Here is a 288,358-nt window from a genome sequence, read left to right on the forward strand (position 1 = left end):
GTATGTTCATTTTTAATATCCTCTTTTCTTGTGTTAAAGGATCATTTATTGCTCCAAAAATCTTTCTTACTATTCTTCTTTCAAATATCCTAAGCTTTCATTCATTAAAGTCCAGAACTTGCAAACTTGTGTAATTTGTTTTTGTAGGTAATGTCTTGTTTTTTTAGAAATGAAGAGCATAAAATCATCTACTAGCATTCCAATTAGATCATGAAAAATATAAAATTTAAGTATATGCAAATTTAGATCTACCCTTCCCATGGAATCATGGATTTTCTCCATTGATCTAATCCTTCTAAGCCACACTAGGACCTGAGGTTCACTCAGCTTCCAGCAGAAATGAATACCAGAGGTATTTCCTTGGGAGTAAAGGCAGCAAACAAACAAGTAGGACTGACATCCCTACTGCTACTAATGCTGAATGTCTAGAAAATGTGGCAGTCATATCCTTCAGCTGTCCTATAGGTAGAATCATGTGAAAGTGGTTTTATTTTTAAGGACAATAAAAATATCTCTTAGAACTCATTCATTATTTTTTTAACTTGTCAAAAAAATTACAATCTATTCAACAATGTGAACAATAAGTAACAATGATGAAAGAATTAACAGTTTTACAAATACAGCCCATTGGTATATCAATCGCTTCTAAAATTGAAATTACTGTTTGAATCTGTAGATTAAATCTAAAACAGCATGTCTGTTAAGTCTGTTCAGGTGAAGGCTGCTATTGTCCAATGAATTCTCTGCTAATGAATTTGGATGGCTGTTTAGGCAAGACGTAATTTCTTTTGCTTGTTTGACTGTTGGGATGCGAAAGTCATGGTAGATATATCTGGTGTTGATGTACCAAGGGATGTTGCCAATATATTGTTTGTAGTGTCTTTGATTGAAATTGCTCCAGTATCTCGATGTTACAGTTGCTTGCAGTACTCCAAAGCTGAATTCTATACGTCCAAACAAGTTTTAGAATGGCTTTGTACAGGGTTAATTTATTTGCTGCTGATAGTTGTGATTTACGTCCAATTAATCAGTGTAATTTGCTGAATTTAAGATTTAGTAGTTTTCGTTTAGTCCAGATACATTTCTTCCAAGTTAGCTGGCGATCTATTCAGTTCGGGGCACAATTTGATTCTTGAGTTGTAAAGGAACTTCTTCACAATGTAAATGTAATGTATTGACTTTCGGTTTCATTGATTTTAACTCTCCATTTTAAGTCAGTTTCCTATTTGGATCAGATAATCTTGTACATGTTGTAATGCAATACTTGAGTTTTCATGAACCGCTAACATAGCAGTGTCATCTGCAAATGTGGCTAAGATTGTGTCTAAATTAGTAGGTAAATCAGCAGTGTTTTCTAATGCCAGGCATTTGACAATAAAGTCATTTGACCTCAATATTTTTTAAAGATATTGTCATGGTCAGCCACTGAAGCACAGATTTTGAGATGTTCCGAATCCATTTTTTCGTTTGAGTTGCACAATGGGCAGTTAGGGGACTGATATATTCCAATTCTATGCAGGTGTTTGGCCAAACAGTCATGGCCTGTTGCCAATCTAAATGCAGCTACAGACGATTTGTATGGTAAATTGGGAATTAACTGTGGATTATGATGCAGAGAGTTCCATTATTTTTCTTGAGATATGTTATCAAATTTTGTTTGTTGAAGTCTAAGTATGTAGATTTAATAAATCTTTTTACAGAGTAATACGTAGATTTAGTAACAGGTCTGTAAGTAACTGTGCTGCCCTTCTTTGCTAAAGCATCCACATTCTCGTTGCCCAGGATTCTACAATGGAATAGTATCCATTGGAATACAATTCTTTTATTGAGTGTTATTGATTGAGAGAGCATTTTAGTTATTTCTGTTGTTTGAGATGAAGATGTGTGTCTCGAGACTACTGGGTGTTCAGTTCAAAATGTGTCTTGGCTCGCTGCATGCCGTCATGTGGCTAGCTGATGAGCCTAGAGAATTCAATCTTCCTACACTTCCGCAGCTCAGGTGTATAATCTAAGAGGCAGAGAAGTTGGCTAGCAAGTACGGCGTTCATTCTGAAGAGTACGTGCCGATACGTACGGTAACGCCGGTAGTGGCAGGAATGTGAACTGTTTGGAAATACGTACTGTCGAGATATGGGGAGAGGGTTAAGACGATTACTTACGTATTTGTTGACATTAACTTCGACGGTCAACATGGACACGGAGCATTTGATTTGTGTTGTGGAATGTTACCATACGCAACCGATGATAACATATACCCTGCGTACGACTTGCTGGCGCAAAACACAGTTCGAAAGAGGTTATGGTAGCACACAGACCGTATAGACCGCCATCTGTTGCTACGACGTTCAAGTTATACCGTACACATTCTCAAGTTCAGATTGAAGAACGCCTTAAATAATAGGCAACTTCTCTAACATATAAACTGAAACTCGCTTCAAATCGGTGACCCAACAACAGTGACGTCATGACACACTTTGAAATGAACACCCAGTATTGATAGAATAGCTGCTTTGGAGTCTGACAATATAACTGTATTCTTAAATTTATCGATGTGGCAAAGAAGATTCCTGAGACTTTCACTTATTGCAATGATTTCTCCATCAAAACTTGTTGTTCCATATCCAAGAGATCTATTAAGTGAAAAGAGACAGCAAGTAACACCTGCACCGGCACCTTGTTACCTGGAAATCAAGGATCAGTCTGTGTATAAATGAAGCCAGTTTTATGGAGGGTACCTAATATTAATTGTCTCTAAAGACAATTGTTTCATTATTTCAGTGTTTACTTCTGATTTCAGTATTTCTTCTGTTAAATTTAGATTATACATAGTATTGGGCTAAGAATTGTGGAATTCCTGATTTTATGGAATAGAGAGCTATAACATTATCCTGGTATTTCACTTGAAAGAATCAATTTTCTATATATGATTTCAATAGACTATAAAATGGATGTGGCAGCTTAGACCACATTGAATAAACATTTCTTTCTTATACAATCAATTTTCAAATGTGTGAATGTAGTATTGTCAAATGTCCCCAGCTTCTCATCCTTTCGTCATTTTCAGTCTTCTAATACATGTTTAGAATCTATTTGCTTTGTTCTTCACTCAGATCGCCTGCAGCTATGGTGCTCAATACCTGTAAAATAAAAATAAAATAGTAAATAAAAATTACTGTTTTTCTACTCCCATACATCCACATCTGTGGAGTAATGGTCACCGCATCTGGCCGCGAAACCAGGTGGCCCGAGTTCGAATCCTGGTTGGGACAAGTTACCTCGTTGAGGTTTTTTCCGGGGTTATCCCTCAACCCAATACGAGCAAATGCTGGGTAACTTTCGGTGCTGGACCCTGGACTCATTTCACCAGCATTATCATCTTCATTTCATTCAGATGCTAAATAACCTGAGATGTTGATACAGCGTCGTAAAATAACCCAATAAAATAAAAAAAATCTACTCCCATACTAAAATTTACTTATTTACTGTGTACCATCTGCATCTAAATAGGGTTTATTTCAATACAGATTTTCTGTAGTTATGGTGACTAGACATACATTATCAGTCACTTACAGCCGAGACTCACATCATAACTTATTTCCTACTCATGTCATAGTGAATAGAAGACAGAAAGTGAGTCACTTTCCGTGCTCACTATAGCTTAGATATTATCGTGAAGGCTCTGCGGGAAAAGCAGAAACTACGGTGTGATGATCGCTTGTCGTTGCAAGTTCAGTTGGTTTCATATTGTAACTTACGAAAATGTGTTTTTGTACCGTACTTGTTAATCGTCTCTCTCTTACCATTTGAATTGTGTTTTTCTTCTAATTGTTAGTTTTTTGTGAATGATTTACGGACATTCTAAGCTGTCTGTGTTAAAATAAACTGAAATGCCGTCCTGTTTATGCCACGGTGTAGGTATGGATATAGCACGAATTCCTATAAAACATCATATAAATGAATTCATTTCTTCAGGCCCCTCAGGACGAAGGCCAATTTTCGAAGTGGTTGAGGGCAATTCCCAGAAGAGAAAAGTCTCTTAATCATTAAGTCCTATGTTTGTCACGTTTTCAAATGATTTGCTTGTAAAGTTGAATTCATTTGTTGTGAATGACTAAATGTTGAAATTCTAAGACTGAGGAGGAGTTCAAAGCCTAATGTGGTTCCTCATGTATTTCTCAATTTGCCTAATTATTTATCAAGGCCTCAGAAAGTCCAATATATGTTGTTGTTGTTTACAGGGTATTGAGGAAATTGATATACCTTATTAGGCAACATATAGGATGTTGTTATGAACATACACTGGACATTGTAGGAAAGCTCGTTTTTAATTATCTAATGTGCCGATTTTTTTGTACGAAAGAAATCCGAAGAGAAATGATAAATGGAAAGTCTGCTAAATCGTCTAGGAAATTTTCGAAGGTTTCGAACTGCTGACAGTTTATCAGGTTGGATACATTACTTAAATCATGTATATTTCGCAACTATATATATCAATTACCATAATGTATTTTAGATAGAATTTATAGTTACAATTATAAATAAGCAGGATTATATTTGTTTCGAAACTCGCATCTCACTGCATGATTCTCTCTGTTCCTTGCATATTTGCACAACTAGCGATACTAATGCCACGCTGCAGGTCACAGAAACTCTGACAGTAGTCACTTTTTGTCTTTTACTCGCTATGCTCATGTCTTAATAGCTATCTTTACATGATTGTTATATAATACCATAAAAAACGCGCAAGCATACGGAGATCAGATTAGATCAATAGATACCGGTACAGATATACATATATAAAAGAGAGAGAGAGAGAATCGAACCTGTTATCAGTTAAAAGGAAATAAAAATGCACGTTACTCATGTTCATGATATTGATATTCTTTATTTTGCAATTATTTACATATAACTTTCACTGAGAAGATATATTTGTACTATTCCTAAAAAATTATACAAAATACTGAGAGAAATCAACAGATACAGATTTAACTTACCGATCAAAAATATTTCAGTAGAGATTTTGTAAATTATTAAGGTTTATTTGTTTCCATTGCCTTGTAATACGATCTAGTAAGATCTGTCTGTACTCTCGTTGCTCCAACAAAAGTAATTCCATTTCTAGGATGGGGAAACCTGTAATGCAAAATAAAAGTATTATTTATAGAAAGGATTATCATGAGTCACAAACATACACCATAGTGAGAATAAGATAGGTTAGGACAAAAAGTTCCCATCTTAAAGTACCGTATATGGTAAGATTCAGAACTTAGACTTTATTTCCATTCTGATAAAAACCAAGATAAGAATATTTTCCTATCTTTAAAAATGCATTACCCTAGTTGGATTTGGACTTACAAACACGAGATTCAGTAAGAATCTGAATAGTTTTAAAATGAAGAAATGTTAATAAATCCTTAAAGTAGGACTTGTTCTTAATGTAATCTATACTGTGTTTCAAAAGTGATGGTAAAAACCGCAAGGATAAAAATTACACATCAAAAAAGTCTCAGTCAATATAGGTCCGCAAATAATCTGTTACCAAGACAATCCAAAGTTTCTTCTAATATTCACCAATAACTTCGTTTATATACATGGCAATTTCTTCCTTTTTCTTTCTCGGAGTGATCTGAAATTGAATAAATAGCAGCCACGGTATTTATAAAGAATGTCAAAATGAAGAGGTTGTGGCAACAAAGAACATGCACTTCAATGGAAAAGCTAGTGAAGATTCACTCAAGGCCGTATTCTTGTGCCAAGATATTTTCTCCCATAGAGGGTAGCCTGATAGACGCACATTCGCAAGGGTACATCAATGCCTCAGAGAACATGGGAATCTTGCATGGAGTACGAGGTATCTTAAATTTTTTACCATTACTTTTGAAACACACTTTTGACGCAGCAACATAGGATCCAGAAATGATTATTTTCATTGTTGTCTTCTCTTTATTCTCGTACATCGCACGTTTTTATATGGCGTTAATTTCATTTATGAAATAGTTACAACCCTGTATAAAAAAACTTAACACTAGAGGAGAGGGATTCGATCTGGTGGATTGAACTTTGGCATAGCTCAGTGGTTAGAGCGCTTGGTATGTAGAACCAAGGATCTGGGTTCGATCTCTGGCACCGGAGCAAATTTTTCTCCTTTAATAACCATTGTTACCATAATAGATAAATTCTGTAGGACCAAAAATTAATCTTTATGTAGATTCTTTGCTCAACAGTGCATACACTGTGGAATCCTGGTCACCAAGTCATTCAATTGAGTGCGCTTGTTGTGACAGTTGACCTAATATATATGTCGAACATAGAATAAGGCCACAAAGGAAAAAAACACTAGAGAAGAGGGATTCGATCCGGTGCTGTGAATTGAACTTTGAAGTAGGTCAGTGATTAGAGCAATTGGTATGTAGAACCAAGGACCCAGGTTCGATCCCCAGCGCCAGAGCGAATTTTTCTCCTTTAATAACAAAACTTTGTGTTTTAGCCTTACTTAAGCCTGATCAAAAGTTTTCAATAATCGACCATTATATTCATTTACAACAGATGTGTAAAAAAACTTAGACATTCTGCAAGGGGAAATTTCATCATAATTTTCGAGGAATATATGTTACATCATCACAAACAATTTTTAAGTTAGTGAAAAAACAGTGAAAACAAGGTATTCTTATGACAAAAAGTTTACTAGACATAAGCCCAATCGTGTTTTAACAAAGAAAAAACTTGAAAACATAGGGTACTGATTATAAAGTGAATTAACTGCATGCAGTTTCCCAGGATCTTTTCAACAGGACTGATACTGGTTTAAGAGCAGAGAATAAACATTATTACAGCCTGATGTAATGATGAGTACCATTTGACTATTTCTAATAAGTAATTAAAGTAAGTTATTAGAGCAAAATATTTGAGCAGTACAGAACTTTGCCAATGACAAAATACTGCCTGATCAACTTGACTGGTGGACATCCACTATTAAAGAAATGGGTATTTTAATTGAACAGCAAGATGTGTAATAAAAGACTAAGAATGAACAGATACTTCACCTCAGTATGATGAATACAACTAGAACTCTGTACATTTTTCTGGAAATATAAGTCAAAAGCTAAAACAGATGTATGAAGCCCTTATAACTGTTGTAATAAATTTTGTATCTGATTAATGCAAAATGTACCTAATGCAGGAATGATAATGTGAAAATGTAATATAATACCAATTTTTTATGATAAAAACAATTATTAGAGAGAAAAATGTTAAATACCAACTAAACTCAAAGTACTATTATCATATACATCTTTCACTTCGATAAACAATGGAACATTTCTTACAAATAACAGAATTAAAAAGTCTCTATAATTTCCTCTTAATTGATGTTTCCAAAACACATTAACTGTAGTAAATGCTATCTAGAAATAAAACAACATATCTTCAAGTTTGGAAGAGATTTTTAATAACTGTCAATTCAGTATAAGAGCACAAAGACGATGTACAATTTCTTCTGGGTCCAAACAGACATAGATTTATAAAATACAATAAAATACATCAATGGACTGAATTTTCACATGTCATGAAAAGGTACGTCATTATTGCACTTGTGAATATATGACCCATATACACAAATATACTTAATATCTACATTTTTGTACCACCACATTTAGAACGTAAGAAATAGTCCTCAGTTAAGCTGTTTATCTACAACATAATGCCGATAGTTTAATATACAATGTAAAGTAGCAGTAAAACCTTATTACATTAACATTTTATGAAGCTAAGAAGAGAAAATAACAATTGAAGTATGACATTGATAAAATATTCCTGAAATATAATAGGATTTTCTGACCACAATTGCGAAAAAAGCTCTTGTGGGGGATTAGTCACTTTGATAATATGGAAAGAAGATTTCTATAGCCAAGGCTGACGATACAAAATCTCAATTGCTTGTTAGTTTGCTGAAGAGGATTTTAAATTATAGTATAGGCCTATTGTTATACTTTTGTTGGGGGGGGGGGGAGTGGAAAAGGAACAAATAAGATATCGAAATGAATCAGAATTTGCAGTAAGAATACCAGTAAAAATTGGAAATCATAATACTGTATTAATATATTAATTTATAAATACAGTTAAACAAGCTGTCCACTTTAAGAATTTATAAAATTCTGATTCTTATTCAGATAACCCAGAGGTGTCAACCTTTCAAGTGAATTATCAGTAGAGGTATGAAATTATAGCATTAATTTTTCGTATTTACAGCAAAAATGTTTTAAAAAATAGCATTTTATAGCAAAGAAATAGAGTTCATGAACTAAAATCTGTTTTGCTATTTTATGCATCAGACATTTCGTCAGAAGGAACACAATCATGACTGTACAACAGCTATGTTCAGTGGTGTCGAATTCCAAAACCCAGATTCCTTCCAGAATGCTACGAAATTCCTGTTCAGTCATAAAAAAAATTCCTTCCTCTTACCAAAATTAAATATTCATAAAATACTGTTATAACAGAAAAACGTCAATGTAGTAATTATAACAAGTGTGATAGACAGTGCTTATTGCGAAGAAAAGTACAATCATAATAATATCTAGGCAGTGTTCTCTTGTACCTTAAAATGCTGTCACAAATATAAGAAAACAACGTGTACAGTAGAACTTGGTTATAGCAACCTCGTTTTGTGCGACACCTCGCCTATAACGTCAAATATTCTGTGGTCCCAACTAATTCCCCATAAGACATATGCTTTTCTACTTTGCTTAATACGACAAACGTATATGTGTCTACCTCGCATGTAACGTCATTTTCAATCTCAGTTTGGAATAAGATTTTCTAAGAACCAAAGTATTTTAAGAAATATTTTGCTGAAATCTGGCAAATCCTTTATTGTTTCCTTCTATCACAGACCTCTGGAATGCAGGCAGATTCCCCATCCCATTGTAACCTGCCCGAATTCATGCGGTATTAATGGAACCTGCATGCGGTCAGTTTCGACAGGAAGTTTTCACTAAGTGCACGCATTTTAACGCAGTATGGCCACTAAAAGAAGTGAGTGACACTTTAGAAGCCATTAGAATTGTAAACATTTCTATAAAGCTAGAGGAGGGAGTATGAAGCTAGGAGAAGGAGCAGTGAAATTGCAACTGAAATAATGAACATATAATTTAATTTAGAAAGTGTATATTGGGCAAGTAGGAGAAAACAGAGTAAAATGACTGATTACTTCACTCCTCAGTAAATAAGTTTTGTGAGTAATGAACAAACTGTTTTAATACAGAATACTGTATTTATAAATTGTACATGTATTTTATTGTGGTCATGGTATGCTTAAAAGTGAATACATAAATCTAAAATAAGCCTAATTATGTTTATTATTTTTCATTTTCCACCTCTCTATACAGATAATATGAATCTCTGTTACTACGATACTCGTTTATAACAACATAATTTTCAAGGTCCCTTGGATGTCGTTATAACCAGTTCTACTGTATATTGTTTTAAGTATCAGTAGGCCATGTCTTCAAAAAACAATGCAGTAAATAGAGGAACAAAGCTATTCAATTTATATATGCAGTACAAATAAAACAGATATACTCATTGACGATACAATGAGGAGAAATCAGCTGGCACCGTGGATCGTATCCCGGCATGGCTCAGTTGGAAAGAGCGCTCAGAGGTGAGAGGTCCTGGGTTCGATTCCCGGTGCCGGGACGAATTTTTCTCAAATTAATAGGTATCTACATATTAACTACTAACATAGTCTTGATTATTCAATGAGGATGGCAAGACCTCATATATGACTATATGTATAGATATACTCACCATCATACAACAATCATCCAGAAAACGTTCATTTCCACAATGTCAGTCATAGTAACAACTTAAAATATTGTATTTCCATCTCTAACACTGCACTGATATATTCTCTCCACTTATATTTCTGGCATAGTCAGCATACACATGCACACACTCACACGGTTGGCTACTTTAAACTTATTTATCATCCATGGTGCTACAATTCATCTCTGAATCTGGGTGTTGTGCACCTGTCTCCGTTGACAACCCTCTGAGGTATCATCGACATGTAGAGAGGGGAAACAGGAGTGACGGGACAAGAAGGTTGAAGCTTGTTTTCTTTTTTGGGTGGGGTGATAATGCGGGATTATGATGAAAATAAGGAAAGACTGTTTTAAATAATATTTGTTTATTAACAAGAAGGTTAGATATTTTCGTTTGGTTCAAGAAGTAGGGGGAAGAGTGTTTCGAATATAAATTGGTGATTTATGAATTTATTTATTTCTTAGACCTCAATGTGAGGGAAAGCTGCGATATATGATAGTAAAGTAATATTTGTGTGAGAGGGAGGTAGGGGTAATGGGAGTGCTGGGGGAAATCGGCTTGCTCTGAAGTATGATGTGGGGGGGGGGGGAGCGACAGGATAACGAGAGAGAGAGAGATGAATCAGGTAGAATGTTAGTTCTCTTGATCGAGAGACCTGGCAAGCCATAACTCGCGACTTCCAATGGCGAGAACAAGCTCCTCAGAATCAGGGGATCAGCACACCATAGTATGAGACTTTCCAATGCCAGGAGTGAGGAAACGGAAGACTCTATTGTCGGAGGATCAGCGTAGCTCAGCTCGCGACTTACCGATTCTAGAGGAGGTTGAGGAGATTGTTGGGGTCGAGCAAACAAGCCGGGATGAGTGTGGGGAGTCGAAGTCAGAAATGCTGTGGGAGAGAATGGTGACGGGGAATTGTGTACTCTAGTACTGTAGCTGCTCGTCTTTTATAGGAGTGGCTCGGCTTGGTTTCTCCCTGTCACATGACTAGTGACATCACGCCTGGCTGTCGAGGGGGGGGGGAATGCCATCCATGATAGCACCCTCTGCAGACTCATAATGAACTGGCAGGAGGATGCAATATTGGCAGGGAAAAAGAAGCATGGCCAGGAGCATGTGTTCCTTCTTACTGGGTGGTGGAAGGCAGGGGAAGAATGAACGTCTTCTCTCTAAGATTTACCCATGTGGAGGGCGAACTAGAGAATAAGTGAATTGAGGCAGACTCGCAAAGAGCATAAATGAAGGAATCACAACATGGGCTTCCTCAAGAACTCTCCTCCACCTGTCTTGATCCAATGCAATCGTTCTCCAGTTCCTCATTCTTAATCATACAGCATCCCCATTTACATTAAACTTATTTATAGGACTTAATAATTACATTCAATTTGTAAAACTGTACAAAAAAGTCTCACTTATTTACACAGTTTAACTTTCTGCACTTGCAGATGTACCAGAAGACAAAAGACCAACAGTGGTCGGTTCATAAATGAACAAGTTCTCACTGTTATGATGGACAATATGGAAAGACTGTACTTGGAAAGTACTACAGTTTACGCCTTCAGCCTGAAAACTGGACTGCATGACAGCAACTGCGTTAAGGCTTTTTGTGCCTATACTGTTCCTCCTCAAAGTGAATAGAGTGACTCAGGAATAGAGTGAGGCAATGAGAACACATTTCTAGTAAGAATTCCAATATTTTCAAACGACCGCTGGTCTTGGAAATCCTTTGTTTTAGCAATGGAATCCCACATTTCCTCTATGTCTATGGATTGTAATTTTACCTTCTCCTCGGCAGTAAATTCGAAAGGCAAATTATGCCACTCTGCTGCTACCGCACTGCTGTCAAGGTGGCATTGATACTTTTAGACTTGTTCTACACGAGTCCAATGCAATGGCTGAGTCCAACAAGGTCATTTCTCTAAATACATTATTATCTAATGGCAAACTGTCTTGAATCTCACTAGCTGCACAAACACAGAAATTTAAATAAGTGACTCTAAAGGCTGTGAACACTCGGTTCCAAGGAATATTTCTTCTATCTGAAGATAGTTTGATGGATTTTTCACATCAATTGATGCATTTTCAAGTAATTGCAGTTTAATAAAGTTTTGAGCAAACAGTTTGAAAAGCCTTCTGTTGTCCTTCCATAGAGAATGGATGAGCTATGGAATAATGGTTAGCACACCTGATTGAAATGAGCAGGTCCAGGTTCAAATCCTAGTTGGGACAAGTTACCTGGTTGGGTTTTTTTTCCCGGGATTCTCCCTCAACCAATTGAAGAATTGCTAGGTAACTTTCGGCATTGGACCTCAGACTAATATCACCATCATTAATTCACATATCACCACCATCCATGCGATAGCCCGGGTTCAGTTCATGGTGCAGTGTGATATACTTGTACAAGAGCACAGCTATTTGGCTACTCAATCATTCACAGAATAGGAGTGGTAAGCACAATAAGCCTCAGGCTGCATTGTAAGCCTTTGGGTCCCTCCTCCATACAAGACAGAAAAAAAAGATTATTCATATCATTCAAAATATTACTTGTGCTGTGCAACTCGTCTTCGAAGGCCACTATCTCTAAAAATGATTTCAAAGGACTCTAGACTTCTAATACTCTTTTGATACACTGGTGTAATGCCAACCATCTGGTAGTAGAAGGCTTCAGAATCTCTTTTTTTTTTTTTTTTTTCGCTTTTCAAAAACTTCTGAATTTCTGTCAATTGCACATTTCATTTGATGCTATTAGAAATATATGTTCAAATTGAATGTAGAAGATCCTCCAGTCCTCGTGGGAGTTTCTCACATGCTTTACTTGCAGCAAAATAAAAATAATGATATATGCACTTCATTACGATGACACAGTTTACCATTTACTTTAGTCTTGAGGCAAAAGAATTATTTGATCCTACCATTACAGCTGCTGTCACCCAGCTGACGAAATTCTTACTCATTTCTCATGTGTACGCATCTAGCTAGCATAGCAATTTTACAAATGGAGCTGTTAAGCTGTATATGGCGAATAGTTGTGGCAATTGGTGTGCAAACTAGTACCCAGTAACAGCCAAACCTGTACATTCGTATTATCACCACAGTCTAGTATACACATTCACGAAACTTGAGTTTATGAGGGTGCTAGAAACAATAGACTGTGCAGGTACTATTTTGCATTGTCTGTAATGAGGTGATAGTAGCGATACTAGTGGTTAGCAATTATCTATGGATGCATATTTACTACGTATTGAGCTTCGTGATTGTATATACTAGACTGTGTTATCACTGTAAAAAAGAACCTCCTTCCTCATAGTATTTCGTTACTCATTTCTTTCTGTCAAAATTAAATCTATGTTGCACGGTTTGAAGGCCATTTTGAAAAAGTAAAATTTATAGTATAAGTTAACTGCAACTACCTATAAATTATACCACTAAATGCCACTCATAGATAGTTTATTTAAGGGACTAGAAGGAGATTATGAAGATCGAGAAAAACAATTAATATAACTTATAACTTGGTCACACCGTAAAACTGCTAAATAAAGTCAACCTGAAACTTTAATAGGAACTTCAATGAGTAATGACAATAAATGCTGGCCATGTTGCAATAAATCCTGCTACAAATAATATAGTTTTAGACCATGAAAAGGACTTCCTTGGAGGGAGATATTTCATTGCTTCATGTTTATAAATGATAATAAATATTCAAATGGATTAAAAAAAAAAAAAAAAAAAAAAAAAAAACTTTTAGATAAAATAAATGGCACATAAAAGTAAAATACTGCACATAATATGATTATGTGGGAAAATATTTGTTTCTTTCTTCACATATATAATTATTTTTTCAACTTCTGATTAACTTTATTTTCTTTTATGAACTATTAATATAAGTATTACCACACTAAAAGAAAAGTATACCTGAAATATTATATCAACAAATGCCATCCCTGATCAATTTTATGAACAGTTATTGGAACAATATGTAGTCGAAAAGCGTATCAGAAAAATGTTTGTATTACTCCATTATTTATTTATATACAGCCTTGGAAATACATTCCAATCTTTGTCAAAACATAAAAAGTAAACTGTCGATATGATAAGATAAAAACTGTGTAAACAGGATGAGTACCTCACATGTGATGTCCTATAAAGACCTCTGCAGCATTGTGTATAGCAGAAAAATTATGTAATAAGATTTTACTGCACTTTCATGCCAACATATCACAAATCTGATTGATGCTAATAAAATATACAGCAATATTGAGAAAATTGAACTGCAATGAGTTCAGAGGTAGGCAAATATTTATCACCAATCTTATGTAATGGGCTGTTTTCACAGTACATGAGAAAACAATAACAAACCAATTAATATAAACAGTGAGTGTGTTGTTTTACATATGTATTATTTTGAGCAGTTTTTTTTTTATGTAGATGTCTTGTTTTGCCTAACTCTGACATTCATCTCTGTAAAACTAAACCATGTTATAGCAGGAAACCTAAGTACAACAAAATTTATGTTTGACTACTGTTAGAGTGTTACCAAGTTAAATGCTTGTAGCAATCATCACTTTCACATGTTTAATAGTGTATTGTACAGATTCGACTTCACGACTCCTGGTATATGAATATGAACTGAAACAATCTCGTTATTAAAAAAAAAAATGCACATTGAAAGTGAAATTCTAGATTTTACAATGTAGCAAAATATAAAAATACTTACAGAATGTAACTTAATAAGTGGGACCAATTTCAAAGATGAATTCTAATACATATCATTCGAGATTTTCTCAGTATTCAATGTGATGCGAGATTTTTTAGGTATCTGTACCATGTCATAGATGTAGACACATCGAATGTTTTGAAGCTACACATGAGCTCCATCCTCAAGGAAGGCAGAAAAAACGGCTCTTTGTAATTGAACCAACAGTTAGGGTTCCCTTTCCCTGCCTATTTAATTTTTTTTTTTTAAATTATGCTTTATTTAACGACGCTCGCAACTGCTGAGGTTACATGTATCCCAGAATTTTGTCCCGCAAGAGTTCTTTTACATGCCAGTAAATCTACTGACATAAGCCTGTCGCATTTAAGCACACTTAAATGCCATCGACCTGGACCGGGATCGAACCAGCAACCTTGAGCACAGGCCAGCGCTATACCAACTACACTACCCAGGCCGACTGTCTATTCTAATGATACAGCAGTGAAGGCAGACGACTGACCTACGACACTTCATCTATGCGACATTGATATAAGACATTTCATCTATGCGACAATTGATATACCATATTTCATCTATGCAACAATTGATATACGACATTTCATCTATGCAACAATTGATATACGACATTTCACCTATGCGACAATTGATATATGACATTTCATCTATGCAACAGTACGTGGGGAAATCGAACACATGCCCGAGCACAACTTCAGATCAGCAGGCAAGTGCCTCAGCCAAATGAGCTATGCCAGTGGCCAAAGTCATCTGTTAATCCTTTCACATTGTGCTCTATGTTTACATCGAATTTGTCTTCCTGCAGTTAACTCCAACATAATGTGATGATTGACCTATTCTTTTATTAGTTTTACATAAGGGAATACAGAGATGGACGATATTTTCCAAACATGACTTCGAATCTATGATGCTATGCTTCAGTTAAATTGTTTGTGCGTGGTTCATTTTGGATTGCTGTATTGAAATGGATCCATTCCTGGGAGGGACAGTTCTCCTCATACCATGGGCTATCCTTCCTCTAATGTAGGTGACACCAATATAGTCGGGGAAATTAATTAGTTCCTCTGGAATTGTGTCAAACAGTTATTCATATGCAGCGTGTACTTCAGCTACTGGTACAAACACAAGACTCAAGAGTTCATGAATCCCATTCCTAAATGCTCTGTTTTCTGGATCATAATAATTTCTCTGCAAACCTTTATTCTGCACAGCTCTGTACACAGTCTGGCCTAGGTAGAAAAAGCACATTCTTGTATTGGCTTCAGAAAAAACAGTTTTATGTGTATCAATGACAGCCAATTTGAAGTCGTTTATACGAGGGCATGCTGAAAAGTAATGCCTATATTTTTTTTGTCGCTGTGAATATAGTTAAAAATATTAGTGACAGTACATTGTATTTAGTGAACTTTCTGCTTTCAGTGACGCAAGTTTCGTATCTTTGCCAGTAGAGAGCTCTGAGTTATAGCCTGAAACATGGCGGCATGTACCAGCACTATGTCGGTATGTCTGAAGCAGCATGCTGTGATGTAGTATGTCAAATGACTGGCACCCATAAACGAGACATGTATTTGAAGTATCAAATGTAGGATGTGTCTACATCTGTGACATAGTACAAATACATAAAAATCTTGCACAATGAATTCTATAGGTAATCAAAAACGACTCAATTAGTTTATCTGCACAAATGTCTGATTTTGCTTTGTTTTCAAATTACAGCGACAGTTATTTCACGAGGTGACTGAAAAGTTCTTAGACTGGAGCTGCCACTGTTTATTGGTTAGGGGTTGCGAGGGTTGGAGGCGAGGAAAAGAAAGTTTGTTTTTTTCCCTCAATAATTCTGAAAAGTTCACAGCTCTGCCTTTGTTTAGTAGAGGGTTGCAGCCTGTTGGGTGAGGATGTGTTGTGTCATTGATTTTGGTTCATTTTAACACTGTTTAAAAAACTTAAAATTGTTTAACAACACGTTAAAAGTGTTACAATTTTTAAAAAAGGTTATGTACCTTAGACAGATGGCCCGTTTCGACGCCGGTTCTGCGTCATCTTCACTTAATACACAATTACAGTTCAATACATTATTCGACATCATGATACATAGCACACAAACAATCACCCCCCCACCCCTACAACTGACGAATGCAAACGGCAGTATGCAAGATCAATAGAAACATCAGTAGTTCATAGGATACTGAAGACGACACAGAACCGGCGTCGAAACGGGCTGTCTGTCTAAGGTACATAACTTTTTTTTAAATTTTAACACTTTTAACATGTCGTTAAACAATTTTAAGTTTTTTATATGTTACGTGTTGTAGATGGATTATTGTGTGTAAAAATGGACGAGAAAATGAAACGCATTTGCAGAAAATCAACATTGGAGACCTATGAACTTTTAAAAATAGCGTTTAGTGATAAATAGGGGGCAGATGTTGATGATCTAAAAATCTACTTAAAATGATCATTAAAATGCCTTTAAATAATGGAATGACATATAATTAAAAGAAAATGACATTTAAATATTATTCACCGTACTCACACCACAACTTCTTAAAAATTAGTCACCTTGTTTCAATGACTGCCCTGCAAATCTCGAAGAGAGGAGACAACTTCCTGTAGTCTGGCTAAGATAAATGAAAAGAACATGCAACAAAATGAAGGTTTAAAGGGAAAACTATAGATTTTAATGAGGGTTTACAATGTGTTTCAATCAGGGGTGGTCCATTTCAGTGCCTTCATTCTCTGTCTCCTCCTTCCACTCTTCACTTTTGTTACCAGATCTTCCAATTGAGGGAATGTGAATGACAAAACAAGTTGTGGACGCAGCATGCATTCTTGCGATCTTTATGTTAAAAGTACTGTCTACTACAGTAGACATCCCTTTCGAATCATGTTGAGGACACAACGTCCTGTCCAGAACACAGTGAAAGTTTCCCCCTTTCCACACATAAATTCTAAAGACACCCGACAAAAGAACAGTAGCTGTCAAAGCCCTCACTTAAACTAAGCTGTTGTCAAGCATTTTATGTTACTTCCGTTGTGTGAAATGAAGCCTTCAGTGAAATGATGGATGGATTTTAAGAGTTTTTTCCAAACTATAAAATTCAAACGTCACTGTTATTCACTTATTCAGTAGGTAATTACTGCTGACCTATTTGCTTAGAAAATGATTTAACAGATCTATCAGTAAAGAAGAAAGTAAGATGCATTCCAAATGATCTAAAAGTTCTTCAAAGTATTAAAAATGACAAAAAAATTCGAAAAAAAAAAAAATGAAAATGATCTATTAGTTCAAAAACGTCAAAAAATGCAATAAAAGACATTATTTTTTTCAGTTGATATTAACATAGAAAGGATTTCTATATTAATAGACATCCTAATGTGAAAAATAAGATGACTTTTCATCAACATCCACCCCCTAGTGATAAATGTGTATGCAGGACAAGTGTTTTCAACTGGTATAATAGGTTTAAACATGGCCGAGAATCAGTCGAAGATGACCCACAGTGCAGTTGCCCATTTATTTAAAAAATTGATAACATTATCAGAGCTCGTGATTTAGTGCATTCTAACCATCGACTCATGATCAGAGAGACGGGTGGCAAATTGAATGTAAGTTTCTGCATGGTTCAGTCAAGTTTACCTAAAAAACTAAACATGCATCATGTGTTCAGAATTAGACTTTTAGGTATTCCACCATGTCCTGGAACTTGACATTTCGGAACTACATACATCAGGGCACAAGTTAAGATCAGAGAGGTCACCTACTCTGTTGGACTCATTACACCATGCTAATCCAGGCAACTGAGCAAAGGTTGGCTATTGTTTATACAGGAAACTATATATTATACATAACATATTAAGTACTCTTTTTTTTTTTGTAGCATAATTGCTCACAGTTTTCTCCTCTGTGCTAATGATATTAATAATACTTACTGGCTTCCAAGGAACCCGGAGGTTCATTGCCGCCCCCACATCAGCCCGCCATTGGTCCCCATCCTGAGCAAGACCAATCCACTCTCTATCATCACATCCCACCTCCCTCAAATCCATTTTAATATTATCCTCCCGCCTACGTCTCGGTCTCCCTAAAGGTCTTTTTCCCTCCGGCCTCCCAACTAACACTCTATATGCATTTCTGGATTTGCCCATATGTGCTACATGCTCTACCCATCTCTGGCACAACCACAGCAAAGGAATGATATTAATAATTAGTTTTATTAATCCAGAATCTATTATTTATAGCTCTGTTTAACACACACTTGTATTATATGGCATTTAGTTTTACCACCACGTTCATTTCTCTCCTATTATACCTTTCCTTTTATTTATGTTTTTTGCATTTTCTCTCACAGAGTACGGTACTTCCAGATGTTTGAGTCTAATTGCAAGGAGCTTTCAGATCGGTTCTTTTGGATGGCTAACCGTCTTATTTCTAGACGTTCCTCCTATGTTTTCCTGACCTGGACTTTCTCCAGAGATCAGCACTCAGCTGGGAGCAACGGTATTGGTGAGATCGAATTGGCCAACAGCAACTGCATTATGAGATCGAGTCTGCTCCTAGCAATGGTATTAGTGAGATGGTCTCGGCTGAGAACAATGGTATTAGGTAAATGGTCTCGACTGGAAGGTCAGTTTGTGGTACATCCTATTGGAGACGTGATGGACTGGGAGTGAATGTGCATCATGCATCGTAGTAAAACGACCTGGTCTGTATGCTGGTAGTGATTATATTTTTTGGTCGGACCATGTTCATTGCAAGAGTTTGGATTTTTCACATGTTATTTTCTACCATCATTATGTACAGATCTGGATCAACAATTGGCTCTCTTCTGACAGTCTGTACAAAAGAAACCAAATAACCTGGAAATGTACAAAAACTTGCCCAGACATGTTCAAACATTTTTAACAAGAGCCAGAACAGGTCACATTGTCACACAAATCATACCTACACCAACTTCACCTTTCTGATACTTCTACTTGTGTGTGGTGTAATAATCATGATGAAGATCTGGAACACATTCTTCTATACTGTCCATCCATAAACCACCCAAAAGAAGTAAATTAAAATCATCAGTACCAGTCGCAGAAGACACAGCTCTGCAGTATATATTGATTACACCCCAACTCTGGCTACTAGCAACAGGCATCTATAATGCACACCGATCAAAATACCCCTCATTTCTCACGAAAAACAAGAACTGAACAGACTACAGTGGACTTTATGTTGTCAGCAAACAGCTGGATACATTAAGAAGATTGACTGATGTACAGATTTTGTGAAAAGTGTACATCTTCCAATGGGACTTGTGAGAGAGTTCACCAATTGTATTTTCTATTCTAAATGGTGAATTAATTGTCCCCTGAGTCGAGTATGTTCTACAACGAGACTATCTACTTTTGTGTGAAGCAGTTCAGTCTGCTCGGGGTTATAATTTATTGATTGTGATATTTGTTATTGATTGAGAAGAGAGAGTGATTTAGCTTGTTTAACTTAAGTTTTTTTATTATCATTAGCAGGCCACTTTGGCTTTAATTTCTCTTCTTCCTTTGCTAGAGACTGAAGTTATTTTATGATTACACTTTTACAATGCTTGGGGTGTTATCTGTCTCTTAATAATGAAGGGGGAATGGAATTACTTGTGTGTATGTTGGGCCACCTGTGTTTTGTGTGTCTTATGCAACTTTTCTTGGGACCGATTTGTTAGTTATTAAAGTGGCTTTGAACTGAATATTCTATATGTTATTTATATTTTGTTACCACAAGAAAACACAACAGTTTTCCATCTTTGTTCCTGGCTTTCCTCAACACACAGCTGATCCATGAATGGGTGCAGTTACCAGTATTGTGCATCTCAATTATAATATATGCTCATGATCTTTCTGAGTCTCTCATTGACTTCAACAACAATAAAATTAGTTTCCTATATAAACAGAAGTCAATTACAACCTTTGCTCAATCGTCCAGATTAGCTTATTGTAACAAGACCAACAGTGTAGGCGACCTCTCTTTTTATTCTGATGAAGTAACCTGTATGTATGTAGTTCCAAATTGTTGAAAATAATGTCAAGTTCCAGGATATGGTGGATACACAAATGCCTAATTGTGATCACAGTCACTGCGAAAGTCTACAAGTCTATAGAGACAAAAGTCACAGGTACCAAAAATATTTGTAACAAGAAGGCATACTGTTTCAGAAAGTCAATTTTTAATTTGGGTGAGTAAATGACATTTACTGTAACTGCTAAAATTTAATACTGGTACCTCATATTTATATTAAGAGTATATGACTAATTGAATCACTAATATTATGACATTTCCATAACCAGTGTCTTGAGAGCACACTTGCTGATAGTCAAAGTTGCTGCTTGTTGTCAGGAAGATAATTTGCTCGCACAATATAAATGAAAGAATGGGGAAAAACAAAGGTAATTCTCACTCTGAGATTTTTGTACCTAAGTGCCAAAATATAAATGTACATCTGCACCAAACTAAATGAAATTAAAAATTCAATAGTATGACGACAGCTGGGAGTTGAATCCTTAACTTAATTTATTTTATAAACAGTGCTTGGTATCCAACAAACTGAGTATTATTCTGTAAACATCATATCCCATTGCTATGCAATTATTTCTGTTCGTTACCTTGACTAGCATACAACATATATTTTGCAATATTGTAGTAGCATGCATTTATATATGACTGTGCTCTATTTCATCTGAGCTAAGAAGTTAGAAACATTTTAAATCACTGCTTTCCAAATAAATGGATTGGTCATCATGGTCCCTTGCCTGACCTGGTGCTTGCCCCCAGAGCTTGAATCCACTGGATTATTATCTATGGAAACGACTGAAAGCCACTGTCTACATTAATCAATAACATTGAAATACTTCAATGTAATCAACAACACTTCCAAAAAATCTGACAAATACTAAATGTTTTGAAAGGATAACAATAGCAGAGAGAATTAGTTTATGGACTTGCACTAATATGGAAGATAAACCAAGTGACAAAACCAGCTAAAACACGAAATTAGGCATAAATACCAGTACTGAATCCATCCTTGAAATGGACTTCACATAATAAGTTATACTCCATATAACCACGTCTAATTTACTGAAAGTGTTCTGGGCACTATTCACTGAGTAGTTAGTTACCAGCTTTCCATGTTGGTGACCCAAGGTGAAATCCCAGTGAGCCTAACAAGGTTACTGTTAATGAGCTCCTATCAAAACCTTCCTTCAAACTATACATATACTGGTAGTTAGATTTCCACTGCAGATTTGATAGAAGTTGTAAGGTTGCGAAATTGAAACTTGAACAAAATACACTGCTCTCCAAAAGAAGTGTAACACCAAGTTTAATTTAATTATGAATATTTTTTTTATATTTTCAATTCTTGCCTATAATACTAGGATGTCTGGAACATTTCATTTCAGAAAACAATTTTGAATTTTGTTTTCACAAGGAAACATCACTTCAAGACTACCTTATTGAGTTTCCGGCCTTTAATCTCAGTATTACATATCGTTCAATTTAACAGCACTGCAGCAACACAACTTTACATTTTTGTGATGAGTCTATTGTTGTGTTATGACTTGGTGCAGTTGTAGCATCTTCGTCTAATTGCTCTAAAGAAAATCAGTTAAAAATACTTCTGAGTCCTGAAGATTCAGTGACAGGAATCTTATTAATATTGACGAAGGGTGCAGCTTCCAGTATGTGGAGAGGGTCTTGTACATAACTCCTATAAGCATCTTCCAAGCAGTAAGGTGCATTCGGAAGCTTCACACATTCAACAGGAAGCCAGGATCTGGTCACCCAAGATACACTTCTGTCAGGGATGACAGTTTCCTAACAATGTAAATATCGAGGGACAAACATATGACTGCTGTAGGAGCAATGAATTGCCCGATGGAAGTGCGCCAGGTCCATGTGAGTGAAAATACAGTACAAAGAAAGATTAAAGAAGATAAACTTACCACAAGAAGACCTGCCAAGGGTGCAGAACTCACCCCACAGCATTGAAAAGCCCATCTTCAGTTCAATCAACAACATCAAGACTGGACTCAGGTGGAGTAGAGTAGGGTGCTCTTTACTGATGAGTCCAGGTTCAGTCTCATATCTCCAGATGGGTAGTGAAGAGTGTATACAAAAGACTAGAGGAACATTACGTACCTTGCATTTTTTCTGTGAGGACACCATATGGGGGAGTGGTGTCTGCTCTGAGGCTTGTATGAAGTTAATCTTCATTGCAAATGGATCATTGATGGCTCAGAGGTACATCAAGGAGATCCTCAAAGAACACATAATGCTTTGCTATATTTTCGCGAAAATGTTGTGTTAATGCTCGTCCCTATGCTGCTCAATGTCCTCGCAGTTCTTGGAGGAGATCAGGATAGCAATCCTAGAGTTGCCAGCATGAAATCCAGATCTGAGCCCAATAGAGCACGTGTTGGATATACTCGGCCATCATATTAGGCAATAAAATTAAAACAACCTGGCTGCCATGAAGGTAGCATTAGTTAATGACTAGAACAGCAACTATATGCAACACTGGATATTAACCAAAATGAAAAGCATGCCAGAGAGAATGCAAGGAGTGATTGCTGCTAGATGTGTTTAAACAGTATAAACTGTTCTACAAGTGTATACTGTCATTGACTGGCTAACTCGTGTATCCGCAACTACTCAGTAACTTCATTCAGGAAACGTGTCAAATGTGCATAATTTTGGACATTAATTGATCCTAATATATTTTCATTTAAGTAGTGATTATTTATGTGTTTGTTCAGTTTCAAAAACACAATTTTAATGCTCCATAATAATAAATTGACAATGAAGTGTTGTTTTCCTACATTAATTTCAAATTATATGAAATATGTGGAGTGCTACACTTTTTCTGGAAGGCAGTGTATTACACAAAAATTGAGTACCTCCTGGTCTTGAGAAAATAGTGCTCAATCAACTGGGGCAGCACATCGGCTGTACCACCTTGCTATGCGAGTATTTTCAAGTAACTTACACATTTTGCTATTTACAAAAATTGAACACTTTTTTCACGAAATAAATTTTTGTTTATAATCATCTTTTCCCTCAACTCTTGTTACCGCATTTTATATATTGTTTTTAAATCACCTAATTGATAGTGGAATGTATAATTTCATAAAACAATTGAATTTTAATAAATGTATCTTATTCTTGAGCCAAAATTACTGTATATAACTCATTTTGCCTTTTTCTTTTTTTGTTCTTAACTCTGTTACTTTTTCCCAAAAATCTAAGTATATTTTTAACTTTTAGGGAAGTCACTTTTAGTGAAATCATGTCACTGTTTGATATTAATACCAGTACATATAACAGTAAATTTGTTAATTTATTTCAGTACAATTTATAGAACAAGTATATTTTGCCGATTTAATACTGAGTAACAGAGATGAGAAGTAAGTTCATAAAATTGTATACTACAAAGAGATTATTACTGAAATCAAATTAATATGATCTGTTTTCAAAGGTATCTCCATCCTAACAACACTGCATAACAATTATACAATTTGTAGTTAATTATAAGTAAATAGTATTTGTAATAGAGTTGACTGAATTAAAATACTCAACACAATTTTGGATTTCAAGCTTGTTAAAGGACAAAGTTTTATTTTACACAGCTTGCAACCATCTTGAATATATAAAAAGAATCGGACCTTTCCTGTACTGACATTAGCACTGTCTGGCACATTTTTTGCTAGAAAGGACAATGCATTTCTGTGTCCTCAGTGACAACTTTTTTAAATCGAACTTGAAATAATATAGTAAATGGGAAATACAGTTTCTTCAAGTCAAGTACTTGTGTTAAAAATTTGAGAAAAATTTAATTTTATAATTTAAGAAACAATATGTCAATTTTTATTATTTTAGCTTAGGAACATCAACTATGTAAGTTTTGCGAAAATGACCCATGTATCGTTTCTTAATACATTTCAAGTAAGTTTTCACACCTTTACAGTTAGTATGGGCAGCATATTTTTTTGTACTAGTCTATCTGCTATGGAGAACTAACCATGAGCACATTTGAGAGAACGTTTAGACATGAGTTCATTAACAGTCATTGTAAAGAGAATTTGTAATAGACAAAATATAGAGCTGGGACAGGTTTTCTTGTTGTGCACCCATTTCCACTGCTACCATCCCATCATTTCTCCCTAGCTCATAATTATCTGTATCATCAGTGCAATAGTAATGAAAAAACCACTTCACACTACTGTTGTCCTCAGAAGATAAACTCTGTGCGGAAAATGTTTCAACCCATAATAGCAGGAATCTTCGAGCCTTTAGACAGACTTTCCAAACTGGCCCAAATATCCAGATTCAAGGTAATTATCTGCATTTTTAGTAACACTAATACAGTAGTATGGACTACATAATTTGGCTGTAGAGAGGTTTAATGGTATACGGTCTACAGGAATCAATTCTTTACAGGATATGGCTCTTCAAAGAGAAATCTGTTTTGTACAACTGAAGACTAACATATTACATTGTGAGCAAAGCTTTGCTATACTGCCACCATGGCATCGTTGCTATTGGCTGGAGCGCTTACAAAGGCACAACCAAGGCACATGACAGTGTGTGCAGGTGGACAAAGAAACATGCAGTTTTTACAATTTTTGTGTTGGTGCACCTGCTAATAGAAAAATTGTAATGTAGCAGTATAGCGAGGTCTTGTTCACTCTGTATGTTTCACAGTTACTTCGGCTAGTAGTTTATGTTTTTAATAACCATAAAGATACGCAAGTCATGTTTAGCATCTAATGAATGTGTAATTACAAGCTCTTCCAACTTACACAATAATGATTACATACTCAACAAAAAACAAGTACCAGGTTTTCTTACTTTAATTTTTTTCTGATAGCTGCAAAGAACTAAAAATAAAGTAGAATCCCAGTAATCTGAACTAATTGGGACTGTGACCTGTTCGCTTCAGAAAATTGTTGGATTATCTGAAATCATTATTGGAATATAGTTATGTTTGTAAAATGTTGAAGTAATATTACCTCAGCATACAGAGTCTCATCACTATGTCAAAGAAAATGAACAGATTTCATATAGTCAAAGGGCAGGCGACAAATTGATATTTATAATGAATTGATCTCTAGGTAACCAAAGGACAATAAAATCTGTTACCTTAAATATTAACTCTTTCTTCTTATGAGTACTACAATTTCGTTTTTTAAAGACAGTACTGGATTTTGATATCTTAAAAAAATATAGTAAAACCATTTTTCGTTTGCCAAATATCGTATATTTTTCTTCTTTACTTCTCTAAAGTTAAAAAATTTGAGAACTTGTTACATTTCAGATTTCCATTTCTGATTACAGTACCCAAAATTTGGGATTATACTGTATAATGCTATTGTGTCCATGAACATATCGAGAGTTAGTAAAGAAACAATATACCATACAAGTTTTTATGAAGGAATTTTACTAGTAGGAAAATTCTATGCTGATAGTACCTTGATCTAAGGAAGAATCAGGGCTGTGATATGTATAGACTTTACATTTTCTATATAAATTAAACTCATTACAGTGCAGTAGACTTTTGATTTTGAGATTAGCTTGAGAGAAAAAGAGTTTAATGTACAACAGTAACTGGATACAATAAAGGTGTGATACTAAGTGAACAATGAGCATTGGACTCAATGTGCTCGAATCGTCTGTCCACAGCAAGTCAAGTCGAGAGCACAATTATGAAGCCCACTATCTGAAGATCATGTCAGTTTGTTATAATTTCGCAAGATAAGCAAACATTCTTTAGGCAGCGTTAGTGTGTGTGTGCATTAATTAGGTACACATTTCTCAGAGGAAGTTGAGTAGTGTAATAGTTAATTTCATAAGCAGATATCAGAAATGTATGAAAAATGGAGGCAGGCAGTTCTGGTATCTCATTGCCTTATGTGAGCAATTAATTTCTTTTTCCCACATTAGGCTCGTCATTACTCCGGATGCACCGCAGCCTTAGGCTTATTGTGCTACCTGTTATAATTTAATACAGATTTATCAGCCTGTTTCCTTGATTAAGATGTACAGTCTAGATACAGAACTCTGTTCAAAATCTTTTGGTTCTAGAGATTCTTTCCCAAAGATAAAGTATCTTCTGCAAGCCACTGCCTCGCAGCAGCAAATGATATGCTGGGCTGTTTCAGTCTCCTTCTAGCAGAACCTACAGTCTAGGTTACCTAGCATATCCATTACATTAAGATGCTTCTCCACAGAAGTGTGACCTGTGAGAAAAGCTTTAATTGAAGAGTTCAGAGCCATAGTGGGCCAAGTGCCATTTATTAAAAACGGAGAAAGCAAGGGTTAAAGTTAAGTGAACACCATAATTTAATGAAAATTGACATATAATTTACTTTTAATGTGCACGCTTTATATTATTTGCTATATGTTTCACTGAATTATGGTAAGCACTTAATTTTAACCCTTGTTTTCTCAATTTTTAATGTATGGCTCTGACCCCTTCAATTGCTCTCAGCTGAAATCTATTACATTGAAGTAATATTTCAGCTCTTTTGTTGCATGGTCTAATAATAAATTGTTTCCCATGATTGATACCTGGTGTCTTGATCCAGGTTTTGTAGTGTTGAGTCTTTGACAACTTTTTAATTGCCTCTCTGACAGAGCACCTAGTTATTCTGAGAGCCGGCTCTGGTCCAATGTATTTTGTAGCACACCCTGTCTTGCAAGTTCGTCAGCTGTTTCATTTCCCTCGATGTCACAATGCCCTGGTACCCAGATGAGTTTAACCTCATTCTGTTCTGCCAGGGTCGACAGTACAGTAAAATCCCTCGTAACCGGCACCCAAATAACTGGCAATACCAAAACAATGGCACTTTTACCTGGCCCAAAAAAAAGTTTAAATCTGCCACAGCCTGGGCTGTCAGTTTTGCCAGATCAGGAAGTTAGCACGAACTTTTGCTTTCAGTGAATATTCAAACCTAAAATTAGTACATTATTTGTGATGTTTTTAATAAAAAAAAAATCCACACGGTTTTTATGTTCATTTAGTTATGTTTGGGGTGTCACTGTTGCCACATTAGGAAGTTCGCATGAACTCACAGTCGACCGTGATGAACTTTAATTTTCAGTGAATATTTAAACCTGACATTAGTGTATTATTTGTGTTGTGTGATGTGTTTTAATAAGGAAAATTCACACAGTTTTTATGTTTATTCAGTTATGAGCAAGTCATAGAGAAATAAGCTTCACATGACTGCAATTTCAACATTTGGCACCATGAAATACAAACTTTTTTTTTGTATATAATGGTATTTATTCAATTATCCTGCAAAATCTAGTATCTGGAACTAGTCTGGTCCCTTTGGTGCCGGATAGGATGGATTCTACTGTGTACTGAAGTAACAATATGGCTACTTAAACCCACAAAGGCAGTCTGGCTATCCGAGAATATAAGAATCTGCTTCCTTATGTAAGTTCTTATATTTTCATGAATGCATTACTGATTAAATTACTTTCCTTTTAAGTGTTTATTAGTAATAACTCAGGTAGGTTCAACTTAGACCTTACTGCAGACTGCATACATTCACCAGTACCATCGGCCTAACCTACTGCGGATGGACAAGCCGAGTACGAGAGTCCAATGCTTATTGTTATTACTTGGACTACAGCAGAGTTACTAAAAGCTGCAATTACTGTAAGATAAATGTAATTTTAGTAACTAAGGAAAAGAATCGTCAATATGTTCATGTAACTACTCACATTTTAGTGTATTTAACAAGAAAATATTAAAGCAAGTAAAAATGGTACATTGATAACAGAACATATATCAATTAGGAACTAAATCTCTCGTCATTAATATAACATTACGAAATTGATAACTTTCAAGAGAAAGTGAAATTTTTACAAACAAGAGCTATAAAAACACTACAGCATAAAACTAACGCAAGATGGTGACCACATTTATAAAATATTACAAACTCACTCAAATTTGAAGAGACTCATGAGAATGATGGAAAACTTACTGGGACAACTGCTTCGCTGAATGCAGTGGCCCATTTACTTGGCAGTGACGTATGATCACATAGTCTAATGCAGTATTAATGTCCTTCATCTGTTATGATGTGGCAGCAACAATCGAACTTTTGTGTGTTGGATTATCACAAGACCAAACACACAGAAGCCATTATGCGATTTATATTTTATTACAGAGGTTGTCAGATTTTCTCTTTTCATAGGAACCTTCTGAATAACTTCTTCAATCTTCATGTGGAGTCAGCAAGTTCCAAATCTGTATGAATAACAAAGAATGAAATAATTCTTAAATTTAAGTGACAAAGTTCTGTGTTAGCAATGAAAACGATTCATGCAGTGTCATTTTAAGATGCGCGATAGCTTGCAAGAAGGGCATTTGCAGGCAATGACCATCATTCTGCCTGCAAAATGTAATGGAAGAGCAAGCATGGTTGGATTTGTATTAATAGACACTTCCACATTTCATAACATATAATGAAAATTCCTCACAATTTTTAAATTACATAAATAGCATCTCCTCAGTATGTAATCTAATTATATTTACATCCAAAATAAACATTTAGCTTTTGAAGGAAACAATGACAAATGACATGACAATAGATCAAATATAAAATGTTTATTATTTAGGACGTGAAATTGGCAGTATCATAATATACAAGCTAAAATTCAAATTCACCCTACTACATAAAACCCCGTATTTTTGTTTTAATTGCAGTCCTATGTATATATTACAATTATATTGAAAGCAGTGAAATCAGGGTAATTTTATGTGAAATATCATTCTTGCTATCCTCGACTCTGTTTTCACATGAAGATTGCACAATTATTATTCCAAGGAAAGTTATTGTGAACAACAAGACCAACTTCTTTCCCACATGAATGTAATACAAATTTGGTTTATTTGAACTTCAAGCACACGTGATTTAACAATATGCATATTTTCTTTAGAAATACGACCCCAATGTGTTTTATTAGTGAAAAGTATATTGCATATTTCCCAAGTGGAGAGAGTCTTCATTGCTTTGCAAGCTATAGAGTAGCTCAAAAATGACACTGTATAAAGATTAATAAAAAACACTGTGTACATTACAGTTGTATTACTTCGTCTTAGTAGTAACGATTGTAATGTAAGATATATCCATCAAAAGCTTCAGTTATATAATGTGAAATTTGCACCTGAACATCGAGATGCAGAGGCTTTACTTGCACTTTTCCACTGTTGTAAATGACTGGAGGGGAGAAAAAAAAAACATGACCCTTTAAAATGAAAGAATGTTTTGCTTGGTTTTAATTCTCAGCACCAATCAGCATGTCCAACTTCAGCAATGAGTTTCTAAAGCATATTTATAATGGTGGAAGTATTTAAAAGAAATATCCTACATAAAATCATTTTTCAGGATTAGTAGGAATAATATGTAAATAATATATTCCTAATTCTGCTTCTAGAAGCAGTAATGTACGTACAAGAACTGTTTTTTCATAGCTCTCAGCCCATTGTTGACCTTTCACTAGAAACATGACTACAAATTTTCAAACTGGAATTGAAGTCACCAAGTAAATACAAAACTATACAAAATATTAATTTTCCAGAACACTGTCCCTTCCATTATAACTCGAATTCGAAATGCATTAATAAATAAAATTCTATTAATTCTGTCACATTATAATAGAAGCATGTAATAATTCTTCAATATCAGTTTGAGATTCTTTAGAAAAACTTAGAGGTTCTATTGCTTAACCTGTACTTTCTACAATTCTTGCTGATATACTTTACAGATTAGTTTTCAAGAGAAAAAAAATGCGAAATTATCTCAAGTATTTTAAAAGTTTTTTTTTTTTTAAATACGTTACCATTTCCATACATTCAGCCAAATAAAAATACAAGGTGTATAACAGCTTGTAACTACTCAACCTTTATACAGCTACAAAACCAAAGGCAGAGTGTATTATTGTGAAATATGAATATTTTCTATCCAATTTCCCTTGTCTTCTCCACTATACATGCTTTACAAGGTACTGTATATAAAAACTCGTTTGTTCTACAATATAATATATGTCTTTAACATATAAAATCTCAAGCCAGCAACCAGCAGCCAATCCTATGCAATGAACCACACCTAGTTTCGCTGTGTACATGCATAGTGGAGTTAGTTCCAGGCTAAGAAAGACACCTTGTATAATAGATTTCTTAAAAGTCTTAAGTTTAAATTTTTCACCCAAATATCTCGCTTAATAATACGCTTAGTATTAAAAAAAAAAAAAAAAACATTATCCAGCTTCGAAAATCAATTTATAAATTTTCTAAAGATTTCAATAATGCCATAACTGTATTTTATAAAATTTCCCACTTACTGCATAAGTACATTAACTATACACAGCTAGGGGATTGTTATTTATTCTAAGTGGAAAGACGCGTAAAGTTACCGAAGTAGGAAGGAATGCAATTGCACCAATTTACATTTTCTCTATAGCTACAGGTATAGGCAGTAGTAAAGACATAAATAAGGGGATGGGGAGTTTGAAAAAAAAAAAGGAATCAAGGAGGGCGGAAAAAAAAAACAGAAATCTTTCAAATATCTCACTCTGAGAAAAACATAATTTGAAGAGGTGGATACCAAACTGGCGTAAGTCCAAATGACAAGTTTGAGAAAAATGACAAAAAATGATAAAATAAATTTGACGCCCTTAATTTCTGCATATGTTTTTTCAAGCAGACCTAAGTCAAGACTTAGGTAAGTCTCTTAAATAAACTTACACAGTTATATATAGGCTTGAAAAGGATAAATTAAAACGTGAATAAAGCAAGTTAAAATCTTAAAAAAAGGACTACTTTGGATTCTACCTCTTCAATTACGTAATTATTTCCAAATGGGAAGTTATTTGAACTACTGTATTCTGTTATATAATATATTATTGAAAGGCACACATTTTCTTACGCCACCTAAAAAAAAGTTAATTATATATGCTCAATTACATACATAATTCGACTGGGGGAACCCTACTGAGATAAAATGCTGAATAACTTTTGGCGCTGGAACCCACTTTAATTTCGCCATCATTATCACCATCTTCATCCATCATGTCTACTTCCATACTAGTGTTATCCTACCATAGAGATTGAACAGAATCTGACTTAATGGATGCTCCAACATTGAAAAAGAATTAATCATAATCACCAGAAAAAAGTAGACAGAATAGTCCATAATTCGCGCATTGGAACAATACATTATTCCTTGTTCAAAAGTGAGTAAAAAAATGTTCTTGTTAATGTTGGATATGAAGCTTACTTTTCTGAAGGAAGAAAGAGCATTTCATTTAGAGTGATTTTGCAACACTGAATAATGAAATTGCTAGAAAATGTGACTTCAGACATCAAGCAGAAGTTAGGTGCAGACCGATTATTTAGTCCTGAAAGCTCGGCGATGTGAAAGAGGGGAAGTAATAGGAGTAGTGGGAAGAGCTCCAGAGTAGAGATAAGGGTGAGCGGTCGGTAAAGGAATGCAATACAGCTTAACTGTACTAGAAACATACTGCTCTACCGCACGCATGGCATCCGATCGCTATGAAGGTAAGCAAGTGACTAATTCAAACACCCCTTGACGTAACTAAATAGACTCTCCTGACCCAGGCGCATATTGCCGGCAACTGTCAGGACTAAATAATCTTACTGTAAGCTTGGTTTATGGAAATCTTGCGCATTTAAGAATTTAAAGCTGAAGTTCAAAACCAAGATACATAAAAATTTTCTTCTAAAACTATAGTCCAAAATTAATGTTCATCAGTCATTTAATTTTGAACTGTTGAAAAATAGCGCAATTATGTTATTAAATATTTACTTTTATAAGCCAGATAAAAAGGACTGGTATACATTTATAATTTCAACAATGGTGAGTCCACACCTGTGGAGTAACGGTCAGCGCATCTGGCCACGAAACCAGGTGGCCCGGGTTCGAATCCCGGTCGGGGCAAGTTACCTGGTTGAGGTTTTTTCTGGGGTTTTCCCTCAACCCAATACGAGCAAATGCTGGGTAACTTTCGGTGCTGGACTCCGGACTCATTTTCACTGGCATTATCACCTTCATATCATTCAGACGTTAAATAACCTAGATGTTGATACAGCGTCGTAAAATAACCCAATAAAATAAAAAAAACAATGGTGAGTTCCAAGATATTTATACGCCAAAGTCGGCTACATATGGCATTATTTAAAAAAAAGAACAAGAGGGCAAACGAAACTGAAAAAAAAAGTGCTGTGAAACATTAAGAAAGGTTTCTTTGGATATTTAAGTTAATGGCACTACTAAGCAATATACAGATCACACTTTCTTCCATATGATAAAAAAAAAAAAATTGAGGTAAATGTAACCCACAGTTGGAAACTTACTATTGAATATTAAAATTCTTACATTTCATTTGATGTATCTTATTAAAAAAAAATAATAATTTCTTTTAACTTTCGTTTTCAGTGTCCAAAGTTTTTGTGACATTCAAAATTGAAGAAGAACATGAACATATTTAAGATGAAAAAAAAAAAAAAAAAAAAAACAAAACAAAACAATAAAATGTTAGACCACAAATTATATAGTGTAAGTAAATTTTAAATTTAAATAACAAATAATCATCAAATAGTATTAATGATCCTGGTTTCGAACTCATTTTAATTCAACTTTCAATTCATGTGGTCACCCTGAGTGGCGCAGTTGGTATAGCGCTGGCCTTCTGTGTCCGAGATTGCAGGTTCAATGATATTTAAGTGTGCTTAAATGCGACAGGCTCATGCCACTAGATTTAGTGGCATGTAAAAGAACTCCTGGGGACAAAATTCCGGCACATCGGCAATGCTGATATAACCTCGGCAGTTGCAAGCACTGTTAAATAAACCATAATTTAATTTTCAATTCACGTGCACACAATTGCCCAACACTGAGCTCACCTAGCTAATGCCCTAGTGTTCAGAGTCTCAACTCATGTTCTGATTTTAGTACATCATGTTGCCATATTGCTCAAAATTAAATATAAATTTTTCGGAAAAGTATATCTGAACCCCAAATGTTGACAGAGTATTACTGACTGTTTTAGATAAGGAATCTGTGCACATTAAGAACCACTCTGTACAAAGTATATTTTTGCAGACTGGCTAAACAAAGTCGACATTTATTTATTTTAGTTTGTTATTTCACTACGCTGTATCAAACTACTAGTCCACACCTGTGGAGTAACGTTTAGCGCATCTGGCCACGAAACCAGGTGGACCGGGTTCGATTTCCCAGTTGGGGCAAGTTACTTGGTTGAGATTTTTTCCAGGGTTTTCCCTCAACCCAATATGAGCAAATGCTGGGTAACTTTCGGTGCTGGACCCCGGACTCATTTCACCGGCATTATCACCTTCACCCCATTCAGACGCTAAATAACCTAAGATGTTGATAAAGCATTGTAAAATAACCTACTAAAATAAAAAAATAAATCAAACTACTAGGTTATTCAGCATTCATGGAATTGGTGGTAGCGAGTCTAGGCCGAGAATTTGCCATGGGATTACCTAACATTCATCTTAATTGGAGAAAACCTCGGATAAAACAAAAACAGGTAGCTACTCAGCCCAAAAGGGAATCGAATCCACTTCCAAGTAGGCCTGCAGCTCCAGATCCGCAGGCAAACAAGCCTACTGACTGAGGTATGTCAAGCTTGGAACTTCGAACACTACTATGCTATGGCCCAGAACCTATGACAACTCTGAATGTATAATCAAACAGGCTCTAAAGGAAAACCTGATGAAAGATTTACTAGGAGCCTGGAGATCTACACCAGCCATGAGACAGGCTAACTTTCCAAAACCTGACTCAACAACTCCTGGCTTTGGAAAGAAGAATTTTAAGATGGGTAACCTGACATTTGACCAGACAATGCCATCTGAATAATCATCTACATAATATTTTTTATTTTACGACGCTGTATCAACATCTAGGTTATTTAGTGTCTGAATGATATGAAGGTGATAATGCCGGTGAAATGAGTCCGGGGTCCAGCACCGAAAGTTACCCAGCATTTACTCGTATTGGGTTGAGGGAAAACCCCGGAAAAACCTCAACCAGGTAACTTGCCCCGACCGGGATTCGAACCCGGGCCACCTGGTTTCGCAGCCAGACGCGCTGACCATTACTCCACAGGTATGGACTCTACATAATATTATGCTGGGCCTCAGTGATAACCCAACTTGTAGAAAATGTGGGATAGAGATTGAGTCATCACTTCACATTTTGCTGGATTGTCAGATCAGGCATCATTATCTTGGGAAACACATCGTCGGCTTGGAGTATAAAGCTGTTAACCACCAAAAGGAAAATTTTACAAGGGAAGCAAAAAACTAAACCAAATACCACCTGTACTTTGAATTTGGTGCTAAAGTTTCAGAGTCAATTTAAACTCGGTTTTTTACTTCCCTTATAAAATTTTCTTTTTGGTGGTTAGCAGGTTTACACTCTAAGCCGACAACATGCTATTACCCGAGGAAATTCAGGAAATTAAATCCAGTAGCATTGCAAAGCTGGTATGACACTGCGGTCTTCTGTTTGATTTCAATTCATGGGGTGCACAATGGGTCATTCGTGCTTTACTGCTATAGCACTAGTATACTCTTACATTCTTAATTTAGAAAAAGATGAGTTATGTCAGTTGCTAAAGTAGGCATTTTAAAGCACGTTATTTTAAAATCCACTACCTTTTCTTTTATCAAATTATATTTTTTATGCTTTGTTTCTTCGAGAATATCATATGTGCATTAGATTATATTTAAAATCTAAGTAATAGGCATAATCTTCTGTATTTCTATTCTCTTCGTATATCTTCATAAATTATGAAGAAGGTAATATTCAAGGATGCACTAATTCATACATCCAGTACAATTAAGCTGTACTGTATTCCTTTGCTGACTGGTCACCCTTATCTCTACTCCGGAACTCTCCCCACTCCTCCTATTTTTATTTATTACTAATTTTGTTAATATATAATATGAAATCTCAGAAAGAAATCTTTGCTGGTTTCTGGTCCCTTTCTTTGTTCTCAAATAGTTTTTGATTAATTTAAGTTTGGAAAAGCCCTTTTCCACTAATGCCACAGTCACTGGGAGTGTAAGGAAAATCCGAAGGGTAATGAACAAATTTGAAAATGCAGTAAACCTAATGTTGCAAACAAGGAACTCAAGCATTATCATGGGAATTTTAATCTCTGCTGGAAAAACTGGCTTTAGTGCCTCCATATCTTCACAAAACATATAGTCATCTATATCTTTACTCGTTTTTTTTTTCTGTTCTAGCTTGACGTCTGTCAATGCCACTTTCAGATCTGCTGTACATTTTCTTGTAGTATCCTTGGACAGGTCTTGAAAATTGCACACAATCCATATAAATTATTATGCTCACATACAGGGCCCAATTGGGATAAAATGGTCCAATCAGTTCAAAGCCAGCTCTGACTACAGTAAAGGCTGATTTCACCCACCGGTATTTCCTGGAACTAAGAATCTCATGTTCTGTTAACTATTTATATTTTTATCAGGCTGAAAAATCTTTTTTTCCCCCCACTTCACACATGTCAACTTGGAACAAAATTTGAAACTTATAACTAGTATTTTGCACTTTTCGCAAAATGAGTCAATTTTGCTTCAAATTGAACATTTCCCTGTAATTGACGAAATTAATGTCAATATTTTACTAATAACAATCATATGATTTGTGAAGATACATTCAAATTGCTTGAATATATTTTTTGCAATGTTTATCGTTTATGAGAAAAAGAGTGCCCCTAATGATGCTGTATCAACTATTAGGTTATTTAGCATAGATGAAATTGGTGATAGCAAGGTGGAATTTGACAAGATGAGGCTGAGGATTTGCTATGTAATTACCTGACAGTCTCAGAGCTGGGGAAAGCCTTGGAATAAAACCCGACTAGATAATCATGGGCAGATAAATGTGTCTACTTCTTGAACTATGCAGTGGCTCTCAGGATCATCCTGGGATTGTATCTAGACGCCCTTTAGTGAGAAGTCTTATCGGCTAGTATAGGCCTTAACGATAATGAAGTAATGGTGGAGTAGTTGAGAGAAAAAGTGAAATACTCTGATGAAACTTGTTCAAACTCATTTCGACACAAATGCCACAGGATAACCTGGATTCGAATTCTGCTCCTGATGATAAAAGGACATGCACCGAATTTCAAAACTACCCTAATACTTTTCCTGTTTACTTTTCACAAAGTGGGGGTTATAAGAGGAGGAATGAGTCTTCTTTAAATCCTTAGAAAATCAAAATATATTTCTCTAAAAAGGTAAAGGTATCCCCGTAACATGCCATGAAGGCACTTGGGTGGCATGGAGGTAGAGCCACATGCTTTCCATGACCTCGGCACTAGAATGAGGTGGTGTGGTCGGCACCACGCTCTGACCGCCCTTTTTACCAACTACAAATATCCAATTTTTTTACATGACATGAGACCATGCGACACAAAATGCAAGCCTCATTTGTTCAAGAGGATTCTACTGATTACTTGTATCAAATCTAATTTTTATTAATTCAAACAAAACACCTAAAATACCTCCACTCTGATCTCCAAGTGAAAGATAACTGCAGAATGTTATGCAACATATCACTGAATTTTTTCCCATCTGGAAAAGAAACCAAGTTTGTTAGAAAGTGGAATAATTTCCTTCTTAAATGCGAAAGTTTTACATATACAATTTCAAATTACTTTAGGTAGGCCTACAGTATTACAGGGCTTCTATTATATATACTGACTTCTGGCACAATGTTTTGCTTCTTGAAGGCTGGACATGTCACAGCCGGCCATACTTGTAGGTTAACCCTGCCACTTAAAATGTGTATAAAATCATATCTTACAGAAGTCGCTAAAGAGATGTTGTATCGGAAAGACCATTCTGATTGACGTGATTAAGTTCGGCCACTGTAATGTTTCGATTTCATTTGTTCTACTGGTCGATATTTAACTTCACAATAATTAAAATGCCCAATTGAAGAACAATGAAGAGTAAAAGGGCTAACCATAACACATGATTCCATTCAGCAATATTAATTATAGAAAGAAAAAAAAAAAAGAGTTAAACAGAATATGCAAGAACAAATTCTGCAAAAGTGCAATTAAACAGTTGAACTGTATACTGGAAGATAAATGGTTGATTCCTGATGCTCCTTGAATAAAAGCCATCACCCTCTTCAGACTGTACAAAGGGCATGATTGCTTGGCTGCCCATCTACACCGACTATATATGTTTTGTGGCGCCATTTGGAATATTCTGGTCGCGTCGGGAGTGTGCGCACGCATCCAGCGAGAAGGAAGGCATGGGGAGACGGAACTCGAGCTTCGGTAGGCACTGTAGTGTGGCACAGAGCGAAGGAAAAGAAAACTATGGTACGGCATGAAGCAGAGAGAGCAGGGGAAAGTAGAACCGTATTCCTCTCGAAGATTCGGAAAGCCACGCGAATCGAAGATTCGAGATGTTATGGTTTAGTAATAAAAGCATGAGCAGTCTTTGGCGGAATTAGTTAGTCAAGTGTTGTCTTGGACAGCGGCAATGTATCTGGAGGGCCTGAGTTCGACGTGCAGTGCACTTGAGTGAGTCCGTAACTGTGGCAGTATCCAGGCGAGTGCAATGTATCCGGAGGTCCTGAGTTCGACGTGCAGTGAACTTGAGTGGGTATGTAACCATGGCAGCGTCCAGGCGAGCGCAGCCTATCCGATAGTTTTCAGTTTGATGTGCAGTGAACTTGAACAGTGAGCTAGAAGAACTAGCCAAGGCGAACGGACAGTTTTGCTCTGCACATTGTGCTTTGTGAACAGTAGTTGAAATTAGGAGTACATTGTTGTTCTTCTCAATAATACACGTTTATTGTCATGTGGAGTGCAATAACGACTATTATGTTGTTGTGTTCAGTGGAGTACCCATTGTTGTAAGGTGAATTATTAAGAATTAAAGTCACATTGCTGATGGGTGTGTGGTGGCTAAAGTAAGAATAAAAGTTACAATATATATAGCTCTCCAAATTGTGTGCTCTGAAATGAATCAAATTCTGTAATGGACAGAAGTCACCTCCAACAGTGCAATGCCCTTGGGAATACATTAGAATTAACTTCATGCTACTGGGATGCAAGATGGCTAATGGAAGTTCTCCAACAAGCCATGCATTAGCAACCAACCAACCAGAACAATGAAGAGTGGACAAAATGTGTTCTACTAGTAAAAAATCTGATTGTCTTGCGCTAAAATCACACCAAACTCCAATTTTCCTATCGTGAAGAGGGATTTCTTGTATACGATGTGGATTTTTAGAATACCAATAGAGAGAGTTTTGATTGTGTACATGACCAGTCAAGTGGAACCACGCCTCATTTGAAAAGAAAACGAGTTGTGAATCGATTAAATCTCCAGTCACTGATGAAAAAAGCCACACAGTTTGTCGACTCTTCATCGTTCTTAAACTGAGCATTTTAATTACTGTGAAGTTAAATTGTGGATATACTGGTAGAACATATGAACTCAGAAACATTATAGTGGCCAAACTTAATTGTGTCATTCAGAATGTGTGTTCCCAATACAATGCCTGTTTAGCAGAGGACATTTCCATCATCTGCCATAAAATACGAGTGTATACACTTTTTAAGTAGTGGGGTTAATGTACGAGTGCGGTTGGCTGCGACAAGCCCAGCTGTTGAGAAAAAACATCATGCCAATGGTCAGCACATACAACAAAAGCCCTGTATTATCATATATTTTAGATGTGCTGTGAAGGTAAGGTGTAGGAAGACAAAGTTCTACTTTATTTGCCTATTGCATAGGGCAGGAAAGGGGGAAGAGGTAGAGAACATGATAGTTTTTTTTTTTTAAATAATCTAATACCAAACATAAGGGAACAAGATAAAAACAAATAGTTATCAAAGTTTTTAATGTAATAAAAGTATTCTTGTAAATAAAAATAAGGAATAGCTTATAACCTTAGAAAAAATAGTGTGTGTGTGTGTATGTATATATATATAAAATTTATACTAAATAGGTATATCAATTTCTTGCAAGCCAAGGAAAAAATTCTGGACTTTTAAACAAAAGAAACTAATTCACAAACAAAAAAATATTGGTCTTGTAAATCGTAAATAAAGAATAATCTTTTAAAATTTTACAGAAAGGAAAAAAAGAGAATATCATTAATGAAAAATATTGAAATTATGGTTTATTTAACGACGCTCGCAACTGCAGAGGATATATCAGCATTGCCAGTGTGCCAGAATTTTGTCCCGCAGGAGTTCTTTTACTTACCAGTAAATCTACTGACATGAGCCTGTCGCATTTAAACACACTTAAATGCCATCGACCTCAGCTGGGATCGAGCCCGCAACCTCGAGCTTAGAAGGCCAGCACTATACCAACTACGCTACCGAGGGCGACAAAAATATTGATCGTGTTGTTTAGTCAACCGTCTGAACCTTACACGTGACACCATAAGGCATCTCATGAGGCAACTAAGCCAGGAGATAATTGACGTTGGCCTTATGAACCAAAAAGGAGCAACCTATTGTCACAGTGGAGAAAGATCTCATCTTTATTGTTCCCCAAAACCAATATTTATATAGGCCTAAACAAATTCTTGATAGGAGAAGAATTATTGATATGCTTAACTGATGGAAGATTGCATTAACTAGAGCTATTATAAAAATAGTTTTTAAAGATGTCATAATGATAGTTAAGTAGCTACATTAAAAGAAGATGAGCAGGCCATGTTGTGAGAATTGACTAAAACCATTAACAGCAGCTTGGGACCCCAGAACCAGCTACAGGAAAGTAAGACAACAGAGAAAACAATGGGTAGAAGATCTAAAGGTCCACTTTGGTAGTAACTGGTCATCCAAGTCAAAGGATCGACAGGACTGGTGAAAAGGAAGCAGAGAAAAGCATGACCATCTTTCTTGAAGTGGCTACTCTGGATTGCTAACAGCTAGGCACGAGGCCCTTGCCCTTCAGGAATTTCATGGACTAGTTGTAATCATAGAAATATGGAATAGGAGGAAAGGCCTCACCTGCAACTGGGATCCAATCTCAAGTACTTCCAATACTCTACATCTACTCACGAAGTTATAGTAATTTCTTGGAATTTATTAATTCTAGTATTTATTTAAACTTAAAACTGGGAACAGTAGGAATTCCTCTTGTAAAATCTTATAAACATTTTCATCAACTCTGAAGTCCACTATACCAATTCCTGATACATTTACTACACAATTACAATATATGTATAAATCTCTCTCTCTCTATATATACATATAGGTATTTTTTATATATATGAACACAACTAAGAAGTACTAAATAAAACAAATCTCTTCAAATCAGTTTTGAAGTAAATATACATTTTATGCAGTAAGTAAATATCTTTAAAACTGGATAATGCAATGTTAAGCCCACCGCCATTATAATTATTGTGACTTAGTTATTACTGATAAGAGAATGTCAAATGGTGAATCTTCGAAAAAAACCTACTTTCAAGTTTTAACTTTTTATGTATGTTTGTACACAACATTCTGAGGAAACAAATCTAAGACATTATAAAAAGAAATTACTTGGCCATGGCAGTGTTTATTTTTAATACAATTAGAACGACACTAAAAGTTCGCTCTAATTTTGTCTATGATAAAAGTGGCCTTGGTGATTACATTTTTGCAGCCCTGTTTGTGTGTGATTCTTGAGCGTCAAACCCTATATCCTTCAGCACAACTGTGGTATTAGCATTATTTCTGACAGAGGCTGCAAGAAGGAAATAATGAATGGAAATTAAATTGCAAAAAACATTCTGACATTCCCCTTTCAGCACCAGATCACACATAGAGATGAAATATATTTCTGATATATTACATTAATTATAATTTGCTGTAAAAAACTTATGCAATGACAATTCTGTATGTACAATTCGTGTTTACACTAAAATAATACGATTTTTTTTAGAAACAGCACTGATGAACTGACTTTAACTTCATATTATGAAATAATCTGATCCAAGACTATTCAACTCCAGATTTATACAATGTCATTCATATTCCAAGTTAAGATCAGTACAAAAGCTGAACAATCACAGTAACAGTCACCGGTAAATGTGTTCAGTTCCTTAACAATACAATTACAAATACGGAACATCACATCTCATTTGTACGATTGTCACTTATTTCCTCCTTACAGCTTAAAGTCATTGAAGGCTGTAGCAAATTTTAATAAAAGAAATGCTTAAAAAAAAACTACAATAATTGTCTTACAAACAAAAGACCATAAAATTTATGCTGCAGTTATTCCATACTTCAAGTCAAATAAATCTACAATAAAATTGAAACTAAACTCGAAATGGCTGCATCTATGGTTCAGAACTTTGAAGATGCTGATGAGAAAAAAACTTACGGAAAGAAGAAAAAGAGACAAAATTGAATAATGAAATTCCTATCACAGTTTCTAATAGTCCTCATGTCAGGAACATTGGCTTCATGATTGATTTTTTTTAATTATATGAATTAAGTAAATTACCACCACAATTTCGTAGGTCTCCTTCAGAATGTATCACAGCTGTCTCTACATGATTGCTAACAAAATCACGTTAAATGGAAATACAAATGTCAAAATGCCTTCTCCATAATTTCGGACAAGGAAAGCACTGCCAATTTATACAACATAGCAAACATATTATAGAGTTGAAGCAATATAAAATAAAAAAGAAAGCAGGTTCCATCTCTAATTGTTCATAAATAAAATGATTCATATTTATACAGTTAACAATAAAAGGAACAGAGTTGAGAGTGGGTTTTGATGCTTCATAAAAATCCAAGTTGCAAGAGAAAAACATGCAACTCAGTGCTTTAGGGAGTTTAGGGCATTACAAGAAGCCTATGGGAAAGAAATCCTACCATACTGAACTACTGCAAGTTGGGTGAAAGCGAGGCATTTGCTTTCCATCAAGAGTTAACATCCAAACAGCTTTAGATTGATCAGTGAGAGAGATATCCAGAAATGCTGCTGTAGATGCAAGAATTTGGCAACATATTGTTGACATGGCAGGAGACTACATATACAGGGTGTTTCCGAGGTGGTGTTACAAACTTTCAGAGATGGCGGCGAAGGGCTCATGTATCAATTTGAGATAAGGAACCCTGGTCCGGAAATGATAGAGTCAAAAGTTACAAGCAAAAATAGTTGTGTGAAAATGAAATAATTTTACATATACACATACTGTATTCATCTGATGTTGTTTACATTGTCTACTTACAGTATTCCGTTCAATGCGCTGTCTGAGGGATGGGGACAGGAAACTAAATTAAAGCAATGCAGATAGCGTAATGGACATGGTCGGTCCTGATATGCACGTCTGTAGACAGCAGTGTATGTGTACAAGCTGCAGTGTCTAGTCAATCAGTTCTAGTGAAATGGAGGAGTACACGAGAGTGGAATATGCAGACCTGATTTTCGAATACGGATGAGCCAATGGGAACAGTAGACAAGCTCATAGATTGTACCGGGTCAAGTACCCACGTAGGAGACATCCCGCCCATACCATCTTTCCACGACTGTTCCAAAGGTTAAGGGAAGGAGGGCAAGTGGTGCCAAATTACAATTCCATTTCTACACAACTATTTTTGCTTATAACTTTCGACTCAGTCATTTCCAGACCATGGTCCCTTATCTCAAATTGATGCATGTGCCCTTCGCCATCATCCCTGAAAGTTTGTAACACCACCTCGGAAACACCCTGTATTTGAAGTAGGTAATGTCAAAAGTAACCTAAATAAATTTAGTGTGAAACAGTAACTATGTTGCCATTACTTTTCAAATGCCATAGTATTTACTAAACAAAACTAACACTGAAAATTACGCCAATGAAAAAACGCATAACTGACTTATAAACTGTAACAATCAAGCCTGAAAATTTAGACGGTTTATATTTCAATCAATCAAGATGTTGACCTGCAGAAAACCAACCTTCAAGGAACCAACTACCCGAAAATCTACATAAGTTAGTTATTGAAAAGTCGTATCAAATTGGAATATATTGTATATTTTAGTATCGTATAAATTATATTTTTAGCTTTATATAAAAAAATCTCCGGAGGTGGGGAGGGAAACACTCCACCCGCCACTTCATGAATTCATCACTATGTGTTTATAGCGTAACAGTACAGGTACAACTGCTGCTACCGCTATGAATCCAGAATTATTCAAGGTCACAGGAAGAGTCAAAACTTGTTATGAGGAGAGAGATCGTATTTTATACAATTCAATTTACAAGTATACAGTCCACGCCTGTGGAGTAACGGTTAGTACGTCTAGCCGTGAAACCAGGTGGTCTGGGTTCGATTCCCGGTCAGGACAAGTTACCTGGTTGAGGTTTATTCCGGGGTTTTCCCTCAACCCAATATGAGCAAATGCTGGGTAACTTATGGTGGGTGTTGGACCCCGGACTCATTTCACCGGCATTATCACCATCTCATTCAGACGCTAAATAACCAAAGCTGTTGATAAAGCGTCGTAAAATAACCTATTAAAATAAAAAAATAATAAACAAGTAAGGTAAAAGCACCAGTCTTTGACTGTGACCCAGTCATTGACACTTACGTAAACTTCACGAAATATTAAGAGAAATTATTTTTATTTTCTCCTCTGTGAATATGGGTAAATTAAGTTTAGTTCATGTGGCAGTAATGGTAAACAGTTCAAGCTCAACTCTCAATTGGTTTGGCGGGAAAATTTTTGCGAAATTGTTGCAGCATAAGTTCGTAAGATTTTCCTAATTTTCCTTGCTACAACCTTTAAGGTAAGATATTATTTTGTATGTTATTAACAACAATTATATATTTTAATTGATAAATATTATTATGAAGGGCTGACTTATGATGATAAAGGAATGGATATGTTTGGTCAAACTTAATCCTAACCTAAATCAATGATTTATGGTAGTGGTGTCAATTATTGGTACATTAAATTATGTGATGTACCAGTTTTAGACACACCCCTGTCAATGATTGGTACAAAGATTATTAGCTTGATTGTCATTAATTATTCCTAAATTGAACAGAATGAAAATGTTTTGGACGTGTATCTTGAAAATATTACTATACAACCAATTTTACCAATCTTCGACATGGTATCAATCACTGGAACACCAACTGTCAATATTTGGAACATCATGTTTCAGGTATGGCTTGTAAGCGAAACTATACCTCTGATCAAATGGCTAAGGCCATAGAAGCTGTGGAGGAAGGCATACCTACAGCTACTGCAGCCAAAAAGTTTGGTGTGTCTAGGGTTACACTATATTATAAAACGAGCGGGAAGAGTCCAAAAGTTTGTAGATTTGGACCTGCCACTGTTTTGAGTGATGATGAGGAGAAGATTTTAGTCCAGTGGCTTTTGTCAACAGCATGTGTACAGTATCCAGTAACAAAAGAACTTTTGTTGGATAGTGTTGAACAAATTTTGAAACAAATGAAAAGAGCAAATCCATTCACCGATGGAAGGCCAGGCAGGAAATGGTACACATCATTTTTAAAAAGACATCCTGAATTAAGTGAGCGTGTGGCACAAAATTTGACGACTGCTAGAGCAAATGTGACAGAAGAACAAGTTCGCAATTGGTTTTCAGAAGTTCATAAATATCTTAGGGACAAAAGCATCTTGGACATTACAAATGATCCAAATAGGGTATTTAATGCAGATGAAAGTGCATTTTTCCTGCAGCCTACAGGGGAAAAAGTGATTACGAAAAAAGGGAGTAAAGTTGTCTACAGTATTGGGAATGATGAGAAAGAAAATCTTACAGTTCTCATGACTGCTAATGCTGCTGGCAAGCTTGCTCCTCCTATGGTAATCTTTTCATATGCCAGAATACCCAGCTTAATAGCAAATAGTATACCTACAACGTGGGGGATTGGACGATCTGAAAGTGGATGGATGTGTGGTCCTACTTTCTATGAATATATGACTAATGTCTTCTATCCATGGTTAATTCAGGAAGAAATCCAGAGACCCATAATATTTTTCATTGATGGCCATGTGTCTCATATGACACTCAATTTGTCTCAGTTTTGTTCTGAGAATGGAACTGAATTAATTGCACTATTTCCAAATTCGACACATTTACTGCAGCCAATGGACGTAGCAGTATTTGGCCCACTGAAAAAGAAATGGAAGGTATCTGTTAAGAAATGGCGTCTAGCAAATTCCGGAAATAAACTAAAGAAAGAAAATTTTGGACCTGTCATGTCTGAAGCATTACAATGCATTACCAAGCAATCCATTCAGAATGGCTTCAAAAGTTGTGGGCTCTGTCCTTTTAGTGTTGCAAATGTAAATTTCAACAAAATTGCACCCAAAGATTGTGAAGTTTCAGTGCCTGTAGTTTCATCAGTTACCTGCAGAAGTGAATTTAATCTAAAAGATTGGCTGTCATTTTTGGAAAGTAACATACCCGAAGATAAAATGGCTGAGTTCAGAAACAGTTATGACAAACATGATTGGACTGGACGTATTGAAGATACTTCACTTTTCCTACTCTGGAAAACTATGACACAACAATTAGACAGTGACAATCAAACAGTCAGGTCATAACACAACAAAATGAATCTGAATCATTGCCGTCTTCACCAAGTAAGTTCACAAACACCACGCCTCACAAATCTTCCTCATCAAATGTATCTGTAAGTCCTCATCCAACAGTCTGATTTGGCTGTTCCCATGACACCACCAAGTAGACCTACATCCTCAAAACAACCTACCCTGATGTCAAATGTTCCTTCACCATTTAAAAAGGTATTGTTTTGGCCTCAGCCAACAACCACTAAAAAACGAAAGAATAAGGAAAAAATACCTTCTGTAGTAACTTCTGAGGCTTGGCAGAAATATCACATGAAGAAAGAAGAAGAGAAAGTAAGGAAACAGCTAGAGAAGGAAGAAAGGTCGAAAGCAAGATTAGAAAAGAGGGAACTAAAGGTGAAATCATTGAAGAAAGCAAAATTTGAGCCCAGCAGTTCATAAAGTTCAGAAGAGTGGATTGAGAGTGAGGACAGCTTAGATGATATTGAACTAGTAGAAGAGTCGGAGGAAGAAACATGTGACATTATAACCTGCAAGAAACCTAATGTTGGCGATTATGTATTGGTCAAATTTTGTGGTGGCAAACGGAATTCTACTGTGTATCGATATGCATGTGTGGTGCAGGAGATATATCCCAATGACAATGAAGTGGAAGTAATGTCAATGAAATGTATCAGCGATGACAAAAGAATCTTTAAGATGGATGAAGAAGATGTGTCTGTAGTAAAAATGACATCGGTCATTGGAAAACTACCTTCACCAATTCTCTTGCGCACTGGAGCAAGATTAAAATATGAATTTTCTAAGCCTGTGAACATTTTCGAAAAAGCCTAAACACAAGTTTTATGTATGTATTTCAGTGTAGGGTAACTATGTCTAATGTCAGCCAGCCCCTCAGTAATAGGTCTTCATATTTTCATGTTTATCCTATGACTATAAAAAGAAAGAATGTGTGTAGAAATATTTATATTTTTGTTTGTGTTAAGTTGATGATTATTGTAGTTGTTTATTATTGATTTTTCATACTGACTGTCTATTGGCGCATTTCCATATGTTTATTTTTCAATTTGCACCTTGAATGAAAGTGAAGTCAGTCAACAACGAAGGTATAAAGTACAAAATTAAGTGTTAAACAATTCTGTTAATTAACATTTTATCATTATATCACCTTCTTCTAAGTTTAATATATTATAAAGTGATTTAACATAAATGTCAATGACTGGTACATGGACACTGTCAAAGACTGGTACATGCTAAAATCTTGAGTGTCTATGACTGGTACAATAAACATGTGTTACAAAAAAAAATTATTGCTTCATTAATAAAGACTATTAATAATTAAAACTACCATATGGCACTCATAAAGCCTGAAACAATTAGTGTGTAATGATACTGTTTAATTTAATTATTTCGTTTTATAACTATACGCAAAATAAAGAAATTTCATCACTAAAGTGTCAAAGACTGGTGCTTTTACATTATACAAATTTGCTTGGCTAACCTGTACAAATAAATAGAAATTTTATTGATAAAAGTTTGATGCCTCTAGCAAGGGAATGACTCTGTATATTACTAGGTCTGTTATACTAGTTTAAAATAATACGCTATAATCTAAATATATGAATTACGAATTTTTGACGTCGTGTCCTTTAACTAGCAAATTAATTTATTAGATCGTCATATTGCAATGATCCCAACATTACTCATTCAATGTTAAGAATAGATAGAGCATTATGTTCTCTCCCCATTAATTTAACACAAAGCATTCTTAACTGACATAAGCAAGATAAGCTACGTTTACCGAAGGAATTATTTCTGAATTCAAGTGAAGATATTGACGTGCTACATTCCCCCTCCTACAGATCATTCCACTGTTGTTCGAGCTCCATAATTACCTTGACAATTATTAATAATTAATATATATACGTAGTGAAGATGACATTCAAAACGGCGCACCATGTAGACATAAAATCTTCATGCATCTTAATTGAACGGGTGTTTTAAAATTGATTCTTTCCACATTGCATGCGTACATGGATGGAAAATTGAACCACGTAGATGCAGTTATAGACCATCACGCTCAATCCCCCGAAATTAGCTGTGTCAGTCTGTCTTTGGTATCCTGCTGAAAAGGCACGCAGTAAGTCAGATGAAATAACCGCAATTTATTACGTTGTTTTCTGCAATGGTTAAATATTCAGTGCGTGAACGTGTACAGATTTTGAAAAAGAAATTGTGTAGCAGAACAAGGGGAAACTTTGGACGTAAATGTCCTGACAACCCAGTTCCTTGCAGAAAAACAATACTAAATTTAGTGAATATGTTTAATGAAACAGGTTCTATGAATGGTAGGATGTGAATTATGTTTTTCAACATCATGAAACATTTCAAAACTACTTCCTGGCCCCAGTTCAGAAAATGAAGCACTAATTTAAACAAGTCACAAAGATTTCAATGCAAAGGAGCAATACAATAAGCTAATCTCAACTGGTTCAATTGTTGGAACATTTGAAGATCTCTGAGAAAGAAACATTTGAAATGCAATTTGCAAGCCATATAAACTTCTGGTTAGTATCCGATGCTTCAAGATAGTCATCCAGGCTCTTGCTTCATTGCGTATCTAGCAATGAAACACCTGGAGAAATTAGTCATCACCATGACAGAGAGGTAGAAACAAACACGACAGATATGGACGAGGACTTTCTGAATTTTGAAGGACGAGAAACAACCACTAAATTTTGTTCCTAACACTCTTATTAAGGGAAACAATTCTTATGCGATGTGAATCTAAAACAAATGGTTCCCTCAACGGAAGTTTTTTTTTTTTATCGTGCGTATTCTCTCTTAGTCCAAGTTTGAACTAGCGAACTTTGGGTTTAATGGCAAGCATGGTAACCACTCAAATACAAACTAGCGAAAATTCGAAACAGAAAATGAAGGATTCGAATCTTGGATGAAATTTAAAACTAAGTGTTCATTAGTGCTTAAACGCTTTTAAAACCCTTCTAACTAGCAAAATGTTAATCATGTATATTTACAACAGACCTCACACGTATCTACCATTTCTCCATGCGAAATTTCGTTTATTCTCTATGTAAAATTGTCAGTTTAATATTCACACGACCTTGGATTTAATTTCGAAACCAGAAGCTTTACAGTTTTCCCAGGTAGGTTCTTGCAAATGATCTTCAATCGGATAGATCTATAAAGATTCCTCCTAATTTTCAACGTTACAATCATCGTATTGAAAACCTGACGGAATAATGTTGCATACGTACGAAACGAATTTCTACAGAAACAAGATGATCTCAACTGTTAGCAATCAAAGTACTGTAGGCTATATGGAGAGGACTGTTAGCACTGTCTTACAAATTATACTACACGGCATTTTGACGAGAGTACGTGAATTAATTTTTCGCATCTAGATGCTGTAAGCGTAAGACTTTAAGGAATCCTCTGAAATGTACATAATTCGATGAAAGAATACTAATTCAAACAATTTATTCTGGCGCTTAAATGAGATTATGAACCGTTCGGGTTCGAGATTTGACCAAGTAGCCTACTTACTGTGTTGTTATTATAGTTCTGCTTATTTCTCATCAATTTGTCAGTCCCTTAGAGTACGTTCCTATTAAAATAATGTGAATTATGGAAATCGTTAATCCATTACAGTGTTATAAGAGCACTGAAAAGGTTACTGGAAAAATAACTAAAAATGTCGTAAAATCTTGTGAAACTAAACGTGTCAACCTAGAAAAATATCTTTCTACCACTCAAACAATACAGAACGTTATCTTAATATACTAAACACGACTCTCAGTAAAGCGAGGAAAACTAAACGTTTACAAACCACTGCATAAACAACGAATGATGACTTAACACCTGTCAATATTACACTTAAAAATCTAACACTCCTCTATTATGTCATATTAAAAAGACACGTTGGAGCACCATATGCAACAATCTGTTCATAACCTGTAACATCGTGGCTTTGAAAAGCTCTACAAATGCTCAACATTTTAACTGCCCAAATTATCTACCAATTTTTTTTTGGTAATCTTCAGTTAATCACACGTACGAAATCGAATTACTGCGCACTTTCGTGTAATAAATTAATGTTGAGGACTGAATATGTCACCGGTCACTTAATGCCACTTACAATAAAATTAACTTATTGCAATCAGGCTTCTTGGTGTTGACGCTGCCATATGGTATTAAAACACTTCAACAACTATATACAAATAAATTAGAGTTAAAATAATTGTGTTAAAATCTTGTTAAAGTATACCAGCAAGATGAATTACAGTCAAATAAAAATATAGCGTAAATGTATGCTGAAAATTCACACGCTCTTTGTACACAAACCACACTTTCCTCGATCCAGTAAATACTTGCATATAGACTAGATTATCATACAAACTATCCTGCCACCACTAAAAGGTCTGTTGTTTTGTCGTAGAATTTGTTCTTGTAGCAAACATTGCGGTATACCAACATTGCTCTTCATTCTTCCTTTCAATTAATCCCAGACCACTTTAATAGATCCCTATATGCGTAACTTCTTTTTAAATTGCACATTTATTAGAAAACAACGTATCTGTGTAAGATCTTTAAAAACTATGTTGTATCTGCGTTAATACCATTCTTCTGATCCAGTTTATTACTATTAGACTTGACCATGTAGATAAAAAATGTAAGAGCTTCCTTTTCAACCACTGGAATTGTTTTGAAATGTTTCATTAACGTCTGGAAAAAAAAAAAAGATGCTATCTGAGGCACTTTATAAGTCAATAATCCAAAGATAAAATATTAAAATATTACTTTCAAGAACGAAATTAATATTGTAGCAGTATTAAAAGAAAGGTAAATACTTACATCTGCCAGTTGAGCCTTATTGGTCCCTGGTTTTGTTGACACTTTGTAGTGTTTCTTGTACCTTCTCAGTGTGTTAACTTGTAATTGGAAGAGATCCACTTCAGGTAAATCTGTGTCCGTTTCATTCGAGTCATCTTCAGAATCCTTCCTCCGCCGTTTTGTTCTAGCTTTCTGGATAACATCTTTATGGTAATCACAGATGTAGATATGCCTTGCCTAAAGAAACAGTAAGAGAAAACCAATTAATAAAATATAATCTTTCTAACTACATGATATAACCTTCATGTTACACTTACTGCATGATCAAGATGTAGCTTTAGCCTTCTTTGTGTAACAGTTTTCTGTATTCGTTTACTGTATGAAGCGTTGCCTGCAGGGCGAAGACACCTTTCTTCTTCATCTACGAGACAACATATCTGATCTGGCGGTCCCCGCGAATCTTCTTCACCTGTGCTGAAGCCATTCATCTTGACGCAAACATTCTAAAAGATCGTAAATATCCATTAAAGTTACTGTGTAGCATATTTATTATACAGAGTACGAAATTCTAACTAACGTATTACAAAGAACAGACTTCATTTTATGGTTTTACGTAGCTCATAACCTCACCAAGTCCAACTGAAGGAGTCTTGATGAATTTCTGGACAAGTTCACGCGTTTTATAATGCTAAATAACACTGTTTCAGTTCACTTCACTCATAAAGATCGTTTTACAGCTATACCTTACGTCCAGTTGTCACGTCTCCATCCACCTCTGCGTGGTACTTCTTTCTCGAGTAATGGCGAAAGTTTTGTTGTTGTCATAGCTCAATACATTAACAATGTGATTGGTTGATTTCAAATACTACTCACATAAACCACGCCCACTAATGAGACCAACAAAAATATTCAGCTTTTAAAACTATCTGACAAATAAATAGAAAATACTGATATAGGCGATTTCAGGAATATTCAGAACAAAACGTTCTGTTTTCTAGACAAGTCACTATCTCAGAAACCTGGACGTCTTCCATTAATACCAGTAAGAAATAATTTTCGTCTGCTGAACGACGTTTGATAAAAATTTACCGCGCTTTACATAACTTGTGTTGTCATTGGTTGAAAGAAGAGTCTTTTCGTTAAATAGAACCAGCACATTGATTGGTCTAGTTTTTGCGGTCCATCTGAATTTAGCCAATAGAAAACAAGAAGATTTCCCTATGTTACATCCATGTACCGCATAAGTGGCGTGGGGTCGCGATATTCGTAGCAGCTATCCTTTGGTGGTACGAGTTCTGTTAAGGTAAGAATATTTTTATATTTCCTTACTGTGATGGTGTCAGAAGAAGAAAATTATGATATCAACAGATTAAATTATATTGTGCTCTCTGTGTGAAGTGTGTGCCTTTGCTGTGTTTTTAAACGTGGAAACTAAATTATATAAATCTGCTGCGTTCTATTCACCTATACAACCGTCATCGAAATGGCTGCCATAAGCTTAGCATAGAGAACGGAATAAGTATAACAGAAAATATTTTTCTCTCTGAAACTATGCAACGTACAGTATTTATATTACCGTAAATTAAAGTTATTTTTAAATACATATTGTGGGAATTTTATGAGATACGTAAAATACTTAGGAAGAGTGTACGAGATGTTAGAAAGTTTTCCCTTTTGTTCCAAATGGCAGCCAAGGCCGTGTAATGTGGACTCCATTTACCATTAGGCAGGGCTAGGGTTCGGCTCTGTACTAACCTATGGGCCATATACGTGTTGCCCTATAATAGCATAGGGGATTATGCATTTAATGAAATACTGTATTATTGTTTATTGTAATCCAATAAGGTGAAGAAGCAAGCTCCATTGCATAAAATTAAGGGTACTTTCAGTCATAATGTTGGGATTTGCGTCGTCTTTGTCCGATTTTTGTCGTAAATAAATCTTTCCCTATGGCCACCAATACAACCCGTAGTATCCTTATGGGCACTACTCAATGCTATTTGATACGGACCTGGCATGTCGGGTAGTGATTGCCGCCTAACCAAATGCTTTTGATATGGGAAAATGAATTTCGAATAACGATTTTTTAGCAAAATGGCGAGGCTGTTGTCATATAAAATGGCGGGAAGGAGAAATGAAGGTCATACAATGAATTAAATGAAGAATGGCTACTTAAAAGTTTTAACCCCCATTTACAAGGCAGTTGAGATACAACATTTGCAACGAAATGTAATTTTAATTTTATTTGGCGATACGCCTGGCAGCAAGATTTGTTAAATTGTAACGTTACTTTTCAGATTTTTCACAAATTTAGTTCCCGTATTATTTAGAATCAAAGGTTACATTTTTGTGTGGTATTAATGTTTTTGGTCTATTGGATCTTCAGTAAATTATTTTGCTAGTGAATAGTGATTAGATGAGACAACTAAAGAATTCATACGGAATTTACTGGTTTTTTTTTTGTGTATAATTATTGCTTTATATTATGATCTGACAATTTTAGTCATGTTGTAAGTAAATAAAGTTATATGAAAATTGTATTCAAAACAAATGTGTTAATTTTTACATTTAATTGTGCTGCAATTAATGCACGATTCTAATTATGTAAAAAATGTAATTCAGTCCCATGTAATGTTTTCGTATGACTTCAATTCCTTTTCACACATGATTTATACATTCATTTCTCGACATAAAGTAAATATTGTGCTACAATGTCATTAAATTTATGCACAGCTTGATCAATCGAAGAACTAATTAATAGTCTTCGGTTATAATACTGTGCTAAAGTAATTGAATAGCTAAAGATATTTTCAGTTTTTTTTTCTGACTCTTTAGATTATTCAACAAATTTTGTAAATTAATTACCTAGTAAATGTTATGCAGCTTTTATCTGTGTATAATGAAGCATACAGCGTGATCTTCTGTTATGAGTTTTTCTTTACTACTTACTAGTTAAAAAGTTTTATAATCAATATTTTTCGATCGCGGCTGTGTCGTTGACTTCATCTTACAGGCAACATCGTTGCGCGTGTCATTTGTCAAGGAATCGCACGTGACGTAATGGATTTGGCGCGAAAAAATAGGGTGAGTTCAATAATCTAACGACGTGAACCAGAGTTCAGTTTCGAATTATTTTAATTTTAAACTTATTGGGTATATGTAAATATATCTAATTACGTGTTAATGACAAATTAGAAGATTGTCGCTTCTAATTTTGGTTATTTCAATTAAACGTACTGGCGTATAAATAGCGATGAGGAAGGAGGAAAAGCCAGTTGCCTATTAGCGGGGATATAAGGGGATGGGGAATTTCATCTACCCTTTCCGAACTTTTTTTTTCCCCCTTCCATGTGGCCGGGCTGTGCCCGTTGCAAGGAAAGCATTGAGCGAAGCAAGCTTCGTTTGGCGCGACTCGTAACGGCCCGACAACCCCCAGGCAAACCTCAGCCCTGGGAATGCGTCCACCGTCTTATTGACCGACCCGGACCCAGCGCTACTCAGCACGGCACGGTTTCGCGGGGTGGGGAGAGTTTCCGCGTTGTCTAATTCCGGTCCGATCCGCTGCGTGTCGAGGGCGCTGTACTCGGTTGATCGGCGTCACAAAGTGCGACGTTGCCAGTTGTTTCCGACGCTTGTTGGAGTTTTCACGAAGTAATTTTAAGACTCTACGTTTAAAAACTGTAAAAAGTGTGCGTGTTCTCATTTATGAAGTAATTCCAAAGTTTCCGACACTTGTGAAGATACTTCACCAAGTTACGGCGGTAGGAAAGCAAGTTTAAAGAATCGAACGTCACTGAACTTCTGCGGCGGAAAAAAAAATTAACCGCGCACCTGTCTCGTGGTTTTGACAGTGCGCGACACTCAAACTGACCGGCGCGCGGATTGCGGTTTTTGATGTGTACATTGTGTTGCGTCGATTGTCGACACCGTTGGCTTGCCGAAACAAAACGTGCGGGATGTTTTTATTTCTTTTGTACGGGGGCGAGGAACCGCGCGTCTTGTGTCTGAAGGCTGACCTCGAATTTCAAGGGTAGAGGGAGGAGGGTGTCCGCGGCTAGAGAGAGAGACGGGAGAGGTTTCCCCTCAACCCCCGCCCTTGAGGCGCAGCGGTAGGCGGGTCGTTCGGCCAGTCAAGTCTTTTCCTTTGTGAGCAGAATAAAATTCGACTTGGCAACGTCGCAGCGGGACCCCCACGTTAGGCGCACACTGTGTGGTGGAGAGAGTCCCCCCCTGTGTCCGGAACGCTACGGAAAGTCCCCGCGCCTCTGCCTAGTGCCTAGCCTAAACCAAGCTCTTGGGGAAAGTGTAGTGTAGTGAAGCCATGTCGGAGCACCATCGCGGTGCCTGGGGAGCGAGGGAGGACGCGGTGTGGTGGCCGGGCGCTATCGCGACGTCTGACTATCAGCAGTCACTACAGTCGCACCACCAGCACCTGCTGAACCAACACCACCAGCAGCAGCTTGCGGCCCAGCAGCACCAACAGCAGCAACAACAGGCGCAGCAGCAGGCGTCCCAGCACGATGCCGTCGCCCGCAGTACCGCCGCGGCGGCGGCGACGCAGCAGCTCTTTTCGTATAAGATGGCCAGCAGCTTCCAAAATCCGGCGACCACGATGACTTCAGCCACAGTCTCGTCGTCGTCGCCCGTCGCCTCCTGCATGCGAGGTTACGACTATAGCAGTGGAGGAATGGTCGGCGCCGGTGGCCGATCAGGGGACGCTGGTTCCGCCCCGCAATGGTGGTACCCCAGTGGCATGGCAAACTCTATTCAAAACGTGCCGTCACCTCCCGCAGTGGTACGTATCGTCGCGTGTGTTGGTAGCGGAGGGGGGGAATGTTTACGTTTCCCCTCCTACCGCCGTGCGCCGTGCTCTGCTCTGGTGTTTTTGTATGCATTTTGTATGTCATTTGTTCGGACCAGTTTTTTCTGTTGTCACTTGTCAAATTCGTGTGCGAATGTGTCAGCGCGGATCCGAAAACCGCGGCATGGCTTGATGACTCCCCTTGAGTCTCCGGCGCATCTGCAGTCCGAGATCTGACATTTCCAGATTTCGTATTTATGCGACGATCGATGATTCGGCCACATTTGCTTGCGACGATAACGGAACTGTCGCAAATTTTTGACGCCCCACGTGTCTGTCGAGTTCCGCGTACTTAGGCAAGCAGGTGGCCGAGGTGCGGCGGTATAGCGAAGAAAAAAATGAAAACAACAGCCCGCGTCCTTTGTGTATCCCGCTGACCGTGACATTCCCGCCTCGAGGGTCTTTTTATTACGGCTCGCTCAGTTTCTGAACTCTTGTTCATGTCGGCTCCATACGGAAGAATTCGGCTGTAGTCGTTTATCGTAAAATTAATATCCAACAATGGACAGTGAGAAATTATACATTTTGATGGCACGCCTTAAAATTTGTGCTGTTTGATTTCGGAAAAAATTAAATTTGTATTAAAATTTATAGGAATCGAAGGTGCTTGTGTTAATATGGAATTGAATTATTCTTTTTGTGAATTTTATGATGTAGTTGTTGCTGTCGAAGTCATTGATGTTTGAATTGGAAGTTATTTTCAGGGTGGAAGTTTTTAAAAAGCAGATGTGACCCGCTATCGATGTAATTGTGAAATTGTGTCTAGCAGGTTCCTGAGTGACGTGCCACGATAACAGCAAGATCTCGTGCTTCTTAGGGAAAGCACGTTTTATAATGTTTCGTTAATTTTACAGCCACAGCAACAAAATCGAGGTAGGATGCCACGAGGGAAGGCCGACGCTAAACCAAGGGGGCGGATGACCGCCTATGCCTTCTTTGTTCAAACTTGTCGGGAGGAACATAAGAAGAAACACCCGGATGAAAATGTGATTTTCGCCGAGTTCTCCAAGAAGTGTGCCGAAAGGTGGAAGGTGAGTTGGTTCACAATATTCGGTGTGCAGCACTTCGGAACGAATTTTGCCGCCAGCGCTGTCAAAATGGAACGTTTGAGAGTCCTGTCTTGTGGGATTTGCCCTTTCCAGAAGTGCTGCTCATGCTTTTGCTACGCGTTGGAGAGATGGGTTATGACTTCTGACAACTGAAGTTTTATTTATACATATTACTGTTAGATTTCGATCATTGTTGGCACTGGTAAGTTCTGTTGTGTAAGCAACTTTTTTTTTTCGAAACCTTTCCATTTTGGTTTTGATATGATTGTCTCCAGGTACGGCGACTTTCGGCCAATGAGGGAGAGGGCCTCTGAATATTGCCGTGATTCTAATCTGAATGAATGCAGATGTCCTGTAAATACGGACGGTTGAATTGTAAAGGCTGGTTCACCAATAAACCGGGAACGGAAACGACAACTAGAACGAAAACGGAAATAATGTTATAATAAATGTATTTAAATGGGAGTATTCACAATTAACTATCCATAACCTTGATTTCAATTCTTACATTTTTCGTCAAATCAATACATTTCACAGACGCCGGTCAATTCTGTATTTGAAAAAAGTAGCCAAGGTAACACAAAGACATTTTCATTTGTGTAAATTTTTAGCATCATTGAAGTAAGTGGCTAAAGAGAATTCAAAAGAATGTAGGAGACCGGCTGAACTTCCTGTTATAGACCCGTGTACAAAATCCCAATTAGTCTTAATGCGAATTTTGTAGACACATTTTCTCGTATTCAATGGAATGTTTATAATCCACGATCGTTCTTACGAAAAGCACAGAGATAACTACTGTGGTTGCCCTACGGTCTTTAAAAACGAAGAAAATAATTACAGGAGTCTCTAGAGCTTGCGCAAGCATCAGAATAAACAGTGTGACACGATGAGACGGTACTGTAGTTGCAATTTCTGGATGGCACGGGTTTGATTCTCAGCAGGGAAACGGAGATTCCGTCCCACAGAAACTGGGTATATGTATGTGGCTTGTCATGTGTCTTGTGCGTCTGCCTTAGATCATGCTGACCATACGACGGGGGACTCCCCGCTGCTTTATGAGAGTTAATTCACAATCCTCACAAAAGATGGAACTGACAAAATGACCCAGTCCTTGAAGTTTTGATATTGGAGAAAGCCAATGAAATGAAGGTGTTGGCGAATTGAGTCTATGGTCCAGCACCGAGAATTACCCAGCTTTCGCTCTTAATGGGTTGATGGAAAGATCGGAAAAAAAACTCAAGATAACTTGTTCCAACCAGGATTTGAAACTGGACCACTCGTTTTACAGTCAGACATGGTAACCGTTACACCACAGTGATGGACTACTTGGAATCACTTGCATTGTGAATACCAAGCAGTTTTATTTCGGGATATTCCAATTTATTCTGAAATAATTTCACCATTTTTCCATAAGTGACAACCATCCTTATCACTATTACAATAGTAATGGGAAAATGTGTAGATCAGATCTGTTGAGTTCTATGAAGCAAGCAGTCTTAGTTCCATTTCATATTTGGCAGCGCTTCTAAGTGGCACTGCTTAGTGTTTCAAACGCTCTGCCGGTTAGCCTGGCTCTGTTAACTTCATTGACAGCTTTGCGTGAGCAGGTTGAATGCTTCATCAACTGTAACTTGGACTGCTGGTGACGTGGGTCGGCCACAGTAGCTTGTGCTTCCCCAATGTAAACCAATGTTTTGCTAGCGGTGGAGATGCTTAGAAACGACATTTAGGAATTCGTAGAATTTGCACCGACGCGTGAAATGTTGACGAAAGGTGCAAATGAAATGATCGTGGCCCATTTTGAAGTATCTCGAAATTGAGACTGAAGAAAACCGTTAGTATTTCTAGCAATGAATTGAGCGGTCTCTGGATCATTTCCTAGAAGGAAAGTTTTTATGTCTACTTAGGTGTGTACCTCTAAGCGTGGCTTTGTGTCTTGTTATTACATATTTAAATAATATGTCTTATACTTGTCTGTCAAACGTTGGTGTATAATATGAACGAGACTGAAGAGAAACTAGTCAAAGAACTCATTGTTGAAAGTAGATGCCGACAGTGACAACGGTGGCGAATGAAGAAATGTCTGCCTCTCGTTCGAGACGCGGTATATTGATTACTAAACCAGTATACTGCGTCGGCTAATTTATCCAGTGCCAATTTTGATTAACAAATCTAAAAAGTAAATAGACGTTTGTAGGGTTTCCATGGTAACGCCCTTCGCTGTCATAAACCGACTCTCCGCCAAGTACCCACGTGCCAGTAGTTAAGAGGAGGGGGAACACGTGACACGCAGTTGACTGACATTTCTCGTGAATAGTTGAGGGTTTCGCAGTATCGTTGCAGAGCGGGAGACCTGCACGAGTTGACGCAAAACAGAAATGTCACTGCTCCAAACTTGTTTCCCTTCAACTCGCTACTTGGTTGTATTTATCTGTGAGTGGTTGGTAGTGATTTTAATGCTTACAACTATTATTATTATTTTTTTTTAAGAATTGTTAAAAATCTCTGGGACTGAAACAAAAACCTTTCCAAATTCTTTGTCTATAAATGTATGCTTATATTTTGGTAGTGAAACAGGTTTTAATATTCTAGCGATCTACTCCTTCCCTTTTGCCCCCAAACTGAAATAACCTTTAAGTTCTGAAAAAGAAAATATTGAACATGTCTGATCCGTAGGCATTGAACAATAGACTTTTTACTATTACATGAAATAGAGACATTACTTTGATTTTGCTGAACTATTTTGAGAGCTTGAAGGATTCGTGATACCGAAAAAATGTGCTTTTTATAAAAGCAGTCTTTCAATGTAACGTCTTTTCTATGTTAATCGTAATTGCAAATGACAAAAACATCTGCCTATATAAATCTAATTGATAAATTAAAATAACCAAACAGTCTAATCCACACATATACTAGCAAATGAAGATTAGGTTGTGAGGTGGAAGATTGTGGGAGAAGCAAGACGAGATTAATTTCAATATCATTGTATCGGTAGTTTTTGCTATTTGCAATGTTGATGCATAATGTGAAATTACTTTTGCGGACTTCAAAGGTTGGACAGAAAGTGTTTATTAAACTGCACACATTTTATTGAGTAGGCCAAAATACACCCTTGTTAATTTTGACGAACTTAATTCAGGAAATAAAACTCATCTACAGGATTGAAATGTTATTTGTAATGTTGTTTGTATTGTTCTGATGTCTCTTACTCTTCTTACGCCATTTTGTTAGAGTAACACATGTAAAATAGAATTTTCGTTCACAGAAAATGCCCAGATGTCAACAGTTGAGTATCATCGTACTTCTATAATTATAGTTTGTATAAAAATCTGTTTAGAACATTTAATTAAATATTTTCTCTAGTTAGTCTGGTAGGGTCCAGAATTTAACATAGGCCTCCCGTTGATTTAATTAATGAGTATAAAGAAATTCTCCTTCTTTAAATAATAAAACAAGCTTACAAAATTCGCTGAAAACTTAGTCAGAACGTAATAATGGTGAGGATAGTCTTCATGAAAATGCAGGGTGTCATTTGATTCAGATTGCTATGTTCAGTGATATTTTATTCTTGAAATGAGTTTTAGTATAGAAATTAGCTTTTACTGCATCTAATATGGCTCATAGCTACGTTCTCTGAAAGATTTGGAAGAGGCAAAGAATATGTCTTGCTATAGCAAAATTGAGAGCTATCATGCTCATTTTTCTTTCAAATACTGGCAATAAAGTAGCCAGAACGTGATAATTGCAGTTCTCTTAATATCGAAATTACCTGTCAGCACTCTTTAGAATTAATTATCTGAAAGGGCTACAGATTTGTCTTTATTACAGTTTTGAAAAGTTTGATAGCAATGTGGTTTTATTGGGAGATTACTATGATGTAAGATTTTCAGTGTTCAACAAGGTGCGAAGGAATTTTTTGTACGTCTTAGATGAAGATAATATTCAACGTTTGGGAGCTACGTATCAACCTCATCAGGCAGAGCAGGACAAGGAGAAAAGTCTGTCTGGCTCCTTAATCGACAGTTCAGTCTTGGGGATCTGCTCTTATCTCTGATTTTTTTTGTACAACGTTTCAAAACTACGTATTGGCTTCGTCAGAGAAGGCATAGAAAATAAAAATCCATCTGTTAATTCCCTACCGAGAGTCTAGTTTTTGTGATCAATTTTTGGTAATGAACCCAACAGATGGATTTTTCTCTTCCCCTGCGTTTTTCTGATGATGGAGCTGATGTGTAGTTCCAAAATGTTGAATGTTTCTACATCTACAATGCAGTGAAAAAAAAAATCAAAACCTCGCATCAGATTGTGAGTTGAAGTTTTGATCACACATTTCATTTCACTCTATAAGTGATTAGAAGTATATGAAAGTCTGTTACGTCGATAATAAAACAAGGAATATTTTTAATTTAATTTTTATTCATATAACTTTTGTAATTTTCGTCGTTACCGACACTGAACGAGGTTGGTTCATGTTTTTACTCAATGGTAAGTTTTACAAAGTACTCGTAAACTTAGTTTCCTTATGAATCGGGATTAGAAGTGCAGTTGGAAGCAAAAATAACATGTGGTCTAAGAGTTTAAATTGTTAGCGAGATTCGTGCGAAAATAACGAGGATTATTATATCGAAAAATTGTACGTTATTCAACACTAATTACTTTGAGAGAATTTTACGCGAAATTAAATAAAAAAGATAAATCCATAAAAACTTCCGGTAATTTTGATCTTGATATAGTCTTTCGTCCTTTACCTTAGTCACTATTCTATCTTAAGCTGCTCCTCTCCTCACCTTCCACCTTTCGTCTCTCCTTCTGTTCTTACTCCTCGTCTCTGCACTCATCTGCTCACTCTTCTCTCTTCTTACTCTCCTTAAATCTGCCTTTGCTCACTTTTTCACTCCCCTCTTTTCCTCTACCACTTTCGAATATCCTTCTAAAGTCATTTCATCTTTTGAGTTGTCTTTCAGGATATCATTACTTTTATAAAGCATTGTTCACTTCTAAATGCATAGTTCGTTGAAGACATGTCAATCTTTCAATATCATTTCCCCTTCTAATGTACATTTTCATCCATGCAATACTGCATAGTAAATGATTGACTAAAGCTGTGCAGTGTACTGACGTCGGAAGAAAAGGAGTGCTGTGACAATATCAGGAAGGTATGTTGGTGAAAACACTGAGATGTGTTGAGATGTTGCTTGTGCGGGTATCTGTGTGGACACACGTTCGTTACCTTCAGGTGTCTATCTTGGTTGCTCTTAGTTAATTCATTTGCGATATTTAATAAGGGATAACTCAGGATGTTGAGTAGCGATGTTAGGTTTTTAATATTGTTTCATAGTCCAGAACTTCGAATAGAGGGCAAATAAGTTCAGGCAGTGGTAAATCCTGTTCATTTCTCTGGCGAACGAAGCAGTCTAGGTCTTGTTTCATAGAAGTGTCTGGTTTTCTTTTCTTTCTCATTGATGCATTTCTTAAATCTCCATGACGCTGAATAATTAAAGTGTATTTAAAAAAACATCTTACATGAGCTGCGTAAAAGAAGCTAGCTAGTCAAACAGTTTTCAGACTTTGTGTCTTAATGTCTCCCTTTTTCCTTTGAATTCTCGCAGCTTTGTTGTATCAACATTTTTCACATTTGTGGTTGTGTTTTTAGTTGGTATTCTTGTGTTGATTGGCCGAAAAAGATACGAACATAGCTGTCTGTATGTGTAAGTTTTTAAACAGTTGAGGACTGGGAGAAAAATAAACTGAAATTGTGGAGACATAATTAGCGCACAGCTTGTTACAACACGCGATGATAATTAAAAAAAAAACTGCTACGGCCCTGGTCGAAAATCGTGATGTCCAACGGATCTTTGCCGCATTATTTTGAAGAGTAAGTTACGACGAAGTCACTTTCGTTAATTCAAAATAATTTCATACCTTGCGAAATTATCGTTCCTAAAAATTGTTTGAAGATAGCAAAAATAAAATTTTTATTGAAACATGGTTAATTATTTTAAAATGTAATTATGGCTAAATGCTGAAATTCTTCGTTCAAAACAATACTCAAATTGTGGTCAGGATTAGGTAAATTTTGCGTTCTGTGAACTGGATTTAATAGCCTATGTTTTTTATTGTAAATTTATTGCCCATGGTGAAGTGACACTCGTGGCGGACAGGAGTCGCAGTTGGCGTTTTTCTCGGGATTCTCCCGTTTCCCCGCGCTAGGTATTCTGTCCGATCTCCAGTACCTAAATGGAGCTGCCTCTCTAAATCTGGGTACTCAGCGAACCTTAGCAGAGTCAGCCAGTGAGTTGGAAATGCCCTTAACTGGAGTGCAAGTGCAATAGATCTACTAGGTCGTATTGTCATTATGAACTATCAAATTTTCCCACGTTTTATAAAGAGAACTGTTTTAATTTCAGCAACACCTGCCAACAAATAATAAAATTAACGACTCGTCAGTTTGACAACCCTCTAGTGTCTTAGTTCACGTAGAGAGTGCGTATTTAAGAATGTTGTGCATCTTTAGCAGAAGCAGAGATTATGCTATAGACTGTAGAGTTATGTAATATGATTAGTCAGCCACGTATTAAACATGCTTATAATTGGAAAAGAACGAATTTGAAGCCCGACGAGAAGGCATTGATATATATTTGGAGATAATAGACAATTTAAAATAAAGGGACTGACGAAATAGTAGATGATGCAGAGGGAATTTATTAAAATCGTCCCACTCAAGTGGTTAACGTCGGCAAGTCAGAGTTTTGATGTTTGCGGTACAGCAAACAAATACTCGCGGATCTTGTAACACTGGCTGATTTATTTGTTTGATACAAGTCATTCGATATGCGACACGCTTCTAAGATGAAGATAAGATCTGAATGCTGACCTCCATTCTCTCCTCCCTCCACATGAATTATTATTATTAATATTATTATTATTATTATTATATTACAATATATTGTTTTGTGTAGTATATTGTAAATTACTTAGTTTTTTACAACTCCAAGATAGCAATGTTACAGACATAATTAACTTTGAGGCACAATAATATTACCGTGTCCAACCTTATACCCATCAAGGCAGTTACGTTGCAGGAAATCAAATCAGTGAATATTAATAATAAATATGGATTTGAGAGAGGTGGGATATAATAGAGACTGGATTAATCTTGCACAGGATAGGGACCGATGGCGGGCTTATGTGAGGGCGGCAGTGAACCTGCGGGTTCCTTAAAAGCCACTTGTAAGTAATATACAGTGGAGGAGTTCGCAGTCTCATATGGATACGAAGTGTTACGACTTCCTCCGTATTACTGTGTTCTAAATCCTTTTGAAATGATCTGGCACCAACTAAAGTCTTATGTTAGGAAGAACAATATTACCCCGACTTGAGTTTAGTGTGTTAACTTCTGCTGCAACAGTTGGTCCCCATGATTGATCCTCTTGTGTTCAACATGCAATTAAAACGAAAGAAAATTACATCAAGCACGACAGGGACAGTAACAAAGAGAGATTTGTGATTCATTTAGGAGAGAGTGACGACGAATAGAGAGGTAAGAGAAGCAAAATGCTGTCATTTTATTACATACCACTTTGTTTCGCTGTGAATTTAGACACAAAACACAAATTGACATCTTTCGGTGTTATTATTATTATTATTATTATTATTATTATCATCATCATCATATAAGTATGAAAATATTTTAGTTTGAAGAAGTTGACAGTACAATGGTTCTATAACGGATCTTTATACACACAGTAACTCAAAATTATCCATTCATTAATTCGTGATTGATAGAAATGAAAGTACAATTTGTTGTATAGAAATAAATATAAGATTGTTTCATACCCACGTGGCGAAGACAATGTAAAATGTGACAACTGCGTGCCTAGAAATTTCCGCACGCGTCCCTTAATGAACGGGGTGGATCGTGCGGCTAAGTTCTTCTAGCAACAAACTGAAAAATCCCACTATATACGAAATTTGTATTACCCATTCAAGGCGAGTGAGGGCCTGATAGATGAGCGCGTCACATGTTCTGTTGACGAACAAGACTGTCCTGCAGGCGGTAGTCAGACTGTAGAGGCAACTGAAGCACTAGATACTAACTCAACGCCACTCATTATGATGCGACAACGCGACGTATTTATCTATATGTCATGGCTTCATTTTTGCTTGGACATAAAAAAATCTTGTTTCATTATATAAATAAATAGAATTAAATAAGTTAATTGTTAGTGATATACTTACCAATAGTTATACGCGAATGTACACAGTCACAACAGATAAACAGTTTAGTTCGCAAAACTGCCGGGCCCACACTCTCCTTGGACGGGTAATATAACAGTAATGTATAAAGATTCTAAAACGATTAGACTGTCGATCCATTTGACGAGAGAAAATTCCGTCTTGAAATCTAATCGTAGATTTGACGCCACGTAGAAGTAAGAATCCAAAGGAGCAGTCCACACCTGTAGAGTAAGGGTTAGCGCGTCTGGCCGCGAAACTAGATGGCACGGGTTCGATTCCCGGTTGGAGCAAGTTACTTTGTTGAGGTTTTCTCCAGGATTTTCCCTCAACCCAATATGAGCAAATGCTGGATAACTTTCGGTGCTGGACCCCGGACTCATTTCACCGGCGTTATGACCATCTCATTGAGACGCTAAACAACCTAATATGTTGATAAAGCGTCGTAAAATAACCTACTAAAAATCCAAAGGGGCTGCTGTAATTTTTTCGCTGTACAGACCACTCTCGGAAAAGATCTAAAAGGACGCTTCAAGATCGGTCTCTTCAAGACATCTCCAATACTGAAGACGATAGGACAAACGGTTTAATCCATACAGATCTTATAATTACTATGAAATGATTTCATATCGTGATACTTTTACTCTAGCAGTTTGACGGCAATAACGTTAGCGTCGCGTGCATAGCGGTTTCGCGGGGTTTGAAGTATAGTGCGCTGCATTATCGGCGCTCTCACGTGCTGTAAGAAGAGCGCCGCCCGTTCTTTGTGCTGGCCGCGCGTGGGGTGGGGGCGCGTGTGTAACGCACCTGCCTGTGGTCTCGATGCCAGGTTCTCTCACGTGGGGGTAAGTAAACCGGTTGGGCTTGCAATTGCACCCCGGTCGCCGGAACTTGTTGCTCGCACAATTTGCCAATTATTTCACACGGGGCGCCGACACCATAATTCAAATTTAAGTGTGTTTGGATTTAGTTTCATTGTACGAAAATTAGACATTTAGGGGAATCTTATTGATTCATTGCGAAAGTTCGAAATGAAGCTCAATTCCTATAATGAAATGGTGCAGTCGGTTTTTTTCTGGTCAGTAGCCCTTCACGGGCTGTAGAGCCACGGATGATGATGATGATGATGATTATTATTATTATTATTATTATTATTATTATTATTATTATTATTATACTTCATTAATAAACAAAATCTTAAACATTTGATTTTTTTTCGCTTTTCTATTTCACTGCCCGACGTAAACAAATTATAGTGTTCTTATGGTAAGCCATGAGTGAAACTGTGAAAAGTTTTGTAAACTATTCCATACTTCAGAAGAAGGAGAAAATAAGACGTCTGAGGAGGCAACATACGGAGCAGGGTAGTTTTGAACAAGCAAGATAATAAAAATTTTCAGTATCAAATGTTTACTTGCTTATTTCTCGAAACAATTTTTTTCTGCGTCTTGCATCATGTAAAAAGTCCCAGGTGTTGTATTTTTAGTCTTACTAAAATAAAATTTTTGTAGTTAAAAGTATGAGGAACAAGAATGGGTATTGTGTTTTGACGCAAGGGTTAATGAAGTGTACATATCACACGTTTAAAATGTTAAAAAATTAAATAAAATTTCTATATGCCAAACCAGTGAAGATACATAAGTTTATATCAAATTTGGAAAGTGCATCTATGGGGAACGTCTTCACAAAAAAATAACATATTAAAAATATATATAATATGGGGGATAATTTTTGTGACGTAATTAGAAAGAAAATATAAATTACCTATTTTATAACTCAACCATTTAGCCTAAAGATTTGAAATTTCGTCAATTTTTTTTTAATTGTGATTTATAAGAATGTGTGGTAAAAATTTCAAAAGTATTGGGTGAATAGTTTAGATTTCCAAATTTCACTTGTCGTTTACTTCAATAACATTGTACAACAAATTTCAATTTTCTGTCGCTCACAAATGAAAATCTGCGATTTCAGTTAATTGTCATACGCTGATTTCAAATCTGAAGTTCGTTTTTCTCTATCACCTAACATTTCGAATATCATGTATTCATACTTGGTTTTCAGAGACGTTTTTGCAATGATATTGCTAGAATCACTCCATCCATCTTAACCAAATCGTACATTATCCAAAACAACCAAATTTATTTTTCTAATAATGGTGCAGTTATATTTTATGTAACGAAGTAAGTTTTTTAGCAAAATTTCTCATCTTTTCAAAACTTCTTCCTGTTCCTGGATGACTTACACAGATAGATGGTTCCGAATAAGTTGCCACCAGTAATCAGCAAGCATGTTTGCTGATTTGCCTCTGTAACGCGTTTCGATTTCTAATGTCTTGAAACCTCTCATCATACTTGTCGCTGACGTCAGCCAAGCAGAAGTTTGGCGCCAAATATTTATCCTTATCTCCAAATCTACTATAGTTCCCAAAATATAAATAATTGTGAGTCTTCACAAGTAGGGGTGTGATAGTCCTGCGCTGAGATTTGGTATTATACTCTCAACATACATAACAGAACAAATTAGGACTTCTTAGAGTAGCGAGATATTGAAAAATTATAGAAATTTCTATGATATCTTATAAATATCAGATGGCAGGTTTTTTTAGCGTAATATCTTAATTCTGCTACCCACCACTATGAAACGCCCCTCCTACAATGATTTACTCACAATATAACACAATCACAGGGATTTACTCTATGTAAGCACGATCTGGACAGAATGAGGTATCACAAGACACTACTTCATGTTATTCGCAAGAGACACCAGCAAATTCTGTATACCTGTACAGTAGTGGCAAAAAAACCGGACTGATGGAATAATCAAAGCCCCCGAAATGATCCATTGTGCATGCCATGCCCGCATTCACAAGATACCGAGTAATCTATTGAAATTGTTGTAGTTTCGACTGCTGACATAGCACATTTCGAAAGCCATTAGAAAATAAGCTGGTAAAATTCATGTTCTGAGAATAATAAGTTAATTAAGTAGTAAAATATCGCTGCAATCTAAAAGTAGTGGGAATCGATTTGAATAAGGAACAAAAAAAAGTTTCCTTCCCAGGCAGGATTCGAACCACGAAAATCCTAGTTACCAGTCCATCGTGCTGTCACTGTGAACACGGCTCTGAAATCAGCTACAAGGGTCGGCCCGTTTTTTTTTTTTTTTTTTTTTGCCACTACTGTACATTCCTAGAGGTTTAACAGCCTTTAAGAATAATAAACAGCGAGAAAGGAAAAAGTTATCCAGATTCAGAGTCAATAACGCAACCCCCCCCCCCCATAGGAACAAATACTTCTGCTGTAGAATGCGATAGCAATATTTCAGCACCAAAAATCAATATTATTTTCGTATTCTGTGGGTCCGAAAACATGGCAATTGATATATTTTATGTCTGGGGAAATCAGTGTTGTATAGTGTAATCATGTAGTATTTCATGCACATACCAGTAGTAAATGTGTGCAAACTTTGATTACTCTAGGTGTAACCATTCAGGAGATATCATGTTGTTGTTGTTATTATTATTATTATTATTATTATTATTATTATTATTATTATTATTATTATGTTCAGGCACTTTACATTGTCATTCAGGAGAGTTTTATTTCAAGTAATTAAAAATGTAAAATTTCTGATTGCGATAAAATCACTCTAAAGTTTATAATGCGCATTCTGAATATAGTAACCACTTACATGGGACAAACTGAATTTTTAACTTAGAATTGATATTGCCATGAAATTTTCACTACAGTATTCCTCAAACCATAGATTTTTGTCACCATATTTAAAAAAATGAACAAAATTACCAAAACTGAGTAGCGCGTCCCAGTAATTCGTAAGCAGTAAGCTTAACAGTTTTCTATTATAAGAAGCTACACTCCTTAAACTTGCAGAAATACTGTAACGTTCCCTTCCCCGCCCTTAAGCCACATATCTAACCAATATCTCGTATCCTTTCATTGATGGAATATGTAATGGTCTGAGATAATAAATTTACTGTCATGCAAGATGTTTTCTAGGATGAAGTATATCGATATTTTGTGTTTTGACTCCTTTTTTTTTTTAAATAGATATGCGCATATAATACTGTCGTCAATTTTTCGCAATTAAAAGTTGAAAATAGGGTCTTACGTGCGAAGAAATAGGCAAATTATTTTTAGAACAGTACCAGAAGCGATATTTTTTATTAGTACCAGTATTTAAGTCCCAAACAAAACCTCATGATTCAGACTATTTTCATGTGGCGAGAGAAGTGGAACGTGTGTACATATGGACTCGGTCAAGATTAAGATCACTTCTATTAAGGCTTCCTTTGAAGATCTTCTGACTTGGATCCTAAGGCAATTAGAAAACCCATAACTCTCCGCACATTGCGTTTGTGATAAACCACATCTTCAGTGTGCCGGTTACGAAAGTTTCCGTAATTGTGAATTTACTAACTTCCTCAGCCACCAAAGTGATGGTGCAAGTTTCAATATTGGCAGTCACAAGCATCCACTGCCCGTTTCTGTGGTATTGTTTCTATGATAGAATCGTTACGGTGACTGAATTTGATATTTTTTTGTGGTGTTGACCGGCACTAGAGTGAAGCAAGGAAAGGTTATTATGGCTCAAGAAGCACGACCTTAACCACGTTAAGGTTGGTGCAGATTTTTTTTACATACTTTCTCCTAAGCTTTAAGCCTACTTTTTGTTAGAATATTGCCAATTCCTCATATTAGCAATAGGAAGAAACTGTGTGCGCTTACTGACACGAACGCGTAATATTACGTAGATTTCTAGTGAATTGTTACCTTGGTGTTCATTGGTTCAAACCCAGCCAAGAATGGTGGGTTTTTAAGTAGCGATAAGGATCTTCATCATGACTTTGGAAGTACAGTAGGGCAGAGGTCCCCACGTTGCAGTTTTACGACGTATAAAGAACTCTGATTGAAGCAAAAAAATTTCGTCATAAGCACAGTAAAGAAGTTATGTAAAGTTAATCAGTGAAAAAATACCGATTAACTATTTCTCGCCTTTCCTGCTTGCGAACATAACGTCTCTGCAGAACTGATAGGAAAAAATAGGACACACTAGAGTTAGAGAGAGATTGCACTACGAATTATGTAGGTTTAAGTAAAAAGTATTGTGACATTTTAAAATTGGATAATGTGTGGTATTAGGATATACATATTCAGGGGATTAAAGACTTCCAAATTACGTACATGGTGATGGCTATGTAATAAACCGTAATATGGCTTATACTGTATGTATTTGCATGAAACATCACTATATTGATTCGAAAGAGAACTTAATTTTCAACTGTTACGCACAGTAGGAAACACGATTTAATCGACATGGCTCGTAACAGTAAGCTTTCTAGTTAGTTTTGCTTTGATATTCGGACCATAATGAGAAAATATTGTATTGCTGCAGAACATTGATATATTGCTTTCTGGTGTACTATCTCGACCCGGAAAAAAATACTTACGCAAAGTAAAAGAATAAATGAATTCGAAATGTTTACCAGTGACCTCATGAGTTTACTTACACTCGTACTTATTTTACGAAGGATGAAAAATGTTATAATGCTGCATAAAGTAGATAGATTTCAATCAAAGTTCCGTAGACGGTCGACGCTGTCTGTCTTCTCACGAGTCCCTCCATAACAGTCTTTAAAGACAGTGTGTAGGGGCAGTAAATCTGTTGGGTCACCACGAGAAAATTCATTTCACGAGTTTAAGGCGGCTTTTCCGCCAAACTTATGAATGGTGACACAGTTGAAGAGCTATAATTCCTGGAAAAATCCTGTCATTGGCAAGGGTTTACAGGTATAAGAATACACAAAATCTCTACAACTTTTTTCTTCTCCCTCACTTCCCATCTTCTGTTTGCGAAAATAGTATCTCATAATTTCAAACCCATTTGTGAAACGTCCTGTAGTAGGCTTCTCTGTAAAAGCGACCGATGTACTGTTCTTTTCAAATATTGGCGGGAACGCCGCCTTAACTCTTAAATATAGAACTGGAAGTTAGAAAACGACGGGTGTGTTTTTGTGTAGATAAAGGCTGGAGTGTCATTTGTCGTAAGTTTTCCTCTGAATCAAAGCTATGAAAGATTGTATTACCGAAAGGATAAATTTAATCTTGAAACTGCACGTATTTTTTCTGAACATTTCATTTGATTCCTACGAGCGTGAATTAATAGCCGAGCTTTTGAATATACCACTAAATAAAAAATGGAAATTAAACGCTCAACTGTCGTGGAATTTATCACTATGCTGTTATGTGAAAAACAGTGAGATAAAATAATAGTGCTAAACGTAAACGTGTAGAAGAGAGAACTCTCAGAAAAGAATTTCGTCTGGGACAAGTGAGCAAATAGATTTAAAGACAACAGTGCGGCAGGATGATTAATTGAATGTGTTATCTTTCGTCTGTTCATTAGAAAATGAGGTGCTGGATCTTGAAAAGAAAGTGAACTACGTAAGGAAATGGAAAACTTAAATTAGAGTTGAAAAGTTAGTACTTAAATTAAAAGAGCTTAAAATAAAATATGAAGAACAAGCAATTTTAGGGTCAATCAAAATTCAAAACTACAAGGAAGTGTTTAAATCGCTTAGTAAATGGGAATGTAAAACATTTATTAGCTAAAGTGTTCACTCCGAGGCAAATAGTAATGCTTATTAGCTGGAAAAGGAACCAGAGATTGGAAGAAGACAGATTCCCTGCATTAGCTCAGCGAGCAATTAGTGATAAGCTATATAATCATTTTAGATCACAAGTGGATATTTCTCTAACGATTACTCTGCAGTGTTAGACAAAAAATGCCTTTTTACCCTGGTATTCTTACACTAGTACTGAAAATTTTTAAACAGCAGGGACTATCTTTGAGTGAAATGGGTAATTTATTAGTGCTACTATTTCATGAGATGTCATTGATGTCGTTTGTTACGGTCATGAGGATGATTCGATATTGGACCCACACTGAAATGCCCAAATTGTAATGACCCGATGATTGACAGGTGAGTGGAACCAGCCCGTCTATTATAATTTCGATGAAATAATGGACAAAGAAATTATATTAAACTTAAGCGGCAGGTTTCAGATTGGTTTCAGTTGTTTCTGCTCTGGGTGGCAGCAGTAGAAGACTGAAATGAATTACAGATAAATGTAAATCAAAGCCATTTTTCAAATCCTGCGTCAGGCAAAGGAAATATTTGGGTTTTTGGAGATATGCCTCACCTGATGAAATTATTAAGGAACCATTTTGACAATGGGTTTCAATCGAATGACACTGTTATAAAGAAAAATGTGTATCTAATGCTTACTCACTTCACTTACGTGATTCGGGTTCCACATATTGCGGATAGATGGCAGCACTGTCTCATTTTCGATTTGTACATCTGTAGTATCTGTGAAGAGTTACGTCGTGTACACATAACACTGCTGCTTTGATTAAATATTTGGTACCCCGAAAGTGAAGAAATTAATGAATTTTTTCAACCCGTAAATGAGTTCACAGTTGTAATGAACTCGGGAATTCGAAAGATCCTACATAAATAAACTGAAACGTGCCTTCAGGATTAAGCACAAGGAACAGGTGAAAATATATTAGATAAAACGGAGAAAACTGAAGAGAACTGAGAGTCGTGGGCCTTCTACCTCTTCAGAATGGCTTTCTTACCTCGGTTAACAGCTTAAAAGCGTTATACAGCGATTTAAAAGAAAAAGGAATTTATAATATAATGACTAGGAAGCTCAATGAAGACGCTGGAATTTTTTTTTTTTTTTATTCTTTTCAAATTCGTGGGATGGGACATTTTTATAATAACCCTCTGTCCTTCGAAGTGAAAAATCGCTTGTGCTTATTAATATTAGGATGTCGCCTGCCTCACTCTAGAAGTGTCCCCGTAGAAGATTCAAGTGGAGTAATAATAACAAAGCAAGTTTTTAAGGATCGCGTGGACATTTCCCATGAAACAGTAAACGAAATCCCTGAGGAAATAAACTCCATGGAGGTAAACAATATAGCTAATGAAAAGAGAGGAAATAGAGGTTTGTTGCTGGCTATATTGCTAGAAAATGTAATAACAAGTGCTGTTTCGGATGCTAATTCTAGTCAAAACTCTCCGGGATTGGTAGAGATCGTTTCATATGGTATACTGGTTTATCGTCCTCAGTGAATGGCAATTATTGAGTATGAAGCTTTATTTAGAAAATTCCATAAGAAAATCACAATCGAAAAAAGAATGTTATAGGCCATTTATTAAAAATTTTGAGGAGAAAGTTTCCAAATGAAGATCCGGAATTGAAGTCATTTAGTAGAGTACGGACATTTTTTTTAGAATTCGTTATCTAAATAGAAAAAGGACATCAAAAGAAGAAACCGTACGAGGCAGAAACTGATTGCAGAGCTGCTTCTCGCGTCCTTCACAAGACTAGGTGAGTCAGTTTAAATTTTGTGAAACATTCTTAAAATAAATTGTTTTATTTGTAACAATCAGTGTTAAATTGATACTTTCAGACCCAGTTGGTATTGAAACTCCTCTCCGACCATAGGTTAATTTTCAAAATATTAATTTAGCATTCCTGTATAAAATTATTCAGTTTTATTGCACATTCTACACAAGTGTTAAAGGGAAACGTAATGCAAGTGCTGTCGTTCCCGAATGTAGCTTTATTTATTGAACACTACTTCAATACAATGTATTTAATATTTTTGAGGCTAGGAAACCGAAATTGAGATGTAAAATAAACTAAATGTATTATACTTGGGCAACCGCGATTCCAACTGTTATTTTGAATCGTCAACGAATAACTCACAGGATACTTCCCTTTGCAAACCACGGGTAGAACAAAACCGTTCTACATCTCACATAGATGTTATGAGAGGTGAGACATTGGATGGTCTCTTTCTCATTGACTGGAACCATTCAACATGACTTCTACAAAATTTTCCAAGATAGTGTTTCCTATTTATTCATCAACTCAACCTTATTGCCAAGTACATTTTTTGCACTACATCTTTACTTAACTATGCAAATTTCAGGTACGTGTTTATTATTTTTCACACTTAACAAATGCAGTATTTCGGTTCCACTCATAACCCTTTCTTTAATAAATCTGTATCTCAGGGCGAAATGGATGGAAGTCACAAAAACATAACTTTTCAGGAAAGCAAAAAAACCTAAAGCAAGTAAATGAAAAGCAGTGATCCTTCCATCCTTTGACATCTGAATTTAAAGAGAATACGGATTTTGTACACTTCTATCTTTTTCCATCTGATAGAGGAAGAAATTCTGATCAAAATGATTGTGCTTATCTCAAATTCAGTAAAATTGGACTTCCATCCTTTTCGCTCTGAGGTACAGAATTGATATAGTATTTGTTAAATAAGTGTTACAAATCTGTGCTTATTATCATTTGCGTATAAGTGTGTCATCTATATCTTCAGCTGTTTAATCCAACATTGTTAAAAATCACGTAAATCCTTTCTCTCTGCTCGCTCGGGAGCATTTGGCACGGTTCGAAAATGACTTCTGACAGGTTACTTCAATCAAGTACAGTCGAACTTGGGTATCTCGAGGTAATTTTAATTTCTCGCCAGCATGGTATATAATTTGTGCGTAAAATTTATTCCGTAACACAAAGTTTCGTTACTCGAATTTTTCAATATCTCGAAAGATATTTTATTTCCCAGCCGTAAAACATTTATCTGTAACTCGAATGTCTGGTGAAAATGTTAAATACTATACAATAAAATGCAAGGGATGAAGTACAGTCACTTTAGCGAGCGTTAAGTAGACCTGCTTTACTTTCAATACAAACGCCCTTAAGAAGTGAACAATGTCATTGTTCCTATCCTATTAGTTGTGGATAGAACTTAATACCTGCCCCTCCTCCAGGAATCCTATTTCTGTTTTTAAATACAGTTAGGTAGGAGTGCAGTAACAGCAGTATACACAATGGGATCCACCATTACAGTGAGTGGGGAAGGATGTTAAGACATTAGTCTTTTAGAGCGATTTGCTTTGAAAATGGGAGTTGAAGTTCGTCTGTGTTAATACAAAGATAAAATAGGCGGCCTGAAAAAACGGATATGCGATCTATAGACGATATTTAAGTTCCACTGTTCGAAAAATAGGCTACAACAGATCATAAGTTCATTGCTTTTGCCTTCGCTATGTAAACTTTGATGTACAATATCTAAGCTTAAGGGAAATGTTGCTTATTCTAGACCTAGTTCCTGCAGCGGTAGTACTGTGGGTATAATAAGTCAGTCATAACACTTTAGATTAGTCCAGTGTATTTGAAGTAAAAAAGGAAATATACACGAAACAGTAAGTTTATTAAAATGAAATTGATCGAAAATAAATACTGACTTTTACGTATCCATTTCGTTGTTGTACAATAGTAGTAATGGTAGTACAAGTGTTAGAATGTTACAGCAGTTAATTACATACACTAGGCTACTGTTTTTGTGTAGTTGATAATTGAGGACATTAGTGGATGAAGGGGTTATGTTACAAATATTACCATAGACAAGTAACACTTTTATCCACTAAAAACAGATATGCATATGTAACATATGTCCTTCATCCTCTTTGTACTACTGTATTCTATGATGAAACAAAATAAAGTAGGTGCTAAGAGAAATAACAATACATACCGCCTTATTTCTCTCGGAAAACTCAAATGTATAACCCTTTCATCCACTAATGCCTTCAATTAGGACTTTTATGGCAAATTTTCCAATCTCGAATTTTCGATAACTTGCATTATGCAGTTCCCAGAGCACATCGACATATCGAAGTTAGACTGTAAATAGACTCGAATCATATTGTTGATTACAATATCATGCCGATTCGTTAACGATTATTTTGAACGACGATTCGTTCATACCACTATTCGATTAAGCATTCATAATAGTGTTTTACATTGCTATAAGTATCTGGAAAGTAAACGATCATAGAATAAAAAAAAAAGTTGGAATATTGAAGTCTGAAGTTCGACCTCTGAACCTCTAGTGTGTATGTGTCCATAACAAATCGTCGCCTCAGTACTATACTGCACTATCTAAAAGATCATAGTTTCAAGAAATCAAGGGAAAACGATTTGTATTGCCTCAAACAAATATTCTAAGTAGGCCCTACAATTCGGAATTAAATATGCGAGTATGAAATTCTGAATTGTATTTAAGAATATTTGTTTGAGGCAATACAAAGTGTTTTTCTCTAGATTTCTTGAAACCATGACTTTTGAGATAGTATAGTACTGGGGGACGAAATGTGTAAATCACGTCTTTGTTATTGCTAGAAATTGCAAACTGAGGTTGACAATGGAAAGTAAAGTGTTCCCATGGTGACTTCACAGATTTACAACCCCTAGATTGCATCTTTTAAAGACTGTTGCGAACGGACCTTGGATTTTAGTGGTTTTGTTCGCTCACCTATATACCATGATATCTCCTGAACTATTGCTGTATTTACAAATCAATTCAACTAGGAATATAAGCTCTTCCTTTGAATTTGTACGTACTTTGTCAGGCTTCTTGGCTCATGCCACCTTGTTCACTTCATTGCCGTGGGAATATTTACATATTGTATGCAGGTAAAACACATTGTTTATTCATTTGCGCATTTGCAGAACAAAGCTTTAAGCCACGATGTCATAAGTGATGATAAAACCATAGTAGTAAATTAGCCACTTGCCATTCAGGTACATTTCTTAGGAAAAATCGTCACAGCTTTTGTGATTTGAAGCAGCATGGTTCATTGATTTACTCTTATGTTAGAGATAATACAGTTGAGAGGTTAATGGCAGCTGTCAGAGGAGAATACAATTTATTAATGTTATCTGGTAGGATACCAAAAATATTGTAAGTACCAGAGGTTTTCTCTGGGGCTTGAGGTCAAAGGTGGCCAGCACATAGGACTGACATACATATCTATTGCTGCTATGTCGAATGTCGAAGCGAAAGGGACCTTAATATACCGCCATTTGAAAGGCCTCTAATGTGTTAACTTTGTTTTACTGCAGCATTTATAATCAGGTCCCTATAGTCGTATTTGAGAGCAATATTCAGTTTCGAATCAATAGTAGGTTTAAAGTACTTACAAATTAATGCTAGGTTATCCATTTGATTATAAGTGTTGTGATGTACAATATTTAATTGCTCTTTGAAAACCATAAACTACACTGCTGAGCAAAAATAACGCAACACTTGAATAAATTTGAAATATCAAATCATAATACAAATTGTAACATTACTGTGTGCTTCTATGAGTCTGTTTGTGTTAGGCAAGTGTTAATTCATGTTTTGGAAAGGAAAGTGTACCCATTGGGTCACTTGTGACACCCGCTTTGCCACTTCCTGTTCCTTACTCTATAATTATTGCTGTGCCATTAAAATTTACAACCCTAAACACACGCAGTTAAAACAAAGTTACAACACTATTGTTTTATTTTTTGCTTATAATGGAATTCTGTAATACTGAACTCAATTTTAAACAACATTTAAGAGAGTTAAGATGCCGTTAAGCCTCTTTAACGCCGCTAGATCAGTCGTGTTGGTAGAGTATGACCGCAGCTTACGTTATGATGCATACAACTCCGTCGACGGTTTCACGTGCAGTGCAAAGGTACAGGGAACTTCGTTCATATTCTCGAAGACCGGAATATGGTAGGAAAAGGTCAGCTTCTTGCAATAGATGACCAGTTCTTGTTCCTTCAAGTGCTGCGTAACCACCACACCATTGCGGTCGAAGCCAGAAATCGACTAGAATAAGTGCGAAATGTGAATGTCAGTGAGTGGACTGTGAGGAGGAGGTTACATGATGCTGGCCTGATCTTCAGAAGACCTGTTATTGGCCCAGAACTTACAAGAAAACGTCGTAAAACTCGCTTACAGTTTGTAAAGGAACATCAGAAATAGGCTGGCGAACAGTGAGGAAGAGTTTTCTTCTCAGATGAGTCCCGATTCTTCCTCAGACCCCCAAATGGAAGCGAGAAAGTGTGGAGGACTGGAGAAAGGTATTCTCCATCCTACTTTTCATCAAGGACAGCATTTCATGGCGTTTCAGTGATGGTGTGGGCAGCATCAGTTTGATTGCACAAACGGACCTTGTCTTTGTGGAGAGTGGGTCTCGTACTGTCCATCCTACATCGAAGAAATCCTTTGGCAACATGTTCTTCCTTTTGCATCATTTATTGGTGACAATTCCATGCCCTTGCAGGACAATACACGTTCTCGTGTGGCGCGATATGTCCTCCAGTACCTCAATGAAGTATGGATCCAACTCATTCAATGGCCATCACGGAGTCCGGATCTTAACCCTATTGATCATCTGTGGGACATTTTAGGAAGGAATGTCCTTCACCATGCTTCAGATACTCTTCAAGAGCTACGGAGCCATGTATGCAAAACATGAGCCACATAACGTAAGCTGCAATCATCCTCTACCAACGCTACTACTCTAGCGGCGTTAATGGGGCTTAACGGCATGTTAATTCTTTTAACATGTTGTTTAAAACTGAATTCAATATCATAGAATGCCATTATACACAAAAAAGAAAACAATAGTGTTGTAACTTCGTTTTAGCTGCTTGTGTTTAGAGTTGTAAATTTTAATGGCACAGCAATAAATATAGAGTGAGGGACAAGAAATGACAAAGAGGGTGTCACAAATCACCCAATGGGTATACTTAGCTTCCCAAAACATAAATTAACACTTGCCTAACACAAACAGGTCCATAGAAGCGCACAGTAATGTTATAATTTGTATTATGGTTTGATATTTAACATTTATTCAAGTGTTGCGTTTTTTTTTTTCGGCAGTGTATATAGTTACCTTTCGCTAAATACAAGAATTTTCAATGTTGAACCGCATGAACCACACATAAGTATTACCTAACTATTGCTACAAAAAGGCAATAATAGAGTTCATATTAAACTGAGGCCCTTTAAATTTGGCGCATTACATAGAAAGGTGAGAAAATGACGGGGTATATCGAAGTATTCGGAAAAAGCCCCCACCACCAGTACTGTCGTACATCCTGGATTTCTCAGGATTGTTCTGGATTTTAATAGTGTGTCCTGGATAGAGTTATATTTGTCCTGGGATGTAAAGAAAAAAAATGGGAAAAATACAATTTTTTGCTCATTTCTATAAAATTATTTTTAAATTCCTTATTTATTTTTAAGACCTTATCCAGCCTATGTCCAGCGCTACTTGGCGCCTCTTATCGGGTTGTATTGAAATCAAAATGATAATGCTATAGTATGTATTAAGTATTGTACAGTATCTTTATTCCCCACTATCTTTCCTAGTTCGTTTATTATTAATAGAATTTAAACACTGTAGCACGCATTTTTTCCTGTATAAATTTGTAATATGACATTGTTTTCAGACTTTATCAATAATTCAAAGGAAATTTCATAATCTAGGAAAAATAACGAACTTAAAAGTTTAGGCCCTATATAAATGGATTTCTGATGAAAGAATCTGTCAACCCTCCTCCCCACACGACTTCAGATAATGTTAAATTTGGCTTGAGTCGCATCTATATTTCCATTGGTGAATAGCCTTTAGCTGTGCTGTGGCTGTTAACAGAACATTCTAATATCTGCATAATGCACTGTATAATCCAGGAAAGCATAACTGAAAACTGAACTTTGAATGTCTTAACACATCAGCTCAGTTATAAGTGCTAGTTCAGTCTGATATTGGAGGAAAGCGAAGCTTCACCATTTCCCCTAGATTACTACGTCGCTAGTGGATTATATAGTGATTTTCTAGTGTCAGGTTGAATTTTTTCTGCCAACTTTTTTTTTTCTATTTGGGTAAGCTAACAAGTAATACAACTGGCAGTGACTTCTGTTACGTTCACAGAGCATCGGTTGCCTCTGAAGAAGCTGCCAACATTCATGAGGCGAAAATTACTAGCGAGTGTCGTTTGAAATTTAAAATTAATAATTAATGCATTTATATTAATAAATAATATAGCAATTAATAATTAAACAGCGTAGATTTAAAGTAGTATTCGGTTTTCGGAGTCCGTACTAATTTCATGTGATCAATAAATTGGAAATAAGTTTTTAGGTTAGGTCTCATGAATCGTAAACTGTTCAGACCAATGAATTTCATATTGTCAGACAAAATAATTAATTTTTCTTTTTTCTTTAATGTATCACATCACATATTGTACATGTTTATTGTATTCAGGACCCTTGTGGTCACTCAAAATTCTTTGAGCTGATGTCTGTAATTTAGAAATTTATTATTATCAATAATTATTATTAAGTTCATAGCATTGTGATTTTACCTGCTTCGATATGAGTTGGCAACATTGAAAAAACAGTCATATACTGTAAGCTTCTCAGGGAATAATCTTGTGTGAACCCCACTACAGGAACAATACAGTATCGGCCATTAGAACTCGACCTCTGATTTCGAGCATATTGGACACACAACCCTTTGTACCACACGGCATCTCTATCGAAGGGATTCAGCTTCAGTGAGTTTATGGAAAATATTGCTGACATAACGGAATTACTTCAATAAATTCGTTATCTTATTAACCAAACTCAACCGAATAGCTTTAGAAGTACGTATTTTGGTCTCAAAAACAGTGCTCATTTTCAAATAGTACAAACGATTTACTATCTTACGCGGAATACCGAAGGAGATTAATGTAAACTAACTCAGAAGTATCGTTTTAATTATTACTACAGTGTAATGTAATCGAAGATTATTGATAAACCTCAATGAATATTGGCATATGTGTGCAAAGGAACCCCGGGCTGCCATGTAATAATAGTACGCCATTCTTGCGAGCGGAATGCCGAACCATTGAGGGGGGTGGGCGGGAGTTCATTTAAAGGCAGCAATAAAATTGCTCAGGCTCGTGAACCCCCGTGACCGCTCAGCAGCCTTGCATCCAAAACCCGCTCTCCAGATCAGCGACGCCATATTTTGTTTCATATTGTGAAATCTGCACATATTGGGAGTTAAGTTCGACCACTTTCTTCCGCATTTCTTTATCAACTAATTAAAGACAAAGAAGTACTGGGTTCGATCATGGATCCAGTATCAATTAATTTTTTTCTCATGGCCTAACCGTGATTTTTTTTGTCCTGTAATCTGGGTTAATTTTTAAATCTTGTTTTCTGAGCCTTTTTCTGAATACCATGACTTTCATCAACGTTTAATTTTCTTGGGAATCGTGGGGATTTCGAACATTTTTCTGATGTCCGGTAACTTGGATAAAATATTTCCATATTTTCTCCGAGCCGAAAATTTTTGGACGGTACCATTGAAATTGCTACCCTCGTTCCCTTTCACATTTATTCGCGTTTGTCAGTCTCCAATCAAATATCAAGGTTTTCAACCCATTCTCCGTAGTCAATACATGAAATTTTCACTTTCATTTCCTTTCAAATTCCTTTCCGTTTACCCAGTCACGGCTTTTAGAGAACTATTCGTAAGCAGTTTCACCTTTTCAGTATGTGATTGATGTTTGGTACTTGTTGTTATTATTATTATTATTATTATTATTATTATTATTATTATTATTACAAACATGAAAATTCAGTACGAACAAATGAAGAATATACAGTAATTTTGAATAGACTTTAAAAAGAACAGCTTTCTTAACAATTCCATCAGTTAAAACATTGCAGGAAAAGTTGAAGATTCAAAGGAAATAATCTGGTTATTGAAGTAGAATGTATATGAAACAACAAAGACGATGCCACAAATTATTGGCTCAATTTTTAATGTATAGACGCTTTTAAAATCTGAAAGAAGAATCGGGGAAACATAATAGAATTGCAAAACGCACCTGTACTGGGATCTTTCCACTTACTACGAAAATATCTTAGTGTTTATTTATAATGATTTCAGTTATGTAGGATGTCTGCAAATGTTCTAACTCGATCTAGATGCCTAAGAACTTGAAGAGCAAGCAAGGTATGTCCGAGGTGGATGTTTATTATTATTATTATTATTATTATTATTATTATTATTATTATTATTAGTTCATTCATTCGTTGTATCACTGTCAAAGAATCATATTGCTCCGGATTGTTTAAGATGTGAGCAAGATGTTTTTAATACTGGTGTCTTGTCCCATCTTTCGTACCGGAAGTGTGTGTTACGGTTTTGACAGCACATTGGGAAAACTCAGAACAACAAGAAACATAACCCGAGCAGTAGTATTATGCGTGTTGGGAGATCGGAGGGAAAAATACCTTTGGGGAAGTCGATACGTAGATAGGAGAATAATATTAAAATGGATTTGAGGGAGGTGGGATATGATGATAGATACTGGATTAATTAATCTTGCACAGGGTAGGGACCGATGGCGGGCTTATGGCGGCAATGAACCTGCGGGTTCCTTGAAAGCCATTTGTAAGTAAGTCGTATTATGCATCATGTTCGGTATTGAGATGGACATAAGGGTTAATTGGAAAACTGCCGCGGTCAAGGTGGGCCGAAGTTGCCGAATGGACTGTGATACGTAAGGCGCATTCCAGCACGTGTGCGGTGGTTCAGTCATTCCGAGGAAAGTAGGACGTTGCACTGAACCGTGAGGTTTCTGAACTCCTCGGATGGATACCAATATCGTGTGGAACGAGGGACTGGAGAGGTCATGGAGGAGGTCGTGACAAGCCGCCGGATATTCGGCTCAACCCCTGTTCATTATGCCACACGCGGGGCAAAAGAATTTTTAGGATGTCCCTTAGAGTCTCCTTTAAGTGTTTGCGTAAATCAAACTATTACCACTTGTACAAACATGAGCCCAATCCTTTTAGCTGACGATTGTGCATGAGGGAAGTTGATTACAGAAGAAGCTGCTTCGAAGCAGGTTACGTTTTACCCTGCCTTTCATTGATAATTATTGCTTTATCGTCTCTTAACTCTATATCGTAAATGGCGCATTGGATAAAGAGTTGTATTTGCAACTAGCGTGTGGCATGTCCTGAGTTTTAGAAGAATTTGTTTACAACGGATTTGCAACTACAAACAGCGAATTTTTTTTTAAATCTAACTGACCTATATATTTTAAGAGGTTATTTAACGAAGCTGTGTAATGATTACACTAATCTACCTTCGATGGAAATGGTGATAAGACGAGTCTGAGGATTCGCCATGAGATTATTTGACATTTGCCTTACAGTTAGGGAAAATCTCAGAATTCTACCAGATAATCAACCTAAGCGGGATTCTAACAAACTTAAAGCATAGCTTCGGATCAAGAGTCCCGTTCAGGCGTTCAGGCCCAAACTGTTCCGTTTTATACTACGGTGAGATGTGTTCAGCATTATAAAATTTAAGCCCTGGAAATGAATTGTCCAAGAACAAAGAAATGCAGATGGAGCAAAAGTTGATAATACAAGAGTTAAATAAAATTAATTCTTTCATTCCTCACGAATATTAGATCAATCAATCAATCCATTCCTGAGAAGAAATGAACTTAATGTAAAACATTAGAGATATTCCTGGTTATAAAAATTATACTGTAGGAATATTAATGAAGAACTGAAGGCAAAGACTCGGAAATTAACACACAACAAACTGGGAACATTGACATCGATCGAATAAAATTAATTATATTGAGGCTTAAACAGGTGAATCTCAATCCATAAGTGATGGATTACTGCGACTGTAGAGAAGACAAAATATAAAGAAGTTGGAAACTTAAGATATATGTATCATTTTTGGCAGTTCTGCTGTATCCAATTACCTTTTAGGTAACACTGGGGAACTGAATGAAAATGTGTAAATTCAAGTTTCGCTCTATCCTGTATACTACACCAAGGGTTCTGAAACACTCGAGGGAAACGGCTGATGGGACCCGCCTTACTGTGAAGGTTGTCAGCGTTCGACTGGAGGCATTTCAAAAACAAGGAGAACTAGTGTCTGGCATCGAACAAAACACATTGGTGGGCCATAATGCTGTGTTCTACGTATTTACGTTATTAAATGTATCGTACTGAAAAGCATAAAGCATTATATTGAACTGAGGATCGACCAGCAGAGTAACACACTTCGGAATGCTTATCGTGACTGCTAAACAGTCTTGCATGTCTTATGTCAGGTTAGTATTTTATTACCTTTCTTATTACAGTTGTGGAAAGGAAAAATAGAGGAGATAATTTAATTGCTCACTTGCATTGTTGACTTCCATAGCTTACATTTGAAGCACACTATTGCTGTTATTGCTGCATTATGGTTCCTACTCCAATTTCATTACAATAACTTCGAAAGACGTGGTCACATGTCTGATCAATCAGTGAAAGTAATGCCATGAAGTTATCTTAGAATATGAGACAACAAAAACTCGTATTCTAACGAAACTAGTGTATTCAGATAATTGTTACGACGATTAAAAATGTTTTTAAATAATCAGCGAGAGAAAAAGAGATTCGTCCCTCTGCCACAGATAACGTGGAGGGAATTTGGGACAAACTTAGGCGAACCTCGGTAACTTATGTAATGTCATTGCTTTACCTCCAGAATTGAATTTTAGTGTGGATGAGAAATTACTGGCAATTTTGATTGTAATCCTCTCATTTGGGATTAATTCTTTTACGTGATGTACGAGGCGGTATTGATAAGTTCTTAGCCTAATATAAAAAAGGTTACCGTATTTCTCACAGTACTTATTACTGCTCCATTCGTTGAAAACCTTTCTTTTAAGCGTTTTCTTATTTTTCAGCTTCGGAAATAAGTGGTAGTCTGAAGGAGCTAAATCTGACATATTCAATAAATTCAAAGCCAATTTCATCAATTTTCTACAACGCAGTTAGGTACTTGCGAGTAAAGGAGGTGTAATTTTTTTTTGCAAAGAAAAATCACAATTTCGGAAAATTTTCCACGCCTTTTTCCACAGTTTTCGCCACGTTTTGTTAATAGTCTCCCATCCCAGTTTTACCTTGCTCTAAGTAATCGTAATGAAATTATTCCTTATGTCCCAAAAATTTATGTTAGGACTTTTTCTGACTGTTTTGAACGTGAAATTTCTTTCGAAGGAGAGAATCAGTGTGTTTGAATTCTTTTGATGATAATTATTATTATTTATGTATCGTAGTATGGATCTAGGTTTCGTATATACGAACAGTCACAATACGGTACCAAGAGTTAGAAGAATTCAAAATGGCGTCAATTTTACTGAAATTGTCAGTCGTTTCTGATCAGCATTCAGTTTCCTAAATAGGAATAGATATTTTCTCGTCCTCAATCATGATTTACTGTGTAAAAGACAAATTTATAGTAAGTTTTCGAAGTCTCATAACAGTTTGAACCTAATTCGTCAATCCTCCAAAATCGTTATGCATTACATAGAGTAGACACACTCAACAAGGTTTTTTTTTTCTATTAAATTCCGGAACCCAAAATTTACGATGAGTTATGGAGGACGGTGATCCCTTCCTTAGTGTGTCCACCATAAATCTGGTTGTCATAGACAGATACTGAATTATTGAAATTGCTATATTCTTTATACTTACTCTTTCAAATTCACGATATAGAATCGGCAGAAGTTATTACCAAACATGGAGTAATTATCAAACAACATACTCTTTTCCATTTTCGATTTTATTTTATAACGAATAACATTGATACGGAATATAATAAGCGTTACGTGACCTCGAGTCTGCTTGATTCAGGTATTAGTTCTAAAAAGTCCGCAGTCTGCTTATTACCAATGATTTTCCCATACCTGACAAGGATTTATCCTAAGCAGCCTATTTCGTCCTTGAAGTGCAAGGACATCCAACTTTCTTTGCATATATCCAAGAGAACATACATAGACTATAGCATTGGCAAGGAAGATATTCAAATTAGTGACCGTATGTAGCCTGCCATCCAAGTTGTGCCTTAACTCCCTTGACACAGTGGTTCCCAGCTTATTGTGCGTGTAATCTTGGTATGATTACACGAGAAGGGTGAGACATGTGCATTTACGTCACTTACACGCCACACATTCATAATCTGACATGGACGAGAAATGTCTTGTAAATTATGTCTGGAGCCCTTTCATTCAGTAACAGAGTTCGTTCACATGTTGTAAATCTGTGATTTGTATCACAAAATACACCGTAAACATAAATGTAACAGTGGTCTTTTTTTTTTGTAAGGTATTAACAAATTTTGGGAGATTTGACGGATTTGAAGTAATTAGGCATTGTTATAAAGTGTGCGCATCGATTTGTTTTTTTTTAATGGGTAAGCAACAAAAGGCTTGCATAGAGTTGCTGATTATGCGACATGCATCCTCTAGATGTGATATTAAACAAGTTAAATGTTTATGGGAACTGGTAGCATAGGAAACGCGTCACGTCCAGCAAAACTCAGTGTACCTGAAGCTAAGTTGCTGTACTGTGGGAAGCTTTCAAATACAGCCCCACAAAGTCGATTCGTAGTGCATCACGAGAGTCACAAATTCCAGTCATACATCCACAGAGTCCTTCGGAAGCATCTTAAACTCTATCCATACAGAGTGCAAATTCTGCAAGCATTAAAAGCAGGGGACAAGGTAAAAAGAATTAATTTTGCTTTGGGGATATGTCGAACATTATAGCTCGACAATTGTCTTGCTAAATGTATTTTTGACGAAGCGATATTGGCTCCCGCGGTCACCAGATTTAACCTCGTTAATTTTTTATGTGGGGTTATGTAAAGGACAAGGTCTGCAGAACACGGTCTTACGTGAAAGAATCAGATGCCATACTAACAATCAAGAAGGCATGATTAAAAGACTTGCACCGAAATTGATTATAGACTGGTAAGGATGTGATTTTGTGAGGATTATTTTACCTCTATTTTGAAGCGTATTTTATCATCGGATATTTCGTGGAAATATGAAGGTTTGGGTTAATATCTCGTAAAATATCAGGATACAGCATGTACAACGTGAAAAAAATGCAGTTAGGTACTCATTTTAATTGTTAGAAGGACGATTGGGTGAATGGCGAAAGTAAAGTGCTCGCCATTAGTTAAAAAAAAAAGGCTGATACTTTCAATACTGTGAACATTAAATTACATAAATATTTATTTTTTCTTGAAGAGCATGTCTTCGAATCATTGCTTAACGTTAGTTTACACATTATTAACAAGTGTTGAAAAATACTCCGACCAATTCAGAAACTGGATGGTGCGAGTTCAGTCTGATTCCAAGGAGCAAATATGACGTTTGTTCACAGCGCTTAACTATTCTGATATTGAATATAATCATAGTTTCAACATTGGAATATGACAAACGAACTCGTCAGATAAAATATTGTCAAAAATTCTCTTTCACGTCACTGAGACAAAAAATCACAGCACTCGACATCTTGAAGCAAAACTGTCGTGATCCTGATCTGATTCAGAGTTTGTAAATTATAACTACAGAGTCTTCAAGCGGACGTTCATCCGCTTAAGAGCGGGCAGCGTGAGCCGAGTAGTAACATTTCGCGGTTTAATGTCATTCATTTTCTAGATTACCTTGGTGAGATTTGTTTTTCAGAGTACAGTTAAGTTTTCAATAATTTCATTAATACCAAAAAATCACGCCCCTGTAGATTAGACGTATACAGTGGAAACAGTGTAACAACTTATAACATGCGTTATTCTTACAATTCAAAATATGTTCATTACTGTGAATATACAGTTGCAGATATGCCAACCACTGTATGTAACAAAGTAGCAAATGATTTGTCACCCGCGATCCTATCATTTAAAAAGGCAGTAGTCATTTATATTTACCATAAGTAAACTTGCACAATTTTCTGCCTTTGAACGCCATTTAGCAATGGCATTTAACTGGAGCCTCGATTTTTTTATCTAAAGATTTTTACGTAATTTTGGCGTACTGAGAAAGTAAAATATTGCATTTTCGCGCTACTGGTTGATATGTTTTAACTAAAATTGAGTAACGGGTCTTCCATGGGGTAAAAGGTAGCCAGAGTTGCGATGATCCCATCACAATGTATAGACTAGAAACCCAAATCAAAAAGCATAAGAGCCTTACCTGTTGCAATACAGGTTTTGGTGTATTTTCAATTGGCTAGATCATGTAAGAAGAATGGAAAATTCAAGAATCCCAAAAATTATGATGCAGTATAAACCTAGAGGACATCGTCGACCAGGAAGACCTTTAAGAAGACTGCTAGATGGGGCCGAAACAGGTCTACAGAGGCCTAATTCGTGAAGGATGATGATGATGATGATGATGTAAATCCACAAAAAAGTGTGTTTTAAGTAACTAATACATTTGTTGACTTGATTTGCTTTTAAATATAGAAACTTATAAAATAGATAATTTGGTGAACATCAAGACAGTATAGAGTATTAGCAGCTGAAAAATTGCAATGCAAGATATTGTATATTTTAGTAAGATCTTACATTATTGACAGTACGGCTAATGCAAACATTAAAATCACATTTAAATTTAATATTTTGGTTGTCTGCGTAAATTGCACAACAGAACACAGTAAGGAACTTCGACCTTTATAATTTTTTAAGGTAATTTACTCGAGCTCTAATGCAGATTTTATAAAATGTAGTGGTATGAAATAATAATATAATTAGTATCAATTGCTCCACCATTGTTTAAAATTAATACTCAAGTTGCATAATTAATTACTCGGTAATTTTCATAAATTTCAGTTCAGATACGAATTTCGAATTTTCTCACAATTTATAAAGTTCCCTATAAATCGTGTCATTCCATGTCACTGGGGAAATGACGTTTTAAGAATGGGAACCTCTAATCTGAACACGTGTTAATGTAAAGATTCGATCTGATGGCCGCGGATTGCATGTAGATTTGAAAGGTACGCCTTGCCTGTCATCCCGATAAAAGAACTCGAACTTGAGAAATCTGAAAATGTGTGGCATACTTCTAATATCATTGAGATAAAGTGGCTGCTCCCCGTTGCCTTTGTATCGTGAAAATTTGATAATGAGGCGCATTAGGACGCTGTCCCCCTCCGGCCGGAACAATTGCGCCGTTTTGTCGCGTGCGTGCACACGCTGTCCGATTGACGCGTGTTGACGTGATGCCACTTGTCACATTAACTTTTCAGCAAATAGCGTTGCTACCGGGCGGGCGTTACAGAATTTCTCCTGGAAAATGTGTGTAAGAACAGAAAGCAAAGGGTTCGGGCAGCCAAGCATTATTATCCGACTTTCAAACTGAAGGCAAACGAGTTTTCGGCAGCGAAGCTTGGCCGGTCGCTGGCTCGCTCGACCGCTTGGCTGGCTGAGCTATGCCTGACCGCGCATTGTTGCCAACTTGGGTAGGAGGGAAGAAGGGGGAGGAGGCAATTAAAAAATTGGGAACTTGGGACCCGTTTTTATACAAGCACAGCGTTATGTTGACTTATGGGGATGTTCGTAACGAAAGAATAGCTTCTGGTGCTGATTACAACCTAAATTCGTCTTCCTTTTATTTTCCCTATTTTTTTTCTTTCTCAGCCATTTTAGTAAATTTCGAAGTATTTTTTTTTCTTTTTTCATTATATTTTTCTCCTTTTCCTATGTCTTCTTGAGTACAACTATGTCCGTTCCTCAAGCGTTATCTTCATTGGGTATCCAATATTCTTTCCATTTTCTTTATGATTAAGCAAATCTTTGCTATGTCTCTTTACATCTAGTCATTCCTGAGTGCAATCGTATTTTTCTGCCATAGGACCTAGGTTCTCCATCTCTTCTCGATTTAGAATTATTACATCTTACCCTAACTTTCTATTGCCTCAATGCTTCATAAGTCTCTTCATTCGTATGTTGGTTCATAATGCGTTCGTACCAATATTTCACTGTTTAAATACACTGATTTACTCTATAATATATTAATTTAAATTGCCATTTAGGCAGTCTGCTATGGATGAAAGAATTTTTCTAACTAGTTATTTCTTCCTGGAAATGCCTGTTATTATTCGGTTGAGAAGCTTTTGTCATACAGTCTGCTCTCAAAAAAAAAAAAAAACCTGAAAGTTAGAATTTATAAAACAGTTATATTACCGGTTCTGTATCGTTGTGAAATTTGGACTCTCATATTGAGAGAGGAACAGAGGCTAAGGGTGTTCGAGAATAAGATGCTTTGGAAAATATTTGGGACTAAGAGGAATGAAGTTACGGGAGAATGGAGAAAGTTACACAACACAGAACTGCACGCATTGTGTTCTTTGCCTGACTTAATTAGGAATAAATTATTTGAGATGGGCGAATCCAGAAATGCATATATATAGTATTAGTTGGGAGGCCGGAGGGAAAAAGACCTTTGGAGATGCCAAGACATAGATGGGAGGATAATATTAAAATAGGTTTGAAGGAGATGGAATATGATGGTAGAGACTGGATTAATCTTGCTCAGGATAGGGATCGATGGCGGGTTTATGTGAGGACGGCAATAAACCTCCGGGTTCCTTAAAAGACGTTTTGTAAGAAAGTCATTTCTTAACAGTGTAAATCGTATAACTATTTCGGTTCCCTATAGTCTACTTCTATCCTACGCCGTGTTCGAAGTACACTTTCACGTATCACCGATGTTGCCATTGTTTTTATATGGCTAAACTAGTTTTTTCCTCTATGTCTGTATTGGAACTACAGAGCTTTATTTATAAAATCTTGTCCGCATATGCGGTGTTTGTCTCGGCTACTCAGACTAGCGATCATCAGCACATTGTACCCTCGAGCTAGCGTCTCTTACCTGCGGATAAAACATTACACTGGCGTGCATCCGTGGCTGTTGGCGGGTATGCTTTCTACCTCTCCCCTTTAGTGCATATTTCGATGCACTGCTTACCCGTTATCCATTTCAGCAAGTACTGTCGACCACTGCCTTAGTTATTTGAATTTGGACCAAGATTTTTCAATGTCAACATAATTTTAAATACGAATAAGCTGGTCGTGCGCGTGCGGAATTTATTTAGACATGTCCTGATCAATTGTCTCCTTCCGAATCTACAAATTCACGATATAATGGAACGATTTTAATGTGATGGTTCAGTGCAAAACAAATACGAAAGAAAACGTAGTTTCAACATCTGTAAGGTAAGATTTTATACATAATGTTGTGGAAAGCGGGGTTGAAGTATGGACACCGCCGGCTGCGGCACGCATAGTAGCCAATACATAACCGCGTGAGCGGACAATGTTCATAGATAAAGCATGAAGTAAAACAGGCAATGAGTGACAAGGCTAACAAATGGAATTGTGGTTTCAGAAAGTATGATAGGCTATTCAAATGTTAGAGAGGTATTAATGTATTTAACATTCATTCATTTTGTTCTTTCACTATGAACCCAGAATTCTCCAGTCTTAGCTACTTTCTGTCCTCTTTGTCTCTTCTTGTGATCTATATATCTTAATGTTGTCCGTCATCTGATATTCTTCTGCCACGAACTCTTCTCCCGTTCACCATTCCTTCCAGTGCATCTTTCTCTCAGCCAGTGATCCAGCCAATTTCTTTTCCTCTTTCTGATCAGTTTCAACATCATTCTTTCTTCATCTACTTTCCATTACGGCTTCGTTTCTCATTCTGTCTGTCCACTTCACACGCTCCATTCTTTCCATATCCACATTTCAAATGCTTCTAGTCGTTTCTCTTCACTTTATCGTAAAACGTTTAAAACTGTGTAAAATCTATTGGTAAGAAAAGTGAAGAATTACAAATAAACATTGGATTCCAGTCGTTTCTCTTCACTTTATCGTAAAACGTTTAAAACTGTGTAAAATCTATTGCTAAGAAAAGTGAAGAATTACAAATAAACATTGGATTCCACAATGTAGATTGCTGCTGGTAATAGACCATAATACGTGATGAATCTTTACTGCATAGCCGGAACCAGAAGAAATCACATGAGAACTAAAATAATGTTTTGTAATGTTTTTTAAGTGTATGCCGTAACATCATCTACACTACGTGCATTCCATTGATCAGGAAATTAAAACTTAAGAAACTGCTCCGGAATTGACACAATCAATGGAAAACTTTTCAGCAGAGAAAAAGAAAACTTTCTCCAGTTTTAAACTGTGGTTATTTTCCTCTTACGTAAGTCAGAATAAAAAAAAAATAAAAATAAAGAGTTCTCAGAGATCGCTTTACTAAGACCTTCAGCATCTTGTTAAGCAATCGTGAAAGAAACACGGGGCTTAAGAAACCAGCTGTGCAATACAGAATTAATAAATATAGAGAAGAATGACATGAGAACCTACAAACAGAATTCCATGAATGTTGCGGTATTATTGCCGGTGGAGAATATAATATTGGCCGTTCAAAGGAGAGGTATCGGAGGCATGGAAGACTTATTTAATCCACATTGATTCTGCTGCGCTTGAAGAGTAATGGCTAATTTCATCTCAAGCTTTTCTCTTTCTGTTCAATTTAGAGGTTATTTCTGGTGCATGTGGACATATTGTTTGTATGGATACCTGTTTTTGTGTAATGCGCATGCGCGGCCTAAGAAATAATGCAAAAGTTTAGTATTAGCGAACTTCAGTGCAACGTTAACTTAGCGAACGGCCTCCATTATGTAAACCTGGAGTATTAAATTAGCTCATGCATTTTACTAAGATGATGTAAGAAACCTATGGATGTGGAAAATAGTCGATACCCTACGTTTTCTTCCAGTAATGGCCAGCCTTACCAGGGATTGCAGATTCTGATTTGCAATTGTCGTGGCCGGGAATATTCCGATGACCTCAGTTTCCACCTCGAAAATTATTCCCCCCCCCCACCCACATACATTTCTACTCACCCCCTTATATATGACTACGCGCGCGCGGCACTGCTCTGTACCCGCTTTCAAAAATCAATGGCGCCTCCCGTCCGTTTCCAAGGACAAGGGATGGGGGATAGGGGTAGGAGGGTAGCATCCCCCACATAACCCGTAGGTTCCCCTTGTGACAACTGGTAGAAATAAATTGCTCCGGGTTTTGAACAACACGTCGATAATACAGGAAAACGAAAGCGCGCATGGTTTTGGGGTTGGACCCTACCCCAGCTTCTCTCTCTTTCTCTCGCTCTTTCCCCCCTTTCGCCTGCTCTTATTAAATAATGGATGGTCTGCTAAATGGCAGAACTGATGCATCTCCGTATTTCCAGCAGCGGTAATGCTTTGTTCGGGGACTGATTACTCATTTAGCAAGTTTCTTTCCAGGTATGTTTCTGCCATTTTAAATAGGCGGAGAATGTTGCTTATCTTTAGCGATCTTAAACGTCGATGCTTAACCAGAAAATGTCTGAGTATAATCTACTTACTGAGTATAATCTACTTAAAAAGAGAACTTGAAATGCCGTTACATCTTTCCGTTAATACTAGACCTCGGATGTGTGTAGATGAACTAATGTGTAAAGAAAGTTAAAAAAAAAATACACCATCAATAAACTATGCATTTACATTTTATATAATGAAAGCCATCCTAAGATTCTCTTTCTCCGTGAAACCTATACGTCTGTTGCTGAATATTTTATATAGTAAAACTGTTCAATCTAACAAGGGGAGATGGTCAACAGGAAATGTGATATTTTAATGAAGTTCATATGAAGAGTAGACTCGTATACACGAAGTTATAGGCATAGACTGCCATTAAAAATAAAAACTTCAGAACAGTGTTGTCAGGTTGTATGACCAACCGTCATTTGCAGTTCGTTTGCAAAAAGTCAGCGTAGCCGAACGAATAACGTATACCAGCATGTGTTAAGATACAGTTAAGTCTACTCATCCTGATGTATGTGACTGTCTAAATCCATGTGGAATTTAATAAATGAATATGTTTATCGTGATAATGCGAAGAATTATGCGATAGTGGAATAAGATAGAATAAAACAAAAGTGCAATTACGGGGATTTGAACTGACGCGAGCTATAAGTGACGTGTAGTGATAAAACCTATAGACATTTCAAATATTTTTCTTAACGACTGTTCTTCTACACCTGTAACGTAGATGTGTTTGAGTCTCAGACCTTACAATTTGATGTAGATTTCATTAAAATTTCGCTTTTGCAGGTCGCAATCTCCTTGTAAGTTGAATCATTAATATAGAGTTAACCAAAAAATGAAAAAAGAATGAGTCTCATGAGCTTGGCTCTTTTTTTTATTCAGTAATTGAAGTGTCGGCTGGAACAACGTTGTTGTTTTTATTTTCATTCGGCGTGTTTCCGTGTAATAATGTTGTATGTCATGTTACCTTGCTATACTCTTTGGCTTGCAACTGTCCATCAATGCAGTACGTGAAATTTGTCCACTCAAAAGTTTGCTACCCTACAAGAACAACGTTGTACGTGCACACATTTTCGCAGCTCCTGTAAATTTTACCAAATGTAACTTATAACGTTGTTCCAGCCGACGCTTCAATTAACATGCAACTAGATGGCGCTTTCTTAATAAGATATGAGGGGCTCACGACCATAGTGGATCAAGTCCACCAGTGGTCAGTTTGTGGATTAATACAATCTCAGATGAAGAAAACTTAGATTTATTCATTGCCATAACAAACCAAGTCCATAACTCATTTGTTACTGCACAGAAGGCAGCATTTCCTATGGAAGGTGAAGGTTGCTAAGCATGAGCCAGGAACTTTAAGACTCAATTTCTCAAAATTATTCCACAAGGATTTGATCCACTCTGGTTGTGAACCCCTCATGATCTTCAAGACCGTTTTTTTTAGTTCCAGCAATAATACTAATTTTCTTGTAGAAATAGAAAAGAACGCATTTAAATAAAGTACGAAATTTTGTTGATCGAAGCTTGTCTAAGAATGCCATTTTAACAGAATTACATAGTATGCATTTCATACATCATTTCGATCTCTAATAATTGCATCTTTCGTTTCTTATTCTGCTTAACCTCTTCTTTTGTCCTACTTAATCATTGTTTTTGCTGTTACTTATACTCGCGTTAACATCTCTGGTCATATCGCCAGTTGATCTTTCGGGTGTGTACCATTGTTGAGTACTGGTTCTATTGTTGTGAACTAGATGGCGTCTGTAGATGTATTACTGATTCGTTATGAATATGATTTTGCTGATAAATGAAGCCGGTGATATTCAGAGATGTTTTGGCCCGAATTTCCTAGCATTTGCCTTACGATTGAGGGAAACCTCTGAAAAGCCTCAACCAGGAAATTCAACACGACCGGGAATCGAACCCGACCAACATGCTGACTCCTACACCTCTTATGCACTTGCAAAGTAGACAATAATGTAGCTTCTTGTTTAGATTATTATCTATTCTTTTAATCTCAACTTTCGTTCATTATAACGTCTCAATATTATGCATTTGCACTATGATTCACCAACAGTGCACTGTTCGTATGTTATCATAATGCAGTGAATAAAACATAACTCCTGTAATGTGTTTCTCCTGTATTCCGATTTTCCGTATTAATCTTACTTTAAGCACCTGATTTTAAATATATAATATACACACACATTTTTAATTATGCACTATAAAATCTTGACCTTTGGTTACAAATAATTTGAAATGCATTTGTATAATGGCAGCATATGGTTTCCAACTACAGGATGCACATATGCTAAAATCCGCCCTCTAATAATTACATAATAATACCAATAAATTCTTGCTCTTATTATTTTTTTTCGTTTACTGTCGATTGTTGTGGAATGCAAACTCTTATCTCGTTCTCTGAACGATTGCTAAACATGCACATAATACAGATTCATAAATAGTTTGGCTAATAGAAAACAGTGTGTATTATTTACAATTTCTAGATTTATGCGGTTATTTTAAAAACATAGCTTTCACCGTATACAGCCTCTTTCTTTGGGCTGCCCGAATCAATAATTTTAAACCTCTCCCCTTCCCTTCCACTAATTCATGACAGAACGAAAGGTTGGACTTGGCGCGAAGAACAGAAACTACCGGTCCCCGGACTTGCAAATATATAGCACTTCTACTGTATTTTTATCTTCATTGGTAATTTTCTAATTTTTTCGAATACATTACGTAATTAAATACTCCTGCGTTAATTTTTCTGTTCATTATTGATTACCACTGAACCGGAAAATGTTTCTCTGCCGGATTTGCAGTCTGCAGTTGCAAAGATACGCCAGCTCTTAATGATGGCCGCCAACCAGACGATAGCGTTGCATATTTTCGATTTTAATTTTCATTGTTACATTGTACTGTAACTGACTGCACACAGATTATGTTAGGAAATAAAACAGCACTGGTGCAATGCAGAATTTTATTCCTATTTTGCGTGCTTCGTCCTTGCGATACAGATTCTTACCGGCACGTATCTATGCACTGAAGGAACGACGAATGTTTTGTTGCCAGTTATTGGTTGCACTAAGCAACTGAGGGATACTTAAAATTTATGATCTTAGGCAACATTTTGTTTACGTAATTAGCTTACCATCTGAATGTACTCAGGTTTGGAATGCGTGATATCAAGATAGAGCGAGACTAAATCTTATACAGATAAATAAGTACCATATGACTGATGAAATTTAGTTAATTCCTCGAGTGTAGATTATCATCTATTAGGACATGTTCAAAATTTCACTCTGAGTTGTATTAGCACCAGGAACGGATTTATTTATTCCTTTTTTCTCTGTAGAACTGCACTACACACTTCTTATTCTACGCCTTACTCATCTGCACTAACAGCATCATAGATCCACGCATCATGTTGATTTCGGCGTTCATATTTTTATTCGAGAAAATTTTACAAATAATTTACTGACATGATTCTGTCAATTAAACGAAAATATTGTGTCCCCACTTTGTGTGTAAAAAAAAAAAAAAAAAAAAAAGCAATATGAATGTTAGAACAGTAAACAAGCGACTGAGCGTCTCCACTCAGGCAACAAGTTCCGGGAAGGGAATATTTACCATTATTGCTAAAAAAAAATTATCTTTTCATATTACAGTATTTGTAGAGATGATTTTCTATGAACAAGGAACATACAAAAGCTAGAGTTCTTACAGCAACTCTCAGGAGAATGTGTATGCTGAAAGGGACAAGATACAGACTTATGTTTTAATCAAATTTGAAATACATATTTGCTTTTGATTTTGAGATAACCCATTGGCGCCGACTGCAGGGATGATCGTGGTTACGTGTTCTTCAGAAAGCGCGTTTTAGACATCCAGTAGGACATTATTTCTCAACCACCGGGTTCTAAGTATTTTTCACGAATAAATATTTTGTAGTGGAAATATTCTTAGGAGAATAATTTTCGTAATTATGTCGAAAAACGCAGATCCAGATCGTCTCTAACCCCTAAATTCTAAAATATAACTAAATATCAGTGATAGTCACTTATTTTTGGAATGATGGGGAATTTTTTAGACTTAGAAACCTTTCAACATTCGGGAAAGGAAATACCGCTGTTTAGGACCGGTCTTAAAAATTGCAAGGAGGATCCCGATCATGAGGATCCCGGGGGCAAAACATGTGAATTATGAATTCTTTTCTGGACACAGCAGCCCTTTCCCATGAAGAAAACCTTCAGCTTCTTGAATTGTCAGACAACGAACTGGAAAGTACTTTTAAAACGATGAATAATTCGAAATTGTGGATAAGAATGAAAAATGAATATCCAAATTTACATGATAGATTTCTTCTTTCTTTTTCCACCACACATCTTTGTGAAACTACATTTTCTACCTTGACTGCTTAAAACGAAACAGAGGAACTGCCTTCAACTTTCTGACTGTAGACTAAAGTGCTGCGTTTTTAAATTCATAATACTGTATTAATTAGTGTTGGGACTAGTGTTTAGAATAATTGAAAAATTCATACAGTTTATAGAGGGACATAATTTTATTTTTACTGGCTATACCTTTGGATTAACGGTTGAGAACCGGAAACACCGTTTGGTACCCCCTTCCACGACTGGGGTTCGATGATACTGCCGTAAATACAAACAAATCACTTTACTATATGGGGGGGGGGGAAGAAAAGTAGTTCATCCATTTACGTAAACTAGGAAATATCGCGATTTTGAGTTTGATAATTTTAAGTTTTTGTTTAATCAAAATACAGTACTGTATTAACAGTAAATGTTTTTGTTCACGAACTGAGCTATCCATTCTGACGTATTCATTATGCTGTGTACATTATACTGTCTACAGCACATTAGCATACAATAGAGAGAATGAGGTTAAATTGAAAAATAATCATAATATTATATTTAAACACATTTTTGAAAATGGTGGCCGTTCATTTCGATACAGGCTTCAGTTCTTTTGTGTATATTATCGCACTATTGACTATTGTACCTAATTCCAATTACCAGTTTCGTCCTTCGTACTAGTAACTCATGTTGAAATAATTCTGTACCTACTCTATAAAAGAGTACCTTACGTACTGTAAATTCAATCTTCACTTCTGCTTGATCCGAAAAGATAAAATTTCTCAGACATGCTATCTACTGTCTGTCCAAGCGGTTTTGTCGCAGGGTTGTAGAAAAGGGGGACAATCACGTGACAGTTAATTACTTAACGAGGTCCTTTTATTTAAGTTATTTTAAACAGTTGTATAATATTACGTAGCCGTCCAATTCCTAACAGAAATTAATGTTTTCAGGAAAGAGCTAAGACAGCCCAGCCACTAGCCTTTACAGAGGGGCGAGCAGAAGCGGGTGGGGAAAACCGAGATGTCACGTAGGCAAACGGACGACAGTACCTGTGCGAAAATATTGGAAGCTCTTTCGTCACTGGAAAACGCGAACATATTTCTGGAACATTCTATACTCACTAACTCAGTACTGTTTACTATAACCGTAAGACAACTTTGACTGCATACGCGGCCTTGGTTCTGTGTGGAGGATGGTTGGAAGTTTACTAGTAGCGAGTGTGGGAGTGAAGTATATTAGAAAATTCAGGTACAATAAAAATTGAGATAAAATAACTGTGTCCCTGTACATAAAATTACATACAGTGTATATAAAGCATTTGGCGTATGTATGTGTGATAGGTGTTTCTCGGACATGTTGATACTTTTCTACTACTTCCCTGCTCAGCTGACTTCTGTGATGAATAATTATTACAGTGCATAATCATTCTTCCCATTACCATTTCTTTCCAAACCATTATTAAAATCAATTTAATAATGCAATGATCATTGTTATAAATTAAAAAATGATAGGTGGATGAGGATATTTCAATTAAAATTGGCATAAATTAATTAAATGATGATGGCTTGAGAAAACTACATGCTACAAAATGTCATTAATCCAATGATTGATAATTAAGCTATTTGTCAACATGTCACAACGTTTTTATAGCGTACTAATATTAAGCTATTTTTCAACATGTCACAACGTTTTTATAGCGTACTAATATTCTTTGTCTTAAGGTTACGCCATACTGAATTATTAATATTTATGTTAGTTAAATGTATGAACTTTTGAAACAATGGAAAGATATTTAGGAGTAAATTTGTTGGGACCGGGCCCTCGTTTTATACAAAAAAGAATTTACCGGGCCGCGATTTCTCAGAGGTTGAGAACCACTGCAGTAGGAAATGGTGTCGTGGTGAAGATCGATCTAATACGCGTTAATAAATATGATTGTGAATTATAGAAAATAGTGGAATGATGGCAAAGAAAACGACATTGCCTCGAGAAACGTGTCGCACACGAATACTCCGGCATAGGCGCCGATTCCAGAGATTCCGTTGGCTGTTTTGGGGGGGGGGGTTTACTCGTACATGGTTATGATGAATAAGTGAGCAGTGTAGTTAGCGTAATTAGCAATTGATATGTAGCTGACAGTGCTCCGTTTCTATATTTGATGTCCTAACGGCCTAACCTATATCCCATGTCACGCAAAGGCCTTGATGCCACGCCTCCTGTTTCAAAATTGTTTATTCTATACATGGCAAATGTAATTCACGTAATGTCACCTTTCCACTTAGGCAACTCGGGTTCGAATTCCAGAGGTTCCAAGTGGAATTTGTGGTGGACAAAGGCTGTATTTGGTGGTTGGATCTACAGCAAAGATCTGGTACTGAATTTCAAAGCTTGCGTGAGCTCGGTATTCGTTCAGGAAGTTGTGGAGAGATGAAAAATCCATTTCATCTTTTTATATGCATCTGTACTGTTAAGACTTTTGGCTACGGACTGGAAGGTCCGGGGTTCGATCCCAGGTGGTGACAGGATTTTTTCTCGTTGCCAAACTTTCAGAACGGCCCCGAGGCTCACTCAGCCTCCTATAAAATTGAGTACCGGGTCTTTCCCGGGGGTAAAAGGCGGTCAGAGCGTGGTGCCGACCACACCACCTCATTCTAGTGCCGAGGTCATGGAAAGCATGGGGCTCTACTTCCATGCCCCCCAAGTGCCTTCATGGCACGTTACGGGGATTCCTTTACCTTTTTTTTTACTGTTAAGACTTTAGTATAAAATTACCGGTAAAGCTTAATCGGTTATAGTTTCTTCGATGCCGAAATATGTACAATTTTCAACTTAAAAGGTAAGGACCTATTGACCTATTCTATCTGAACTACAGTCAACTCCGGATATAGTGAACCTCTGCGGACCAGCATATTTCGTTCACTATATCCGAGGTTCACTAAAACCGAAGTGTATGTTTTCATACTACTGACGTTGCTATACATACAGTATTAATGCCCATTTGGGACAGACCACATTCAATATCAGTACTAATGTTCGCTGTATCTTCCAACTTAAACACTTTACGCTTCGACATCCTGATGTTCACAGTTTGAAACTTGAATCTAATCTGGTCATGTAGGTAGTAGGCACTGGCCGATTTCGCATCTCTTCCCACTAGAGGTACGCTACTGTGTACTTGGCTTTGGAATTTCCCCGGGTTCACTTTTACAAAGATGGGGGAGGAAGGGTTTAGGACCATTATACTGTAATCCTCCTTGTATTTACCCTTTGGTCATCACTTTGCTCCCTTTTAGAAAAGAGAACACTTTCTCTTCCTATTTTTCTAATAACCTCTTTTAAAGGAGTCAGAACTAATCCTTCCTTTATCCCTCACTGCTTACACTATTCTCTGTAACATGTTTCAAGCTGTCCAGGAAGCTGAACAAATCCTTTATCTTTCAATGCACTTAAGGAGTTGAAGATTTGAGGTTTTGTTCTGAACATATTCTTGGAAGTTTATAGGAGAAAGGGTTTCCTAAATTACCATTTTGGCCATTTTAAAATTACATTTTCTTGGGGAAGTTATAATTTTAGGTTCACTATAAGCTAAGTGAAGGTTCACTATAAACGGAAATATTAAAGTACTTTTTAATGTATGCGGGTCGGGACCAACGATTTAGGTTCGCTATAGCCGAATGTTCACTATATCCAGAGGGGACTGTATTTTGACCCATTTTAAACTAACACAGAACATTCAGAATGACTCCTCTGTTATATAGTCAGTATGGTGAAAGGTCACTGCTTAAGACAACAGAACGAACACAAAACAAAAGGCAACTATCCAATTTCCTGCAAGAGAAGCAAACCTAAATTGTACTCAGAACGAAACATGCGCGCACGTATTCCTATTTGACAGATATAACCCAATGTATATTAGCTCTATTACTATCTAAGTATGTTGTCTGGTTCAAGCGTTAATGCCACTATTACGGAATCCCCTAGAACAGGTGCTATTAAACCGCAAGGGGCAGACTGCCCATTACCGAACTGTCACTGAACTCCTTAACTCCCCCTTAGTCCATCCCTCCACTCCCACACTCCTGTCACCCTGTTGTCGCGTCGGGACAAAAGCTCGTCTCTCCTTTGAGTAACCTTATTCGAGTACAGTAAAGTGGCATTGTGGGAGGAAATGTCAACATTGAATTGTGGGAAGAAAAAAGGCTTGTTGGATGAACCTAAATGTAAACATCAGAACTGTGGATAAGTTCTATGTAATTGGCAGGATGTAAAGTAGGACGTGTGGAAAGGTAACATAACATAATTTCAAAAACAGTCTATATGCAACATGTAAAATAGTTTGAAGAGGACAGATATATGGAAAACTTGGGTTACAGACCCAGAGGTAATATATATATATATATATATATATATATATATATATGAGGACGGTTATGTAGAAGCTAGATTGAAATTGATAGGCTGCAATGCGCAAATGAACATTAACTAATTAATAATAGTTATTCATAGAAAATCAAAATTCCATATTCGTAAATGACTAGAGCGCGTCGGAGCCAAAACATACAAGTATACGAATTGAAGGTGTTAAAATATTAAAACCAATAAAGAATACCCATAGTCAAGAATTCGTACTATCTAGATAAAAATTTGTATCTATAATGGCTAAAAATAAAATAAAGTGTGTTATATTGGACACAGTGAATGAGAGTAAAGGATATGGAGACTAGACTTGAATAATTGGGGATCGTGTAACAACAGGACAAATTAGTGTAACATTATTCAAGTACCAAACACCTTTATGGTTTTAGTAGTAGTAGCAGTAGAACGTACACGAAATGGAAATATAAAAATTGAAAATTCATTCTTTGAAGAGATGGATAAATTCAAATATTTTGGAGCATCAGTAACAAATGAGTCCACTGCAAGAATGATGGATGTCACTTTTTTGTCAAAAATGAACCAAGACTGTCAATGTATAGCTTAAGATATATAGAATGTACATAGAGAGTTACATGGCATTGACACTGATAGTCATTGTCCAGTAATGATCGGAAAATCACAGTTAAGCTTTGAGCGCTAAGCATTTCAAACTTTCAATCGTTTCTCCTGCAAAATGTATTCCAAATGACATCCATCATTCTTGCAGTGGACTCTTCAAATATAAATGACACTCGAGGGGAAATTAAACGCAGAATAAATATGGGAAATGCCTGCTATTATTGGATTGAGAAGCTTTTGTCATCCAGTCTGCTCTCAAAAAACCTGAAAGTTAGAATTTATAAAACAGTTAATTACCGGTTCTGTGTGGTTGTGAAACTTGGACTCTGAGTAACAGAGATTAAGAATTTGAGCATAAGGTTCTTAGGAAAATATTTGGGGCTAAGAGGGATGAAGTTACAGGCGAATAGAGAGAGTTACACAACGGTAGAGTATTAGTTAGGAGGCTGCAGGGAAAAAGACCTTTGGGGAGGCCGAGACGTAGGTGGGAGGATAATGTTAAAATGGATTTGAGGGAAGTGAGATATTAATCTTGCTCAGGATATGGACCGATGGCGGGCTTATGTGAGGGCGGCAATGAACCTCAGAGTTCTCTAAAAGTCATAAGTAAGCAGTAGTAATAGCTGCCTGGTTCAACTCCTATCCAAGGATATGGATTTTTTTAAGGCCTTCGTGTTCATAAATGTGACTTCGGAAGGGAAATAAACCGGGATGAAGTTCACTGGTTACTAATCATTCGTGTGAGAATTGAACAATAAATCCGTATGTTGCCAAGTGCGCACTGATTTTTTTTTCATTTCCCATCTTAACTAATATAATTCTATTTTTAACTCAGAACGTGCTTTGTAGAGTCGAATTGTGGATGATGAGTATATATTCCAGGTTGATGCCGTCATTTAATATTCCTGAATTCGAATCTGTCAAGAAGAAATTCTCTCTTTGAAATAACTTGTTCAATGTATCTGATTCCTCGTGTCACTAACACAACGATTTCAACACCAAGCCGTCCATACGACACCTGGCATCCGCCTAAGTCAACACGGATATTACATTGACGACAGGAAAATTTACGTCTTAAGACAGAGTTAGAATCCACGACCTAGCTACTAAACAACGTTACGGCTCCACGTTTTGGTCGTACGCGATGACTGGTGCATTTTTTATGTACCTATCAGAACAAAAAATATTTAATGTGCTCAAAGACTCAACATGTTTTTAGTAAAACTAACTATCAAAATTGTTTCAAGTGGTTTGTTATAATCACTGGATTAATCATTAGGCTAATTTTTTAATTGTTATTTTCCTTGTTTTAAATACAGTGTAAGCATTGTAGATACTTTTAGTCACTGATGACTACATAGGGGTAAAATGAGAAGCTAAGTACGAATTTTAAGTTATAATTCGAATTAGATTTGTTTCTTGTTATTCGTTTTAGAGTTAGATTGGATATTTTTAAACGTCATTTACGATGTTAGAAGTTTCTTCGGAAGAACAAATAGGTTGTACTACATCGTTATGTATATAAGGCACACTGAGGATAAATGAAATGAAAATAATTAGGGGATTGTTACAAAATTCAGGCCTATCACTGTATACTTCTTGTCTAATACAACACTCGAACCAGCGACTCTGTAACATTATTTTAATTACATTGAAAACATTTATTTCTCTTTGAATGAATGACATTAAAATCAATTACAGTATTCCACTCTGAATGGTATAGCACAACGAAAACGTGCAGAGAGAGATTTTCATGGCGTAAACCCTATTTCGTACAGTTAAAATGTCTTTGTCGCAATAACTAACTCGCCACATCAATAAATAAAATGAATAACACTGAAACTCTAAATAGAGTACAAATACTTAATGGATTACGATTTTTTTAGGTTCCATCAGGTTCTCATATTTTATTTTCGTAAACTTCAAACGTAAATGAAAATTCGAATTTTGAAGGTTATATATAAAGTATCCGAACTCAACGCCGGCCTTAGATGTGATTTGTTTATTACATGAAGAGAAAATAATGTTGCAATGCTGCAGAAAAAAAAAAAAAAAATAAAAAAAATTGTTTTGGCATGCTGTTAGTGTGCAGCAATGTCTCCAAAATTATTGAACGGATTTTGTTCATATTCAATATGTATATGAGGATTGAACCAGGAATATTACACATGAAATATAGTTTTTATGAACAATTAACTAGTCTATATTTGTTAAAGCAGCAGAAAATGGTGATTTACTCGAAATAGGTTCTTAATTAAGGTAGTGTTCTGGTATTTATCGACACAAACTAAAGAAAGAATAGTCGGCATATCATCTGCATTCCATTCAATTATCTCTTTAAATGCCTACATATGAATTACTTCGGAAAACATTTACAATATAAACACAGTTGACAGACTGCTTAAAAATATCATCGTCTATGACGAGCAGATAATCTTTTGTCTCTACGTCTTCTGGAATCTTACTATGGACAAGCAATTCTGTCTGATCTTTTTGATACTTTCCCCTAGTAGCCTACACCTTTATATGGAAGTTGCATATGAGGGAACATAGCCTGTTTTTTTTTCTCTCTCTCTCTTTGTAGTCACAATGAAATGCATGCGTCATTGTTCAGCACCACTGGATGCATTGGGGAGGGGGTTTCATTCAGGGTGGGAGGAAGACATTTAATTGAAGTCGGGGTCTGAAACAATGCTCGACATACAACACTCACGAAACGTTTATCGTTCAATTGAATGTTTAAACAATGTTTATGGTGCATACGCATATGAACTGAAGCAAATAAGCTGTGAATTATACACTTCCGGAAAATAACACCATGCGCTGTAGAGTAATTTGAATTGATTGGATGGCAGTTTACAGAAAGAAATCAGTCTATAAAATTTGAAAAATTGAACCCCTGTCATTTTTTCTACAATTTCGTAGTGATTTTATAACGTATTTGATATTTAAACTGTAAAGTTAATTTTCATTTAATTAAATCGGAGTGTAACTTACTCCCATTACAACGAAACATGATTAATTGATGTCTTTTAACAGTATACTGAATAAAGTACCCTGGCAGCTTTACACATGCTTTTATGGAAAAATAATTTCAGTAGCAAACATTCAAATACATAAATAATAACAATAATAATACCTATAAAACTTCATTTATTTCACAAACACTACTAACTAATGTAATCCACATTATTTCCAAAATAAATCTGTAATGGGGGGGGGGGAGAAATTAACATGAAATCTATAAAAATATTAAAATTTATCAATTTCTACCAATTTTCTCAGTAACAGACACTTACGGGAATTAAAAGTGCCAGTTATCCTCCTTCTTACCATGGGATTTATATTTTAAATATACTTCGAAGAATAAGTGATGAAAGAATCGCTAAGGTCTATATCTGTATTCAAATTCTTCAGTGAAAGGAAATGCGTCTAATTCCGTATGTCTTATTTACTTATTTATTTATCATATAATTTTACCCATAATTCTGAATCTGTTTATCTTTTGGAGTGTTCTCTCTTCAGTTCTCTCATATGTGATAATTTGCGCAAGTTACTAAAGGATTTAGGACTAACTCTAGATTTTTTTCTGTGTACTGTCTAACCAATGATAACATTCCCATGAACTGCTAAGTCCTTTTGTATAGTAATTCACAAGTTTTATTTTATTACAATCTAAATATGTCAGTCTTAATGTTAACATTGCTCTTAGGTAATGAATTTAACTCCCTAACTCTCCGTGAAATTACTTACAGAAAAAACCATTAAAATTTACATTAAAAAACAATTAAGTCTACATAATTTAATTTTACCTTTAGCAAATAGTAATTTAAAGGGTTTTTCAGAACTTAATCGGTGCTTCCAGTACGTTTCGTCCACTACTTTACATCCACGGTAATTTTTCGTTCAATACCTTACAATGTCCACGAAATGTATTATGTTTTATTTAATGACGCTCGCAACTGCCGAGGTTATATCAGTGTCGCCAGTGTACAGGAATTATGTCCTGCAGGAGTTCTTTTACATGCCAGTAAATCTACTGACATGAGCCTTTCGCATTTAAGCGCACTTAAATGCCATCGACCTGGGTCGGGATCGAACCCGCAACCTCGGGCACAGAAGGCCAGCGCTATACAGACTGCACCACCCAGGTCGACACGAAAATTCTATGATCAGTTTTCGTCCAGTACTATACTCGTATTTCAACTATTTTACGTATACTATCATTTTTCATTCTGTATTGCACTACTTCAAGTAGTGAACATAAAATCTACCTTTCAGTCCAAGCAGAATAAAGATACTCTTATCAACTGTGTTACTGTTTGTTCCTGTATCCATCGTATTACGACCTCCGTACAAATTTTTAGTAGACGTAAAATCTTTTTCAGCATGGCACAAGTTACTACTTCGAGAGAAAAAAATATTTGGTGTATATTAATTACTGTTACCATTTTCCTTAATTCAACAAAGACTTCAACAAGCTGTATTGGGGATGTAAAATGCGAGAGATTTGTAATGCTAGATATTCAAAGACAACAGCTTCGACAGTACTTGCGCGCAATAAGCTCCAAGCTTAAATTATAAACGAAAGGTAATGAATAATTGAGGGCCGTTTTTGCAAAACTTGCTAACTGCAAAATTTGCAAAATTGAGATTTTGATGGATTCGTTAACATAAGGCAGGCCTCTACATGATGTTCAAAGCGTCTTAGTGAAATTGGGCTATTTCTCTTCATTGTAGTGTGTCAAAGTGTCATCGTTTTTTCAAAACTTGCTTTCTGCTATAAGTGGGACATACAGCAAAACTTGCTTACTATAGTGTTTTCTCTCTCCTGTAAAATTTAGTTTTTTCAGTTAGCAAGTTTTGCAAAAACAGTCCTCAATTGATGACGAAAATTAAGATCCCAATTCAGAGTGAAGACTTTAATTCGAAAATCTGTAAAAGAAAATGACATGCTCTAGTCTTTTATCATAACTCCAAAATAACATGAGGTATGATTGAAATGGACCAAACGCACTTACGGACAAACTTGGGTTAAGGCTATGGATCGGTGAAAATAACGAAAAAAAAACTATTAAAAAATGGAAATTTTCTATATCAGCGGATATTTTGGCCCTATGAGAATTTAAAGTCCCCCCCCCCCCAGGGCGAATTTTGAAGGGACCAGATCAATATTATGTATCATATACATGCTGTACTTTGACATTTGTTTTCTCGATTTTCCAATTTTCAACATTTTGTAACATTCAAAAAGCTCTAATGCATGCAGTTTTTCTCCAATTTCAGTGAAATTTTGCACAGACGTCCACAAAAGCATTTGAAGTAAACTGACACATGCGTTTTCTTCTGCTATTGAAAGTATTCATATCACCAAATTAAATATAAATTTAAAGAAATATTATGTAAACATTGAAAATTGGGACAATTAATCCAGTATTAAAAAACAACAAAAATTAATTATAAGTAAATTAATTGGAATATCAAAGTGAAAATTTGTGTATTGCATATCCACATTATAAGAAATATGTGGTAAAAGTTTCAGACTAATTGGTGTAAAATTGTAGAAGTTAGAAATTTTACCGATTCATATCCTTAAGACGAAACATTGTGCTGGATGGAACTGTGAACGAAATGTCCAATAGAACCATAAGTACTGTCTGTGGGTCTAATGTTTTCAATAATAAAAGTGTTCTAAAAGAAATGTTGTTGGCTATCAGCCACACATGCAAACGCATAGTTGAAAAAAAAATACAGTAAATAAGAAATAAGGTTGTGATTGACACTGCATGGGCCAACTCACATGTGTGTAGGCTCGACATTATCTTGCCCAATAACGATTCATGACCATCTTACGTCACCCCTGGGTCGTGAATTGCGATTGGGAAGGTGACGCCGAGTCTTCACACTTGTGAATTGGTTCATGCAGTGTCAATCACAACTGCATTTTTCACTTGCTGTAAAAGTTTTTGAGATATTAGAACAATTTTTATGAACTCTGTATTATTCCCACACTTAATGTGAATTGTTCAGTCATTTGCAATTAGCAATCAGATTGTGCTCAAAGTGTGTTTTTGTGGTAATGCAGATAATTACTGTACATCAGTCTTAAACTGAATATTTACTGTTTGGTATAGATGTGAAAATTTTAAATTAAAAATGAGTAATATATGGTAATCCTGTTTTGTTTCAGACCATGCTGGACAAGGAAAAGAAACGTTTTCATGAAATGGCCGAGAAGGACAAGAAGCGTTATGACACAGAAATGGAGGGATACACACCACCAAAGGGTGAAAAGACACGTGGCAAGAAGAGGAAACATGTCAAGGACCCCAATGCACCCAAAAGATCATTGTGAGTGAATTTTCCGCTCTAATATTGCATAACCTTGATTTCACAAAGGCAGTTGCGGGAAAGAGAAATAACAGTCTGCTTGTGCTGCTCCCTGAAACTATGCATACATCATTGCCACATGTCACACGCATGTAATGCTGAAGGATCAAATATATGGAAATGTTCATGTATATTTTTATAGGAAGAAAATTTTCACGTTTTATTTGGAAGAAAGTAATTTTTCGTGCAAATTCTTAATATAATCTGATTCTTGTTGAAAATATCGTGATTATGAAGTAATTTTGTGAGTTTCTATGAATTTCGCGGACATATTTCACTCAATTTTGGACTCTCATTAAGGAATTTACATATTTCATACATAAAATTAAGTTTTCAACACATTTTTCATATATTAATACAAAAAAATTACATCCCTACCTATTAACACAGGCATTAACCCATTTCATAAGGTTGCTGATTGTGTTCTGTGCCTGTATCTTAGCATAACTGGTAACCAGACGTGCTTTCAGTTTGTATCTGAGCACAACTAGCAGTTCCTTTAAAAGAATTTGGAATATTCATGGGATTTTGATATGAATTTATTTCCAAATGTGCTTTCAATTCCAAATTACACACAGATACAAGTCACGGCTTGACATTGGAAGGGTGATTTCAAATTTTATTGAACGTTTTTCCAGTATGTAACAGTTTCTTTCTGTTCTCTTCCCTGAAGTAGATCTTTTATTTTTAATTACAGTCCAGTATATATCATGTTCATGTTTGGAGTGTGATACCGATAAATTTCTTGCGAAATATTCTTTTTGTTCCATTGACTCATTTTTTACATGAGGATCGTACATAAGTAATAGTTTTTCTAAGGCAAATGCCACTGTAGGCATGATTATTCTGGAGAACTTATTATATAACTGTCTAAAATGTATTTTTACAAACAGCCAGCAATATGCTGTGACTCCCTTTTCATGATAGTCTCATCACGTTCATGTGTAGTGTAGGATTAGTTGTCTTAAGATGCTAAAGATCAAACTCTTGACAAGTGTGAAATACAAGAAATGAGAATATTCCTTCTGAACAGTTACGAAGAAAATCTATCAATATTCGTTAGTATAGGTAGTATAGTGAAAGTATTTTGAGGTATAAGAGGAAATAATCCTATATCCGATGGTAAAAATTGTTTTGGCATGCAATTTGGTCTTCTGTAGTCATTTCTCTTATCTTCATAGATATTCGTGTTTTGTATCTGAATTGGTTTATTTGTGAAATATGTTTTTAGGATGCAGAAATATTCGCTCGAAAAATGATAGTGGGCGCAAATGCCAGAAAATGTAAAAATTTGTTTAAAATTCTACACCTGTCAAATAGAATTAGTTCCAAATAATGTATTTATGTACTGCCATAATTATAAATATGTATACAGTATTTCAGAGAAATAATGTTTGTGTTAGAATATTCTAAATGTAAAAAAGATTGAAAACTTCTGTAAAGATTTAGAGCTTGAAAGGTGAACAAGAGCTATAAATTTACAAGTTATCAAATAGGTAGAATTAAATGCAAACATTGTGAAGTGTGTAAGACGCATATAACATTCATTCAGGTTTATAGAATGCGGTTTAATCAGTATATAGGCTAGTACACTTGCTGAATTGAAATGATTTAAGAAATTAGTCTTATATACATTCTGTTAAAGATCTAGTAAGCATTATAATATATAAAACTAGGTTCAAAGGGTAAAGATCGTACCAAGTACTTCGTTATTTTAGGATTCCTTTAATAATAATTAATGGATGTCCATAATCATATTCATGACTTAACCGTCTTGTTTGACTATGACAGTGATGAATTTCAAGGCAGGCTCCCTCTTCTGAGGTGAACCCAAATTAAAACATCTTGTGCTGTCATTCTGCCTTCTGAGTTATAGTCAAATACAGAACTTTTTTTTTTCTATTTGCAGTGTTTTTCTGTAGGCCTATGTTTATCGTTAAGTGTGAGGTTTGTAAATTCAAATCTGGCCAACAGGTGGTATTAATAAAACGGAGAAATTTTTCCTGATCAATTGACTCCTGAGCAATTTAAGTAGACTTCTTTGTTTGCGAAAAACTTCCTGTTCCTTATTAATAAAAACCACTGGAGATTTCTCACAATTCTAAACTCTTGCAAACTTTTAACAGTTTTATACAGTTCTCAACATGAGTGATTCAGAGTGACAATTTATCTACATTTGTTGACATGATAAAGAACTGTCCTGTCATATTTAAAAAAAACTTTCCTGCCTCAAGCTAAACAAAAAAGGCTTAGCATTTAAAGAGGTCAGGGTGTGAGAAAGGATATGTGATTCCTGTCACTGACTAAATTAAACCAAACATTAGCAAATATGAAAATGTGACTGAAAAAAAGTCTATACAGTCCGCCAAGTTAGCTCTGTGGTAGCGCGTCTGCATTCAGACTAGCCGGCCCAGGTTCGATTCCCTGCGAGGTCAGAAATTTTCAAGTAAAATTTATTTCTAAGTAAAATTTCTACCTCAGGACTAGGAGAGATGGTGGTGTAAACTTCTAATCACTAAATTGTACACAAATATGCCTGGGTTAAATCCCAAATATCTCTGCAGTGCATATGAAGAGAAGGCATATGTCACTGTTGGTAGTAATTCATCCGTCGGACAGGGACCTTAAGCCTGGCAGCCCCTTTGGTGCTCTTAGACAGGAGTAGGCTACATGCAGGCATTGGGTTTCCCCCTTCTCCCTTCCCCATCTTCATCATCCCCACCCATTCTCTACATTACACTTACACATACACTCACCCTGTACATGACGTAACTCTCCACTGGAACACATCATGCATAATGTGGTCCGACAAAGTGGTGTGCAACTTGAAAATGGGTCACAGTCCTGCCATCTATCCACAATATGCAGAACCCGAATAACGCAATAGATACACACACTACACACAATAAGCCTATACAGTGAAATCTCCATACAGTGATTATTGATATAACAAATAATGTTAAAATATTGTAGTCTCAGCATTAATTCCGTTAATGTAATTTTAAAATACAATTGCCTTATTTTTCTCTATAATATTTTGTTTATGCTAATAAATTCTAGTGTTCATCACAATTTATTAAATACTACAAATTCTTAAATAATTAATGTACATAGTGGTGCCTTACACAGTATACCTTCGAAATAGCATGCCTTTTTTTTTTTCTTTGTAAATTCTTCTACAACAATATTTTTTTCTGGCCCACATGGTTTTGTTGTATTGAGATTTCACTGTATTGACAAAAACTGGGAAAAGAAGCTTCTAAATCTAGTGAAAGGAGGCACAATCCCTGTTTTGACCATAACACAATGTAATATGACTTTTATTTTCGTATTTATATTATTTTACACTTTTATTCATTTTATTGCCTTAGTTCTTGTGTTGATTATTACTTAAGTAACATACTACAAATGGCTTTTAAAGAATCCAGAAATTCATTGCCGTCCTCACATAAGCCCACCATCGGTCGCTATCCTGTGCAAGATTAATCCAGTCCCTAGCATGCCAACTCTCTGAAATCCATTTTAATATTATTCTCCCATCTACATCTCGGCCTCCCCAAAGGTTTTTTTCCCCTCAGGTCTCCCAACTAACTATGCATTTATGGATTCACCCACGTGTGCTACATGCCCTGCCCATCTCAGATGTCTGGATTTAATGTTCTTTTATTAATTATGTTAGGTGATGAAGAATACAATGTGTGCGGTTCTGTGATTCTCCTGCAACTTCATCCCTCACTTAATTAAAATACACAATTAATTCAAATCATTCAAAATTAGTGTAAAGCACGTAATATTTGGTTTCGAAATTTACGGATGCAACAAAACAGGCGTCATTTTATTTCGTAGGGGCAGTTAGGCAGCAATTACAACATTCAAGATCGGTGCCCTCTCCTTCTCTCACAGAGGATTTGCTTCCGGGTCCAAACCACTACCCAACTTTGAAAATTAGGATCACTTGGATATATCAAAAGAATTGCCAAAGTCTGAGAATTGACTTCACTTTATTAATAAGAAACTAGTTTTCTCCACGTGACATAAATAGATTCCAGTCTGGTGAATTCCTCAACTAAATTGCTCATTCTGCTCAGTTTTATTAATAAGAAATGGAGAATTTTCACTTTTCTCTGTTTAATACCGCCCAATGGATCTTTCAGCAGGAGTAAAATTAGCGTAATTTCAGAAGAGAAGTAGAATAAGAGATTCATTATACTGGATTTATGGCATATTCCACAATGTGATACCTAGAGGCAAAATTAATGGTAATTTCTATTCCATAAGAGAATATATTTTCGTATCAATAAATTCTATTATCCTATCATTGGGGAGGATGAACTGGCTAATGATGCTCCAATTAAGAAATTACAAATATCGGACTAGTGGACTTGAGAAACGAGTGGACTGTATTCAGAGGCATTGGAAATCAACCAACTCTTCTGTCACTTCACAATAACGAAATAATTGAAATTGTGATCTTCGGCTAGAATGTAATATTAATATGAAAGATTTTATACTGCTTATTATAACTAGATTTGTGTGGTCTTTCAGGTAGAATTTATTTTTCTTGTTTCTCATCATTTGTATTACAGAACTTCCATTTATGAAAATTGGCAGATATCTTTACAAATGATTGGAGAGTGAGATCGGATTTAAAGAGCGACTGTGAAAAATGGTGATTGCACAGCCTTTATGATTAATTTATAAAAGAACGAAAACTGATTTTACACAGAAATTAACTTAAAGTGAAGATATTTTGAATTTAGTAATAAAAATATCAAGATGCTAAACATTGATACATTTTCACAAATTTTTCCATAATGTTTATTTTTTCTTCCCATACGTCTGGAAAATTTTAGATAATATTTTAGTGTTAGTTTTCCATAAAGATGATGACAATGTTTCAAATTTAAAAGTGTCAAGATGCGACAATTTTTAAGAAAGAATATGGGAGATAAGGATGGGCATAATTTAAAGTTGGATCTTTAGTGTTGTTGTTAGAATATTATTATTTTCTGCTATCTTCACTAGGGAGTTATGCAGTAAATCTACACTTGCTAAGTAATTGTATTCTATTTTCCAAAATACGTAATTTCAGTTTTATACACCAATTAACTGACTAGTATTGAACGTGAATTGAATAAATTATTTATTAAATGGATATCACAGGAGTAGGTCAGGATGCGTTACTAATTCCTATGACTTTTTTTTTTTTTTTTTTTTTTACTAAGGTTCTACTTCAGAAATTAATGAGTTCTAGCATCATTCACGTGAGTGAAGAGGGGGAATTCCATTCAGTTCTCAAGCGTATTCTTGCTGATGTAGCAACATAGAGACTTCAGAAACCTTAATTACTCGTCAGTATTAGTTGCTGCAAGTACATGAACTTACAATGATCCTGAACATGCACTTTTTGAGGATACTATACATATAATTTGGTTCCATATGTTAATATTTATATAACAGAAAATTGAAGAATTAAATTTAGAGTAAACTTAGTAACGCTCTAACATTCATTATATTTTATATGCAAATATAGCCTACTGGATAAATTGAATCTGAAATATGGTTGATTGATTTCCATTGGCTCCTCCCTCTATTGGTCTTGGTGGAGTTGTAGATAATGAATGAAATAATTCGCACAATATTTAGAGAGAAAAGACTATATAATACAGCCAACATAACAAAAATTATTTTTTCAGTAACAGGGATATTGAAAATGTGTAAATTTGTTGAGTCCAGAAATTCATTTTAAGCATCGCAGTACTTTCAGTGTTAGGTACTAAATATAAAATAATTTCATATTTGAAGTGGGAGATGAGGTAGCTATGAGTATAAAAAGCATATTGCTAATTGAAATAAACTAGCCTTTCCTATTGCATTTATGACTAGTTTTGAGGGTGAGAAGGCGAAACTTTAACGTGGTTATTATATTTCTTTAAGAATTTCAGGATTTGATTTAAAACCATTCAGTACACTACATAAACTGGGGGGGGGGGGGTTTCAGCACATAGTGGCGTTAATATGAATGAAAAACGACAAATTAACGAAATAATGGACACAAACCTCCGCACTGTACTCCAGTTCGTTGAAATTAGTAGTGAACAGGAAATTTAACCGTGAAATGAACAAACTGGTGGAAGTATTATCATATGAGCCCCGGAACCCATTCCTCAAAAACTTCTTCCCTGCGTTTGTAGTTCATTACTCTATATGTATTAGTTACTATCGACGTTTGCATTGTTCTTTTCTACAAAAATAGTAGTAAACTTAATTACTAACATGCCTTTTACATAGTTTTTCAGTCTGTGAATGGAAGGTGATATTTTAAAGCTTTGGTGGTATTTTATTTTGTAAAAAGTGATGAAGTTCATGAGATACGCCATATATTTTTATGAAGAATGAACATTTTCATTTTTTTAACAGGGGGAAGTACATTAATTGGTAGACATTGAAACCCTAGCTTGACATGGAATATCAGTTAGAAAACACTGCATATAGAAGCAAAGCATTTTTTTTACTAAGTTATTAACTATTCTATCTTTATTGCTTATTTATTAGTAGTACTTACGTCACAGAACTCTTAGTTGCAGTTATTTGAAATATAAATATATTCCATAACCTTATATGGTATCAGAATTTCGAGAGAAGATGCTGTTGCTTTGTCATTGTGGCTAGAACACACCTCTACATTTGCAGCGACTTGAACAATAGACAATGAGAAATATGTACTGTAAGCATAAAAGGCTAGTGAGACCGTATTGAATATAAAACACACTTATAGCAGGTGATTACTTAGATGTAACTTTGTTTTACAGGTCAGCGTTCTTTTGGTTTTGCAATGATGAACGCAGCAAGGTCAAAGCTCTGAACCCAGAATTTGGAGTTGGAGACATTGCCAAGGAATTGGGTAGAAGGTGGTCCGGTGTTGATCCAGAGCTCAAATCCAAATATGAAGCAATGGCGGAAAAGGATAAGGCGAGATACGACAGGGTGAGTTAAAATTACTACTTCTGTTACTAGGTTTTGCAGAGGAAAACAAAAACCAGTAATGTTAACTGGTATGTGTGGATTGAATTACACACAGAGTATCTCATTTTACAAATGCTGTTCATTAGCATCCAAACGTAGCTCCAGTATTGTGGATCATCCCCAAACAAAGCTTCTTCCAAAATTACTGTTGTCCCATGTAGATGATCTTAAATAACTTCACATTTTCGTCCTTTGCTGTGATTTCTAACTTGCATTCAGAGTGTTCTTTTGATGTTTTATTTTGTCTCTGGTAATATGATAGTTACAGTAATTTCCTCTTCAAAGTATCACCTGTTCAAATCTGACAGAGGATAGATTTTTTTTAGGTGGAAGAGATGGCATGTCTAATGATAGTGTTATTGGCTGTGTGTAGTAATGGATTTCTATGTAAAAAAAGTTATAAAGGCAAAATTTTACTTCCACTCTCTAATTTCTATGTTATTTTATCTTGCATTACAGTAGAGATTCAACAATTTTCAATATGAAATATTTAAATCGAAAATGGGAACAAGTTAAATTGAGATCAGTCGATGTCAGCAAAATGTTACTTTGCCGTTAGATATGTTAGCGATGTTTAAACCATGAAATGCTAAAGGTATAAATTGTAACAATAGCAGAATTTAGAATGTACATAGGTCATGTTTATTTTGAAACACAGTCTGTATTTGTTTGTCGTTTCAATTCAAGATTTATGAAGGTAGTCTTTTCATTCCTGAGGTAGCTGTGAAGCCAAAGTAAACACTTTAAAAGTAAGAGTCACATCTGGGCCATAGTGGAAATATGGTCTAAAATTGCTTTCGGTAGAGAATTTTCAGAAAAAGTATTTTTAGTACACAACCATTAGTGTGAACAAGACTGGTTGGGTCTTTCAAAATGTGCAATTTACGACACTCTATAGTCAATGTATCTAGATATTTTAGTGTTAAAATTAAAATACTAGGAGTTCTAGGTAAAAGTCTAGTTCGCAGTAAAATGCATATTGAAAATGTTTTGAAAAATGAATTCATATACATGATATACCATGTGTTTACTTCAAAGAAGAGAATATTCAAAACAATGCAAGAAATTAGAATGAGGCAGTTATCTATGTCGAAAAAGGAAAGGTAAAAAAAAATAAATAAATAAATAAAGGAACTTGGTATAAAAGTATATAAAAGTCAAGACAGTACTTGCAGATCTAGTTGAAGCTTTTCAAGCCATGATGAGCAATTTTTCTTAATGAGAAAATTGTGAATCTGTATCGCAAGTGCTGAGGGTGTTTCTGGTGTAATAACAAATATATCCAGAGAATTCTCTGCCTATTAAAATATATTTACTGATAGCCAAATCAACTGTTGCACAGAAAACACTGAAACCTTGATGAAGTTATGTTTATGAAAAATTATTGAATTAGTGAGGTGAAAATCATTTTGATTAAATAGGCTTATTTCTTTGAGCATATGGTTTTGTTGCATTTATATACAAAGTCGTCTGCCTGTATGTTATAGTGGTTGAAGTGACGTAAAATTGTACCATCACCCTACATTTTATGAAATTCCTCTGTTTGATATCTTTCATTTATTGGTGTAACCACTGGCAGAATAGCTCAGTCGGCAGTAGTGTTTACCTGCTGATCTGGAGCTGCGTTGTGGTGTGGGTTCGATTCTCATTATTTGATTGGTCTCCCCCCCCCCCAGATGATGTACCCCACCATACGGCAAATTCTATGTCTCATCTCGCCAAATAACATCTTATCACAAATTCTATAGATGCAAAATAACTTAGTAGTTGATATGGGATCATTAAATAATCAACTAAAAAAATAATTATTGGTATAGGTACAGTTGATGGCAGCCGGGTAGCTCAGTTGGTAGAGCAGCTGGCTATGGGCTGAAAGGTCCGGAGTTCGATCCCAGGTGGTGACAGGATTTTTTCTCGTTGCCAAACTTTCAGAATGACCCCAAGGTTCACTCAGCCTTCTATAAAATTGAGTACCGGGTCTTTCCCAGGGGTAAAAGGCGGTCAGAGCATGGTGCCGACCACACCACCTCATTCTAGTGCTGAGGTCATGGAAAGCATGAGGCTCTACCTCCATGTCCCCAAGTGCCTTCATGGCATGTTATGGGGATACCTTTTATAGATACAGTTGATTCAACTGATAAATGCAGAGACTCCAAAACAGTGCAGAATAAGAAGCACCTGTAGAAGTGCAAAAGATTTGAAAGTATCAACATTGCTGGACTCTACTGGCAAACTAGAGGGAAAATGATGCAGATCGCCTAATGTTCATGTCATTGGAAAACAATTGATTCAGTCTCAGACTATGGAAAACCAACGAATGTCGAAAGATACTGACATAAAAGCTTACAGAAGCTTGGGAGGACCGGTTCTTATGACATTGAAGTACATGCCACCAGGAAACGAGATTCGTGACTTATCTCAATTAAAACGAAATTCTGGGAGAATGGGCCATGTACTGAAACAAAAAGAATAATTTTGATATAACGTCAAAGCTTAAAATTACATGTGACTTCATACATGAGTATGGAAAGAACTTTTTTCAGCATGTTGATAGGAAAGAAAAGGTGGGCTAATCTTGTAGTGTAATATGCTCGATGTGGGTTCAAAAAGTGACTACTTGCCTCCATTATATATTAGTTGAAAAATGGAAGACTTAAACTTCATAACATTGTAACCCACTATTTATCAATCATAATATGTCATGCCTACCCAGAAGTAGTTGTCATTTTTAGCTTATAGTGAATATAAATTCAATTGCTAGTAATGAGACTACATCAGATGAAGTAGAATTCAAACTTTAACAAGTCCTTGGACACATGAGAATTTTAAATTTCCAAAACAAGTTTGAATAAACTTTAAGTTTATGACTTGTTTACACTCAAGCTAATGAACATGGTACTTTTGTGTGAATGCTATGTTTTATTTTCCAAAAAGAGTGCAAACAAGGAGAATCATCAGAAACTGAAATCACTTGTTATTCAGCCAGTTAATAAATGGAAAGATGTGATAGAAATTTTTGATAAGCACACTAAACTCATCACGAATTGTGTTACATGTGGAAACTTGTTTGTGAAGTTTTGAAAGGACCTCTGCCTGATACACAATCAGAACTAGACTCTACAAGAGCTAAACAATTAGTTGAAAAACAGAACTGGGCTCATTCCTATAATAGAAACAAATTATGTGGCAGATAGAAGTTAGCTTTAAGAGGAACGAATGAGTTAAAATATATATTCACTTTTCACACTGTACAGGAAAAAGTTGCACAATAATGTTTGTTAAGCAACTGAGAGTCTCAAAAACAATGCAGTTTCAGTCTAGCGGGAAATGGCTGATAAAGGTCATCTTAAATGCAGATGTACCACACTTAAATTTAAAAACAATTGAAAAGGCAATATGTTTCTACTTAATTCAGGGTTTTATGTACCATTTTACAAAACTTGTACCTGAAAAAAAAATTATGACAAATTCATAATAATGTCCTGTTTTTCATGGAATGCCCCTGTAGTTATTTTCCCAGGTTATTTTTTTGTTTTAGTGGTTGAAATGACTTGTAAAATTGTACCATCACCCTACATTTTATGAAATAACCTCTTTTTAATTATGGACTTCAGAAAGCTAGATGTTTTTGATGTCATGATCTGTCTCAAGTTCCTCCAGAAGAACTAGAACAATAAAAACTGACACCAAAAGTAAATGGTCTGTTGACAGTATAAATAAATTATAGTCATCCATAATTGAAACTGCAGTGTCAGAGTCCCCTAGACAAGAAGCAGTGACAGAGTTCCACTTAATTACTGGACATGACTTTGACTGCTCGCATGAATATGTATTTACTCAATTCCAATTTATATTGTGTGAAGAGAAAAATTATATATGAGCAGAGATCATTGACAAATGCTCTGCACCTGAAAACTTTCAGCATGAGCCTTTGTCAAAATATTGTACTGGGAAGCAAGGAGAATGGAGTTCAGACTGTGGTGCAAGTCTTTGAGCCCTCCTCAGGCTGCTGCTTCTGCAATCACTATGGAGTTAACATCTTTTAAAATCTTGATCTTTAGTAAAGGCTAACATCTCTGCTGAACTGTGTTCATATCTGCAACCAGACCTTTGTTTCCAGTATTCCTTGCGACGTATCATTATTCCATGCCAAGGGTGTCAACTACGGTATGATTATCTGGTAGTCTGCTGTATTGTAGGGCAGAGAAATGCATTGCCATAAATGGACGTCACATTGAGCACTTACGAACAAGTGTTCAGATCTCAGAAAGCATGTGTTGTAGAACCCATGTTTATTAGACATTATTTTATTGTTTTGATGCATATTATCACCTCATAAAATATTGGATATATTTTTTTTAAAACGCCCTGTATATGTGTGTGTATGTATATACATATATATACACGTAGTGAAGCTGATGTTCAACATGGCGTACCATGTAGACATGAAACCTGCATGCATCTTAATTGAACGTGCGTTTTCAACTAGATTTTTTCAATATTCTTTCCAGATTTAATATGTACATGCATGGAAAACTGTTCCATGTAGATGCACCTCTACAGTATCATTATAAACCACTGATATATTTTAGTATTTTCAGTCTTAAACAACGATTACTGTAATTAACTTCAGTAATTAAAGTATGCAAATAGGTAGGCATTTCATGTTTTTTATTTTTGGGATTATAAATAAATCCCTTCTTTGCCATTTATTTGCCTGCACAGAAGTTATTTAAGTATGACTTTTGAATGGTAGCTCAAGAAAATAAGCTACCAAAACGAGCATGATAAAGAATTGAATTATTGAATAGCACTTAGATCATAAGACAGCGCATGTATCCTCTCCGTGACACCTATTCTTCTCATATCAAATCTCTTGTTTAATTTTAATATTTTAATATATGAGCTTTGACTGAACTGAGCTCGTTCTTTCCAGGAAATGACTGCGTACAAAAAGAGACCCAAGGGAGGCACACAAGTTGCACAAGCTCCATTGTCAAAGAAACAAGAAAGTGAAGATGAAGATGAAGAGGAAGAAGAAGACGGGGATGAGGAAGACGAATAAACTCTCACAAAACTTGTCAGGTTTTTCACCCATTCATTCATTCATTCAGATTGTGTGTGCGAAGAAGAGAGACTGAGAAGATCGTCTGTTCGTACATTCATCGCCCTTCCCCTTCACATTCATCATTTGTTGAGAAGAAAAATGAAAAAAAAAATCGTATCATTATCCTCTCCCTTGTCCCCCAGTGTACATATAATATTAACTTGCAATGTTTTGTGTTTTCTTTTACTTTTTCAACTTCGTTTTAAATACATTCAAAGATCAGATCAATTCCACGGATGACAGGATTTTGTGCGGTTCTGTGGTCATCATCACGCATTCAGACTTTGCTACATCTGTCCTGTCAGACTGTTAATATATTATTTTTAAAAGGAGGAAGTTGGTGTAAGTTATTTCAATTGCCTCTTCCTTGACCTATGAAGATGCGTACATATGATGACAAATAATTGCCGTGGCTTTGCGGTTTGACGGGTTTCTAAATTGTTTCTAACTTTGCAGATAAGCTGGCCATCACCAAAGTCCTTCTCAGCTTTGTTTACATTTTTTTGAAGGAAAAAAACTCCACATTCTCTGGTCTTTCATGAATGCTGCGCTTCCGACAGCCAAATAAAATCAGGGTTCCGCTGCCTACTTGTTAGTATGTAAAGTAAACTTGTATCTACTGTAAAAAGCTTTGGTGTTTGCCAGTATCATAAATTATTATTATTAATATTATTATTTTTTTTGTTCACGATTGATTTCCTTTTTTAAAAGAAATTATCTGTTCGTGTGTTTTGTCATTAGTAAGTGTGTTGAATGAGAGCGTGGTGACTTTTCACTCCCATTTGCAGAGCAGTTATTTTTATTTAAAATGAATATGATAGGGGCCATCGCCTCAAGTCAGATTATAGATAGTCTTTTTTTTTTTTTTTTATCCAGCAACATTTACAGTGGTGCTGGGAACTGGACAGTGTTCACCAGCCAATAACGAGTGGTGTGACCACAGTTGTGCAGATTCAAGCCCCTCTCGACAGAGGAGTTTTCTTAACCAAGACAATTTTAAAAGAACAATAGCCTGTTCTCTTTTTGAGGGAAAGATTTCATTTGATGGAATTTGTAGTGACAAGATAAAAAAAAAAAGGGATCTTATGCGTTTCTCGTGTTTTTCATGTCTATAACCTTTTAAACATTCCTCAGAAGAAAGAAAAAAAATTAAGTCATCATTAGAGCTCTGAAACTTGTACATTTTAATGAGGAACCATGAAGCAAATTGAAATAAAAAATCACAATTGTTCTCTCATTTTGTCTTTGAGAAAACACTGTAAGTGAACAATTAAAAGTGAAGTATTAGGATATTTTACTACTAATTTGCAGTCTAAAAATGTAATTTGACATGTTGTTCCAACTGCAAGGTACTGGTAATGGAAATTCTGGAGAAAAAAAAAAGTGACAGATTTGCTCTGTGTTATTTTTAGGGAAATTCAAATAGAGAAAAAGGCAGTGTTTGTTTTGTATCTCATAGGGATAAATAAACTTTTCAAAAAATCAGTTAATCAAATACCGTAGTGGTATTCTTCTTGTACATATTTTATATCCTTCCCTCAATATTTTGTTTACAGCAGTTAAGATGAAAAAATGAGTGTTAGGAAGACTTCGTCAGCAAAGCAACATGGATAATATATAGGAAAGTGTGAAAAATTGCCTGTTAATATATAATAAAAGATGCGCTTTTTTTTTCTTCAGTGTAAGAAAAAGAAAAAAAAATGCTTGAATTCTTTGGTTTTTCTCTAGTTCATGGCATTCGTTGATTCGCATCATTATTTAAATCCTGATATATTTCTGCAGGGGAAGATAGTTTAATAAGTATGAACTTTTTATCATGCCCTAGAAATGCTATACAGTGAAACGTCTTCTTACGGAGCCCCCCCCCCCCCCAGATACGGCTACTCCTCATATACGGACAGATTTTTATGTCCCAACTGAAATATAGGAATAATGATAAATTTAACTCTCGTTTACGGACACGGACAGCTGTTTCACAGTTCTAAAGCTTGCTTTACCTCCTGACTGCGGACAGAACTTGGATTTCAAGACCTAATATGTTACAAAAATGGAAAATTTAGTTTTGAGAATTGTACAGAAATTCCTTATCATGAAAGACAACAATATGGATCTCGTAGGCTGCCACTAGTCCAGCTGGCTACCCCTTGTTATCTGAACGTGAGTGGATAAAGAAAGTCATAAAATGTAACCTGTCTGATGGGTCCAAGGTTTCCGCGATCGTGAAATTGTATTCGACACATGATAGGGTTAGTAGGATTATTCTTTTCACTTCAATCAGTTCTGTTTTGAGAGACGTGGCACCTGAACATAAATGTTAAGTTGAAAACTGTAAATTACAGTACTGCATAACTGTAGACCTAGAATAAAATTGAATGGCACAGTACTGTATATACCTTTTTCGGTCTTATCTACTATAGTTCAAAGTTGCAAAGAATTTACAGTAGTACTGTATACTGTATTTAGAATTAAACTGCAGTAACACATTTCATTTAAAGCGTGAAGGGATACATAATGCATACTGTAAATTTACTGTTAGATTGGGGAGCCTCCCTCCCAATAAAGGACACCTCCCAGATGCGGACAGATTGTTACGTCCCTTCGATGTCCGTAAATGAGAGGTTTCACTGTACTGGAATCGGGCATGAATTGAAAATGTACAATACATTAACTCGTTTCATGTTTAATTGGGATGTTATCAGTAGGGCCCAGATTTTTATGTGCTAAAAAAATTTTAAAATATTTATTTTTTATGTGCTAAAATTTGAAAAATATTTTCTGAAAATGAAAACAAAAACATTAAAAAAATTATATTGAAACTCACCAATTGCAGCTAAACATCAGATGTAAAATGTTGACTGGATTTGCAGTGCACAACAAATGTCTTCTCCAGATTGTGGATCAGAAATCCTTGCCTATTATCCGAGAACAAAGCCTTATATTGAGAAAAAAAAATATTCTACATCACACGATGTTAACCTTGCATATTTGAAGAGAAGTGTATCATTAACACACACACGATCAAGTTCACTTATGTTTTAGTAAAAAGTAAATCCGTGGCGCTACAGCCCATGACGTGGACGATCTTCCAACCAGAATGGAGGTATCGTGTGGTTAGCATGACGATCCCCCCCCCCCCCCCAGCCATTATAGCTGGTTTGCAAAACCAGATTTTTGCTACCTATCTTAGCTCCCCAAGTGCATCACGATGCTGGGTGGGCATCGGTCCCATACACTGGCCGAAATTTCATGAGATAATTTCTTCCCTCATGAGGACTCGAACCAGCGAGCATTCTGTAATGCAAGTCCTAGGCAGAATGCCTTAGACCACGACGCCATGGCACGGGACTCATGTTTTAGCCTTCCAAAACTTGAGCGACTGTGCAGAGGGTTTGGTAGCCACTATTTTTCTCAAACATACTCTTAAATTTTCTTCTTAGAACTTCTATTTTCGAACCTGAGATAGTAGTGTTAAGTTACCTTTCAACATACTGTATTTCTTTCACTGAATTACTCAATAAATCTACACCAGTTTCTAGTTTCTTTATTGAGTCAATCAAGAAACCGAAATTAGCAAATATGAAGGCCAGGTCACATATTAAATTCTGAATAATCTCAATTTCAAAGGCATCGTGTTTGTCCAGTTCACTTTACTACAGATGTAAATGCTTCAAAACTATCTGCATAATTCGCTTAAGGCATTTTTAATTCACACAGCTACACTTCACAAAAAAACCCAACTGATCCAGTGATCTGATTGCAACAAACAGGCAAGAATATTCGACTCTCACATTAATATAGAGGTCACTGTACGACATAATCTCGAGACTGGGTTCTGTTCTTCCCTGATTAAGCACGTGCAAGTGAATTCTTTCAAGATAAAAATGTGTTGTAAAATGTTAAAAGAGAATGAGGAAAAGTACTAAAATATGTATTTATGGAGAAAATATCGAAAATATTTATTCACATAACTTTTTTTGTAAAATATGTCTTTTTATGTAACATAAAATTTGGACCTTGATATGGCTATTAAACTTTGTTTTAGGAACGTACGCATTAACTTACAAATCTGGGCCCCTAGTTAATTATCAGTGAACAAAGAGTCTCTGTTATTTGTGTTTACTGGGTATAAAAGAAGTGAAGATTTTCAAACTAAGATAGGTTAAGTTGAAGGTTACTTTAATCCCACAGAGTTCCTCTGTAGCTTTTGATGTTTTTGTATTAATTATGGTTGCAAGTTGGTCCACCACTTCAGGTTTGTTCTGAAAACTAATATGAAATACCTGTGGTCACATTTATAATGTTGGTAAGTCCAATGTGGGCAGGGACAGATTTTAAGGTTTGGCTGCTTTCGTCTATAATATGCATGTCACTCTTTTCCAGAAGTAATACCATATTCTGGATTAAAAATTTTCTTAAGAACAAACAAAATGATTCAACGATTATGTTGGCTGCTTTAATAACAGACAGAACTAGTAGAAGAGGAAAATAAAATGGGCCTTTTTATTTATATATTTTAACACTATGTAGATAAATGTATTGCAGTACATAATTAATAACCACCATTATAGACATACATATGTACAAGAATAGCTGCAGTATTAAGTTTGTCCCTGTTCATTTTTTAACGTAAATTGTTTCTATGTCAGGTGATGGGCTAGATTTTTCCTTATACAGGTAATTTCATAGGTGTTTGACTTCATAATCTTCTTGAAGATCATTAATCATCTGCAAAAACCTAGCTGTTAAAATGGAAGAAGCACGCTAAAAATATTGCTGGCCTAACCTGTAGTTTCTAGCACCAATGCTCTTCAATCTTGCTTTACATTGGGTGATAACACAGATAGGTATAGATCCTAACAACACTTAGTTTACAAAAGCGTTCAAATAGTAGGATACGCAGATGACTTGGATGTTATGGGACAGTCGTTGACAGCAATAGAAGTGTATAAAGACCTGGAACAAGGAGCCGCTAAAATCGGGTTGCAGATTAATGCAAGTAAAACCAAACGAATGAAACAAATAAGAAATAAACAGAATATATACAACTCTCCTAATCTGACGATAAACATGTTTGAAGAAACTGAGAAGTTTAAATATCTTGGAACAGTAATGACAAGTAACAATAACGAATTAATTGAAGTACAGAGTCGAATCACTGCAGCCAGTAAGGCCTATTTTGCATTAAACTTAATATTGAAATCTAACTGTGCACAAGGAAACAAAACTTAAAATATACAAAACAATTATTAGAGGTATTCTCTGTTATGCAAGCGAAACTTGGGCATTATCTAAGGAGACAAGCTAAACTAGGTATATTTGAACGCAAAATACTCAGAAGAATTTTTGGACCGGTGCAAGAAAATATGCAGTGGAGAATACGTTATAATAACGAGCTATATAAATTATATAGAAGTTTCGATATTGTTACTTTCAACAAATTAAGGAGGCTTGAATGGGCCAGACATGTCTATCGGATGGAAGGGAACAGAATACCAAAGAAGATCTTAGAAGGGAAAATACATGGTAAAAGACCAATTGGAAGGCCCAAAAATAGATGGATAGATGCGGTAACGATCGATTCTCAGGACTATCTCGGAACAACTGCCTGGAGGAGATTAGCACAGGACAGGGAAAGTTGGAGGAATAAAATTGAGGAGGCTAAGGCTCGACTTTGGGAAGTGATGCCATCGTAGTAGTAGTAGTAGTAACCTGTAGTTTACATAAGCTTTGGTAAATTTGCCTCTGAATATGGGTTTCTCTTCAGAAACAAAATTTGATTTAAAAAAACACCATTTTGGCAGGACATTTGTTACTGTTAAAACAGTTGCCTTTAAAGAATCCCATTTCTCAGAGTCTAATCTGGGTTTTTAAGATTGTGTAAACACTGTTTAAGATTAAAGCTGTTTAAATTTCCTCTTTCTTTTGAAAAAACTAGAAACTTCCTGTGAAATGTATATCACAGAGTTGCCAAAAAAATATCATAGAAAATTAATTGCGTGGTATCAAATGTGTATTATTTAAAAACTAGTAACAAGAATTTCTTTTACATAATCTTAAAATCTGAGTTTGGTGTGCTAGGAGTTAATAGAATAACCAGACCAGTTCCCCAGAAGCTCCGTTGCAGTGCATGCAGAAGAAAACTAAATGTCTGTCTGCTGTGTAAGATAAATGAAAGATTTGTTTGGACTCTGTTGTAACTTCGCACCTCTTTCATTGAGTTTCTCCTCTCTAAGCACTTGCCACTCCTTGAACTTTTTTTTTTTTTTTCTCTCCCTCAAATATGAGTTCTGTCTCTCTAACTTCATAAAAATTTTCTTCCAGTTTGTGTATGATAGACATTTTCACCAAAACATATGTTATGTATATAAAAACACAAAATTTGAGTTCATTTAAGCCATTGACTGAGACCCGATCTCACTTGCCTCAGTCAGTCGGTTGCCACCGCTCTTTACTAACAAAAATACACAAGACTTGGGGAATAATAATTTTGCATTTGATTACTGTTTGTTTCTAATGTATGCACTTATATTTCCCAAGCTCTGGCTGTTATCATGGGAAACTATTTGAAATTTGCATGTGTCATGACATAGCCATCTACTAGCACACCCAACTTGCCTGTTACATAATTTGTAGCATTGTTTTTTGTTTAGTCAACTGGCCGAAGACAGGTTTGAACCTCATAAGCAGGGAAAGGATTTATATGTAAATACATATTTACTTATAAAGCTAATATAATTTATATTTTGCATTATCTTTATGTTTCACAATGTGTAGGGTTGAAAAATCCTACTTTTATTTTCCATATTTTTCCATATTTTAGAGTTTAGTACATATTTTCGTTAATTTCCATATATTTTCCATATTTCATATAAAACAGTCCATATTATATTAGGTTTAACAATAAAACAAAACAAAATTCCATTAGCTTTTAAAAATACATTTCAACAATAGAGATTTAAACACATGTTCAGTAATCCCTTTAACATCAGAGTTATTTGAAAATTAGCAGTCCTATCAACAATGGGAAAGTAAGTTACAAAACTGTATTAATTTAATTTAAAATTTTTAACAGACTTCAGTTGTGCAGCTCAACAGTTAAATGCCAGTCAGAGTACACATAGGTTCAGTTTTGTAAATCATACTATAAAGACGGTAAATATGCCAAAAGTACGTCATTCAGTCAATTTAAAATCAAAACTAACAAGTTACATTTCAGAATTTAAAGAAGATGGTTTATCAACTGACAATAAAATATTATTTTGTAATTTGTGTCAGTGTGCAGTATCATCTACACAAAAGTTCCTGGTGCAACAACACATTACAACTAGTAAACATCAGGCCAACAAACAACTAAATTCCAAGCAGAGACAATTGTTTTTAACACAACCAACAACATCGAATGTAAGATCTGAGTTTAACATCGACCTGTGCCGTTCTCTCATCTCTGCTGATATTCCTCTCTACAAACTAAAGAATAAGGTCTTCAGGGAATTCCTTGAAAAATATACTCAACATACAATCCCGGATGAGTCAACACTTAGGAAGACGTATGCTCCATCCATCTACGATGAGACAATACAGAAGATAAGAGATGAAATTAAAGATAGTTCAATTTGGGTTTCCATTGATGAGACTCCCGACAAAGAAGGTAGACTTGTTGGTAATGTAGTTATCGGTTTGTTAAGTGAACAATATTCTGAACGAATTCTTTTACATTGTGATGTTCTAGAAAAGTGCAATAACAAAACTATAGTTAAACTGTTCAACGAAGCTATGGGTATCCTGTGGCCAAAGGGTATTATGTACGATAATGTGTTATTCTTTATTAGCGATGCTGCCCCTTATATGGTCAAAGCTGGACAAGCATTATCTGTTGTATATCCTAAATTGACTCATTTTACTTGTGTGGCGCATGCATTTCATCGTGTGGCAGAAGTGGTCAGAGACAATTTCCCTAAAGTAGATTTGTTGATTTCATCAGTGAAAAAAGTATTTCTCAAAGCTCCCAGTAGAGTTAACGTGTTGAAAGAAATGTACCCTGAAATTCCATTGCCACCAAAGCCAATTTTAACTAGATGGGGTACATGGCTAGAAGCAGTTGAATATTATGCCGAACATATAGACTCTATTAACAATGTTCTCCTTGCATTGGACTCTGAAGATGCAGTCTCAATTGATACTGCGAAAACAGTTACCTGTGACATAAGTGTGAAGAATGACTTAGCTCACATTCAGCATACATTTTCATGCATCATAAAAACGCTCAAAAGTCTCCAAAATAGGCACCTTTCACTATCTGAAAGTTTTGAAATTATAAATAGTACTGTGGAACAACTGAATCGTGGTAGAGGTAAAGTTGCAGATGCAGTAAGAGCTAAGGTGGACACTGTACTTTCAAAAAACCCTGGATATGAAGAACTACAAAAGGTTGTTGCTGTGATGAGTGGTGAATCAACAGTGAAGATTAACTTGGACTTATCCCCAGCAGACATTGTGAAATTGAATTATGTACCAGTTACTTCTTGTGACGTCGAACGCTCTTTTAGTCAGTATAAATCTATCCTCAGAGACAATAGAAGAAGATTCACTTTTCAGCACTTGAAAGAAATGTTTGTAACCTATTGTTATGGTAACAGACAATAAAAATTGTGTTTTGTTGAAACTACATTGGAAGATAAGGTACGTCCATTATATTTTTTGTTTAGTTTGATTAAAATGTACCAATATTTAACGTACATAGTCATTTTTTTATAATTTTAAGTCCATATTTAATTCCATATTTTGGTAAAAATAACTACATATATATTTACATATTTCATATATTTTTAGTCCATATAAATCCGTTCCCTGCTCATAAGTAACACCAACAAGGCATCGCTGATGAGGCAACTAGGCCAGGAGATAATGGGGTAGGGTGGCCGTTCCTTTCCCGCTTTTGTAGCATTATTAGTAATCGTGTCTATGTTCTCATCATAACAGTTCACAGTTATGTCACTTTTGGATGTATTGCCAATATGAAATTAACTATTTTCAATAGTACCTTTTTAACAAAAAATCACAGACATTGCCATTTTCTGATGGAGCTAACAGCTGATTTGTGACTGCAGCTGTGAATTTGGTTCTGAATTTTGAACAATCAGGAGTTACTTCAGTGCTGTCGACAGAAAAATTCGAAATATTCCTACAGCTCTGATGAAATTCCGTTATGTTCCACTACACAAATAAATCTGTAGTGCTCGGGAAAAGTGACACAAGTCAGAAATGTTAATTTTACAGAAGGAAAAAACTGTCTTCACACTGGTTTATGTCGATTCGATTTTCTTCTGTATGAATTATTCTAATGGGAGAAATAGTTATGTCTCTTTTCCCAAGTGAGCAGATGTTCCGTAAGTTGTCGATTAATAACAAATTTTTTGGAAACTGACATATGCCACTTTTCCCAAGCATTGCAGAAATATAATGTTGTTTTCTAATGCCAGGCATTTGACAATGAAGTCATTTGACCTCTTGCACTCCAATATTTTTCAAAGATATTATCATGACCAGCCACTGAAGCACAGATTTTGAGATGTTCCGAATCCATTTCTTGGTATGAGTTTCACAGTAGACAGTTAGGGGACTGATATATTCCAATTCTGTGCAGGTGTTTGGCCAAACAATCATGGCCTGTTGCCAATCTAAATGCAGCTACAGACGATTTTCGTGGTAAATCGGGAATTAACTGTGGATTTTGATGCAGAGAGTTCCATTTTTTCCCTTGGGATTGTGTTATTAAATTTTGTTTGTTGAAGTCTAAGTATGTAGATTTAATAAATCTTTTCACAGAGTAATACGTAGATTTAGTAACAGGTCTGTAAGTAGCAGTGCTGCCCTTCTTTGCTAAAGCATCCGCATTCTCATTTCCCAGGATTCCACAATGGGATGGCATCCATTGGAATACAATTCATAATGTATATAATGTAAAGAATAACCAAAACATACCTTGCTCAGTGAAACTTGCTCTTATTAGAGCAGGTGAAACAAGACAGGCATGATGATACTGACATCGCTGTTGTTGGTTATGTTTATTTACAGTACTTGTTACACAAAAGATTATAGAAAAATTAGGGGAAACTGAAGAATGAAGCTAATTTTCTTCAGATAATGCTATGGTTTCATTGTTTTCAATTTTCTCAAACCGAACATACGTCTACCAGACTCACTGATATGATCATCAGTAAAACTGGATGTAGGTCAAACAGCACTAATATTTTTGGCTAGTAAATCTGACCTCACCTTTTGAAGATCACTAGGGGCCGTATTCATAGACATTTTAGCGCAGGCTTCCGGTGGATTATCAGCGTTTTTTGTATTCATAAACCAGTGTCAGCGATAGGATATGATTTGAATTCTGTACTAGTAACCAGTGGATAGCCGGGGCTAGCTTAGTATGCTCGTAGCGCTTGCTGCGAAATGTCTATGAATACCACCTGTATGTTTAGGGTTTTTGTTTCTACATATATATAATATATCCATCAAGAAAACCCTTTCTACTTCTGTTTCCATGTAGCAACTCTAAAAACAATTTGGTTAACTTGGTAATGTTTGAAAAGACGTACTGGTACTCATAACTGTTTGATTTTTTTCCTTCAACTGCAAAAAATTATATATAAAATAAAAGGTTGAAAGTTCGCCATTAGAGTAACTGATAGCTTGACTGACTGTGAAACGAGAGGGCCCAGGTTCAAATCCTGGTTGGGGCTTTTTCTCTCAACCACATGAAGCAGAATTGCTGGGTAACTTTCGGCATTGGGCCTCTAAATCATTTTGCTTTCAATAGCATCATTCATATATCATCTTAATAGTTGCAGATCGGCTGGGAGATCATGGCAGATGTGCTTCCGGGATTTACCAACAGGTGTCATTAGTCTGGGGGAGTTGCACAATTCCCAGGGAGCTGTAGGGCCTTCAAGAAAGTGGACTATGGCAGACCGGGGAGTGTAGTCTCCTCAGATGCATGGCACCTTGGTGATTCGCGAAATCTACGGTGGTGCGACCCTTCTGGTCAAAGAATCCAGCCAAATGAAAACAGTGAATTAAGAACAGATGCCGGCTATCTGAAGAGGTGGCATATTTGCAGGAAGACGGAGGGGAATTGCTGTTCACGCAGGCTTCGTCAGACCTGGATGCAATTGCCGAATTGATAAAATGTCACCAAGAAGTGAATCACTTGCTTGAAGAGGAATTCTAAGGACTTAAAAATCATCACAAATAAAGAGATTGCGCAATAAACCTAAGGCTGTGGTGCTTGTCTAGCGACCTTCCTCCAGAAAAAAAAGTTGAAAAGTAAACAATCATAATGCTTCTGACACTTTTCAGTTTTCACTGCACCTTCTCACCTACAGTTGCAGCATTGATTACATTTCTACCCGGTATTTCTTCATAAAACGTCTGAAACTCCAATTTTCTAATTTGTAAAAGTATATTTCTATTACTTACTTGTGACTTTTAAGGAATCCGCAGGTTCATTGCCACCCTCACATAAGCCCGCCATTGGTCCCTATCCTGAGCAAGATTAATCCAGTCTCTGTCATCATATCCCACCTCCCTTAAATCCATTTTAATATCCTCCCATCTACGTCTCGGCCTCCCAACTAACACACTATATGCATTTCTGGATTCGCCCATACGTGCTACATGCCCTGCCCATCTCAAAGGTCTGGATTTAATGTTCCTAATTATGTCAGGTGACGAATACAATGCCTGCAGTTCTGCGTTGTGTAACTTCATTCTCCTGTAACTTCATCCCTAGCCCCAAACATTTTCCTAAGAACCTTATTCTCAAACACCCTTAGCCTCTATTCCTCTCTCAAAGTGAGAGTCAACATTTCACAACCATATAGAACAATCAGTAATATGACTTTTATAAATTCTAACTTTCAGACTTTTTGACAACTGAATAATAACAAGCATTTCCCATATTTATTTCACGTTTAATTTCCTCCAGAGTGTCATTTATATTTGTTACTGTTGCTCCAAGATATTTGAATTTTTCCACCTCTTCGAAGGATAAAGCTCCCAATTTTTATATTTCCATTTCGTACAATATTCTGGTCACGAGACATAATCATATACTTTGTCTTTTCGGGATTTACTTCCAAACATCTCTTTACTTGCTTCAAGTAAAATTTCCATGTTTTTCCCTAATCGTTTGTGGATTTTCTCCTAACATATTCACACCATCTGTATAGATAAGAAGCTGATGCAACCCGTTCAATTCCAAACCTTCTCTGTTATCCTGAATTTTCCTAATGGCATATTCAAGAGCGAAGTTAAAAAGTAAAGGTGATAGTGCATCTCCTTGCTTTAGCTCGCACTGAATTGGAAAAGCATCTGACAGAAACTGGCCTATACGTACTCTGCTATACATTTCACTGAGACACATTTTCATTAATGGAACTAGTTTCTTCAGAATACTAATTTCTATAAGAGAATTAAATAAGTAAAGTAAAAGAAAAAGGTATTTTACTAACAACTTAACATTAGTGTACCTGTAACTCTGAAAATATTGAGAATAGGCAGGGGCATATTTAGGCCTAGGCAGACTAGGCAGCTGCCTAGAGTGGCAGATTTGAAGGGGCGGGTTTCAAGCCGTTACTGTTAATTATTTTATATATTTTTTTAAATTTTATTCATAACTCTTTAAAAGAGTACATGAACCTAAATGCACAATGAAAAGGATATGAATAACATTAGCAACAATCAGTTCAAATTTAAAGAATGGCCTGCCAATGGAAAAAAAGACAGTTTTTTAATAATAGCATCACAATGCGATCATAGCACTTGTTCAATGTTATGCCCTCTCACTGTGACAGTCTCACTTGATAACCTTAAAGAACTTACTGGTATTATATTACAATATGTTAGGAAGGCAAATCTCTGCTCGAAGCTTTGTGATGAGAGACGTTGCTAAGTATCAACACTCAAAATAATACCCATTGAGACTTCAATTCAAAGAAAATACTGCCATCCATGAAGCAGCCGAATGCTTGGCAGTTCAGTTTCTTAAAAGAGTCATATGCCTTTTTAAAATCTATGAATAACTGATGTACTGTACCCTTAAACTCGCATTTTTTCTCCAATATCTGTCAAATACAAATATGATCAATAGTCGATCTATTACGCATAAAACCACATTGATGATCCCCAATAATTTCGGCTACATATGGAGTAAAAGAGGAACTTAAAATCAAAATTGTAATCTAGGTCATTTCAAAGATAATGCAAAACTCTCACATTTTCCACCCACCCTTTGAAAGAATAATGAGGTATTCTGTAGTATTTCGAAATCTAAGAACTCCATATTCTACTAATGCCTAGTTCGCCAATTTAAAGAAGCTGAATTATCCAAATAGTTACAGGGGCCTAAATCTGTAAACACTGTAAACAAATCTTCCCTGGCATCATAAGAATTTGACTCTTTTTTTAAATAAAGAAATTTCATCCATTACAACAGACAGTATGTTACCCTTTCAGCTCTAGTAAGACTGCTGGCTTTCGATTTTAGCAATTTCATAATGGTCCCATTAATTTCACGACCCACATTTAATTATGTGATTCCAAGATAAAAGGTGAGATGTCAATTGTTGGCAAAAATGAGATTTTGCGATATGTTATGCATCCTGATTGAATCTTTATTGTGGTAAAAAGTGACATGCATGTGTCTTATTATTTTTCTCTCTCACCCGTTGGGATGAAATACGATTATTATGATTTTATACAGTCATTCAAACTTTAAATGCTTGCTCCTGGGAAAATGACATATCACATTTTCCCTTGGAGATAGAGAATTGTTTACTGTAGCTACGCAGGGAAAGTACAGTTGACAAGCAGAACATCACTCTTAGATATCTCTATGCATTTGAATATATATAGTGCAGTGCCAGTGCAAAAGTTTTGTCATAGTCTGTATATCTCTTACCTTTCATTTTTTTCCCACGTAGTTTCAACTGACTCAATGAATCTATGGTTTTTCACTGCTGAAGTCGGTCTCAGTAGCTAGTCAATATAGCACTGGCCTTCTGTGCTCGAGGTTGCAGGTTCGATCCTGGCCCTGATAATCTGCTTTGTCTTTGGAACAAGTTTCTGTGACTTCCTCAGTTTTGCTGAGAAACTGCGAATTTACTTGTCTTGGGCTGTCTAGCATCTTTAATGAAACCTATAACAATCAAATTAAATTTACATTGGCTTTCAATTTACGGGCTTTTTGTAGGTAAATACGACATACTTTTAAATTATGTACCTAATGTTCACTTGTTACGTAGGCCTACCTTGCATTTCTTCTTCTCTACATCTTTTCTTTGGACTATGCTGTTTTCGAGATGCTGCTTCATTTGGCAGTGAAAGGAGGAGAAAATGGACCACATTTTTCTTTAACCTATAACATACAAATAAACAATCATTAATTTAAGACTATCATTACTATATAATATTGTAAAAATATTACATGATTATGAGCTACAAGAACACAGGTTTGGAAGGCTCTGATGAAGCAATTTTAGTTAGGTACCCTTGACTAGTAAATTTTGGGTCTCTAAAATCCGAGGTCTTAAAGTGCTTGGCATATCTTCTGTAAGATTTGTTCAGCCTGTCAGGACCATGTGTCTTAAAAATCTTATTTAGGTTGGACCTTCGACACTTAACACACGAACACAGCTTCAAATGTATATTTAAAAAAAAAAAAAAAAAAAAAACCTTACACATATAGCCTACCAGAGAAAGCTTTTTTTCAAATTTTGCTTCGTGCCCCCATACAAAAGTCGTCAATTATTATAATTTTATGAAAATGCTATTGAATATCTCAGTGCCTGGTCAATTCATTCACAAGATAACTGAATATCTTCTAAAAAGAGAAAATTTTAATAAGACTTCCCATTATTTTCAATCAAATGTAAAATCTGATGAAGATGATCAATTTCATGAAATTTCTTGCTTGAAGTAATATGGAACTTAAGAGAAAATAGCAAAATGGAATGAAAATGATTCCCTATGCACAACTCCAGAAGTTTATTAAATTATCTCTGTGTCTTTCTGAAAGTAATGCTTTGGGTGAGAAAGCTTTTTTTTAATCCAGACTGTTCGAGCTATGTTTGCTACCTTAACCAACTGCAACATGACTTCTCATAAATTTGCTGTGAAATTGGGGTACAGAGAAGATATGTTTATAAAAATTCCAGTAAAGTAGTAGTAGTGATGTAGATTGACTTTTATAGTGTGATAATGGATGAGTATTTAATTCTTTATAAAGTGTGTAAAAATAATATGGGCAGGGTATCATACAGGGGCAATGGCAAATTAATAGCTCAGGTGGTAGTGCGTTTGCTTGCTGATGTGGAATTGCACTCGAGCGTGGGTTCGATCCCTGCTTGAGCTGACTACCTGGTTGGGTTCCCCCGCCCCCCTAGATTTCCCCAACTAGAAGGCGAATGTCAGGTAATTTATGATGAATCTTCGGCCCCATCTCCCTTTTTAATCTTCTTTTAGATAAAAGAAAAAATAAAAATTTTAAATGGAAGATAAAGGGATTTTGCCATTTTCCCCAGGAATGTGGCTACAGATAATACTTTTTTTATATCGTATAGATATTTTACCCAGTGGAAACAGCCACTCCCAGAGAGCTTAGCTTCTCCCTCTACAGTAGTTGTAGTACGTAGATACTCATGCCTACTGCTCTGTTTACAATACGAGTTTCCCACCCCTGATTTTAGATTATTTTTGTGCCAATTTACCCATATTCAAAAGAACGAAGTTGGCACTACTGCTCTCAACTGTCAATACTGTCATCAACAGTGTAGCCATAGCAACAGGTCTATATAATAAGCCTAGATCATATATATATATATATAGTATATATAGTATATAGTATATATGATCTAGGCTTCTAACTCGTTGGACGCGACGTAATACAACATTGTCATGCGGGTTTTCGGCTTTGCGGGCGCTGTTAGTCTCGCTTTCTCGATCGTTGTTCATCTCTACTAGAAATGTATGTTTTTCCGCCGACTATTTCCAGATAATTAGGACAACAATAGAATTTCTTGGCACATATGAATACCTTTCAATAAGTATGATAGAGTAGAAACATTTTTCAAGTTGACAAAAAAAGACTCTTCTTCAGTTGATAGGGCCTATTTGCATAGTATCATGTTTTAGAAATCAAATTAATTCTGACTCTAATACATTCAATGAAATACCTACTGGATTTCATAAGTTTGTACGATAATATGCAGAACGGAATGGAAGTAAAGCAATAGAAATTACGGGTGAATTTAGATAAAATCATTTCGTAGTATTCTAAGACGACATGCTGTTTTTTGTTCTATGTGTTAGCAGCTATCTGATTGCGTAGCTATCAGAGAGCGAAGTGAGTTTTAATATTTATTTTAGATTATAGAGTAGACTATTTAACTTCGCTCTAGAATATGCCATTAGGAAAGTTCAGGATAACACAGAGGGTTTGGAATTGAACGGGTTACATCAGCTACTTGTCCATGCGGATCACGTGAATATGTTAGGAGAAAATCCACAAACGATTAGGGGAAACGCGAAAATTCTAGTTGAAGCAAGTAAACCGATTGGATTGGAAGTAAATCCCGAAAAGACTAAGTATATGATTATGTCTCGTGACCATAATATAGTACGAAATGGAACTATAAAAATTGGAGATTTATCCTTCGACGCGGTGAAAAAATTCAAATATCTTGGAGCAACAGTAACAAATATAAATGACAGTCGGGAGGAAATTAAACGCAGAATAAATATGGGAAATGCCTGTTATTATTCGGTTGAGAAGCTTTTGTCATCTAGTCTTCTGTAAAAAAATCTCAAAGTTAGAATTTATAAAACAGTTAGGCCTATATTACCGCTTGTTCTGTATGGTTGTGAAACTTGGACTCTCACTTTGAGAGAGGAACAGAGATTAAGGGTGTTTGAGAATAATGTTCTTAGGAAAATATTTGGGGCTAAGAGGAATGAAGTTACAGGAGAATGGAGAAAGTTACACAACACAGAGCTGCACGCATTGTATACTTCACCTGACATAATTAGGACCATAAAATCCAGACGTTTGAGATGGGCAGGACATGTAGCACGTATGGGCAAATCCAGAAATGCATATGGAGTGTTAGTTGGGAGGCCGGAGGGCAAAAGACCTTTGGGGAGGCCGAGACGTAGATGGGAACTTACTGACTGACTTACTTACTTACTGGCTTTTAAGGAACCCATAGGTTCATTGCCGCCCTCACATAAGCCCGCCATTGGTCCCTATCCTGTGCAAGATCAATCCAGTCTCAACATTCATATCCCACCTCCCTCAAATCGATCCTAATATTATCCTCCCATCTACGTCTCGGCCTCCGCAAAGGTCTTTTTCCCTCCGGCTTCCCAACTAACACTCTATATGCATTTCTGGATTCGCCCATACGTGCTACATGTCCTGCCCATCTCAGACGTCTGGATTTTATGTTCCTAATTATGTCAGGTGAAGTATACAGATGGGAACATAATATTAAAATGGATTTGAGGGAGGTAGAATATGATGATAGAGACTGGATTAATCTTGCTCAGGATAGGGACCAATGGCGGGCTTATGCGAGGGCGGCAATGAACCTCCGGGTTCCTTAAAAGCCAGTAAGTAAGTAAGAGTAAACGTCAGTGGTGGCTCGTACCTGAAAATAATAGAATGCTACACAATATTGGGAAATCTTTAGTATACGGATACCTCAGTAACAATTATCTTGAAGGACTAAACAGAGCAGATTTGTCTGTGTTTGTCGAATTAGCATCATATTTCCGAAAAGGCATTTTTCAGTGCCAATAGCTTATTTATTTTGTGTGCACAAGATTGGAATTTTGGGGTAAGAGGGAAAGGAAGGTATCTGTGTTCTGAAATTTATCCTCTTTTATCTTTGACACCTGTCGTAGATCGTGAATTACCGCTGCTGAATAATGGGTAAGGGAAGCAGAACATATTATCCTGCCACTGTTCTCATGAATTTTCTAGTGTACATATAGGCCTAGTTTTTACCATTCTTTGCTTTCTGCACAGTATTGAGATCTGGTATTGGCTGCCCTGGATATTTAATTCTAATTGTATCTTCTAATCATAGGCGGAGAGAGAATCGTTTCATTGGGAGGGGGGGGGAGCAAAACCATAGAATCCCCATATAACGGGGTTATGGGGGACATCATTTACCTCCTTTCCCCGTTATAGCTTGACCGTGGTACAGTATAACATATCGGAATATGATCATTTAATAAATCTATTTTCGGGGGGCATGTTTCTTACAGTGTTACATCCATATCCGCGATGTTCCGGACTGAGTTGCATAGGGCTTGAACTGTAGGTCTACTGCAAATTATAATATAGGGCATAATTTAAAACAATTCCTCTCTTTTTCTCCCTCGTACAGAATAGTTTAATACACTGAAACCTGTTCAAATCGGAACCTGAATAATCCGGAATCCTGTCTATTTCGGAACAATTCGTATGTATTATGTATAATTTTTCCTGAATAAAGCGGCAACTGCCCAACACGGAAACGGAAAATGCCTGCTACTGTTCAAAACGGAAATAATATTTTGTTCACACTGCTTTAATGTAAACTATATTTTTAAACAGCGTGTAATTTCAAGGAATATACGAAATATGTAGGTCACTAAAATAAAAATAAATTTGCTTTGCAAAATTTTAGAGGGTACGAGGATGTGTTGTCCTGTCAGTAATACATTTTATTACCCTGTTGACTAGGCAGACGAGTCCCTTCGAAGGTTTTCAATGCTTCACACCCGTATACTGTCATAGCTGGACAGAGCGCAAGTGTAGTGATTTCCTGGTAAAAAAAAGTTGCGTAAAATGTGACATTAACATTAAGTGATGAAGTAAATGTTATCGAGTTAAAGGAAAATTAGAAACAAAGTCTATGTGAAATAATATTGAAGTACAGTTGTGGAAAAGTCAGGTGTGACACTTTAAAAAAATAAAGATCATAATGAGTGAGCGGCTTGCGCCCAATATTGGTGAAATAAAAGGAACCATGAAGCAACTGTTTGTGTGGAAATAAAGGAACTGTTGTGAGAGTAGGTTTTTCATGATCTTTCGAAGAATATGTCAATTTATGGATGTATTCTGCAACTGGCAAAGAAATGAGATAAGCCAGAATTCAAGGCTTCTAATGGATGGCTCCCAGTTCAATTAATTAATAATGTACAGTGATATAGGCGAAACTTTAATGTTCAATGACTATGAGTGGGTTACGATAACATTTATACAGAAAATCAGATTTTAATCAAGATGATTCACTAACGGAATAAGCGACAGAAAGCTGATTTAATATGACTAGTGTTGAACAGAATTTTTTGTACTTCTTGCAGTTTGCATTATGCCACTTTGTTTTTCATGTATAAGAATGACTATTACACTCTTACTACGTCATACTACTTTTGACCAATAAAACGGTACGAAAGGACGTATTTCAACCAATCATGGCTGCTTATCGCACAATTTTATCGCGTCCCTAGCATTTGTTTAATTTTATCGCGTCCCTAGCATTTGTTTCTTTGTTTGCCAACATTTGAAACTGCGCTGGTCTGGACGTCAAAAAAAAAAAAAAAAAAAAAAAAAAATATATATATATATATATATATATATATAATTACAAACCACTCCAGTCGATGCACAGCAGTTTCAAATATGACTCGCATTGGCATTCAAGAACAAGAATTAATAAAAATCTTCTGAAATCCGATTTACAAATAGATGAAGAGCACCATTCGGAAATCCTGAATAAGTTGAATACACCATGTAGGCCTAAATCAACGAGTTCCACTTCTATAACGCACACGTCCAATATAACATCAATTGAACCATCAATCACATCAAATTTGAAAATTTTACATTCAATAATTATTCCTTTTAAAATTATTCATTCGGAAATTCTGAATAAGTTGAATACACCATGTAGGCCTAAATCAACGAGTTCCACTTCCAATATAACATCAATTGAACCACCAACCACATTCAAATTTGAAAATTGTACATTAAAAAATTATTCCTTTTAAAATTATTCAGGTTTATTTTTTATGTCATCGTCGTTAATTAAAACTTTTCTAACACTTGTGTATATTAGTTAGGTTATGTTATAGCTTCTGCTATATGATATTATGGATAGTCACGTATCAGAGATTGTTTAATATTAAGATTTATTGAAAATCATCTGTCAAGTGACGTTGATTACTGGGATTCAGATAATTAAAGGGAATGTTGCATTTTAATAAAAATGAAACTGAATCAACAAAGCTTCTTGCCATTGTGTATAATAGATATAGAGAACTTTCTCTACGAGAAGGCATCAAGAGGACATAATATATATATATATATATATATATATATATATATATATATATATATATATATATATATAGGCCTCTTGAAAGGCATTGCTCACTACTGCCATCTAGCATGCATCTAGCGTAATATTTGTAATGTTGAGATGGTACAATAATACATTTGAAGACAGTTGTAGGCCTATTTTCGTAAGTGAATTAATATTTTATTGTATTGGAGTACTTCGTTACTTCTAATCTTTATATACTTTCTTCTAATCGTGTAATAGTCAATTAAATCCCACTCGAGTTTTGATTTTCTCTAGATAAATCAAAACGTCTAGTGAGATTACTGTTGATAAAATATTCCATTTTAATTTCACATCTGAATAATACGGAAACCTGTCCACAACGGAAAAAAATTAGGACAATGTCACTTCCGTCTTCAACAGGTTTTACTGTAGTTTATATTACATATGTGTAGACAAGGTTTGATAAGCCACGAACAATTACAAAGAGACTGTACGAACAAAAAATTCGTCATCGCATATACTGTACATCAATAAGACTACGTAACAGTGCTAACAGAAAGTTTTTTGTATTAAGCTTTCCTGAAGATATCATATGAAATGTAAACTCTAATTATTTTATTTAACCTCGTCTTTAAGTTTACACATTATATCGGGTACATTTCTTTTTTCTGCATTATTCTGCAGTGTGTTATTCATATTCTCCAAGTGGTGGCCTGAAAACCTGCAGATTTCTAATACATGAGTACAGGCTGTTACAAAAGAAACATTACAGTGGTTCTATTCCCCAAATGAGTTATAGAAATTCTTATACATTCAAAAATTTAAAATAAATATTATAATCCAGACACATGATCTGAAGACATTAATTCATCACCTTAAGCAGAGAAACTTAATCATAAACAAAAGCAAAAAAAAGGGTCTTTTGAATTCATTGTTTTGTAACGTTAATAAAATAAGAGTTTAGACAAGTTTGGGGGGGGGGCTGCCCCCCATAACTCCGGTTATGCTTCTAATGACTGCTCAGAAAATGCAGTTTTGAGTAATGAATCGACGGAATGCATTGTGATATAGCTACTGTAGGCCTACATTTTTTAAACTAGGCTGCGTTCGGATTTACACAAACTTTTTTAATTACACTAGACATAAAACATAGAATATACTTTTAAAATGTCCACAGTACAAGATGATGAACCCTATAAACTTGCACACACTGTTTTGAAAGTGGAAAATAATCCATATTTTTAACGGGCTCCCGCGAAAAGGCATGCCAACATAGAACCATAACCCGTAAAAACTATGGGATTGTGTAAACGTATCCCTGTTTACACGAATATTAAAAATGTATTTCCGTATAACTATATTTATGAAAAACCTAAAGAGCAAAAATAGGCTATATATGTCAAATATTTCTTTATTTTAAAGTTATATCTTTAGGGGTGTGTAGGCAGTACTGTTTCATCGACTGCTACTAACAAAAGAATATAAAAGGGAAGAGAACAAGTTTCACGAAAATAAAGTGAAGAAAAGCGTATCTACCCAAAGAGTTTGTAATACTTATATATTACAAACTCTTTGTATCTACCACGCGCCGTAGCGGAGAAGTGAGAAATATGTTCCCAAATAGAAGCAGCGGAAAGCCACCATTTGTTTGGAAGGAAACGCGCGGGATTTCGAAACCGCCATTTGAATGTTTTTGTTTACAGGAACAATACTTCCTTCACGAGATACCTTTAATAACGTGTTTCTGCTGTCAGCGAGGGAAATCGCGATATCAGAAGCTAACTTAAGACATTAGACATATCAATACTTTATCATAAGATTTATAGTTGTTTTCTGCAAAGTAGTGTTCGCGTGCTTTTTAATGTACGTAATATTCGCCACATAGTACAGTGAATACTACAGGCTAATCATTTTTTTTCTTTTATTAACCAGGAATATGTTTTAACCATTCGCTACTAAATTAACTTTTCAACTTTTCTTTTCCGGAACCGGTACTGCAACAGTACGTCTGACGATGAATCCATGTTTAAACATAGTTCACTGCACTATAAAACGCAGAAATTGTATGTGTCTGTTATTAGTGTAAAATACGATATCAAAACTCTATTTTTTTTTGCCACTCAACGCACCTAAAATACACAATGTTTATTAATTACGAGAACAGCAACTAGGTACCGAAACTGATTAATCAACAATGCGGTAGAACTAAAGGGAACTATTATCTTGCGAGTAGAGTTGCCTTACGGCAATCAGCTGGGTTACCTCATAGACTTACTAAATTTCCGCGGTTATCTCTATGTTTACAATGTTACCATTTGAGTCAATATATAAATAAAATATCGGAAAATAGGAAATGCAGACTAATTTGTTCAAATTACGTTCTAGGCTATTATCTATAAAATCGGGGTTTCTATCAATCCCGACTCGCTTTATCGGGATTCAACCAGGAAATTGGGCTGTTTGGCTTGCATCATTTTTATAGGAACTCTGAATGTGAATATTCATAACCACGGTTAATAAAATAATTAATGTCTACTTTTTAATTTAATCTGTAGGCTAAACTGCTGCATGAAATCAATAATAATAATAATAATAATAATAATAATAATAATAATAAGTATTATTATTATTATTATTATTATTATTATTATTATTATTATTATTATTATTATTATTAGCAGCTGGAGCGGTGTAAGAAACCGTTTCGTTAATCCGTAACTAAGACAAGAGTTACTTTCAATCAGTCGTATTAAGAAATTAACTCTTTATAATCTACACAGTTTCTGTATCATTAAATTCGGCGAATAATTATTCATGCATGCACTGAAACAACAGTTGTTTGAAGATAATGAAGGATATGGAGTGGACTGTAGGCCTATGTGATAATACGTAGTTTGAAAGGTAATAATTATCTTGAAAATGAGTTGAACACACTGAATGATTCAATGTAGGGTAGAAATTCTCTTTGCGGATTGCACCTATCCACTTTCGCTTAAGGAAATCTTTACTTGGAGGAAACCTGAAGCATAAACTGTCGTATAAGTACAGGGACGTCATTTTATTTTTACTAACATTTCTAATATTAACCCATTAAGTCCCAAATTATTTGTTTCTACATTTTGATGTTTTATTTATTGGAAACGCATAAGAAAGCCCAGCAGAACACATACCTATCACACAAAATATTTTGAGATGCCTAGTTTCAGAGAAAATAGCTGTCCTCTAAATAGGACTCTGGGATCTACATTGTAATCATAAGAACCAAATTTGCCTGATACAGTCATATCTAATGAAATAGCAAATAACCATTACTAAATTTGGCTGATACAGTCATATTTTATGAAATGATGCAAAACATTGCATACACAGTGTGACGTTACATTTCACACAGTATGACTTCGGTTTTCCTCCACAGCCATTTCGTGCGCATCTTCTCTCTTCCTTTCTTCGGACAATGATGTGTCCAACTCCATCCATCCTGACATCAGGACAACTCTTAGATGGTGATGCAGATGTCGCCATAGTTGCTTCCTGCTTGTGTCAAGTTTGAGATAGGACATAGTCACTGCACATCTGAAATTTAGAAGATCCAGTGCATTTGCCCCATGTGCATGAATATATGGGAGCCATGCATTCACCAATGCCATGTCTATCAATGTTGTAAATATGGGCCAGTAATACTTCTTTCTTGGGACACCAATTACGTATTTTCCTACTAGCCAATCATGATGATCAACACCTCCATGTGGGAATTGTATTCTTCAGTACGCCGAGATTTGTGATGTGATAATTTGTGGAAATAGTGACATACTTGTTGTCATTTCACCGGACGAAAAGTACTTCTCTATTTCGGTCATCCAAAAAACTCCATGGCGCTACACCCCATGAAGGGCCAAGACCGACCAGCTGCCTGCTGGCCTCACGTCCACATGCCGAAGCAGAGGTGGACGATCATCCAACCAGAATGGAGGTATCGTGTGTTTAGCACGATGATCCCCCCAGCCGTTATAGCTGGTTTGCGAAACCGGATTTTCGCTACCTATCGTAGCTCCCCAAGTGCATTACATGCTGGGTGGGCACCAGTCCCATACACTGGCCGAAATTTCATGAGAAAATTTCTTCTCCATGAGGACTCGAACCAGCGCGCATTCCGTAACGCGAGTCGTAGGCAGGATGCCTTAGACCACGCTGTTCCGTAGTGGACATTCTTCTTCCTTTGCAACATGTTCATGCAATAATGCATTTTAAGCATATAACAAATACAAAATCGATCTACTTAACATCATAACTACTGAAATCAACTGCAATTGTAGTTGAGAAGTTTGTCTCTTAGATTAACCTTATTGGTAGGGAGGAGGTAGCCTCATGACTAAGCCACATGTCGCCAGCTTTTTTCTCAATTTTCCAGTTCTCTGGAATAGCCAAATTATTTTCATATCCATACTGATATGCAAGTTTCAGAACTTCATTTCTATTTAGACCGTAATGTAGCTTTGCTGCCTGTTTCAAATACTCTACTAATTCATTCTCTTGTGGCAAAGTAAACACTTTCTTCACATCATTGTTAGCTCTGTACACAAACTCATTTTCATTAGAATCCTGCATATTTTTTTAAGTGCCTAGACAACGTAGTTTTCGAAATATTAAAATGTTTGGCCGCAGTTCGCACTTTAGTTCCATTTGTTAACACATCTTTTATAGCCATGCGAAGTGCTTCTATATCTACTTTTTCCCGTTTTTTTCCGTGCTTGCTTCTTGGCATGGTTCTGTAAAAATAAAAGTATGACGATATAATATTTCCAACATATTGAGCAATAAACTATATTAAATTAACTAATAATTTATAATGATTTGTACACTTCTGCTCATCATCAGTAAGGTACAACACTTCAAGTGGACCGAGGTACAACTACTGCTCATTGTGAACTGAACATCATGTTTCAAAAGTTAGGTTATATTCTAACAATAACCTAATATACCATTCGAACAAGAAAGAAACAAAGATCTTACCTTACTATTGGAAATGTCTTGAATTATAACAGAGCCCCGTAAAAAAATAAAGAACACACTACAAAGAAAATACTTTCTGAGATCAAAAACAAATTTCTTCACAAAGAAAGCAAACCACTGTATCTGAAGATCACCAAAGCTTTGTGAGAGGATTCTTGTGTACAAATATGTAACTTGATTGTAATACTTCATTTTTCAAAACACAAATGACACAGAAATGATGAATGACCCAAGGTACAACACCTTCCCCTACAATTATGTAGGGTGAAGAAAAAATATAAAATAAAATAAAATTGTAATAGAAACGAAGTCCAAAATTTTATTTTGTACATCAAAACAGTTCAGTTTGTAACATGACACACACAATTAACATAATTAGGATATTGTGATTGCTAAAAAGTAAATAAGCTACTGTCCTCTAAATAGGACACTGGGATATAATGGGAACTTGCTTATACCTTTGGATCAACGATTGAGAACCGGAAACACTCCCTTCCACGACTGGAGTTCCATGATACTGACGTAATATACAAACAAATCACTTTACTAGGTATAGGAGGGAAGAAAAGTAGTTCATTTACGTAAACTAGGAAATATCACGCTTTTGAGTTTGATAATTTTCATTAGGTTTTTGTTTAATCAAAATACAGTACAGTATTAACAATGAGTGTTTTTATTCAGGAACTGAGCTGTCCATGCGGACATATTCATTATGCAGTGTATATTATACTATCTACAGCACATCAGCGTACACTATAGAGAATGAAGTTAAATTGAAAAATAATCATAATATGGATATTTAAACACATTTTTGAAAATGGTGGCCGTTCATTTCGATACAGGCTTCAGTTCTAATGTGCATATTATCGCACTGTAGACTATTGTACGTAATTCCAATTACCAGGTTCGTATTTCGTATCAGTAACTCATGTTGAAATAATTCTGTACCTACTCTATAAAAGAGTACCTTACGTACTGTAAATTCAATCTTCACGTCTGAGCGATGCGGAAAGATAAAATTACTCAGACATGCTATCTACTGTCCGTCCAAGTGGTTACGTCGCAGGGTCGTAGATTACTTAACGAGGCCCTTTTATTTAAGTTATTTTAAACAATTGTATGGGTATAATATTACATAGGCGTTCAATTCCCATCAGAAATTAATGTTCTCAGAAAAGAGCTAAAACAGCCCAGCCACTAGCCTTTACAGAGAGGCGAATAGAAGCAGATGGGAGAAACCGGGATGCGACGTAGGCAAATGGACGACAGTATCTGTGCGAAAATGATTAAATATTGAAAGCTCTTTCGTCACTGGAAAACGCGAACATATTTTTGGAACGTACTGTTTACTATGACTGTGAGGCTACTATGACTGTATTTGCGGTCTTGGATCTGTGTGGAAGACGGTTGAACTTCATTAGTAGAAGGGGTGGGAGTGAAGTACATTAAAAAACTTAGGTACAATAAAAATTGAAGTAAAAATAAAATGATTTCCCTGTACAATAGTTTGTCTTCTGTAACATAATACGGAATAGAAATTAAAGATTAACTAATCAGTGAAATATAACATTCCTTCCTACTTTATCTTTACATCCGTGTGCATTGCTGCAATTAAAAGCAGCACACGAACGAACATACTTATTCAGCTCAACCAAACAAATGGCCGCCCGTCGGCTGTTCAATTTGGGAGCATAACACTAGCGCCAGTGAGTGGTCTAGCGGTTATTTAGTAAGTCTTTGCACAATAACGAGCACGGTGTTGTGAGAAAAAGCATGACAATATATCACGGAGGAGCAAGGTGAAGTGCTGTTCTGCGCATGAGCAGACACTGCTAGCCGTGCTGAATTGAGAATTAGCACATTGGAAACGTTTGAGAGTAAGGATGGATTCCATTGAGTCTATAACACTACACTAAATTATCAAAAATAGTGAACTATTATAAGTAGAATTTGTATTGTGTGTGAGGTGTTCTAAATACCATTTCGACGATAATTTTATGGTGTGCTGCAGCACGTTAGCACGTAGGGAGACGCCGCCACCGGTAGACGTAGATTTCCATGTTGGCGGTCATTCAAATTTAATTCAGCCTCACCGCCTGCGAAGGTAGACTGCCAGCAATACTTGTACAGACCTCAATGAGCGGTGGTTCTGAGCTCGTTTCCTGGAAATACAAAGTTGAAAGAACCATTAAAAACTATTGTAATTAGGTAGGATTTTGAAGACAAGTAACCATTGTTTTCTTACTTCCTACGACACAGCGTTTCAACAGGGAAACTTTACAAATTAAACTTAGGGAGCCCACAAGGGAATCGCACCCGGAACCTCATGTTTAGAAATTACTGCGATACAGTAAGATTTTGTACTGCATTGTCGAAAAACAAGACATTAGATTGTTTTTAATTTGGCAATTTGGTTGTTTTTCAGTATTTAATATTTGATTCATGCAAAATTCCTTGAGTTCATTGAACGATTGGAAAATTGTTTCACTCAAATTTTGTTGCCCTAAAAATTAGCACTTTCATTGCTGGATGCAGCAGGTATAACAATGGACACCTGCTTTCTTTCTGAATCCTTTCTGGTTCGCACAATATTGAGCTGATTTTTATAATTTTGGAATTGGCCTCATTGAATTTTACTTCGAATTATCAAAAATATATGGAATAACAGACAACGTTTTAATATTGCGTTGGATAGGAATGTCAAGAGACCGCGCGAAATGCTTAAATTATTCACGACTTCGAATGAGACAAATACGAGTGTACCTGTAAAACTTTTCACAAAATAATTACTTTGTTTATATCTGTTGAATTTCAGTTCATACCGTTGTGAAATAATTGTACATGAGAAGTGTTTTATTCACTTTTAATTATATTTTCCCAGTGTGAAAGGTTGTTTCTATTGATAGATAATATCATCTTTTTAATCATTGAATGTTACTTGTTTAATGTAACAAAGCTATTAAATAAGAACACATTATTATCCACATTGTTACGTAGGCTATTCAAGAAGTGCTGGGATTATTACACCGATGTTCCTGTTGTATTGGTCTGTATTTATATCTAGTAAAGAACACGTAGGCTTGCTCAGATCCCTCTTCGTCTGATTCTTTAGTTTGGATTTCGCCTAACTTTTCCCCAACTATAAGACGAATGACTGGTAATTGCATGGCGAGCCATGGAACTTACCTCACTAAGTATCGTATCACTATCAGCTATTCCACATACACTAAATAACTTCGCAGTTGATAACTGTTTAAGAAGGGAACATCTATTGTCTTTTTAAGAGACGATTCTCTCTTTTCAATCAGTTAAGGGGTTAGGTACAGCTTACAGCAATAAAATTTTGGAAATATTAAAAAAAAACTGTTTCCCCATTACTCTATCTTGTAAATAATGAAAATTAGTAGGTGTAAAACACTGTCCTTCTGCTATATTTAATAAAATATATTTTTGTTATTTCAAAAAATTATTTAACATTTTTTTTTTCAAACTTTAGTTCACTGTGCAGATGAATCCTGAGCATAGTGTAACTGGAAAAGTCTCCACCATATCATTACTTTGGGCTAACATTTCTAAAAAATAATTACTTTTTAGACAATCATTTCCTAATGACAACTTTTCGATCCTCATTTTAATATCGAAAGTCGTTGATTTCCGCATCCATAAATTAGCGTGCTTAAAAGTAAATTTCCGTGCCTGAAAGTACTTTTAAACACGCTAATTAGAAATATTAAAAACATAAATTCCTACTATTTATATATTATAAAAATATTCACAACACAATTATTTAAATTGGTAATTACAACATTTGGAGATATGATACCTACATTATTCTCTTTTGAATCACTCATTTTCGTTCTATATTAAGTATTAAATTACATAATTCTGATTGTTGTCTTATACAGTGTAATTGTCCGGTCCTATTATTAAAGAGTCCTCTGAAGTTAAGTATTTAGGCATAATTTTCGATAATCATTTAAAATGGAACCAACACATTAATTACCTTTGTAATAAATTACGCAAAATAGTATATTATTTTGTTTTATTGAGGAATTACTTGTCAATAAGTTTATTACGCACAATATATTTAACTTTATTTCAATCGGTAATTATGTATGGAATTATAGGATGGGTAGCTCATTTAAATCCAATTTTAATCCACTTTATTTATTACAGAAGAAAATAATTAAAATATGTCTTCATAAACCTATTGATTTTCCATCTCAAAATTTGTTTTTAAGCTTTAATGTACTTAACGTAAGACAAATTTATTATATTGTATTAATAAAATTCATACATAAAAATCGAAATAATTTTGAATTGTATTCTCATAGTTTTGAAACAAAAGGTATGAATTCTTTAAAATTGTTTGAACCGAAATGCAACACTGTTACAGTATTTAATCATAGTAGTAATTTAGGCCCAAGAATATATAACAAATTTATATTTAAATATCCTAATCCTGTCAATTCTAATAGTTCTAGTATTAAATTAAATAAGTTATGTATGGATTTTATAAAAATTGAAAAATTGTAAATTTAAATTTATATACTTTCTTGCATAGTAGACATACGACAAATTGTATTGTATTAATTTCAATTCAGGAATCCGCCCCTGACCACGAGTTCTCCTCTTTCAGGGGCGAGCTAAAGTTTTTTCTGTACGGTATATATTATATATTATGTTATAATTATTAGCAAAATAATAAATAAATGAATAAAATAAATAAATAAATAAATAAATAAATAAATAAATAAATAAATAAATAAATAAATAAATATTACAAATTACGTGACAAGCAGAAAACAACTTCCTAATAACCAGCAAACAATCACGATGGTCTACTACGAATACATACCCGAAGGCCGTGAAATCTCTCTCTTTCCATGCGAATGTAATACTCTTTCGTTTTTAACATCAGAAGTTCGCCATTGCGAGAGAACCAATCAATAATTTTATTCTCTTTCAAATATAAATACATCAGGGATTCTCGAGAGACTGTCTATAAAATCTTGTATGAAACACATGCGAAACTAGCGTTTTAAGCACTTGCCGTGTTGTCCACCTCCCCTTCGTGTAGGTGAACAATCTTCTTTTCTCGTGCTTAAAACGTTCTCATTTCGCAACTTGTTGCATAAAAAGCAATTTTAATATACCGAAGTACATGTGATATTTCCATGCAAATATTCTGCGTCATCATACGATGAAAGAGTAATGGAACGGAGAAAAATTCTCTCCGGCGCCGGGATTTGAAACCCAGTTTTCAGCTCTACGTGCTATGTGATTTAAGACGGCGCTTATTCCGTCGGATCCCGGCCAACTAGTCACTCATAACGAGTGCACCTCAGCACATGTGAACAGGTTATTTGGGAAACCCCTCATGTCCATTTTTTTTCAAAATTGAGATACGTATCATATAATATCTTTAGGGGTCAATACATCGTTTTATGAAGAAACCCCTCAAGTTTAGTCATTCTTGTAGCATACAGAGCCTGTTGAAAAATGCATATATTTGAGAAACCCTCAAGTACTGGACATGAGAGTTTTCTCAATTACATCACTTTCTATGATTTTGGAATAGCTTTGAAAATGTTTAATATTTATATGTTGGTAATGTTAAAAAGTCTCGGGAGGAAATTAAACACAGAATAAATACGGGGAAATGTCTGGTATTCGGTTGAGAAAATTTTGTCGTCCAGTCTGCTTTCAAAAAACCTGAAAGTTAGTATTTATAACACACACAGACACATTACCGGTTGTTCTTTATGGTTGTGAAACTTAGACTGTCACTTTGAGAGAGAAACAGAGGTTAAAGATGTTTGAGAATAAGGTGCTTAGGAAAATATCTGGGGTTAAGAGGGATGAAATTACAGGAATGTGGAGAAAGTTACATAACGCAGAACTGCACGCATTGTATTCTTCACCTGACATAATTAGGAACATTAAATCCAGACGTTTGAGATGGACAGGGTATGTAGCAGTATGGACGAATCTAGAATTGCATATAGAGTGTTAGTTGGGAGACCGGAGGGAAAAAGACCTTTAGGGAGGCCGAGATGTAGACGGGAGGATAAGATTAAAATGGATTTGAGGGTGGTGGGATATGATAGTAGACACTGGAATAATCTTGCTCAGGATAGGGACTGATAGCGGGCTTATATAAGGGCAACAATGAACCTCCGGGTTCCTTAAAAGCCATAAGTAAGAAAATAATGTTAAAAAGTTGTATATTTATATGTTGGTAGCATTAGTATGATTTGATATAACTGGACAGTGCTGTGTATGTGACTTTACCTAAGGATGATTAATAGAAAATTCTTATCAACCAACTTTTTTCACAGTATTATTGACTCATACCAATAATTATTTTGTAGACATCAAAATATATGGTGTGGCAGTGGGATATGACATTTTTAGAGCCCTGTTGTGGGGCACTCGGGAAAAATTTAAAGGGAACACATTTACTGAAAGTAATCCAGTACAATGCAATTTAATAATGTTTGATTACTTTTTAAAAATTACATTCCATAAGTAGCCTCCACGGCAACGAATGCATTCCTACAATGTGCTATGAAAGTTCTGCACAATTCGCCACAAAAACAGGTTGGGTAGCACTAATTTCGTTCCTTATGTTTTGTTTCAGTTGGATGATGGTGCGAGGCTTGTTTCGATACACCCTACTTTTAAGATAACACCGTAGGAAGTAATCAGCACACACTGCTCATGGTTCAATGAACTGACTGCGAAATATGTTTCCAGGACGAATAATGTCACTATTTGAAGACATTGCCTGGCCGCCAAGATCTCCAGACCTGACTGCAGCTGATTACTTCCTATGGGGTTATCTCAAAAGTAGGGTGTATCGCAACAAGCCTCGCACCATCATCCAGCTGAAACAAAACATAAAGAACGAAATTAGTGCCACCGAATCCGTTTTGTTGGGGCGAGTTATGCAGAACTTTCATAGCTGATTGCAGGAATGTATTCGTTGCCGTGGAGGCTACTTCGAAATGTAATTTTTTAAAAGTAACCAAACATTAACAAATTGCATTGTACTAGATTACTTCAGTATATGTTTTTCCTTTCAATTCGTCCTGAGTGTCCCACAACGGGGCTATAAAAACCGTCATATCCCACTGCCACACCCTATACAATACGTGTATTAATACTTTACAACAATACAATACTTTCTATCGCATTCTGCTTCATTAACAATGACATAATTTCCCACATTTAAACTTTTATTTGAGAAAGCCCTCATGTCCCAAATATTTAAATATTTTTCCTGAGGAACTGACATGTGTTAAAACCTCAATTTTGAACTTGAAACATGTAGTTACAACGTAAAATTAAGGGAAAAATATATATTTCCATAAAATTATTTTCATATGAAAATATTTAGTTTTTTATATCTCCTGAAAATGTTATGATTTTGGACATGAGGGGTTTCTCAAATAACGTGTTCATGTGTGGACTTCAGTCCTGCGTTCATAGACACCTATGACGTAGTGCAGAGGGCGGCCACTAGAGGGAACCCAAGAATTGGAACTTAAACTGAGACGATTCTGTCCGGCGCCGGGATGGGTATCCTGTGTGACTTAGTGGATAAAGCATCAGCACGTAGAGCTGAAAATCCGGGTTCAAATCCCGGCGCCGGAGAGAATTTTTCTCCGTTCCATTACTCTTTCATCGTATGATATTATTATTATAATTTCTGATACCATTACCTTTTAAACACATTCACAAATATACATTTTGTAAACAAGTCTACATTACACTTTTCATTGGCAATAAATAATTTTGCATAATGTTGTTACATGTACGGTATAAGAGTAACTATTTTAACACTTTTGTTAATAGTAAATCAGTTTAAGTAGTGGTTATTTTGCAACGCTGATGTGTACTCACCTTAGAGCTGAGCACCGCGGGGACAGGGTGTAAGGGCAGTCTCCTCGTGACTGCCATAAGTGCAGCAGGGAAGAGTGTTTCCGTCTGTTGGCAAGTGCTACTGAATTTACTGCGATGTAGCAATTTTTTCTGGAAATGAAATCGATTTCTTATTAAATAAAAAGAACAAATGGCGAAGGAATATTCTGTTCCTTCTACCTTAAGGATTTAGTGTGTGAAGTTACAGTTATTGAACACTCTACACATTTTCTTACCACCTTTTACAGTTGAGATGCAGCTCTTTGCTTGTTTCATTTTCTATGAACTGAAACAACCCAGAACTCACCACGTGGAGGTGGCTGCATGTCGAGTTCCGCCCTGCCCAACCCAACCTCCCTTCCATATATGGGCAGTGCGTTATTCTTTGTCAATTTCAAATAATCTTCATTCTCTTCCACTTGAATCAACATTTAGGTTTCCAATTCATATCTTTTCTCAACTTATAAAAGTTAGATTATTAAGATACTCCAGTACAATATAATCAGTCAATGCATGTCAGTGCAACGAAATATATGAAGAAATGCTTGATGTCATTCTTTTTGTCTGTCGTAGACTATACATTTTTTTTTTCTTTTGTAGGACGCTGCATATAGGTCTAGATGTATATACGATAGCAAAAATGTAAGACAACTTTCGGTACGATGGATGAATCGCTCATAGATAAGTTATAATAAATAAATATATTTGTACTTTTTAAACTGTTTTGCTAAAGAAGCAAGCACGAGTCTTGAGAAAAGTGGAAATATAATGTAAGAGGAATTGAAAAAAAAAAAAAAAGGTTATGGTGTTAGCGTTGTGGGTACTACTGTAGCCTATATTCAAAGTTAAATTTTCCGCGGTCTCGTGAGCGAGTGTGCATAAAGATCGCGTTGTGTGCATTAATTATTTTCTCTACTGTTCTTAGTTATTGCATTAATTATTAAGACTATTTTAAATAATTAAGAGTAATATTTGTTCATAAAATCATTGTGTTTTAGGGATTTGGGCTCTTTATAAACAAATTTGTCCGCGTAAAGAAGTGTTTCTTACATAATTCACATTAAAAACTATTTTCATAGTTGCATGTCACAACAAAGACTCGTCAATCGCAAATATTTCCATGCAGAAACAAAATGTGCAAAAAATTATAAAAAAATCAGCCTCTCCACAACGATGTTACTGATATATTCGATGCCATGAACAGAAGGATTCAACTTGTCTTCAAAATATTGGTATAATTATTTATTACCGTTAATTTATGTTATTATTATTATTATTATTATTATTATTATTATTATTATTATTATTGTCATCACCATCAATGTCACGTATTTTAAATATACCGGTATTTAATATACATAAACCTATACATGTTTTTTGTTATAAAATTAGAAGTCGACCTAACACTGCGTAACGATCCTTCTACGTCACGAGCCGCCACTTTGCGCTTCGGAAAATCTAAATAGATGATGCAAAGGCCTGAATATCTTTATTTGCTCTGATAGCCAGGCTACACAGGGTGTGCTAAGTGCGCATCTGAATGAGAAGAAGGTGATAATACCGGTGAAATGAGTCCGGAGTCCAGCATTGAAAATTACCCAGCATTTGATCATATTCGCTTGAGGGAAAACCCCGGAAAAAACCTCAATCAGGTAACTTGCGCCGACCGGCAATCGAACCCGGGCCACCTGATTTCACGACCTGACGCACTAACCGTTACTCCACCGGTGTGGACGCTTTCCTTCATATGCTGGCAATTATTACATTTATATAATATATAATTTTACAGATTTGTTCCGTCTGTCCTAGAGGTGTACATTTTTACTACCGTAATCATTTCTCCTACATCCAAACATGATATTTTCGTTTCCTTTTAAAGTATGCTTCATGTTCTGTGGCATTTCCTATTACATTCTGTTGTCACTTTTCACGATTGTTCTTGTTACTGATTCAGATCATCGCACAATACAATATCGTCTTCATCATAAAAATATCAGGAGTTATTTTCACAGTCTGGTATATTGAGGCGGTGGAGATCTCTTTCCATGCAGTTCTCGCTATTTGGCAATATGAATAGCCTAAGGCGACTGCTTGTCTTCTTGTTTTACGACTATCTTCCATCCAGAAGTCACTTGTTCTCTATTTTAGGTCACTTTTTCGTTACACATCATTGCAGTTTAGTCCCACTTCGGTTTTGTTGCACGTTTGATAAAGTCTTTTGAGTTTTGTATTATAGCAGAAGAATCGTAATTTTTGATTGCACACATAAAAATTCGAACGATTTTCCAGTTTTAGAAGTTGTAACTTTCTTAAATAACTGAAATGACGCAAATTCTCAAAAACGAGTATTCTGAAGTCTGTTTTTGTATCTAAAATTCCTACTTTGTTGTAGCATAACAGTTGTTGGATATGCAGACAATAGCAAAATCCTTCATTCTGGTGTTGCAATATCAAAGTATTAAGTTTCTTTGGCTACGGTGTAAGTAAAGAAATGATCAACTGTTTAATATTTCACCGTTGTATATATTGTGAAGTCTATGTCTCTGTTGAGTACAATTTCAATTCTGTTTCCTATTTTAATTTCCGTTATTATGTTCATATATTTCTTCAGTACGTGTTCACAAATAATGTAGTGTCAAAGCAGGCAATCTTGGTAATAAATTATATAGGCATCATTCCAATGAACACGATGGGAACATTAAAATTATTTTAAATAAATTCACCATTTTGTGGTTGTTTACAAATGAACTGATCTGAATGCAAATTACCGGTTTTGGAACACAGTTTTCATGTTCGACATTTGATAACACATAATCTGATATCAAGTAAACAGTCTTGAAAAATAATTGCATAGCTATTAGTAGTGAAAACGATAGAGACAGCAAAAATTTGTGAAGTGAGTGCACATATATTCAATAGTTGATCACACATTCAATGAATTGAAAAAAAAAATTGAAAACAATTCACATATTCAATACTTGGAGACTAATAATCTGATATGAAGGAAATAGCATTGAAAACAAAACACATATCCATTACTAGTTGAACTGATATAAAAGTAAACACATTTTGAAATAAATTCGCATATTCAGTACTTCTTGAAAAATTTTTCAAAACAGTTCATATATTGTTTATTTGCTAGCAATTACTCTGTCTGGAATGAAGAAAACATTTTTGAAAACAAATTATTAGTTAAACTATTACAAATGCCAAACAAATTTTGAAATAAATTCATATTATCACTACTTGTTAAGAATTAACTGATCTGAAAGAAGATTTTTTTTAACAGTTCACATAATATTTGCTAACAAATAGTCTGAAGGAAAAATTCTTCAAAAAAATTATTAGTTACATAATCTTATATTACACTCCTAAATGCCAAACAAATTTTGAAATAAATTCACATTATCATGACTTGTTGAAAATTAAATGATTTGATGAAAGTATTTTTCAAAAGAAATTATACATTCAATAGTGGCTAACAATAATCTGATATGAAGCAACATTCTTGAAATGAAATTACATAATCATTATAATAAGAAGATATACAGATTAAACACTTTTTGTAATAAATTGACATCTTATCTTATCTTATCTTATCTTATACTATCTTATTTTATCTTATCTTATCTTATCTTATCTTATCTTATACTATATTATATTATCTTATCTTATATTATCTTGTCTTATCTTATTCTTATCTTAACTTATATTATCTTATACAATCTTATCTTATCTTATCTCATGCTATCTTATCTTATCTTATACTATCTTATCTAATTTTATACTATCTTATTTTATCTTACCTTATCTTATCTTATCTTATCTTATACTATCTTATCTTATCTTATACTATCTTATCTTATCTTACCTTATCTTATCTTATCTTATACTATCTTATCTTATACTAACTTATCTTATACTATCTTAAATTATACTATCTTATCTTATCTTATCTTAACTTATACTATCTTATCTTATCGTATACTATCTTATCTTATACTATCTTATCTTATACTATCTTATCTTATCTTATACTATCTTATCTTATCTTATACTATCTTATCTTATCTTATACTATCTTATCTTATCTTATACTATCTTATCTTAGATTATACTATCTTATCTTATACTATCTTATCTTATCTTATACTATCTTATCTTATATTATACTATCTTAAGACACGATATCTTATATTATCTTTTCTTATCTTACCTTATACTATCTTATCTTATCTTATACTATCTTATCTTATAGTATCTTATCTTATCTTTTACTATATTATCTTATCTTATAATATCTTATCTTATCTTATACTATCTTATCTTATCTTATTCTTATCTTATCTTATCGTATACTATCTTATCTTATCTTATACTATCTTATCTTATCTTATCTTATACTATCTTATCTTATCTTATACTATCTTATCTTATACTATCTTATCTCATCTTATCTTATACTATCTTATCTTATACTATCTCATCTTATCTTATATTTTCTTATCTTATAATATCTTTTCTCATCTGATACTATCTTATCATATCTCATATTATACTATCTTATCTTATATTATCTTATCTTATCTTATCATATACTATCTTATCTTATCTTATCTCATACTATCTTATCTTATACTATCTTATCTTATCTTATACTATCTTATCTTATACTATCTTATCTAGTACTATCTTATCTTATCTTATCCTATCTTATCTTATACTATCTTATACTACCTTATCTTATCTTATACTATCTTATCTTATCTTATACTATCTTATCTTATATTATCTTATCTTATCTTATACTATCTTATCTTATCTTATACTATCTTATCTTATACTATCTTATCTTTTCTTACACTATCTTATCTTATCTTATTCTATCTTATCTTATCTTATGCTATCTTATCTTATCTTATACTATCTTATCTTATCTTATACTATCTTATCTTATCTTATACTATCTTATCTTACACTATCTTATCTTATACTATCTTATCTTAACTTATACTATCTTATCTTATCTTAACTTATACTATCTTATCTTATCTTATAATATCTTATCTTATCTTATACCATCTTAAGATAAGATAACTTATCTTATCGTATCTTATCTTATCTTATACTACCTTATCTTATCTTATACTATCTTATCTCAACTTATACTATCTTATCTTATCTTATACTACCTTATCTTATCTTATACTATCTTATCTTATCTTATACTATCTTATCTTATACCATCTTATCTTATCTTATACTATCTTATCTTATCTTATATTATCTTAAGATAAGAAATCTTATCTTAACTTATCTTATATCTTATCTTATCTTATCTTACACTATCTCATCTTAAACTAACTTATCTTATACTATCTTATATTATATTATCTTATCTTATCGTATACTCTCTTAAGATACGATATCTTATCTCATCTTATTTTATACTCTCTTATCTTATCTTATATTATCTTATCTTATACTATCTTATCTTATCTTATCTTATACTATCTCATCTTATCTTATATTATCTTATCTTATCTTATCTTATATTATCTTATCTTATCTTATCATACACTATCTTAAGATAAGATATCTTATCTTATCATCTTATCTTACCTTATCTTATCTTACACTACCTTATCTTATCTTATACTATCTTATCTTATTTTATACTATCTTATCTTATGTTATACTATCTTATCTTATCTTATACTATCTTATCTTATCTTACGCTATCATATCTTATCTTATCTTATCTTGTCTTATTCTTATCTTATCTTATGTTATACTATCTTATCTTATTTTATACTATCTTAAACTATCTTATACTATCTTACCTTATCTTATACTATCTTATCTTATCTTATACTATTTTATCTTATCTTATCGTATCTTATCTTATCTTATACTATCTTATCTTATCTTATACTATCTTATCTTATACTATCTTATCTTATCTTATACTATCTTATCTTATCTTATACTATCTTATCTTATCTTATACTACCTTATCTTATCTAATACTATCTTAAGATGAGATATCTTATCTTATCTTATCTTATAATATCTTATCTCATAGTACCTTATCTTATACTATCTTAACTTATCTTATACTATCTTATCTTATCTTACCTTATCTTATCTTATACTCTCTTACCTTATCTCATACTATCTTATCTTATCATATACTGTCTTACCTTATCTTATACTATCTTATCTTAACTTATCTTATACTATCATATCTTATCTTATCTTATTCTTATCTTGTCTTATCATATACTATCTTATCTTACCGTATCTTATACTATCTTATCTTATCTTATACAATATTATCTTATCTTATCTTATCTTATACTATCTTATCTTATCATATCGTGTCTTATCTTATCTTATACTATCTTATCTTATCTTACCTTATCTTATACTATCTTATCTTATACTATCATAACTTATCTTTTCTTATCGTATTCTTATCTTGTCTTATCATATACTATCTTATCTTATCTTATTCTATCTTATCTTATCTTATCTTATCACATCTTATCTTATACTATCTTATCTTATCTTATATTATCTTATCTTATCTTATACTATCTTATCTTAACGTATCTTATCTTATCTTACACTATCTTATCATATCTTATCTTATACTATCTTATCTTATATTATCTTATCTTATACTATCTCATCTTATCTTATCTTATGTTATCTTATCTTATTCTAACTTATCTTATACTATCTTATCTTAGACTATCTTATCTTATCTTCTACTATCTTATCTGATCTTATCTTATACTATCTTATCTTATACTAACTTATCTTATCTTATCTTATACTATCTTATCTTATACTATCTTTTCTAATACTATCTTTTCTTATCTTATCTTAGCTTATCTGATCATATACTATCTTATCATATACTGTCTTATCTTATACTATTTTATCTTATCTTATCTTATCATCTTACCTTAACTTACCTTATCTTATACTATCTTATACTATCTTATCTTATCTTATACTATCTTAAGATAAAATACCTTTTCTTATCTTATACTATCTTATCGTATCTTATGCTACCTAATCTTATCTTATACTATCTTATCTTATCTCATATTATCTTATCTTATACTATCTTATCTTATCTTGTCTTATCTTATCTTATTCTTATCTTATCTTACCTTATACTATCTTATCTTATCTTATCTTATACTATCTTATCTTATCTTATACTCTATTATCTTATCTTACACTATCTTATCTTATCTTATACTGTCTCATCTTATACTATCTTATCTTATCTCATCTTATACTATCTTATCTTATACTAACTTATCTTATCTTATCTTAGCTTATATTATCTTATACAATCTTATCTTATACTACTTATCTTATACTATCTTATCTTATACCATCTTATCTTATACTATCTTATCTTACCTTATTTTATACTATCTTATTTTATACTATCTTATCTTATAATATCTTATCTTATCTTATACTATCTTATCTTATCTCATACTATCTTATCTTATCTTATACTATCTTATCTTAGATTATACTATCTTATCTTATCTTATACTATCTTATCTTATCTTATACTATCTTATCTTATCTTATATTATACCATCTTAAGACAAGATATCTTATCTTATCTTTTCTCATCTTATCTTATACTATCTTAACTTATCATATACTATCTGATCTTATAGTATCTTATCTTTCTTATAGTATCTTATCTTATCTTATACTATCTTATTTTATCTTATACTATCTTATCTCATCTTATACTATCTTGTCTTATCTTATCTTATACTATCTTATCTTATACTATCTCATCTTATCTTATACTATCTTATCTTACAATGTCTTATCTTATACTATCTTACTTTGAATTATACTATCTTATCTTATCTTATATTATACTATCTTATCTTATACTATCTTTTCTAATACTATCTTATCTTATCTTATCTTAGCTTATCTGATCATATACTATCTTATCATATACTGTCTTATCTTATACTATTTTATCTTATCTTATCTTATCATCTTACCTTAACTTACCTTATCTTATACTATCTTATACTATCTTATCTTATCTTATACTATCTTAAGATAAAATACCTTTTCTTATCTTATACTATCTTATCTTATCTTATGCTACCTAATCTTATCTTATACTATCTTATCTTATCTCATATTATCTTATCTTATACTATCTTATCTTATCTTGTCTTATCTTAACTTATTCTTATCTTATCTTACCTTATACTATCTTATCTTATCTTATCTTATACAATCTTATCTTATCTTATACTAAATTATCTTATCTTACACTATCTTATCTTATCTTATACTGTCTCATCTTATACTATCTTATCTTATCTCATCTTATACTATCTTATCTTATACTAACTTATCTTATCTTATCTTAGCTTATCTTATCTTATACTATCTAATCTTATAGTACTTATCTTATACTATCTTATCTTATACCATCTTATCTTATACTATCTTATCTTACCTTATCTTATACTATCTTATTTTATCTTATACTATCTTATCTCATCTTATACTATCTTGTCTTATCTTATCTTATCTTATACTATCTTATCTTATACTATCTTATCTCATCTTATCTAATACTGTCTTATCTTATACTATCTCATCTTATCTTATACTATCTTATCTTACAATGTCTTATCTTATACTATCTTACTTTGACTTATACTATCTTATCTTATCTTATATTATACTATCTTATCTTATATTATCTTATCATATCTTATCTTATACTATCTTATCTTATCTTATCTTATACTATCTTATCTTATCTTATACTATCTTATCTTATCTTATCGTATCTTATCTTATACTATCTTATCTTATCTTATACTATCTTACCTTATCTTATCTTATCTTATACTATCTTATCTTATCTTATCTTATACTATCTTATCTTATCTTATAGTATCTTATCTTATCTTATACTATCTTACCTTATCTTATACTATTTTATCTTATCTTATACTATCTTAACTTATCTTATCTTATACTATCTTATCTTATCTTATACTATCTTATACTATTTATCTTATCTTATACTATCATATTTTATCTTATACCATCTTAATATAAGATATCTTATCATATCTTACCTTATATCTTATCTTATGATCTTATCTTATCTTATACTATCTCATCTTATACTATCTTATCTTATACTATCTTATCTTATCGTATACTATCTTAAGATAAGATATCTTACCTTATTTTATCATATCATTTTATCTTATCTTATCTTACCTTATCTTATCTTATCTTACCTTATCTTATACTGTCTTATTCTATCTTATCTTATCTTATACTATCTTAAGATAAGATATCTTAATTTATCTTATCTTATACTATCTTATCTTATACTATCTTATCTTATGTAATACTCTCTTATCTTAAACTATCTTATCTTATCTTATACTATCTCATCTTATCTTATCTTATCTTATACAATCTTATCTTATACAATTTATGTTATACTATCTTATCTTATCTTATTCTTATCTGATCTTATCTTATACTATCTTATATTCTCTTATAATATCTTATCTTATGTTAACTTATACTATCTTATCATATCTTATACTATCTTATCTTATCTTATACTATCTTAAGATAAGATAACTTATCTTATCGTATCGTATCTTATCTTATATTATCTTATCTTATCTTATACTATCTTATCTCATCTTATACTATCTTATCTTATACTATCTTATCTTATCTTATACTATCTTATCTTATATCATCTTATCTTATCTTATACTATCTTATCTTCTCTTATCTTATACTATCTTATCTTATACCATCTTATCTTATCTTATACTATCTTATTTTATCTTACCTTATCTTATCTTATCTTATACACTCTTACCTTATCTCATACTATCTTATCTTATCTTATACTATCTTACCTTATCTTATACCGTCTTATGTTAACTTATCTTATCTTATACTATCATATCTTATCTTATCTTATCTTATCTTATTCTTATCGTGTCTTATCATATACTATCTTATCTTATCTTATACTATCTTATCTTATCTTATCTTATACTATTTATCTTATCTTATCTTATACTATATTATCTTATACTATCTCATCTTAACTTATACTATCTTATCTTATCTTAACTTATAGTATCTTATCTTATCTTATAATATCTTATGTTATCTTATACTATCTTAAGATGAGATAACTTATCTTATCGTATCTTATCTTATCTTATACTATCTTATCTCAACTTATACTATCTTATCTTATACTATCTTATCTTATCTTATACTATCTTATCTCAAACCATCTTATCTTATCTTATACTATCTTATCTTATCTTATATTATCTGAAGATAAGATATCTTATCTTAACTTATCTTATCTTATATCTTATCTTATACTATCTCATCTTATACTATCTTATCTTATACTATCTTATATTATATTATCTTATCTTATCGTATACTACCTTAAGATAAGATATCTTATCTCATCTTATTTTATACTCTCTTATTTAATCTTATACTATCTTATTTTATCTTATACCCTCTTATCTTATCTTATCTTATACTATCTTATCTTATCTTATCTTATACTGTCTTATCTTATCTTATATTATCTTATCTTATCTTATACTAGCTTATCTTATCTTATCATACACTATCTTAAGATAAGATATCTTATCTTATCATCCTATCTTACCTTATCTTATCTTACACTATCTTATCTTATCTTATACTATCTTATCTTATTTTATACTATCTAATCTTATGTTATACTATCTTATCTTATACTATCTTATCTTATATTATCTTATCTTATCTTATACTATCATATCTTATCTTATCTTATCTTGTCTTATTCTTATCTTATCTTATGTTATACTATCTTATCTTATTTTATACTATCTTAACCTATCTTATACTATCTTATCTTATCTTATACTATCTTATCTTATCTTATACTATTTTACCTTATCTTATACTATCTTATCTTATACTATCTTATCTTATACTATCATAACTTATCTTATACTATCTTATCTTATCTTACCTTATCTTATCTTATCTTATACACTCTTACCTTATCTCATACTATCTTATCTTATCTTATACTATCTTACCTTATCTTATACCATCTTATCTTAACTTATCTTATCTTATACTATCATATCTTATCTTATCTTATCTTATCTTATCTTATTCTTATCTTGTCTTATCATATACTATCTTAACTTACCTTATCTTATACTATCTTATCCTTTCTTATACTATCTTATCTTATCTTATACTATCTTATCTTATCATATACTATCTTATCTTATCACATCGTGTCTTATCTTATCTTATACTATCTTATCTTATCTTACCTTATCTTATACAATCTTATCTTATACTATCATATCTTATCTTATATTATCTTATCTTATCTTATACTATCTTATCTTATCGTATCTTATCTTATCTTATACTATCTTATCTTATCTTATCTTATACTATCTTATCTTATAATACCTTATCTTATGCTATCTTATCTTATCTTATACTATCTTATCTTAGACTATCTTATCTTATCTTATACTATCTTATCTGATCTTATCTTATACTATCTTATCTTATACTATCTTATCTTATCTTATACTATCTCCTCTTATACTATCTTTTCTAATACTATCTTATCTTATCTTAGCTTGTCTTATCATATACTATCTTACCATATATTGTCTTATCTTATACTATTTTATCTTATCTTATCTTATCATCTTACCTTATCTTATCTTACCTTATCTTATACTATCTTATCTTATCTTATACTATCTTAATATAAAATATCATATCTTATCTTATACTATCTTATCTTATCTTATGCTACCTTATCTTATACTATCTTATCTTATCTTAAACTATCTTATCTTATCTTATCTTGTCTTATCTTATCTTATCTTATTCTTATCTTATCTTAGCTTATACAATTTTATCTTATCTTATCTTATACTATCTTATCTTATCTTATACTATATTATCTTATCTTACACTATCTTATCATATCTTATCTAATACTGTCTCATCTTATACTATCTTATCTTATCTTATCTCATCTTATACTATCTTATCTTATACTAACTTATCTTATCTTATCTTGGCTTATCTTATCTTATACCATCTTATCTTATACTACCTATCTTATACTATCTTATCTTATACCATCTTATCTTATACTATCTTATCTTACCTTATCTTATACTATCTTATTTTATACTATCTTATCTTATACTATCTTATCTTATCTTATACTATCTTATCTTATCTTATACTATCTTATCTTAGATTATACTATGTTCTCTTATCTTATCTTATACTATCCTATCTTATCTTATACTATCTTATCTTATATTATGCTATCTTAAGACAAGATATCTTATCATATCTTTTCTCATCTTATCTTATTCTATCTTATCTTATCTTATACTATCTGATCTTATAGAGTCTTATCTTATCTTATAGTATCTTATCTTATCTTATACTATCTTATTTTATCTTATACTATCTTATCTCATCTTATACTATCTTGTCTTATCTTATCTTATCTTATACTATCTTATCTCATCTTATCCAACACTATCTTATCTTATACTATCTCATCTTATCTTATATTACCTTATCTTATAATAACTTATCTTATACTATCTTATCTTAACTTATACTATCTTATCTTATCTTATATTATACTATCTTATCTTATATTATCTTATCTTATCTTACACCATCTTATCTTATCTTATACTATCTTATCTTATCTTATCTTATACTATCTTATCTTATCGTATCTTATCTTATACTATCTTATCTTATCTTATACTATCTTACCTTATCTTATCTTATCTTATACTATCTTATCTTATCTTATCTTATACTATCTTATCTTATCTTATTCTATCTTAACTTATACTCTCTTATCTTATCTTATACAATTTTATCTTATCTTATACTTTCTTAACTTATCTTACCTTATACTATCTTATCTTATCTTATACAATCTTATACTATCTTATCTTATCTTATACTATCTTATCTTATCTTATACTCTTACATCTCATACCATCTTATCTTATCTTCTACTATCTTATCTTATCTTATACCATCTTAAGATAAGATATCTTACCTTATCTTATCTTACCTTATATCTTATCTTATCATCTTATCTTATCTTATCTTATACTATCTTATCTTATCTCATCGTATACTATCTTAAGATAAGATATCTTATCTTATCTTATCATATCATTTTATCTTATCTTATCTTACCTTATCTTATCTTATCTTTCCTTATCTTATAATGTCTTATACTATCTTAAATTATCTTATCTTATACTATCTTAAGATAAGATATCTTAATTTATCTTATCTTATACTATCTTATCTTATACTATCTTATCTTATGTTATACTATCTTATCTTATACTATCTTATCTTATCTTATCTTAAACAATCTTATCTTATCTTATACAATTTATGTTATACTATCTTATCTTATCTTATTCTTATCTTATCTTATCTTATACTATCTTATCTTATCTTATATTATCCTATAATATCTTATCTTATCTTATACTATCTTTTCTTATCTTATACTATCTTAAGAAAAGGTAACTTATCTTATCGTATCTTATCTTATCTTATATTATCTTATCTTATCTTATACTGTCTTATCTCATCTTATACTATATTATCTTATCTTATCTTATAGTATCTTATCTTATACCATCTTATCTTATCTTATACTATCTTATTTTATCTTATATAATCTTAAGATAAGATATCTTATCTTAACTTATCTTATCTTATATCTTATCTTATCAACTTATCTTATCATCTTATCTTATCTTATATTATCTTATCTTATGCAATCTCATCTTATACCATCTTATCTTATACTATCTTATCTTATCTTATCGTATACTATCTTAAAATAAGATAACTTATCTTATCGTATCTTATCTTATACTATCTTATCTTATCTTATCTTATACTATCTTATCTCAACTTATACTATCTTATCTTATCTTATAGTAACTTATCTTATACCATCTTATCTTATCTTATACTCTCTTATCTTATCTTATACTAACTTATCTTATCTTATACAATCTTATCTTATACTATCTTATCTTATACTATCTTATCTTATCTTATACTATCTTAAGATATCTTATCTTATCTTATTATCTTATCTTATGTTATCTTATAATCCTATCTTATCTTATCTTATCATCTTATCTTATCTTATCGTCTTATCTTATCGTATATTATACTGTCTTATACTATCTTATCTTATACTATCTTAAGATAAGATATCTTATCTTAACTTATCTTATCTTATCTTATACTATCTTATCTTATATTATCTTCTCTACTCTTATCTTATCATATACTATCTTATCTTATCTTATACTATCTTATCCTATACTATCGTATCTCATCTTATCTTATCTTGTCTTATCTTATCTTATCTTATCATCTTATCTTCTCTCATACTATCTCATCTTATGCTATCTTATCTTATCTTATTTTATACTATCTTATATCATACTCTCTTATCTCATCTTATACTATCTTATCTTATCTTATCTTATGCTATCTTATCTTATCGTATCTTATCTTATACTATCTTATCTTATCTTATAATATCTTATCTTATCTTATCTTATACTATCTTATCTTACATTATCTTATCATAATTTATCTTGTAGTATCTTAAGATAAGTTATCTTATCTTAAAATATCTTATCTTAACTTCTACTATCTTATCTTATATTATCTTATCTTATCTTATACTGTCTTATCTTATCTTGTCTTATCTTATCTTATACCCTCTTATCTTATCTTATACTATCTTAACTTATCTTATACTATCTTATCTTATCTTATCTTATACTATCTTAAGATAAGATATATTATTTTATCTTTTGTTATCTTATCTTATCATGTTATCTTATCGTATCTTATCTTATACTATCTTATCTTATCTTAAACTATCTTATCTTATCTTGTCTTATACTATCTTATTTTATCTTATACTATCTTATCTTATCTTATCCTGTCTTATCTTATACTATCTCATCTTATCTTATCTTATATTATCTTAAACTATCTTATCTTATACTATTTTATCTTATCTTATACTATCTTATCTTAGCTTACCTTATCCTATACTATCTTATCTCATACTATATTATCTTATACTATCTTATCTTTTCTTATCATCTTATCATATGTTATCTTATAATCTTATCTTATCTTATCATCTTATCTTATCTTATCTTATCGTCTTATCTTATCTTATACTATCTTATACTATCTTATCTTATACTTTCTTAAGATAAGATATCTTATCTTAAATTATCTTATCTTATCTTATACTATCTTATCTTATACTATCTTATCTTATATCATCTTATCTTCTCTTATCTTATCTTATACTATCTTATCTTATCTTATACTATCTTATCCTATACTATCTTATCTTATCTTATACTATCTTAAGATAAGATATCTTATCTTAACTTGTCTTATCTTATCTTATCTATTCATCTTATCTTATCTTATACTATCTCATCTTATACTAACTTATCTTATTTTATACTATCTTATCTTATCTTATACTATCTTATCTCATACTATCTTATCTTATACTATCTTATCTTATCTTACCTTATATTATCTTATCTCATACTATCTTAAGGTAAGATATCTTATCTTATCTTATACTATCTTACCTTATCTTGTCTTATACTATCTTATCTTATACTATCTTGTCTTATCTTATACTATCTTACCTTAGATTGTACTATCCTATCTTATCTTATACTATCTTATCTTATCTTATACTATCTTATCTTATATTATACTATCTTAAGATACGATATCTTATCTTATCTTTTCTTATCTTACCTTATACTATCTTATCTTATCTTATCTTATACTATCTTATCTTATAGTATTTTATCTTATCTTATTTTATACTATATTATCTTATCTTATACTATCTTATCTCATCTTATACTATCTTATCTTATCTTATTCTTATCTTATCTTATCGTATACTATCTTATCTTATCTTATACTATCTTATCTTATCTTATACTATCATATCTTATCTTATACTATCTTATCGCATCTTATCTTATAATATCTTATCTTATACTATCTCATCTTAGCTTATACTATCTTATCTTATAATATCTTATCTTATACTATCTTATATCTCATAATATACTATCTTATCTTATATTATCTTATCTTATCTTATACTATCTTATCTTATACTATCTTATCTTATCTTATACTATCTTATCTTATCTTATACTATCTTTTCTTATACTATGTTATCTAGTACTATCTTATCTTATCTTATCCTATCTTAACATATACTATCTTATACTATCTTATCTTATCTTATACTACCTTATCTTATCTTATACTATCTTATCTTATCCTATACTATCTTATCTTATCCTATACTATGTTATCTTATCTTATGCTATCTTATCTTATCTTATGGTATCTTATCTTATCTTATACTATCTTATCTTATCTTATACTATCTTATCTTATCTTATACTATCTTATCTTATCTTATCTTATACTATTTATCTTATCTTATCTTATACTATATTATCTTATACTATCTTATCTTAACTTATACTATCTTATCTTATCTTAACTTATAGTATCTTATCTTATCTTACAATATCTTATCTTATCTTATACTATCTTAAGATGAGATAACTTATCTTATCGTATCTTATCTTATCTTATACTATCTTATCTCAACTTATACTATCTTATCTTATACAATCTTATCTTATATTATACTATCTTATCTCAAACCATCTTATCTTATCTTATCTTATACTATCTTATCTTATCTTATATTATCTGAAGATAAGATATCTTATCTTAACTTATCTTATCTTATATCTTATCTTATCTTATACTATCTCATCTTATACTATCTTATCTTATACTATCTTATATTATATTATCTTATCTTATCGTATACTATCTTAAGATAAGATATCTTATCTCATCTTATTTTATACTCTCTTATCTTATCTTATACTATCTTATCTTATACTATTTTATTTTATCTTATACCCTCTTATCTTATCTTATCTTATACTATCTTATCTTATCTTATCTTATACTGTGTTATCTTATCTTATATTATCTTATCTTATCTTATACTATCTTATCTTATCTTATCATACACTATCTTAAGATAAGATATCTTATCTTATCATCCTATCTTACCTTATCTTAACTTACACTATCTTATCTTATCTTATACTATCTTATCTTATTTTATACTATCTCATCTTATGTTATACTATGTTAACTTATACTATCTTATCTTATATTATCTTATCTTATCTTATATTATCATATCTTATCTTATCTTATCTTGTCTTATTCTTATCTTATCTTATGTTATACTATCTTATCTTATTTTATACTATCTTAACCTATCTTATACTATCTTATCTTATCTTTTCTTATACTATCTTATCTTATCTCATACTATTTTACCTTATCTTATACTATCTTATCTTATACTATCTTATCTTATCTTATACTATCTTAACTTATCTTATACTATCTTATCTTATCTTATACTATCTTATCTTATCTTATCTTATACTATATTATCTTATACTATCTTATCTTATCTTATACTATCTCATCTTATACTATCTATCTTATCTTATCTTATACTACCTTATCTTATCTTAATCTATCTTAAGATGAGATATCTTATCTTATCTTATAATACCTTATCTCATAGTACCTTATCTTATACTATCATAACTTATCTTATACTAACTTATCTTATCTTACCTTATCTTATCTTATCTTATACACTCTTACCTTATCTCATACTATTTTAACTTATCTTATACTATCATACCTTATCTTATACCATCTTATCTTGACTTATATTATCTTATCTTATACTATCATATCTTATCTTATCTTATCTTATATTATTCTTATCTTGTCTTATCATATACTATCTTATCTTACCTTATCTTATACTATCTTATCTTATCATATACTATCTTATCTTATCACATCGTGTCTTATCTTATCTTATACTATCTTATCTTATCTTACCTTATCTTATACAATCTTATCTTATACTATCATATCTTATCTTATCTTAACTTTTCTTATCTTATTCTTATCTTGTCTTATCATATACTATCTTTTCTTATCTTATACTATCTTATCTTATCTTATCTCATCTAATCTTATACTAACTTATCTTATCTTATATTATCTTATCTTATCTTATACTATCTTATCTTATCTTATCTTATCGTATCTTATCTTATCTTATACTATCTTATCTTATCTTATACTATCTTATCTTATAATACCTTATCTTATATATCTTATCTTATCTTATACTATCTTATCTTAGACTATCTTATCTTATCTTATTCTATCTTATCTGATCTTATCTTATACTATCTTATCTTATACTATCTTATCTTATCTTATACTATCTTTTCTAATACTATCTTATCTTATCTTAGCTTTTATTATCATATACTATCTTATCATATACTGTCTTATCTTATACTATTTTATCTTATCTTATCATCTTACCTTATCTTATCTTACCTTATCTTATACTATCTTATCTTATCTTATACTATCTTAAGATAAAATATCATATCTTATCTTATACTATCTTATCTTATCTTATGCTACCTTATCTTATACTATCTTATCTTATCTTAAACTATCTTATCTTATCTTATCTTATCTTATCTTATCTTATTCTTATCTTATCTTAGCTTATAATATTTTATCTTATCTTATCTTATACTATCTTATCTTATCTTATACCATATTATCTTATCTTACACTATCTTATCATATCTTATCTAATACTGTCTCATCTTATACTATCTTATCTTATCTTATCTCATCTTATACTATCTTATCTTATACTAACTTATCTTATCTTATCTTGTCTTATCTTATCTTATACCATCTTATCTTATACTACTTATCTTATACTATCTTATCTTATACCATCTTGTCTTATACTATCTTATCTTACCTTATCTTATACTATCTTATTTTATACTATCTTATCTTATCTTATACTATGTTATCTTAGATTATATTATGTTATCTTATCTTATCTTATACTATCTTATCTTATCTTATACTATCTTATCTTATCTTATATTATACTATCTTAAGTCAAGATATCTTATCATATCTTTTCTCATCTTATCTTAATCTATCTTATCTTATCTTATACTATCTGATCTTATAGTATCTTATCTTATCTTATAGTATCTTATCTTATCTTATACTATCTTATTTTATCTTATACTATCCTATCTCATCTTATACTATCTTGTCTTATCTTATCTTATCTTATACTATCTTATCTCATCTTATCTAACACTATCTTATCTTATACTATCTGATCTTATCTTATACTACCTTATCTTATTATATCTTATCTTATACTATCTTATCTTAACTTATACTATCTTATCTTATCTTATATTATACTATCTTATCTTATATTATCTTATCTTATCTTATACCATCTTATCTTATCTTATACTATCTTATCTTATCTTATCTTATCTTATACTATCTTATCTTATCGTATCTTATCTTATATTATCTTATCTTATACTATCTTACCTTATCTTATCTTATACTATCTTATCTTATCTTATCTTATACTATCTTATCTTATCTTATTCTATCTTATCTTATACTCTCTTATCTTATCTTATACTATTTTACCTTATCTTATACTATCTTAACTTATCTTATCTTCTACTATCTTATCTTATCTTATACCACATCTTATCTTATCTTATCTTACCTTATATCTTATCTTATCATCTTATCTTATCTTATCTTATACTATCTCTTCTTATACTATCTTATCTTATCTTATCGTATACTATCTTAAGATAAGATATCTTATCTTATCTTATCATATCATTTTATCTTATCTTATCTTACCTTATCTTATCTTGTCTTACCTTATCTTATACTGTCTTATACTATCTTAAATTATCTTATCTTATACTATCTTAAGATAAGATATCTTAACTTATCTTATCTTATACTATCTTATCTTATACTATCTTATCTTATGTTATACTATCTTATCTTATATTATCTTTTCTTATCTTATCTTAAACAATCTTATCTTATCTTATACAATTTATGTTATACTATCTTATCTTACCTTATTCTTATCTTATCTTATACTATCTTATCTTATCTTATATTATCCTATAATATCTTATCTTATCTTAACTTATACTATCTTATCATATCTTATACTATCTTATCTTATCTTATACTATCTTAAGATAAGGTAACTTATCTTATCGTATCTTATGTTATCTTATATTATCTTATCTTATCTTATACTGTCTTATCTCATCTTATACTATCTTATCTTATACTATCTTATCTTATCTTATCTTATAGTATCTTATCTTATACCATCTTATCTTATCTTATACTATCTTATTTTATCTTATATTATCTTAAGATAAGATATCTTATCTTAACATATCTTATCTTATATCTTATCTTATCATCTTATCTTATCATCTTATCTTATCTTATATTATCTTATCTTATACAATCTCATCTTATACCATCTTATCTTATACTATCTCATCTTATCTTATCGTATACTATCTTAAGATAAGATAACTTACCTTATCGTATCTTATCTTATCTTATACTCTCTTATCTTATCTTATCTTATACTATCTTATCTCAACTTATACTATCCTATCTTATAGTATCTTATCTTATACCATCTTATCTTATCTTATACTCTCTTATCTTATCTTATACTATCTTATCTTATCTTATGCAACCTTATCTTATACTATCTTATCTTATACTATCTTATCTTATCTTATCTTATACTATCTTAAGATATCTTATCTTATCTTATCATCTTATCTTATGTTATCTTATAATCCTATCTTATCTTATCTTATCATCTTATCTTATCTTATCGTCTTATCTTATCTTATCTTATCTTATACTGTCTTATACTATGTTATCTTATACTATATTAAGATAAGATATCTTATCTTAACTTATCTTATCTTATCTTATACTATCTTATCTTATATTATCTTATCTTCTCTTATCTTATCTTATACTATCTTATCTTATCTTATACTATCTTATCCTATACTATCGTATCTCCTCTTATCTTATCTTGTCTTATCTTATCTTATCTTATCATCTTATCTTATCTCATACTATCTCATCTTATACTATCTTATCTTATCTTATCTTATACTATCTTATATCATACTCTCTTATCTCATCTTACACTATCTTATCTTATCTTATCTTACACTATCTTATCTTATCGTATCTTATCTTATACTATCTTATCTTATTTTATACTATCTTATCTTATCTTATACTATCTTATCTTATCTTATCTTATACTATTTATCTTATCTTATCTTATACTATATTATCTTATACTATATTATCTTAACATATACTATCTTATCTTATCTTAACTTATATTATCTTATCTTATCTTACAATATCTTATCTTATCTTATACTATCTTAAGATGAGATAACTTATCTTATCGTATCTTATCTTATCTTACACTATCTTATCTCAACTTATACTATCTTATCTTATACTATCTTATCTAATCTTATACTATCTTATCTCAAACCATCTTATCTTATCTTATACTATCTTATCTTATCTTATATTATCTGAAGATAAGATATCTTATCTTAACTTATCTTATCTTATATCTTATCTTATCTTATCTTATACTATCTCATCTTATACTATCTTATCTTATACTGTCTTATATTATATTATCTTATCTTATCGTATACTATCTTAAGATAAGATATCTTATCTCATCTTATTTTATACTCTCTTATCTTATCTTATACTATCTTATCTTATACTATTTTATTTTATCTTATACCCTCTTATGTTATCTTATCTTATACTATCTTATCTTATCTTACCTTATACTGTGTTATCTTATCTCATATTATCTTATCTTATCTTATACTATCTTATCTTATCTTATCATACACTATCTTAAGATAAGATATCTTATCTTATCATCCTATCTTACCTTATCTTATCTTACACTTTCTTATCTTATCTTATACTATCTTATCTTATTTTATACTATCTCATCTTATGTTATACTATCTTATCTTATACTATCTTATCTTATATTATCTTATCTTATCTTATACTATCATATCTTATCTTATCTTATCTTGTCTTATTCTTATCTTATCTTATGTTATACTCTCTTATCTTATTTTATACTATCTTAACCTATCTAATACTATCTTATCTTATCTTATCTTATACTATCTTATCTTATCTTATACTATTTTACCTTATCTTATACTATCTTATCTTATACTATCTTATCTTATCTTATACTATCTTAACTTATCTTATACTATCTTATCTTATCTTATACTATCTTATCTTATCTTATCTTATACTATATTATCTTATACTATCTTATCTTATACTATCTTATCTTATACTATCTATCTTATCTTACCTTATACTACCTTATCTTATCTTAATCTATCTTAAGATGAGATATCTTATCTTATCTTATAATACCTTATCTCATAGTACCTTATCTTATACTATCATAACTTATCTTATACTAACTTATCTTATCTTACCTTATCTTATCTTATCTTATACACTCTTACCTTATCTCATACTATTTTAACTTATCTTATACTATCTTACCTTATCTTATACCAAATTATCTTAACTTATATTATCTTATCTTATACTACCATATCTTATCTTATCTTATCTTATCTTATTCTTATCTTGTCTTATCATATACTATCTAATCTTACCTTATCTTATACTATCTTATCTTATCTTATACTATCTTATCTTATCTTATACTATCTTATCTTATCATATACTATCTTATCTTATCACATCGTGTCTTAGCTTATCTTATACTATCTTTTCTTATCTTACCTTATCTTATACAATCTTATCTTATACTATCATATCTTATCTTATCTTATCTTTTCTTATCTTATACTTATCTTGTCTTATCATATACTATCATTTCTTATCTTATACTATCTTATCTTATCTTATCTCATCTTATATTATACTAACTTATCTTATCTTATATTATCTTATCTTATCTTATACTATCTTATCTTTGTCTTATCGTATCTTAACTTATCTTATACTATCTTATCTTATCTTATACTATCTTATCTTATAATACCTTATCTTATACTATCTTATCTCATCTTATACTATCTTATCTTAGACTATCTTATCTTATCTTATACTATCTTATCTGATCTTATCTTATACTATCTTATCTTATACTATCTTATCTTATACTATCTTTTCTAATACTATCTTATCTTATCTTAGCTTGTATTATCATATACTATCTTATCATATACTGTCTTATCTTATACTATTTTATCTTATCTTATCTTATCATCTTACCTTATCTTATCTTACCTTATCTTATACTATCTTATCTTATCTTATACTATCTTAAGATAAAATATCATATCTTATCTTATACTATCTTATCTTATCTTATGCTACCTTATCTTATACTATCTTATCTTATCTTAAACTATCTTATCTTATCTTATCTTGTCTTATCTTATCTTATCTTGGCTTATAATAGTTTATCTTATCTTATCTTATACTATCTTATCTTATCTTATACTATATTATCTTATCTTACACTATCTTATCATATCTTATCTAATACTCTCTCATCTTATACTATCTTATCTTATCTTATCTCATCTTATACTATCTTATCTTATACTAACTTATTTTATCTTATCTTGGCTTATCTTATCTTATACCATCTTATCTTATACTACTTATCTTATACTATCTTATCTTATACCATCTTATCTTATACTATCTTATCTTACCTTATCTTATACTATCTTATTTTATACTATCTTATCTTATACTATCTTATCTTATCTTATACTATCTTATCTTATCTTATACTATCTTATCTTAGATTATACTATGTTATCTTATCTTATCTTATACTATCTTATCTTATCTTATACTATCTTATCTTATCTTATATTTTACTATCTTAAGTCAAGATATCTTATCATATCTTTTCTCATCTTATCTTATTCTATCTTCTCTTATCTTATACTATCTGATCTTATAGTATCTTATCTTATCTTATAGTATCTTATCTTATCTTATCTTATACTATCTTATTTTATCTTATACTATCTTATCTCATCTTATACTATCTTGTCTTATCTTATCTTATCTTATACTATCTTATCTCATCTTATCTAACACTATCTTATCTTATACTATCTGATCTTATCTTATACTACCTTATCTTATAATATCTTATCTTATACTATATTATCTTAACTTATACTATCTTATCTTATCTTATATTATACTATCTTATCTTATATTATCTTATCTTATCTTATACCATCTTATCTTATCTTATACTATCTTATCTTATCATATCTTATACTATCTTATCTTATCGTATCTTATCTTATACTATCTTATCTTATCTTATACTATCTTACCTTATCTTATCTTATACTATCTTATCTTATCTTATTTTATACTATCTTATCTTATCTTATTCTATCTTATCTTATACTCTCTTATCTTATCTTATACTATTTTATCTTATCTTATACTATCTTAACTTATCTTATCTTATACTATCATATCTTATCTTATACAATCTTATACTATCTTATCTTATCTTATACTATCTTATCTTATCTTATACTATTACATCTTATACCATCTTATCTTATCTTCTACTATCTTATCTTATCTTATACCATATCTTATCTTATCTTATCTTACCTTATATCATATCTTATCATCTTATCTTATCTTATCTTATACTATCTCTTCTTGTACTATCTTATCTTATCTTATCTTATCGTATACTATCTTAAGTTAAGATATCTTATCTTATCTTATCATATCATTTTTTCTTATCTTATCTTACCTTGTCTTATCTTATCTTACCTTATCTTATACTGTCTTATACTATCTTAAATTATCTTATCTTATACTATCTTAAGATAAGATATCTTAATTTATCTTATCTTATACTATCTTATCTTATGTTATACTATCTTATCTTATACTATCTTATCTTATCTTATCTTAAACAATCTTATCTTATCTTATACAATTTATGTTATACTATCTTATCTTATCTTATTCTTATCTTATCTTATCTTATACTATCCTATCTTATCTTATATTATCCTATAATATCTTATCTTATCTTAACTTATACTATCTTATCATATCTTATACTATCTTATCTTATCTTATACTATCTTAAGAGAAGGTAACTTATCTTATCGTATCTTATCTTATCTTATATTATCTTATCTTATCTTATACTGTCTTATCTCATCTTATACTATCTTATCTTATACTATCTTATCTTATCTTATAGTATCTTATCTTATACCATCTTATCTTATCTTATACTATCTTATTTTATCTTATATTATCTTAAGATAAGATATCTTATCTTAACTTATCTTATCTTATATCTTATCTTATCATCTTATCTTATCATCTTATCTTATCTTATATTATCTTATCTTATACAATCTCATCTTATACCATCTTATCTTATACTATCTCATCTTATCTTATCGTATACTATCTTAAGATAAGATAACTTACCTTATCGTATCTTATCTTATCTTATACTATCTTATCTTATCTTATACTATCTTAAGATAAGATAACTTATCTTATCGTATCGTATCTTATCTTATATTATCTTATCTTATCTTATACTATCTTATCTCATCTTATACTATCTTATCTTATACTATCTTATCTTATCTTATACTATCTTATCTTATATCATCTTATCTTATCTTATACTATCTTATCTTCTCTTATCTTATACTATTTTATCTTATACCATCTTATCTTATCTTATACTATCTTATTTTATCTTACCTTATCTTATCTTAACTTATACACTCTTACCTTATCTCATACTATCTTATCTTATCTTATACTATCTTACCTTATCTTATACCATCTTATCTTAACTTATCTTAACTTATACTATCATATCTTATCTTATCTTATCTTATCTTATCTTATCTTATCTTATCTTATTCTTATCTTGTCTTATCATATACTATCTTATCTTATCTTATAATATCTTATCTTATCTTATCTTATACTATTTATCTTATCTTATCTTATACTATATTATCTTATACTATCTCATCTTAACTTATACTATCTTATCTTATCTTAACTTATAGTATCTTATCTTATCTTATAATATCTTATGTTATCTTATACTATCTTAAGATGAGATAACTTATCTTATCGTATCTTATCTTATCTTATACTATCTTATCTCAACTTATACTATCTTATCTTATACTATCTTATCTTATCTTATACTATCTTATCTCAAACAATCTTATCTTATCTTATACTATCTTATCTTATCTTATATTATCTGAAGATAAGATATCTTATCTTAACTTATCTTATCTTATATCTTATCTTATCTTATACTATCTCATCTTATACTATCTTATCTTATACTATCTTATATTATATTATCTTATCTTATCGTATACTATCTTAAGATAAGATATCTTATCTCATCTTATTTTATACTCTCTTATCTTATCTTATACTATCTTATTTTATCTTATACCCTCTTAACTTATCTTATCTTATACTATCTTATCTTATCTTATCTTATACTGTCTTATCTTATCTTATATATCTTATCTTATCTTATACTAGCTTATCTTATCTTATCATACACTATCTTAAGATAAGATATCTTATCTTATCATCCTATCTTACCTTATCTTATCTTACACTATCTTATCTTATCTTATACTATCTTATCTTATTTTATACTATCTAATCTTATGTTATACTATCTTATCTTATACTATCTTATCTTATATTATCTTATCTTATCTTATACTATCATATCTTATCTTATCTTATCTTGTCTTATTCTTATCTTATCTTATGTTATACTATCTTATCTCATTTTATACTATCTTAACCTATCTTATACTATCTTATCTTATCTTATACTATCTTATCTTATCTTATACTATTTTACCTTATCTTATACTATCTTATCTTATACTATCTTATCTTATACTATCATAACTTATCTTATACTATCTTATCTTATCTTACCTTATCTTATCTTATCTTATACACTCTTACCTTATCTCATACTATCTTATCTTATCTTATACTATCTTACCTTATCTTATACCATCTTATCTTAACTTATCTTATCTTATACTATCATATCTTATCTTATCTTATTCTTATCTTGTCTTATCATATACTATCTTAACTTACCTTATCTTATACTATCTTATCCTTTCTTATACTATCTTATCTTATCTTATACTATCTTATCTTTTCATATACTATCTTAACTTATCACATCGTGTCTTATCTTATCTTATACTATCTTATCTTATCTTACCTTATCTTATACAATCTTATCTTATACTATCATATCTTTTCTTATCTTATCTTTTCTTATCTTATTCTTATCTTGTCTTATCATATACTATCTTTTCTTATCTTATACTATCTTATCTTATCTTATCTCATCTTATCTTATACTAACTTATCTTATCTTATATTATCTTATCTTATCTTATACTATCTTATGTTATCGTATCTTATCTTATCTTATACTATCTTATCTTATCTTATCTTATACTATCTTATCTTATAATACCTTATCTTATGCTATCTTATCTTATCTTATACTATCTTATCTTAGACTATCTTATCTTATCTTATACTATCTTATCTGATCTTATCTTATACTATCTTATCTTATACTATCTTATCTTATCTTATACTATCTTATCTTATACTATCTTTTCTAATACTATCTTATCTTATCTTAGCTTGTCTTATCATATACTATCTTATCATATATTGTCTTTTCTTATACTATTTTATCTTATCTTATCTTATCATCTTACCTTATCTTATCTTACCTTATCTTATACTATCTTATCTTATCTTATACTATCTTAAGATAAAATATCATATCTTATCTTATACTATCTTATCTTATCTTATGCTACCTTATCTTATACTATCTTATCTTATCTTAAACTATCTTATCTTATCTTATCTTGTCTTATCTTATCTTATTCTTATCTTATCTTAGCTTATACAATTTTATCTTATCTTATCTTATACTATCTTATCTTATCTTATACTATATTATCTTATCTTACACTATCTTATCATATCTTATCTAATACTGTCTCATCTTATACTATCTTATCTTATCTTATCTCATCTTATACTATCTTATCTTATACTAACTTATCTTATCTTATCTTGGCTTATCTTATCTTATACCATCTTATCTTATACTACCTATCTTATACTATCTTATCTTATACCATCTTATCTTATATTATCTTATCTTACCTTATCTTATACTATCTTATTTTATACTATCTTATCTTATACTATCTTATCTTATCTTATACTATCTTATCTTATCTTATACTATCTTATCTTAGATTATACTATGTTCTCTTATCTTATCTTATACTATCCTATCTTATCTTATACTATCTTATCTTATCTTATATTATACTATCTTAAGACAAGATATCTTATCATATCTTTTCTCATCTTATCTTATTCTATCTTATCTTATCTTATACTATCTGATCTTATAGAGTCTTATCTTATCTTATAGTATCTTATCTTATCTTATACTATCTTATTTTATCTTATACTATCTTATCTCATCTTATACTATCTTGTCTTATCTTATCTTATCTTATACTATCTTATCTCATCTTATCCAACACTATCTTATCTTATACTATCTCATCTTAACTTATACTACCTTATCTTATAATAACTTATCTTATACTATCATATCTTAACTTATACTATCTTATCTTATCTTATATTATACTATCTTATCTTATATTATCTTATCTTATCTTACACCATCTTATCTTATCTTATACTATCTTATCTTATCTTATACTATCTTATCTTATCGTATCTTATCTTATACTATCTTATCTTATCTTATACTATCTTACCTTATCTTATCTTATCTTATACTATCTTATCTTATCTTATCTTATACTATCTTATCTTATCTTATTCTATCTTATCTTATACTCTCTTATCTTATCTTATACAATTTTATCTTATCTTATACTATCTTAACTTATCTTACCTTATACTATCTTATCTTATCTTATACAATCTTATACTATCTTATCTTATCTTATACTATCTTATCTTATCTTATACTCTTACATCTCATACCATCTTATCTTATCTTCTACTATCTTATCTTATCTTATACCATCTTAAGATAAGATATCTTACCTTATCTTATCTTACCTTATATCTTATCTTATCATCTTATCTTATCTTATCTTATACTATCTCTTCTTATACCATCTTATCTTATACTATCTTATCTTATCTTATCGTATACTATCTTAAGATAAGATATCTTATCTTATCTTATCATATCATTTTATCTTATCTTATCTTACCTTATCTTATCTTATCTTTCCTTATCTTATACTGTCTTATACTATCTTAAATTATCTTATCTTATACTATCTTAAGATAAGATATCTTAATTTATCTTATCTTATACTATCTTATCTTATACTATCTTATCTTATGTTATACTATCTTATCTTATACTATCTTATCTTATCTTATCTTAAACAATCTTATCTTATCTTATACAATTTATGTTATACTATCTTATCTTATCTTATTCTTATCTTATCTTATCTTATACTATCTTATCTTATCTTATATTATCCTATAATATCTTATCTTATCTTATACTATCTTTTCTTATCTTATACTATCTTAAGAAAAGGTAACTTATCTTATCGTATCTTATCTTATCTTATATTATCTTATCTTATCTTATACTGTCTTATCTCATCTTATACTATATTATCTTATCTTATCTTATAGTATCTTATCTTATACCATCTTATCTTATCTTATACTATCTTATTTTATCTTATATAATCTTAAGAAAAGATATCTTATCTTAACTTATCTTATCTTATATCTTATCTTATCAACTTATCTTATCATCTTATCTTATCTTATATTATCTTATCTTATGCAATCTCATCTTATACCATCTTATCTTATACTATCTTATCTTATCTTATCGTATACTATCTTAAAATAAGATAACTTATCTTATCGTATCTTATCTTATCTTATACTATCTTATCTTATCTTATCTTATACTATCTTATCTCAACTTATACTATCTTATCTTATCTTATAGTAACTTATCTTATACCATCTTATCTTATCTTATACTCTCTTATCTTATCTTATACTAACTTATCTTATCTTATATAATCTTATCTTATACTATCTTATCTTATACTATCTTATCTTATCTTATACTATCTTAAGATATCTTATCTTATCATCTTATCTTATCTTATCGTCTTATCTTATCGCATATTATACTGTCTTATACTATCTTATCTTATACTATCTTAAGATAAGGTATCTTATCTTAACTTATCTTATCTTATCTTATACTATCTTATCTTATATTATCTTCTCTACTCTTATCTTATCATATACTATCTTATCTTATCTTATACTATCTTATCCTATACTATCGTATCTCATCTTATCTTATCTTGTCTTATCTTATCTTATCTTATCATCTTATCTTCTCTCATACTATCTCATCTTATGCTATCTTATCTTATCTTATTTTATACTATCTTATATCATACTCTCTTATCTCATCTTATACTATCTTATCTTATCTTATCTTATGCTATCTTATCTTATCGTATCTTATCTTATACTATCTTATCTTATCTTATAATATCTTATCTTATCTTATCTTATCTTATACTATCTTATCTTACATTATCTTATCATATTTTATCTTGTAGTATCTTAAGATAAGTTATCTTATCTTAAAATATCTTATCTTAACTTCTACTATCTTATCTTATATTATCTTATCTTATCTTATACTGTCTTATCTTATCTTGTCTTATCTTATCTTATACCCTCTTATCTTATCTTATACTATCTTAACTTATCTTATACTATCTTATCTTATCTTATACTATCTTAAGATAAGATATATTATTTTATCTTTTGTTATCTTATCTTATCATCTTATCTTATCGTATCTTATCTTATACTATCTTATCTTATCTTAAACTATCTTATCTTATCTTGTCTTATACTATCTTATTTTATCTTATACTATGTTATCTTATCTTATCCTGTCTTATCTTATACTATCTCATCTTATCTTATCTTATATTATCTTAAACTATCTTACCTTATACTATTTTATCTTATCTTATACTATCTTATCTTAGCTTACCTTATCCTATACTATCTTATCTCATACTATATTATCTTATACTATCTTATCTTTTCTTATCATCTTATCATATGTTATCTTATAATCTTATCTTATCTTATCATCTTATCTTATCTTATCTTATCGTCTTATCTTATCTTATCTTATACTATCTTATCTTATACTTTCTTAAGATAAGATATCTTATCTTAACTTATCTTATCTTATCTTATACTATCTTATCTTATACTATCTTATCTTATATCATCTTATCTTCTCTTATCTTATCTTATACTATCTTATCTTATCTTATACTATCTTATCCTATACTATCTTATCTTATCTTATCTTATACTATCTTAAGATAAGATATCTTATCTTAACTTGTCTTATCTTATCTTATCTATTCATCTTATCTTATACTATCTCATCTTATACTAACTTATCTTATTTTATACTATCTTATCTCATACTATCTTATCTTATACTATCTTATCTTATCTTACCTTATACTATCTTATCTCATACTATCTTAAGGTAAGATATCTTATCTTATCTTATACTATCTTACCTTATCTTGTCTTATACTATCTTATCTTATACTATCTTGTCTTATCTTATACTATCTTACCTTAGATTATACTATCCTATCTTATCTTATACTATCTTATCTTATCTTATACTATCTTATCTTATATTATACTATCTTAAGATACGATATCTTATCTTATCTTTTCTTATCTTTCCTTATACTATCTTATCTTATCTTATCTTATACTATCTTATCTTATAGTATTTTATCTTATCTTATTTTATACTATATTATCTTATCTTATACTATCTTATCTCATCTTATACTATCTTATCTTATCTTATTCTTATCTTATCTTATCGTATACTATCTTATCTTATCTTATACTATCTTATCTTATCTTATACTATCATATCTTATCTTATACTATCTTATCGCATCTTATCTTATAATATCTTATCTTATACTATCTCATCTTAGCTTATACTATCTTATCTTATAATATCTTATCTTATCTTATACTATCTTATCATATCTCATAATATACTATCTTATCTTATATTATCTTATCTTATCTTATACTATCTTATCTTATACTATCTTATCTTATCTTATACTATCTTATCTTATCTTATACTATCTTTTCTTATACTATGTTATCTAGTACTATCTTATCTTATCTTATCCTATCTTAACATATACTATCTTATACTATCTTATCTTATCTTATACTACCTTATCTTATCTTATACTATCTTATCTTATCCTATACTATCTTATCTTATCCTATACTATGTTATCTTATCTTATGCTATCTTATCTTATCTTATGGTATCTTATCTTATCTTATACTATCTTATCTTATCTTATACTATCTTATCTTATCTTATACTATCTTATCTTATCTTATCTTATACTATTTATCTTATCTTATTTTATACTATATTATCTTATACTATCTTATCTTAACTTATACTATCTTATCTTATCTTAACTTATAGTATCTTATTTTATCTTACAATATCTTATCTTATCTTATACTATCTTAAGATGAGATAACTTATCTTATCGTATCTTATCTTATCTTATACTATCTTATCTCAACTTATACTATCTTATCTTATACTATCTTATCTTATATTATACTATCTTATCTCAAACCATCTTATCTTATCTTATCTTATACTATCTTATCTTATCTTATATTATCTGAAGATAAGATATCTTATCTTAACTTATCTTATCTTATATCTTATCTTATCTTATACTATCTCATCTTATACTATCTTATCTTATTCTATCTTATATTATATTATCTTATCTTATCGTATACTATCTTAAGATAAGATATCTTATCTCATCTTATTTTATACTCTCTTATCTTATCTTATACTATCTTATCTTATACTATTTTATTTTATCTTATACCCTCTTATCTTATCTTTTACTATCTTATCTTATCTTATCTTATACTGTGTTATCTTATCTTATATTATCTTATCTTATCTTATACTATCTTATCTTATCTTATCATACACTATCTTAAGATAAGATATCTTATCTTATCATCCTATCTTACCTTATCTTATCTTACACTATCTTATCTTATCTTATACTATCTTATCTTATTTTATACTATCTCATCTTATGTTATACTATGTTATCTTATACTATCTTATCTTATATTATCTTATCTTATCTTATATTATCATATCTTATCTTATCTTATCTTGTCTTATTCTTATCTTATCTTATGTTATACTATCTTATCTTATTTTATACTATCTTAACCTATCTTATACTATCTTATCTTATCTTTTCTTATACTATCTTATCTTATCTCATACTATTTTACCTTATCTTATACTATCTTATCTTATACTATCTTATCTTATCTTATACTATCTTAACTTATCTTATACTATCTTATCTTATCTTATACTATCTTATCTTATCTTATCTTATACTATATTATCTTATACTATCTTATCTTATCTTATACTATCTTATCTTATACTATCTATCTTATCTTATCTTATACTACCTTATCTTATCTTAATCTATCTTAAGATGAGATATCTTATCTTATCTTATAATACCTTATCTCATAGTACCTTATCTTATACTATCATAACTTATCTTATACTAACTTATCTTATCTTACCTTATCTTATCTTATCTTATACACTCTTACCTTATCTCATACTATTTTAACTTATCTTATACTATCATACCTTATCTTATACCATCTTATCTTGACTTATATTATCTTATCTAATACTATCATATCTTATCTTATCTTATCTTATCTTATTCTTATCTTGTCTTATCATATACTATCTTATCTTACCTTATCTTATACTATCTTATCTTATCTTATACTATCTTATCTAATCTTATACTATCTTATCTTATCATATACTATCTTATCTTATCACATCGTGTCTTATCTTATCTTATACTATCTTATCTTATCTTACCTTATCTTATACAATCTTATCTTATACTATCATATCTTATCTTATCTTAACTTTTCTTATCTTATTCTTATCTTGTCTTATCATATACTATCTTTTCTTATCTTATACTATCTTATCTTATCTTATCTCATCTTATCTTATACTAACTTATCTTATCTTATATTATCTTATCTTATCTTATACTATCTTATCTTATCTTATCTTATCGTATCTTATCTTATCTTATACTATCTTATCTTATCTTATACTATCTTATCTTATCTTATATTATACTATCTTAAGTCAAGATATCTTATCATATCTTTTCTCATCTTATCTTATTGTATCTTCTCTTATCTTATACTATCTGATCTTATAGTATCTTATCTTATCTTATAGTATCTTATCTTATCTTATCTTATACTATCTTATTTTATCTTATACTATCTTATCTCATCTTATACTATCTTGTCTTATCTTATCTTATCTTATACTATCTTATCTCATCTTATCTAACACTATCTTATCTTATACTATCTGATCTTATCTTATACTACCTTATCTTATAATATCTTATCTTATACTATATTATCTTAACTTATACTATCTTATCTTAACTTATATTATACTATCTTATCTTATATTATCTTATCTTATCTTATACCATCTTATCTTATCTTATACTATCTTAGCTTATCTTATCTTATACTATCTTATCTTATCGTATCTTATCTTATACTATCTTATCTTATCTTATACTATCTTACCTTATCTTATCTTATACTATCTTATCTTATCTTATTTTATACTATCTTATCTTATCTTAATCTATCTTATCTTATACTCTCTTATCTTATCTTATACTATTTTATCTTATCTTATACTATCTTAACTTATCTTATCTTATACTATCATATCTTATCTTATACAATCTTATACTATCTTATCTTATCTTATACTATCTTATCTTATCTTATACTATTACATCTTATACCATCTTATCTTATCTTCTACTATCTTATCTTATCTTATACCATATCTTATCTTATCTTATCTTACCTTATATCTTATCTTATCATCTTATCTTATCTTATCTTATACTATCTCTTCTTATACTATCTTATCTTATCTTATCGTATACTATCTTAAGTTAAGATATCTTATCTTATCTTATCATATCATTTTTTCTTATCTTATCTTACCTTATCTTATCTTATCTTACCTTATCTTATACTGTCTTATACTATCTTAAATTATCTTATCTTATACTATCTTAAGATAAGATATCTTAATTTATCTTATCTTATACTATCTTATCTTATGTTATACTATCTTATCTTATACTATCTTATCTTATCTTATCTTAAACAATCTTATCTTATCTTATACAATTTATGTTATACTATCTTATCTTATCTTATTCTTATCTTATCTTATCTTATACTATCCTATCTTATCTTATATTATCCTATAATATCTTATCTTATCTTAACTTATACTATCTTATCATATCTTATACTATCTTATCTTATCTTATACTATCTTAAGAGAAGGTAACTTATCTTATCGTATCTTATCTTATCTTATATTATCTTATCTTATCTTATACTGTCTTATCTCATCTTATACTATCTTATCTTATACTATCTTATCTTATCTTATAGTATCTTATCTTATACCATCTTATCTTATCTTATACTATCTTATTTTATCTTATATTATCTTAAGATAAGATATCTTATCTTAACTTATCTTATCTTATATCTTATCTTATCATCTTATCTTATCATCTTATCTTATCTTATATTATCTTATCTTATACAATCTCATCTTATACCATCTTATCTTATACTATCTCATCTTATCTTATCGTATACTATCTTAAGATAAGATAACTTACCTTATCGTATCTTATCTTATCTTATACTATCTTATCTTATCTTATCTTATACTATCTTATCTCAACTTATACTATCTTATCTTATCTTATAGTATCTTATCTTATACCATCTTATCTTATCTTATACTCTCTTATCTTATCTTATACTATCTTATCTTATACTAACTTATCTTATGTTATACAATCTTATCTTATACTATCTTAACTTATACTATCTTATCTTATCTTATCTTATACTATCTTAAGATATCTTATCTTATCTTATCATCTTATCTTATGTTATCTTATACTCCTATCTTATCTTATCTTATCATCTTATCTTATCTTATCGTCTTATCTTATCTTATCTTATACTGTCTTATACTATCTTATCTTATACTATCTTAAGATAAGATATCTTATCTTAACTTATCTTATCTTATACTATCTTATCTTATATTATCTTATTTTCTCTTATCTTATCTTATACTATCTTATCTTATCTTATACTATTTTACCTTATCTTATACTATCTTATCTTATACTATCTTATCTTATCTTATACTATCTTAACTTATCTTATACTATCTTATCTTAACTTATACTATCTTATCTTATCTTATACTATATTATCTTATACTATCTTATCTTATACTATCTATCTTATCTTATCTTATACTACCTTATCTTATCTTAATCTATCTTAAGATGAGATATCTTATCTTATCTTATAATACCTTATCTCATAGTACCTTATCTTATACTATCATAACTTATCTTATACTAACTTATCTTATCTTACCTTATCTTATCTTATCTTATACACTCTTACCTTATCTCATACTATTTTAACTTATCTTATACTATCTTACCTTATCTTATACCAAATTATCTTAACTTATATTATCTTATCTTATACTACCATATCTTATCTTATCTTATCTTATCTTATTCTTATCTTGTCTTATCATATACTATCTTATCTTACCTTATCTTATACTAACTTATCTTATCTTATACTATCTTATCTTATCTTATACTATCTTATCTTATCTTATACTATCTTTTCTTATCATATACTATCTTATCTTATCACATCGTGTCTTATCTTATCTTATACTATCTTTCCTTATCTTACCTTATCTTATACAATCTTATCTTATACTATCATATCTTATCTTATCTTATCTTTTCTTATCTTATTCTTATCTTGTCTTATCATATACTATCATTTCTTATCTTATACTATCTTATCTTATCTTATCTCATCTTATATTATACTAACTTATCTTATCTTATATTATCTTATCTTATCTTATACTATCTTATCTTTGTCTTATCGCATCTTATCTTATCTTATACTATCTTATCTTATCTTATACTATCTTATCTTATAATACCTTATCTTATACTATATTATCTCATCTTATACTATCTTATCTTAGACTATCTTATCTTATCTTATACTATCTTATCTGATCTTATCTTATACTATCTTATCTTATCTTATACTATCTTATCTTATACTATCTTTTCTAATACTATCTTATCTTATCTTAGCTTGTATTATAATATACTATCTTATCATATACTGTCTTATCTTATACTATTTTATCTTATCTTATCTTATCATCTTACCTTATCTTATCTTACCTTATCTATACTATCTTATCTTATCTTATACTATCTTAAGATAAAATATCATATCTTATCTTATACTATCTTATCTTACCTTATGCTACCTTATCTTATACTATCTTATCTTATCTTAAACTATCTTATCTTATCTTATCTTGTCTTATCTTATCTTATCTTATTCTTATCTTATCTTAGCTTATAATAGTTTATCTTATCTTATCTTATACTATCTTATCTTATCTTATACTATATTATCTTATCTTACACTATCTTATCATATCTTATCTAATACTGTCTCATCTTATACTATCTTATCTTATCTTATCTCATCTTATACTATCTTATCTTATACTAACTTATTTTATCTTATCTTGGCTTATCTTATCTTATACCATCTTATCTTATACTACTTATCTTATACTATCTTATCTTATACCATCTTATCTTATACTATCTTATCTTACCTTATCTTATACTATCTTATTTTATACTATCTTATCTTATACTATCTTATCTTATCTTATACTATCTTATCTTATCTTATACTATCTTATCTTAGATTATACTATGTTATCTTATCTTATCTTATACTATCTTATCTTATCTTATACTATCTTATCTTATCTTATATTATACTATCTTAAGTCAAGATATCTTATCATATCTTTTCTCATCTTATCTTATTGTATCTTCTCTTATCTTATACTATCTGATCTTATAGTATCTTATCTTATCTTATAGTATCTTATCTTATCTTATCTTATACTATCTTATTTTATCTTATACTATCTTATCTCATCTTATACTATCTTGTCTTATCTTATCTTATCTTATACTATCTTATCTCATCTTATCTAACACTATCTTATCTTATACTATCTGATCTTATCTTATACTACCTTATCTTATAATATCTTATCTTATACTACCTTATCTTATAATATCTTATCTTATACTATATTATCTTAACTTATACTATCTTATCTTAACTTATATTATACTATCTTATCTTATATTATCTTATCTTATCTTATACCATCTTATCTTATCTTATACTATCTTAGCTTATCTTATCTTATACTATCTTATCTTATCGTATCTTATCTTATACTATCTTATCTTATCTTATACTATCTTACCTTATCTTATCTTATACTATCTTATCTTATCTTATTTTATACTATCTTATCTTATCTTAATCTATCTTATCTTATACTCTCTTATCTTATCTTATACTATTTTATCTTATCTTATACTATCTTAACTTATCTTATCTTATACTATCATATCTTATCTTATACAATCTTATACTATCTTATCTTATCTTATACTATCTTATCTTATCTTATACTATTACATCTTATACCATCTTATCTTATCTTCTACTATCTTATCTTATCTTATACCATATCTTATCTTATCTTATCTTACCTTATATCTTATCTTATCATCTTATCTTATCTTATCTTATACTATCTCTTCTTATACTATCTTATCTTATCTTATCGTATACTATCTTAAGTTAAGATATCTTATCTTATCTTATCATATCATTTTTTCTTATCTTATCTTACCTTATCTTATCTTATCTTACCTTATCTTATACTGTCTTATACTATCTTAAATTATCTTATCTTATACTATCTTAAGATAAGATATCTTAATTTATCTTATCTTATACTATCTTATCTTATGTTATACTATCTTATCTTATACTATCTTATCTTATCTTATCTTAAACAATCTTATCTTATCTTATACAATTTATGTTATACTATCTTATCTTATCTTATTCTTATCTTATCTTATCTTATACTATCCTATCTTATCTTATATTATCCTATAATATCTTATCTTATCTTAACTTATACTATCTTATCATATCTTATACTATCTTATCTTATCTTATACTATCTTAAGAGAAGGTAACTTATCTTATCGTATCTTATCTTATCTTATATTATCTTATCTTATCTTATACTGTCTTATCTCATCTTATACTATCTTATCTTATACTATCTTATCTTATCTTATCTTATAGTATCTTATCTTATACCATCTTATCTTATCTTATACTATCTTATTTTATCTTATATTATCTTAAGATAAGATATCTTATCTTAACTTATCTTATCTTATATCTTATCTTATCATCTTATCTTATCATCTTATCTTATCTTATATTATCTTATCTTATACAATCTCATCTTATACCATCTTATCTTATACTATCTCATCTTATCTTATCGTATACTATCTTAAGATAAGATAACTTACCTTATCGTATCTTATCTTATCTTATACTATCTTATCTTATCTTATCTTATACTATCTTATCTCAACTTATACTATCTTATCTTATCTTATAGTATCTTATCTTATACCATCTTATCTTATCTTATACTCTCTTATCTTATCTTATACTATCTTATCTTATACTAACTTATCTTATGTTATACAATCTTATCTTATACTATCTTAACTTATACTATCTTATCTTATCTTATCTTATACTATCTTAAGATATCTTATCTTATCTTATCATCTTATCTTATGTTATCTTATACTCCTATCTTATCTTATCTTATCATCTTATCTTATCTTATCGTCTTATCTTATCTTATCTTATACTGTCTTATACTATCTTATCTTATACTATCTTAAGATAAGATATCTTATCTTAACTTATCTTATCTTATACTATCTTATCTTATATTATCTTATTTTCTCTTATCTTATCTTATACTATCTTATCTTATCTTATACTATCTTATCCTATACTATCGTATCTCCTCTTATCTTATCTTTTCTTATCTTATCTTATCTTATCATCTTATCTTATCTCATACTATCTCATCTTATACTATCTTATCTTATCTTATCTTATACTATCTTATATCATACTCTCTTATCTCATCTTACACTATCTTATTTTATCTTATCTTATACTATCCTATCTTATCGTATCTTATGTTATACTATCTTATCTTATCTTATAATATCTTATCTTATCTTATCTTATACTATCTTATCTTATCACATTTTATCTTGTAGTATCTTAAGATAAGTTATCTTATCTTATAATATCTTATCTTATCTTCTACTATCTTATCTTATATTATCTTATCTTATCTTATACCATCTTATCTTATCTTATACTATCTTATCTTATCTTATCTTATACTATCTTATCTTATCGTATCTTATCTTATACTATCTTATCTTATACTATCTTACCTTATCTTATCTTATACTATCTTATCTTATCTTATCTTATACTATCTTATCTTATCTTATTCTATCTTATCTTATACTCTCTTATCTTATCTTATACTATTTTACCTTATCTTATACTATCTTAACTTATCTTATCTTATACTATCTTATCTTATCTTATACAATCTTATACTATCTTATCTTATCTTATACTATCTTATCTTATCTTATACTATTACATCTTATACCATCTTGTCTTATCTTCTACTATCTTATCTTATCTTATACCATATCTTATCTTATCTTATCTTACCTTATATCTTATCTTATCATCTTATCTTATCTTATCTTATACTATCTCTTCTTATACTATCTTATCTTATCGTATACTATCTTAAGATAAGATATCTTATCTTATCTTATCATATCATTTTATCTTATCTTATCTTACCTTATCTTATCTTGTCTTACCTTATCTTATACTGTCTTATACTATCTTAAATTATCTTATCTTATACTATCTTAAGATAAGATATCTTAACTTATCTTATCTTATACTATCTTATCTTATACTATCTTATCTTATGTTATACTATCTTATCTTATATTATCTTTTCTTATCTTATCTTAAACAATCTTATCTTATCTTATACAATTTATGTTATACTATCTTATCTTATCTTATTCTTATCTTATCTTATACTATCTTATCTTATCTTATATTATCCTATAATATCTTATCTTATCTTAACTTATACTATCTTATCATATCTTATACTATCTTATCTTATCTTATACTATCTTAAGATAAGGTAACTTATCTTATCGTATCTTATCTTATCTTATATTATCTTATCTTATCTTATACTGTCTTATCTCATCTTATACTATCTTATCTTATACTATCTTATCTTATCTTATCTTATAGTATCTTATCTTATACCATCTTATCTTATCTTATACTATCTTATTTTATCTTATATTATCTTAAGATAAGATATCTTATCTTAACATATCTTATCTTATATCTTATCTTATCATCTTATCTTATCATCTTATCTTATCTTATATTATCTTATCTTATACAATCTCATCTTATACCATCTTATCTTATACTATCTCATCTTATCTTATCGTATACTATCTTAAGATAAGATAACTTACCTCTTCGTATCTTATCTTATCTTATACTCTCTTATCTTATCTTAACTTATACTATCTTATCTCAACTTATACTATCCTATCTTATAGTATCTTATCTTATACCATCTTATCTTATCTTATACTCTCTTATCTTATCTTATACTATCTTATCTTATCTTATGCAACCTTATCTTATACTATCTTATCTTATACTATCTTATCTTATCTTATCTTATACTATCTTAAGATATCTTATCTTATCTTATCTTATCATCTTATCTTATGTTATCTTATAATCCTATCTTATCTTATCTTATCATCTTATCTTATCTTATCGTCTTATCTTATCTTATCTTATACTGTCTTATACTATCTTATCTTATACTATATTAAGATAAGATATCTTATCTTAACTTATCTTATCTTATCTTATACTATCTTATCTTATATTATCTTATCTTCTCTTATCTTATCTTATACTATCTTATCTTATCTTATACTATCTTATCCTATACTATCGTATCTCCTCTTATCTTATCTTGTCTTATCTTATCTTATCATCTTATCTTATCTCATATTATCTCATCTTATACTATCTTATCTTATCTTATACTATCTTATATCATACTCTCTTATCTCATCTTACACTATCTTATCTTATCTTATCTTACACTATCTTATCTTATCGTATCTTATCTTATACTATCTTATCTTATTTTGTACTATCTTATCTTATCTTATACTATCTTATCTTATCTTATCTTATCTTATACTATTTATCTTATCTTATCTTATACTATATTATCTTATACTATCTTATCTTAACTTATACTATCTTATCTTATCTTAACTTATATTATCTTATCTTATCTTACAATATCTTATCTTATCTTATACTATCTTAAGATGAGATAACTTATCTTATCGTATTTTATCTTATCTTATACTATCTTATCTCAACTTATACTATCTTATCTTATACTATCTTATCTAATCTTATACTATCTTATCTCAAACCATCTTATCTTATCTTATATTATCTGAAGATAAGATATCTTATCTTAACTTATCTTATCTTACATCTTATCTTATCTTATCTTATACTATCTCATCTTATACTATCTTATCTTATACTATCTTATATTATATTATCTTATCTTATCGTATACTATCTTAAGATAAGATATCTTATCTCATCTTATTTTATACTCTCTTATCTTATCTTATACTATCTTATCTTATACTATTTTATTTTATCTTATACCCTCTTATGTTATCTTATCTTATACTATCTTATCTTATCTTACCTTATACTGTGTTATCTTATCTCATATTATCTTATCTTATCTTATACTATCTTATCTTATCTTATCATACACTATCTTAAGATAAGATATCTTATCTTATCATCCTATCTTACCTTATCTTATCTTACACTTTCTTATCTTATCTTATACTATCTTATCTTTTTTTATACTATCTCATCTTATGTTATACTATCTTATCTGATACTATCTTATCTTATATTATCTTATCTTATCTTATACTATCATATCTTATCTTATCTTATCTTGTCTTATTCTTATCTTATCTTATGTTATACTATCTTATCTTATTTTATACTATCTTAACCTATCTTATACTATCTTATCTTATCTTATCGTATACTATCTTATCTTATCTTATACTATCTTATCTTATCTTATACTATCATATCTTATCTTATACTATCTTATCGCATCTTATCTTATAATATCTTATCTTATACTATCTCATCTTAGCTTATACTATCTTATCTTATAATATCTTATCTTATCTTATACTATCTTATCATATCTCATAATATACTATCTTATCTTATATTATCTTATCTTATCTTATACTATCTTATCTTATACTATCTTATCTTATCTTATACTATCCTTTCTTATACTATGTTATCTAGTACTATCTTATCTTATCTTATCCTATCTTAACATATACTATCTTATACTGTCTTATCTTATCTTATACTACCTTATCTTATCTTATACTATCTTATCTTATCCTATACTATCTTATCTTATCCTATACTATGTTATCTTATCTTATGCTATCTTATCTTATCTTATGGTATCTTATCTTATCTTATACTATCTTATCTTATCTTATACTATCTTATCTTATCTTATACTATCTTATCTTATCTTATCTTATACTATTTATCTTATCTTATCTTATACTATATTATCTTATACTATCTTATCTTAACTTATACTATCTTATCTTATCTTAACTTATAGTATCTTATCTTATCTTACAATATCTTATCTTATCTTATACTATCTTAAGATGAGATAACTTTTCTTATCGTATCTTATCTTATCTTATACTATCTTATCTCAACTTATACTATCTTATCTTATACTATCTTATCTTATATTATACTATCTTATCTCAAACCATCTTATCTTATCTTATCTTATACTATCTTATCTTATCTTATATTATCTGAAGATAAGATATCTTATCTTAACTTATCTTATCTTATATCTTATCTTATCTTATACTATCTCATCTTATACTATCTTATCTTATACTATCTTATATTATATTATCTTATCTTATCGTATACTATCTTAAGATAAGATATCTTATCTCATCTTATTTTATACTCTCTTATCTTATCTTATACTATCTTATCTTATACTATTTTATTTTATCTTATACCCTCTTATCTTATCTTTTACTATCTTATCTTATCTTATCTTATACTGTGTTATCTTATCTTATATTATCTTATCTTATCTTATACTATCTTATCTTATCTTATCATACACTATCTTAAGATAAGATATCTTATCTTATCATCCTATCTTACCTTATCTTATCTTACACTATCTTATCTTATCTTATACTATCTTATCTTATTTTATACTATCTCATCTTATGTTATACTATGTTATCTTATACTATCTTATCTTATATTATCTTATCTTATCTTATATTATCATATCTTATCTTATCTTATCTTGTCTTATTCTTATCTTATCTTATGTTATACTATCTTATCTTATTTTATACTATCTTAACCTATCTTATACTATCTTATCTTATCTTTTCTTATACTATCTTATCTTATCTCATACTATTTTACCTTATCTTATACTATCTTATCTTATACTATCTTATCTTATCTTATACTATCTTAACTTATCTTATACTATCTTATCTTATCTTATACTATCTTATCTTATCTTATCTTATACTATATTATCTTATACTATCTTATCTTATCTTATACTATCTTATCTTATACTATCTATCTTATCTTATCTTATACTACCTTATCTTATCTTAATCTATCTTAAGATGAGATATCTTATCTTATCTTATAATACCTTATCTCATAGTACCTTATCTTATACTATCATAACTTATCTTATACTAACTTATCTTATCTTACCTTATCTTATCTTATCTTATACACTCTTACCTTATCTCATACTATTTTAACTTATCTTATACTATCATACCTTATCTTATACCATCTTATCTTGACTTATATTATCTTATCTAATACTATCATATCTTATCTTATCTTATCTTATTCTTATCTTGTCTTATCATATACTATCTTATCTTACCTTATCTTATACTATCTTATCTTATCTTATACTATCTTATCTAATCTTATACTATCTTATCTTATCATATACTATCTTATCTTATCACATCGTGTCTAATCTTATCTTATACTATCTTATCTTATCTTACCTTATCTTATACAATCTTATCTTATACTATCATATCTTATCTTATCTTAACTTTTCTTATCTTATTCTTATCTTGTCTTATCATATACTATCTTTTCTTATCTTATACTATCTTATCTTATCTTATCTCATCTTATCTTATACTAACTTATCTTATCTTATATTATCTTATCTTATCTTATACTATCTTATCTTATCTTATCTTATCGTATCTTATCTTATCTTATACTATCTTATCTTATCTTATACTATCTTATCTTATAATACCTTATCTTATACTATCTTATCTTATCTTATACTATCTTATCTTAGACTATCTTATCTTATCTTATACTATCTTATCTGATCTTATCTTATACTATCTTATCTTATACTATCTTATCTTATCTTATACTATCTTATCTTATACTATCTTTTCTAATACTATCTTATCTTATCTTATCTTATCTTAGCTTTTATTATCATATACTATCTTATCATATACTGTCTTATCTTATACTATTTTATCTTATCTTATCATCTTACCTTATCTTATCTTACCTTATCTTATACTATCTTATCTTATCTTATACTATCTTAAGATAAAATATCATATCTTATCTTATACTATCTTATCTTATCTTATGCTACCTTATCTTATACTATCTTATCTTATCTTAAACTATCTTATCTTATCTTATCTTGTCTTATCTTATCTTATTCTTATCTTATCTTAGCTTATAATATTTTATCTTATCTTATCTTATACTATCTTATCTTATCTTATACCATATTATCTTATCTTACACTATCTTATCATATCTTATCTAATACTGTCTCATCTTATACTATCTTATCTTATCTTATCTCATCTTATACTATCTTATCTTATACTAACTTATCTTATCTTATCTTGTCTTATCTTATCTTATATGATCTTATCTTATACTACTTATCTTATACTATCTTATCTTATACCATCTTATCTTATACTATCTTATCTTACCTTATCTTATACTATCTTATTTTATACTATCTTATCTTATCTTATACTATCTTATCTTATCTTATACTATCTTATCTTAGATTATATTATGTTATCTTATCTTATCTTATACTATCTTATCTTATCTTATACTATCTTATCTTATCTTATATTATACTATCTTAAGTCAAGATATCTTATCATATCTTTTCTCATCTTATCTTATTCTATCTTATCTTATCTTATATTATCTGATCTTATAGTATCTTATCTTATCTTATAGTATCTTATCTTATCTTATACTATCTTATTTTATCTTATACTATCTTATCTCATCTTATACTATCTTGTCTTATCTTATCTTATCTTATACTATCTTATCTCATCTTATCTAACACTATCTTATCTTATACTATCTGATCTTATCTTATACTACCTTATCTTATATTATCTTATCTTATACTATCTTATCTTAACTTATACTATCTTATCTTATCTTATATTATACTATCTTATCTTATATTATCTTATCTTATCTTATACCACCTTATCTTATCTTATACTATCTTATCTTATCTTATCTTATACTATCTTATCTTATCGTATCTTATCTTATACTATCTTATCTTATACTATCTTACCTTATCTTATCTTATACTATCTTATCTTATCTTATCTTATACTATCTTATCTTATCTTATTCTATCTTATCTTATACTCTCTTATCTTATCTTATACTATTTTACCTTATCTTATACTATCTTAACTTATCTTATCTTATACTATCTTATCTTATCTTATACAATCTTATACTATCTTATCTTATCTTATACTATCTTATCTTATCTTATACTATTACATCTTATACCATCTTGTCTTATCTTCTACTATCTTATCTTATCTTATACCATATCTTATCTTATCTTATCTTACCTTATATCTTATCTTATCATCTTATCTTATCTTATCTTATACTATCTCTTCTTATACTATCTTATCTTATCGTATACTATCTTAAGATAAGATATCTTATCTTATCTTATCATATCATTTTATCTTATCTTATCTTACCTTATCTTATCTTGTCTTACCTTATCTTATACTGTCTTATACTATCTTAAATTATCTTATCTTATACTATCTTAAGATAAGATATCTTAACTTATCTTATCTTATACTATCTTATCTTATACTATCTTATCTTATGTTATACTATCTTATCTTATATTATCTTTTCTTATCTTATCTTAAACAATCTTATCTTATCTTATACAATTTATGTTATACTATCTTATCTTATCTTATTCTTATCTTATCTTATACTATCTTATCTTATCTTATATTATCCTATAATATCTTATCTTAACTTATACTATCTTATCATATCTTATACTATCTTATCTTATCTTATACTATCTTAAGATAAGGTAACTTATCTTATCGTATCTTATCTTATCTTATATTATCTTATCTTATCTTATACTGTCTTATCTCATCTTATACTATCTTATCTTATACTATCTTATCTTATCTTATCTTATCTTATAGTATCTTATCTTATACCATCTTATCTTATCTTATACTATCTTATTTTATCTTATATTATCTTAAGATAAGATATCTTATCTTAACATATCTTATCTTATATCTTATCTTATCATCTTATCTTATCATCTTATCTTATCTTATATTATCTTATCTTATACAATCTCATCTTATACCATCTTATCTTATACTATCTCATCTTATCTTATCGTATACTATCTTAAGATAAGATAACTTACCTTATCGTATCTTATCTTATCTTATACTCTCTTATCTTATCTTAACTTATACTATCTTATCTCAACTTATACTATCCTATCTTATAGTATCTTATCTTATACCATCTTATCTTATCTTATACTCTCTTATCTTATCTTATACTATCTTATCTTATCTTATGCAACCTTATCTTATACTATCTTATCTTATACTATCTTATCTTATCTTATCTTATACTATCTTAAGATATCTTATCTTATCTTATCTTATCATCTTATCTTATGTTATCTTATAATCCTATCTTATCTTATCTTATCATCTTATCTTATCTTATCGTCTTATCTTATCTTATCTTATACTGTCTTATACTATCTTATCTTATACTATATTAAGATAAGATATCTTATCTTAACTTATCTTATCTTATCTTATACTATCTTATCTTATATTATCTTATCTTCTCTTATCTTATCTTATACTATCTTATCTTATCTTATACTATCTTATCCTATACTATCGTATCTCCTCTTATCTTATCTTGTCTTATCTTATCTTATCATCTTATCTTATCTCATATTATCTCATCTTATACTATCTTATCTTATCTTATCTTATACTATCTTATATCATACTCTCTTATCTCATCTTACACTATCTTATCTTATCTTATCTTACACTATCTTATCTTATCGTATCTTATCTTATACTATCTTATCTTATTTTATACTATCTTATCTTATCTTATACTATCTTATCTTATCTTATCTTATCTTATACTATTTATCTTATCTTATCTTATACTATATTATCTTATACTATCTTATCTTAACTTATACTATCTTATCTTATCTTAACTTATATTATCTTATCTTATCTTACAATATCTTATCTTATCTTATACTATCTTAAGATGAGATAACTTATCTTATCGTATCTTATCTTATCTTATACTATCTTATCTCAACTTATACTATCTTATCTTATACTATCTTATCTAATCTTATACTATCTTATCTCAAACCATCTTATCTTATCTTATACTATCTTATCTTATCTTATATTATCTGAAGATAAGATATCTTATCTTAACTTATCTTATCTTATATCTTATCTTATCTTATCTTATACTATCTCATCTTATACTATCTTATCTTATACTATCTTATATTATATTATCTTATCTTATCGTATACTATCTTAAGATAAGATATCTTATCTCATCTTATTTTATACTCTCTTATCTTATCTTATACTATCTTATCTTATACTATTTTATTTTATCTTATACCCTCTTATGTTATCTTATCTTATACTATCTTATCTTATCTTACCTTATACTGTGTTATCTTATCTCATATTATCTTATCTTATCTTATACTATCTTATCTTATCTTATCATACACTATCTTAAGATAAGATATCTTATCTTATCATCCTATCTTACCTTATCTTATCTTACACTTTCTTATCTTATCTTATACTATCTTATCTTATTTTATACTATCTCATCTTATGTTATACTATCTTATCTGATACTATCTTATCTTATATTATCTTATCTTATCTTATACTATCATATCTTATCTTATCTTATCTTGTCTTATTCTTATCTTATCTTATGTTATACTATCTTATCTTATTTTATACTATCTTAACCTATCTTATACTATCTTATCTTATCTTATCTTATACTATCTTATCTTATCTTATACTATTTTACCTTATCTTATACTATCTTATCTTATACTATCTTATCTTATCTTATACTATCTTAACTTATCTTATACTATCTTATCTTAACTTATACTATCTTATCTTATCTTATACTATATTATCTTATACTATCTTATCTTATACTATCTATCTTATCTTATCTTATACTACCTTATCTTATCTTAATCTATCTTAAGATGAGATATCTTATCTTATCTTATAATACCTTATCTCATAGTACCTTATCTTATACTATCATAACTTATCTTATACTAACTTATCTTATCTTACCTTATCTTATCTTATCTTATACACTCTTACCTTATCTCATACTATTTTAACTTATCTTATACTATCTTACCTTATCTTATACCAAATTATCTTAACTTATATTATCTTATCTTATACTACCATATCTTATCTTATCTTATCTTATCTTATTCTTATCTTGTCTTATCATATACTATCTTATCTTACCTTATCTTATACTAACTTATCTTATCTTATACTATCTTATCTTATCTTATACTATCTTATCTTATCTTATACTATCTTTTCTTATCATATACTATCTTATCTTATCATATCGTGTCTTATCTTATCTTATACTATCTTTCCTTATCTTACCTTATCTTATACAATCTTATCTTATACTATCATATCTTATCTTATCTTATCTTTTCTTACCTTATTCTTATCTTGTCTTATCATATACTATCATTTCTTATCTTATACTATCTTATCTTATCTTATCTCATCTTATATTATACTAACTTATCTTATCTTATATTATCTTATCTTATCTTATACTATCTTATCTTTGTCTTATCGCATCTTATCTTATCTTATACTATCTTATCTTATCTTATACTATCTTATCTTATAATACCTTATCTTATACTATATTATCTCATCTTATACTATCTTATCTTAGACTATCTTATCTTATCTTATACTATCTTATCTGATCTTATCTTATACTATCTTATCTTATCTTATACTATCTTATCTTATACTATCTTTTCTAATACTATCTTATCTTATCTTAGCTTGTATTATAATATACTATCTTATCATATACTGTCTTATCTTATACTATTTTATCTTATCTTATCTTATCATCTTACCTTATCTTATCTTACCTTATCTATACTATCTTATCTTATCTTATACTATCTTAAGATAAAATATCATATCTTATCTTATACTATCTTATCTTACCTTATGCTACCTTATCTTATACTATCTTATCTTATCTTAAACTATCTTATCTTATCTTATCTTGTCTTATCTTATCTTATCTTATTCTTATCTTATCTTAGCTTATAATAGTTTATCTTATCTTATCTTATACTATCTTATCTTATCTTATACTATATTATCTTATCTTACACTATCTTATCATATCTTATCTAATACTGTCTCATCTTATACTATCTTATCTTATCTTATCTCATCTTATACTATCTTATCTTATACTAACTTATTTTATCTTATCTTGGCTTATCTTATCTTATACCATCTTATCTTATACTACTTATCTTATACTATCTTATCTTATACCATCTTATCTTATACTATCTTATCTTACCTTATCTTATACTATCTTATTTTATACTATCTTATCTTATACTATCTTATCTTATCTTATACTATCTTATCTTATCTTATACTATCTTATCTTAGATTATACTATGTTATCTTATCTTATCTTATACTATCTTATCTTATCTTATACTATCTTATCTTATCTTATATTATACTATCTTAAGTCAAGATATCTTATCATATCTTTTCTCATCTTATCTTATTGTATCTTCTCTTATCTTATACTATCTGATCTTATAGTATCTTATCTTATCTTATAGTATCTTATCTTATCTTATCTTATACTATCTTATTTTATCTTATACTATCTTATCTCATCTTATACTATCTTGTCTTATCTTATCTTATCTTATACTATCTTATCTCATCTTATCTAACACTATCTTATCTTATACTATCTGATCTTATCTTATACTACCTTATCTTATAATATCTTATCTTATACTATATTATCTTAACTTATACTATCTTATCTTAACTTATATTATACTATCTTATCTTATATTATCTTATCTTATCTTATACCATCTTATCTTATCTTATACTATCTTAGCTTATCTTATCTTATACTATCTTATCTTATCGTATCTTATCTTATACTATCTTATCTTATCTTATACTATCTTACCTTATCTTATCTTATACTATCTTATCTTATCTTATTTTATACTATCTTATCTTATCTTAATCTATCTTATCTTATACTCTCTTATCTTATCTTATACTATTTTATCTTATCTTATACTATCTTAACTTATCTTATCTTATACTATCATATCTTATCTTATACAATCTTATACTATCTTATCTTATCTTATACTATCTTATCTTATCTTATACTATTACATCTTATACCATCTTATCTTATCTTCTACTATCTTATCTTATCTTATACCATATCTTATCTTATCTTATCTTACCTTATATCTTATCTTATCATCTTATCTTATCTTATCTTATACTATCTCTTCTTATACTATCTTATCTTATCTTATCGTATACTATCTTAAGTTAAGATATCTTATCTTATCTTATCATATCATTTTTTCTTATCTTATCTTACCTTATCTTATCTTATCTTACCTTATCTTATACTGTCTTATACTATCTTAAATTATCTTATCTTATACTATCTTAAGATAAGATATCTTAATTTATCTTATCTTATACTATCTTATCTTATGTTATACTATCTTATCTTATACTATCTTATCTTATCTTATCTTAAACAATCTTATCTTATCTTATACAATTTATGTTATACTATCTTATCTTATCTTATTCTTATCTTATCTTATCTTATACTATCCTATCTTATCTTATATTATCCTATAATATCTTATCTTATCTTAACTTATACTATCTTATCATATCTTATACTATCTTATCTTATCTTATACTATCTTAAGAGAAGGTAACTTATCTTATCGTATCTTATCTTATCTTATATTATATTATCTTATCTTATACTGTCTTATCTCATCTTATACTATCTTATCTTATACTATCTTATCTTATCTTATCTTATAGTATCTTATCTTATACCATCTTATCTTATCTTATACTGTCTTATTTTATCTTATATTATCTTAAGATAAGATATCTTATCTTAACTTATCTTATCTTATATCTTATCTTATCATCTTATCTTATCATCTTATCTTATCTTATATTATCTTATCTTATACAATCTCATCTTATACCATCTTATCTTATACTATCTCATCTTATCTTATCGTATACTATCTTAAGATAAGATAACTTACCTTATCGTATCTTATCTTATCTTATACTATCTTATCTTATCTTATCTTATACTATCTTATCTCAACTTATACTATCTTATCTTATCTTATAGTATCTTATCTTATACCATCTTATCTTATCTTATACTCTCTTATCTTATCTTATACTATCTTATCTTATACTAACTTATCTTATGTTATACAATCTTATCTTATACTATCTTAACTTATACTATCTTATCTTATCTTATCTTATACTATCTTAAGATATCTTATCTTATCTTATCATCTTATCTTATGTTATCTTATACTCCTATCTTATCTTATCTTATCATCTTATCTTATCTTATCGTCTTATCTTATCTTATCTTATACTGTCTTATACTATCTTATCTTATACTATCTTAAGATAAGATATCTTATCTTAACTTATCTTATCTTATACTATCTTATCTTATATTATCTTATTTTCTCTTATCTTATCTTATACTATCTTATCTTATCTTATACTATCTTATCCTATACTATCGTATCTCCTCTTATCTTATCTTTTCTTATCTTATCTTATCTTATCATCTTATCTTATCTCATACTATCTCATCTTATACTATCTTATCTTATCTTATCTTATACTATCTTATATCATACTCTCTTATCTCATCTTACACTATCTTATTTTATCTTATCTTATACTATCCTATCTTATCGTATCTTATGTTATACTATCTTATCTTATCTTATAATATCTTATCTTATCTTATCTTATACTATCTTATCTTATCACATTTTATCTTGTAGTATCTTAAGATAAGTTATCTTATCTTATAATATCTTATCTTATCTTCTACTATCTTATCTTATATTATCTTATCTTATCTTATACCATCTTATCTTATCTTATACTCTCTTATCTTATCTTATCTTATACTATCTTATCTTATCGTATCTTATCTTATACTATCTTATCTTATACTATCTTACCTTATCTTATCTTATACTATCTTATCTTATCTTATCTTATACTATCTTATCTTATCTTATTCTATCTTATCTTATACTCTCTTATCTTATCTTATACTATTTTACCTTATCTTATACTATCTTAACTTATCTTATCTTATACTATCTTATCTTATCTTATACAATCTTATACTATCTTATCTTATCTTATACTATCTTATCTTATCTTATACTATTACATCTTATACCATCTTGTCTTATCTTCTACTATCTTATCTTATCTTATACCATATCTTATCTTATCTTATCTTACCTTATATCTTATCTTATCATCTTATCTTATCTTATCTTATACTATCTCTTCTTATACTATCTTATCTTATCGTATACTATCTTAAGATAAGATATCTTATCTTATCTTATCATATCATTTTATCTTATCTTATCTTACCTTATCTTATCTTGTCTTACCTTATCTTATACTGTCTTATACTATCTTAAATTATCTTATCTTATACTATCTTAAGATAAGATATCTTAACTTATCTTATCTTATACTATCTTATCTTATACTATCTTATCTTATGTTATACTATCTTATCTTATATTATCTTTTCTTATCTTATCTTAAACAATCTTATCTTATCTTATACAATTTATGTTATACTATCTTATCTTATCTTGTTCTTATCTTATCTTATACTATCTTATCTTATCTTATCCTATAATATCTTATCTTATCTTAACTTATACTATCTTATCATATCTTATACTATCTTATCTTATCTTATACTATCTTAAGATAAGGTAACTTATCTTATCGTATCTTATCTTATCTTATATTATCTTATCTTATCTTATACTGTCTTATCTCATCTTATACTATCTTATCTTATACTATCTTATCTTATCTTATCTTATAGTATCTTATCTTATACCATCTTATCTTATCTTATACTATCTTATTTTATCTTATATTATCTTAAGATAAGATATCTTATCTTAACTTATCTTATCTTATATCTTATCTTATCATCTTATCTTATCATCTTATCTTATCTTATATTATCTTATCTTATACAATCTCATCTTATACCATCTTATCTTATACTATCTCATCTTATCTTATCGTATACTATCTTAAGATAAGATAACTTACCTTATCGTATCTTATCTTATCTTATACTATCTTATCTTATCTTATCTTATACTATCTTATCTCAACTTATACTATCTTATCTTATCTTATAGTATCTTATCTTATACCATCTTATCTTATCTTATACTCTCTTATCTTATCTTATACTATCTTATCTTATACTAACTTATCTTATGTTATACAATCTTATCTTATACTATCTTAACTTATACTATCTTATCTTATCTTATCTTATACTATCTTAAGATATCTTATCTTATCTTATCATCTTATCTTATGTTATCTTATACTCCTATCTTATCTTATCTTATCATCTTATCTTATCTTATCGTCTTATCTTATCTTATCTTATACTGTCTTATACTATCTTATCTTATACTATCTTAAGATAAGATATCTTATCTTAACTTATCTTATCTTATACTATCTTATCTTATATTATCTTATTTTCTCTTATCTTATCTTATACTATCTTATCTTATCTTATACTATCTTATCCTATACTATCGTATCTCCTCTTATCTTATCTTTTCTTATCTTATCTTATCTTATCATCTTATCTTATCTCATACTATCTCATCTTATACTATCTTATCTTATCTTATCTTATACTATCTTATATCATACTCTCTTATCTCATCTTACACTATCTTATCTTATCTTATCTTACACTATCTTATCTTATCGTATCTTATCTTATACTATCTTATCTTATTTTATACTATCTTATCTTATCTTATACTATCTTATCTTATCTTATCTTATCTTATACTATTTATCTTATCTTATCTTATACTATATTATCTTATACTATCTTATCTTAACTTATACTATCTTATCTTATCTTAACTTATATTATCTTATCTTATCTTACAATATCTTATCTTATCTTATACTATCTTAAGATGAGATAACTTATCTTATCGTATCTTATCTTATCTTATACTATCTTATCTCAACTTATACTATCTTATCTTATACTATCTTATCTAATCTTATACTATCTTATCTCAAACCATCTTATCTTATCTATTTTATCTGAAGATAAGATATCTTATCTTAACTTATCTTATCTTATATCTTATCTTATCTTATCTTATACTATCTCATCTTATACTATCTTATCTTATACTATCTTATATTATATTATCTTATCTTATCGTATACTATCTTAAGATAAGATATCTTATCTCATCTTATTTTATACTCTCTTATCTTATCTTATACTATCTAATCTTATACTATTTTATTTTATCTTATACCCTCTTATGTTATCTTATCTTATACTATCTTATCTTATCTTACCTTATACTGTGTTATCTTATCTCATATTATCTTATCTTATCTTATACTATCTTATCTTATCTTATCATACACTATCTTAAGATAAGATATCTTATCTTATCATCCTATCTTACCTTATCTTATCTTACACTTTCTTATCTTATCTTATACTATCTTATCTTTTTTTATACTATCTCATCTTATGTTATACTATCTTATCTGATACTATCTTATCTTATATTATCTTATCTTATCTTATACTATCATATCTTATCTTATCTTATCTTGTCTTATTCTTATCTTATCTTATGTTATACTATCTTATCTTATTTTATACTATCTTAACCTATCTTATACTATCTTATCTTATCTTATCGTATACTATCTTATCTTATCTTATACTATCTTATCTTATCTTATACTATCATATCTTATCTTATACTATCTTATCGCATCTTATCTTATAATATCTTATCTTATACTATCTCATCTTAGCTTATACTATCTTATCTTATAATATCTTATCTTATCTTATACTATCTTATCATATCTCATAATATACTATCTTATCTTATATTATCTTATCTTATCTTATACTATCTTATCTTATACTATCTTATCTTATCTTATACTATCTTATCTTATCTTATACTATCTTTTCTTATACTATGTTATCTAGTACTATCTTATCTTATCTTATCCTATCTTAACATATACTATCTTATACTATCTTATCTTATCTTATACTACCTTATCTTATCTTATACTATCTTATCTTATCCTATACTATCTTATCTTATCCTATACTATGTTATCTTATCTTATGCTATCTTATCTTATCTTATGGTATCTTATCTTATCTTATACTATCTTATCTTATCTTATACTATCTTATCTTATCTTATACTATCTTATCTTATCTTATCTTATACTATTTATCTTATCTTATCTTATACTATATTATCTTATACTATCTTATCTTAACTTATACTATCTTATCTTATCTTAACTTATAGTATCTTATCTTATCTTACAATATCTTATCTTATCTTATACTATCTTAAGATGAGATGACTTATCTTATCGTATCTTATCTTATCTTATACTATCTTATCTCAACTTATACTATCTTATATTATACTATCTTATCTCAAACCATCTTATCTTATCTTATCTTATACTATCTTATCTTATCTTATATTATCTGAAGATAAGATATCTTATCTTAACTTATCTTATCTTATATCTTATCTTATCTTATACTATCTCATCTTATACTATCTTATCTTATACTATCTTATATTATATTATCTTATCTTATCGTATACTATCTTAAGATAAGATATCTTATCTCATCTTATTTTATACTCTCTTATCTTATCTTATACTATCTTATCTTATACTATTTTATTTTATCTTATACCCTCTTATCTTATCTTTTACTATCTTATCTTATCTTATCTTATACTGTGTTATCTTATCTTATATTATCTTATCTTATCTTATACTATCTTATCTTATCTTATCATACACTATCTTAAGATAAGATATCTTATCTTATCATCCTATCTTACCTTATCTTATCTTACACTATCTTATCTTATCTTATACTATCTTATCTTATTTTATACTATCTCATCTTATGTTATACTATGTTATCTTATACTATCTTATCTTATATTATCTTATCTTATCTTATATTATCATATCTTATCTTATCTTATCTTGTCTTATTCTTATCTTATCTTATGTTATACTATCTTATCTTATTTTATACTATCTTAACCTATCTTATACTATCTTATCTTATCTTTTCTTATACTATCTTATCTTATCTCATATTATTTTACCTTATCTTATACTATCTTATCTTATACTATCTTATCTTATCTTATACTATCTTAACTTATCTTATACTATCTTATCTTATCTTATACTATCTTATCTTATCTTATCTTATACTATATTATCTTATACTATCTTATCTTATCTTATACTATCTTATCTTATACTATCTATCTTATCTTATCTTATACTACCTTATCTTATCTTAATCTATCTTAAGATGAGATATCTTATCTTATCTTATAATACCTTATCTCATAGTACCTTATCTTATACTATCATAACTTATCTTATACTAACTTATCTTATCTTACCTTATCTTATCTTATCTTATACACTCTTACCTTATCTCATACTATTTTAACTTATCTTATACTATCATACCTTATCTTATACCATCTTATCTTGACTTATATTATCTTATCTAATACTATCATATCTTATCTTATCTTATCTTATCTTATTCTTATCTTGTCTTATCATATACTATCTTATCTTACCTTATCTTATACTATCTTATCTTATCTTATACTATCTTATCTAATCTTATACTATCTTATCTTATCATATACTATCTTATCTTATCACATCGTGTCTTATCTTATCTTATACTATCTTATCTTATCTTACCTTATCTTATACAATCTTATCTTATACTATCATATTTTATCTTATCTTAACTTTTCTTATCTTATTCTTATCTTGTCTTATCATATACTATCTTTTCTTATCTTATACTATCTTATCTTATCTTATCTCATCTTATCTTATACTAACTTATCTTATCTTATATTATCTTATCTTATCTTATACTATCTTATCTTATCTTATCTTATCGTATCTTATCTTATCTTATACTATCTTATCTTATCTTATACTATCTTATCTTATAATACCTTATCTTATACTATCTTATCTTATCTTATACTATCTTATCTTAGACTATCTTATCTTATCTTATACTATCTTATCTGATCTTATCTTATACTATCTTATCTTATACTATCTTATCTTATCTTATACTATCTTATCTTATACTATCTTTTCTAATACTATCTTATCTTATCTTATCTTATCTTAGCTTTTATTATCATATACTATCTTATCATATACTGTCTTATCTTATACTATTTTATCTTATCTTATCATCTTACCTTATCTTATCTTACCTTATCTTATACTATCTTATCTTATCTTATACTATCCTAAGATAAAATATCATATCTTATCTTATACTATCTTATCTTATCTTATGCTACCTTATCTTATACTATCTTATCTTATCTTAAACTATCTTATCTTATCTTATCTTGTCTTATCTTATCTTATTCTTATCTTATCTTAGCTTATAATATTTTATCTTATCTTATCTTATACTATCTTATCTTATCTTATACCATATTATCTTATCTTACACTATCTTATCATATCTTATCTAATACTGTCTCATCTTATACTATCTTATCTTATCTTATCTCATCTTATACTATCTTATCTTATACTAACTTATCTTATCTTATCTTGTCTTATCTTATCTTATATGATCTTATCTTATACTACTTATCTTATACTATCTTATCTTATACCATCTTATCTTATACTATCTTATCTTACCTTATCTTATACTATCTTATTTTATACTATCTTATCTTATCTTATACTATCTTATCTTATCTTATACTATCTTATCTTAGATTATATTATGTTATCTTATCTTATCTTATACTATCTTATCTTATCTTATACTATCTTATCTTATCTTATATTATACTATCTTAAGTCAAGATATCTTATCATATCTTTTCTCATCTTATCTTATTCTATCTTATCTTATCTTATATTATCTGATCTTATAGTATCTTATCTTATCTTATAGTATCTTATCTTATCTTATACTATCTTATTTTATCTTATACTATCTTATCTCATCTTATACTATCTTGTCTTATCTTATCTTATCTTATACTATCTTATCTCATCTTATCTAACACTATCTTATCTTATACTATCTGATCTTATCTTATACTACCTTATCTTATATTATCTTATCTTATACTATCTTATCTTAACTTATACTATCTTATCTTATCTTATATTATACTATCTTATCTTATATTATCTTATCTTATCTTATACCACCTTATCTTATCTTATACTATCTTATCTTATCTTATCTTATACTATCTTATCTTATCGTATCTTATCTTATACTATCTTATCTTATACTATCTTACCTTATCTTATCTTATACTATCTTATCTTATCTTATCTTATACTATCTTATCTTATCTTATTCTATCTTATCTTATACTCTCTTATCTTATCTTATACTATTTTACCTTATCTTATACTATCTTAACTTATCTTATCTTATACTATCTTATCTTATCTTATACAATCTTATACTATCTTATCTTATCTTATACTATCTTATCTTATCTTATACTATTACATCTTATACCATCTTGTCTTATCTTCTACTATCTTATCTTATCTTATACCATATCTTATCTTATCTTATCTTACCTTATATCTTATCTTATCATCTTATCTTATCTTATCTTATACTATCTCTTCTTATACTATCTTATCTTATCGTATACTATCTTAAGATAAGATATCTTATCTTATCTTATCATATCATTTTATCTTATCTTATCTTACCTTATCTTATCTTGTCTTACCTTATCTTATACTGTCTTATACTATCTTAAATTATCTTATCTTATACTATCTTAAGATAAGATATCTTAACTTATCTTATCTTATACTATCTTATCTTATACTATCTTATCTTATGTTATACTATCTTATCTTATATTATCTTTTCTTATCTTATCTTAAACAATCTTATCTTATCTTATACAATTTATGTTATACTATCTTATCTTATCTTATTCTTATCTTATCTTATACTATCTTATCTTATCTTATATTATCCTATAATATCTTATCTTATCTTAACTTATACTATCTTATCATATCTTATACTATCTTATCTTATCTTATACTATCTTAAGATAAGGTAACTTATCTTATCGTATCTTATCTTATCTTATATTATCTTATCTTATCTTATACTGTCTTATCTCATCTTATACTATCTTATCTTATACTATCTTATCTTATCTTATCTTATCTTATAGTATCTTATCTTATACCATCTTATCTTATCTTATACTATCTTATTTTATCTTATATTATCTTAAGATAAGATATCTTATCTTAACATATCTTATCTTATATCTTATCTTATCATCTTATCTTATCATCTTATCTTATCTTATATTATCTTATCTTATACAATCTCATCTTATACCATCTTATCTTATACTATCTCATCTTATCTTATCGTATACTATCTTAAGATAAGATAACTTACCTTATCGTATCTTATCTTATCTTATACTCTCTTATCTTATCTTAACTTATACTATCTTATCTCAACTTATACTATCCTATCTTATAGTATCTTATCTTATACCATCTTATCTTATCTTATACTCTCTTATCTTATCTTATACTATCTTATCTTATCTTATGCAACCTTATCTTATACTATCTTATCTTATACTATCTTATCTTATCTTATCTTATACTATCTTAAGATATCTTATCTTATCTTATCTTATCATCTTATCTTATGTTATCTTATAATCCTATCTTATCTTATCTTATCATCTTATCTTATCTTATCGTCTTATCTTATCTTATCTTATACTGTCTTATACTATCTTATCTTATACTATATTAAGATAAGATATCTTATCTTATCTTATACTATATTATCTTATACTATCTTATCTTAACTTATACTATCTTATCTTATCTTAACTTATATTATCTTATCTTATCTTACAATATCTTATCTTATCTTATACTATCTTAAGATGAGATAACTTATCTTATCGTATCTTATCTTATCTTATACTATCTTATCTCAACTTATACTATCTTATCTTATACTATCTTATCTAATCTTATACTATCTTATCTCAAACCATCTTATCTTATCTTATACTATCTTATCTTATCTTATATTATCTGAAGATAAGATATCTTATCTTAACTTATCTTATCTTATATCTTATCTTATCTTATCTTATACTATCTCATCTTATACTATCTTATCTTATACTATCTTATATTATATTATCTTATCTTATCGTATACTATCTTAAGATAAGATATCTTATCTCATCTTATTTTATACTCTCTTATCTTATCTTATACTATCTTATCTTATACTATTTTATTTTATCTTATACCCTCTTATGTTATCTTATCTTATACTATCTTATCTTATCTTACCTTATACTGTGTTATCTTATCTCATATTATCTTATCTTATCTTATACTATCTTATCTTATCTTATCATACACTATCTTAAGATAAGATATCTTATCTTATCATCCTATCTTACCTTATCTTATCTTACACTTTCTTATCTTATCTTATACTATCTTATCTTATTTTATACAATCTCATCTTATGTTATACTCTCTTATCTGATACTATCTTATCTTATATTATCTTATCTTATCTTATACTATCATATCTTATCTTATCTTATCTTGTCTTATTCTTATCTTATCTTATGTTATACTATCTTATCTTATTTTATACTATCTTAACCTATCTTATACTATCTTATCTTATCTTATCTTATACTATCTTATCTTATCTTATACTATTTTACCTTATCTTATACTATCTTATCTTATACTATCTTATCTTATCTTATACTATCTTAACTTATCTTATACTATCTTATCTTAACTTATACTATCTTATCTTATCTTATACTATATTATCTTATACTATCTTATCTTATACTATCTATCTTATCTTATCTTATACTACCTTATCTTATCTTAATCTATCTTAAGATGAGATATCTTATCTTATCTTATAATACCTTATCTCATAGTACCTTATCTTATACTATCATAACTTATCTTATACTAACTTATCTTATCTTACCTTATCTTATCTTATCTTATACACTCTTACCTTATCTCATACTATTTTAACTTATCTTATACTATCTTACCTTATCTTATACCAAATTATCTTAACTTATATTATCTTATCTTATACTACCATATCTTATCTTATCTTATCTTATCATATACTATCTTATCTTACCTTATCTTATACTAACTTATCTTATCTTATACTATCTTATCTTATCTTATACTATCTTATCTTATCTTATACTATCTTTTCTTATCATATACTATCTTATCTTATCACATCGTGTCTTATCTTATCTTATACTATCTTTCCTTATCTTACCTTATCTTATACAATCTTATCTTATACTATCATATCTTATCTTATCTTATCTTTTCTTATCTTATTCTTATCTTGTCTTATCATATACTATCATTTCTTATCTTATACTATCTTATCTTATCTTATCTCATCTTATATTATACTAACTTATCTTATCTTATATTATCTTATCTTATCTTATACTATCTTATCTTTGTCTTATCGCATCTTATCTTATCTTATACTATCTTATCTTATCTTATACTATCTTATCTTATAATACCTTATCTTATACTATATTATCTCATCTTATACTATCTTATCTTAGACTATCTTATCTTATCTTATACTATCTTATCTGATCTTATCTTATACTATCTTATCTTATCTTATACTATCTTATCTTATACTATCTTTTCTAATACTATCTTATCTTATCTTAGCTTGTATTATAATATACTATCTTATCATATACTGTCTTATCTTATACTATTTTATCTTATCTTATCTTATCATCTTACCTTATCTTATCTTACCTTATCTATACTATCTTATCTTATCTTATACTATCTTAAGATAAAATATCATATCTTATCTTATACTATCTTATCTTACCTTATGCTACCTTATCTTATACTATCTTATCTTATCTTAAACTATCTTATCTTATCTTATCTTGTCTTATCTTATCTTATCTTATTCTTATCTTATCTTAGCTTATAATAGTTTATCTTATCTTATCTTATACTATCTTATCTTATCTTATACTATATTATCTTATCTTACACTATCTTATCATATCTTATCTAATACTGTCTCATCTTATACTATCTTATCTTATCTTATCTCATCTTATACTATCTTATCTTATACTAACTTATTTTATCTTATCTTGGCTTATCTTATCTTATACCATCTTATCTTATACTACTTATCTTATACTATCTTATCTTATACCAACTTATCTTATACTATCTTATCTTACCTTATCTTATACTATCTTATTTTATACTATCTTATCTTATACTATCTTATCTTATCTTATACTATCTTATCTTATCTTATACTATCTTATCTTAGATTATACTATGTTATCTTATCTTATCTTATACTATCTTATCTTATCTTATACTATCTTATCTTATCTTATATTATACTATCTTAAGTCAAGATATCTTATCATATCTTTTCTCATCTTATCTTATTGTATCTTCTCTTATCTTATACTATCTGATCTTATAGTATCTTATCTTATCTTATAGTATCTTATCTTATCTTATACTATCTTATTTTATCTTATACTATCTTATCTCATCTTATACTATCTTGTCTTATCTTATCTTATCTTATACTATCTTATCTCATCTTATCTAACACTATCTTATCTTATACTATCTGATCTTATCTTATACTACCTTATCTTATAATATCTTATCTTATACTATATTATCTTAACTTATACTATCTTATCTTAACTTATATTATACTATCTTATCTTATATTATCTTATCTTATCTTATACCATCTTATCTTATCTTATACTATCTTAGCTTATCTTATCTTATACTATCTTATCTTATCGTATCTTATCTTATACTATCTTATCTTATCTTATACTATCTTACCTTATCTTATCTTATACTATCTTATCTTATCTTATTTTATACTATCTTATCTTATCTTAATCTATCTTATCTTATACTCTCTTATCTTATCTTATACTATTTTATCTTATCTTATACTATCTTAACTTAGCTTATCTTATACTATCATATCTTATCTTATACAATCTTATACTATCTTATCTTATCTTATACTATCTTATCTTATCTTATACTATTACATCTTATACCATCTTATCTTATCTTCTACTATCTTATCTTATCTTATACCATATCTTATCTTATCTTATCTTACCTTATATCTTATCTTATCATCTTATCTTATCTTATCTTATACTATCTCTTCTTATACTATCTTATCTTATCTTATCGTATACTATCTTAAGTTAAGATATCTTATCTTATCTTATCATATCATTTTTTCTTATCTTATCTTACCTTATCTTATCTTATCTTACCTTATCTTATACTGTCTTATACTATCTTAAATTATCTTATCTTATACTATCTTAAGATAAGATATCTTAATTTATCTTATCTAATACTATCTTATCTTATGTTATACTATCTTATCTTATACTATCTTATCTTATCTTATCTTAAACAATCTTATCTTATCTTATACAATTTATGTTATACTATCTTATCTTATCTTATTCTTATCTTATCTTATCTTATACTATCCTATCTTATCTTATATTATCCTATAATATCTTATCTTATCTTAACTTATACTATCTTATCATAGCTTATACTATCTTATCTTAACTTATACTATCTTAAGAGAAGGTAACTTATCTTATCGTATCTTATCTTATCTTATATTATCTTATCTTATCTTATACTGTCTTATCTCATCTTATACTATCTTATCTTATACTATCTTATCTTATCTTATCTTATAGTATCTTATCTTATACCATCTTATCTTATCTTATACTATCTTATTTTATCTTATATTATCTTAAGATAAGATATCTTATCTTAACTTATCTTATCTTATATCTTATCTTATCATCTTATCTTATCATCTTATCTTATCTTATATTATCTTATCTTATACAATCTCATCTTATACCATCTTATCTTATACTATCTCATCTTATCTTATCGTATACTATCTTAAGATAAGATAACTTACCTTATCGTATCTTATCTTATCTTATACTATCTTATCTTATCTTATCTTATACTATCTTATCTCAACTTATACTATCTTATCTTATCTTATAGTATCTTATCTTATACCATCTTATCTTATCTTATACTCTCTTATCTTATCTTATACTATCTTATCTTATACTAACTTATCTTATGTTATACAATCTTATCTTATACTATCTTAACTTATACTATCTTATCTTATCTTATCTTATACTATCTTAAGATATCTTATCTTATCTTATCATCTTATCTTATGTTATCTTATACTCCTATCTTATCTTATCTTATCATCTTATCTTATCTTATCGTCTTATCTTATCTTATACTGTCTTATACTATCTTATCTTATACTATCTTAAGATAAGATATCTTATCTTAACTTATCTTATCTTATATTATCTTATCTTATATTATCTTATTTTCTCTTATCTTATCTTATACTATCTTATCTTATCTTATACTATCTTATCCTATACTATCGTATCTCCTCTTATCTTATCTTTTCTTATCTTATCTTATCTTATCATCTTATCTTATCTCATACTATCTCATCTTATACTATCTTATCTTATCTTATCTTATACTATCTTATATCATACTCTCTTATCTCATCTTACACTATCTTATTTTATCTTATCTTATACTATCCTATCTTATCGTATCTTATGTTATACTATCTTATCTTATCTTATAATATCTTATCTTATCTTATCTTATACTATCTTATCTTATCACATTTTATCTTGTAGTATCTTAAGATAAGTTATCTTATCTTATAATATCTTATCTTATCTTCTACTATCTTATCTTATATTATCTTATCTTATCTTATACCATCTTATCTTATCTTATACTATCTTATCTTATCTTATACTATCTTATCTTATCGTATCTTATCTTATACTATCTTATCTTATACTATCTTACCTTATCTTATCTTATACTATCTTATCTTATCTTATCTTATACTATCTTATCTTATCTTATTCTATCTTATCTTATACTCTCTTATCTTATCTTATACTATTTTACCTTATCTTATACTATCTTAACTTATCTTATCTTATACTATCTTATCTTATCTTATACAATCTTATACTATCTTATCTTATCTTATACTATCTTATCTTATCTTATACTATTACATCTTATACCATCTTGTCTTATCTTCTACTATCTTATCTTATCTTATACCATATCTTATCTTATCTTATCTTACCTTATATCTTATCTTATCATCTTATCTTATCTTATCTTATACTATCTCTTCTTATACTATCTTATCTTATCGTATACTATCTTAAGATAAGATATCTTATCTTATCTTATCATATCATTTTATCTTATCTTATCTTACCTTATCTTATCTTGTCTTACCTTATCTTATACTGTCTTATACTATCTTAAATTATCTTGTCTTATACTATCTTAAGATAAGATATCTTAACTTATCTTATCTTATACTATCTTATCTTATACTATCTTATCTTATGTTATACTATCTTATCTTATATTATCTTTTCTTATCTTATCTTAAACAATCTTATCTTATCTTATACAATTTATGTTATACTATCTTATCTTATCTTATTCTTATCTTATCTTATACTATCTTATCTTATCTTATATTATCCTATAATATCTTATCTTATCTTAACTTATACTATCTTATCATATCTTATACTATCTTATCTTATCTTATACTATCTTAAGATAAGGTAACTTATCTTATCGTATCTTATCTTATCTTATATTATCTTATCTTATCTTATACTGTCTTATCTCATCTTATACTATCTTATCTTATACTATCTTATCTTATCTTATCTTATAGTATCTTATCTTATACCATCTTATCTTATCTTATACTATCTTATTTTATCTTATATTATCTTAAGATAAGATATCTTATCTTAACATATCTTATCTTATATCTTATCTTATCATCTTATCTTATCATCTTATCTTATCTTATATTATCTTATCTTATACAATCTCATCTTATACCATCTTATCTTATACTATCTCATCTTATCTTATCGTATACTATCTTAAGATAAGATAACTTACCTCTTCGTATCTTATCTTATCTTATACTCTCTTATCTTATCTTAACTTATACTATCTTATCTCAACTTATACTATCCTATCTTATAGTATCTTATCTTATACCATCTTATCTTATCTTATACTCTCTTATCTTATCTTATACTATCTTATCTTATCTTATGCAACCTTATCTTATACTATCTTATCTTATACTATCTTATCTTATCTTATCTTATACTATCTTAAGATATCTTATCTTATCTTATCTTATCATCTTATCTTATGTTATCTTATAATCCTATCTTATCTTATCTTATCATCTTATCTTATCTTATCGTCTTATCTTATCTTATCTTATACTGTCTTATACTATCTTATCTTATACTATATTAAGATAAGATATCTTATCTTAACTTATCTTATCTTATCTTATACTATCTTATCTTATATTATCTTATCTTCTCTTATCTTATCTTATACTATCTTATCTTATCTTATACTATCTTATCCTATACTATCGTATCTCCTCTTATCTTATCTTGTCTTATCTTATCTTATCATCTTATCTTATCTCATATTATCTCATCTTATACTATCTTATCTTATCTTATCTTATACTATCTTATATCATACTCTCTTATCTCATCTTACACTATCTTATCTTATCTTATCTTACACTATCTTATCTTATCGTATCTTATCTTATACTATCTTATCTTATTTTATACTATCTTATCTTATCTTATACTATCTTATCTTATCTTATCTTATCTTATACTATTTATCTTATCTTATCTTATACTATATTATCTTATACTATCTTATCTTAACTTATACTATCTTATCTTATCTTAACTTATATTATCTTATCTTATCTTACAATATCTTATCTTATCTTATACTATCTTAAGATGAGATAACTTATCTTATCGTATCTTATCTTATCTTATACTATCTTATCTCAACTTATACTATCTTATCTTATACTATCTTATCTAATCTTATACTATCTTATCTCAAACCATCTTATCTTATCTTATATTATCTGAAGATAAGATATCTTATCTTAACTTATCTTATCTTATATCTTATCTTATCTTATCTTATACTATCTCATCTTATACTATCTTATCTTATACTATCTTATATTATATTATCTTATCTTATCGTATACTATCTTAAGATAAGATATCTTATCTCATCTTATTTTATACTCTCTTATCTTATCTTATACTATCTTATCTTATACTATTTTATTTTATCTTATACCCTCTTATGTTATCTTATCTTATACTATCTTATCTTATCTTACCTTATACTGTGTTATCTTATCTCATATTATCTTATCTTATCTTATACTATCTTATCTTATCTTATCATACACTATCTTAAGATAAGATATCTTATCTTATCATCCTATCTTACCTTATCTTATCTTACACTTTCTTATCTTATCTTATACTATCTTATCTTTTTTTATACTATCTCATCTTATGTTATACTATCTTATCTGATACTATCTTACCTTATATTATCTTATCTTATCTTATACTATCATATCTTATCTTATCTTATCTTGTCTTATTCTTATCTTATCTTATGTTATACTATCTTATCTTATTTTATACTATCTTAACCTATCTTATACTATCTTATCTTATCTTATCTTATACTATCTTATCTTATCTTATACTATTTTACCTTATCTTATACTATCTTATCTTATACTATCTTATCTTATCTTATACTATCTTAACTTATCTTATACTATCTTATCTTAACTTATACTATCTTATCTTATCTTATACTATATTATCTTATACTATCTTATCTTATACTATCTATCTTATCTTATCTTATACTACCTTATCTTATCTTAATCTATCTTAAGATGAGATATCTTATCTTATCTTATAATACCTTATCTCATAGTACCTTATCTTATACTATCATAACTTATCTTATACTAACTTATCTTATCTTACCTTATCTTATCTTATCTTATACACTCTTACCTTATCTCATACTATTTTAACTTATCTTATACTATCTTACCTTATCTTATACCAAATTATCTTAACTTATATTATCTTATCTTATACTACCATATCTTATCTTATCTTATCTTATCTTATTCTTATCTTGTCTTATCATATACTATCTTATCTTACCTTATCTTATACTAACTTATCTTATCTTATACTATCTTATCTTATCTTATACTATCTTATCTTATCTTATACTATCTTTTCTTATCATAGACTATCTTATCTTATCACATCGTGTCTTATCTTATCTTATACTATCTTTCCTTATCTTACCTTATCTTATACAATCTTATCTTATACTATCATATCTTATCTTATCTTATCTTTTCTTATCTTATTCTTATCTTGTCTTATCATATACTATCATTTCTTATCTTATACTATCTTATCTTATCTTATCTCATCTTATATTATACTAACTTATCTTATCTTATATTATCTTATCTTATACTATCTTATCTTTGTCTTATCGTATCTTATCTTATCTTATACTATCTTATCTTATAATACCTTATCTTATACTATATTATCTCATCTTATACTATCTTATCTTAGACTATCTTATCTTATCTTATACTATCTTATCTGATCTTATCTTATACTATCTTATCTTATACTATCTTATCTTATCTTATACTATCTTATCTTATACTATCTTTTCTAATACTATCTTATCTTATCTTAGCTTGTATTATAATATACTATCTTATCATATACTGTCTTATCTTATACTATTTTATCTTATCTTATCTTATCATCTTACCTTATCTTATCTTACCTTATCTTATACTATCTTATCTTATCTTATACTATCTTAAGATAAAATATCATATCTTATCTTATACTATCTTATCTTACCTTATGCTACCTTATCTTATACTATCTTATCTTATCTTAAACTATCTTATCTTATCTTATCTTGTCTTATCTTATCTTATCTTATTCTTATCTTATCTTAGCTTATAATAGTTTATCTTATCTTATCTTATACTATCTTATCTTATCTTATACTATATTATCTTATCTTACACTATCTTATCATATCTTATCTAATACTGTCTCATCTTATACTATCTTATCTTATCTTATCTCATCTTATACTATCTTATCTTATACTAACTTATTTTATCTTATCTTGGCTTATCTTATCTTATACCATCTTATCTTATACTACTTATCTTATACTATCTTATCTTATACCATCTTATCTTATACTATCTTATCTTACCTTATCTTATACTATCTTATTTTATACTATCTTATCTTATACTATCTTATCTTATCTTATACTATCTTATCTTATACTATCTTATCTTAGATTATACTATGTTATCTTATCTTATCTTATACTATCTTATCTTATCTTATACTATCTTATCTTATCTTATATTATACTATCTTAAGTCAAGATATCTTATCATATCTTTTCTCATCTTATCTTATTGTATCTTCTCTTATCTTATACTATCTGATCTTATAGTATCTTATCTTATCTTATAGTATCTTATCTTATCTTATCTTATACTATCTTATTTTATCTTATACTATCTTATCTCATCTTATACTATCTTGTCTTATCTTATCTTATCTTATACTATCTTATCTCATCTTATCTAACACTATCTTATCTTATACTATCTGATCTTATCTTATACTACCTTATCTTATAATATCTTATCTTATACTATATTATCTTAACTTATACTATCTTATCTTAACTTATATTATACTATCTTATCTTATATTATCTTATCTTATCTTATACCATCTTATCTTATCTTATACTATCTTAGCTTATCTTATCTTATACTATCTTATCTTATCGTATCTTATCTTATACTATCTTATCTTATCTTATACTATCTTACCTTATCTTATCTTATACTATCTTATCTTATCTTATTATATACTATCTTATCTTATCTTAATCTATCTTATCTTATACTCTCTTATCTTATCTTATACTATTTTATCTTATCTTATACTATCTTAACTTATCTTATCTTATACTATCATATCTTATCTTATACAATCTTATACTATCTTATCTTATCTTATACTATCTTATCTTATCTTATACTATTACATCTTATACCATCTTATCTTATCTTCTATTATCTTATCTTATCTTATACCATATCTTATCTTATCTTATCTTACCTTATATCTTATCTTATCTTATCTTATACTATCTCCTCTTATACTATCTTATCTTATCTTATCGTATACTATCTTAAGTTAAGATATCTTATCTTATCTTATCATATCATTTTTTCTTATCTTATCTTACCTTATCTTATCTTATCTTACCTTATCTTATACTGTCTTATACTATCTTAAATTATCTTATCTTATACTATCTTAAGATAAGATATCTTAATTTATCTTATCTTATACTATCTTATCTTATGTTATACTATCTTATCTTATACTATCTTATCTTATCTTATCTTAAACAATCTTATCTTATCTTATACAATTTATGTTATACTATCTTATCTTATCTTATTCTTATCTTATCATATCTTATACTATCTTATCTTATCTTACTATCTTAAGAGAAGGTAACTTATCTTATCGTATCTTATCTTATCTTATATTATCTTATCTTATCTTATACTGTCTTATCTCATCTTATACTATCTTATCTTATACTATCTTATCTTATCTTATCTTATAGTATCTTATCTTATACCATCTTATCTTATCTTATACTATCTTATTTTATCTTATATTATCTTAAGATAAGATATCTTATCTTAACTTATCTTATCTTATATCTTATCTTATCATCTTATCTTATCATCTTATCTTATCTTATATTATCTTATCTTATACAATCTCATCTTATACCATCTTATCTTATACTATCTCATCTTATCTTATCGTATACTATCTTAAGATAAGATAACTTACCTTATCGTATCTTATCTTATCTTATACTATCTTATCTTATCTTATCTTATACTATCTTATCTCAACTTATACTATCTTATCTTATCTTATAGTATCTTATCTTATACCATCTTATCTTATCTTATACTCTCTTATCTTATCTTATACTATCTTATCTTATACTAACTTATCTTATGTTATACAATCTTATCTTATACTATCTTAACTTATACTATCTTATCTTATCTTATCTTATACTATCTTAAGATATCTTATCTTATCTTATCATCTTATCTTATGTTATCTTATAATCCTATCTTATCTTATCTTATCATCTTATCTTATCTTATCGTCTTATCTTATCTTATCTTATACTGTCTTATACTATCTTATCTTATACTATCTTAAGATAAGATATCTTATCTTAACTTATCTTATCTTATACTATCTTATCTTATATTATCTTATTTTCTCTTATCTTATCTTATACTATCTTATCTTATCTTATACTATCTTATCCTATACTATCGTATCTCCTCTTATCTTATCTTTTCTTATCTTATCTTATCTTATCAATTTATCTTATCTCATACTATCTCATCTTATACTATCTTATCTTATCTTATCTTATACTATCTTATATCATACTCTCTTATCTCATCTTACACTATCTTATCTTATCTTATTTTATACTATCTTATCTTATCGTATCTTATGTTATACTATCTTATCTTATCTTATAATATCTTATCTTATCTTATCTTATACTATCTTATCTTATCACATTTTATCTTGTAGTATCTTAAGATAAGTTATCTTATCTTATAATATCTTATCTTATCTTCTACTATCTTATCTTATATTATCTTATCTTATCTTATACCATCTTATCTTATCTTATACTATCTTATCTTATCTTATCTTATACTATCTTATCTTATCGTATCTTATCTTATACTATCTTATCTTATACTATCTTACCTTATCTTATCTTATACTATCTTATCTTATCTTATCTTATACTATCTTATCTTATCTTATTCTATCTTATCTTATACTCTCTTATCTTATCTTATACTATTTTACCTTATCTTATACTATCTTAACTTATCTTATCTTATACTATCTTATCTTATCTTATACAATCTTATACTATCTTATCTTATCTTATACTATCTTATCTTATCTTATACTATTACATCTTATACCATCTTGTCTTATCTTCTACTATCTTATCTTATCTTATACCATATCTTATCTTATCTTATCTTACCTTATATCTTATCTTATCATCTTATCTTATCTTATCTTATACTATCTCTTCTTATACTATCTTATCTTATCGTATACTATCTTAAGATAAGATATCTTATCTTATCTTATCATATCATTTTATCTTATCTTATCTTACCTTATCTTATCTTGTCTTACCTTATCTTATACTGTCTTATACTATCTTAAATTATCTTATCTTATACTATCTTAAGATAAGATATCTTAACTTATCTTATCTTATACTATCTTATCTTATACTATCTTATCTTATGTTATACTATCTTATCTTATATTATCTTTTCTTATCTTATCTTAAACAATCTTATCTTATCTTATACAATTTATGTTATACTATCTTATCTTATCTTATTCTTATCTTATCTTATACTATCTTATCTTATCTTATATTATCCTATAATATCTTATCTTATCTTAACTTATACTATCTTATCATATCTTATACTATCTTATCTTATCTTATACTATCTTAAGATAAGGTAACTTATCTTATCGTATCTTATCTTATCTTATATTATCTTATCTTATCTTATACTGTCTTATCTCATCTTATACTATCTTATCTTATACTATCTTATCTTATCTTATCTTATAGTATCTTATCTTATACCATCTTATCTTATCTTATACTATCTTATTTTATCTTATATTATCTTAAGATAAGATATCTTATCTTAACATATCTTATCTTATATCTTATCTTATCATCTTATCTTATCATCTTATCTTATCTTATATTATCTTACCTTATACAATCTCATCTTATACCATCTTATCTTATACTATCTCATCTTATCTTATCGTATACTATCTTAAGATAAGATAACTTACCTTATCGTATCTTATCTTATCTTATACTCTCTTATCTTATCTTAACTTATACTATCTTATCTCAACTTATACTATCCTATCTTATAGTATCTTATCTTATACCATCTTATCTTATCTTATACTCTCTTATCTTATCTTATACTATCTTATCTTATCTTATGCAACCTTATCTTATACTATCTTATCTTATACTATCTTATCTTATCTTATCTTATACTATCTTAAGATATCTTATCTTATCTTATCTTATCATCTTATCTTATGTTATCTTATAATCCTATCTTATCTTATCTTATCATCTTATCTTATCTTATCGTCTTATCTTATCTTATCTTATCTTATACTGTCTTATACTATCTTATCTTATACTATATTAAGATAAGATATCTTATCTTAACTTATCTTATCTTATCTTATACTATCTTATCTTATATTATCTTATCTTCTCTTATCTTATCTTATACTATCTTATCTTATCTTATACTATCTTATCCTATACTATCGTATCTCCTCTTATCTTATCTTGTCTTATCTTATCTTATCATCTTATCTTATCTCATATTATCTCATCTTATACTATCTTATCTTATCTTATCTTATACTATCTTATATCATACTCTCTTATCTCATCTTACACTATCTTATCTTATCTTATCTTACACTATCTTATCTTATCGTATCTTATCTTATACTATCTTATCTTATTTTATACTATCTTATCTTATCTTATACTATCTTATCTTATCTTATCTTATCTTATACTATTTATCTTATCTTATCTTATCTTATACTATTTATCTTATCTTATCTTATACTATATTATCTTATACTATCTTATCTTAACTTATACTATCTTATCTTATCTTAACTTATATTATCTTATCTTATCTTACAATATCTTATCTTATCTTATACTATCTTAAGATGAGATAACTTATCTTATCGTATCTTATCTTATCTTATACTATCTTATCTCAACTTATACTATCTTATCTTATACTATCTTATCTAATCTTATACTATCTTATCTCAAACCATCTTATCTTATCTTATACTATCTTATCTTATCTTATATTATCTGAAGATAAGATATCTTATCTTAACTTATCTTATCTTATATCTTATCTTATCTTATCTTATCTTATACTATCTCATCTTATACTATCTTATCTTATACTATCTTATCTTATACTATCTTATATTATATTATCTTATCTTATCGTATACTATCTTAAGATAAGATATCTTATCTCATCTTATTTTATACTCTCTTATCTTATCTTATACTATCTTATCTTATACTATTTTATTTTATCTTATACCCTCTTATGTTATCTTATCTTATACTATCTTATCTTATCTTACCTTATACTGTGTTATCTTATCTCATATTATCTTATCTTATCTTATACTATCTTATCTTATCTTATCATACACTATCTTAAGATAAGATATCTCATCTTATCATCCTATCTTACCTTATCTTATCTTACATTTTCTTATCTTATCTTATACTATCTTATCTTATTTTATACTATCTCATCTTATGTTATACTATCTTATCTGATACTATCTTATCTTATATTATCTTATCTTATCTTATACTATCATATCTTATCTTATCTTATCTTGTCTTATTCTTATCTTATCTTATGTTATACTATCTTATCTTATTTTATACTATCTTAACCTATCTTATACTATCTTATCTTATCTTATCTTATACTATCTTATCTTATCTTATACTATTTTACCTTTTCTTATACTATCTTATCTTATACTATCTTATCTTATCTTATACTATCTTAACTTAACTTATACTATCTTATCTTAACTTATACTATCTTATCTTATCTTATCTTATACTATATTATCTTATACTATCTTATCTTATACTATCTATCTTATCTTATCTTATACTACCTTATCTTATCTTAATCTATCTTAAGATGAGATATCTTATCTTATCTTATAATACCTTATCTCATAGTACCTTATCTTATACTATCATAACTTATCTTATACTAACTTATCTTATCTTACCTTATCTTATCTTATCTTATACACTCTTACCTTATCTCATACTATTTTAACTTATCTTATACTATCTTACCTTATCTTATACCAAATTATCTTAACTTATATTATCTTATCTTATACTACCATATCTTATCTTATCTTATCTTATCTTATTCTTATCTTGTCTTATCATATACTATCTTATCTTACCTTATCTTATACTAACTTATCTTATCTTATACTATCTTATCTTATCTTATACTATCTTATCTTATCTTATACTATCTTTTCTTATCATATACTATCTTATCTTATCACATCGTGTCTTATCTTATCTTATACTATCTTTCCTTATCTTACCTTATCTTATACAATCTTATCTTATACTATCATATCTTATCTTATCTTATCTTTTCTTATCTTATTCTTATCTTGTCTTATCATATACTATCATTTCTTATCTTATACTATCTTATCTTATCTTATCTCATCTTATATTATACTAACTTATCATATCTTATATTATCTTATCTTATCTTATACTATCTTATCTTTGTCTTATCGTATCTTATCTTATCTTATACTATCTTATCTTATCTTATACTATCTTATCTTATAATACCTTATCTTATACTATATTATCTCATCTTATACTATCTTATCTTAGACTATCTTATCTTATCTTATACTATCTTATCTGATCTTATCTTATACTATCTTATCTTATACTATCTTATCTTATCTTATACTATCTTATCTTATACTATCTTTTCTAATACTATCTTATCTTATCTTAGCTTGTATTATAATATACTATCTTATCATATACTGTCTTATCTTATACTATTTTATCTTATCTTATCTTATCATCTTACCTTATCTTATCTTACCTTATCTTATACTATCTTATCTTATCTTATACTATCTTAAGATAAAATATCATATCTTATCTTATACTATCTTATCTTATCTTATGCTACCTTATCTTATACTCTCTTATCGTATCTTAAACTATCTTATCTTATCTTATCTTGTCTTATCTTATCTTATTCTTATCTTATCTTAGCTTATAATAGTTTATCTTATCTTATCTTATACTATCTTATCTTATCTTATACTATATTATCTTATCTTACACTATCTTATCATATCTTATCTAATACTGTCTCATCTTATACTATCTTATCTTATCTTATCTCATCTTATACTATCTTATCTTATACTAACTTATTTTATCTTATCTTGGCTTATCTTATCTTATACCATCTTATCTTATACTACTTATCTTATACTATATTATCTTATACCATCTTATCTTATACTATCTTATCTTACCTTATCTTATACTATCTTATTTTATACTATCTTATCTTATACTATCTTATCTTATCTTATACTATCTTATCTTATCTTATACTATCTTATCTTAGATTATACTATGTTATCTTATCTTATCTTATACTATCTTATCTTATCTTATACTATCTTATCTTATCTTATATTATACTATCTTAAGTCAAGATATCTTATCATATCTTTTCTCATCTTATCTTATTCTATCTTCTCTTATCTTATACTATCTGATCTTATAGTATCTTATCTTATCTTATAGTATCTTATCTTATCTTATCTTATACTATCTTATTTTATCTTATACTATCTTATCTCATCTTATACTATCTTGTCTTATCTTATCTTATCTTATACTATCTTATCTCATCTTATCTAACACTATCTTATCTTATACTATCTGATCTTATCTTATACTACCTTATCTTATAATATCTTATCTTATACTATATTATCTTAACTTATACTATCTTATCTTATCTTATATTATACTATCTTATCTTATATTATCTTATCTTATCTTATACCATCTTATCTTATCTTATACTATCTTAGCTTATCTTATCTTATACTATCTTATCTTATCGTATCTTATCTTATACTATCTTATCTTATCTTATACTATCTTACCTTATCTTATCTTATACTATCTTATCTTATCTTATTTTATACTATCTTATCTTATCTTATTCTATCTTATCTTATACTCTCTTATCTTATCTTATACTATTTTATCTTATCTTATACTATCTTAACTTATCTTATCTTATACTATCATATCTTATCTTATACAATCTTATACTATCTTATCTTATCTTATACTATCTTATCTTATCTTATACTATTACATCTTATACCATCTTATCTTATCTTCTACTATCTTATCTTATCTTATACCATATCTTATCTTATCTTATCTTACCTTATATCTTATCTTATCATCTTATCTTATCTTATCTTATACTATCTCTTCTTATACTATCTTATCTTATCTTATCGTATACTATCTTAAGTTAAGATATCTTATCTTATCTTATCATATCATTTTTTCTTATCTTATCTTACCTTATCTTATCTTATCTTACCTTATCTTATACTGTCTTATATTATCTTAAATTATCTTATCTTATACTATCTTAAGATAAGATATCTTAATTTATCTTATCTTATACTATCTTATCTTATGTTATACTATCTTATCTTATACTATCTTATCTTATCTTATCTTAAACAATCTTATCTTATCTTATACAATTTATGTTATACTATCTTATCTTATCTTATTCTTATCTTATCTTATCTTATACTATCCTATCTTATCTTATATTATCCTATAATATCTTATCTTATCTTAACTTATACTATCTTATCATATCTTATACTATCTTATCTTATCTTATACTATCTTAAGAGAAGGTAACTTATCTTATCGTATCTTATCTTATCTTATATTATCTTATCTTATCTTATACTGTCTTATCTCATCTTATACTATCTTATCTTATACTATCTTATCTTATCTTATCTTATAGTATCTTATCTTATACCATCTTATCTTATCTTATACTATCTTATTTTATCTTATATTATCTTAAGATAAGATATCTTATCTTAACTTATCTTATCTTATATCTTATCTTATCATCTTATCTTATCATCTTATCTTATCTTATATTATCTTATCTTATACAATCTCATCTTATACCATCTTATCTTATACTATCTCATCTTATCTTATCGTATACTATCTTAAGATAAGATAACTTACCTTATCGTATCTTATCTTATCTTATACTATCTTATCTTATCTTATCTTATACTATCTTATCTCAACTTATACTATCTTATCTTATCTTATAGTATCTTATCTTATACCATCTTATCTTATCTTATACTCTCTTATCTTATCTTATACTATCTTATCTTATACTAACTTATCTTATGTTATACAATCTTATCTTATACTATCTTAACTTATACTATCTTATCTTATCTTATTTTATACTATCTTAAGATATCTTATCTTATCTTATCATCTTATCTTATGTTATCTTATAATCCTATCTTATCTTATCTTATCATCTTATCTTATCTTATCGTCTTATCTTATCTTATCTTATACTGTCTTATACTATCTTATCTTATACTATCTTAAGATAAGATATCTTATCTTAACTTATCTTATCTTATACTATCTTATCTTATATTATCTTATTTTCTCTTATCTTATCTTATACTATCTTATCTTATCTTATACTATCTTATCCTATACTATCGTATCTCCTCTTATCTTATCTTTTCTTATCTTATCTTATCTTATCATCTTATCTTATCTCATACTATCTCATCTTATACTATCTTATCTTATCTTATCTTATACTATCTTATATCATACTCTCTTATCTCATCTTACACTATCTTATCTTATCTTATACTATCTTAGCTTATCGTATCTTATGTTATACTATCTTATCTTATCTTATAATATCTTATCTTATCTTATCTTATACTATCTTATCTTATCACATTTTATCTTGTAGTATCTTAAGATAAGTTATCTTATCTTATAATATCTTATCTTATCTTCTACTATCTTATCTTATATTATCTTATCTTATCTTATACTGTCTTATCTTATCTTGTCTTATCTTATCTTATACTCTCTTATCTTATCTTATACTATCTTAACTTATCTTATACTATCTTATCTTATCTTATCATATACTATCTTAAGATAAGATATATTATTTTATCTATTGTTATCTTATCTTATCATCTTATCTTATCGTATCTTATCTTATACTATCTTATCTTATCTTAAACTATCTTATCTTATCTTGTCTTATACTATCTTATTTTATCTTATACTATCATATCTTATCTTATACTAGATTTTCTTATCTTATCTTATCTTATACTAACTTATCTTATACTATCTTATCTTATCTTATACCATCTTATCTTATCTTATACTATTTTATCTTATCTTATACTATCTTATCTTATACTATCTTATCTTATCTTATCTTATACTATCTTATCTTATCTTATACTATCTTATCTCATACTATCTTATCTTATTTTTTACTATCTTATCTCATACTATCTTATCTCATCTTATACTATCTTATCTTATCTTATACTAGCTTATTTTATCTTATACTATTTTATCTTATCTTATCTTATACTAGTATATCTTATCTTATCTTATCTTGTACTATATTATCTCATCTTATACTACCTTATCTTATACTATCATATCTTATCTTTTACTATCTTATCTTATCTTATTCTATCTCATCTTATCTTATACTATCTTATCTTATCTTATACTATCTTATCTTATCTTATACTATCTTATCTTATCTTATATTATCTTATCTTATCTTATCTTATACTATCTCAACTTACACTATCTTATGTTATCTTATACTATCTTAGCTTATCTTATACTATCTTATCTTATCTTAAGTTATACTATCTTATCTCATACTATCTTATCTTATCTTATATTATCTTATCTTATACTATCTTAAGGTAAGATATCTTATCATATCTTATACTATCTTATCTTATCTTATACTATCTTATCTTATCTTATTCTTATCTTATCTTATCTTATACTATCTTATTTTATCTTATACTATCTTATCTTATCTTATCTTATACTATCTTATGTTATCTTATACTATCTTATCTTATCTTATCCTTTCTTATCTTTTACTATCTTATCTTATCTTATCTTATATTATCTTAAACTATCTTATCTTATACTATTTTATCTTATCTTATACTATCTTATCTTAGCTTACCTTATCCTATACTATCTTATCTCATACTATCTTATCTTATACTATCTTATCTTTTCTTATCATCTTATCATATGTTATCTTATAATCTTATCTTATCTTATCGTCTTATCTTATCTTATCTTATCGTCTTATCTTATCTTATCTTATACTATCTTATCTTATACTTTCTTAAGATAAGATATCTTATCTTAACTTATCTTATCTTATCTTATACTATCTTATCTTATACTATCTTATCTTATATCATCTTATCTTCTCTTATCTTATCTTATACTATCTTATCTTATCTTATACTATCTTATCCCATACTATCTTACCTTATCTTATCTTATACTATCTTAAGATAAGATATTTTATCTTAACTTGTCTTATCTTATCTTATCAGCTTATCTTATCTTATACTATCTCATCTTATACTATCTTATCTTATCTTATACTATCTTATCTTATCTTATACTATCTTATCTCATACTATCATATCTAATACTATCTTATCTTATCTTACCTTATATTATCTTATCTCATACTATCTTAAGGTAAGATAACTTATCTTATCTTATACTATCTTACCTTATCTTATCTTATACTATCTTATCTTATCTTTATTTATTCTTATCTTATCTTATCTTATACTATCTTATCTTATCTTATACTGTCTTATCTTATCTTATACTATCTTATCTTATCTTATCTAATCTTATACTATCTTATCTTATCTTATCTTAAACTATCTTATCTTATAGTATTTTATCTTATCTTATACTATCTTATCTTATCCTATCTTAGCTTAGCTTATCATATACTATATTATCTCATACTATCTTATCATATCTTATACTATCTTAACTTATCTCATCTTATGCTATCTTATCTTATACTATCTTATCTCATACTATCTTATCTTATATTATCTTATCTTATCTTATACTATCTTATCTTATCTTGTCTTATACTATCTTATCTTATCTGAGCTAATCTTATCTTATCTTATACTAACTTCTCTTATCTGATACTATCTTATCTTATCTTATACTATCTTATCTTATCTTATACTATCTAATCTTATCTTATACTATCTTATACTATCTTATCTTATCTAATCATATTTTTCTTATACAACTTAAGATAAGATATCTTATCTTATCTTACTCTATCTTATCTTATCTTCTACTATCTTATCTTATCTTATACTATCTTATCTTATCTTATCTTGTCTTGTCTTTTCTTATACTATCTTATCTTATCTTATACTATCTTATCTTATACTATCTTATCTTATCTTATACTATCTTAAGATAAGATGTATTATCTTATCTTATCTTATCTTATCATCTCATCTTATCGTATCTTATCTTATACTATCTTATCCTATCTTGTACTATCTTATCTTATCTTATACTATCTTATCTTATGCTATGTTATTCTATCTTATCTTATCTTAAACTATCTTATCTTATCTTATACTATCTTATTTTATCTTATACTATCTTATCTTATCTTATCTTATACTAGATTGTCTTATCTTATCTTATCTTATACTATCTTATCGTATACTATCTAATCTTAACTTATACTATCTTATCTTATCTTATACTCTCCTATCTTATCTTATCTTATCTTATACTATCTAATCTTATCTTAACTTATCTTATCTTATACTATCTTATCTTATCTTATAGTATCTTATCTTATACTATCTTATCTTATCTTATACTATCTTATCTTATCTTATCTTATACTATCTTATCTCATACTATCTTATCTTATCTTATACTATCTTATCTCATTATATCTTAACTTATCTTATACTATCTTATCTTATCTTATACTATCTTATTTTATCTTATACTATCTTATCTTATCTTATACTAGATTATCTTATCTAATCTTATCTTTTACTATCTTATCTTATCTTATACTATCTTATCTTATCTTATACTATCTTATCTTATACTATCATATCTTATACTATCTTATGTTATCTTATCTTATACTATTTCATCTTATAGTATCTTATGTTATCTTATACTATCTTATCTTATCTTATACTATCTTATCTCATACTATCTTATCGTAACTGTGCGGAAGTCGGAGAAAAGCCTTATGAGTGTTAGTGGTGCCTATCTCATCCTCATTGGTGAGAAACTGTGTACGTGTTGGCGAGAAACTGTATACCTGTAAAAAGAGGAATACCTCACGAGTGCGTAGCAGTGTGTCGTGTCGAGGTGCTAGTGTGCTCCTGCGTGTTAGCAAGCCAATACCCGCTCTTTGCATGTAGCTAAGATGGCGGGAGGAGTAAGTGAAGTGATTGAAAGCGCTCTTGAAGAGATGATAGGTGTCACGGGAAAAAGTAAAAACTTGAGAAGCGACCTGAAGGAAGTAATACTGAAATCGGTAAGTGATTACAGGAAATCATTTTGCGAACTTAAAAATGACATAGAAAAGAAAGATAAGTTACTTAATGAGGCTAAGACTGAGATTAAGAAAGCTGAAGACAAAATTCGTGCTGAAACGTCTGCAGTTAATAATAAAGAATTGAGGGGTTCATCCGCTACACTCAGTGAAGGTACAAAGAATTGTTACGCATCAGCAGTGCGAGGGAAACGATCAGCAGATAGGTCTGAGGTTAGCTACGAGAAGAATTACAAACTAATTCTCAAATCAAAACATAATGAATCTCCAGAAGCCATGAAAGTTGTGCTGAAACGCAATATCAATCCAACGCTACTGAAAGTTGGCGTTAACGCATTGAAGGCACTGAGAGACGGAAGACTAATTTTAGAATCCCGAAGGAAGGAAGATATCGAAGTGTTAAGTAAAGAAATTGAAGTGAAGTGCAGCCAACAGGTTGAAGTCAACACACCTCAACTACGGAATCCCTATGTGATAATATTTAACGTTCGTGAAGATATTACTGTGGAGAATGCTGCAGGAATTATAACATCACAAAACCCTGAGTTGAACCTAAGCCAAGAATCACTGACACCTAGATTCATCTTCAAAACTAAAAGAAGTATCCGTAACATTGTAATCGAAGTAAAACCTGAATCCTGGAGAATCCTGGTCCACAAGAAAATCAAAATGGGCTGGCAAATATGTAACGTTGACGATTATATAAAAGTAAACAGATGTTATCACTGCAGAAAATATAATCTCAGAGCACAAAATTGCAAAGGAAAGCAAACATGTCCACTCTGCACGGGAAGCCACAAATTGAGTGAATGCAAGGCAGAGGAAGAGGAGTATAAATGCAGTAATTGTATGACATTTAACAAATACAATATGGAAAAAGTAGATGAAAAACATTCATCCCTTGACAAAAACTGCCCATGCATGCAAGCGATGATCAAGAGGTACAAACAAAATACTGAATATTAAAATGGAGAGCCCAGCAAATCAAAGGGTACTGCTCGCTACAACTACCAGTGGCACGGCGAACTATAATGATCGAGGGTATAGATCGAACAACAGACTCAAGCATCACAACAGTCGCAGAGGGAATACACAACTTATTAAATGTCTACAAATTAATTTAAAACACAAAAGAGTTGCTACTAGCAATCTTATGCACATAATGGAGATAAATAACGTGGACATTGCATTTATCCAGGAACCGTACACACTACAGAACAAAGTCGCAGGAATCACCAGGAAATACAGAATCTTCTCACAAGGAGAGAACAGAATAAGAGCGGCCGTACTTCTTGCAAATGAACGAATAGATGGGGTGCTACTAAATCAGCTATCTGACGAAGATGTGGCAGTTGTAGAAATATTATATAATGATTACAAATTCTACGCAGTTAGCATGTATATGGACATTACAACAGATATCAACAACGACTTCGCAAAATTGGACAAAATATTAGAAGATACGAAAGATGTTGGAATAATATTTTCCATAGACAGTAACTCCAGGTCAGCGGTATGGCACGACAATAATACTAACATAAGAGGCAGACAAGTTGAAGACTATTTGAGCTCAAAACAATTATATGTAATGAATGAAGTTAGTGAATTCACCACATTTGAGAGCAACACAGGAAAGAGCAATATTGATCTTACAATAACAAATGACAAACTAGTATCCAAAGTGAATGAATGGAAGTGTGGAGAAGAAGAAAGTTGCTCAGACCATCGATTTATTACTTTCAATATAAGCAATCATAAATATTATAATGAGGAAACCTTTCTGGGTACAAAATACATAATAAAAGATGGCCAACTCGAGGATTTCAGTAATAAGATACAAAGAGAATTTTCAAAACGAATACAAAATAAAGCAGATATTAACACAACCGAAGATCTTGACGAGGAACTAAGCAGAATCACCAACGAAGAAACCAATACAGAAAAACTAGTACGGGAGTATGAAGAAGTCATCACAACAGTATGCAGAATGTGTTTCAGAACATCAAATTCAGCACGAAAATTAACCCATAGGAAAACAATTCCATGGTGGACAGAGGAGTTAACGATTCTGCGGAAGAAAACAAATGCAACGAGAAGGCGATATCAGAAAACCAAATACAACCAAGAGTTAAGAGAAGAACGAAGGTATTAATATCTGGAAGCCAAAAGGGAGTATGAGAGAACAATGACTAAGGAAAAAATAAACTCCTGGAAACGGTATTGTAGTCTAACACCATCAAGCAACCCATGGAACGAGGTTTATCGCATAGCATCCGGGAAAACAAGAAAACCCATACCGTTGACAACTCTGAAAAAACCAGATGGCTCTCTTACATCCAGTCTAAAAGAAACATTACAACACATGATAGACTACTTCGTACCAGAAGATGAAGAAGCAGCTGATAACAACTACCATAAACAAGTAAGAGAGACAAACAGAATACCATTAAAAACACAAGATGATGTCGACTTCTCACAACAAGAAATCAGGCGAATTATTGAAAAAATGGACCCGAATAAATCACCAGGAGATGACGGCATAACTAGCAAGGTTTTACTTCAAGTAGCCAAAATTTTGCCGAGATACGTGACAGCCATTTACAATAATTGCCTCAGACAAGCTTACTTTCCTGAACAATGGAAGAAAGCAAGATTACTTCCTATTATAAAGCCAGGTAAAGACGCCAGCATCGAGGTCACAAAATTTAGACCGATAAGCCTCTTAAATACAAGTGGGAAAGTGCTCGAAAAACTACTAATAGACAGAATAATGCATCATATCCAAACCAAAAACTTGATGAATGGCAATCAGTTTGGCTTCACCCCACAACGAAGTACTGTGGACGCTGCAATGGCACTAAAAGATTGTGTAGAAGAAAGTCTAAGGCAAAACCAGTACTTGGTGCTTGTTAGTCTTGACATCCAGGGTGCCTTCGATTCAGCTTGGTGGCCGAGTATCATGCAAGCTTTGAGGAAATTCCATTGTCCACGTAACTTGTACAAACTCACAGATAATTATTTCAGCCAAAGAGCAGCAATATTAGCGGCAAATAACATCAAACTCGAGAAGAAAGTAAGTAAAGGCTGCCCTCAAGGATCGTGCTGCGGACCGGGATTCTGGAATATACAATACGACTCATTACTCAGCCTAGAGTACACCGCAAACATTCGCATTCGCAGATGACCTCATCGTGATAACAAGGGGGAAAACGATTCTGGAAGCTGAAAATTATGCCAATCTTGAAATGAAAAAGATAGCAGCATGGGCTATAAAGAACAAAACCAAATTTAATGAGCAGAAGTCGAAGACGATGCTAATAACACGAAGGAAACGAAGGGAACAAAAAGATATACACATCTTTCTCAACAGCAAGGAACTACAACAAACCGACAAGATTAAATATCTTGGAATTATCATTGACAAGAGATTTAGATTCAACGAACATATTAAATATATAACAGAAAGATGCACAAGCCTGATTAATGCCCTTTCCAAAACCGCCAAGATAAATTGGGGTCTTAAACACAAAGCATTAAGAACCATATATAAAGGTGCAATCCTGCCCTTGTTATCGTATGGGGCTCCTGTTTGGATAGATGCCTTGGAGAGGAATTACAACGTCAAAAAACTGAACCAAGTGCAGAGGCTAATAAACATACGTATTGCAAAGGCATTTCGAACCACCTCATATGAAGCATTATGCGTTGTTACTGGACTCACTCCCATTTTGTTCAAGATAGAGGAAATAGTAAACTTGTACTTTGCAAAAACAAGACATAAGTACGATGGTCTAAATCTTGACTACATAATACAGCACAAGAACTGGACACACCCTGCAGAACTCATCGACATAAAAGAAACAGAACAAAATACAGAATATACGTATGAAATATACACGGATGGCAGTAAAAGTGAACGTGGAGTTGGAGCAGGAGTAGCAATATTTCAGAGTAATGAACTAATCCAACAACTAAGATTCAGATTGGACAAAAAATGTTCAAATAACCAAGCTGAACAACTTGCTATCATGAAAGCGTTAGACAATATAAAACGACTAAGAACAATAGGTGAAAGACCATTAGACGAAAGACGAATAGCCATCTACACTGATAGTAAAATTACTCTGGACTCTCTAAGGAATGGAAGCAACCACAACAACTTAATTGAAGGCATCCGAACGAATCTACGGCTGGTGGAGAACGAGAGATGGCTAGTGGACTTCGGATGGGTCAAGGCTCATGTGGGAAACTACGGTAACGAACTGGCAGATCGTCTAGCGAAGCAGGCAGCGAGTGACGTCGATCTACAGATCTGTTACGACAAGGTCCCGATGAGTGAAGTAAGGAACCAGCTAGCGGTCATATCCAAAGGAAAATGGGAAAGTGAATGGTCAACTACTTCCAAAGGTACTCTAACCAAGGCGTTCTTCCCTAGTGTCCAAGATAGACTGAAATTGAAGATAGAAGTAACTCCTAACTTGACGACTCTGTTGACCGGACATGGAAGACTCAACGCATATTTTCATCGATTTAAAATCAAGAATAGTGCGACATGTGTCTGTGGGGAGGGGATCAGACAGTGGATCATATCGTTTATGACTATACGAAATTAGGAAAGGAAAGAAGAACACTAATCCAGTCTATACATAAATGTGGTGGAAAGTGCCCTGTGGACAAGACAAAATTAGTGAAAAGTTATGTAAAATATTTTATAAAGTTTGCAAATAGTATAGACTTTGAACAACTACAGTAGGCTGGCTAGTATATAAGGATAAGTTATTTGGGAAGATAGGTTAAAAGTCAGAATTAAGTGATAAGGGTCAAAAATAGGATATTTAAATTCTGTAAATAAGCTACAATATTAGAGGGTATAATTTATCTGAAAATAGGCTGATCAAGAGATAGTAAATATGTAAATACTGTAAATATTTTAATGCTAGAATATGTAAATAGAGTCTTGTACTTCATAGGTTAGGAATAGGAAAATAAGTTAGATTAAGAAGTACCAATATTATCTTGGCAGTTACACATAGTAGATGAACTACACTAATCCATATTTAGTCTAGAATGGCAACATAATAATATATAATGTAAATGGATTATGTACTTGAAGGTAAACCTAGGCATGTAGTATTACTTTCCATTTGTAATGGAAAATGCTGCTCAAAAAAGGAATACATACATACATACATACTATCTTATCTTATCTTATATTATCTTATCTTATACTATCTTAAGGTAAGATATTTTATCTTATCTTATACTATCTTATCTTATCTTATACTATCTTATCTTATACTATCTTATCTTATTCTTATCTTATCTTATCTTATTTTATACTATCTTATCTTATCTTATCTTACCTTATCTTATCTTATCTTATCTTATACTATCTTATCTTATCTTACACTATCTTATCTCATCTTATCTTATCTTATCTTATATTATCTTATCTTATCTTATCCTAAACTATCTTATCTTATACTATTTTATCTTATCTTATCTTATCTTATACTATCTTATCTTATACTATCTTATCTTAGCTTACCTTATCATATACTATCTTATCTCATACTATCTTACCTTATCTTATACTATCTTATTTTATACTATCTTATCTTATATTATCTTATCTTATCTTATACTATCTTATCTTATCTTGTCTATTACTATCTTATCTTATCATAGCTTTTCTTATCTCATCTTATAATATTTTATCTTATCTTACACTATCTTATCTTATACCATCTTATCTTATCTTATACTATCTTATCTCATCTTATACTATCTTATCTTATCTTATCATATTTTATCTTATACTATCTTAAGATAAGATATCTTATCTTATCATATCTTATACTATCTTATCTTATCTTCTACTATCTTATCTTATCTTATACTATCTTATCTTATCTTATACTATCTTAAGATAAGATATATTATTTTATCTTTTCATATCTTATCTTACCATCTTATCTTATCTTATACTATCTTATCCTATCTTATACTATCTTATCTTATCTTATACTATCTTATCTTATACTAAGTTATTCTATCTTATCTTATCTTATACTATGTCATCTTATCTTATCCTATGCTATCTTATCTTATCTTATACTATCTTATTTTATCTTATACTATCTTATCTTATCTTATACTACATTATCTTATCTTATTTTATACTATTTTATCTTATCTTATCTTATACTATCTTGTCTTATACTATCATATCTTATCTTATACTATCTTATCTTATCTCATTCTATCTTATCTTATCTTATCTTATACTATCTTATCTTAAACTATCTTATCTTATCTTATCTTATACTATCTTATCTTATCTTATACTATCTTATCTTATACTATCTTGTCTTACATTATCTTATCTTATCTTATCTTATACTATCTTATCTTATACTATCTTATCCTATACTATCATATCTTATCTTATACTATCTTAAGATAAGATATCTTATCTTATCATCTTATCTTATCTTATACAATTCTCATCTGATACTATCTTATCTTATCTTATACTATCTTATCTTATCTCATCTTATACTATCTTATTTCATACTATCTTATCTTAACTTATACTATCTTATCTTATCTTACCTTATATTATCTTATCTTATACTATCTTTAGGTAAGATATCTTATCTCATCTTATCTTATACTATCTTATCTTATCTTATACTATCTTTTCTTATCTTATTTTATTCTTATCTTATCTTATTTTATACTATCTTATCTTATACTATCTTATCTTATCTTATACTGTCTTACCTTATCTTATCTTATACTATCTTATCTCATCTTATCTTATCTTATACTATCTTATCTTATCTTATATTATCTTATCTTATCTTAAACTATCTTATCTTATACTATTTTATCTTATCTTATACTATCTTATCTTAGCTTACCTTATCATATACTATATTATCTCATACTATCTTATCTTATACTATCTTATCTTATACTATCTTAACTTATCTCATCTTATACTATCTTATCTTATACTATCTTATCTTGTACTATCTTATCTTATATTATCTTATCTTATCTTATACTATCATATCTTGTCTTGTCTTATACTATCTTATCTCATCTTAGCTAATCCTATCTTATCTTATACTATCTTATCTTATCTTATCTTATACTATCTTATCTTATCTTATACTATCTTATCTTATCATATTTTATCTTATACTATCTTAAGATAAGGTATCTTATCTTATCTTATACTATCTTATCTTATCTTCTACTATCTTATCTTATACTATCTTATCTTATCTTATCTTGTTTTATCTTATACTATCTTATCTTATACTATCTTATCTTATCTTATACTATCTTAAGATAAGATATATTTTTTTATCTTTTCTTATCTTTTCTTTTCATCTTATCTTATCTTATACTATCTCATCCTGTCTTATACTATCTTATCTTATCTTATACTATCTTATCTTATACTATGTTATTCTATCTTATCTTAACTTATACTATCTTTTCTTATCTTTTCTTATCTTATACTATCTTATCTAATCTTATACTATCTTATTTTATCTTATACTATCTTATCTTATCTTATACTATCTTATCTTATACTAGCTTATCTTATCTCATACTATCTTATCTTATCTCATACTACCATATCTTATACTATCTTATCTTATCTTATACTATCTTATCTTATCTTATACCATCTTATCTCATACTATCTTATCTTATACTTTCTTATCTTGTCTTATCTTATCTTATACTATCTTATCTTATCTTATCTTATCTTATACTATCTTATCTTATACTATCTTATCTTATCTTATACTATGTTATCTTATCTTATCTTATACTATCTTATCTCATACTATCTTATCTTATCTTATACTATCTTATCTCATACTATCTTATCTTATCTTATGCTATCTCATCTTATCTTATACTATCTTAATTTATCTTATCTTATACTAGATTATCTTATCTTATCATATACTATATTATCTCATACTATCTTATCTTATCTTATACTATCTTATCTCATACTATCTTATCTTATCTTGTATTATCTTATCTTATACTATCTTAAGGTAAGATATCTTATCTTATCTTATACTATCTTACTTATTTTATCTTATACTATCTTATCTTATACTATCTTATCTTATTCTTATCTTATCTTATCTTATACTATCATATCTTACCTTATACTATCTTATCTTATCTTATACTATCTTATCTCATACTATCTTATCTTATCTTATACTATCTTATCTTATCTTGTATTATCTTATCTTATACTATCTTAAGGTAAGATATCTTAACTTATCTTATACTATCTTATCTTATCTTATACTATCTTATGTTATACTATCTTATCTTATCTTATTCTTATCTTATCTTATCTTATACTATCTTATCTTACCTTATACTATCTGATCTTATCTTATACTATCTTATCTTATACTATCTTATCTCATCTTATCTTATCTTATACTATTTTATCTTATCTTATCTTATATTATCTTATCTTATACTATCTTATTTTATACTATTTTATCTTATCTTATCTTATCTTATACTATCTTATCTCAGCTTACCTTATCATATACTATCTTATCTCATACTATCTTATCTTATCTTATACTATCTTAACTTATCTAATCTTATACTATTTTATCTTATACTATCTTATCTTATATTATCTTATCTTATCTTATACTATCTTATCTTATCTTGTCTTATATTATCTTATCTTATCTTAACTTATCTTATATTATCTTATACTATCTTATCTTATCTTATACTATCTTATCTTATCTTATACTCTCTTATCTTATCTTATCTTATTCTATCTTACCTTATCTTATCATATTTTATCTCATACTATCTTAAGATAAGATATCTTATCTTATCTTATCTTATACTATCTTATCTTGTCTTCTACTATCTTATCTTATCTTATACTATCTTATCTTGTCTTGTCTTATACTGTCTTATCTTATCTTATACTATCTTAAGATAAGATATATTATTTTATCTTTTCTTATCTTATCGTATCATCTTATCTTATCTTATCTTATCTTATACTATCTTATCCTTTCTTATACTATCTTATCTTATCTTATACTATCTTATCTTGTACTATTTTTTTCTATCTTATCTTATCTTATACTATCTTATCTTATCTTATATTATGCTATCTTATCTTATCTTATACTATCTTATCTTATCTTATACTATCTTATCTTATACTAGATTATCTTATCTTATACTAGATTATCTTATCTTATCTTATACTAGATTATCTTATCTTATACTATCTTATCTTATCTTATATTATCTTATACTATCTTATCTTATGCTATCTTATCTTATACTATCTTATCTTATCTTATCTTATCTTATCTTATACTATCTTATCTTATACTATCTTATCTTATCTTATACTATCTTAAGATAAGATATCTTATCTTATAATCTTATCTTATCTTATCTTATCTTATACTATCTTATCTTATACTATCTCATCTTATACTATCTTATCTTATCTTATACTCTCTTTTCTGATATTATCTTATGTGATACTATCATATCTTATACTATTTTATCTTATCTTATCTTATACTATAATCAGATATCTTATCTTATCTTATCATCTTATCTTATCTTATCATCTTATCTTATCGTCTTATCTTATCTTATCTTATCTCTTCTTATCTTATCTTATACTATCTTATACTATCTTATATTATCTTATACTATCTTAAGATAAGATATCTTATCTTAGCTTATCTTAGACTATCTTATCTTATCTTATACTATCCTATCTTATCTTATCTTATACTATCTTATCTTATCTTATCTTATACTATCTTATCTTATCTTATACTATCTTATCTTATCTTATACTATCTTATTTTATGTTATACTATCTTATGTTATCTTATCTTATACTAGATTATCTTATCTTATCTTATACTATCTCATCTTATCTTGTACTATCTTATCTTATACTATCTTATCTTATCTTATACTATCTTATCTTATACTATCTTATCTTATCTTATCTTATTCTATCTCATCTTATACTATCTTATCTTATCTTAAACTATCTTATATTATCTTATACTATCTTATCTTATCTTATCTTGTATTATCTTATCTTATACTATCTTAAGGTAAGATATCTTATCTTATCTTATACTATCTTATCTTATCTTATTCTTATCTTATCTTAACTTATACTATCTTATCTTACCTTATACTATCTTATCTTGTCTTATACTATCTTATCTTATACTATCTTATCTCATCTTATCTAATCTTATACTATCTTATCTTATCTTATACTATCTCATCTTATACTATCTTATCTTATCTTATATTATCTTATCTTATCTTATACTATCTTATCTTATACTATCTTAACTTATCTTATCTTATTCTTATCTTATCTTAACTTATACTATCTTATCTTATTTTATACTATCTTATCTTATCTTATACTATCTTATCTTATACTATCTTATCTCATCTTATCTTATCTTATACTATCTTATCTTATCTTATATTATCTTATCTTATCTTATACTATCTTATTTTATACAATTTTATCTTATCTTATCTTATACTATCTTATCTCATACTATCTTATCTTATCTTATACTATCATAACTTATCTCATCTTATACTATCTTATCTTATACTATCTTAACTTATACTATCTTCTCTTATAATATCTTATCTTATCTTATACTATCTTATCTTGTCTTATACTATCTTATCTTATCTTACCTTATCTTATCTTATCTTATACTATCTTATCTTATCTTATACTTTCTTATCTTATCTTATACTATCTTATCTTATCTTATACTATCTTATCTTATCTTATCTTATTCTCTCTTATCTTATCTTGTCATATTTTATGTTATACTATCTTAAGATAAGATATCTTATCTTATCTTATACTATCTTATCTTGTCTTCTACTATCTTATCTTATCTTATACTATCTTATCTTATCTTGTCTTATCTTATACTATCTTATATTATCTTATACTATCTTATCTTATACTATCTTATCTTATCTTATACTATCTTAAGATAAGATATATTATTTTATCTTTTCTTATCTTATCTTATCATCTTATCTTATCTTATCTTATACTATCTTATCCTTTCTTATACTATCTTATCTTATCTTATACTATCTTATCTTATACTATGTTATTATATCTTATCTTATCTTATACTATCTTATCTTATCTTATTTTGCTATCTTATCTTATCTTATACTATCTAATTTTATCTTATACTATCTTATCTTATCTTATACTAGATTATCTTATCTTATCTTATACTAGATTATCCTATCTTATCTTATACTATCTTCTCTTCTCTTATCTTATACTATCTTATCTTATCTTATCTTATACTATCTTATCTTATACTATCTTATCTTATCTTATAGTATCTTATTTCATACTATGTTATCTTATCTTATACTATCTTATCTTATCGTATCTTATCTTATACTATCTTATCTTATCTTATACTATCTTAAGATAAGATATCTTATCTTATCATCTTATCTTATCTTATACTATCTTATCTTATACTATCTCATCTTATGCTATCTTATCTTATCTTATACTCTCTTTTCTGATTTTATCTTATCTGATACTATCTTATCTTATACTATCTTATCTTATCTTATCTTGTACTATAATAAGATATATTATCTTATCTTATCATCTTATCTTATCTTATCTTATCATTTTATCTTATCGTCTTATCTTATCTTATCTCATCTTATCTTATCTTATACTATCTTATATTATCTTATACTATCTTATATTATCTTATACTATCTTAAGATAAGATATCTTATCTTAGCTTATTTTATACTATCTTATCTTATCTTATACTCTCTTATCTTATCTTATACTTTCTTAAGATAAGATATCTTATCTTATCATCTTATCTTATCTTATCTTATACTATCTTATCTTATCTTATACTATCTTAACTTATCTTATCTTATACTATCTTATCTTATCTTATGCTATCTTATCTTATCTTATCTTATACTATCTTATCTTATCTTACACTATTTTATATTATACTATCTTATCTTATACTATCTTATCTTATCTTATCTTATACTATCTTATGTTATACTATCTTATCTTATGCTATCTTATCTTATCTTATACTATCTTATCTTATTTAATCTTATCTTATCTTATCTTATACTATTTTTCCTGGTCAAGGCCATTCATGTCCTCCCAATAGGTAGGGCGTGTGGTATAATAGAAAAAGCATTGCGAAGGCGCTCTGAAATATTTATGCTTGAAGACTACCATAATTTCTGTCGTAATGTCGACAAAGTTTCCGTTCTGGGGATAGATTAGAAAGTTCAAGACTTCAAGGCATTTACCTCTAAAGTTCATAAGTTGGAAGGGATCAGTACTATGAAAACGATACGTCTGATGAAGAAAATAAAAGCAGGTAAAACGAATGTAAATGTAGCAATGAATGTGCCATATCGACTTGATCATTCTAGACTTCGAAATCATTGTTAAAGAGAGGTTGTCAGGTGGAAGATATAACTCGGCCCTTGAAAATACCATTTTGCCCAGGTAATGTAAAAACTGCAAAGAAGGCTGATATAGACTGTTTGTTGAAACAAAGATTTGGAGATGAGGGAAGTAACATGGCAAAACTACAGTTTTACGCAAACATTGTTGATTATCAGAAAGATGACTCAGATTGAAGAGGAAAATGAAAGATATGATTGTCTTGATAATGAAGAAGGTTTTGGAATGATATAGCATATTCTTTTGTGTTTAGAGTTGCTTGTGAAGACGAATAATACAAAATAATCATACATTTTAGATCATTAATTCATTAACAATCACTATAACGTGAGTGGGTTATTTATGAAAGGGCCTAATTCTTGAATACCAAATTGTTAGAAATTTAAGAAAAACTGCTTACAGGCCGAAATTTTGAAATTAACGCTGAACTAAAAATTATATCATAAATTCTACTAAGCATTAGAGTGTGAAATTTAGTCCTCTTCATATCTAAATCGATGTATCTACACCAAAAGAACAGTATTATATTACACACTCATTTTCACAAAATTAGCGACTTTGGCCCTTTCATATATAACCCATTAACATGTACTGGTACGAGTTAAATTTGATTTAGTAAACTTGATTTCGTAAAGTACATACTTGTATTTCGTTAGTTTCCGTTTCAAAAGCCATTTTGTCCATCCGTATGGAACAAAACAAGTTAAGTCCACCCGATATTTTTTTTAAGTTGCCATTATTCCTAATTTAGATGCAACTGATTTTCAGCGCTAGTCATATTCTTGTCAAGAAAGAGTCCTTTTTACAACAGTGGTTTCTTTTAATTTCTTTATTCACAAGTTTAAGCGGTAGAAGTTTTTCGTCTTTCCTGAAAATTTATGATTTGTGGACTTAACGGATTTTGTTTCGGAGCTCCTCAGATCCTGATCTGAACTGATCTGATTTACTTACACTTACTCTTACGCTTACGCTTAAGCTTCAGCTTACGCCTAAAGAAGCGGCAAACCCCAGAACATATATGTTTGAAACGGGACCAGCAAACATTCTTCGTTGTGCTCTCCTCATCTGCTTCTTCTACTGCTGATAGCTTGATGGATAGTGCTGACATGGGGTGTAGCATGTGTTCTGCCATGGAAGGTTGCATGGAATCAGGCATGTGATCAGCTGGGATGGGAACTGGCATGTGATCAGTCATGGGCTCCGGCTTGTGATCTGGGATGACAGTTGGGATGGAATCTGGGATGACTGGTGGGGTGGAGTCGGGCATGGTATCTGGAATGTGATCTGGCATGCTTAGTTCCCATGCTGATATGATGATAGTTGGCATGGATTCTGATTCTGACATGGCATCTTGAATGTCTGTGATGCTTGGCATTGGCTCTGCAAGAAACAAAATAAACTTGATCGTTAAGCATGTTCGTTGCATTCACAGGCTTCCAGTGAATGGCGTATTAATAGGGCTAGGATTCATATGGAGATGCATATTTTTACTGTCCATTTGCAAGTCATGCAAAATCATTTTATACAATCCAAGATCTACTAATCTGTGAAGCGAAGAAGTAATAAAAGTTTGGATGAGAATTACTTCAGTAAGAGTAATTATATTTAAACATTACACATAATGAAGCAACAGGTCTCGACCCGTCCGCTCGCTGCAACAGCAGCGACTGATATTTTCTACTCTGATCTGTTGTCTCTGTCTTCCACGTCTTGTGCACCGTGTGACAACGTCGTACTGCTACTGTACCTGGTAAGGTTTGTCTTGTCTCAGTAGCAATAAAACCAAGTCTCTTCAAATGGGGGTGGAGATTATAGTAGGGTTGTAAATTTTCAGGATTCCTTTCAAAACCTTGTTATTGTACAGGCTACCGGAACTCAGTTTCTTGAAAGACAAGCTCAGTGACGGAACTATATAGTACGAAGAGAGATAATTTGTTACTTTATTTTGCGCTAGAGAATGTATCAACTAGACCCTTCCGCCACTGGCATCGTTTCACTCTCCCCATCGCAGTATCAACACAGAGGAGGTAAGACATATCTCCTTTCTCTCTCTTTTCACAGTGAGACAAGATTCATCACACAGGCTTTAACACTCGATTGGCTTAGGTCATATGCCTTCTTATTCTAAAACCGCTTTAGTGAACTACTTTGTGTGGGATGTGCCAATGTAAGGGGCATAGATATGAGCATTACGACGAAGTGAAGTGAAACGACTAGAAACATTTTAAATGTGAATATGGAGAAGAATGGAGCGTGCGAAATGGACTGACAGAATGAGTGGGTGAAGGAAGAATAGTGCTGAAACAGATCAGGAAAGAAAAAAGAAATTGGCTGGGTCACTGGCTGAGAAGAAACTGCTTACTGAAGGATGTACTGAAAGCAGTGGTGAACAGTAGAAAATTTTGATTAAATTATGGTTTATTTAACGACGCTCGCAACTGCAGAGATTATATCAGCTCCGCCGGTGTGCCGGAATTTTGTTCCGCAGGAGTTCTTTTACATACCAGTAAATGTACTGATATGAGTCTGTCGCATTTAAACACACTTAAATGCCATCGACCTCGGCCGCGATTGAACCCGCAACCTCGAGCATAGAAGGCCAGCGCTATACCAACTACGCTACTGAGGGCGACCAGTTGATATATAACATTAAGATATAGGTTATGGATCATATGCAGAGACTCAGAGAAGAGCGGAAAATAGGGAAGATTGGAGAATGCTGGATTTGCAGTGAAGTGTCTGTCCTAGGACATTTGTGAAGGTGTGTACACCGCGCACCTCTTAGCTTTACAAACCACTCACTATTGCTGGTGTAGTGTGGATTTGTACGAAACCGGTCTCGCACCTCGCATGCATCGTTTCTTCAAAAACAAGCTTTGATAGACTTGATGGAACGCTGTCACATTTCAGTGCACTACACTGATTTCTGTCTGAGATTTAGACTCAAACATAAGCGCAGCTTAAATGATACTGACTAAACCGACCCAGTAATCATCAACCATTTTGAATTGTGAATATTTTTAATAAAAGAAATAAACTATTTCATTCAAGTGGAATAAAAAATTGACGGAGGATTACCCTATTAAAAGAGGAAAACGAAGTATCTTAGTAATGTGCTTAATAGTGTATTTTCTACTTATAATATTTTTATTTTTTTAAATTGTGTTTTTGAATAATAAACAATGGTTCATTGTAGTGTATGCGATATTAGCACTCAAAGGAAAAGGGTTATTGGTAGACGACTGCAAAATAATTGCAGATGGCTTTCAAACCTTCAAGCATATTAGCCTATATTAAATTCCACCATAAACTCGAAGATACCAGCAAGAAATAAGTTAATATAATTTTTGTTTGTGCAAAACGAACTGAAATTTACTATAATAGCTTCATTCTTTCAAGATTATAGCGATAATTAACTATGAATTGAAACCAATAAATATTAATTTGCATTTCGCTTTACAACAATAATAATGGAAATATGAATTAATGGAGCAACTTACGTGTACCGGTACTTGTAGTGTAGGCTTAGGTAGTTAACAAAGTGGGATGAGGTTAAGCAATAATAATCACACCAGAATTGGAAATAAAACGTGATCAATACATTTTATTGTAACAGACTTTTTCTACGTCTCTAGTAAAGCAACAAATAAAAATAACAACAAAATAACAACAAAATTAACAGCTATAATTAAAAACATATGTTTTGAAGAAAAAATTAGGCCTAAGCAATAATAATCCCACCAGAATTGAAAATAAAACGTGATCAGTGAAGTTCATTAAAACAAATTTAATGTTTCTACGTCTTTAGTAAAATAACACATAAAAATAATAACAAAATTAATAGCTACAATTAAAAATATATCCTCTGAAAAAAGTAGACCTAACCTTTATTTCTCTGGAAATTTAGCAGCCTAAGTGACAGAACTTTGACCGGTATCTAATGTCCTTTCGGTTAGACTGAAACATTTCATTGTGAAATTTAAGGATATAATGTATTCTAACAGTCACAAAGAACTTCAAATTAACAGTTTTGTTTCTGCACAGCATTCTTGTGGAAACCCAGGAACCTTTCTGAATCTTTCGGAAATCGGAAAAAGGATAACTGTGGCCTCTTTCTCTTACTGTTGCTACAATTTATAGCACTACAAACGTCTCCTCCTTGTCCCATATTATGATTCCAATTATTATATTTTAGCCATTAACATTTTCATTATAACCAATAACGAACATTTCACAAGCATCAATGTGAAATACGCAACGAGCTAGCACTCGATATATATACGACACAGTCCAAAGTCGATCATGGACAGTCTATTGTTTCTAGTTGCTAACCGCTTGGAGCGGTTTATCACGAGGTTTGCAAAAAAAACACCTCAAGCTTCGCGACTGTATATAGTAGACTGTGGTTCTACTGTATTTGGATGTCGATTGACCTGGGATATGATGGGATCAAACGATACTAACAACATGTGTAGGACATCTAAGTTTTTCTGACAAGTACACTTCGTAGCGTGGTCTAACCTGTACTTTTGTAAATGTTTGTGTCTTGCCTCTTGAGCATCTTCATATAACATCCCAATAGGAAGTATCGCAGTTTCTGCAATTTTTCCTCCATGTATCAGTATTTTATGCACGCTGGATGGCATGTATTACCATGGATATATCTATTGTACATATAAATGGGCTGCATCATTGGTGTAGTTCTCAAACGCTTTAATATATTGTACATTGAATATCCACATGAAATGGTGCATAAAATTACAGAAAATCTGTGAATAAGGTCTTACTAATGCCCGTTATATTGGCTGTAATTTGTGGGTTTTCAAAAAAAAACCAACGTGGTATAATGTCATCATTTGGTGTCCCAGGGCCACCAGATTTCGGTTTGTCAATAAGAAGACCTAATTGAGAGCGAAATCCAGAAATAATCCCCTGTTTTCTAGCTTAAAAAATATCTTTGTTGTTGCCTCTGACCTGCCAAGAACAATGTTTTTTAGAAAATAATCCTTTTACGGTGACACTGCATCAAATGTCTGTTAAAATAACTTCGAATATTTATCAAAATAGTATGAATGCACTTCTCACTATTAGAATCACATGTTTTAATACATAATTTGTTCAAAACATATCTATATAGTTCATCCAAGTCGCCACTTTTATTGGCAAGTATTGGAAATAGATCACGGCGCGAAATCACCGGTAGCGATTCTGAGTCTGAAAAAAATTAACCACATGCAGAGCGGTCAGTAGGAGCAAATGAAACTAGGTTAGTCTTAAAGTGCACACTTAAACCTACATTCTGACATAAAAATAAATGTGACTCTGTGTGACTCTGCTGTTATAAGTCAACGTTTACTTTGATAAATAGTTTTAAAAAATCGCATTTCCCGCCGTTACGTTAACATGCCGTTTCTAAAAATTCAAAGTTATTATGAACATCAAATTTATATAATAATTATCTACCAACCTTGTTCTTCATTTTCCATTTCAGAATCACGAAATGTTTCACTCCCAGATCACAGAAAACAAGCTTCTTCTTACACTATTTCAGCGTGGCTGAGCAATAAAACTGGTTATGGAGTGGAATCCTCGTCAACATCATTGTGTGACGTCCGTATGTTTAGTGTCAAAGCTTCTTTCTCATAGATAAGCTTTCTGTGATTCATTAGCAACAATTTGAGGTAGGAAACGCATAAAAATGAGAACATGTGAAAATTGATTTTGTTCCGGCTAGAATCGCAATCCGACCCACTGTGGACTGGTGAGAATGACACCACTGGATAAAACCCTATTCGCTACCAGTCATCGTGTCCTCCTTTCCGAAGGTCGATTCCCAATATGCCTCCATTCGTCTCTATCTTTCCAAGCTTTATTCCTCTTTATTTTATTTTTTTTTAGTTATTTAACGACGCTGTATCAACCACAAGGTTATTTAGCGTCGATGAGATTGGTGATAGCGAGATGGTATTTGCGAGATAAGGCCGAGGATTCGCCATAGATTACCTGGCATTCACATTACGGTTGGGGAAAACCTCGGAGAAAACCCAACCAAGTAATCAGCCCAAGCGGGAATCGAACCTGCGCCCGAGCGCAATTTCAGACCGGCAGGCAACCCCCTTAACTGACTGAGCCACGCCGGTGGCCTTTTCCTGTTTATTTCATCCCACTTGTATCCCTGTTCTTTTAAGTTCTTCTGAATTTTATCTATCCATCTTACCCGTGGTCTTCCCATTGGTCGTCTTCCTTTCACTTTTAAATTTAATATTCTCTTTGAAAACTTTCCCTGTCCATTCTTTTAAGGTGTCCAAACCATTTTAAGCTCTTATTTTCTAATTTCCAAGGCGTACTTGTACCAATAATAATTCAAATGCAGTAGCAGACGGTGGGTTTGAAAGTTGGGGAAGCCAAGACGTGAAAGATGAGAATTTAAAAATATAAGGCCTGTGACGTCCTCATTACCATGCGCAGAATTTATAGATTTTAAGAAATTAAAATTAGGTTTTCCGATTTATGTTTTAGGATTTTAAATCTTATGTTTAGGAATTTACATGATTTTAGGGAAAAAAAAATAAATATAAACAACATACTGTTAATATTTTACAACGGCCTGGTAAAGATTGCCATTCTTTGGGACACATTAAGTCCTAACCTACGAATTAGGTCTTTTTAGGTCATATTACATTTAATAATGTTATTCTTTGCTACATAAAACGAACAAGAAAAACAATATTTCGAGAGTAACGAGATAGCAACAAAATTGATTCGAACCTAAGAATCCGGGTCTTGCACATTACTATTACATAGCCTAATTTTACAGCAAATTAACTGGACGTTTCTCTTTCTTCGCAAACCGATCAAATAGGCCACAACATACTGAATAACTGCTACTACAAGAAGCTAGAGACAAATCTGCATTTGTTTCTAAACTCTCGATATATTTAAAATACTGTATAAGTAAATACATCTCGTAAAACAAAAGAAAAAATAACAAGAGCACCCGCAAACAAGAGAAAATCTAACAACATAAATGAAAACTTTTACGCAGGGAGAGAAAACTAACAACACGTTACTCAATTTTCTAAAACCAAGAAGAGAGAAAGAGAGAGGGAGAGAGCTTCCGAATACAGCCGAAACTGGCCGTGACTAAGCAGTACAGTTCTCAGCGGTGGCTAGGACGTCTCCAAATCGGCTCCCTTCGCGCGTTCTTGTCAAGTTTAAACACTCTTCTAATCAGCTATCTTATTGGTTGAACTGATGTTGTCATGGTTACCGGGGAGTAGCGTCATGTAGCCGACTCCTCTCTCCCGCTCTCACATAGACACTGCTGGCTGCTTGATGTCGACTATACAGAGTCCGTGGATATACCAGAGTAGCGCAATCACCCAGTTGGCCGCCATTGTTATTCCTTTCGAACACGCTTGGGATAGGAATATTTAAAGTAAAACTCGGATATTTTTAATTTGAAGGGCGAAAACTTCTAAAGGATCTTCTTACAGTTTAGAACATTATTGTCAGTCAACATACCAATGTATAAAAACTCCATTTCATAATTATTATAGCATAAATACGCATTTAAGTGTTCAATACACTCCTTCATAAACATCACAGTTATAGGTATTACAACAACATGAACTTAATAAATTACAAGTAACAAATGAAAACAACAATGTTGCAAATAAAATAACAATAATCTAAACATTTCCAACTGCATTCCTCGTGCAAACTCTCCGGCTTCCGCATATAAGGGGACACTAAACTGAAATTAGTTTTAAGAGTTTACAATAGCGGAATCAATAACTACCACACTTACGAAGCTAGATTCACCAAGTTTTGATCACTGGTGTATCTGCTTAATAGGAACAAATATATAAAATTTCATCCGCCTATGATAAGTGATTTGCATTTCATTAACACTTTATTGAAATATTGAACCGCTTTATATAAAAAGTCGCTTGCATTACAATTGACATTATTGACATTCACTTATATGGATCCTTACATACATGGAATCAAAGCTTACTATAGGGGTTTGCTGTAAAATTAATCAGTAAATTACTAGAATTTTTTATTATAAAATAAAAAATAAAATCAATAGCCATAAAAATTCCTACTAATTTACCCATTCACTGTACAGAAAATTCCAATAGTAATGTTTGTTCCAATATATATAAAGAATCATATAAGTGAATATCAATTAAAAATAATGTAAATTGTGGCGCAAGGGACTTTTTATATAAAGTAATGCAATATTTTATTAAGTCATTAATAAAATGCAAACCACTTACCATAGACGGACAAAATTTTGTACATGTGTTATTATTAACCAGATATACTAGCGATAAACATTTTGTGAATTTAGCTTTAAAAATATGGAAGTTAGTAATTTCAGTACCGGTATAGACTAATGTCCCAAAGGATACACTGATGTGAGATTTGGTCAAAAAAATCGTTTCTTTGTTTTCATCTTTAAAAATTTGTTTGTGGTCTAAAGATGCCCTTTTCATGGCCATACGACCGGTCTGTCAGCTGTTTAGAGTCACATTTTTGAAAGGCTGAGGGCTCTGACTGTTAATTTAAATGCTCCGTCCACGCCCTCCACTCTGAATTCTGCGACCATTTTGAAAATTACGCTGCATTTCGTACATTATTTATTATATTAGATTTCCGATTGATCTTCTCGACTTCTCGAAATATTTCTTCATACTGTAGAATCCAACAGATGTTAGGCCTACTTCAAAGGCTGCTTTCCTTTGAAAGATATTCAGTTACAAAGGAGAGCACAACTCTTGTCTAAAGGAAAATTGCACTTGTTGCTAATAGCAACGAGTTAGAAAGAGAGAGATTCTTCTCTTTCTAACTCGTTGGCTAATAGCCATAACAACGTGTTTTCCATGCTTGGGTTTTGTTTGTGATACAAGAAATATTTGCAAGTTTCTAACAGTTTTATTATTAGTGTTATAATACCGTCTACAGTCTATAGTGATAGTGATTTGTAAATAATATTTATCTAGTATAGCGTTTTCATAAATTTACATAGATTTTTTTTCAGTCGTCATCTTTATTTACTAGTGTAGGTTAGGTGTGCACAATGGTAGTGTATATAAGGGTAAGTTCTGCATATAATATGCTAGGTCTATAGGCTAAGTTTCAAAATGCCTAGAAAATAAAAAAGATGGAGACCTGATTCATTATTATCAGCCCAAACTTTGAAGTCAATTTTCTCCACTTTAATTTTCTGTAAATTTGCATTGCTATAAATGCTACTCTTTCTACAGATTTTGACTACATGCATGATTTTTTGTAAATGTTTTTGAATATGTTTTTAACAAAATTTACCATCAGGATTATACCCAACACTCATATTTTTTGTTGTTGTTTAGTCAACTGTCCGAAGACAGGTTTGAACCTCATAAGTAACACCAAAAAGGCATCACTCATGAGACAACTAGGCCAGGAGATAATGGGGTAGGGTGGCCAGTTCCTTTCTCCCTCCAATGCATACTTCGCCGATTAGCTACATATTCCACTAATCAGACTTAAGATGCATACAATCAATTTTTCTTCCTCTGACACATATCGTCAAGTGAGATGTACTGCCTGATTATATATATAAGCCAGAATATAAATAAGAGATATTTTTAATACTAATTCTTTCACGCTAGTTTATTTTTTTTCTGTTTTTTACACTTCAGTGCGTCAAATATTTTTAATTATTTTTTTAGTAAAATAAAAAGGAAAATTGTATAGTAAGTTTTATTTCTGAAGGTCTGACACGTATCTAGACAAAAATTCTGGACAAAATGTAGTAATTTTTGAAAACCTTAATTTACACAATTTAAAATTTAAAATAAAAAAGTACAAAATTTCATAGATCTACCTAGAATAGTTTAGAAAATTGAAATTTCACATCAGTCTAACCTTAATAGGGTTTCTAGTTTCTACGGTCTTTGTATTTTCCAATCGAGCCAGACAATACAATCTTGTCTCAAGAATGAATTTAGAACTTCACAAATATATTATGTCATTCTTGCAAATAGCAAATAGGATTAAATTCAGAAATTCTTGACTTGAAAGGGAGAAGATGGTAAAAATTTGACACCGATCCTTATTGGTACGTGATTTTCATTTGTTTCGTGTAGAAATATCATTGCTGAAGCAACTTGAATTCTAGATTATTTTTATAAAAATATTTTGGGGCCCAAATTTTGAAAAAATAAATATCAAAATACAGTCATTCATTAATCTCACAATGTATGCTCGCTTAGGTAGCGGATCGTTCCTTTTCATATTTATAGTCACTTCTTTCCTTTTTCCTTATTTCTTTCACCTTGTCACAGAGAAAACAAATGTGCGCTTTTTTCATTTCTCTGTGAACAGTTCTGAACACAGCAGCACTGCATTTTTTCGCATTTAAATTACATTCTTTCCCTATACAACTGTATACTGCATAGCGCGCGCTGGACTACCAATGGCGGATTTGTCGGCATTTGCCGGCTCAAACAATTGCGGTACTCTGGATATCCACGGACTCTGGACTATACAGGTTATTTTTCAGTACGAATTATTTGTACTATGCACAGTATAGCGAGCGGGCATCACCAACAGAATGTGGTCGACTTTACGTAACTTACATCTTAGTCGTAGTGAATAATAAAATTAATATAAAAGGAAAAATGTTCGTCATTTGCTGTAACTTGTCGGTGATCTTAATTCAGCTGGAATTATTACTGTCATATTGGGTTCGATCCCAGGTGGTGACAGGATTTTTTCTCGTTGCCAAACTTTCAGAACGGCCCCGAGGTTCACTCAGCCTCCTATAAAATTGAGTACTGGGTCTTTCCCGGGGGTAAAAGGCGGTCAGAGCGTGGTGCCGACCACACCACCTCATTCTAGTGCCGAGATCATGGAAAGCATGGGGCTCTATCTCCATGCCCCCCAAGTGCCTTCATGGCATGTTACGGGGATACCTTTACCTTTTTTTATTGTGTTCTGGTAAAATATTAGGGGAGGCTCGGCCTCCCTTGCCTACCCTGAAAATCCGCCGCTGTTCAAATGTCCTGAACTTGTGCATAGCTGAAAGCGCCGCTACTTCAGAATATAAACAATTAGCTACTGTACCTTCCCATGTATCATTTAGGCCGTCTTCGAAGGATGTATGGTGCTGGGTGTGGAACCTCCATCTGTCATACGCGTAGTCCTCGGAGTCGTCGCTCCCGCTGCTTTCTGTTGTTTCTTCATATCCATCTAAAAGACAACGTAATTCTGAGTTGAAATCTTCATTATACACTGTTTGATGACTACGAAGAGGATAAATAGGTATAGCTTATTTTATTTCATGGAGTGCAGTTTCATAGAAGGACTTTGCCGACAGACCTTCTACTGCCCACTATCATAAATAAATGTCTTGCTGACGGAAATCTTATGTTAGTAACCAATCACAACCCTCGTTCAGAAGAATTGATAGGCTCCCGTCAAATCCACGTGGAGGCAGAGTTGTCGCATCTTTTCCGAATTCCAAGAATCCCGTCAGTCTCACTGTCTCATTTCGAGGGTCACCAGGATTTTGGCATCTGTGCAATGTTAGGACGAGAGGACAGGATGGAATTGTCAGAGGTGTTTGTGTAGGAAGTCATAAATCTGTAAGTGGGTGTTCAAAGGAGCCACCGAACTGCACTCCTTGAAATAAAATGGAGTATACTGTCACTTTTAAATTTAATATTCTCATTGACAGACTTGCCCTGTCCATTCTTTTAAGGTGTCCAAACCACTGTAAGCTCTTATTTTATAATTTCCGAGCCATACTTGTACCAATAATAATTCAAATCTCCTGAACTTGTGCATAGCTGAAAGCGCCACTACTTCAGGATAAAACAATTAGCTACTTACCTTCTATTTGATAACGTTGTCTTTGCTCCAACTCATTAATCGCTCTCATTTTCAGCACCCATGCTCTGACGTTTCTGTTGAATGTCGCCAAAGGGTCATACTCGTTGTTCTCGTTGTCCTCTTCAGTGTGTGCGGTAGCCGTTGTCTCAGGAAATTCACTGGATGTTGTTTCTTGTTCAGCTAGAAGACAATGTAATTCTGAGTTGAAACCTTCATAATACACTGTTTGCTAACTATGAAAAGGATAAATAGGTATAGTCCGGATCAGCTTACTTCAAACCCTAAGGGTGAAACCTAACCATTTTCCCCCCATTACTACATATGCTAGTGAATTATGGTGATTTTCTAGTTTGGAGGTTGAATTTTCTTTTGCCAACTTCGTTTCGAATTTCGATACTAACAAATACTACAAATGATAGTGATTTTGTAACTGGTATGTTGGCAGCTGAGACAACTATCTACAATATTTCTCTGTACTGGAGTTCGATGGAACTAAAATTGTGCTAGATTTCTGAGTCGGTTACTGGAAGCTAGTGAAATTTGAACATACTAATAATTAATTAATATCAGTATTAATATTAATACATATTAGTTATTTTATGTGTTGCGTTTTGGTTATAATTCAAGATTATAGTCAAGTAAGTTTTCGAAGTTAGTACTAATAATTTTCACGTGGTCAAACAAAATATATTTTTAGGTTAGGTCTCGTGAGCCAATTGTTTAGGCAAACTAATGAATTTCGTATTTGCCAGGCAAAATACTTCCCATATAGGTTGCCTATGAAAATATGTTACAAAATAGCCTATTGTATTATTTAGAATAACCTTCCAACATAAAGTATGGTAAGTACATAAGTAATTTAGTACGTAGGATCGTGTGATATCTGATAACAGTTGGCAACACTGACAAGACGGCAATATTTGCTGTTTAGGAACTGTTCTTATGTGACCCTCACTATACTGTCCGGCCGAATGGTTATGTTGCATCCCGGTTTGCACCACTCGTTTCTCCTGTCCTCTCTGAAAGGGCTAGTGCCTGAGTCGTTAGGCTCTTCTCTGCAAATATTTTCTGTACGGGACTGGAAGTTTGCGCAGCATTATACAGCTACTTAAAGTAATTTAAAAAAAAAGGTCCTAGTAAGTAAGTAAATGTCATGTGATTTCCCCCGTTTTGACGACCATGTGACAACCACTCGGATGGACAATAGCATGACAACATGTACGTCAGCAAACTGTTAACAGTAAGTGAATTATAAAAATAAAGTCTGAAAAGAAATCAAAAGATGAAGCACATATCTACGGTTACTTCTAATATAGTTATAACCTCAAAAAAAAAATTAATTCAGGGAGCTGAAATAAAGAAAGTTTAGACTTTAATTACAAATGAAATTAATTTATCCATATTCTTTTATTTACAGATGGCTCCTAAATGTTGTATGTCTATGTGTACCAGCAATTACCAGAGTGCTATAAATGAGTGTTATGTTACAGTTCTCAAATTTCCAACTGAAAAGGATAAGTTATGTGACTAGAAGCTACTCGTATGCCACGAATGTCTTCACGTTAACAAAGCATTCAGTTGTGTTTATTAAACACTTAGGAGTAAACGAATTAGAGACGGATCTTTATTTAGTCGTATCCCCTATTATAATAACATCACCATGGCATACAAGAAACAATAAAAATTCCAAGCAAGAAAATAATAAGCTCATTTTTAAAGTAGATCCATTGAGAGATAGTAGTATTCAATGGTTTTATGAATGTAAACGACATTTCATACAAGTTGAGAGGATGCGAAGGCATTTCTTTCCCCTTCTACTTGCCCTGAGTCCGTCAGTGACAGACTGGTAGCTGTTACCTCTTATACTTGCACCCCTCAAGCTGTACACACTAGCAAATAAAACATTAAATATAGTACATAAGTGCATATAAAATACAGTGTCACTGTTATTTGACAATTACTTGTTACAGTATATTTTAGTATCGTTCTTACAATATTTTCAACTAATAATTAATTAGGTTAAGGAATGTTAGTTTGTGTTATGAAGTCAGGGGAAGCGACGCAGTGCAGATTTTCCCAATGTGTATGCTGTAGATTAGCAACTAGCGGTGGAGAAAACATTTATCTTCTGTTGTCAGTATAGTTCGCACCAGGGATTTTGGCAGATGGATTTTCTTAATGTGAACTGGAGAGCGAGTTCTTCACCGCTGCAAGATCGGCTGTTATCTCTGTCGCAGTGGAATGGGTAGGACTTAAGAGTAAACATGCACGTCCGAGTATTTATGCACTCTGGAGAGTCACCTCCAAAACCTAACAAATATTACAGTAGTCTATATGTGTCTTTGGTATTCCCAAGAAACTTGTTCGATTAATTAAAATGTGTCTCAATGAAACTTACAGCAGAGTCCTTATAGGCCAGTTTCTATCTGATGCTTTTCCAATTCACTGCGGGCTAAAGCAAGGAGATGCACTATCACCTTTACTTTTTAACTTCGCTCTAGAATATGCCATTAGGAAAGTTAAGGATAACAGAGAGGGTTTGGAATTGAACGGGTTACATCAGCTTTTTGTCTATGCGGATGACGTGAATATGTTAGGAAAAGTGACCTGGTTGGCGAGTTGGTATAGCGCTGGCCTTCTATGCCCGAGGTTGCGGGTTCGATCCCGGGCTAGGTCGATGGCATTTAAGTGTGCTTAAATGCGACAGGCTCATGTCAGTAGATTTACTGGCATGTAAAAGAACTCCTGCGGGACAAAATTCCGGCACATGCGGCGACGCTGATATAACCTCTGCAGTTGCGAGCGTCGTTAAATAAACCATAACATCTTTTTTTTTTTGTTAGGAAAAACTCCACAAACGATTAGGGAAAACACGGAAATTTTACTTGAAGCAAATAAAGCGATAGGTTTGGTAGTAAATCCCGAAAAGACAAAGTATATGATTATGTCTCGTGACCAGAATATTGTACGAAATGGAAATATAATCTGTTATAATATGGAAATATATATGTATATGGAAATATGTTAATCCTTAGTCAATAGATAAGACTGAGTTTTACGAAATACGAACATTAAGGGATGGAAAATGGGAAGCAGTAATGATCAAAATAATTATACCGATTTATTTTTTTTTAACCAGCAGACGTGCAAAGATTCACTCATAAAATTGGGTTAGACTATTCATCTCATCATCTCTCAAAATTGTTTCTAAAATGTATAAGGAAAGTAAAAAAATTCAATTTCATGTAGGCTATTCCCTTGAAATAACTTCAGGTTTTTTTTTAACTTCCGAGCAGAGACGAGAGAGAAAGAAGTCGACGTTTTAAAAATTCACTAAATTATATTTAACTACAGACGTAAAATTTAAAATCAAGATTACTCTCTACAATATTGGTTAAACATTCTTAGATTTCTTAAATACCATATCCTAAGGTACTGATGAAAAGGGAGAAGGGAGTGAGAAATCTCATGTCATCCGATCTCGATGAAAGTCGATATCTGGGGATCTTTGCGATCACAGAATACGAATAATGTATTATTTAGTCCGACTTTGTCCCTAAAGTGGTGGAGTGGGACAAAAATGGGTGAAAAATTAAATTAGATATCTTAGGGGTTTTCGAGACGAAAATTACGAATAATACAATTTGTGCGAATTCAATATGGCAGTTTCAGCACTATGAATCATATTTAAAAAAATTAAACATCGGATATCGCACAGGTAACACATCTACAGTATTATAGGGGGTATGTAACACCTTTTGATAGTAGGCCTATACATTTAGTAAAATCCAAAGTGTAATTTCTACATATTCTGAATGAATGTTGTGCTGGAATTTAGTATAGTCATCAGCCAATACCTCTAGATTAATAAACAACTTTTTAGAATCCATAAAATACAGTATTTATTGTGAATGGTAATTGTATTTTTCAATTGGTGCAATTGTGCAGGGAAAATTGGTTTCTCCGATATTTTGTACGATTTCGAATATTTTAAAATTTCCTTCTTCTCTGTTCCAACTAAACTCACAAATCTGGTCTTCAGCTTACAGACAAGCAATATTACAACGATTCAATCTAACAATGGTAAAACAAAACCCACCACCATAGTCAGAGGTGTGTTACAAGGTTCCCCTTTGTCACCTACTCTTTACAATCCATGCATTGACCATATTTTGAACCAACTTAGTGAACACGGCATGACTACTCAGTATGGATTTAACTTAAGTCCATCTGAAGATCAATTAACTGTAATGGGCTTCGCAGATGATATTGTTATCATTGGTAAAGACAAAAAATCCGCTTTAACACTCTTCAATCACGCAGTTCAACAATTCCATGAAATCGGACTAGACATTAACATTAACAAGTGTAAAGGCATGTGTATTAAAAAGGGTCAGCTGTTTGAAGAAAATTTCCACATCTCGTCTGGAAATGAAATAGCTGGTTTGCAAAGAGGTGACTTCATTCGCTATCTAGGAGTCAATTTTTATGACGATATTAATTTTGATCCTCTTTCAACATTGTCTAAACTAAGAACAAATGTAGAATTGCTTATTTCTTCACCACACTTACAAGCGGATCAAAAATACAACATCATTAACACCTCAATCTGTCCTAGTCTAATATATCCATTTCAGACAGTGCCTCCAAAAAAAATTTCTAATAAATTCATAGTGGATGCAGATATTATGATAAGGGGTGTGCTGAAAGAAATACTGCAACTGCCTAATGACCTTCCTACAGATATGTTATATACTGACACAAAATTCAAGGGATTAGGTTTATTCTGTTCAGCATGGGAATTACACTTACAAAATATAAACGCATGTAAGATATTGCTTAAATCCAATAATTCCTTCCTACATGCTACAAGGAAATTATCCCAAGAAATTACATCCAGTCTCACAGCACTCAATATCACCGAATCAGCAAATATTTTGGACAAGTACGGCACTGTAGATACGCGAAAGGTACGGCAAGTATTAAGAGAAAAAGCGTTTGAGAACTGGAGCCAGAAAAAACATAAAGGCAAAGGCGTGCTATTATACCAACAATATACCCCGGCCAATAAGTGGATCCGGAATCACAAGGGTCTTTCCTGTAGTGAGTGGAGGGAAGCAATCAAGATGAATGCGAACGTGTCAGCTGTGCGTAGTGTACCTGGCAGGTCTTCGGGCAGTAACCTCTGTCGACGTTGCGACAGGGAGGTTGAAACCCTTGCCCATGTCCTTGGGGCCTGTCCACACGGTGAACTTCTACGAAATACGCGGCATCATACAGTAAGATCTATAATAGCAACTGCCTTAAGGAACAAAGGTTATTCAGTATATGAAGAAGTACACGGCATATCCAGTGAGGGCAGTAATCGAAGAATTGACATAATTGCATTTAAACCTCCCTCTCTTGAAGGTTACATCATAGACCCTACTGTGAGATTCGTATCGTACGAACACCAGCCAGAAGAAGTACACGAGGAAAAAAGGAATATATATGAACCTTCCATCAGTTTTTATAAGGACAAATACCATCTGGAATCCATCGTCATTACGGGACTAATGATAGGAGCCCGTGGGACCATACCCCGGTTCCTAGTCGACTTCTGTAAATCTTTTGGCCTGCATAAAAGTATTTTAAGAGATCTAACAATTGCAGCACTCAAAGGCTCAATAGCTATTTTCAGGCATCATACATATGGACCATGACTAATTCGCATCTCCTTGACGTTACTTCGTTTAACATCATGTGTTTCAATATAACTCAAATTCTTTCTTTTTCACTCTAACAACAATTTATCGCTAAGCCTCAAGGCTTTTACTCTATTGTATCATGGTACTCTTTGTCGACGGCAACCTGTAGTGGTTACAGGAAGAAATTAAATTAATTAATTAATTACAATGTGCGCGTGAAGAAATTATTGCCCTTGTAATATCCATTACAATCCTATTTATTATACTCTTATATAAATCTAACTTCCGCAGGATGCAATTTTACCCAATTAACCAAATTATATTTTGATTATTAAGAAGAATCGTGATTTTATTAACTTGAATTGTCGCACTACCAATAGAAGATCCCTAGATTACACTAGTCAACAAGGTTTTTGTCACAAGGGTGAAAATGGTCATTTTAGATCAATTATTGTGTGCTGATAGTGGACCTAAACTGGAAAATTTTCCATCACGCACCATTTAAGAGGAAAATTGGAAATTGTAAAAAAAGAAGAATGAATTTACTAAAGAACTCGGGTATCGAACTATTGACTTTATTTAGACGGTTACACAGTATATTGATACGTTTTATAACTTAATGTTGCTCAGAATATACTAGAAGTGTATTTTAAGGAATAGGTTCTTCCAAATATGTGAGTCTGCATTAATAAGGCGCGTAGTGGGCGATATATATCTAAATAACGTTATTGCTTTATGGCGCTAGACCAAGAGAAAGGACTGAGAAGGTGGGCTTTTAGAGCGACATAGATTGCATTTTAGGATTAGTTGTAAATTTTTTGAGCTTGTGACAAGTTGTATCGCTGGTTTTAAGTGTTTATCTTCGCTTTCATTTACGCTTTCTGAGAATGAAAAAATCTCGTCGTGCGTGTGTAACTTCGCCGGACAGCTTTTGTTACGTATGTGGAGAATTTATGGCAAAATCGCAGCGTCGGCCTTTATCAGATAAGTTGAAACAAGCATATTATTGCTATTTTGAATGTAATGTGTGTGATGAGGGCAAATCATGGGCTCTCCATGTGTGCTGCACAACATGTTACTCAAAACTGATAAAATGGATGAATGGAGAGAAGAATCGAAGTATGCCGTTTTCAGTTCCAATGATCTGGCGTGAACCGACAAGCCATGCAGAAGACTGTTATTTCTGTTTAACAAAAATTACGGGATTTTCAAAGAAAACAAGATCTAAAATTGAATATCCTAATGTTCAATCTGCAATAAGACCTGTACCACATGGACCAAAACTCTCTATTCCTAATCCACCTTCGCAATTAGAGGAATAGGTTCTTCTAATAGAACAAACAGATGACTTGGCTCAACCATCAACAGTATCTGATCCGTCCTATAGTCCAGAACATCATAAAGAACCCCATTTAATCCAACAATGTGAAATGAACGACTTAATAAGAAATCTTAGTCTCACTAAACAACAAGCTGAGATTTTAGGGTCTAGACTGCAACAATGGAACGTGCTAGCACCAGATACTAGAATTTCATTGTACAGGAAGAGACATGAACAGTTTTCGAAGTATTTTATAATGAAAAATTCTATGTGCGCGTATGTAAATATAGACGGCTTAATGGAAGAACTAGGATTTCAACACATCCCAGAAGAATGGAGGTTATTCATAGATTCTTCCAAAATAAGTTTAAAAGCAGTGTTAATGCACAATGGAAACACTAAACCATTAATTTCAGTGGTGTATTCAGTAGATATGAAGGAAACTTATACAAATTTGTCAGTGTTACTAGATCCAATCCAATATAAAACATACTGCTGGAAACTCTGCTGAGATTTGAAAATTGTCGCCTTATTGCTCGGACTTCAGGGTGGATTCATAAAATACTGTTGCTTTCTCTGTTTATAGGATAGTAGAGCGACTGAAAAACACTATATAGTGAAAGACTGGCCTCCCAGAGAAAGCTATGTCCCAGGAGAACAAAATATCAAGTATGTCTCTTTAGTAAAACCGGTAGTAAAAACTGCTTCCTCCTTTACATATCAAGCTTGGTTTAATGAAGAATTTCGTTAAAACTATGGATAAAAATAGAGAAGGTTTTGCATATGTAGGGAATATGTTTCCGAAACTCAGTGAAGCTAAAGTGAAAGAGGGAATTTTTGTTGGCCCTCAAATTAGGAAACTTTTGTAAGATAAGAGCTTCGAAAAAAAGTTAAGTATTGAGGAACTAGAAGCTTGGAATGCCTTTTGAAGTATTTTAGTGGGCTTTTAGGTAATAATAAAGTTGACAATTACCAACAGCTTGTACAAGAACTCCTGCATAGTTACCAGAAGCTTCGTTGTCAAATGTCATTGAAAATACATTTCCTACATTCCCATCTCGACTTTTTTCCAAAGAACTTAGGAGCTGTAAGCGATGAACAAGGAGAAAGATTCCATCAAGATATACACAGGATGGAACAACGACATCAAGGAAGGTGGGATTCTAGTATGATGGGGGACTACTGTTGGTTTTTGTTCAGAGAAGGTGACTCAAACTACAAGAGGAAAAAATAACTCTAAATAACTAAATATATTTTTAAAAAATCTAGCTTGAAGTCTGTATATGGTTGTTTACTTCAGTGTATGACTCCTAAGTTATTTGATTTGATATTTTAATCAATTTAATTCAAAATCTTAAAAAATTATAGTTCATTTGATCCAGTTTTAAATTAATAAAGTAAAACCTTATTTTGAAGGGCAAAAAAAGTAATATAATGCTACTTTGTCTTATTGTAATTATTATTTATACAGCGTTATTATTTTTCTGTGAAACGTCAGTGTATTTTGTATATAAATTTTGTATCTTAGGAATTTATTTATTATCACTGTTGTAATTACGTATTTTTAAATGCACGAAAACGTTTTTTTAAACCAAAATACTTCCCCTTCTGTCACACAAAAATGTTACGTGTTACAGATTTTTCAGTGCGATTTTCGTAATCAGCAGGGTCGATTTAGTAAAAATCTGCTGATTTCATTTCTGTGACAGACAAAAAGTTAAAATTTGTTGACTAGTGTTATTACTGGACAAATCTTGTATATTGATCTGGTAAGGGTAGGATTATATATATATGCGCAATGCAATGATTTTTCCTTTTAATTACGAATTAATTTAATTTAGAAAATGTAGGAGACGTATTGTAAAATCATTGCGAACGGAAGTCATTTACGTTTATTAAAGGTATTCTTTGAGTAGGACTGTACCGTGGTGTGTTTCATAATAAGGATAATTGATATGAGCTGCTGTTATGAAAATATGAACGACTCAGAATGTTATCGCATCTCATTCTCGCAGCTTACACAAACAATATTTGCTCGCCTACTGGAAATGTCATCGAGGTCATCAGCCAAAATCGGTGCCTCCGACTATAACTTTTTAATGTGCCTGTTAATATAAACAGCAATAAATTCAATATAAACGCTTAGTATGGGCTTTCAAAATATAAGCTAGAGTACCGGTAAACACTTTCAGAAATAAAATTTGTCACTATGTAGAAAGTTAATTAGTCGAACGTTTGTAAGATGGACAGTAGCACCTTTCCCTGTGTGAGTAAAGGGGGAAGCCTATCAACCAAACTAAAATGGGGTTTAGAATAAAGGAACACTTTCAAGAAATCAAAATTTAGATAACATGGAAGAAGAATGGAAGACCTTAACAGACATTTTAAGAAAGATTGCATTTGAAAATATTGGCCTAAAAATTCTAGGCAAAAGAGAAAATGAGGAATATGGGATGAAGATATCAAAAAGGTGATAAATGATAAACGAGAAGGATATCTCCGATTTTTACAGTTCGTGCATAATAAAATTATGTGTATAATTTAAAATGCTAAGTCTCGTCACGAAGATGGGAGTAAACTAAGACATCATCTGGGCACTGGATCGACATAAGAGCGCTACAACTCACTACAAAAGTATCATATCTTATCGTATCATATATCATATCATACCTATATATTGTGTCATGTCATGTCATGTCATGTCACAGCATATCAATAGTATAAGTAAAATAACGTATTAAGTCACGATTTAGTGTTTTTACAGGACAGCAAGTTAAAAGTTTCAAGATCCATTATATTGTATTATCTTTGGTTGCGTGACTGCAAAAGGGTATCCGTCGGATACAGGGGGGAGAGCCATCAATCCTTCCCATTTAAGGCTTTAAGGAACCAACCTGGACAAATACCCAATGTCCCATCCCTACCTTCCCGTGGTGCAGCTGTTAGTAAGCATAATTTTACAAGCTGAACTAAAGGGAGGGATTACTCATCAATTAGCACTGGTCAGTTTGATGAGTTAATGACTGAATTTGGTATAATTTTCCTCTATCCAATACCTAATTCCCTCATTACCCTTTCCTATCCAGTCCTCTGACTGAACTCTTACTTTCTTCGACCCTGACGGCATTAGAGCATTCGAAGTCTAGGGGTTCATTTCATTTTCCTTCCTCCTCTTTCTACTTTTCTGTTCCTAGTGCTGACCTGCTATGGCACTAAAATCATCCTCCAGTGGCTAAAGGAGGGAAAGCTGGTGATCAACAAGATCTCCCAGCTAGGTCCAATGGACTCGTCAACCAACAGCAGGTGTGGTCCTCCAGACATTCTGGGGGTTGTGTGTGAATGAAGTAGCCACCAAAACGTTAAAATATGGTGTTCACTTAAATCGGCTACAACTTGCCATTTTCACTCTGTGCTTCAGTGGCTGGCCATGATAATATCTTTGAAAAATATTGGAGTGCAAGAGGTCAAATGACTTTATTGTCAAACGCCTGGCATTACAAAACAACAACAACAATAACATCTTTGGTTGCGTGAGTGAGTTGTTGAAATTTAAAGAAAACTGAACTAGAGGTGGCCTACTCTGCAGTTGTTTGTGAACTACTAACAATTCCTACAACTACTATCGGTGACTCAGGAGAAGACGAGAGCGGACTGAGGAGGAACTTGCTGAACAGATAACGTACGACAACACGTGCAATATTTGTACTGCAGTAAGCGGAAACATTAGGTCTTCTTCTGTTCAACTTAGCTTTAATTTCCATACGCATTGTTACTCATGTTTCCTGTACCTGTCTACTGGGATGCTTATCTGAGCGATGTTTATAATAATCAACAGCGATAGTCAAGAAGGTCACATTCTTTCCGCTCGTCTTCTCCTGAGTTACGGACTATACTTCCTCCCTATTCGCAAGAGGGTAAAGATATTTGTGAGAAACTCTATACGCGAAGAGCGAATGTCACGGTCGGCAGTTTTGAAAATGAAAAACCTTTTATTAAGGAACTGTCCCAACAATTTCGATTTTACGATGTCGTCATAGACGAGTTTCACAATCTAAACGGGAAGGTCATTCTGCATTTTAAATTATAGATGAGTAGTTAATTTTTTTTCTAAATGTTCATTGTATTTAGTTACTGCTTTCCTACTTTGAAATATTACTACGCGGCACTGTTGTGAACAATAACTTACCTGCAGGAGGAGCCTGAGTAGATGGTGTTGTCGTAGTAGATGATATGGTCTGCGTCACTGCATGGTTCTTTTCGATCATCTTGGTTACCTGTGTTGCTGCGTCCGTCTTCTTCTTCGTCACTGCTGTTTCTATGAGAAAAAAAAAGTAATAGGCCCTTGAATATTCTAATTTCCAGATACAATAAACTGCGCATACTTAGAGATATAAAGCATAGGTCACAAGCTATCGCTAAGGGACTTATTGAAATTCGTTCTATTTCGAGTGTTGTCGTATACCGTTCTGAAATGCACTTGAGAAAATACGAAGAAATTGGATTTGTTATATAAGTGATATAAACGACCCAGTTGAGAAGGACAGAACTGAAAATTTAAAGTTTTGAGGAAACTAAATTTTATAGCAATGTGTTGCTGTGAGAAACCAAAGGATCGTTGAAATTACTCCAGAATTCTGTTAATAATGTTTCATATAGCTATACTATAAGTTTAAATTAATTAAAATGTCTTAAATGGATTTCAAAGAGATGCGCTATCACCTTTACTTTTTAACTTTGCTCTAGAGCAGGCATGTCAAAACCCTGGACATTTTTGCACTGGTCTGCGACAGGGCTGTGCAGTACCTGTAGTAGCAGATCAGCAGATCAGCTTTTGTTTCAGTAACACAGATCAGTACGGGTCTCATTGAGCTGTGATTGTGAGTGCGTTATGGAAAATAAAGTTAGGAGTCCACAGATATAACGAAGAAGAGAAATCACGAATCATATAACGTAACTATTATGATGTTTTCCTCAGCCAATAGTAATTATTTTAAAATGAAAGGTTTTCATCATATCATGTAGACCTAATAGTGATATGAGAATTTAAATCATATTAATAAAGTTCTCAAAATATGATATTCGCCTGCTCTTATTTCTTAATTAGTACTCTCACGGCAAGACAAACATGAAAATGATGTTGTTTTGGAGTCTGTACTAACACAGCCATCAATGATTAGACGACTTATAACTTTTATTTGATAAGCTGATAAGTGATGAGAATAAAGTGAGTAATACATGTCAGGCTCTTGAGGTTGTAAGGGAAGGAAGAAAGCAACTATTTGTAAGGCGGAAATTTTTTCTGGATAAATAATACATAATGGCGAATTTTCCACCTCACATTACTATATTATCTAATATACTTACGTTAATAAATCTTTAAACCTGACATAAACAAAATGTCCTCGCTTCACAGCTTGTGAAGTACTCTTTTAACTCAATTCAGTAACGCTCCCAACTTGTTAATACTTGCTCTCAACGTTTTACAAATAAACTATATATAAATTTAAATTCAAGCTTAATTTATCCACTTTATTAATAATAATAATAATAATAATAATAATAATAATAATATACAGCAAGGAAATGATTCCTGTGTAAAAGCCTCACAATGTCCTATTGCATGTAATTGGGAGTAAAATATTTTCTTTCTTAGCATTTGTGCACCAATGGTCCCAATAATGCTTGAGGAACAATGAAAGAGTATTACCTTGAAATAATCAGTACCTGCTACGTAAGATGAAATATTTTGTGTTCGTTTTTGATGTTTCGAAATTACTGCAATATTTATATTTTCTTCAAATACTGTATATAAATCATGTAAATAAATTCTTCTTTACAAACGACTGCTTGTGAATTGTAACTAAGTAAGTCTGTTGTTTCTTGTGTTACAATTATTGTCAAATATAGACACTGACAATAATTGTGTTTTTTCCTTCTGCTAAGTATGTTTATAATGTCCAAATGTCAATTTAATTGAACACTAGAAGCGCAGAATAGATTCTTGTATATGATTATGTCTCGTGACCAGAATATTGTACGAAATGGAAATATAAAAATTGGAGATTTATCCTTCGAAGAGGTGGAAAAATTCAAATATCTTGGAGCAACAGTAACAAATATAAATGACACTCGGGAGGAATTTAAACGCAGAATAAATATGGGAAATGCGTGTTATTATTCGGGTGAGAAGCTCTTATCATCCAGTCTGCTGTCCAAAAACCTGAAAGTTAGAATTTATAAAACAGTTATATTACCGGTTATTCTGTATGGTTGTGAAACTTGGACTCTCACTCTGAGAGAGGAACATAGGTTAAGGGTGTTTGAGAATAAGGTGCTTAGGAAAGTATTTGGGGCTAAGCGGGATGAAGTTACAGGAGAATGGAGAAAGTTACACAACACAGAACTGCACGCATTGTATTCTTCACCTGACATAATTAGGAACTTAAAATCCTGACGTTTGAGATGCGCAGGGCATGTAGCATGTATGGGCGAATCCAGAAATGCATATAGAGTGTTAGTTGGGAGACCGGAGGGAAAAAGACCTTAAGGGAGGCCGAGACGTAGATGGGAGGATAATATTAAAATGGATTTGAGGGAGGTGGGGTATGATGATAGAGACTGGATTAATCTTGCACAGGATAGGGACCGATGGCGGGCTTATGTGAGGGCGGCAATGAACCTTCGGGTTCCTTAAAAGCCATTTGTAAGTAAATAAGTACATCCCTCCCGCTAAGAAATGGTAAGAGCAACACGTGAATGACGCAATCTTCACTGACCGGCGTTCCGCGCACATACACTGCACTTTCAGTGTCTGATTTTTGACATGCCTGCTCTAGAGTATGCTATTAGGAAAGTCCAGGATAACAGAGAGTGTTTGGAATTGAACGGGTTACATCAGCTGCTTGTCTATGCGTATGACGTGAATATGTTAGGAGAAAATCCACAAACGATTAGGGAAAATACGGGAATTTTGCTTGAAGCTAGTAAAGAGGTACGTTTGGAAGTAAATGCCGAAAAGAGAATGTAGGCTATATGATTATGACTCGTGATGAAAATATTCTACGAAATGGAAATATAAAAATAGGAAATTTATCCTTTGAAGAGGTGGAAAAATTCAAATACATGGGAGTAACAGTAACAAATATAAATTATACTCGGGAGGAAATTTAACACAGAATAAATATGGGAAATGCCTGTTATTATTCGGTTGAGAAGCTTTTATCACCCATTCTGCTGTAAAAAAAATCTGAAAGTTAGTATTTATAAAAGAATTATATTACCGGTTCTTCTTTATGGTTGTGAAAATTGGACTCTCACTTTGAGAAAGGAACATAGGTTAAGGGTGATTGAGAATAAGATGCTTAGGAAAATATTTGGTGCTAAGAGGGATGAAGTTACAGGAGAATGGAGAGAGTTACATAATACAGAACTGCACGCATTGTATTCTTCATCTGACATAATTAAGAACATGAAATCCAGACCTTTGAGATGGGCAGCGCATGTAGCACATATGGGCGAATCCAGAAATGCATATAGAGTGTTAGTTGGGAGGCCGGAGGGAAAAAGACCTTTGGGGAGGCCGAGACGTAGATGGGAGGATAACATTAAAAGGATTTGAAGGATGTGAGATATGATAGAGACTGGATTAATCTTGCTCAGGATACGGACCGATGGCGGGCTTATGTGAGGGCGGCAATGAACCTCCGGGTTCCTTAAAAGCCAGTAAGTATGTAAGTAAATATTTATGCATTTAGTTACTGCTTTCCTACTTTGAAATATTACTACGCGGCACTGTTGTGAACAATAACTTACCTGCAGGAGCAGTAGTTGGTGTTGTCTGCGTCCCTGCGTTGGTCGTCATCATCACCTCGGGCAGCTGTGTTGCCGCATCCCTCTTCCCCTTCATCACAGCTGTTTGTATAAGGAAAAAGTAATAGGCCCTTGAATATTCTAATTTCCAGATACATTAAACTGCGCATGGTCAGAGACATAGGGCATAGATCACAAGCTATCGCCAAGAGACTTACTGAAATTCGTTCTGTTTCGAGTGCTGTATTATATCGTTCTGAAATGCAGTAGAGAAAATACGAAGAAAATGGATTTGTTGAATAAGTGATATAAATGACCCATTTGAGAAGGAAACAACTGACAATTTAAAGTTTTGAGGGAACTACATTTTAAAGCTATATGTTGCTGTGAGAAACCAAAGGATCGTTGAAATTACTCCAGAATTCTGTTAATATTTCATATAGCTATATTATAAGTTTCAATTAAGTAATATGTGTTAATTGAATTTCAAGGAGATGTACTATCACCTTTACTTATTAACTTTGCTCTAGAGCAGCGGTCATCAAAACACTGCACGCTCGGGCTAGCGTCGCTTACCCGCGGACAAGACACAGCCCTAGCGTGCAATCTTCGCTGCTGGCGGGTATGCTGTCTCTCTATCCCTTCTGCACGACGGAGCAGAGTTCCTTACCCTCTACCCATTTCAGCGAATGCTGACGACCACTGCTCTAGAGTATGCCATTAGGAAAGTCCAGGATAACAGAGAGGGTTTGGAATTGGACGGGTGACATCAGCTGCTTGTCTATGCGGATGACGTGAATATGTTAGGCGAAAATCCACAAACGATTAGGAAAAATACGGGAATTTTACTTAAAGGAAGTAAAGAGATAGGTCTGGAAGTAAATCCCGAAATGACAAAGTAGGCTATATGGTTATGTCTCGTAACTAGAATATTATACGAAATGGAAGTATAAAAATTGGAAATTTATCCTTTGAATAGGTGGAAAATTGAAATTCCTGGGAGCAACAGTAACTAATATAAATTATACTGGTGAAGAAATTAAACACAGAATAAATACGGAAAATGCCTGTTATTATTCGGTTGAGAAGCTTTTATCATCCAGTCTGCAGTCAAAAAATCTGAAAGTTGGTATTTATAAACAGTTATATTACCGGTTGTTCTTTATGGTTGTGAAACTTGGACTCTCACTTTGAGAGAGCAACATAGGTTAAGGGTATTTGAGAATATGGTTCTTAGGAAAATATTTGGTGCTAAGAGGGATGAAGTTACTGGAGAATGGAGAAAGTTACACAACACAGAACTGCACGCATTGTATTCTTCACCTGACATAATTAGGAACATTAAATCCAGACGTTTGAGATGGGCAGGGCATGTAGCACATGTGGGCGAATCCAGAAATGCATATAGAGTGTTAGTTGGGAGGCCGGAGGGAAAAACACCTTTGGGGAGGCCGAGACGTAGATGGGAGGATAATATTAAAATGGATTTGAAGGAGGTGGGATATGATAATAGAGACTGGATTAATCTTGCTCAGGATAGGGGCCGATGGCGGGCTTATGTCAGGACGGCAATAAACCTGCGGGTTACTTAAAATCCAGTAAGTAAGTAAAATCATTGTATTTAGATACTGCTTCCCTACTTTGAAATATTACTACGCGGCACTGATGTGAACAATAGGCTAACTTACCTTTAGGAGCAGTAGTTGGTATTGTCTGCGTCCCGGGTTTGGTGGTCATCATTACTTCGGGCACCTGTGTTGATGCGTCAGTTTTCTCCTTCTTCTTCACTGTTGTTTCTATATAAAAAAAGTAATAGGCCCTTGATTATTCTAATTTCCAGATGCAATAAACTGCGCATGCTCAGAGACATAGAGCATAGATACACAAGCTATCGCTAAGGGACTTATTGAAATTCGTTCTGTTTCGAGTGTTGTCGTATACTGTTCTGAAATGCACTAGAGAAAATACGAACAGAGTGGATTTGTTGTATAAATGATATAAAGGACCTACTTGAGAAAGAAACTACTGAAAGTTTAAAGTTTTGAGGAAACTACATTTTAAAGCAATATGTTGCTGTGAGAAAGCAAAAGATCGTTGAAATTACTCCAGAATTCTGTTAATAATGTTTCATTTAGTTTGAATTAAGTAAAGTGTGTTAATTGGATTTTTCACAGCAACATGAAGCTTAAAATTTCAGGTTTATCATAAGTAAAACGAACCATTACTTGGGAGATAGTTTGTCTTCTTTAAACAAAATAAAAATGATACAAAAACGGATGTGAAAAAAATGTTCTCTAAAACTTAATCTCAATGGTACTCTGCTCGTAAACTAATCTGACCAGCGTACTTGTTAATAACATTTACTAAAAATGACCATTAAACAATACAAGGCAAAAAATGCAAATAAATGCAAAATAAAAGTAAACATAGACTATATTGGTTCGTGTTAAAATGAAACGAGTTTATATTGGGTATCCTGCATTGTCTGTGATCTCAGAAAAAAATATATTTTATCAATTTCCAGCCCTAATCATCACTCATTAACTCTCTACTATTTTCCTACGTCCTTTCCGATATTCCCATCACATCCACTCTGTTTCTTCTCATTGCTTCAAGTTTTCCATCTTACCTCGTAGCCCAGAGGTACTGGCATTCGTCGTCGATCCTCCTTGTTGCTGTCCGTTGTTGTACGTCATGACGGGTCCTTCCCCAGTATCCCCCACCCGGACATCCGATTGGGGGGATAGTTTACGTCCGGAGTTTTTTACCAGGGAAAGACTCATCATGCAATTTTATTCGATACATTCTTCTTGGGATAGATGGATGAATGCGGAAGCCTCCCATTGCTTTCCGCACACCACTCTCTCTTTCGCATCTTAAAAGATCCCAGGGGGCCCCGGCGTGGAGGTGAGGAGAGTGGATTTGACTAATTAGACCCTCCGGACTTCACCGAAATTCACCGCAAGGGTTAAATATCAGTTCCATCAGGGTTTTTGACCCGATCAGAGACCGGGAAATCCTAATTAGCCTTTGCCCCCCTTTGCCTAAGTCTAAAGCACTACAAAGATGTTAAATGTTATGTTTTATTTAACGACGCTCGCAAATGCAGAGGTTATATCAGCGTCGCCGGATGTGCCGGAATTTTGTCTCGCAGGAGTTCTTTTACATGCCAGAAAATCTACTGACATGAGCCTGTCGCATTTAGGCACACTTAAATGCCATCGACCTGGCCCGCGATCGAACCCGCAGCCTTGGGCATAGAAGGCCAGCGCTATGCCAACTCCCAGTCAGCAACTAGATTTCAAGCCGTGTGGACGTACTGTCGTGCGAGGAATTGCAGAATCAACATAGAGAGAGCCATGCTCTAAGCTAGAGTAAAAAGGGTCGTCGGGCAACAGGAACAGCAGTAGACGAAAGTAAAATGGGTGTGGATTTATATGTGTATAGATCAAGAATTGGAATGTTTAGCATAAGAAGAGTTAAAGAAGAGAGAAGATGGGAGAGTGGGAAGAAGAAAGAACTAAAATGGGCGATTGGAGCAGTCATAGTGATGATATTAATAATGGGAGGAATTGAAGTGAATCCGGGGCCAAAGAGTGTGAAGAACGAAGAGTTGAGAGAGTTAATTAAAGAAGAAATGAAGTTAGGATTCATAAAAATTAATCAGGAAATAAAACTACAGCTACAAGATTTCAGTCAGACAATCACAAATTTGAAGACAAACATGGAGAATAACAACAAAAGAATTGAAGAGCTTCACCAGTTAAATAGGCAGTTGGAAAAGAAGATTAGTGATTTAGAAAATAGCCAGAGGAAGAAGAATTTGTTAATTTTCGGTATAAATGAGGACGAAAGAGAGTGTGGAGAGGAAACTTACACTGCAGTCCGGCGAGTGTGTTGGGAGCTTTTCGAAGTAGATATAGATGGCCATATAGAAGAAGTTTATAGAGTGGGGAAGGGAAAATTTCGGCCAATTTTGCTGAAATTTCAAAATTTAAGGACAAAAGAAATGATTATGAACAGAGTGAAAAATGCGAGGGGAACAAAATTTAGCTTTGTAAATGATCTTAGTTACGAAGTAAGAAGAAGAAGAAAATTATTGTTACCATATCTGAAAACAGCGAGAAGTAAAGGACATTTTGCGATCATGATCGATGATAAATTGAAAATCAATGATAAAGTGTACGTTCTCGAATACTGTGAAAAGAATTGTGACAAACCAGAGTTTTGGACTGAAATCGAGCAAAGCCAGGTGAATCAAGGAGCAGTGAAACGGAGGTTCAATGAACGTTAAAATATGCGTACGTCAAGGCAGCACGCTAGGAAGAATGGAAAAATGCAAATGACACAAAACTTCAATGTCAATGAAACGAGAGATGTACAATGTCGATATCTGACGCCTACTTCGAGTACGAAACAGCTGACCAGAATAAACCAAGGAGGAAAACAAAACGTGAGGCAGATACAAAATACTGCGGACGAAGGATTAAGGAAACAGCTGGAAGTGTCTGAGGTCAGGAGCATAGACAAGACTAATGGAGGAAATGCAAGAGAAGACATGTGAAGAACGAGTGAAGGAATGAAGCGACTACCAGATATTAGTGATTGTGAGGACAGAATAGATAGGGCCTTGGAGAGGTTATTAGCGAAGAAAAAGAGTGTTAAAAAGTGAGTGCAAGAAAGTTAGGGGTGGCAAAAGTGTAAGAAAAGGAACAGAGAAAAAAGTGTTAAGTGTAAGAAGATAGTGTAAGAGTGTAATAAGAGACTATCAAGCAATGAATACAAGAGAATTAAAGTGAAAAAAAAAAAACATCTGAACAAATGTGAAGTGGAATGAGAGAGAAATTGCAAGTGTAATTAAGTGAATTAGATATTTGATGTTTTTCAATGTTATGGGTTGAGAGTAGTATGAGGGGTACTATAACTGTAGGAGTATTATAGAAATAAATATATGGAAAGAGGAATAAAATAGGAAATTTAGGAGTGAAGCGAAGAGAAAGGGATCAATACGTAAATAAACAGACGGTAGGAAAAAAAAGTGGTGTAAGTGTTGTAAAATAGAGTAAACGAAAAAGTCAGCAAGTAATGTAGGAGAAAATAGCTGGAAAACAATGATTAAGAGTAGTTGGATTTGAGGGTAGAGAAGAAAATAAATAAATAACGCAAATTATTAAGGAAGGAATATCCAATATTTAATAGGTGAGCGAGAAATGGAAGGGAGAGAGTCTAGGTAGAAGGGAGAGAATAGAAGAGGATATAGAGGGAAGGACATATAGCAATTCAGTCTTAACAGAACATTAGAAAGTAATCAAGAAATTCTCGGCAAAGAATACACTAATAGAAAAGAGTTGTATGTATTAAAGGGATGGTGGAACGAAAAATAGAAATGTGAAGGCCCACCATAACTGTGAATTGTAAAGTTGACTGACAAATAAATATATCATAACATATACCAACTCGCCAACCAGGCCGACCATTACAAAGAACATCATTGTTAAAATGACCAACTAAGATCCTTATCGAAGATGACACCAAGAAAATCGATTTCTTATTAAATAAAAAGAACAAATGGCGAAGGAATATTCTGTTCCTTCTACCTTAAGGATTTAGTGTGTGAATTTACAGTTATTGAACACTCTACACATTTTCTTACCACCTTTTACAGTTGAGATGCAGCTCTTTGCTTGTTTCATTTTCTATGAACTGAAACAACCCAGAACTCACCACGAGGAGGTGGCTGCATGTCGAGTTCCGCCCTGCCCAACCCAACCTCCCTTCCATATATGGGCAGTGCGTTATTCTTTGTCAATTTCAAATAATCTTCATTCTCTTCCACTTGAATCAACATTTAGGTTTCCAATTCATATCTTTTCTCAACTTATAAAAGTTAGATTATTAAGATACTCCAGTACAATATAATCAATCAATGCATGTCAGTGCAACGAAATATATGAAGAAATGCTTGATGTCATTCTTTTTGTCTGTCGTAGACTATACATTTTTTTTTTCTTTTGTAGGACGCTGCATATAGGTCTAGATGTATATACGATAGCAAAAATGTAAGACAACTTTCGGTACGATGGATGAATCGCTCATAGATAAGTTATAATAAATAAATATATTTGTACTTTTTAAACTGTTTTGCTAAAGAAGCAAGCACGAGTCTTGAGAAAAGTGGAAATATAATGTAAGAGGAATTGAAAAAAAAAAAAAAAGGTTATGGTGTTAGCGTTGTGGGTACTACTGTAGCCTATATACAAAGTTAAATTTTCCGCGGTCTCGTGAGCGAGTGTGCATAAAGATCGCTTTGTGTGCATTAATTATTTTCTCTACTGTTCTTAGTTATTGCATTAATTATTAAGACTATTTTAAATAATTAAGAGTAATATTTGTTCATAAAATCATTGTGCTTTAGGGATTTGGGCTCTTTATAAACAAATTTGTCCGCGTAAAGAAGTGTTTCTTACATGATTCACATTAATAACTATTTTCATAGTTGCATGTCACAACAAAGACTCGTCAATCGCAAATATTTCTATGCAGAAACAAAATGTGTAAAAAATTATAAAAAAAATCAGCCTCTCCACAACGATGTTACTGATATATTCGATGCCATGAACAGAAGGATTCAACTTGTCTTCAAAATATTGGTATAATTATTTATTACCGTTAATTTATATTATTATTATTATTATTATTATTATTATTATTATTATTATTGTCATCACCATCAATGTCACGTATTTTAAATATACCGGTATTTAATATACATAAGCCTATATATGTTTTTTGTTATAAAATTAGAAGTCGACCTAACACTGCGTAACGATCCTTCTACGTCACGAGCCGCCACTTTGCGCTTCGGAAAATCTAAATAGATGATGCAAAGGCCTGAATATCTTTATTTGCTCTGATAGCCAGGCTACACAGGGTGTGCTAAGTGCGCATCTGAATGAGAAGAAGGTGATAATACCGGTGAAATGAGTCCGGAGTCCAGCATTGAAAATTACCCAGCATTTGATCATATTCGCTTGAGGGAAAACCCCGGAAAAAACGTCAATCAGGTAACTTGCGCCGACCGGCAATCGAACCCGGGCCACCTGACGCACTAACCGTTACTCCACCGGTGTGGACGCTTTCCTTCAAATGCTGGCAATTATTACATTTATATAATATATAATTTTACAGAATTGTTCCGTCTGCCCTAAAAGTGTACATTTTTACTACCGTAATAATTTCTCCTACATTTCAAACATGATATTTTCGTTTCCTTTTAAAGTATGCTTCATGTTCTGTGGCATTTCCTATTACATTCTGTTGTCACTTTTCACGATTGTTCTTGTTACTGATTCAGATCATCGCACAATACAATATCGTCTTCATCATAAAAATGTCAGGAGTTATTTTCACAGTCCGTCATATTGAGGCGATGGAGATCTCTTTCCATGCAGTTCTCGCTATTTGGCAATATGAATAGCCTATGGCGACTGCTTGTCTTCTTGTTTTACGACTATCTTCCATCCAGAAGTCACTTGTCCTCTATTTTAGGTCACTTTTTCGTTACACATCATTGCAGTTTAGTCCCACTTCGGTTTTGTTGCACGTTTGATAAAGTCTTGTGAGTTTTGTATTATAGCAGAAGAATCGTAATTTTTGATTGCACACATAAAAATTCGAACGATTTTCCAGTTTCAGATGTTGTAACTTTCTTAAATAACTGAAATGATGCAAATTCTCAAAAACGAGTATTCTGAAGTCTGTTTTTGTATCTAAAATCCCTACTTTGTTGTAGCATAACAGTTGTTGGATATGCAGACAATAGTAAAATTTGTAATTTTAGAAATTACGATTCAATCCTTCATTCTGGTGTTGCAATATCAAAGAATTAAGTTTCTTTGGCTACGGTGTAAGTAAAGAAATTATCGACTGTTTAATATTTCACCGTTGTATATATTGTGAAGTCTATGTCTCTGTTGAGTATAATTTCAATTCTGTTTCCTATTTTAATTTCCGTTATTATGTTCATATATTTCTTCAGTACGTGTTCACAAATAATGTAGTGTCAAAGCAGGCAATCTTGGTAATAAATTATATAGGCATCATTCCAATGAACACGATGGGAACATTAAAATTATTTTAAATAAATTCACCATTTTGTGGTTGTTTACAAATGAACTGATCTGAATGCAAATTACCGGTTTTGGAACACAGTTTTCATGTTCGACATTTGATAACACATAATCTGATATCACGTAAACAGTCTTGAAAAATAATTGCATAGCTATTAGTAGTGAAAACGATAGAGACAGCAAAAATTTGTGAAGTGAGTGCACATATATTCAATAGTTGATCAAACATTCAATGAATT

General features: G+C 31.5%; 2 protein-coding genes across 6 annotated transcripts; one reads left to right on the forward strand and one right to left on the reverse strand.

Annotated features, from left to right (window-relative positions):
- Positions 1–515: 515 nt before the first annotated feature.
- Sap30 (SIN3-associated polypeptide 30) lies at positions 516–52,180 on the reverse strand. Of its 5 annotated transcripts, XR_011331837.1 has the most exons (7): positions 51,700–52,172; positions 51,387–51,572; positions 51,091–51,306; positions 50,856–50,961; positions 28,583–28,848; positions 4,995–5,133; positions 516–3,137 (listed from the first exon to the last, which is right to left on the reverse strand). XR_011331837.1 is itself a non-coding variant. In XM_069824200.1 (5 exons), exons 2-5 carry the CDS (start codon positions 51,555–51,557, stop codon positions 28,823–28,825), a joined length of 519 nt encoding a protein of 172 aa, XP_069680301.1. In that variant the 5' UTR covers positions 51,558–51,572; positions 51,813–52,180; the 3' UTR covers positions 25,344–28,822. The 5 variants fall into 5 exon arrangements, 3 of the variants coding, with proteins under 3 accessions (XP_069680301.1, XP_069680300.1, XP_069680302.1); XR_011331838.1 differs by lacking the exons at positions 516–3,137; positions 4,995–5,133 and having other exon boundaries at positions 25,344–28,848; positions 49,340–50,961; positions 51,700–52,167; XM_069824200.1 differs by lacking the exons at positions 516–3,137; positions 4,995–5,133 and having other exon boundaries at positions 25,344–28,848; positions 51,813–52,180.
- A 2,006-nt stretch (positions 52,181–54,186) lies between these two features.
- Positions 54,187–122,803, forward strand: Dsp1 (Dorsal switch protein 1). The gene is made up of 5 exons (XM_069824198.1): positions 54,187–55,864; positions 56,785–56,961; positions 108,976–109,136; positions 115,988–116,162; positions 121,138–122,803. Exons 1-5 carry the CDS (start codon positions 55,391–55,393, stop codon positions 121,264–121,266), a joined length of 1,116 nt encoding a protein of 371 aa, XP_069680299.1. The 5' UTR covers positions 54,187–55,390; the 3' UTR covers positions 121,267–122,803.
- The last annotated feature ends 165,555 nt before the right edge of the window (positions 122,804–288,358 follow it).

This window comes from Periplaneta americana, chromosome 4, assembly GCF_040183065.1.
Source record: "Periplaneta americana isolate PAMFEO1 chromosome 4, P.americana_PAMFEO1_priV1, whole genome shotgun sequence".
NCBI lineage: Eukaryota > Metazoa > Arthropoda > Insecta > Blattodea > Blattidae > Periplaneta > Periplaneta americana.

Bases quoted from the DNA above. Each gene is read 5' to 3' on its own strand.
- Sap30 (XM_069824200.1), bottom strand. From the start codon at position 51,557: ATGAATGGCTTCAGCACAGGTGAAGAAGATTCGCGGGGACCGCCAGAT. The intron at 51,307-51,386 runs GTAAGTGTAACA...CTGTTTCTTTAG, and splicing joins AGCTACATCTTGATCATGCA to GCAAGGCATATCTACATCTG. The intron at 50,962-51,090 runs GTAAGTATTTAC...TTTTTTTTCCAG, and splicing joins ATAAGGCTCAACTGGCAGAT to ACGTTAATGAAACATTTCAA.
- Dsp1 (XM_069824198.1), top strand. From the start codon at position 55,391: ATGTCGGAGCACCATCGCGGTGCCTGGGGAGCGAGGGAGGACGCGGTG. The intron at 55,865-56,784 runs GTACGTATCGTC...TTAATTTTACAG, and splicing joins TGCCGTCACCTCCCGCAGTG to CCACAGCAACAAAATCGAGG. The intron at 109,137-115,987 runs GTGAGTGAATTT...TTTGTTTTACAG, and splicing joins AATGCACCCAAAAGATCATT to GTCAGCGTTCTTTTGGTTTT.